This window comes from Myiozetetes cayanensis, unplaced genomic scaffold, assembly GCF_022539395.1.
Source record: "Myiozetetes cayanensis isolate MyiCay16 unplaced genomic scaffold, myiCay2020 scf9, whole genome shotgun sequence".
Taxonomy (NCBI): domain Eukaryota; kingdom Metazoa; phylum Chordata; class Aves; order Passeriformes; family Tyrannidae; genus Myiozetetes; species Myiozetetes cayanensis.
The window spans coordinates 38547371-38818163 of record NW_026088185.1 but is presented as its reverse complement, the minus strand read 5'-3'; the positions used below and the strand labels follow the sequence as shown (position 1 = coordinate 38818163).

General features: G+C 41.0%; 5 protein-coding genes across 39 annotated transcripts in view; 2 read left to right on the top strand and 3 right to left on the bottom strand.

Annotated features, from left to right (window-relative positions):
* Positions 1–27264: 27264 nt before the first annotated feature.
* BAZ2B (bromodomain adjacent to zinc finger domain 2B) lies at positions 27265–140950 on the top strand. 14 transcript variants are annotated; one of them, XM_050339325.1, is made up of 37 exons: positions 27265–27353; positions 58059–58101; positions 85809–85964; positions 91365–91526; positions 92613–92806; positions 94233–94439; positions 95124–95522; positions 97013–97193; positions 98805–99101; positions 101444–101504; positions 102020–102128; positions 102394–102495; positions 107268–107478; positions 108933–109025; positions 109146–109207; positions 111756–111821; positions 112558–112623; positions 113251–113295; positions 113547–113579; positions 114757–114822; positions 116993–117133; positions 117885–118139; positions 118907–119121; positions 120517–120591; positions 125612–125852; positions 127469–127531; positions 128713–128857; positions 130275–130936; positions 131444–131720; positions 131895–132050; positions 132515–132675; positions 133559–133869; positions 134246–134381; positions 136297–136443; positions 137155–137414; positions 138090–138233; positions 139488–140950. In XM_050339325.1, the coding sequence occupies exons 3-37, from the start codon at positions 85811–85813 to the stop codon at positions 139639–139641; spliced, it is 6051 nt and encodes a 2016-aa protein (XP_050195282.1). In that variant the 5' UTR covers positions 27265–27353; positions 58059–58101; positions 85809–85810; the 3' UTR covers positions 139642–140950. The 14 variants fall into 14 exon arrangements, with proteins under 14 accessions (XP_050195282.1, XP_050195274.1, XP_050195272.1 ...); XM_050339317.1 differs by having other exon boundaries at positions 97013–97622; positions 113547–113573; positions 131447–131720; XM_050339315.1 differs by having other exon boundaries at positions 97013–97622; positions 113547–113573.
* Positions 140951–142652: 1702 nt separating this feature from the next.
* WDSUB1 (WD repeat, sterile alpha motif and U-box domain containing 1) lies at positions 142653–156741 on the top strand. Of its 8 annotated transcripts, none has more exons than XM_050340381.1 (12): positions 142663–142729; positions 143121–143243; positions 144814–145226; positions 148462–148646; positions 149167–149268; positions 149962–150055; positions 151238–151271; positions 152946–152986; positions 153083–153189; positions 154095–154274; positions 155071–155205; positions 156352–156741. In XM_050340381.1, exons 3-12 carry the CDS (start codon positions 144829–144831, stop codon positions 156510–156512), a joined length of 1437 nt encoding a protein of 478 aa, XP_050196338.1. In that variant the 5' UTR covers positions 142663–142729; positions 143121–143243; positions 144814–144828; the 3' UTR covers positions 156513–156741. The 8 variants fall into 8 exon arrangements, with proteins under 8 accessions (XP_050196339.1, XP_050196338.1, XP_050196335.1 ...); XM_050340378.1 differs by lacking the exon at positions 142663–142729 and adding an exon at positions 142743–142829; XM_050340382.1 differs by lacking the exon at positions 143121–143243 and having other exon boundaries at positions 142653–142729.
* Positions 156742–156845: 104 nt separating this feature from the next.
* Positions 156846–223980, bottom strand: TANC1 (tetratricopeptide repeat, ankyrin repeat and coiled-coil containing 1). Of its 7 annotated transcripts, none has more exons than XM_050340361.1 (26): positions 223866–223963; positions 203984–204058; positions 191941–192144; positions 185912–186013; positions 184107–184228; positions 182990–183176; positions 178574–178831; positions 177847–177966; positions 176549–176830; positions 175613–175764; positions 174165–174396; positions 173545–173711; positions 171663–172270; positions 170219–170327; positions 169886–170008; positions 168817–169053; positions 168037–168222; positions 165995–166073; positions 164546–164679; positions 163721–163844; positions 163436–163611; positions 162263–162395; positions 161379–161470; positions 160796–160942; positions 160270–160370; positions 156846–159411 (listed from the first exon to the last, which is right to left on the bottom strand). In XM_050340361.1, exons 2-26 carry the CDS (start codon positions 204042–204044, stop codon positions 158058–158060), a joined length of 5490 nt encoding a protein of 1829 aa, XP_050196318.1. In that variant the 5' UTR covers positions 204045–204058; positions 223866–223963; the 3' UTR covers positions 156846–158057. The 7 variants fall into 7 exon arrangements, with proteins under 7 accessions (XP_050196318.1, XP_050196321.1, XP_050196319.1 ...); XM_050340364.1 differs by having other exon boundaries at positions 191941–192141; XM_050340362.1 differs by lacking the exon at positions 223866–223963 and adding an exon at positions 223602–223746.
* Positions 223981–232017: 8037 nt separating this feature from the next.
* On the bottom strand, positions 232018–238565 carry DAPL1 (death associated protein like 1). 2 transcript variants are annotated; one of them, XM_050340390.1, is made up of 5 exons: positions 238439–238565; positions 236248–236335; positions 234570–234633; positions 233479–233629; positions 232018–232145 (listed from the first exon to the last, which is right to left on the bottom strand). In XM_050340390.1, exons 1-4 carry the CDS (start codon positions 238482–238484, stop codon positions 233510–233512), a joined length of 318 nt encoding a protein of 105 aa, XP_050196347.1. In that variant the 5' UTR covers positions 238485–238565; the 3' UTR covers positions 232018–232145; positions 233479–233509. The 2 variants fall into 2 exon arrangements, with proteins under 2 accessions (XP_050196347.1, XP_050196346.1); XM_050340389.1 differs by lacking the exon at positions 232018–232145 and having other exon boundaries at positions 233386–233629.
* Positions 238566–244204: 5639 nt separating this feature from the next.
* PKP4 (plakophilin 4) overlaps positions 244205–270793 on the bottom strand; it is a 70469-nt gene continuing 43880 nt past the window's right edge. For 2 of the 8 annotated variants that reach the window (XM_050340374.1, XM_050340375.1), the window contains exons 5-22: positions 266542–266673; positions 266206–266396; positions 264851–265406; positions 262265–262456; positions 260611–260819; positions 258279–258407; positions 257030–257243; positions 254487–254670; positions 254066–254183; positions 253401–253592; positions 253098–253271; positions 252110–252260; positions 249984–250179; positions 248134–248218; positions 247908–248025; positions 246580–246711; positions 245815–245888; positions 244205–245198 (exon numbers count right to left, since the gene is read on the bottom strand). In XM_050340374.1, coding sequence (XP_050196331.1) covers positions 244947–245198; positions 245815–245888; positions 246580–246711; positions 247908–248025; positions 248134–248218; positions 249984–250179; positions 252110–252260; positions 253098–253271; positions 253401–253592; positions 254066–254183; positions 254487–254670; positions 257030–257243; positions 258279–258407; positions 260611–260819; positions 262265–262456; positions 264851–265406; positions 266206–266396; positions 266542–266673 — 3299 coding nt within the window. In that variant the 3' untranslated portion in view covers positions 244205–244946. The remainder of the gene's footprint in view (positions 245199–245814; positions 245889–246579; positions 246712–247907; positions 248026–248133; positions 248219–249983; positions 250180–252109; positions 252261–253097; positions 253272–253400; positions 253593–254065; positions 254184–254486; positions 254671–257029; positions 257244–258278; positions 258408–260610; positions 260820–262264; positions 262457–264850; positions 265407–266205; positions 266397–266541; positions 266674–270793) is intronic. The other 6 variants (XM_050340370.1, XM_050340376.1, XM_050340372.1 and 3 more) reach the window with 4 other exon arrangements.

Sequence of the window (270793 nt, the reverse complement as noted above, 5' to 3'; positions counted from 1 at the left end):
CAGAAATACAACGAAGACCTAGTTAGAGTTTACCAAGTGGTTTGCACTAAAAAAATCATATTCTCTATTGTGCCCATTCTACACCAGCTTAAGATAAAGAAATTGAAGAGGAAAATAAAAGGGTCTTGTTTTGACAAGGATAGGGAACCACCAGTCAGCAAAGATGGGAAGGGGGAAGAAAGGAGATGAGGTCACACTTCTGCTTTTGGCATAAGGTATCCTCGGAGGTTTTTAACAGGGAGGCTCACATAGGGCTTAGACAGCAGATCTTCACCTTTGCCTCACACAAAGAGAGCAGGAAATAACAAGAAGACAACATAGACAATGCTGGAAATAGATCAGGGAGTAAAAATGTTTCTTGACTCCATGGGATGTTGCAGAATTAGAGGCTCTCTGGGTTGAAACAAGAATAGATCAGTTGGTGGGAATCTGAAAAGTCCCAAGAATAGGTGTTTTGAGAACTAGACGAGTGTTTGGAGAACTAGACACTTGAGAAAAATAAGGGCCAAACAGCACCTGCTATGGGAGGCATGAGAATGGAAATATTGTTATGAGATTTAGAAGGAGTAGAATTTAGAAAATAAGATATGTTAACTAGCCAATAATAATCGTGTGAACAATGTGTGTTTTAAATGTGTAACCAATAACTATTAAAATAGTTAAATATGTTTTAAGTGTGTATCCAATGATGTGTGAAATAGTAAAATATATTATAATTATTAGACTGCATAAAAATCTGTGTGATGGCTAATAAAGTTTGAAGCTTCCGACATCATATTGGTGGGGACGAAGTTTCCTTTGGAGTTCTCGCACGTGTTACATCTGGTGCTCCGCGGGAGGAATTTCGTCTGGGAACGGAGTTCGGAATATACGGAGTCCAGTGATTGACAGCACATATCCGTATCGGAAGATTGTTGCTGTGGCGAAAAGGCGAGGTGTCTGCTGACTGGCTGTGGTACTGCGGGCCGCAGTTTCAGGAGCCCACAGAGGCGAAGCCCAAAGAGGCGGTGAGTTGAAGCAAGCGCTTGCAAAATATTCAGCAGACAACATGAGATATGCGGTATCCGCAGTTGAGCGAACAACGCTCAGATGTATGCTATATTTAGCAAAAAAGAAGGCGAAGATACCGGAGCTGAGGGCCCGGCAGTGCCTGGAGCTGCGGCGGCAGCTGGGGGCTAATAGCTCGGCCCTCACCCGGGCACTGCGGGAGGAAAACACAAAGGATAGAGAGGAACAGAACGAAGCGGCACCGCGAAATGGCAGAGCGAAGTATCGACGGTGCGTGACAAGCACTGGCGGGGCGGGACGGCTCGGCTCTGCGGGCCGGGGCCAGGACCGGGACCGGGGTGGGCTGAGATCGGTCAGCTGAGACCGGTCGGCTGAGATCGCGATTGAAAACCTTTTTACCCCCCCCCCCCGCACAAAGCGGGCTGGAGACAAGCCGAAGCAGGGAAGTGAAGCAATCAGTCGCTATGACGACCATTCACTCTAAAAATCCATAAAATCAGTGAACAACATTCTTTGAACTTTTAACAATGTTAATGAAATTAAACAAGAAGCAAAAATATGTTTGCTTTGCAAGTTATAATTTCAACCCAACAGTCACTCACAGATAGAAGACACGGAGTTAAACATTACTAACTCTAAGACTGAAAAACAAAAGCTTGTGTGAGAGTGGTATCTGAAACCTTTCAAACACATGAACTCCCTAAAACTTTTACTACTACTGTGAAAGTTGAAACAACATCTCACTCACGGTGCCTATCCAGGTTTACTTTCCGAGGACGACAAGGCCGGTTACAGTCGCCTTAAGCAGACGGAACCAGAAACCCGACTAACTCAGAGACTTTTAATCCTAAAGTGGTGGGTTCGAGCCCCACGTTAGACTCGCCAGAACAACAGGAGGACGAGATGGGATTCCCAGACTGAGTCTATCGTTTTTTCCCCCTCTGCAAAATTGCCTGACTTCTCTCATTTGTTTCTGCTACGATAGCCACTTAAAACTGACTGAACTATTAATAGGAACGATTTATAAGCCTTTTGATAACAGTAGAAACAACTGGAAGAGCCAGCACAAAACGAGACGGCTATGCAGAACCACACTGAGAGCAGAGCGAGGCCAGTGCAAAGTGAACAGAGCGAAGGCGGGGCCTGGCCGAGCGCTCGGAGCGGCAGTGCCGGGACGGGGATCGGGCTCTCCGGGAAACACGGGCCGTGCAGGGGGAGCAGCGGGAACGTCTGGAGCAGCTCCGGGAGCAGGAAGAGCGTTTGGAGCAGGCGCGGCTGAGCCTGGCCCAGCAGCGGCGGCAACTCCAGCGGCTCCGGCAGGAATTGTCACCTCCAGGGACCGGGACCGGGATCCTGCCGGGCACGGAGCGGCTGATCCCGGGGGATGCGGTCCCGGGGGAGCGACTCCACATCCCGCTGGCTCCCGGCGCTCCGGGATTGCTCCCGACATTCCTGCCTCCCGTGGAGATGATCCTGGGGGGCTCCAGGGACCCCCTGTGGGGCTCCAGGGACCCCCTGTGGGGCTCGGCCGCGCTCCACGGGCATCTCCTGCTACTGAAACACCAAGCACAGGCGGGGCCACTGTTACTGCAGCTCCGCGGCGAGTGCGGAGCCGAGGCTCTGCGGGCTCCGGGACAGAACGGGACACACTACTCCCTAACAGAATCGGGCCCCGCCACCCGCGGTGAAGAGTCCTAGAATTAACCCAAAACTACAAAGCTCGGCAATTGTAGTGTTGCCGGCACAACTTTCTCGACAGTGTAACAAAGTTGCCGAAACTGCAGCTGCTAAACTAAACTTAAAAAAAAAAAAAAAAAAAGGATTTCCATGTCTGTGACTAATAGTATTATTCATTTAGGTTAAACTTTATATTCCTTGTATTGATTCCTCTTCAAAATAAGTACAGTTATTACTAAACATGACTATAGAGATGGCAAACTGAGAAGCACACAGCCAGTAATACTTGGGATATGAGATGTGTGGTTGAAATGCAAAAATATAATAAAAATTCTAGCTATGTGTGAGTGAAGAGTGATTGAGGTGGCCACCTTTTTGAATGACTGGGAAAAAAGCTGTATGAGTGAGAAAAGCTGTGTAGATATCTATGTGTGTGAACTTAAAATACTTTAAGAGTATTAAGATTTTAAGAGGATGTGTTATATAAATTTAATTATGGTAAGTTGATGCATGCTAGCCTTCAACGATTGGAAGCAAGAATCAAAGAGTTGCAAATTGATGCTGGTCAAGACTAACTAACTAGTCTGTTTAGTAGCTGAGAACTATCAAAATGACTTTTGTCTATAATCAAAACAAGATTACTTGTATTGCTTAATGATTTAGTAAAAATGGCTGTTATGATAAGTATAGTTATACTACTTTTTATAATTTTTGTACCATATATTCTGCAATACTTAGAAAGAATGGTTACAAGAATGATAAAGAATGTATGGGTTGTAAATAAAGAAAAAGGGGGAGATGTTGCAGAATTAGAGGCTCTCTGGGTTGAAACAAGAATAGATCAGTTGGTGGGAATCTGAAAAGTCCCAAGAATAGGTGTTTTGAGAACTAGACGAGTGTTTGGAGAACTAGACACTTGAGAAAAATAAGGGCCAAACAGCACCTGCTATGGGAGGCATGAGAATGGAAATATTGTTATGAGATTTAGAAGGAGTAGAATTTAGAAAATAAGATATGTTAACTAGCCAATAATAATCGTGTGAACAATGTGTGTTTTAAATGTGTAACCAATAGCTATTAAAATAGTTAAATATGTTTTAAGTGTGTATCCAATGATGTGTGAAATAGTAAAATATATTATAATTATTAGACTGCATAAAAATCTGTGTGATGGCTAATAAAGTTTGAAGCTTCCGACATCATATTGGTGGGGACGAAGTTTCCTTTGGAGTTCTCGCACGTGTTACAATGGGATATTGCACAACTGAGGCCTTTTGTTGTTACTAATGTGATGAGAGGCACTGTCAGTGTTACACAGACTGGGACACTGGACACTCACAGCGTTTGGCAAGAAACACCAAATACTAGACTTGCATTCTGAGCTATGAATCAAAAACAGGTGGTGACGCACATCTCCTTTTTTATGATGACTGGTTATTTTATCCTCATGGACACATCCTGCAGTAGTAGTAATTCAAGAATTTAGCTTTGTGATGTGCAAAAAAAGCATCATCTTGTTGGTTGTTTAGAAATCATTATCTGATAATTTTTGATACTTCCCAATTCTTGTAATAAGAGAAAAAGCAAATAGTTGTTTCCTTTTCAAGTTCTGACTTTATAGATGCCTATCATATTGACTTTGAGTTTTGCCTCTTCTGAGTTAAAGATTCTTGTCCATTTTTCAATCTATAAGTTCTTCTGTAACTTTGAACATCCTTTATTTTAGATTTTTGGTCCTACTTTATCTTTTGCCAATGAGGAGTAGCTGTAACAGAACTGATTGTTCAGGGTGTAGGCATACCATGGATTAACAGTGGTTTAGTGGTGATTTCACTGTTGTGCTATGTTCCCTTTCTGAGCACTTGTAACACTGTACTTGGGGTTTCGATCACTACAGAGCATGAAGAAGTACAGGTACCTAAGTATTCAGTCTGGAATGGAAGTCATGCTGCTTCCCAGAAGGAGGGTTGAACTTCCTCTAAAGCAAGTCAGGGCACCTGCCTTCACTGTACCTTATGCTAGTCCCATACTCTCACTAGACATCTGCTATCAGCTTGTATTGGGTTTATGTGGCAAGGATTTGATAGAGGGGAGTCTGCAAGGGTGGTTTCTGTTGAGAAAGCATCAGGAGCTTCCCCCATGTCCGACAGAGTCAGTTCCAGCTGTCTCCAAGACAGACCCACTGCTGACCAAAGCTGAGCCCCTCAGCAATGTTGGTGGTGCCTCTGTGATAAATATGTAAGAAAGTGTATATATGTAAGAAATGTAAGAACATGTATGTAAGATATGTGTAAGGAAGTGTAAGAACCACGTGCAGCAGCTAAGTGAGAGTGGAGTGAGAAAAATGTGAAATAACCCTGCAGACAACCAAGGTCAGTGAAGGAGAAGGAGGTGCTGCAGGCACCAGAGCAGAGATTCCCCTGCAGCCCATGAGAAATAGGGGAAGACCCTGAAGGCCCATGGTGCTGCAGGTTGAGCCCCTGCAGCCCACAGAGGACCCCACACCAGAGCAGTCTGCTGGCAGAAACTGTGGTCCGGGGAGAGGAGTCCAACAGGAGCCAATTTTCTGCTGGGATCTGTGGCCCGTGGGGGACCCACACTGGAGCAGTCTGTTCCTGAAGGACTGGACCCCATGGAAAGGGCACATGACAGAGCAGTTCTTAAATAACCAAAGCCCAAGGGAAGGACCTATCTGGAGCAGTTCCTGAAGGATTGTATCCTGTGGGAGGGACCCCAGGCAGGAGAAGCGCAACAGCATAAAGAGGAAGGAGTGGTAGAGAAATATAGGTAATTTTCTTCATAGTAGCTTGTATGGTCCTATGTTTTGGATTTGTGATTAAAACAGTGTTGATAACAGGAATATTTTACTGCTGAATAGTGCAATCCCCATTCCCCGTCCCCGCTCTGCTGGTTTTGGGGGAAGAGGTAGAAGAGCCAAAACACAGCAGTAAAGTTGAGCCTGGGAAGAAGGGGAGGTTAAGGGAGGGTGATTTTCATTTTGGCTTTGTTTCTCACCATCCTGCTCAATTTTAAATTGGCAATAAATTAAATTAATCTTCCCCCTGTCAACCCGGTTTTGCCCCAATGGTAATTAATAAGTGACCTCTCAAGTCACAGGATTTTTCATCTTATTTTCTCCCCTTGAGTTCTTGAAGAGGTGAAGTGGGAGAGTGGCTTAGTGGGCATCTGGCAGCCAGCCAAAGTTAATCCACCTTGTAGACACTGTTGGAAACAAGATACTGGCTTGGATATGCTCAGTTTCTGACCTTGTACAGGCAGACTTGTTTGTTTATTCCCATTCTTTGAATGTTCCCTAAGTAGTAGAGATGTCAAAGTAAATCTCTTGTCAGTTACTGAGTTGTTCCTTGTGGGTCCCTTCTAACTCAGAATATTCTGTGATTCTCTGCTTCTTTTCCTTTCTTACAGTGTGAGTTTGATAGCTCCACTGGGAAGATGGCTCTACTTTATCACTGCTATGCATATACCCCTAAATAAATCTGAATCTTCCTGCCTGGAAGGACTGAATCTGAAATCAGAATCAATGGTTAGTTATATATGGCTTTTTCATTTAAGGTATGCCTGTGTGAAATTTGTCAAGTCTGAAAACATTAAATTATTTCTTTCCTAGCCCCTGGTGGTCTAGTGGTAAAGGCGCCGCGCTATCACCGCGGAGACCCGGGTTCGATTCCCGGTCAGGGCCACTCCCGGGCAGGTGGGGCTCGTTAGCCCTTAAAGGCAACCCACCTACGTCCTAAGGACCTCGCTGCCACCGTCCAAGCTCGCTTGGCCCCGGCAGATGAACCTTAGGATTAAAGGGTGGGCTCAGTTCCGCGCACACTGTGTCTCACCTAAAAAATCCAATGCGCAGGCTGGAAGGTGGAAAGACCTTCCCCGGATCTTCGCTCGCGAAGACTGGCCATTATTATTTATTATTTTATTTCTTTCCTAATATTGCATTGTATCTGAAACCATTGGGTGTCTCATATGCAGTACCTTACATAAAAAGGGATTAGTTTTTGGTCATACTAACTTGATCCAGAAAAGGGGGGGGTTACATGTCAATCTGTGTTCCTGTTACTGTAGTACATTTGGCCCTTCTTGAGATGCACAAAGGCAGTGACAGCTAATCAGGTTAATTAAATCAGGAAGGTTAATAACCTTCCTTCCTTTGTTTTCATGTGCAGTCTCAAAGATGCTTTTTTGTCCTCTCCTGCATGCCAGAAGGGGTGTGTGATCTGGAAAGGTACTAAAAGCTCTGACGCAGTGCCTGAGAAGTTGTGGGCAGGGCAGAAGGATAGGAAGGTTACCCAGGAGGGGCTGTCGTGAGGGAGGTAAGATGTTCTCACCCTGCAGGTACAATTTTCTTAGGTTTTTGGCCAGAGCCTGAGGAGAACAACACAGTCCTTGCTGAATACAGGGCCTATTGCTTTTGTTGTGTTCCTTTTAGAGGTCACATGCCAGTGACTCAGAGGCCCACCTTCTGCATCCTGGAAATCAGCACCTAAGATTCATGAATAATTAAAAACAGGCTTCTCCTGTTTTACATGCATCTTAACTTTATAGCTTGGTATGGAGTTTTTAGGGAAATCAAAATGTCTTTGTCTCCCATAGCTTGATGTAATTAAATTCTGGTTTGTTGGGGTTTTTTCTCCTCCTCATTTTAAATATCAAATAAAATATAAAAGGCTTTCATTTAGACATCTGTACATTTTTTTTATTTTTGTAAATAATAAATTGGTTTTCTCCAAATTTCTTTGCCTAGATAACAAATATATAACATTACATTCATAATATAAAATAAGAAAAATTAGATCTTACACTTAAAGTCAGATTCTTAATATAGATAATTAGCACTTCTTAACCTTTTCATTATTAGAGCTTGAGACCACTAAAAAATCTATTGCTTCCAGAAGCAGTAAAGTTGTCAAAATAAGAAATTATCCTAGCTAGAAGTATCTGCTTCCTTTATAAATGTTTGTTGACTAGATGGGAACTAAAATATTAGTGAAACAATCACATTTTTCAAATCCTTTTTCAAATTATTGTTAAAGTAAAAACCTTTAGTGTTTTGACTAATGATTTAGCTGTACTTGGCAGAAAGTCATAGAAAGGAAATGCATGGGAGACTATTAGTGTGTTCACTTCTCCTTAAAGATGTAAAGAATAAAGTATTTCTAAAAATACGACCAGTAACATTCCACTTCTAAAACAATGAAATGTGGCAGAAAATGGTCTTACAATAGAAGCAGCTCTGAATAGCAGTTAGTAGAGCCTATTTAGAAGACTTTTGTGTGAATGCTATGCTGAACAAAATGTGGAATTTAGGCAGTTGTTAAATGCAGATAAAGGTCAGAGATCACGATCTCCAGTAACAATTGCTTGCAATATTGCAAACTTCTTTTATGCACAGGAGGCATGTGCAATGCAAGAAACTAGACAAATCACTGCAAAATAAGGTTTTCTTGGCAACAGAGAGGAATTTACTGCTCCTAACAAAGACCAGCATACAAATGGGTTTGAAATTCAGACACAGGCTGCTGGAAAAGAACTGTAGATTAGTATTTGTCTTGCATCAGCTAGCTGGTAGGGAAAGGACAGAATGTCATTTTTTCTAGGAAGTTTCCCCTCCATCTCTGTATTTCTTTCTTATGAGTTTATACTTAGAATCTGTAAATTTGATTTTTAGTTATAACCATTTACAGAAGCTGTAGTTCATACACATTAACAGGTCCCATGATGCTCTGTCGTGGGGATATGGCTTTGGCCAGTTCAGGTGAGCTGTCCTGGACATGCTCTTCTCCAGCTTCTTGTGCACCTCCTCCCTGGCAGAGCACGGGAAACTGAAAAGTCCTTGACTAAGAGTGAGCACTGCTGAGCAAGAATCAAAGCATCAGTGTGTTATCATTATGCTCAGAGTGAACCAAAACACAGCACTGTATCAGCTACTGGGAAGAAAAGGAACTCTGTCCCAGCTGAAACCAGGACACCTGCACAGACACTGATATCTTACCATCCTCTCCAGATTCTAGGGACAACTAATACTGCATCTCGTATTTGCTAGTGATGTGGTTACTGATGTATTGGGAGTGGTTCTGCAGAGGTTCACTCAAATAAATAAGCTTTGTATATGCAACAATAATATTAAACTTATACTTACTGGATTAATGACATCCTCTATAAGACAGCCTGTGACATTCTTTCTTAGATCTCCAGCCTGATTACGAAGCAGCTGCTTGGTAATGGGGCTTATGGATCTTCTCACAAACCATAAAGGTCAGTGTACTCAAATCTTTGTAATGCTAGGAGTTAAGAGAAGCAAAAAATAAAATTGTATTGATACAGAGATACTGGCTGTAGCATCAGTGCATTCGTAAGTTTGCAATAGGAAAAATATATTTTATAATTTATTGAAAACACACTGGTTTTTTCTGGAAAAAAAAAATCGGGATATCTGCTTTGACTGATTTGGAAATGTAGCCTTGTTTTTACTTGCTGATTAACTTGAGATCTTGCCACTCTACTGGACTAACTACAGTAATTTTTTTATCTTGCGAAGACCAAGAAGTCTACAGTCAAGCTGCTTGTATAATGTATACTGCATTTCTCATTGCCAGTGAGAGCTGTGCAAAGCTAGAAAGCAATTTAATTTCCTTTATTCAAGTGTACATAGTGTTAATGCTTTTGTATAAATGCACCAAATCTTAGCTCTAATAAATAGCCATCTAATTTATTTACGATCAACAAAAAAAAATGGATGGATATTTTAAAATAAGGATATTTTACAACTAACTCAGCCAAAAGGTTTAGAATAGAATGGACTATTTCAGTTGGAAGGAACCTACAGTAATCATCTAGTCCAACTACCTGACCTCTTAAGGTCTGACCATAAGGTAAAGTTTGTTATTAAGGCCACTGTTCAAATGCCTCTTCAATGCTGAGAGGCCTGGGGCATTGGCTCCCTCTCTAGGAGGCTTGTTCCAGGGTTTGACCACCCTCTTGGCAAAGAAATGCTTCCTCGTGTCTAGTCTGAACCTCTCCTGGGGCAGCTTTCGGCCATTCCCAGGTATCCTGTCCCTGGATCCCAGGGAGAATAGCTCAGTACTTGCCTGTCCACATCCCCTCCTCAGAAATCAGTAGAGTCAAGAGGTCGGCCCTCAGCTGCCAGATGGGCCAAGAGCCTTCAGCTGCTCCTCCCAGGACGTGCCTTCCAGCCCCTCACCAGCTCAGCTGCCTTCCCTGGATGCTTTGGGACACAGTGTCGGGGTCAGCGCTGGAGCCCAGGACTGCGCACAGGGCTCCAGGTGAGGCCGCTGAGCGGAGCGGGACCTGCCCCTGCCACCATCCTGGCTCCCTGCTGCTCACCAGCACTCCCGGAGCGGTAAGTAAGGCCTTTGGGAACTGCTTAGGAAGTATGTAACGGTCATTAATGCCGGAATATAAAAGGTAAATGAAGAAAACAAATTCAAATACTCAGAGTTGGAAACTCGGGAAACTATCATTTAGGTTAAACACAGGATTGCCAGATCATTCTTAAATAATGTCAAGTCATCAAAAGTGCAAACTGTGACTTGAAGTTAGCTACGTAACACAAAAATTGCATCTCTTCGTGGTCAACTGCTCCTTGCCTGGGAGAAGCAAAAACCAAGTACAGTCCCCTTCTGGGGAAACTCTCATTACCTTGTATGGAATGTCTTTACATTCCACTATTGGCTAGGCTGTGTATATGAGAAAATAATGAGGGTGGGTCCTGCCATTGGAAGCCATTATACAGAAAAAGGTTAAAAATAATTGAATATCTATTAAACCAGGAAACAAGATTATCTCTTTTAAAACATTATTACCTTTACCACTAATAATCAGACATATTCATATATGCCTAATTGGCTTGTTTTTACAGAAATAAATGATTCTTTGGGATGAAAAGATAACTCTTACATATAGATTTTCACATCCAAGACATTATTTAAAAATTAAAGGTCTATTTGGAATGTTAATGAGGGTAAATGAAGGTCTCACCCAAATCCAGTTAGAAAGATGGTTGTTTAAAAAAAAAAATCACATTTTTCTTTTGCTAATCTATTATATTTTCTTCCCTAAGAATTACAGTTCTCTGTTGAATATATTTCTCATGCCTTTATTGACATTTCCTATGTGATCCACCAAGTTTTGGTCAAGGTCTTCGTGATACTTTCTTTTATTTTATCTGTAGCACGAAGCACACGTAAGCTGGGATGTTCCATTGGGTCTTCTTGAAACAGCTGTTAATGCAGAAAGAAAATCAAAGGTGGTCTTAACCCCAGTAGCAGGCAAAGTAGTGAGGAAAGAGGGCAGGAGGCAAGGAGAGCATATTCCTCACCAGATAGACAGTGGTCTGCAGAAAAGGTTATAATGTATTTAAAGGCTGAATTGTAACACTTATGTACAGGAGGTCAATGTAAAGATTGTTAAGATGCAAGTGCATAAAGACTCGATGATCCTTGTGGGTGCGGTCCAGCTCAGAATAGTCTGTGATTCAGTGATTCAGTGCCAGTTCCCTGGACCGGGTTACGCCTACAGGCGAATCGAGGCTCTGCCTCGGCGATCCACCAGGTGACGCTCAGTCCTGCAGGGGCTTCTTGAGCTCCGCTTATGAAATACTTGGACTCTTGAGGATGAAAAATGCTAAATATCTGCAAATAACTACTGCTGCAACAGGTGCTGCAAAGCCTGGGTACCTAAAATGCATTTAGTTTTTGCCTGAATTTTCAAGCACAAAAATAAGAAGAATTTAGGCAGAACCAAATACAGAGCAACCTCCAGAAGTAGGTGCAAATGTTGAGTTTCAGACCGGCAAGTGGGGCTGGAAACAATCCGGGGGTGAGGGGGGGGGGTGGCATTTATCACCTTTCAGATCTCACTGAAACTATACACTGCCAAAATGTCACGTCCAGGAAATAAAGAAAGCAATAGTACACTAACAAAACAGAAACAAGTCTTTCACAATATTTTATTTACTTTAAAATACCAAATCCCATATGTAGGTAGAAAACGGTTTCCAAAACATACTCCAAGCTCAATAGCTCTATTGTGTAATCACATAATAGCATGTGGGGGGTTTCCCTTTTTCTGTCTCAGTACACATTTTCCTCACCGATGCAGCACCGTTTCTCTTCCCGTTGTTGTAACTGTTTATTAGCACCAATTGGCACACTAACACTGACTGATTAAATCAGAATCAGAAAGCTTGGGCTGCAGTAAAAAACGATTTTGATGTATTCCAAGACATTATTTCTTTCCCTTCTGGGGAAAACTGTTCACGTGAGTAGATCTTGCTCTGGAAAGCTACACATTGAAGCAATTTTATAATTGAATTCTTATTGATTAACTATTTCCCAGAGACGTACAAAGAGAAACAAGATCACACTGCAATACAAACCGTATCACCCCAATCCCAATACTCCTAAACTGCTTTTGAATACACTTTGAAAAACTACTTTGTTGCAAGTAGTTTCTGCTACTTTTTAATTTTTTGCATGCCTTTTGAATGCAATGTGAGAAGGACAAGGTCACTTAGTACATCACTGAAAAGGCTAAGCGTGTATTCTAGGGATAAGTTAACCTGTTTAATTTTCAAAAATATCCCCTGCATCTGTATCTTCTAATAAATTTACTGCTTTTTGTAATAGAAGGGTTAACTTTGTTCATAAAATCTTAGGTGTATGAGAGAATAAGGAACTTTTGTTATAATTCAACAAGATAAGTTTCACAGACAACTTGCTAATCAAGCAAGTATCAGTAAAAATAATTGCAGACATCTTGCTAAACAAACAAGTATCAGTACTAGTAAAATTTACAGCTGATAAGAACTGCAGCTTTTATCTCTGACAAATCCCAGATGACCACTCAGCAACAAGCCACGAACTCAAGCCATAAAGCAATCGCATTCAAAACCCAGGACTTGGAAATGTATAAAAAGGAACATTTACCACATTTTGGTGTGTGCCTCGGCAGGGCATTTGCCCTCCAGGCCACCCAGCGCTGTTTTGCTTTATTATCGCTTGCTTAATAAATTTATCAATGTTTAATTGGAATTGAGTTGTCTAAATTCTTATACTAACTTATAACACTTTTTTTTGGTAACCCTTGCCAATAAGGCTTGCATCCATGTAAATGCACGCAAAAGTACCAGGCTTGCTTGTTCATATGTCATTATCAATGTTAAAGATTCTTTTTACAATATATTAGAGACTTTGTATTCAGTTACAGTTATAAAAGCCAATGTTACTTTATGCCTTCTGAGTCTCAATCAATTAAGCACTGGTCAGCTTTGAAATCAGTCATGGATTTTTTGACTGTCTCCTGCTTCATCTTCAAGATCATCTGTCTTCTTATCTCAGGCTATAACAAGACCTTAGCATATTGCCGAACAAGTAATATTGTCTGGAATTTAAATAATGTAGATCCAGTACAAAAAATATTCACATGAGAAGAAAAGTGGATTGAATTACGGAATATTGCTTATCCCTGAAGTTAAAACCCCTGGATTTGAATCTAGCTCCAGAGAGCAAAATAAAGATCTGACAAAAAGAAAGCTTATATCTTAATTTTTTTATAATGTATCTCAGTCTACTTCTATTTATTGTGCAGAATTAAAATATTCTTATGCTCATATGTTTAGATTCCTGTGATTACACTTGGCACAATTAAATTTACAATGTGTTTTGATTGGGAGGTGTCATTTAGCCTCTGCATTATTGTCACTCAATAAGATAAAGAACAAATATAGTAAGAAATACTCATAATTTCTCATAATTTGAGGCACATTCATGGAATTAGTTAAATCAATATATTTGATATCAAAACTATAGGTTCTTTTGTTTACCTTAATAAATAAGCTTGACTAGTAGTTTCATGTGAAGAGATAATGCAGAGAAAAGCAAACACATGCTTTTAGTTCCATCACGAAGCTCTATGAGCTGCTAATGAGAGGTGAAAATGAATACAGTGTGCTCCTTTAAAATCATCAATCTGCATTTCTCATTGTCAGTTCTAACATAACGTTAACTTTATGTTTAAGTTAAGGGTAACGTTTACTTTATGATAAACAGTCATCCAAGCAATTATCCAAAACAAATATATGCGATTGACATTGATTATGTTCCTGAATCCAAATCGTTACTGACAAGAAAGAGAGAGAGAGAAAGAAAGAAAAAAAGAAAGAAAGAAAGAAAGAAAGAAAGAAAGAAAGAAAGAAAGAAAGAAAGAAAGAAAGAAAGAAAGAAAGAAAGAAAGAAAAAGAAAGAAAGAAAGAAAGAAAGAAAGAAAGAAAGAAAGAAAGAAAGAAAGAGAAAAAAGAAAGAGAAAAAAGAAAGAGAAAAAAGAAAGAGAAAAAAGAAAGAGAAAAAAGAAAGAGAAAAAAGAAAGAAAGCAAAAGAGAAAGCAAGTAAGCAAGAAAGAAAGACAAATGTTTCTTTATACTGGACAAAGCGGTATCCTGTTAGAGCCAACAGCCCAAGACTCAGTAGAAACCATCAGTAATAGCAAAGTAAAAAGAAGAAACAGACATGAGAAACTTGTGTCTTTACCATGTGGAAACAAAGCCAATGGAAGAAAGCACAGGAAAAATGCAAAAAGTTAGAAAAAAGAGTCTAATTATTTTGAGGATATTTTCTCCATTTTGTACTAAAAATATTGTATTAAAAATATATTTATATCTATTGCAGCATCTTATCTAATGGTTTGCAATAAAAAAATACAGATAGCACATGTACAGATTCTTATATTCATACAGCTTATGGAAACCCAAATGTTTAATTTATGGAGACAAATATACTCCAGAAATTAGAGACAAAATAAAAGACCACCTTTTCAAAAAGTGAGGACTTGGAGAAAATATTTTTTATTTTATTTGCCATGCTTAGAGAGCAACAGCAACAAATATCACCTTCGGATTGAGATGCATAAGTAAAATCATTCTGTCAGAAATGCCAGCACTCTGAGAACAAGAATCTTTAATGAAACCACCTCTCCAGTCCTGGGTCTCAAGTTGCTGCTGTCTAATTTTAGCAATGGCAATATACATCAGATTACAAGGAGATATTTTAAATAAGTTTTTATGTGTTCGTGATTGCACTGACCGTAAATCAATTGCCGTGTTTGAAAGCAACTGAAGTCAAACTACAAAGCCAGATCTGTTGACAATTGCTTGTGTGTGCAAAATGAAAAAGGACATCAAGCTTCTACTTCTTGTATGGCAGCAACACACACATTAAAAAGGCATATGAGGAATTTGTCAATTCAGAGGCAAGAACTAGGCTATAAGTAATGATTTTATTTTACAGGTGAAAACTAATCTGGAACAAGAGCAGACATGAATTTAAAGCAGATTCTTTACAGTTCAGCCACTAGGTCATTGTTTATGTAATGGTTCTGGAATGGGTAGTCCATGCCAGGTTACATGTATTATGAATGATTTTATCAGTTTTCATATGTGGCATATTGGAATATGTATCTGCTAACTTTTAGTTTGGATACACAGATCAGGGACCTGTGTTTTGTGAAGATCTTTGCCAAACAGCAGGTCTAAATTTATGTCAGTTGCAGTTAGTGACTACCCTGTACTTTTAGAACACAGGTGGTCAAACTGATGATTTAGGTAATGAAGATTAATTAATGATCACTCAGATGAAGAAAAAAAATCTCATGTCAGAGGTTGAGATAGAAAATTCAGTTTAAGAAAAAGAAATTAATTTCAGAGATTGAGATAGAAAGCTTGCTCTCCTGTGTGGTGTTCATTTTCCTTACTTTAAAGACCAACAACTTAATATTTCATTCATTCTGTGAATGCAGGAATTGAAGAGACATCTATCTCCTTTGAGTATTGCTGTAGTACCCCACCAAACCACACTAGAATAATAAGCTCACAAGCACAAAGAGGCCAAACTGATGTCACACATGCAGCTTTAGTTCTGTTTGTGCTTAGCTCAGAGAGCTTGTCTGTGAAGTGTTGAAAATATTTTTTATTATATGGGAAACTATAAGGTAAATAAAATAATACAGGAATATTTCTATAATATATGTTAATTTTTGGTCCTTAGGCCTGCTCAGTTCCATGGACGACTGACATTTAATAACTGTCAACTTTGTAGTCTTTGTCAGAAAGCTGAATCTTAGATTTTTGTCTATTCAGTTTTCTAAAAAATTTAAACTAATAGAGTACCAATCAAAGTTGTCAGTTTTCACTGCTTCCCTCCAAAAGTCTGTTTTTCCTTTCGCCTTTTATAGCTGCCATCCAGAATTCAGGAATCCAGACACCTCTTATTTGGCCATCAAAGTCTCTATTGCACTGGAGTTATATTACAGATACATCAATACGTAGTTGCCTTTTGTGATTAAGCTCTTATACATATGAGCAACCCCAGTACTGCCCTCTGGTGCGGATTTTCAAGCATTCACGAAAGAGGGGTCTTTGGGATTTTGAGTGTCTGGACTTAATATTCTGCATACATCTTGATATTCATTGGAACAAAATGATCTTTAAGGTCCCTTCCACCCAAACCATTCTATGATTTCATATAAATGGGGCTACAGAAAGTGAAGGCAGCATAACTGCACCTTGAACACATCAGATGGAAGGAGATCTCATGAACACCATTTCTAGTCCACTCAAATTAACAACATATGGGCAGGTGTGGAAGATTTAATTTCCAGGAGTGACTGCATTGAGCCAGCCCTTCAAAACCTGAGTTGTGGTTAGTGTGCCAGTTGTGCTGGGCTTTCAGCTTAGTGCTTGGACTTGAGAGCAAAAAGCCTCACTTCTCGACTTCCTCAAATTGTGTATGAAGCTTAGGCTGGCTAGACCAAGAAACTTGCCCCCTGATGATAATTAACAATGAATACCTCTGGTGTGGTTATAGAACTCACACTTTTATGAAAGGACCTGCTATTAATTGCAGTGGGTTGACCCTGGTTGGATGCCAAGCACCCACTAAAGCCACTCTCTCCCTCTCCCTCTGCAACTGGACAGAGGAGAGAGGAAAAAAAACAACTAAGGATTCATGAGTAGAGATAAGAGCTGGGAGAGGTGAGTTACTGATTACCTGCAGGAGCAAAACAGAGTCAAACTGGGGATAATAATAATAATGGCCAGTCTTTGCGAGCGAAGATCCGGGGAAGGTCTTTACACCTTCCAGCCTGCGCATTGGATTTTTTAGGTGAGACACAGTGTGCGTGGAACTGAGCCCACCCTTTAATCCTAAGGTTCATCTGCCGGGGCCAAGCGAGCTTGGACGGTGGCAGCGAGGTCCTTAGGACGTAGGTGGGTTGCCTTTAAGGGCTAACGAGCTCCACCTGCCCGGGAGTGGCCCTGACCGGGAATCGAACCCGGGTCTCGGCGGTGACAGCGCCGCACCTTTACCACTAGACCACCAGGGGCTCCAAACTGGGGATAGTACTTAAATTTATTACCAACAGGATAAGAACCAAAGAGTGAGAAATAAAACAAGTCTTAAAAACAACTTTCCCCCCTCTCCATGGGCTGCAGGTCTCCTGCAGGACCCTGCTCCATCTTTGGCTTCCCACGGGGTCACAGCCTCCTTACTGCATCCACCTGCTCCAGCATGGGCTCCTCCAGGGGCTGCAGGGATGTCTCTGCACCCCGATGCTCCCCCAGGGGCTGCAGGGGCACAGTTGCCCCTCCCTGTTCTTCTCCAGGGGCTGCAGGGCCTCAGCTCCAACACCCGGAGCACCTCCTGCCCCTCCTTCTGCACTGCCCTTGGTGTCTACATTGTTATTCCCATGTTCTCACTCCACTCTTCCGTGGCTGGAATTCTTTATGTGCCACAACCTTCTGTTGCAAAATCTGTTATCCCAGAGGCATTACTATTACTCCTAACTGGCTCAGCCTTGGCCAGTGGCAGCAAGTCTGTCCTGGAGCAGCTGCCATTGGAGCTCTATGGGGCAGGGGAAGCTTCTGGCAGCTTCCAACAGAAGCCACCTCTGTAGCCCCCAGGTGACTAAAACCCACCCACAGAAACCCACTACATCAATTGATACGGTTAACACTATGCAGCAGAAGTAGGGCAAAGAAATCAAAACTCATATTACTTTTGTCAATTCATTTGACTTGGTGGAAGTTAGGATGGCTCAGAGAATGGAACTAATATATTTGACACTGGGGAAAATAAACCCCTCGATTTTTAACTGAACTCTTTAGAGTTCAGAGTGGAACTGTGGAAAATGTGGAAAAATATTAGTATTAGTAAAGATATTAAAATTAGTAAAAATCAATGCATAGCTAAAGATCTTAACAGCAGAAGCATACACTGTTGTACTTTCTGTGATAGAAAATTAATGCTTGGTAAGAATGGGTTCACAAGTTCAAAAGTTTCCTTTTCTTACTAAATGCCCCATGGACAAAAAGACCGACTGTTGAGGACTTGTTTAGTGATAGGTTTCAAATTATAGCACTATAATGATACTATTAAGTTACCTCTTAAGGTTGTCTGGGACTTACCTTGATCTTCTCTCTTGCAATCATCAGCCTAAGTAGATTTCCTGGCTGCCTTCTATGTGCAATGAAGTATACAAAATGAGATCATTTCAGGTTAGCCTGCAATAAAAACTGCCTATTGTTGGCAGTTTGTTCTTCCTCTTAAACAATGTTCAACAGTAGACAAACTTGCTGAACTGCCTCTACTACCAGCACTGATTTTTGACAGTAGAAAGTAAGTCTACTAGAGGTCAAGCCTTTTTTATAATTCTTTGCCATTAGAATTCTTCAATCAATTTCCATATTAGATCTCATTGGAAGAATTCTTCCTCTGTTTCTGTATGTAATGAGAGAAAAAGATCCAAATGTGGCTTCTTTTATTTTCCTGTAAAATTTAAGACTTGAACCCATGATAAGTCCAGAGATAGAACGTTATAAAATTCTTTCCTAGCCTCTTGTTCAGATAATGTTAATAGAAGATTAAGGACAGTTTCTGCCCTTACCTTCAGTACTTTTGCTGTAGATTTCCTTGCTAAAGCTATGCCCAGCAGTGAAAAAAGGTTAATATATAGATGCCGACTCTAGCTTTTCCACAGTGCTTAACAAAACACAGCCTTTTAAGAAGCAATACATTTACTCACCTGGATGTGTCACTGCTTCGAAAAAGAAGAATCCTTGCCAGTGAAGTAGGTGAAAACATTTAATTGTGCAATAAACCACTCCAGTTGAGCATGAGGTCATTTCCAGTTGAACTTGTACAAGCAAAACCCAACTTCAGGCAGAGATACGGCTTAATAACCAAAATGGGACTCGGACCAAAGTGCTCAGTCATCCTACAGCTGATCCAGCAGTGGGAACATAAACTCCAGAAGACAGTGTCTGCTCAGTATGGGGCCTCTTTCCTGTCCGCTCCGCCTTGTTGTGCAACCAGGTGGCAAGGCCACTGCTGTCCTCGTGGCTGGCCCCGGTGCAGGACATCGCTGCACGACCGTGAGCGCAGGGCAAGACTGCCCAGCTGCAGCCAGCCTTGGGTGCAGGGGGATGGAGCCACTGAGGTGCTCCTCGGCTCGCTGCTTCGCCTGGGTGGGTGGAGCACTGTGAACACCCAGGTCAGCTCCAATTTGGGCACTCTCTTCAACAGCTGGAAATCACAGCCACAGCTGAACGCGGATCAGGGGCCATTAATATGGTAGTCAGGCCGAAGCTGCAGGATCTCATCATTAACTGTAGAGGTATTCCACTATTTTCCCTAACTTTTTTTTTTTTTTTTTAATAGCTGTTTAAAGTTTTTCCTAAGCTGCTAAAGTACCACAGAAAAGGAGACTGAATTTAGTATACGTGGCCTGTTAAGATTACTGGGAAAAGCATCAAGGTTATTTTTAACTCGTGCATTGCATGACTGTGTGCAGTCTTTTCTATTATCTGTATTGCAGCTGTATTTATATTTGCTGAACATGAGTTAATGTTAGAATTCAAGACTAGACATTTGGAATGCTTGTTTTTGGTTTTTTTTTGGGTTTTTTTTTTGGGGGTTTTTTTTTAAATATTTTGCTGTTTATGTTAAAAGATAATGGCACAAGAGGCATCAAAAGAACCTTTACTGATTTCTGTGATCAAAACGTGACCAGAAAACTAATTTTTAGAAGCTAAAATTTTGAATTACATGCTTAATTTGAGAATACTACCTATTATAGTAATAAAAAATTCAAACATGATACAACTTTTGCACTTATGGTAATTCTTACAAGCTTTCACGGAACTACAAAAGCAAAAGCACAAAACCAAAAAAGCACATGCCAGCAAGTCCTTTAGGCAAAGCTTTGTCACAGAACTCTCTGTAGGGGATAGTAATGAGTTTATGCAGTTCTAAATTTCAACATAGGAAGTTAGTATAATCTGAGGGGAGAGAAGAAGGGAAAAGTTACCATGAAGGCCAAGACTGTGCAAGTTTTGAGTAATCAGCACACTTATGTCAACCTTCTGCTTTTCTAGTTACAGTAACTAGCTTTTCGTTGCCTTTTTTTTTTCCTTTGTCCAAGGTATCCTCAAATATATAACAATAACTGTAGGGTGTTTCACATTTGCACTAGAATGGAAAAGGTCCTTTTCATGCTTTCATGTCAAGAAATGTTAGTTATTTGATATACAAAACAGTGTAAATTTTTCATACTACACATTTCAGTCTTTTCAGAAATACTCTTCTGAAACACTTTTAGAAAATTCTGATAGTGGCAATAAAAATCTCTAGATCTGTAGTTCAGCACTCTGTAGTCCTGAGAGGAGTCTGATCTTTATTTGTGTTATGTTGTGCCATGCATGGTGATGATGTTCTGAGGGTTCTAAATGTGAAATCAAACTGATGATGCAGAAAATGTGCTCATATTAAGAAATAACAGATTAGCAAGAGTTTCTGAAGGCAGGGAGATAGGATAAACTTTTTTTTTTTTTTTTAAATGACAATAGTATTGCAGTCAGGAAGATTACTTATGAACTCTGACAAACTGAATTATTATAAACTCCTGGAAAACAACTAGTTTGTGGAATGTGTATTTCTTTACCAACATATGCAACTAATCTTGGTAGAAAACTCTTCCTACACTTTTTTCTAGTGTTTGGAAGGTAGAGCTTTGTAGGATTTAGAATCACAAGCTTATGATTTCAGCTCTTAGTTCTGTCTACCTCAGTCCTTATCTATAAAAAGGACACAATCACTAGCAGATTTTAAATTTAAGGGTTACTGTTAGTGAGGCAATGAAGAACAAGTGAATGGAACTTTTAAGGGCCTTTGTATAGTTTGCCTTTCAGTCTAGTTCTCATCTAGAACAGCATTTATGATATGAGGGAAAATTAAATATATTAATTGGTTGATTCTCTTATGCTAAGGACATTCTTAAACATTAGACCCATGTCCTCTAAATTTCACTTAAAGCTATTGTTGTAATTATCCCAATGGATGAAGAGGATTGTCAAAGCACTTCTCTTCCAGCTTAGTTTTTCTACAGTTATCCTTATTCTGTTTTACATATTTTCTGTTTTATGGATGCATCACCAAGTTCTTAAAATATGAAGTGTGTTTATAGTGTCTTTATCAGCATTATTTTCAAACACAATAAGGAGCAACAGAATAAAGAGTAGGAGAAGAGCTAGAAGCTGAAGAATCTGAACTATGTAACAAAGGACATTTTCCACCTCAAAACTATAGGTTTTGCAGGTACCTGAGATCTTAATCAAATAAAACTTGGACAGCATGTGTCCTTAAAAAAAAAAAAAGGGAAAAGCCAAAACCCAGCCACACACCCAAACACCCAAGCAAAAAATCTCTGTTGTGTCACAGTATTGGTGTTTTGCGTTATTCTGCTTTAATATATAAAAATCAGCTAGACAATATGCACAAATTTGCTGTAGTTTAAAGGCAGCCAACTGTATGGTATTTTATGGATAAAATTATTTAAAGTACACTAAATGTAACAACTCTAATAGCCTAAGTACAACTTGAAAATCTATATACTGCCAAAATAATTTGTCATAGCTTCTTTTGATGCATATTGCACCATATGTGCAGTACTAATATGCTGTGCTTTTAAATTAAGTTCATGGACAATTAACTAAGAGTGTGCTGAAATTTTTGCAAGAGTTCTTAATCCTTGTGACCTGGCCAGGTCCCAGGTTGGCTAATTACATAAGGTTATTTCCTGCTTAGCTATAGTTTAATAAGAAATGCCATCACTTCCTGTCCTAAACTATTGGGTAGTCTTGTCTGCTGTGTGACATTTGTTGTGCTCCACCTTGAAAGAGCTTCTTTTCACTTGTGTGTGTAATTGCTACAGATTCACACTAAATTTTGAGGTGGGCTTTTTTGAATCCTTGTTAAAGAAACAACAGGACCACCCCCCCCCCCCAACACACAGAGACACACACTATCCTTTCATTAGAGAAAACTAATTTTAATTTTGATCCAGAAAAAAAGAGAGCTTCATAAACACAAGAAAATTAACCTGGTTGTTATGTAAGGTATTTTGGAGACGTATATAGGGAAAGGGAAAGGCCAAATACACCTAAATAGCAAAAAACATCCATTTTTTGGAAGAAGATAAAAATTAACTGAATTTGCAAGTTAGTATTTCCCTGGCTTACTTCTTATGAGACACTTTGGGGAAAAATTATACAGACAGAAGTAACCCCTGATTCTTTTGTTTTTATGTATCTCTTTTGGTCACTTTGTTTTGCAAAGATTTTGATAGAACAATGTGAGCAGTTGTGGTGGTAATAAAAGATTTTCAGTACCTTATTTGCTAACATTTCTGTTGGTGAGGCTGGTGCTTTTCTAGTCAACTAGAAAAAAGTAACCTAAGTCATTTCTAATGTAGAAGTAACTTGCACTCGAAAGCACTCTAATACTTAAAATCAAACTTTAGTTCTGAGCACAGGACAGAGCCAACTGTAAAATGCAATGGGAATACCGGTAGAGAGGGGACCTAGTGAAGAACATTTTTTTCTCTCTCTACTTTCAAAGGGTTAATATTTTAATTGTTTAGTTTGAACTGACATTTCCCACTTTTGGAGATTAAATTGGTTAATAAAAAGACTATCTTTGTTAACAAACGTGAAAGAGATGCCGGAGGAGCTATAGAAGGCAAGGCTGGAGTATGAGACACTGCTAAAATGGGGTTGGCAGAACAAATCATAGATTCCTCTATCTTTTAAGATGAGCAAAAGTATCCTTTAACAATTGAGGAGTGATGGGAAATAACTTGTAGTTAATTTTGCCTCTTTCACAGTGAGATATGTGGTAAGAAGAGTGCACATTCCATCAAGTGTATTTCATAAATTGTCTGTAACATCAGCTGATGCAGAAGCTCCTTAGGGAAGATTTCTAAGCTTTCATAGTATCTGTGAAGTTGCAATCTAGACTCCTTCCCATCCTTCAGAAGTTCTTATCCTGGCCCTTCAAATCTGTATTTTTTGCAAACCAGTGACATGTGTTTTGGGGATTCATTCAGCTCAGCACCTTTGCAAAGCTTTAGAAGAAAGGTTACCAACATACTGATTTTCAACAACTACACAGTATTTCTTAATGAAAGCAACTTAGTGGTGAAGACATCGATCCAGTTGCAAAGCTATCACATTTGTTTTATACTTCATATAAACTCACTTGTGCTTTTAAAGATCCCTTGGCCTTTTGTACCTCCAGCCTTATTCATTAGAGTGAAGAGAAGCAGATCCTCATTTGATCACTCCAGGATGGTATAATAAAACCAGGAGTGTAGGAGCATAAAGCCAGGAGTACTCAGACATCTGAGATTGTATAAATAGCTGTCAGAGAGCGGTAGCATCACTTCTGCAAATGCCAACAAGTATCTATGATGACAATAAACCTCGTAATCGCAGAGTAAATGCAGCAAAAAGGCTGTGCAATATTTTTAAATGTAGTGTTTTAAAAAACAGACTGCATATCACAATTGTGCAATGATATATTGCACTTGAATTATATATTCAAGTTTTTATGAAGATCAACCTTTTAACTTTTCTTATTAATAACATGCATTAAATGGTAATTGTTTCTACCCTTCATCAGGGGAAGGACTAGTCCTACCAGCCTTGCAAACATTTTGTTATCTTTAAACGATAGTAACTTGCTGCTAGTCCTTACCATATGTCAAATCTGTTTTAATATGTTTCATAATAATAAAATGCATGCTTTGTAAACAGTACACCAGGACACCTGTTAACAAAAGCATATAGTATGGTTTCTAGTCTCTAGTGAATACTGCATAGACTTTTAAAATGCTTTCAAAGACTTTTTGTTTGTTTAGGTGGAAAAGAAGCTCTGTGTAGAACAGACCATGTTACAAGATCAGATCTTGGAAAGGTTTGTGTGAGTTTTACCTTTAGTGTAGCCCCATAAACAGCTGAACGAATGAAGGGCTATTAAATCTGTGCTGCAAACCTGTGAGTAGAGGTGGACATAAGAATTTCTTAAATTGACTGCCTCTGGGGAGATCATTACAGTCAACTCCACCTAAGTAGTCCCATAGGAATTTTGGGTTTGACCTTCCAGACATTTATGTATGGTACGTAAATGGCTGTAGTGACATCAGTGTAATTATTCCAATGTGAGGTCACATATCTGTAAATATGGTCCTTATTCTATTTCTGTTTTCTCCCAATTCAGCAGTTAAGATTATGCGTTCAAAAAAAAATTATTAATGATAGGGTCAATGAGCACAGTAAAAACCACTGAGGGAACTACAAAACTCTGGCGTGGTGGTTTTCTTTAATGGTATTTACAATGGAAGCCTGAAAAGAATGCAAAGGCTAACTGTACTTGTAATTAATTCATCATGAAAAGAAAGCAAAAGAAAAGAGAATCCTGTTTTTGTAGTATACGTGCTGCAGTTTGAATTTGCATTTTTTAAAATTGAGAATTACAGCTTTAATATTGCCTAGGGGAGAACAGCCAAATTTGAAAGCTAGGAACCCTTCTGAGGTAATAGTTAATCACTTTAAATGCATCAGTAGCATCCACTAAAAACAGCTTCTGTCGAATAAGCATATTAAAACAAAAGAATTGTTAATCCATTTTTAAAACCTTAGTGAGTTTTGCAGTAGTAGAACTGATTTGTTTGTGACTAGCGGAAAAACTGTAACTTTTTAAACATATTTTGGTGTAGACTATAAAATACAATGTAGTTAGCTAAAACTATATTAAATTGTTGACTGTTCACATTTTGATGTCAAATATATCCCTGTGGTGTAAATTTGGATAGTCGACTGAACTTTTTTGAAGAGGAGCATGTGTTGGGGCCTGTGGTTCTGTGTTCACTTTGATTAAATTCTGTCCTACTGAGCATTACAGAAAACTAAGATTACATAACATTGTCCAAACATATACACATTTTTATTTTTCACAACAAACTATAGTTTTTCTTATTAATAACAAAAAAATATACCTAGAATGGGTATTTAGAGAGGTTGTAATTATAAGAGATACTAAAATTGTTTTTAAATATTACATGCAGCAATATTAAATATTTACAAAATAGCCAGTACATTTGATAAGGAACTATCTAAATCCATATTTTTTTGGTTTCCTCTTATAAAATCCTGTTATCTCCTGATGCCAATACTGTTGTAGTTGAAAACGTGTGAGTTTCTGATGCGTAATATTCTGGCAAAGCAGCTATTTATTATACCTATACACATTCTTATCCACACTCTTTTTTTAAGACCATTATTAGTAAATTTTGAGGTTAGAGAGGTACTGACCCAATCAAACATGTACAGAGCTTGGCCTCTAAGTTAATTAAATGTGGGTTAATAACATATTATAAGGAAATCATTGTCCTTATTACAGTTATTAGGTAGTTAGTCAAATTATAGCTTCAAAGGAATGCAGAGCATGGAGAACTTGGGACTAAATTATGCATTTGAACCTTAGGCCAGCTTTTACTGTTGAGACAGTTTGCTGCTAAAAGAAATTGTGTGTCATTGAAATTAAATGCCTTTCTGGGGATGGAAGCTTCCATTTTTTAATGAAATTACTGAGTGTGGTGTAGTGAAACGATTAAAATCTGTATTCAGGGAATGTGGTGGACAAAAAAAAAATCAATAAGAGCTAGCAAACCTTTGCTGCTAGATGTGAATCCTGGGAATGAAATAACCTAGTACAAAAATAATAATTAAAAACATATCAGCACGTTAATGTATTTAGCATGAGTCTCACGAGACATCATCTCCACTAATTTTTAGCATACATTTTCCTGTGTAATGAGAAGCTTTCTTTTCTCATATCCGTATTAGGCAGCATTTTTGCCCTTCCCCCAATGCTCCTGCATTGCAATCATTGTGCTTGCACTTATTATGTTACAAATGACCGAGGTAAGGCTGACATTCTCATTGCATGCAAAAAGACCTAGTCTGCCAGGCCTTTTTTTTTTTTTTCTCCTAATGAAGCAGCTTTGTGAAATCTCCCCATGTGTTAATACTAATGAAGATCCTCCAGCACAATTAAAATCGCAGCCAGTGGCTGAAGAGGAAACAGAAAACAATGGCATCTTTCTGCATATGCGTATTTCTTTATGCAGGGATCAGCTTTATTTAGAAAAATTGTTGATTTTTAAAATGCTTAGATGCAGTATTTAACAAGGTTAACAAGCTGTACATATTCTTGAATTCTACAAGTATGTTTTTCTAGCTCATCCTGAAATCACTTGGATTTTAGTCATTGCACCGTAGGATAACTTTATAGTGTTATGGTTTGTAGGGAGCAGTCCTTTGGCTCTTGCCGTGTACTTTAACCCTGCCTGAGTTTGAGACTATGTCAAAGAAAGAAAAAAAAATTAAAAAAAGGAGGATACCATGAGTGTGGTGTGAAGGGTTGGTGTAAGGAAGCACAGCTTCTATTTTTCTACAAATAACCTGTATGGGTTGTTTCAGGCAAGGCAAGAACACCGGTATTAAAAGATGTGGTTTTTTACTTTAATTCTTGGGTCAATAGCTGGTGAATGTTAACACTTCCCCGTAAGTTTACCTGATTTCCGCCACCCTTGTTGCGTGTTTTACTTGAATTTATCCAGTACTTCAGGAGCATAAAAGTCGAACGTTGCTTTCACCGATTTGCTCGGCGTCTTTAAAATGTCTCCTCTTTTAGAAATGGGTACCTTTTTTTTTTTTTTTTTAGTAGATGTCAGTTTGGCAGTTGTTTGTACCACAGATTCTTTGTTGTCGTATTAATTTTTTTCTAACCTAAACTTAATTTGCAGTGTGAGAATTAATGTAGGTTCTTAAGGGGGGCAACTGTGTGTCTCCCCCGATCGATAAAGCCCTCATCACAAAACGACCCAGTGCGGGCCGACCCCTTCTGTGGCTATTCGGAGAAGGCGGACTGTTCACCCGCACTCCCGGCTCGGCGCGGGGCCCGTCCCGCACCCGGCCCTGTGGGGAGCGCCGCCGGTGACGTCACCGGGACCGCGGGGCCGCCGACCCCGGCCAGGGACCCGCGGGCTCGGGGCGGCCGCCGCGCGCGCCCCCGCCCGCGCGCGCCCCCGCCCCCTCCGCGCGCCGCGCGCGGCTCCGGGGAGCGCCGGGAAGGGCCGGCCCGGCGCGCGCCGCCCGCACCGCACGGCGGAGAGGAGAGGACGGGCAGGGAGAGCGGGAGAGGGAGCGGCAGACGCGCACGGAGCGGGGCAGCTTCACCCAGGTGAGAGCCTGCCGCGGAACACCGTCCTGCCGCGCCGCGCTGCCCGAGCCCGGGCAGCGCCAGCCTCTCCGGCCGCGTCCCCGCCGGTGCGTATCGCCCCTTTGTTGTGTGGGCCGGGCGCGGGTCCCGCCGCGGGGCCCTACCGGGGCAGGGCTGCGGGCGGCGGGCGGAGGCTAGTCCCGGGAAAGGGCCGGGGCCGGGGTGTCTGTAGACGGGCCGGCCGCGTTCCGAGCGATTTTAAACTTTACTCGCGGCCGCATGCCTGTGCCTTGGCCGGGCGGCGCCGGTCACGTCTCTGCCGACGGCCGCCCGCAGGCTGCGGGGCGGCGCGGCGGCTGCCGGCGGCCCCCGGGCGGCTCTTTTGTGTGGCGCGGTGCGGTGCGCTCCGCTCGGGCCGCCGGGCTCTGCCCCGCTCCCTTCGGCCGGCGCTGTCAGGGCGGCCCTGGCGCTGCGCGGGCGCGGAGCTGCGCCCGGCGGGGCCGCGCGGAGCGGCCGCTGGGCAGGGCCGCGGGCAGCGGCCGGAGCGCGCGCTGCCCCCGCGGGCGGCCCCGGCCCCGCGCAGCCCCCGCTCCCGCGCGGCCGCTCCGCGCTCCCTCCTTCCTTCCCCCTCTCCCTCCCTCTCTCCCGCGCCGTGCGGGGCGCGACGCGGGCCCCTCCGCCCGCGGCTTTGTGCGCGTCCCGTCCTTATGAAGAGAAACAAGCAGCTGCAGCGCTGGGCCGAGTTGTTGGAATTTATCCCTTTGTGTATATTACAATATCCTCCATTTTTCTGCCCTCTAAACAACGAGCCTTTCGCCATCTTGGGCAAATTTTTATTCCAAAGTCTGTCCGTCTCTTTTAGGAAGGAACGAGTAGAAATCTTGAAAGCCCTTTTGATAAGTCTCAAAGTTTAGGAAATGTTACAGGGACAGACAGTGACGTCATGTAAAGTTTAAGGGGATTTTTTTTCCAAGACGCTGTGCTTTCCCCCGGAATTCCTGATCTAACGCGTTGTAAACCGCACTTTAAAGAGAAAGGTTCCTAGTTGAGACTGCACGTACAGGGGACGTTGTGAATATGCGTCTTTATCTGGCGTCTGGTTTTGTAACAGGGAAATAATCGGGCTTTTGGGTTATTCTCCCCCCCTCTTCCCTATTTCTTTTCTTTTCCTGTCCCGGCCTCAGTGTTTAATGTGTAATGCTTAATTGTTCGGTTGTTTAAGCAAACGTTGTAAAGTTCTTAAGTAATGAAAAATCTGGAGATTTTAATTGCTTTTGTTTACGGAAAGTAGTAATCTCATGTGAAGCTTAAATGAAACACTTGGTGCAGGATCTTTCCTGAGAAATAAAGGGTCTCCTTGGCATGAGAAACATGGAAATACATAGGCCCATTTTTAAATGGCAGAATTGGAGGGCATGTGTGAAAGTAACAAACTTAATAACCTTTATTATTAAAAGGTGCCGTCTGGAAAGTACCTATAAATATTGCATGTAGTTTGGGTTATATTCCAGGTACTGTGTAACGTGGGTGGCTAAACGTAGTTACTGTGCTAAACTCATTAAAAAACCCAACTCTGCAACAACCCTGCACCCAAAAACCAACAAATAAATCGTATCCTCTATGAATTTTACATCAGCTGTTGTGACAAGGAAAACAATAAAAGGTACTGTGCTGTTAATTTACTTTTCAATTGCACTAATTTTTTTAATTGCATAAAAGTTTTTCTGGTCACATGATATGACTTAGTGAAACATGGGTTACTTGATAAGGAATAGCTGTTGTAGGTGAAGTCCTGTTTTCCTATTCTTTCTATGCTTATCTGACTTGTTGCATATTTAAAGTCTCACTATTGAGAACATGAAACTGTATTTAATTTGCATTTTCTTTGTCTTCAGGGTTGGGAAAAACGTTGGCAACAATTAACGTAGAAAGTAATATGAATAGCTGTTTGTACATCAAGACTTTTATATCCAAGTCAGTATTGAATGATGTACTCAAAGCATCCTTAAGGTTATGTTGGAACAAATGTCCAATATTACTTACTTTATTTTTCTTTCCTAAATGCATCAGAAGGCATGGCTGGATTCAATATTTACTAGCTACGTGAATACTGGGTAAATGAAAATGTTTAAATAGTTGAAAGCATGTACAACAGGTGATTCCAAATTACGAATGGAACAAAGGTCTAGAAGATTGGCCAGGTAATAAATGATGAACAACAAGAGTATAAGTAGTTTCAGAACACGATACTATAGTTTTGACGTCTCATAAACAACTACACACGTTTTTGTCAAAATGCTGCAAAATCAATAAACTACATAATATTAAGAAAATTGTAGCCAAGATAGTTTTTGTAAAGTGTATGTAGAGGAAGCATTAGGAATTGTTAAGGGATTTTCGGTGTTCAAGAAATTTTATGTTTACTTGAAGCAGGGGATATTTGTTTCATCATAGGTGATACCAATTCCTTGTAGGCAACGGAGTATTCATATCATATTGTGATGGAGTTTATCATAAACAGAACTCTCTGGAGAATTAAAAAATATTTCTTCAGAGGATCAGGTAATGTTTCCTTTTCATTCCTGGCCCCAGATCTGTTCTGGATGGCACAAAATAAGGTTTTGTGACTATCATATATTGAAAATAAACTGGTATTGTGGTACTGTGTCCTGGTTCTGGCCAGGACATGGTTAATTTTTGCAGTAGCCAGGAGTGGGCAGGGCCAGGCCCTGGAGGTTATTTTATACCACTTCATGTCATTGTTGGAGGGGGAAGAGTGGGAGGGGTGGAAGTCTTTTCCTGGGAGAAGGGGTTCCTTCTAGGTCAGAGTAGCTTGGTGGAGGGAATCAGGGAGTGATGGGGAATTGTTGTTTCCATGTGAATCACTCCTTTCTTGTACCCTCTGTCATTAGTATTGTTGCTGTTACTGTTCATTTTCTTATCTCATTGTTGTTTCCAGTAAATTACTCTTATTTGGACTTGGTCTTTACCAATTCTCTCTCCGTCTTGCAGGGGAGGGGAGGTGGGGAAGGAGCAAGTGAGTGAAGAAGTTTCAGTGGGAGCACTAAATGGAAAATGCCATTCCTAAACCACAACATACTGGTATTTCTCATCCAGATTATTTTTTTAAACTAAATTCCACTGTGCTGGATTCCTTACAGGTCGGTGTTCCCACAAAAAGTAGTTGTTTTTAGGATTTGTCCATGAAGATTATTGTGGGTTGTCAATACCATCGTAAAATGTTTTGAGTAGTGTTAGAGGAAAGGTAACTGAGTATGTGCTTTGTACCTTTTGATGAGAAATGCTTGGTTTTCTGGAACATGTAATACAATGCTTTGCATTTTCAAAAGATAAGTTAGCAATATTTTTATATAATAGAGGGAACAAGCATTGGTTGACAACAAGCATTAGAGGGAACAAGCATTGGCAGTATATTTGTTTAATCCTTATGCTACTAAGAAGAAAGTGGTACAAGACTGAATTTTTTTGTCATTATGAAGAACACTGAAATTGCCAATAAGAAAGTAGTTAAAATCTTTCTTTTTAGGTCCTGTTGACCTTTCTTGTGTTTTCTTTGTCTGCATGTTTATTATAGAACTGCAGTGTAAGGGAGCAGATGTTTTGCAAAACATCCTGATGTGTTGCTTTTTCTTATGGGAGTGCATAACTGTTCCTTCGGATGCATCGACTTGACAGCTGGTTGATTTCATGGAACTACTAAGAAGCCATTAGTGGTGTCATTGAATTGAAACAGAACAGTAGCTCCCAGCTTGAACTGCAATTGTTAATGTCTTTGTTGCTACTTTTCTGTTCCTATGCAAAATGTGGAATATCACAATTGCAGATAAAAAGAAGTTTGTACTTCCTGTCTCATATCTGCGAATGAGGAAAAGGAGGCGTTAGTACCTGACTTCTATGATGGAATATTTGGGAATAAGAGATCTTGACTGTTGGGAGGTACAATGAACAATGCAGTTTGCTACACAGCACACACCCCCCCCCACCCCCGACACATTAAGGGCTTCGCTGTGTGTTCAAATTGCTTCACTGTGATAGTCTTCCAGGCCCTAATATAGGTATCTTTAAATAAAACTAAATACTGATTGGGTGCTTTCTTGTTGTTGTTGTTGTGGGTTTTTTTTTTTTTTTTTTTGTTTTTTTTTAATCAGCAAACTATTCTAATAGATTACATAAGAGTGATACTGTTGTGGTTTCATCGCTTAGATAATTTGGCCCAATGCAGATTCCCAAAGTCTACCAGTCTTCTCCCAAGTGTGGTTCAGCAGCTTAGTTAATTTTGTTTTACTGCAGTATGTTCAGTAAACTGTGTCATGCCACATTATCAACTACTTTGTGATTGTATATTGCCACCAGAAGAAACACTGAAACACGTAGCAAGGACAGCAGTGATTTATGTGATTGATAGTTTACAATGTCCTGAACATGGACAAAATGTAGTATGTGTTGGTCAATGTATTTTAAAGAAACTGGAAGTTTATGTTGAGGAACATGACACAGTATTCACAATTTGGGTATGGATGATCTTCCCTGCTGCATCACAAAAGGAAATGAAACATCCTTTTTGTAACTAAAATCTGTGCTTTAAAATTTTTTTGTTACACAGCATTTTTACTTTAAACCTATTTTTGTTGTATTCTTTCTGTATAATGGTTGAAAGAAAGTGCATCTTTGTTTTAAGTGAGTGACAGGCGTTTGGAGTTCCTCTGGCTTAGTCTTTACAGATGAGAAGCAGAAGCAAGGATACTGTATTAGCTTATAGTAGATCCTCCCCCACCCTGCTCCCCCTTTTTTGCCTGCTTATTAAAAAAACCCCAAGATTAAAAACCGAACAAACAAATCAATATGGAGTCACCAGAAGATTAGTGTGAGGAAAATAGCAGGTTCACAATAATTTTTGAAATTTGTGTTTCTTAGTACTTTTGAAGTACTAACATGAAGGCAAGACTGTGTAAGGTTCACTGTCGTAGACATAAAGACTCTGATTCGTGGAAGGGTTTAGTCTTTTACTGACATCACAAGAAGATGATAGTAGAGGCAGAAAAAAGAGCTGCCTTCACTCAGTTTAATATGTAGTGTGCTGGGTAGTTGTTTCCTTGCAAACGGAAATGCGTGGTTTGTTATTCTGCAGAGTAATGCCAAGGGGGTGGGTAAGCTGAGTGCACATAGTCACTAGAAGAAATTGGGACCATGTGTTCATTAAGTTCACTCTGCAGAAGGGCCAGGCCACATGCAGTATTTTGCTATTATTTTGTTTCTTAATTGTACAGTTTTAAGTGAAAAAAGGTATGTAGAACATATAATCCAGTTAGCACGCAGTTTCACGTGTTAGCTGTGCTAAGTTGTTGTTTAGTGTTATAGCTCTTTACTGTCCTAAATTTACATTATATATATAATGTCATGATATTGAGCCATTTCTTAAAAAGAAAAAAATAACTATACTTTCTAAGTCTCATACTGCAGTTGCTTTAAGATTTAAGTGGAAATTAAAATCCCAGAAAACCATTGTAGTAATTTTATGATATCATTTAGATTTTTGTTTCTTTTTTGGGGGAGGGAGGAGAAATTGTGATTTATTTTATTGTGATATGAGCATTTCATGAAACCACCAGGTGAAAGAAACACTCCCAGAGTGTGAGGAAGTCTTATCCTTGTTTCAGTTTTTTAATGTAACAACTAGGAAAGGAGGATGCAGGGATTTTCCCTGCATAGTTTAACAGAATTAATTTATGCATTTGACAGAATTCCTAATACCAGTTTCTTCTATTTTTATGTGAATGTCTTTCAGTTTTTTTGATAAAAGACAAATATTAAAGAAAGTATACATTTTTTAACCTTACCTACTGACAGATGATCTTTCAAAGATAGTCTCTGAAAGTACGCACTTAGAAAAAGATGTGCTGGGCTTGTCCATGTCTAAAAGATGCCTGTTGCCTTCAGTGTGGATTTTCTCCCATTACATTGCTGCTCACACCCTTCAGGGCCTCCTGAATGTCTTGTTTTCTGTGTGTAAAGGACATAAGACCTCTTTTCACTTGATATAGGTCAGGCATTGTAAAGAGCTGAATGGGTTAAGCCTTGGTAGTTCGCAAAAAAGAGATTGCAGAGATTTTTCTAGCCCCTGAGGGAGGAATCCCCCAAAACCTTAAAATTCAAACTTCTAAAAAGACACCATCTGAAAAATTGGTTTACCTGATGAACTGTTTACATTAGTAATGGTTTCCCACCGAAATCAGTGTGACTGCTGAGTATAAAGACTTGTCTGGGTAATGTTTGCAGTGTAAAGCCTTGGGAAAGAAGATAGGTTTAGAAATAAAATAATGAAATAATGCTGTCATCTTTTTTGGAGCCTCACACAGAACTTAGTTCTGCTCTGGAATTTTTGGAAAGGATAGTGACGAATTTTCATTTTTGAATCATTTGAATCACAAATTACCAGTGTGTTCTAGTAAATTACAGTAAATGTAAGCTAGATTTTCTTTACGGCATTTAATAAAGTAATTTAAAGGCACAAAGTAATTTGCCTACCTGTTCTTGAGCTTGAATCTCCGTTGTGAGACTATTGAATAAGAAGCTAAAACCTTTAAATACTCTAGAGAGTATTTTTTTCTTCACTTTAAATGTTTTTGGATTGTGACCCTATTTATGAATCAATTGATATTAATGAATTAATGTTTTTATAACACTGAAAGATTCTTTAATAAACAATGCATTGCATTTTACCAGATACTTATTTTAGAAAAGTGGTGTGTAGTATCCAAGTATAATCATCAAAATAACCTCACAGCCCCCCTCTCAGCTCCCAATCTTTCTACAACAGAAAATTAGTTTGACAGAAATTATTGTGGTGGTCCATCAGATGCAGAGGGATGTAATTGTGTGGATTTTGCCCCATTTTCTGTTCTTGCACTTTTCCTCAAGCATGCACTCATTAATCAAAGACACTGTACTCCTGCTGAGGGCAGAGAGGTTCATCAACTTGGCAGCCAGTTTGGTGTAAAGAAGAGTGTACTGAAGCTCTTAACGTGCTGGGACATAAATAAATCGGAGGTCTTTGTATGCAAACCCTGGAGGTTAATACTGTATAATTCAGTGTCCTGTCTTTGTTTTTATGATTGATGTTTTTAAGTGTTTGAAGCAAGCCTTCAAGCAGGTCAGGGCACATTGGCTGATTGGCTGAAGCAAAAGCATGGCAGAGGGGCTTGGGTGTATGCTGCAGAGATCACGGTTGTGTTGCCTGAGCTGTTGTAGGAAAGTTCTGGAGACTGACAACCCTTGCTGTGCTAATGGACTTAGTGCATGGAACACCTGTAGTTTGGTCCTGTTTGTTCTGAAGTTACCGCTATTTGTATCCTTAACAGAACTAACGTGTGAAGCAAACAGGAGCAAACAAAAACTATTGGGCTTTCCCTGTAGAAATAGTGCTGGGATTTGACTTTAGCATGAATTGGTTGTGTCTTCATAATTCACGAACACCTGGTTACAGTGAGGGCATAGTCATTTGCAAGCTATTATAAACCATTCTGCTCACACATGGAGACTGTGCTTGAGCTTTTTTTTTTTTTATTGATCTACTTGCATTTGAAGTCTGGTGACTGCAGCCACAGAGGCCCTTCATTTTAGCTGTGTTTGCATCATAGAACAACCTCCATATTAAATATTTATTTTTAATGAAATGTTGAATAAAACCTTAAATGGTGAGCTTTGAAGAAACCAAGTGTAAGGGTGAGCAGTGACGTACGTCTTAAACACAAAATCTTATGTGAAGCAGCCTAAAAAGGTGACATCAGCCAAGCTTTGTAGTCCTTTGCTAACATTAGTTGTTCTGAATAAAAGTCCTTATTAGATTTACCCAGTGTTACCTTGCTTAACACTGTAGTCACTGAAATTTGTGGTTTTCATGCATTGTATGCCTAATGCTTTTGGAGAAAAACCCAGAAGAATAAAATGTGATTGTATTACACAAAATAAAGGTGTAGTAAAATTAGTTATAAACACTGCCTTGTTGAGTGCTACATGGAGAAAATAATGGATGTATTAGAAATTACTGTACTCTTATATATACATATAAACTGTAGGCTTATCTGTCATTATAATGTGAAAAGTACATATTTAGAAATACTGATTAGTAATGTAAGTGAGCTGTGATGTAAAATTGATTCTTCCCCTCCTCCCCATTCAGTTTTGCTTTTCCAAGTTAAAAATCAAGTGAGGTATTTCCACTAGTTTTTACATTTAGTTTGTTAACTTTGCTGTATTTTTGTTTACCTTAGTGATGGGAACTTCTGTAAGGAGAACTATACTTTTAACTATAAAAATCAGTTTTCTTAGCATCCTTGGTCCCTGTGGGAATAAAAGTGAGCCCAATATACCCACTCTCCACACATCTTTTGATGTTGTATGTTTTAAGTTACTAACTTATAAGCTGCCATGTAAATAGAAAGTATTGCTGAGGAAAGTTGTAAATAAAGTCTTACTTCGTATGTATGGATCCAGGAAAACAGGAAGCTGTTAGGGAAGGTTTCTTACTGTGTTTTTCAGTGAGATAAAAATATCAAACACACAAGCCTGAAAGAGTCTAGTTTTTACAGCTGTATTAGTTGATTCAATGAAAGATTATCACTCTCTACAACTGTGGTCTTTTCCAGGTAGTTACAGCTATTAAAAAGGGTAAACTGCAAGACATGCAAACCAGTATTTTTCCATTGCATCTCTGGTCATTTTTCATCCTTGAATTACCTTAAGCAACTCACTGCTTTGTATCAATGTTAATGCAAGAGCTAGATCAGAGGTAATAGGTGAGACTACAAGTGTGTGGTTTAGGAGAAAAGTGAGGCAGAAGATTGCTCAGTAGATCTTTTGGGGCTCCAACCTCTACTACAGTTGTAATGCCAGAAACAATTCCTTTATAGAATGGTTGTGGGACCCTTCGAAGAAGCAAAGAGAATCCCTAGCGTTTTTTACTTAACAAATCTAATATGAGAAACAGTAGAGAGTCCCATGTTGGCTCTTTCAGTGAAATTACCTTACTCAGGATTCTAAAGATGGTGAAGAGTCTGGATGGACCATGTGAGGAGTGGCTGAAGTCACTTGGTTTGTTCAGCTGGAGGAGACTGAAGGGAGACTCACTGGGGTTTGCAGCTTCCTCCCGAGGGGCAGCTCCAATCTCTGCGCTCTGTGACCAGTGACAGGACCTGAGGGAACGGTTGGAGCTGTGTCAGGGGAATTTAGGCTGGGTATTAGTAAGAAGTTCTTCCCCCAGAGGGTGTGGTTGGGCACTGAACAGGCTCCCCAGGACAGTGGTTACGACCTCAGGGCTGCCAGAGCTCAAGGAGTGTTTGGACAATGCTCTCAGAGACAGGGTGGGATTGTTGGGGTGTCTGTGCAGAGCCAGAGCTTGAACTGGATGATCCTTGTGGGTCCCTTGCAACTCAGGATATTCTGTGATTCTAAATGGATACACACTCACGCTCCTCTTAGTGAGCATTGGCACTCAGACAACAGCGGACAGTGATTGAATTTTTTTCACCATATTGTCAACATACATCAGGTTAAAAAGCTACTGTCCCAAAGGAAGTATAAGAAATGGGAAAAAAGACGAAAAACTGTGGATTATTGAAAGAAATCACAGCAGTACATTCCAATAATTAGTGTCTTTCTAGCTGCCTAGTAGAGAAAGCATTTGGATTTAGTCATACCTTAAATGTATTAGAGAATGATTTGGAGGACAGGGTTTAAGCATAGTGAGTGGAAATGTGAACTCAAAATAGGGAGGTCCCAATTTGATGGCATACTAGAGACCTTCTGTTTGGCATTTGTTTTTCAGGTCTTTTTTGTTTGTTTGTTTTAACTTGCCAGCAACTTGCCAAATGAAAGTTATATTAAAAGTTTTTCCCAAAATGACAACAAACTTAGTGAGAGTCCTTTATTGTTTGGCATTTAACTGTGATATTAGCACTATATTTTCCCATCAGGATCATCCAGTCCAACTCCTGGCCCTGCACAGACACCCCAACAATCCCACCCTGTCCCTCAGAGCATTGTCCAAACCCTCCTGGAGCTCTGGCAGCCTTGGGGCTGTGCCCACTGCCTTGGGGAGCCTGTTCAGTGCCAACCACCCTCTGGGGGAAGAATCTTTCCCTGAGATCCAACCTGAGCCTGCCCTGACACAGCTCCAGCCATCTCCATGAGTCCTGTCATTGGTCACAAGAGTGAATAGATCAGTTCCTGCCCTTCCGCTGCCCCTTGGGAGGATATTGAAGACCACAATGAGGTCTGACCTCAGTTTCCTCCTCTCCAGGCTGAGCAGACGAGGAGTTGCACCAGGGAATGTTCAGAAGAGATATTAGAAAAAAAAATTCCTGAAGGAGTTGTCACACATTGGAATGAGTTCCCTAGGGATGTGGTGGAGTCCCTGTCTCTGGAAGTGTTTAAGAGGGCAGCACTTAGGGCCATGGTTTGGGGGTGGTTATGGTGGTGCTGGGTAGATGGTTGGACTACATGATCTTGAAGGTCTCTTCCAGCCTGTGAAAGATTGTGTGAATTTGAACAATGCACGTGGAGCAGAGGGAAGCAGGGAGTATAATGTGAACTAAACAGTGATAGGTTCTAGATTAGTACCTGCTATCAGGCAGAGATATTGAAGTCATAATGCATAGTTCTGTCAAAAACATCAGTTTAACAGCCGTCACAATGCAAGTTTGACATGTTACTGGGAGGAGAAAAACAAGGACAAACCAGAAAACATCTGGAACATTGTGTTAATACAGGTCACCCTGTCAAGTAAAATAAAATGCAAATCAAAATGAAAGGAATCATCAGTTTTGGAACACTTTCCATATGGGATGAGATTATATAGAAGTCTTCAGCTTGGGCTAGAAAGCCACACGTGAAATATTAAAATAAATAAAAAGCTTTTTTTTGGCATTTCAGATATGAAAAATAACCTGGTAAAACAAAATCCAGTAATTTGTTAACAAAAATCAAATAGCACTTTTCACTTGATGCTGGATTAAGTTGAAGAATCCTCCTTAGATGCTGTGGAGAGCAAAATGCACTTAAAGTGATTAATGGAAGATGTGCTTATCAGTCACTGCTGAACACGGCGATTGAATTACAGTGTTAGGTTTGTTAAATCTTCATATTTCTGATTTTTGTGAGAAGGATATATACCTTTATTCTTGAAATGCTTATTACTCATGTAGATGGACCTTTAGTCTGAGTAAGTTCCTGTTAATTTTGATTTCGTTAATATTTGAGGTTTTGTTAATATTTGAGGTCTTGTGTAGATTAACAAAAAATGCCAGAATCCCCAAAGTTTTCTAAGATTTTAATGAATATAGTAGTTTCTTCATGTTTTTTATGTGGGATTTAAAAGTAATCATCCTTGTTTTGTGTTTGTTCAACCGCAGTTTTTTCAGTCATCACTGATTAGTCTGTCCTTCATTCTTGGTTCCTTACTGTGCTCTCTTTGCACTGAGTTTGTTAATGTGCATTATTCCATTAACATAATGCAATATAGAGTAGTTTTATGTACAGTAACTTCCACCTTACAGACTTTCCCCATATTCCTTTCTTTCCCTGTTCCTGTGTGTGAATTTTAGTCTTCAGATATGTAATGTCTTAAGGATATTCATAAATCCAGGTGTTTTGTAGGTGTTAGTGGCACTGTATTAAATGGTATCAAAAAACCCCCTATCTAAATACTGCACACAACATTGCAAGGAAGTTGCAGTTAAATTTGGGCTAATGTATTTGGTTGGAATAATAAATAAAAATGTTTAAAGTCTTGTGCTGTGGGACTTTCAGTCTTACTCTGAGGCACAGAGTTCACATTTGGTTTAGTTGTAACTTATATATAAAAAAAGGATAAAAAAGACAACCTGCTACATACAGTTTTTGGACTGTTTTCATCAGGATCACCTGTGAAAGGCAAGATTAGGACCACATCAGAAACAAGTGTAAATATGTTCCTCTTTTTGTTTGTTTTGTCTTTTTTTGAGTGCAGCAGGTAACCTATCAGTGCTGTCAGTGTGAACATCATAATGCTAATAAGCAGAACATCACCTCTCTGAAGTGCAACTTTTAAAATAAGAATATCTTGGAATTACGCTTGTTATGGTGTTGCTCCTAAGAGCAAAGACCAGAAGTCTGAGTGCAGTAATTGTCACAAACAGGTGTTGGCCATTCTGTACATGGATATATTGTGTTTAACTTTCAGTACAAGAATCAGAGAAATAGTAGTAATAAGAATTTGGAAGACCGTATGTGATAGATTGGGAGTTAATTTTAATGTACCAAAATACATTTCACTCTAATGCAAGAAAGCTTTTAATTAGGGTTTTTTTAAAATGCTTTTTTAAGACTGGTTTGGGGATTCAGTATCACAGTGATACCTTTAAAGGATTTTTTGGCCATATTAATTAGTTACAAAGTAAGTGTTTTATTTTTTTAGGCTAAATTAAAGAAGTCCAATCATGACCTTGAGTTTGTCGGTAATTCATATATACTGTGAAAATTAAGGCATTTGTGAGGTATGCTTATTTTCTGAAAGGAATGTCTACAATTGAAACAAAACTGATCTAATGCAGAAAACTGTTTAGTGAAAGTGGCCTGACCCAGTGTGGTTAATGTACGGGGTTCACATCAATTGTGAACCTTGATTGAAGATGAATGTATGCATTTATTTCCAAACTGTGTTTCAGTAACAGCGATAAACAAGGGAAAGTGCTGCACTGGGCCTGTTGTTGGTGAGCAGAGAAGGACTTGTAGGTGTTGTAATAGAGGCTGGCTTGGGCACAGCGATGGGGAAATGATGGAGGTTTTCATTCCTGGAGAAGTCTGCAGGGGGTCAGCAGAACAGCTGCCCTGGTGTGCCAAGGGCAGGCTTTGGCCTGTTCGGGGGCCTGGGAGACAGAGTCGTCTGTCAAGGTGCAGGAGCAGACTGTGCACGTGTGCTGAGGGAGGAGCTGGCCTGAACAGAGAGCTGGAACTTGGCAGGGGGAAAAGGGAGTTTGTGACCTTTTTGAAGAAGGGACTACAAAAGGAGGACTACAAGGATGTTGTGAGGTTGTGCAGGGAGAAAATTAGAAGGGCCAATACCCAGCCAGAACTTAATCTAGCTACTGCTGTAAAAGACAATACAAGTTGGTTTTATAAATACATTAGGAACAAAAGGAGGGCCAGGGAGAATCTTCATCTTTTACTGAATGTGGGGGAAACATAGTGACAAAGGATGAAGAAAAGGCTGAGTTACTTAATTCCTTCTTTGCCTAGGTCTTTATTAGTAAGACTAGTCGTTCTCAGGGTACCCAGCCTCCAGAGCTAGAAGACAGACAGGGAGGAGAATGATAGCCCCATACTCCAGGAGGAAATGGTTATCAACCTGCTATGCCACTTAAACATGCACAGTTCCAGGGGGCTGGATGGGATACAAGCAAGGGCATGAGGGAGCTGGCAGAAGTGCTCATTGAGCCACTTCCATTATTTACCAGCAGTCTGTCATGGTTTTGCCCACCAGCCCATCCCTGGGGCTGAGGATGGTTTTGTTCAGGTGATTTCCGGACAAAAAACCAATCAAAAAACTCAGTAACGCCTTTGCTAATTACATCTTTAAGAAAACGGAAGAGAAGACTTGTGTCACAGTTAAAATTAGGAGCAGCAGCCATGTAGAAGAGTAGCGGGCCCAAGGAGGGCCAAGGCCCCCTCCTCCCCTGGCTTGGGCCGGGGGGGGGACAGGTGTAGTACTGAAACCCTCCTTCTCTTCTGTAAGAGAGTGAAGAAAAAAAAAGTTTAAAAGACAAACTGCTTGGACAGAAACTGCTGCGGAGAAATTCCAGCGAAGAGATAAAGGACTTTCAAGGTCAAAGTTGGCAGTTGGAGGAGAGAGAAGAAAGTTCAAAGGGGGGAGAGCTACTTCTCCCTTTCGCTCTCCCTCCCTTCAGCAGGGTAAAGACTGAAAAATAAAATCCCTGCTACCTGTGAAAGTTTGTTCGGGTGAAGAGACCCCCCATGCGGCTCACAGAGGAGCTTGTGGATGCACCAGAGATTTGTGACTTTAACAGAGAGAAAGCCTTATGCTGGAGCAGAAGCGGCTCGGATGAGGTAGAGTCCTGTTGAAGACTTTGTGACCCTTGAAGAGGACGATTCTTATGCTGGAGCGAGACGGCTCGGATAAGCTTGGGATCTCAGTGAGAGATCCATGCTGCTGGTGCTGAAGATTTGTGACCCTGAGAGAACCTACGCTGGAGTAGAAAACGGCTCGGGTAGGGATGTTGGGATCCATGTGTGGGATCCATGCTAGACCATATTGGAGAAATCTATCAAAGACTGTTCTCCCATGGGGAGGAACCTCCATAGGGAAACAGGGGTGAACTCTTAAACCATTATCCCCTGTAACTCTGTGGAAGAAAATCCATAGTAAGCAAGTGTCCCCTTGCAGGCCTATGGAAGAAGACCCTTCAGGACCTGAGTAACCCCCAGTCTTCGGTTTTAGCCTAGGAGGGGGTAGGCCCAGCCCTGGAGGCCAACACAGAATGAGAGAGAGATAAAGAAGTTCCAGCTGCGACGAGAGTGCTGCAGAGTTACTAGAGAAAGAGCTGGAACTTCAAGAATGAAAACAGAAACTGCTTCTCCTCCTTGGACTGATATAAAAGGGGGGGGGAAGAAGTATTTTTCTGTAACTACATGGCATCTTTTACTTAAGTAGAATTGTTGTAGATATAATTCTTTAGTTTTAACTTGTTAATAATAAATGTTCATACTTTTTTTTTTCAATTCAGTCTCTTTTTGTCTGCATAAACCTTCTCTCAACTGATAATAATTGTATGAGGCAAATTGAACCAGGACAAAACCATGACACAGTCCTGGCTAACTGGGGAACTCCCAGTGGACTGAAATTTTGCATATGTGACACTACGTACAAGAACAACTGGAAGGAGAATCCGGGAAGTTGCAGGCCTCTTGATCTGACTTCAGTGCCAAGGAAGGTAACAGAGCAGATCATGCTGAGTGCCATCACGTGGCATGTACAGGACAAAGAGGGGATCAGGCCCAGGCAGAATAGGTTTATGAAAGGCAGGTCCTGCTTGACCAACCTGATCTCCCTCTATGGCAAGGTGAGGCACTCAGCAGATGAGGGAAAGGCTGTGGATGTGTCTGCCTAGACTTTAGTAAAGCCTTGGGTGCTTCTCTGACAACCTTCTGCTGGAGAAGCTGACTGCTGTGGCTTGGGCACTGTTCACTGGGTTAGAAACTGTCTGGACAGCTGGGCCCAGAGAGTTACATCCAGCTGGGGCCAGTCACCAGTGGTGTCCCCAGGGCTCAGGATCAGGGCCAGTCCTGTTCAGTATCTTTGTCAAAAACCTTGAGGAGGGGATCGAGTGCACCCTCAGTCAGTTTGCAGAGGACACCAGGCTGGGCAAGAGTGTTGATCTACCGGAGGGTGGGAAGGTTAGAAAGGCTCTGCAGAGGGATCTGGACAGGCTAGATTGATGGGCTGAGGACAACTGAATGAGTTTCAACAAGGTGAAGTGCTGGGTCCTCCAACAGCCCCCTACAGGCCCAGGCTGGGCAGAGGGACTGGAAAGCTTCCAGTGGGAAAGGCTCTGGGGATGCTGGTCGACGACAACTGAACATGAACCAGGCGTACCCGGGTGGGCAAGAGGCCAATGGCACCTGGTGTGTACTGGCCACAGGCCCAGGGCAGTGCCTGTCCCCTGTGCCGGGCACTGCTGAGCCCCTCACGGCAAGAAAGAGATGGAGGGGCTGGAGCAGCAGGAGCGGCGGAGGGAACTGGAGGGGCTCAGCCTGGAGAAAAGGAGGCTCAGGGGGGACCTTCTGGCTCTGCAGCTCCTTGACAGGAGGGGGACCGATGGGGAAGTTGGGCTCTGCTCCCAGGGAACAAGGGGCAGGATGAGGGGAAACGAACTCAAGTTGTGCCAAGGGAAGGCTCAGGTTGGGCATCAGGAGGAATTTCTTCCTGGAAGGGCTGGTCAGGCATTGGAAGGCGCTGCCCAGGGCAGTGATGGTGTCACAGTCCCTAGAGGGATTTAAAAACCATGTAGATGTGACATTTGGGGAGGAGGTTGGTGAATTTCGCAGCTGTAGGTTAATGGTTGAAGTCTATGATCTTAAAGGTATTTTCCAATCTAGATGATTCTATAAATGTGCTTGTTTGGTTTCATTTGTATTCCTTGAATTGGAGCCTGCATCTGCCAGAAGAAAACTGAAGCAATATGTAGATCTCAGATGACCCAGTGCAGAAGTTTGCCATTACATGTATGGCATGTATCATAATTGAGATGCAGTTAGATTAAATCAATACATCTTAATCTTGAATAGTTGTAAGTGTGTGTCTGCCTTCATAAAAAGGCATTGACCTACTGACACGTAGGGGAGCTGAGCATGTAAAATTGTTTTGCAGAATCTTGGCCTTAAGTTAGTCACTGACTGGTTTCTTTTCATTATTTCAGTAGTAACATTACTGATATTTTAATACCTTTTGTAATTTTTTTCTATAAAAATAATTTACACTCATTCTCATCAGTAATGCCTTAATCATATTTCAACAATCTTCTCATTTCATTAACTGATACGTTCTTTTCTATGAAAAATGTTTACCCTACTTACACTGAACCAGAAGAATGTAGACTATAAAAATTTAGGGTGTTTTTTTCAGGGCAGGTGCCAAGTTTAAGCATTTCTGGTTTTGTTTTTTAATACCTCTTCTAGACACAATTGTCAGAGAAAGAAGGGAACTATTACATGTGGCTGCTAATCCAGTGAATATAACAATGTTTTGCACTTGGAAGTTTGCCTTTGGCGCCTGTACACTATTCGCATTGTGGTTCTTCATGATGTGAGGTACCATCCCAAAGAAAAAGCTACCTCTGATGCATAAAGTAGCATTAGTTAAGAAAGAAAGCACACTTTCGAGTATTGATTCTATATAGCGTAGATTTTTGATAATCCTTAACTGGTTGTGTTCATGTATCCAGAGCTTGTTAGCCACGGAGCTGAAGATTGAACCTTCATTATGAGTAGATTGAATTCAAATGCTGTTTGTGGAATGGAAAAAGTAATTTCTGATGAAACTCAACTGCTACTATAATGCTTCTGGTTACTCCTAGTTAAGCAGGAGTTTCCTTTGTGGCTCTTTCCCTATTGTCAACACATGTAAAATTTTATGTACAGTGCTGTGTCTGCTCACCTGTCTGTCCATGTGCCTATCCATGTGCAGTCACTTTTGTTTGCCATTCTTTTCAACCTTAACTGAAAGTAGGCTAGACATTTAACAGCAAAGTTCTACAGTTTTATGAAAATTAATTCTTGTATTGAAGAAGATACACAAATTAGACCCACCAGCTGAGGAAGTGGTAGGCCAGTAGTAGTGTTATTTCAGCCTGCCCCAAGCAGTTCTCCAGTTCTTCAGTGTGTGTGCACTTTCCAACAAGTATATCCACTGTCAGCACCGTCCTTTCCAAGTGAGTTGTTGCAATGGGTTTGTATTTTGTGGAGAGGATCTGGTTTGTGGCATCAGGAGAATGCAGAGGACCATCATAGGAACACTGCTTGCAGGAGAGAGTTTCCAGTTACCTTAAAGGTAGCATGCACATAAGGAAACCTGTAGTAAAAAGCTTTCTTTTATGTGGTACCTTCTGCATGTGTTCTGTGTACAGCAGAATGTGGATACTGAAGTTTAGTTTTTTGGATGAAAATTTTGTTTTCAGAATAAATGCAGTGTGATTTCAATTAGAAAATGTTGACCACTTTTAAGTAACATGACTAGAGTTATGTTTACATGTGTAACTACAAGCAATAAGTAATCCAGTCATTTCTGTTGGTGAAAATACCTTAGAATCATTCCCATGTGCACATTTATTTCTTACTGAGGGTGCAGATAGACCAGCACAAGTCATGCTGATTTGTTATCTTTCCATTCCACTATTACATGAGAGAACAAACATTTGCATTGATGTGTGAAATGAAAATTTGCCTTTATGGAATCCATGCACATAATCATACAGTTTTCCAGAGCTTTCATTTTGGTTGATGGTTTTTCAGAGCCGGAGTCTGTGTGCTTAACAGCGCGCTGTGAAATGGATTGTGTGCATGTGTCACATGGATAGCTCACAGACGGCTGATTGCCCTTTCATCAATAAAAGCAGGACTTGCCATTTTATGTAGTGAAATGTAAGTGAAAACCGTAAGGTTTAAAAAAGTATAGTCATAACTATTTTTTAATGGAAGTGAAGTGTTGTCCCAACTCCCCCAGTATCTTAGACTGGATTTCAGTGATCAGATAGACCATATCTGGTTCACTTCCATCCTGTAAACTCTAAGCCAGACTAGCAAGAGTCAGACGTGTTTGTCAAATATTAAAAAGATTGCATAAATGGCTGCTTTTATGGTAATATAAATCACATTGGTTCATGTGTGTGGCAATAATTAACTTCTGTTGGTGTTAGAAAATAAGTCGTCATATCATTGCTGAAAAAGAGGCTTCAGTATGTTTTGACTCATCAAACAGAAGTCAGGTGCCATTAGACCAGTATAAATATATGTAATTTTGAACAGCAAAAGTGTAAGACTACAATTTCTTCAGAACTTGAAGAGAAGCTTGGTTTCTTAAAGATATTTAAGTTTCTTTTTTATTTTTTAATAGAATATTTTACATATGGCAACCAGTGAAATAATCATAAATCACGTCTTTTAAAGAATATGGGCTCAGGATGATTAATTTTCAACTTGCCAGTTGCTTGCTTTCCTGGCTATATTTTAATGGAACATAAAGAAACAGTCAGAGGTCAGAGGACCAGGGCTCTGTAGATGAGCAAGTGTTTAAGTTTTAGAACAAACTTTTATCTTGACCATCTTTCCTTCTAAATAAATGCAGTTGGCTAAAGAAAAAAACCAAACCTATTCCATAGTGTGTTATTACTAATTTACTTTAGTGGTTTTTTTGCTTGTGATACTCAGATACTGATTGATACTTCGGGCAATATTTAAAAAATGCTTAACATTTCTGTTGATGCTCTTGGCAGATGTGCTTTGAATTCCATTAGTAGCAGAGTTAAATTAGTTTCATTCTTTAGGTCAAGCTCCTGTCTTTAAGAAATGAAAAGGCAAGGATATTTTATTAAGAAACACTTGGTACTTCAGGTGGCTTCTGGCCTCTTGGCACTCGTGCCCTGCAGGGTCCCTTCCATTCAGGTTTTAGTGCTCTTTCTTTACGGTATTTTCTCTGTCAGTCACTGGACATTCAACTTCCATCTACCGATTCCTAAGTTATCTTGTCAAAACTGTGTTCTTATCCTGAACCTGAAAGCTCACAGAGCAGAATAAAGTACTTGCAAGCTTGTTTTTGCCCAGAAAGAGCAGGGAAGCAGAAGAAAAAGAATCTGAAACACAAATAATAGATTTTTAATAGGTACCCATTAATAAAGTCTTCAGGTTTGCTGTAATTCATGCTGCTGGTAGCTTACTATCATTATCAGAAACCTAGTCCAACGTCTAGTACACTGCTTTTGTACTAGAGTGATGCTGGGATAATGAATGTAATCTATATGAATGGTTTGAACTAAAAAATTTATGGCTACCACTAGCTCCTTATTTTAGATTCCTCTTTTTCTGTGTGAATAACTTACAGGTTTTATTTTCTTCCCCCCACCTCTCCCTTCTCATATGGGGGCAAGATTTACAGCATCGCTTCAGTAAGATAGAAGGAGTAGGGGGAGTATAGAAGAAACACTGGCACTCCTGGTGGCAGAGTCCCTTCCTCAAAGTAAAATTCTCAATTTTATTTTGAACTAGTAAGATTGATGGCTTGCTTTACCCTTTGAACTTCTGGGGATGTCTTGAAGTTTGTTGTTTTGGTGCCACAACACTCTGTCAAAGTTATTTGTTCATTAATACCACAGAATTGTTTTCCAGTAACAGAGAAACATCTATATGCAACTTCTGTTTCTTTGAACTAATTGTGATCATAATTCTTTATGCCAGAAGAATTATCATAATTCATAAGTTGTTGCCATAACTCTTTATGGCATTTCACTGTTCGAAATACATGCTGAAGGACAGAGGTGAGATTTGTAGAATTCTATGTGTGGTGCTGAGCTCCTCCGTATGGAAGAGATGGAGTCACTGAAGAGCGTCCAATAAATGGCTGTTAAGATGCTGAAGGGACTGCGGCATCTCTCCTGTGGGAAAAGGCTGAGAGAGCTCGAATTCCTCAGCGCAGAGAAGAGAAGGTTCAGGGGAGTCTCATCAGTGTTTGTAAATACCTGAACTAAAGGTGCAAAGAGGACAGAGCCGGGCTCCTTCCGGTGGTGCCCAGCGACAGGACAGAGGCCCATGGGCACAGTGGAACATGGGAGGTTTCGTGCCGTGTGCTCTGGGATTACTGTGCTTGAGCAGGTGGCTGGGACCTGTCCAGGCTCACCCATTCTGTAAGGTTCCCCCCAACATCAGGAAACTCTTTTTGACTGTGAGGTGACTTGAGTGCTGACATGGGTTGCCCTGAGAGGCTGCAAAGTCCTCACTCTTGGAGATACTTCAGAGTTGTCTGGACACAGTCCTGGGCAACGGATTTGACGGGACTGCTTGAGCAAAGGGTTGGATAAGATGACATCCCTTTCAATCTCAACCAGTCTGTGATTCTGTGTATCACTTGTTTTGCATTTTAGGATGTTTTGGTGAACTGTTTGAAGTTTGTTTGTGTTGAAATGAGAGCATGCAGAGTCATAAGTTTTGGCCAGAAAAATAGAATATTATTACAGTCCTGAATTAATAAACTCTAAAATTCTGAGGTCTTCAGGATTCGTTGCAATAAGATGCATGAGGATTAAAGAGATGACATCTACCTAATGTCATCTTTAAAAAGATGACTTTTTATTCTGTAATTTCTTCATTTTTAGTGTTCAGACATTTAATGCACAATGTCCTGACACTGGAGGACTTGATAAAAGTGTGCCTGAAGGAACTCAACAAATCTGGCAAGTACAAAATGGCTTTTTTTGTGGTGCTGTTATATCATGTTAGAAGAGAATGTTGACAATAGGTAATTTTAGTAACTTCATGATAAACTGTGTGAATACAGGGAATCTGGAGCATAACCGGTTAAACTTCTTTTTGTTACTTTTCCTCAGAATAATAACAATGGAGGTTTTATTAAAAGCTTAGTAGGAAGTTTTTCGATTCTGTCTTTGATGTATTACTGTGTAATTATTTACACTGCCAAGTTCTATCTTACCCAAAACCTGAGGGAGAGGGAAAGGAGTTGATTTTTCTTTTACTAAAATGTGCTCCTTTGTTTTTTCCATGCAAACCAACAATTATTTCCATTCAAATTTATCCATGCAAAACCAAAATAAACAACATTCATGTCTGTAGCTTCATTCTGTCAACTATATTTCACATGCTATCAAGGAGCAATATAACTTCTCTATTCCAGATTTTTGTGTGGTCGTCTCTGTTGCCTTTTAGCTTCAGGGAAGTGAACTTTCATTAGCAAGGGTCTGTATTTAGAAAAATCTGTGGAATAGACTTCACCCACTAGTGTGAGTTGTTCGTTTTTTTCAGGTAACGTGTTTGTACTTACCATGATATGATACATCAGCTATATATACCTGTTAGGTGGCTCATGTCATGTCGTGATGATTTAGGGATAAACAACTGAAGATGTCCATTACTACTGCTGTTTTTTTTTGTCATACTGCCTTTTTTATTGCCTTTGATATGATTATTTGCACATTGACCTATCTGAAGCCTTTTATCGTTCCCAGAGAGTAATATATTACTTTAATGTTTTAATTTGATAAAATCTGTTCACTAGTTTAATTTTTTTATGGTTGTAATTCCACCTTTTAATAACATTCCTGCAAATATGAAGACTTAAAGTTCTATTATAAGTGTTTGTTATTGGCATCTCCCAATACAAGGCTACGTGGGTGAGATCTGCCTCTTCCATAAGAGCGTAAAAGCAGCAGACTGTGTTTCTCAAGGGTGGAATGGAAGAGCATGCATTGGGAAGTACAGGAGGGAGAATGGGGTATTACTGTCTAAGGACTGATGCACTGTGTGAAATAAGTGCTACTCTGATCTGTTTTGTATGACAGATGCCAGTTCAGGAGCCTGGGATTGTTGTCTTGGAAAAACTGTAGGTGTTTGCCCTACTGAAGGGTGTGTGTTTTGTAATGTTGTGTTTTGTTGACTTGATTTGTGGATTAATGGAAACTGTTGGTCGCTGTGAGCAGAATATTCCAGTGCCTGAAAGTGTTACATATGTGTGCATAAAGAAAATACTGCTATGTTGGGCAAGAGTGAATTAGAATTACAGTAGATTATTGTTGTTCCTTAATATATATTTATAGGTAAAAGTTGTTTCCATTGCTAAAATCCTCTTATTGTTAAATCTGTTATTTTCTTTCCTGATGTGTCTATGAAATATATGTAATGATATGTGGAATCCCTGGTGGTCTAGTGGTAAAGGCGCGGCGCTGTCACCGCCGAGACCCGGGTTCGATTCCCGGTCAGGGCCACTCCCGGGCAGGTGGAGCTCGTTAGCCCTAAAGGCAACCCACCTACGTCCTAAGGACCTCGCTGCCACCGTCCAAGCTCGCTTGGCCCCGGCAGATGAACCTTAGGATTAAAGGGTGGGCTCAGTTCCGCGCACACTGTGTCTCACCTAAAAAATCCAATGCGCAGGCTGGAAGGTGTAAAGACCTTCCCCGGATCTTCACTCGTGAAGACTGGCCATTATTTTAATGATATGTAGTAAATGGTGTGATCTTAGCATTATCTAAGATTGTTTTTACCAGAAGTGGTTTTGTTCTTGCGTTCCAGTAGTCCTCTGCCAAAGAAGCTTTGCTAGGAAATATTTTCCACCCGATTTTAATTTGTGACATTTTATGAAAGTATCTTATGTCCTATCTGCTCTGGGTCATGTGGTTTCTTGTGTATTTATTCTGAAAAATTAATTTCTGTATATATTGCCCATCAGGAGAATAATTACAAGTAAGTGTAAAAAGTACCCATGTTTCTGCCTCAAAAATGCTACTTCTGCATAAGGTCTAAATTAACTCTTCAGTGTCACACAATATGGGTGGTCTTTTTCTCCGATGGTATCCTGGGCTGTAAATGCCAGGTGATTGGTAGGGGAGGTTTAAATGGGGTATTGGGAAGAAATCCTTGGCTGTGAGAGTGGGAGGCCCTGGCACAGGTTACGCAGAGAAGCTGTGGCTGCCCAATCCCTGGAAGTGTTGAAGGCTGGGGGCTTGGAGCAACCTGGTCTGGTGGAAGGTGTCCCTATATATACAGAAACATATATATATATATCCGTTTTTAGCATTTATTTTTACAAGTTGGATTAATTGGTTTTGTTAACGGGCTGGGCAGATGTGTCTGTCATTGATAGGGGAATACAAAGACAGAAGATCTGATGCAAAAATTGTTTAAATGTAGCTATGCTTGATAACAAATTAATTTCCAATCTCATTTGGTTGAAGTGCTTTAGCTTGGGGCTGGTAGTTGCTTTTATTAGAGAAGATACAAGGTGTTTTCTGTTTGTCACATCAGAGGGCCTCAAATTTCAAAGTTTTGGAGATCAAATTTTCTTTCTTAGTACCTGGGAATAAGATCTTTACGAGGAAAGAATTATCTTCTTACAGCTTTCAAAGTAGGATTCTTGATATTAGCTTGTGTACTTGATATAATCTAATTGTGGATCAAACCTGTATTTCACACCTCGTCTAACCACAGGTATTAGCAGATTTCAGTGCTAGGTGACTTACTGACATTTTAACATGTCTCTGTGTTGGCTGTGTGACTAAACATATGCCTAGTAAAGGTGCTCGTGTCTGAGAATTTGCAAAATATCAAAGAACTTCAAATTACTTGTATTCATCATCATCATAGTCACTTAATTTCTCTACCCTTTCCCCCATTTCAGTTACTTTGCATTTTTATTCTTAAGTATTGTATCTTAATCTATTAATTTGAAAAAAAAAAAAAAAAGGCCTTTTCAACTTTCTAATAGGTTAGTTTTTTTCTTATGTTCTTCCCTTGACTGATTTTTTTGTCCTTTTCTTTCTTTTCCCTAACCATGTTTGCGTCTGTGTGATTATTGTTTTTTTAATACTGTCCAGGGTTCTCTGAATCATGTAAAATTCAGTGAAGTTTTGTTTGTGGCTGGGATCGCTGGCTAATGGAGCACTACATAAAAACAATGACTGTGTTTTTGGCAGCCTGGAGCAGCTCCGTGGGTGCTGAAGTCATGTCCCGCTGCCCCCTCCTCCTTCAGGAGAGCTTGCAGCATTGCAGAGCAAATGTGCAGTCTCAGGGTAGTGGTGAGTCTTCAAACAGAGCATCAAGTCCCTCCAGTGCAGTAATTCTCACTTTCTTGTGTTGTGCTGCTCAAAATGGATGCTAAAGGATGAAATGGAACTTTGCTAGAAGAAAAAATTCTTTTCACATTTTTCTTTTCCACTGAGGGTAATGACAGGAAGAGGAGCGGTTTTGAATTTTTACTGGCAGTGTTCCTTTCTTCAGTTTATACTGGCATGATAGAGTTGTTACTCAACATGTCCCCGCTTGTTAGAGGATAGCCTTGACATGATGCTGGTGTCTCAAATGGACGGGAGTGACACACGGGCAGGTTATATGGAATGGCTGCACTTTTTAGTCATGAGTATGCTTACTGATCCCTCTAATGCTGAGGCAGAGAAAAATTCTGTCGTGTCTGTAGAATGTGGAAGTCAATGAAAACTAATTAAGCGATGCAAAAGCCTTTCAGCACTTTTGGGCAAGCTTTGCCAAAAGATCATTTTTTTCACAAGTCTTGAATCTTGATCAAAATATCCTAATCATGATGTAGACCTTGTCATAGCTGACGTCATTGCTTTCAACCATTACAACAGTGTGAAGTCCTGATGTGGAAAGGTTCCTGGCATAAGTGTGTCTGATGTGCTGACAGAGCTTTGACAGTCCAAGCAGCTTTTGTTTCTTCCAAAGGGATATTTTTTCTTAGTAGCTGAATGTAGGAATCTTACCTTGTCAAGCTGCACGAAACGGTCAACAATGTGAATAAAACCCTGTAGCTCAGCATTCTGAACTTTCTTACTTTTTGACTTAAATTCTATTTTAGGGAGAGGATAATGATGCTACAAAAGTGGTATGTTTCACAGACACGTTTTGCCTGAAGAATGCAAAAAGGACTTAGAAGTTTCGTTGTTTTTGTAATACTACTGAACTAAATAAACCCTCAGATCAGTTGCTATGCATTTGTGGGCTGTTGCACTGAAACAGAAATAAGCACAAAGGAAGGATCCTCTTTGTTCTTCATACAGTTTATATAGAGATTTTCAGCATTTGAAAGTCAAATAATGTGTAATTGTTTTAGTATGAGAATTAGTAATATTTTTATAATATTTGAAAATGGTCAAACAAATTTAAATTAATGGAGACTTAAAGAAAGATGACAGTTTGGAGGAGAATAAGGACTCTGTCTTGAAGGTATTTACTTGATATGATCATGACAGTTTTGTGCCAGGGTTGGTTTAAATTGCATGTTAGGAACAATTCCTTTCCTGAAAGGGTTGTCCAGCCCTGGAAGTGGTGTAGTCCCCAGCCCTGGAGAGATCTAAAAGCAGTGTGGATGTGGCACCTGGGGACATGGGTTAGGGGTAGCCTTGGCAGTGCTGGGGGAATGACTGGACTCGATGGTCTGAGGCCTTTTCTAACCTAAACAATTTTGTGTAGGTGGATCTCTGTGCACAGGAATTGAATATGAGAGAAGTCTCCAGTTGCACAGATAAATTACTTGGATAAAAGAATACAGTGGAACTGTGGGCTAGAGCCTCAGGCATTTTGGGGCCAATCCATAGTTTCTATATGCAGTGCTCTAGCAGCTGGCTAACTCCTGGTGTATGTCCTCTACAACAGAGAGGTACAGTGTGCATGCTGAAGGATCAGGTACTTACATAAGAGGTTTTTGTGACTCCTGCCTTCATAAAGCAGTGCCAGCATACCATAAAAATGTGGCCTTCCACGTTTAGGATGTTTGTCATAAAAATGGACAATCCCCATTTTCTGCTGCTCAGAAGATGATTTCTTAGTACAATGAAACTCAATTAGCATTTCTTACCTTCATTCTGTTTGTACAAAGTTAAAATGTAAAGGCCTTAGTTTCCTGCCACTTACAGAATTTTTTCTAATGAGGGTGAGGAGTGGTTAGTTTTTTGAGGACTGATAAAGTAATAACATGAGAAAACAGGGCATCTTGGGTGAATAGAAATTATGCTTTTGCTTCTCCTTTGGAATACTCAATGGCATTGACAAACGTACAATTGGAAATAAATGGAAGAAACAAGATCCTAAAGAAATGAGACTCAGTGGAACTGGATGATAAAATTGAAGAGGGTTCAGTATATGATTTTTTTTGGTGGATCCCCATTTCCCACTTCCCCAGATTCATTATTCCTGTTCAGAAGACACAGCAGAAGCTGTCAGGAGCCTCACCAGTGAAGGGTTCTTTCTGCAGGGCAGCAGGTGAGCATGTGAACAGTGTATCTTCATGGGCCAGTACTTGAGTGAGTCGTTGAGATGAATGTGGCATCTCTGCGTGGAAGGCTTTTTGTGCAGTGGCTTTAATGATTCTCTTGGACTGTTGTTGCACTGGGAATGTCCTGGCAAGGCCTCATCTGGAACAGGGTTTATTTCTGGTTCATGCCAGGAGGATTTTTCGTACTCATGAAACATGAAGTTAAAGTAGGTGAGAACATACACTAGGATTCTGGGGGTAATTTGTAGACTTACAGAAGGATTTGGAAGAACTTAGGCTGGTTTACTTTAGCAAAATTAAAACCTGAGAGCTTGCATACTCCTGCCCTGTGGGGCACAAACGCAAAGAAAACAGTGTAAGGAACGTAGAAATTGTTGGATTCAAACAAAGGGGGCTAAGCTGGTGAAAAACAAGTTTAGGCTGAAAACCTGAGGAATGTAAAGATTGGAGAAGGAAACCAAATTTGAAGATGGCATTTGATCCATTATGAGAAGGACTGTGGGATGTGGGATGGGAAGGAAGTAAATTTGATCCCGGAAGTAATTTTCAGTTGTGTGCTCTTTCTATGTTAGTGCTCTGGTCTGTAGAAGGAGGGAGGAGGAGAATTCCATACAGTCAAAACCCAACTATGTAAATCTTCTAAAAGAAATTAAACCCAGAACCCAAACTCCTAGGGAAAGCATTTGTTTTTTGTTACTTAAATATTCCTCATACTGATTTTTTTTTAAGTTTTAGGGAACAAGGGGGCCCCGCTTTTATCAGATGTTCTTTCTATAAGATTTTTGAGATCTACTGGTTGCAAATGTTAGTGGAAGTGTGAAGCAGTTTGATCAAGGTCCCTCATTTCACTTTTTCAGTCTTTTATGAATGCCTTAACGATGTTAGCTGCCCTGTCACAGTAATCTTTGGGAGCAGACAAGTCCTGAATTACTAATGAAAGCCAGGGAGAACGTAACCTGAAAAGCCATGTTCTTTCTGTCTTTGCAGTATAATTTAAAAGGGCACCAACTCAGTTCTTAAAAGACACGTATATTCTTTGTAGTGTGTTTGCACTGGGGAAAGAAGCAAATTGTAGTCCAAGAAAGGCAAGGTCTTTCCTCACAGCTTCATGTGAAAACAGTGCAGATTCTGCAGTGATTTCAGATACTAAATTGTGATTTAACTGGGAAGATGCCATTGCCAGAATGTAAACCAGTTATTCTAGTCTTGCCTAAAAACTCATCTTGCAAAGTGATAACAGTAACAACGGTGGGAATTCACCCCACCCTGTCTTCCCAATGAAGTCAAACCTCAAGCAACCTATTTATATGCTAATATTAAGCACAGAAAGCTTCCTTTTTCTTTACTTTGTACACAATAAGGAAATAATGCAGGAAAACCTGATTAGGTTACATTAATGTTGCACAGTTAGTAATGAAATTTGAAGATAAACAATAAAATAATTCTTGTCCACATTAACTGTCCCATTCTTCCATTGACCACCCTACGTTTTCTGTTCTTTCTGTTATTTTAAATATTCAACTTCTACATGTCTCCATTGGGTGTGGAATGTAGACTCTTCCTGGCATTTTGTTCTCAAAGCGAATTAGGATTTTGTTTGTGTTTGAGGATACTTTGCTTTATACTTTGTAGTAATTAGTTCTAAAAACAAATCTGAAAAATAAACCACAAAAGGCGCTTTTCTGTTGGCTTTAATGGAATAACTGTGAGTACTAAAAGAGAGAAGAAACAAGTTTCAAGGACTTTGTTATTGCACAAGTAAATGGGAAATCCTGAGCTTTCCATGTTTGTGTATGTGCAGTTATGTCAAGGAAGAGAATATTTAGTCTGAAATAATATTCTTTAGTCCTTTTAAGTATTTTTTTTTTGTCTAATGGACAGAGAAGTTGGTGTTGTGTAATTTTCTTAAGTTCATGCCAAATCAGGCTGTAGCTGTTGAGTGTTAGCTTAGTTTTCCACTTAGGGTACCTGTTTACTCTGTACTAGGGGCATTAGGGCCAAAACCAGTCTGTGTGCTTTTAATCAGGGAGCCATGGGAAAGCCTGCTTTTAAAACTGTTACCTGTTTTTACTTGCAGTCACGCAAGCTTTTGTATTCGGTTTCTTAAGTACCTCTTCCAGTTTCTTGTGGAAACTTTGTTTTAGAAGTTTTTGTGCTTCTAGTAAAGTTGTAGAGGATTTTCTGAGTAGTAACCCTTTTCATGTGCTAAGGATAGAAAAGAGATTTCTCTTTCCTCCCAGTCTTCTCTTGTTGAAGAGTTGTTACCTTTGGGAAATAAGTGGGCTGTGTTCTGCTTTGGCTGGTTTCTCTTAGAGGTCTGGGTAACTTTTCCTTCTCATCCTGATCCTTGTATCATTCTCAAGATACAAGGCTGAGGAGGCTGTGGCTGTGCAGTGTCCCTGCCTGCTGAGTGCCTCAGTGGCCGGTTATCATTCTGGGGGAGTGGCAAGCAGGAGCTTTAAGAGCTCTTTTCACTGTCCTCAGCTCTGCTGAACCTCTAACCTTTGTCCCAAGGGTCAGTTTTCGGGGGGCTATTCAGTGCCCTCAGGACTGATTCCAAAGCCCTGACTTAGCAGTGCCACAGGAATAGATTAGTCAGAAGTAGAACATATGTACAGAATTTTAACACAGATTGAGTACTCGAGCTTTGAGCTTCATCTAATGCAGCAAATGCAACTTAGAAGAAGAAATACAACTTTGTTTTCGTTCTTCTGTTTCTTCTGTCTTTCTTGTTTCGATTCTAGTAGGTTGTGTTTTTGTGGTGGTGTCAAAGTATGGCAGTAGGGTAGAGAAGGGGAATACTAATGTTTTGATTTCTCCTTGGGAGAAAGGTTGATGATGTTGCCACTGACTGTTATGAGGAATGATTTGTTCCTGTCTGTCCTTTGTCAAGGGAGAAAAATACCTACTGTTTTCCTGGCAGGGCTAGGAGTGTAGCTTGACATTGGTGGCCATGACAAAACAAAAAAGCAGTTGGTGTTAATGGCCACACATTTACAGGTTGTAATGTAAGATTAAATTAAAAACACTGACTGTTGTTGATGCAACTGCCTCCCTAGATTTAAATTATTACTTACCTTGCCTAACTCTGTAAGCGAAGTTCTTGCTCCTGCAGATAACTGAAGTTTTGTTTGTGTAAATTTATCAGTGTGCTTTTTTGACTGGACCACAGTGAGAACTTTGTGCTCCGATCAGTGTGACGCTGTAGAAAAAGGTTGAGTGAAAATACCTGTTTTTCTATGCATTTGTTTTCACTGTAGCATTTCTTGATATGTAGGCAGTTACACATATTTGCTTAGTTAAAATTGCCTGTCAGTGTAGCTCAAGAGAGCATTTCTGAGCTTTGTAAAGCAAGTCTATATTTAATGCTACAGAAGATATTTTTAAAATCTCAAACTGTAAAATTTCACTGAATTTTAATCATCTTCAGTGAAAACCCTAATGATATTGCATTTCTACTACTTTAGCAAGTAGCATTTTCCTGAAGTGAAAATGTTGTGTCTGTTAAGCTGTTTTCTGTGTCCTATACAGTGTGTGTGAACTATGTGTTTAGAAAAACTTCATCTACCCAGGGAAAAAAAGTCTGGGAAGTAAACAATCCAAACAAGTGTTCAAACTTATTTTAAGTTTTCAGTGAAATATATGTGGATTTTGTACTGACACAGAGACACTTCGAAGTTCTCATAGCATTTGAAATCCTCATGCTAGTGAGTGTCACCAATGGAATGAAACGCTGGTTCCATTATAACAAAATTGAGAATTTCCATTGATTTTTGGGAGACCAGAATATTGGTTGTTTTGGGTGGATTTTTTTGCATTTTAACAGAAAGATTTTTTTGGTTTACTGTTTGCATCAAAGGGGAACATGTTGCACCATCTCATTTAGAATTTAGTAAGGGGAAAAGGGGTATGTGTATTTAAACAGCTGGTTGCAAACAAAACTAGGGTGATTATATAACATTTGTCTTCAACTCTTCTTGTTGTAAGGGCTTTATATCTGGCAGTGGAAAACAAAGTGTTTTCACTGTACTGGAAATGCCTCACAGACTTTTTTTTGGAGAAATTTTACTGTTCTGTTTGATGTGTCTTTCTTCTTCCCTGTAAAAGGTACTTGATTACTCAGCTGATCATTAATTGTTTTCTGTTTTCAGGTTGCAAAACAGCCATGTCCCAGAACTGACCACGCTCCTCACAGTAAGTAAGCGGTGGCAATAAGCATTCTGATAGTTTTCTGAGAAGCATGACTCATACAAGGAAAAGGAAAATGTTATGTACTGAAGGGCTTAGTGCTAAAATCTGCATCTAGGTCCTTGTTTCAGCCAGACATTAAGCACAGCCTTGACTAAAACTTACAGATTTGTTGTCCTTGAGTGCAGTTACTTCTGTGACTTTGGGTTTAGCTATTGAGTAGGTCTTTAACAATTCACGTCCACAGTACTGTTATCATTCTCTGGATTACCTTGTGTATGTAGGCTTGAAATATAAATATGACAGAATGTAATTTTAGTGTATACCTTTAGTAGTTTCAAAGTCTGATGTTATACGATTTAGGGAATATTTAAAACTAATTGCACTGAGAGTTTTAATTCCAAAATTGGTTTCAGCAACTTTGAAAAACATTTTGCGTAGTCAGAGAATAAGTGATATTTTGCTAGATGATGAGCATGAGTTATGCTGTTTTACTAGACTACTAGGAAATGAAGAATTTTGCATTTGCATCAGTTTACTTGGGTTTTTTTTCAGGATAGCTAAAGAAACCAGTTTGTGTCTTACTCCAGTACTTTGCTTTAGACAAAGTTAATAGTGACAAACAAAATAGAGATTTTAACAGAAAGCCTGACTACCTGTTTAGCTCATAGATGCAACTTTCAGGAACACTTTTTAACTTCTATTGGACTTACTGCCTGTGAGGTACGTAAAACAAGGGAGGAAAATGTGAAATACATTTGAAATGATTTTTCAAGTTTATTGGTTTTGTGTTGCTCGTGTTAATCATCATTTCTTTGTGTACTTGTGATAAAATACCATGAAAATAGTGAATAACATACTTAAATTTGTGAAGATGTAAACTTACATGCAGTAATGAGATATGCTGGTTACCAAGAGCCTTGTTTAGATCCAGGCACAGGACTGTGTGATACAGTGGAGTCCTACATTTCCGTAGCAACTTTCTTGCCCTCATCGCCGACATAACTTTACAATCAGTAGAGATAAAGTTTACACTGACAGTAGGAAAAAAAAGTCTAAATCAATAATTTTTGCATGTTGGTTAAAATAATTTTTAAGATGAAATGTAAAAGGCTCGAGTTTCAGAAATGCTTTCTGTACAGTGCAGAAAGACAAGCTGTTACAACCACTACTAGTGACTTAATACAGTGTTTACAGGAATGGTAAGAGCACCAACAGCTGCTGAATTCAAAGAGTGAATAGGTTAATATGGAGAGGGCAAATCTATTAAATCATAGGGCTCAAGTGAATGAAAGTTGAACAGTTTTCTAGAGAACTTACTGCTTAGCAGGCAGCGATAGGAGAGCAGGTAAGAGTGGGAGGTAGGATAACCTGCTATTTCCAAGTCAGGAGCAACATTCTGAACCACTTAAAAAAATTAAAAAGCAAAACTAGGAAAGTCATTAATTTGCAATAATAGAAATATGAAGACTTTTATCTAGGGTTTAACATTTACTTCAGGCATCAGATATTGTGCAACTTCCTGTAATGCAGTACGATACTGTCAGTTGCTGTAAGGTGGGCCATTTTACTGGAAAAGCCTTCACTTCATAAAGGCTGAACCCTGTTGTTTTGTTAATGAGGCAACATTTTTTCTGGCATGTCCTGAGACTGCTTTGCTTCCCAGCCTCCAGTGTGTGAAGAAAGATGGTGAAACTTTATAGAAGAAGCTTGCAGTTTTGCAAGGGATAAAGGAATGTAGTTTGTAGTTGGTACTACACAGCACCTGTATGCTTGACTTCGAAAGGCTAAACCTGCTTAACTTTCCACTTGTGAAGTCTTGTTTAAAAAAAAAGTCCTTTACTTTGGGAAGGAGATACAATCCCATTAAGACTAACAAACATAACGGCCAGTCTTCGCGAGCGAAGATCCGGGGAAGGTCTTTACACCTTCCAGCCTGCGCATTGGATTTTTTAGGTGAGACACAGTGTGCCCGGAACTGAGCCCACCCTTTAATCCTAAGGTTCATCTGCCGGGGCCAAGCGAGCTTGGACGGTGGCAGCGAGGTCCTTAGGACGTAGGTGGGTTGCCTTTAAGGGCTAACGAGCCCCACCTGCCCGGGAGTGGCCCTGACCGGGAATCGAACCCGGGTCTCGGTGGTGACAGCGCCGCACCTTTACCACTAGACCACCAGGGGCTCCCCCATTAAGACTACAGATGTATTAGTTGGCTAAAAATGTGTCTCTGACTTCTCTGAACACCCTAGTGTTACAAGGGCTCCTTCCTCCTTAATGTTTTGGGAATTATTACCTACAAAGAAGTCTAGACCCTACTCTGTGAGGCGGTTTTTGCTAGATCTACAACCATGGCGTGAGAGCTGCCATCTGCCCTCTGTTCTGTTACTGTGTGGAATCATTAGGATGAATGCTGAACAGAAAGTGCCTTACTCAGGAAGTGAGAAGAGTGTGCCGTAAATGGCTAAGCTGACATGCATAACTTTTCTCCCTGTAAATATGCAATTGGAGAAAAACAGGAGGAAGTTGTGGAGAGATTTGTGCTTTTTGATGACTTTTCTTGTAGGCATTATAAAATGCAAGAGAAATAATAGTCAGGTGTAGGTCTCCTTCTTTCAACAAGCTTAATTTTAGGGCAGTCTGTTAGTACTAATTCAGTGTGCTAATTTATTTTGCCTGTGTGTTTATGTCCAACTATAACTATTGTGAGGGATGAAAAGTATCAAATCTCTGAATAAGCAGAAAAAAAATTCAGTTATTTAGCCTGTAGAACATACTTTCTTTACTGTGAAGCAAGAGCAGCCCTTCCATCCAGACAAGGAAATGGCACTTCCGTGTGCCTTCAGTTGTAACAAATACATTGCTCAAGGGAAAGCTTGAAAAGATTAGGAAAAATGGCAGTTAATTCCTTCTATGTTGTGAGTTGTGGTGTTGGTGGTTGGTTTATTTGTTTGGGGGTTTTTTTCATGTTAAAGTGATGACATTTTAAATAGGAAGTTCTTGAGGATACTAATTTCTGCTCCCAAAATACAAAATTCTTTAAATTCCTAATCGTGGCTCTTTTTATTTATTCCAAAAGGTGGCGGTGGTGAATTCTATCAGTCCCACTTTATTTGTGGAAACAGATAATTTAGAATGTTTACACAGTACTTTAAAGTTATGCAGATAATACTTTCTAAAAATTTTCTATATGGTTGTAACTAAGCAAGTTATTAATGGCTGTGATGAAACAAATGAGTTAAAAGTGAACAATCAGCTCAGCAGATGGCTGAAGAAAATTCTCTGGAGTAAAGTTAGGAAGTTAAGAAGTGAGGCCTCTTGGACCAAAACTGTGATGACAAGGCAGGTCTATGAGAGATGTTGCCATTACAGGAATACTGGAGTTGGTGAATACCATGGTTAGCAGAGGAGTCCTTGCAGGTGAGATCTACACTGAAGGGGATCTACACTTCCATTTTCTTGGAGGGGAGGGTGGAGGAAAAAAAGAGTGAAGAAGAGCGAGATGTTAAAAGATTCAGAAATCAAGCTTTCTAGAGAAATATAAGTCAGGATTAGACAGGTTCTGCAAGCCACCCAGTTTCTTTTCACAGTAACAAAGTATGCGTTAGCCTACTTGGAATTGGTGGCTGGGCATGTGAAGACAAACAGCAACAGAAAAAGTGTGAGAGTTTTTCTTGCTGTCACCAGATCCACCAGAAGTTCTGCATATTTCAGTTACTTGTTCTAAAATATAGAAGCCAATTGCCAAGAAAAGCCTTCTTCTTACATGAAATTTAAGTGTATGTAAATAATAGCCTGTTGTAAAACTAAGTAACAACACAGCAGACTTGTAGAAACGTGGAAGTTAGGCAGACTTTTTTTTTTTTAAATTTTTATAAAACCATATGCTTTATCACTTTTCAGCTTCTATGTCTCAGAACAAAAGAAATTGAACAAAAAATGTGATTGTTGAACTGTAAGTGAAATTTGATAAGTCTGGAAACTGGTAGCTACTGAGAAACTTGATAAAAACTTACAACACAACGGAGAAGTAAGGGGCAAAAAAGAAGAAAAATTTGGTGACCTTGGGTTAAACAAAAGTAGTTCTATGCTTTCAGGGCAGTTTGTTAGCTTCCTCTCCACAGCTGTTTCCATTCTTATCAAAAGTTAGCCAAAGCATCTAATACTTAGCTGTATTTGCCTTTTATTGTCATGTAACTACTCAAAAGGATGCAGGGAATTCATGGAGAGGTGCATTTGATTATGGAAATGGTATCTCTGTTTTTATTTTCTCCCCAAACAGTTCTGGGGCCTACAGTACAAGGAAGACATGGACCTGCTGGAGCAGGTCCAGAGGAGGCCACGGAGATGCTCCGAAGGCTGGAGTCCCTCTGCTCTGGAGCTAGGCTGGGAGAGCTGGGGGGGTTCACCTGGAGAAGGACTCAGGGTGTTCACCTGGGGAAACCTTAGAGTCCCTTCCAGGGCCTAAAGGGGCTCCAGGAGAGCTGGAGGGGGATTTGGGACAAGGGATGGAGGGACAGGACACAGGGAATGGCTTCCCACTGCCAGAGGGCAGGGTTAGATGGGATACTAGAAGAAATTCTCCCTGTGAGAGTGGGCAGGCCCTGGCCCAGGTTGCCCAGAGAAGCTGTGGCTGCCCCTCGATCCCTGGAAGTGTCCAAGGCCAGGTTGGACGGGGCTTGGAACCACCTGGGGATAGTGAAGGGTGTCCCTGCCCATGGCAGGGGGTGGCACTGGATGGGATTTAAGGTCCCTTCCAAACAGAACCGTCTGTGACTCTATGAAAAGAAGCTGTTCATGGTTTGTGGTAATAGTATTTGAAGAGTGGAGTTTGTTTTTTTGGAAGTGTGGGTGGATGTACACTGGACAAGCTCAGAAAAGTACGAAAGCTTCCAAAACCAAAGAACGTGAGAATTTACTTCCTTCATACATGTGTAAGACCTACAGATTTAATTATATCTTTGCTTCAGCTTAATAACAACAATTAACATTGACTAAGAAACTGCATGATAATACCACTGTAACAGTTTTATGTGCTTGCAGTAATTATACAGAGTGTAAATAAAATGCAGACGGTAATTGTGCTGTTTTTCTACTTATTTTACATAGTTATTTTTAGAAATTTTAGAAAATCATCTTATTAAAAAATTGAAAGTAGTTTATTGCTGTATGTTGTCTGCAAATAAGGTCATGGTGCGTGTGCTTGTGTATCCTTAGTTGTATGTATTTAGATTCATTTAACGAGGAAAACAAATTAACATGCTTCATCAAACAATTATGGAAGTGAAATTACAAAAGGACTTAAAGTTTCAAAGAAAGAATTAATGAACTGCATATTTCTCTGTGGAATACCTTGTTTTGTTACAGTTTTCTTTCAAACTAATAGTCTACATTTGATGTGTTATAAGTTATAATAGGAAGAAGTTAAAAAACCAAACCAAAACACAAAACCCTACTACTGACACAACTTCTGTAAGACTTGCTCCAAACTGTGTTAGTGCTTTTGCTGCAAACCAGATTTAATAACAGTAATTTGCTGAGAGGGTTAAAGGGTAGATTTTGATTATGTATTGTCAATTCATTGTTAGGTGGAATAAGAGGTTTATTAAGATTTACTGTACAGATGACAACTGGAGGAGCTCAGATGTAAATTGAATTTTCAGTTGTAGCACTGTGTTATTTAGACCAGCTGATTTTATATTTGCAGTAGCAGCAATCCATTTGCATGAAAAGGTGTTCTTGTTGTTTACAGTTACTTCAAAAGTTAAAAGTTCAGAAATCTTTCAAAGTATATGTGATTAGATTAGTGTTTTGACTTTGTTTGCTTTGGCTTTCTTACAGAAAGAAGTGTTCTTAGCATTTAAATACAAAGCTTTTTCCCGCTTATGGAAAATGAGAAATATTTTTTCTAATTAAATTTCAGAGTCTTAATACACAGTAGTTCTGTGTATTGAATGCCTCACCCCTGGGAAGTGGTCACAGTCTGGCTGGAGAGGGCTTTGAACAACCTGGCCTAGTAAAAGATGCCCCTGCCCATGACGGGGGGTTGGATTAGATGATCTTTGAAAGTCCCTTTCAACTCAAACCAGTCTGTGGTTCTGTGGAACACTGAAATGGGTGCTCAGAGAGCTTGCAATAGCTACATCTTGTTTACTGATAAGGCTCTGAACACCTTCATTTAACTTGGAAGTTAACTGGGGGCTTTGAGCAGGAGATGGGACCAGGTGACTCTTGTATGATCTTTCCAATCTACACAACTTTATGATTCTACCTTAACTACAGAATTCTTAACTATCTTCCTTTTCTCCCCCTTGTCTCTTTCCTCCTAGGATTTTAAAGGAGGAAGGTAGAATAAGAGAGGCAGTATATAAGGAATTGATGAGTGTGGTGCTTCACTGCATGGAATACGTGGTGGTAGAGAGCTGCTGTTGTGTGAGACTGAGAGGTATTTGATATCTAAGCGATCAGCTCTTGTTTTTACCACTGTCCTTCTGTGTCCTCAGTGAAAACTTTCTTAGCTGTGGTGCTGTCTCTCAAATCTGGCCATGCCTCTGAATACCGTACTGTGATCTCCTCCTTAGCTCTACTGCCTTCAGTGCAAAAAACAGTGAACAATGCAGTGCTGGTCTGTATTAATCTTGGAGTAAGTGTGGTTCACACAGGTGCTCCCTTGTGTTTTGTATTTTGCCAACACACTTTAACACCACTAAAAATACGAAGTAATTAGTGTCAGTGAGGAGACTGGTGTAGGGGTAGTTGAATTGCAGATGAGCTAAGTAGCAAAATGTATATTGATAGCAGGTGGAAAACTGAACAAGTTTGATGGAGTTTTTTTGTTTGGTTGGTTTTGGGGGTTTTTGGGTGAGAGATGTGATATGCGAGTGTCAGGTGAATACCCATGAGTCATAAAATAAACATGTTGGATATGTATCCGTGTATATCTGATCCTACCCTTTGTAAGGCAAGCACAAAGGTAACACCTGAACTAGTTCAGCCTCGTACTGCAGTCTACTTAAGCCCTAGTGTGATTTAGCCAGAGGAGTTCTAGGGTGTAAGGTATTTGAGGGGATGAAGAGACTTTTTTTTTCCATACAGATTTAAAAAAATATTCTGGGTTGAAATTGTGTTTATTTTTGGAATCTTAAAAGCAGCCTCAGCAAAGTGAAGTGGGCAGAGAACAGGTAGAAATAGAACAGGTTCAAATTATCAAGTTGTTGACGCTATAACTTCTGTAATAAGGAAGAAGGACTTAAACAACAAAAAGAAAGGATGAGACGTAAAGCTGAGATTGTAAAATATGTACCTACAGGTGTTATGAAGTAAATTTTCACAGAGGTGCTTGCAAGCTTCATCTAGTGTTCGAATATTTTGCTCCTGTATATTTAACATAGCGAGGGTTTATATGGCAATAGTTGAAGATCTGGCTGTGTGATCATATGCACTTACATACATATTTGTAACACAAAATGGTTTCTTCTGTGGCCCAGTTTCACTGTAAAAGCAGACTGGACATTTGCATGTTTTAAAATTAGTCTAGAGTGCTGACATCTACCTGCATTTCAAGACTGGAAGTTGCTATTTAGGAGTACATTCATTCAGGTTGTGTTGTGATGAGCCTGATGAGGGAGTGGGTTTTCATACTAGACAGAGAGTGTAGGTGTGCATATGTGTGTGTATATATATATGTATGATTGGTGTTATCAATCTGGCTGTAATCTGTTTTGTCTGAGGATCTAATTCTTTAGGAACTCATTCAATAAGGCAAGATTCCCTATCCTTCCTTGACTCAGCTCTAACCTGGAAATTTTTTTACATCAGTTTGTATATTCGTCAAGAGATGTTGGGCTGAGCTGAATGTAGTTTTGTTGGTTTCACTGAAACTGTGATAGTTTATTCTGCATGGAGGTCTGTAATAAAGATCTTACCAGGCATGTTCTATTTATTTGGAAAAGAAAAAAGTAGATTGTGATGCTGCGCACGTACATTATATAAGTACAAATTTTAAAACTGTCAGATGTTTTCTAACGGTTTTTGTATGTTTTGTGAAGTTTTCTTTTTAGGTTTTCCAGAGGTAATTTATTTCAGGCAAACACAGCAATGAACAGGATGGAGAATTTGGAGTTTTCGTATTCTTGCACAATTCAAAGGAAGTAAGGAAATGGTATGGTAGAGTACAGCTGAAATGCATATCAGTTGAATAAAGCGTGGGCTTAGAGCTTGTTGAGGGGTTGTATGTATCATCTGCTTAGATGTATTACAGAGGTGATGTCAAGGTGAAAGCACACTTGCAGAATGGTTGGAAATCATTGATATTCTGACTCCGAGGCTGTAAATGGCTCTGTGGCAGATGGAGGCTTTGTCAAGGAAGAAAAATGGCAGCTCTGCAACATCATAGATGTTTTTGCTTAGCAGCTCAGCACATAGGCTGTGACCTTCCAGTGTTCAGGCGTTCCTCCTGTACTTAAATAAATTGTCCTCCACTTTTACTCCCTAAAAGTAGATAAATAATAGTCATCATAACAGTACAATTTTAGGTGTTTCATTGTGAGAAAAACATAAATGTGTTTTATTGCTAGGTATTAAAAGTAAGCTTTGAAGGATGCTGGCGATTTCTGCATGAAGTGCCAGTAATAGCTTTTAACTAAGAGTTGTGTAATACTGAAAGTAAAGGTGTGTTTGTGTGAACTGTTAGTTCTCTGGAATATTTTAAACACTGTAAACTGGACAGCGTTAGTTTTCAGAATATGTTCATACTGTCGGCACCTAGGTTTGTGTGATTTATTCCAGCAAAATACAGAGTTTGAGGCTGTATATTGAAAAAGCTAGTTCAGAGAAGCCATCAGCGTGCTTGTAGCAAGCGTGGGTAGAGCCCTTCTCAAATCCTCGTTCGCGAAGCCCAGCCGGGAAAATGCATGAGTTCAGAGAGGATAAATATGGTTGATAAATTCTGTCTAATTTCTGAGTTCATGTTTTTTCTTATTGATAAAAATTCAAGTATGTTTTAGCACCTGGCAGCATCTAATTCTGTATGCTGCTGATATGGTTTCATCTATATTCTTGTATGATGTTGAGTCTATATTTTTAGCATGAGGGTTCACTTTTATTAGTAGAATAACTGGTTTCTGTGTTCTCGTACCTATTAATGAAATTCATGCCAAGTTGTATAAGTTGCGGCCTCTACTTGGAGTATATGTGTGTATGTGTGATTACGTAGTGCTAGCAGTTAAGTACCAGAGTCACATATTTCATATGTACAGCAAATTTGCGAATCTCAGTCTTTCTCCTTTAATCATTTGAATTAAGACTGAATTGTTTAACAGTTCTCTGTATTCTTAGGTTCCGTATACATTTGTTTGATACCTAATAAAACCAATGATGTCTGTTGTTGCAGTATGTGGCTTCAAGAGCCTGTAACGTCTTGTAGAAGATGCTCAGTTGGACAGTTGATCTATTTTACAGGCAATAAGTCATTGTTAAAAGTGCAAGCTTTCCACAGCTATCACCTACCAGCCATACTCTTTAGCCTACTTGACAATTGTTAGAGTTATAGAAAGCAATCACTGTTCATCACAGAAGAAAATGACCCAGCACTTTCAAGGGTCAAGGTTGTTGCATTAGGGCCTCTTTATTTCAAACCCTGGAGGTCATATAGTCTTTGTTCTTAAGGGTGAGCCCCTTATAATTAATCGTGCCTCCTCTATCTCTTGAGTTTCTGTCATTTTGGGATGTAATGTGGTGAGAGATGGCTCTGCTGCAGAAGGACAAATGCTTTGTAATTGAAGCATAAGCATTTTTGATAGTGTATGATTGAGGACAGTCTTCATACAACTTTTTATTAGGACATGGTAATGCACAAATGAGAGTAAGACCTCTTCATATGATATATGCTTGGATGCTTATATCCTGTAGCCACAGATCTTTAAAAGTGAGAGTAATGGAAGAAAAAAAATAAGGCCATGTGTTTTATGCTTTCAGCTTTCAAGGCTCTCTCAATGAAATGGGTGCTTGTTAACTTAGCAGTGGAGCACATATGAAGAGAGTTTATGGGAATTTTTATGCTTTCATTTGCTTACTTAGTTTATTATGTCCAGTATGTTGATGGTATTGTTCCTGGGTTGTACAGTGACAGTTTGATATGACTGGCGTCAGGGATGGTTAAGTCCATTTTCTAACATTTAGTTATTTTTTTCCTCTGTGTTTTCAGTAGTCTTTTTTGCCTTCTGTTTCTTGGGTGTTGTGATGGCCATCGTAACTACAGAATGACTGAATGGTTTCATTGCACCCCTCAAGATAAAATAAATTACAAATTCCTTTCATTTATTCTGTGAGAGTTCTGTGTGTAATTTTTGTATACTAGAGTAACTGTTTGTCCATTCTTTTTCATAGAATTAGGGTTTTGGACTGTTAGTTGAAAAAGAAGGGAGAAAAACAAGCAAACACCCACACCTACTTGTGTGTCTCCCCAACAAAAAAGCCAACCCTACCAAACAAGTCAGCAAACATTTATTCTCTACTGTTTTGTATTTCTTTTTGGTATGACTTCGGAGCTTTATCGACAGCAGTGCTAACTTGATAGTACCATTATAGTAACAACGTGTTATTTGGGTTAATTCAATTAAAAAAAAAAGATGTGTAAAATGGAAATGGTAGAAAAAATTAGTGGGCTGTATTTTAGTTTTAATAGTTTTGGTGTATCAAACATAGGTTCGATACTCTTGGAGCTAGGGGTACAAAGAGATTGCTTTTTATCTATGAAATATAAGACAAAATATATCCCACAAAACCAAAATATGATATTAGTCTAATGTGAACTCCATTCTGTATTCATTTCTTTTTCAGTGAAGTGGTGTGTGTAACTGCTATGTATACTGCAGTCTTAAACATACTAACGCTGAACTTGCTGGATCATTTTACTTGTTTTCATGATGATTTTGCATGTTCAGGCAAAGAAATTACACTTGTACTCATGTAATGATTCTAAATTTTGTCCTGTTTAATCATTAGATAAATAGAGAGGGGATTTTTTTTTTAAATGTGGTGTTCTGTTAAATTCTTGTATTAATGGGCATACAACTTGAGCTATGAAAGTATACTTTGTTTCGAGTGACACCCAGTTTTTATTAGATACTCCTGCTGTTTCACAGAGGAGATAATACTCCTTTGTCTCTATAGCACCCATTGATTTTTCTTTCAAGGCTACGTTAACAATGCTGATAGAACCCGTGCAATTAGAATCTACATTTAGCAGTAAGTAGAGAAAGAAATTTTATACAATAAAAAGTGTCCGGTATTAACAGAATATTTTGCAGTATTGCTGTACTTGAAGCAGTGAAACCAGGAGGACAGGATACTTGAAAGGTCGAGGGAAAATGAGAGAAAGAACAAACGATGCAAAAAGAAAATGACACTGAGGTCTTGGTTTAATACATATGTATTCCAGGTTGATGGCTGATTTCATTAGCAAATCTCATTGTTATGCAATGTCTGTTCTTCTGCAGCAAAATGAATATTGTATTCTCAGAGGGTCCATGTCTCTGTGTGTACATTATGATGACAAAGAATATATTTACAGTTGTTCCAAGCTTTAAAAACTTTTGAAAAATCTTTATAATTTCAAAATAATTTAATTTCAAATTTACAATTATTTGGTAAATTAATGGTTATTTTAATGGAAAACAACAGTTTAACCCTTGATCTCTGTGCATTTCTCTGCCATGTTTGCTACTTATGTGATCTTTTCTCCAAAATCTTGAGTTTGACTAAATAGCAGTTACTACTGAATTTATCACATATATATATAAACATACATACATATATACACATACATACATATGTATATAAAAAGAAAATTAAGAATTGATTTCTGTAATGCTTTTTAAAGTGGGTGATAGTAACGTATATAGAACATGGAAACAAACGTCTCAGTCTCAAATCTCATAAAACTCAAATAACTTTATATTTTAATAGATTATACTGAACAATAGTGGCAAAATTTTATTGTAAGATACATCAACTTTATTATGAAATGGCATGTTCTGGTACATAGGATAATGGGCTACTTGAGATACTGGTGTGCTTTGGTTTCTTTTGTTTCCAAGTTGCTAGTTAAAACCACTGTTTCAGTAATACTAAGACATTTTGATAATCCCAATACTAAAACTGAGAAGGAACATATAAGAATGCTTTCATACAGGAAAAGTAAAAGGTACTGAAATTATTTAAAGCTGTTATTTTTTTCAGTATTTATTCCATATATATACTTTGTGAGGTTGAAATCTAGTAGCAAATGTTTGAAATGCTAATAAATAAATGATAATTTGGGATTTTTGATCGATTTGTGATTAGTTCTAGGTATTGAGCGTGCATGAAGAATGCTTTTGGGCACTGAAGTAATGTAAAGAATAAGCTAGTTTTCTGGGGTTTTCTGTGAGTGACTTTTACATGCCTTGAAACAATTCTGTACTTACTAGGGTTTTGGTAGAGATGTATTTAATAATGTGGAATATGGCTCTTTCTGAGTGATAGTTCAGTGGTGGCTACCGTGTTTATTCCAATTCCAAGATACTATTTTAAGGATCAAATTGACAGATGAAGTGTCCATGTGTTTTGTAAACAATTCAGTGAGGAGCAAAGGGGCCTTAAAATGAAGCTAAATCACGAGCAATATCACCAATAAATGTGACCAGAATATGGAGGTGGTAGAACAAAGAGAAGATTGCTGCCTCTCTTGTCCCTGAGGAAGGAAGCCTCTTTCGCTTGGCTTTGGTAGGGCTGTAAACCAGGATAAGGATGCAGATTACTTAGTGTCAGTTGTAGGTTTTAAAGACTGGTTGATTTAGTTATTCTTGGTAGTGAGAAACTATTTGAAATGATATAGATAATCTGTCTCCTTGATGCATCTGTGTTTTCAGTTGTGGAGACCAATTTAGACCAATCCAGCGGTACTCAGTGTAATCATGGAACTCAAGAGTGGTCTCTGCATGGAAAAAAAGGGTATTGAGGCTTGTGAATGTTGATCACAATCTCAGTTTATGGGCACACGAGCAGGACTTGCTTTGGGGTGCCCTTGTGTGAAGGTCTCTGAAAAGGAAAAGTTGGTTGTGACTTTAGTCATGGGCTGAGTATGAGATGAAAAGTTGGTTGGTTGATCTATCCTTTGTAGAGGCCCCCCAGCTTTTGTAATTTAGTTGGAGGTCACTTATTAACTTGGTAATTTTTCGCAAGTAAAAAGATGATTTAGAACTTATGTTATCTCTAAGTAAGGAATGGTCCGTTTTGTCCCCTCCTTCCTGGTCCATGCCATTGGTGTCAGGATTCTAGCTAAAATTACCATTAGCAAAAGATAGATTAATACTGCATCTGAAACTTTTATAAATAAGTATATTGATTTAATGAACCACAGGAAGTTCATACCCTCCAACACCATTGCTGCAGGTTGTATTCACAGATGATGCTGGATTTAGGTATTGTTCTTGTTTTCATAAAGGTCTGCTATTTTAAGTGGGTGTTTCTGTGTGAAGTAATCTGTGTTTCTTGAGGCAGTTTTGGTGTTTGCATCAAGGCACCATCCAAAATGTAGATCTCTGCCTTTGTTAGCATTCACTGGAGGTTACACAGAGATAACATGTTATTTTCCAGGGTGTATAATCAAAATTCATTAACTCCTTTATATTTGGTTGTCACAGGGTAAACTAAGAAGTTTTAAATCAAAACTTGTTGACCTGAATGATATAGGTAGTTCTAGATAGGCTCAAATCTAGTAGGTAAAGTTTTCGGGATTTTGTAATTTCTTTATGACCATAGATTTAATTACAAGGGCAATGTTTGAAATCTCAGTACAAGGACACTTCAGTATTTTACTCACTGTTACCATATGTATTGTTTTTTAAAGATTTTAAATTTTTATTTAGCTTATCTTACAATATGCATAGCTAGAGTCGTATTCAATACCCATATTTATAGTCAGAATTTACTATATAGAAAGTAATACTCTTAAAAAAAAATCTTTCAGAAAGACAGTAACTTTCCAGTTGGGCTCCCCAGATTGATACTGTGCCATTTCACAAGGGTGGGTGCTGATGCATGTGTAAGACATTGCTGGAGTAGCTGATTTATTGTATCATGTTAGGTCTGTTTTATAAACAGAATTTTTCATGGAGCTGGGTGTTTGACCACCGTTGTTTTGGTAGCCTGTAGAATTTCTGTCAGTTGCTGAATCATTCTTACCCTCTTGCTGACTAACAGGGGTTGTAGTTCAGTATATTCAGCTTCTCTGATGGCTGCAGGGGTGTTACTGGGCTGGGATCTAATTGAGCCCAGGGTTCAGAAAGTAAGTATGAGCATTCTGTTTGGCTCTTTCCAGTGGCATATTTTTGTTTCCCTCTTCTTGACTGCACTGTCAATGCAAAACAACTGTTCCACAGTAAGTATTTTTCACATTATGAGCAACATGGATTGAAATAATTTTAGAAAAATCATAATTTATGGGCTGTTATTTTAACACGTAGAGCTATTGTGTGTGATTTTCCCAGTGTCACATAAGACTCAAGTTAATTGTGGCTGTATTTTAGCATGCAATTTTCTGATATTAATAATAATTAGCAGATTGAGACTTCAGGTCATGATCTCCTAAATCTTGCAGTGAGAGCTTGTTTGCAGTGATACTACTACCAAACTTAGCCTGATTAAATACAATATACATTGCTTTTTAAAACAATTTCAGGGCTACTGTGAAGAACGCTGCTGATACTCCTTGTCTTTGCAGAAGGCTTTTCTCATTTGATGGTTTGGATTTTTACTGTTTCCTTCAGAAATGCTCTACATGTTTTGACAAAACTGCTTTTTTGTAAAATGAGAAACAGTAGAAAACCAGATGAATGAAATGCTGAAGTTTTAGTTTGGTTTTACTTAAAGCAGTGGTATATCCAAGTGTTTGATGAGGAAATTGTGGCTGCACTAATTATATCTGTAACAAGCACAGCTTCCAAAATTCCTGCTTGGCGTATTGTTTTGGTTGCAGAGATCCCTCTTGTTTACTATATCTTACCTTGTTTGGGAGAGAGTGATGGCAGAATAACTCTTTAATTGGCAGAGGCTGCATCCTCACTGTCAGTGTTTGCTGATACAGATGCACCCCTTCATATTTCATGATGTTTCCTGTAATGCTTTCTCTATTTTTCTTCTCATAGCTTTCCTTTGTTCCTTTCCTGAGCTTAATGTGAAAAATGGCTGCAGTGTATTTCTAACAGTGTTATTAGAAACTCTTTAGTGTGTTATTCCTTGATTTGTTTCTTCAGACACGATACTTTGGTGTATTCCCTAGGTTTTCTTCTTCCATGCTGCAGAATTTCTGAGAGAGCAACAATTGATTGATACACTGCCCCAAAATTCTGTATTCTGTTTTTTGGCCAAATACTTTATTCTAGTTGCTTAGGAGTAGCGAGCTTTTTGTTCTTAGTCAATGTTTTTATTGTTGGGGGAGTGTTTGTTGTTTGTTTGTTGGGGGTTGCTTTTTCTTTTTTTTCCTTTTAGTTTTCATAGCAGCCTAGGGCCTTCTGTAGTTCCACTGTGAAAATACGATTTTTAAGCTGGAGCTTGTGAAAATTTTTGGAAGTATTATAGGTAGGAAACAACCTTATAATCTCTTCTCACTGAATCATTGCCATGTGTTTAGTCCATATTTGATTATTTCTTTTTGTGGAGGAAAAGTGTTAGTTTCAAAAAATCAAGTTTCTTTTAAAATTATGGGGTTTTTTAAGGTTGGTGTTTACATTCAAATGCAATGAATAGTATTTGTTTGTCTCAGCTTCAGATTTTTCTAGAGTTGATTCAGGTTATTGTTTCATAGCGCTTTCTCATACCAAAATAATTTTGCGTGTACTTTGTTCTGGAGAGTGTGTGTGTGTGTGTACACCAGTATCATTTAAAAGAAAATAAAAGTATTTTTCTTGGCCTTGGCATAAAATAGGATGATGACTGTGTAAAATTGTGGAAAAAAATTTCCTTTATAGTTCAGTTGGTTTTATGTTTTCCTGCTACCTTCTTGCCTTGTGTAAATGAACTACAGATAAAGCTGCATACTTTTCACCTGAGCTGGTTTGTTCCCGGGAGCATCCGTGTTACCGGTTATCCCAGGGCTCCACCTGCCTTTCGGTTTGTTTACCAGGAAATCAAGATGTGTAAACTGCAGGAAGCACTGTTTGACCCTCTCCGACGGTATCTCATTACAATAATTGCTAATCTCTGAATAAGACAGCCATGTTCTGTGTGTAACACACAGGGAGGTTGTGGTAGATTTTCGATGCTTCGTCAGACACCGCTTTTTCAACGCTTGCTTGGATTTTGTTTTCAGGATAGCTTTTGACAATAGGCATCTGGTGACCTTTGCGCTCTGCAAACTCGGACAGGATAGCATGTGTGCTTTCTTCCTTCTTGGCTGAAAAAACCCAAACAACAGAACCCCCCACCACCACCCCACGGCTTGTTTTGGAGTGCTGTCACTGCTCTGTAGAGACAGGATAATGGCTACTTCCTGATTAAACCACTCTCCACAGTAAGCTGTTCATGTTCTCTCTCTGTTCTCCTGTGCTTCTTCCCCCTGCCTTCCCTGGGTTAATAGTTTGAAATGTTTATAGATGGAAGAAGAATATAAAAAGAATTATATAGACTTGCAAATTTAATTTTTTTTAAATTCTAAGACAACTACTGCTTTTTGTAATGCTTATCTGATAGTAGTGATGAGCAAATATGTCTGATTTTCATTTAAAAAACCACGCATTAAGGTCTATGTAGGTTTCAGACAAATGGTATTAACTTTATGAAACATTCTGGTGAATACTCACTGGACAAATACAGTGACATAAAATGCGTGTTTCATGCACATTCTGAAGTGTAGGTATTTCATAATCTTTTTGTCACTTGCAGAACTGTTTTGTGTCTAACAAACTTAATCTTCAAATACAACAGAAAAGCCTTTTTGTCAGCTTTTTTTATATGACTGTGTAAGTGCTGTTTCTCTGGGTTTTTCAGTTGATGTGTTATTTTGCTTCAAATTAATTTCTCAGCTCTTGCTGCTGAGGACCAGGAGAGTGTGACAGCTGTCACTCAGTGCACAGGTCCAGTTTTATTTTGCCCAAGCTCATCAGTCTGGCAGATTTCATGTTGTAAAACAATAGTTACAGTGCTCTTACTTGTCTCTGTTAAACAGGTCTACAGGGATTTTTATTTTTATTTGGTTTGCTCTTATGTTACACTAATATAATTGGCATAGCATTTGCCCTAGTGCTGTACGTGCCATGGTAAACATTACTGGAGTTCTATAGCAAATAATATCAAGGCACGTTCTTGGGTGTTTTGTGAAAATTTAGAAAAGTGCTAAATCAAATTTTGCAGTTCCAAAATAAACTAATATTAAAATGATATTGTGTTCTTGGTACCAAAAACTTTTCTTTTTTTCCCCCTTTGTAAGCTAGAGTATGAAAAAACCTCAAGTGAGTTCCTAACCAAAATTATTGTTGCTCTTCAAAAGTCCACTTTTTGTATTGTCGAATCTTACTGTGGAAATAATTTTATGTAAAATTTCATTTAGTAACAGGAGGTATCCCTACATTAACAGAAACTGGAACTGAAAATGAAATATGGAGGAAAAGTATGATTCAGTTAAAAGAAATAGATGTTTTTATACTAGATGGTTACAAAAATAGGTATTTTGGAATTAAATAGTTGTTATTAAAAAATTGTGAACTAGACAGCATATATAAGAAATCTGTTTTGTTCAGACTGTGAGAAAAGTAAGTAGGTGAGGAACAGTGTCCCTCTAGCTTGGGGTAGAGAGAAGGTTTGGCGGTGCTTGACCTATTAGTTCGCTTGAGTTGTTAGCTATAGAGAGAAGGGTGTGGACAATGGAGTACTAGAGCATGTAGATACAGGTCTATTTTGAGGGGAACAAGGCAGGAAAAATGTCATGGGAAGAAAAGAGGAGGGATTCTACCTCAGTACTTTGCTAAAGAGCTCTCAGGTAGTGAAGACCTGGCATTGGGAAGCCATTGATTGGAACTGTTTTTCCCCCAAAATACTTATCCATGTATTCTGAGGATTACTGAGCAATGAGTACCAGTCACAATTCTTTATGAAACTATGACCTCTTCATCTTGAGAACATTAACATCAAGATAAAGGTTTCACAGGATAGCTTCAGGTTTCATACATGTGCTGCTTCCCTTACAAGCCCCTTAACACTGGTATTTAATTTGGAAGCCCAGTTACCTGGAGTACTATCCTATGCTGTTGTCTCTTACAAAATAAGATTCTATTAATGTTTTTAACAAAATACTGAATTGCTCCTGTTAATAGATAAACTTTATATAATTTGATGTTCCAAATAATTTACAGTAGTGCTTAATATTGACACTGTCTGTGAAATGTCCTAGCTTGGGTGCCAGCAAAAGAGGTATTGTCTTCCAGCAGACTCCCTTGCTGTCCAGCTGGCTTGTTGTACCCCTGCTCCATTTTCTCCAATGTCCTACAATCCCGGTGTTTCAAAAAAGTTTGATCTTTCTGCATAGTCCACCTCTGTAGAGGCTCTTAAACTCACAGCTCTTGTACCTCACAGCTGACCTTGTTGTCTCAAAGCTTCAGCCTAACTTACAGAACCAGATTCCTGCAGAACAGGTGGAACCCGATGGGAGCTGCTGAGCTGCAGCTCCTGGCCTGCCTCCCTACCTGGGGAGATGGAAGTGCGGGAAGCAGCTGTGGTCAAGGAATAAAGCTGCTCTTGCCACGGAGGGAAGGACAGATCCTAATCCTGGGTCCAGCCAAAGGGCCTTGTGGTGCACCTCTTGTATCATCCTCTTGAAGTGAGAAGGGTGGCAAGAGTTGGGGCTGCTCAGGCTTCCTGTTCCTCCACCCCACCAAAGAGCCACAGTTTTATCTCTTGCTGAGATATGACCATCATTGACTGGTTGTGTTTGCAGAACGCATTTGAGTTCAGAAAGAATGGTTTATGGGAGTACTGTGTATCACTGTTAATCTTTAAATGGTTTCCAGGCTTTGCCAAGAAAACAACACCTGTACACCTGAAATAGTCTCCTATGTTTTAACCAGTGTTCTTTAATCATGTAGGAAAATGTAATGTTTAGCATGTAGCTTTGTTAGAAGTCTGAAATCTAGATACAGTACTTTTGTTTTGTAGATGAAACTACAGATGGCTTATTATCTTCTTTCTTTCCAGTATGTGGAAATAAAAGTGTGATCTGTCAGGGTTTTTTTATGTCTAACCACTATCTTCAAGTGTGTAAATAACATCAAGTTGTTAGATTTGCATGTGCTTGGTTTGTAAAAATAATGTGGTGAATGGAGCCAGCAAGGGTAGTCTTCTGACATGATAATAGCTGCTGTGGCTTCCGTGGAATCTTGATTTTATTTCTTTGTATCTTAAGAACTCCGTTATTATTCCCTCTAGTTCCTTTGTTTAGGTAAACTTCATTAGACTCTGTTGTTTTATGGGGTTTTTGTTTGTTTGTGGTTTTTGTTTTGTTTATGCTTAAGTCCATCAATTTTATAAAAAATATTCTAATGCCTTTAAAACGGGAAGAAACAATGAACAAACAACCTAAGATATTTTGGGAAAGGAGGTGGATGCTGATGATGAAGCTGACTCAAAACAATGGCTGTTATGGCACGGAGCACTTCCTCCTAGAACTGGTTCTGGGTTTCCAAAGATCCACCCAAGTGCAACTGCATGAAAATGTGGAGACCATTTATCTGTGTCTCAGCTTATTAGTGGGAACCATTACATTCCTGCTAGATGACACCATAAGGTACTTTTAAGAGTTCAAAACTCAGGAAATAGCATTCCTCAGTGATGAGTTTTTTAGTCAAAGTGCCAAAACTCGCTCAATGACACGAGAGGCTGATAGACTTCTTTGCTGTCATGTGGGTTAAAACTAGTTTTTGCTGGCATTGGAGAACTGAATGTACAGTCCAGCTGTTTGGCTTTTTCTCCTTTTGTTTTAATGTAAAATGGTATTAATGTTAGAATAATGAGACTGAAGTTTGGTGCTATTTTAAAACAAAATCAGGACCCAGTGCAAAACTTGGGGCTGCTACAGGTATAGATTGAAAAGATTTGTTTCTCCTGAATGCTTTTCTGGAACTCTGACTTGGTACCCCAGAATTCATTTCTCATCAGAGTTTGCTGGTGGTTTTAGGTTTTAGCAATATTTAAAGGTGTGGAATAGTAACTTTAATTGTTAGGATGACAAATCTAAAAAAGAAACCCAACAGAAACAAAAAAAACCCTCTAGACCATTTGTTAGGAAGGACTGACTAATATCCTTGCCCTTTCTTGCTTGTTGGAGTATGATGAGGTATTATGGTAGTTTGTAAGTTTAGGACTGCAGGATAAAAGAATCCTTTTCTAAGCATTCTCTTTCTTATGGGGGAGTGCCTGTGAACTAGTTCTGAGCTCATTATTTTGACACGTGTGGAGTTCATACACTCAAACAGGTATTGGATTTGTAGTTATTTCTTCCCTAAATTACCCTTAGCTTATGCTTTTAAAGGTTATTTTTTTAGAGTTTTTTGTACCCAGTCATTTTTTTATGTGCCATTTTTCCAGCACAAAGTCAAATAATACCAGGTGGGCAAAATACATTGTTTGTAGCGAGTTTGAGTGGTCTTGTATATACATGTTAGAGCAGATACTTTAGGCTTCAGAAAGTTAGCCTTTGGTTTAATGCCTTCCATTGTTATTTGGCAAAGACTGGTAAAGAATGGCAAGGTTCAGTTATGGAAGTACTAAAGCATGTTTGGCACAAACAGTGGTAAATTTTAACAGTTCTCAGACAAACCTGTGGCAACATTTGCTTTCAGAGATTCAGAAGGGTACTTCCTCTCTAGGTGTTTTCTGATGCTCTGCTGGTCCCTGTAATTGGAGATAAGCCTATATTTTGAGTTTGAGATGAAATCTGGCTTTTGAAGCGTGGGAAGGGGTATATGATACAATGCCTAAACAGGAGCTAAGTTTCTAAGTGGCAAAATGTCAGCAGAAAAGCAGATAATTGGCCTCTGGCAGATTAAAATTTAGGTTTTGGAAAAGCAGAAAAAGCATTGATTTCTGCTGTTCCATTTTTTTTACTGATTTTGGAACTACTATTGCATAGGATTTCTGATGTGGGTTCCTGTTACCTATTTCAGAGCCACCCTAAGTAAGAATTTTTGCTATGTATTTAAAAATTGTTGTATTATTTATCAATTTGCAAAGATTGAGTAATACTTTATCGTGATGGTGGATTGGGAAAAGGGAGCTCCAGGACCTGGTTTTTTTAGCCCATTATCTGGAGGGGAAAATGCTCCTCCATTGCCCCCCACCACATGGTCCCCATGGAGCCCAACAAGACTCACAACAGAGACCAGCAGAGGAGCGAGCGAGAGAGTTTATTGTTCGTGGATCAGATATATATAGGGTTTGGGGGGATTACAAAATAACCAATTAGGAGTTCAGGGGGTCTTGCAGAACCACCAATAACAAGAAAGGGTTAACAACCAATAGAAAGGAGTAGATAAAGGCCAACAAGAAAACTTCCCGATATCTCACTAGGACATTCCTGAATAGAGATAACCCTGCGAGGGGGTACTTGGGAAGAAGAGAGTTAGCAAAAAACTACAAAAAACCATTTTGAAACAACATTAAAAACTTCTATTTTTCTTATATACTACAGATCCATTGCAACACTTTATTATTTTAAAAATTATAGAGATATAGATACAGTTTGCTCAATACCCTCACACATTGAATAATAGTATAAAATGCTAAGTCTTGCTTCTGTAGAACAAGATGTAGTAGTACTAGAATCTAGTGCAGATGAAGCAAGTATTGAAGTCTCATAACGAGGATATTAAAAAAAAAATAGGTATGTGGGGAATGAAAGATTGACCTTTTACATAGAAACTGGAAACATGTTAAGCTGAACTGTTATGCACAAAAATAAAAATTAATACTAATCCCAAGACAGTATAAAATACTGCAGTGATTCAGGCACATGGTGTGACTTTTGGGGACGGTCCTGTGGAGGGCTAAGGGTTGGACTCAATAGTACTTGTGGGTCCCTTCCAACCTGGCATATTCTGTGGTTCTGTGATTTGTTTGTTCATTGGTTTTTGTGGGTTGGTTGGCTTGTTTGTTTGAACAGAAAGGTTTGTAAAATGTCATTTCTGAAATGGCAAATCATTTGTTTCAGTTTGATAGCCAAATCTGTTGAAACTGTGTTGTGTATTTACCAAAGTGATGCCAGAGAATCTTTGCATTAGAATGTTCTTCAGAACTGCTGTTATTTCAGCCTCCAAAGTCATGACAAGTCCAGGCTCTGCATCGATTTTAGGAGATGTCAATACTTATTACAAGTGTTGGGATACAGACACATAGTGCTGTCATCTCCACTCCATGAGCGATGTCTCCATGAGCCTTACTGTCTGCACTGTACCACTGCCACCCTGCTGTTTAAATCGTGACTACTACTCTTAGATGGGTGGATTGCATAGCTTTTCCATTGGTGGAAGTATCTTACAGGGGGGGATGTCACCTGATTAAAATTTGCTGTGCGGCAAGAAGTGACTTGGGCAGCTGCTTTTGTAGGGTGACATTCGTGGCTGCGTTTACATCTGTGTCAGAAGCTCTCTCCGTCTATTTTTTGTGTTTTGAGGGTGGTGGTGTCAACTTTTCCTAACCCAGCATAGAAGTGAAAATAACAGAAAGTGAAGAGATGTTTATGTTTAATAAAAATGATGACTGCAAAATATGCATGTATAAAGTTGATAGGCTCATACAGAATAACAGATATTGCAGATAGATTTGACTTCAGGACAGTAGGTTTAAATTAGATATTAGGAAGAAATTCTTTACTCTAAGGGTGGTGAGGTCCTGGCACAGGTTGGCCAGAGAGGTTATGGGCTGCCCATCCCTGGCACTGTTGGAAACCAGGTTGGACGGGCTTGGAACAGCCTGGTCTAGTGAAAGCCTTCAAACCCAAACTGTTCTATGAAGATTCTATTTATATATTATTTAAACCAGACTCTTAGTGTTGTTATTTTGGGTTTGAAGTGTTTGTTTTAGGTAGACTTGTGTCATTTCAACATTAAGTGCCTCTCTGCAGTGCTGTGTTGCCTCATGGGTGCCTATTATGGCCATACACTTTTTGTGGTACAAACTGGGTGGATTAGATTTCTTGCCTACCATTATGCAGCTTTCAGGAATATATTCTGAGGTTTATCCATAAATGAGGCTTATGGAGGATTGTAACTTAACCTGACCTGTGTGCCCCTCCTCCCTCCATGGACTGTAAAGCAAGTAAAATATAATGTCCTATTTGTAAATAGACTTTCTTTACCATAATCATGAAGATTGTTGAAACGTGTGAATGCAGAAGTATTCAAAGTGACATTTATTTCTAACTAAAAGGAACACCATTACTTGTAAAATAAGAGAAAATAAATTTTTTGATTTGTATCTAAATTTGCATGTATTGTTTAATGAGGAATTTATCCTGTCGGATGGAGTCAAAAGAGATGCATTGTTTAAAATGTCATTTTATCCTGAATCTATTTAAAATGACCACTGTGTATTACCAAATAGTAGAATGGCAGCTGAATCCCTTCTCTGTTTTCATTTTTGTGGGCCAGTCCTGACTCAGTTATACCAAACTTAAGAGTCAGATCTGCTTTGAAGTGACTTTTAGCAAGTCACCTTCTCTGGGTAAAGACTGTTGAAAAAACATCTATGGAATTGTGTTTGTGATTTTATGAATCTTTTCACTGCTGTGGAATCTGATGTAATAAAACAGTGAGTTGTTATATCACTGAATCTGGTCTAGTATGAGGCAGGGGATGGCTATAAACCCCATTTAGAATGTAATGCTGGAACATACAGTCTGGTTCATGCAGTGTAACTGGAGTAATGCATTGAGGGTATTTGTGCGTAGAAGTCTTTGTAGTTTGTATGATACCTATGAACCACAAGCCAATCTTGCTGTTGATTTACTAAAAAAGGTTTTATTATGCTGGTTGATTTACTAAAAGAAATTTTGTTGTGGTGACTTTTTTCCCTGGAGAGCTTTATTTAAAGTGCTTAGAGTAAATTATTGAAAGTGACGTAATTGCAGTGATAATTCTGCAAAACTTTGAATATTTAGCAACTGACTTGGCCTTTCAGGTTTGTACAGTATTTGAGACATGTAAAGTGGATCTCAGTCATTATATTGACACTTCTATTTGAGTTTAAACATCTCAATGTGTAAAACATTGTAGCTGTAGTAGACTGTGTGGAAGGTGTGTGAGCAGACTCGGTCACCAGAGCAGGGAACCTCTGGTGTTCACAGGTGCTCTGTGGCAAGCTGCAGCCCTTCCTGTGGGGACCTCACTTCCTTTTCTGCCAGGTTTTGGTTGGGGTGCTTGCTTGTTTTGTGTATCTTTTGGCACACCACTGGTTTTATCTCCACTACTCCTTGGTTCTGTGGCCCTTGTGGGAGGTGAACCCACAGATGCTGCCTGGTCTGCTGAGTCACCTCCCAGCCAGCACCCAGCCTCTGCATTCAGCCCTGGAGCACTGACCTTCTGGGGCATTTCCCACCCGTGATGAACTCTGCTGTGCTGGATTGGCTGTTCTGAGAGACTCTGATGTGCTTCCCTTCAGCAGCTGCAAGACCTCTGGCATCAGAGCTCTCATTGGCACAAGAAGTAGCTGCGGACTGGTGGTATTATGACACGACACAATTAAATACCTTGTGTAAGACAAGAGAACACGAGATGTTGTGGAACTCTTCCGTAGTGGCTGTCAAATAGTTTTTTCAGATTTTCCTTGGTAGTTGAGGAAGACTGAAACATATTTTAACCCAACTTCTTTTTCCCTGTGTTAGAGGTAATAATTGAAATAATGAAGCAAATACATGGGAGTGTAGAGCTTAAACTGGAATTTGGAGGTGAATTAGTCTAGTGTTTAGATGTCTTCAAGACACAGTTAATAGTATTCACACATCCCAGCTAACATTGACAGAATGCCATTTTATCCATGATACTATCCTACGAAAGGAGTTACTTGTTAATACCTCTTTAAAACTAGGAAATGTTTGGGGTTTTTTCTGTGTTAGGGTACATTTCAGCAAAGGTTTTGAGCATAGAATAGCAAGTTGATTTACTTTAAACAAATTTCAACTTGTTACATTTGAAAATGATTTGATTGTTGTTTGCTTTAGTAAACATTTACTTGGTTTTGGTGTTTCTGTTTTTATTAAACATAAGTAATTTTTTTTAATTTATTTTTCCTCAGAAAAGACAACGTTTTGCTTGTGTAAAGCTTCATGTTCTCTTCTTCGTTCCCTTTTAATGAGAGGTTGCTTTCTGTTTTCTTTTCGTTGGGTTCGGTTGCATTAATGATTATTATTAGCTATGAAAAATTCTGTGAAAATAACTGGAGTTTCAGACAAAGCATTGAGAAGAACAAATCACTACACCTGGAAAATAAAAAAGTGTTTTTTTCCTAGCTTTATTTACTGATTTTCTTTTACAAATATGAGAGATTAAAAAACAAAACAATCATGAAAGTTCATCCTAAGTATTGACTGACAAAATACATTGCAATGGAACTAATGTCTAATTTATATTGAAGTCAAAAATAATATGGATCTTCTGTAACTGGTATGGACTTTTTTTAGTCACAGAATGCATTAGGTCTACAGTGTAATTATTGCTGATCCTGACTAATGACTGTTGCAGGGATTATCTCTTTTGGAGTCAGCCATCTGCTGTGGTTAGAGTAATTAACTACACATAATTAAGGGTTGACTTAGTTTGAAATCAAAAGTATGTATGTCTCTAGGAAAAGAATATAATTTCTTCAGTTCAGAATAATTCAGAAATACCAATATTCCACTTATCTATTAAAGACCTAAGCAGCTAAATTAGAGGGTGAAAAAGCGTCTTCTCAAAAATACCTCCCAGCCCCCTGCAAACTGTAATAAGGGGGGGGGGAGAGAGGAAGAAGGGGAGCCTTAAAAGGGCAGTTTATTACCGTTCTCCCTGTTCTTATGTGATGCTGTGTTACCAGTTCAAACAGATGCTTATGTTGGTTAAAGCTTGCAAGTAAAGCTAAATTTACATTTCTGTATTAAAAAAGTATTGATTTGCCAAGGATATCTTCGTTTTTATGACTCAAATATGGATTACTTGTAGGTGGTTCTTAACTATGCTTGTTTACAAAATACATTAGATGGTCACGTCTGAGGAACTACAGGCCTGTCAGCCTGACCTCGGTGCCTGGGAAGGTTATGGAGCAGATCATGCTGAGTGCCATCATGTGGCATATACAGGACAAAGAGGGGATCAGGCCCAGGCAGAAAGGCAGATCCTGCTTGACCAACCTGATCTCCCTCTATGGCAAGGTGAGCCACTCAGCAGATGAGGGAAAGGCTGTGGATGTGTCTGCCTAGACTTTAGTAAAGCCTTGGGTGCTTCTCTGACAGCCTTTCCAGTGGTAAATCTGACAGAAATCTCCCTCTGTTCCTGGGACACTCTGGGACAGGAACCGGTTTCTTGGGAGTTTCCCTGTTTGGAGTTCAATGTGCTTAGTCTTGGTGCTTTTTTAATAATACAGGGACTCTGAAAAGATTTCTTCCCCACCTTATTTATTCTCTAATCCTGACTCACCATCACCTGCAGCACTGGTAAATTGAGTCAGTCAGTCTGTTGATGCTTGCTACCACTGTGCTAAGACATCACTGGCTTGACTGCATTTTTTAAGTATTTTAGAAACCACTTCTCAACAACTAGTGGTTTTAAGAATAATTTTACTGTCTGTTTTCCTTAAAATACACATGCTCTTTCACTGAAATAAGTCTGGTAACTTTTGATTTGGACAATTCATGGCACAAATAAAAATGTCTTATTTTTTATGAGAAGCTTATGAGGAAACAACAACAAAAAAACCCCTACCAACTTACAGGAGTTCTTATGTTTATACTACCTTACCATAACTGCCGGGCCTTTCCTTAATTTAAGAGTCTAGGATATGGACTTTCTGGCACATACCACAGGTTCTTCAAAGCTGGTGTCTGTCAGAGAGCAGTAAGAGCAGGGCTGCTCTGCAAGGAGGGACAGGCTGGCAGTTGAGGATTATGCAGGCAGGGCTTTTGCTGGCTCTGGTGCAGTTCCACAGGATCTGGGCACTGCTGGTCGCAGAGTTAGACACAGTAACAGAACCTGTCAGGCCCAGGGCCCATTTCTGATGTAGTCGGATCAGGAGTGGCAGAAGATGGGAGGTGATGCTGTCCTAGGGGAAAGCTGGAATGTGAGATGTGGGATCTTGGCAGGAGGACTGAGCACGGACAGGCTGCAGTGTGGGCTGGCTCTGGCAGGGACTGAAGGGGCCAGGCTGGACTGAGCTGAGCTGGAGCTCCCTGGCACAGCGTGGGTAGTGGTGTCAGGTAAGCCCATAGGCCTTCAGGTAGAAATGTGATTCAACTCTGAAGAGCACTACCCCATTCCCTTAATGCTGTGCTGGGTTCCCTCATGGCTGGGGGCTGTTAGTGCGATGTACTTGTTGTGTGAAGCTCTTTTAGGAGCCTCTCAAGAATTTAGTGCAGATCCTGAGACATAGTTAGGACAAACAACCCTGTAGTCCCTTGTGATTTCCTTTCCTGCTATGGAGGAGAGACATTTCTCTTCTCTCTTACAGATATGGAGTCTGGAGAGCGGTTAACATCAGCATCAGTCTCCTCTGCTGCAGCTGCTTCCACTCCAGCATCGTCGACACCATCGGGAGCTTCAGAAGGATCGAAAGGTGGCCTTTCCACTGGAGCTGCGACACTGAGCTCCACAATTAGCACATGTGGTAAAAATTACTCAAGTCTATATTGCAATGTAATTTTAGTGTTTCTCAATGTTTGTAATTATTATTACAAGTCAGATAAAAGGGTTGCACAGATGCATCAGAGAAAAACGTTTGATTTTTTTTTGTTTTGCCAAGCAATATTCATTTCTTGTGAATACATTTTACATAGTACTCATTTATTGAAGTAATGAAATTAATTAAAAATCACCGCTTTAAAATGTGAAAAAATTTCAGTTCACAAGGCTGCCTTGAAAGCAAGGATCAAGTAAAGGGTTGATCTAGCAAACTCTATGCCACTTTCAGATTAAGATCTAATAATCAACTTTGTGAATACACGTCATGTTCTCAGCATTCAAGCCCAACCTGTACTGTATTTTTATATTTGGATGAATAGTTTCTTATCTTGGAACTTGAAATTGAAAAGGTCTTGGATAGTCTTGACTAGAATGAAACGTCTTGAATCAGAAACATATATATAAAAGATTTCTCTATGCAAGAATCTTGTTTTTTGTGAATGAAACTCATATTTCAACTGAATGATGCCTATGTCATCCACAGAACAAGAAATGGTAAATAACTCTTTCCTGCTGCTTCTGTCTTCACTTTTGAAGAGATGACTTTTTTTGGAGAACATTCTTTTTTTTAGCCTGGGTATTACTGATTCTTATGTCAATACTGTAAATAGAAGTTTTTTCATCTTAAATTCATGGTAATCCATTGCTTGCAGAACAAACTTGGTTCTTGCAGTAGAGTGAGCAAAAATATATTCTACAAATTGAAAAACTCTTCTGCCTGGATATTACAGAGTGAGTAGATTCCAAGTGCCCTCCTATACCCTGCATGTGTTCATTTGCAGCTGCCCCAGGAAGAAAAGTAGGAACCAGAATGTCTGCGTACCTAGAGTTACGTCTCACCTATTTATTTTAGTTTCTCTAAAATCAACCAGGAGAGTTCTTAACTAAAACTCATCATGAATAAATGACAACGTATCATATTTTTCAGTCCTCCCCTGCAAATGCGGCTCCAAAAGAATTTTTTGGCTGTGTTCATTAGCCCGTGCTATTTGAATTGGTTCTCGGTGGTGGTCCCCAGAATTTAGCAGGAGTTCATTAGCATGTGGCTGGCTATAAATGTACAGTTCCAACCTGAGGATTTCTGTGACTCCTTTACCTCTCCTTGCTGCTTTTGCTTTGTAGATATTACAGGATGTAATTTTGTATGTCCCGTAACACTGCGTGTATATATAAGACATATGTTTGGTCTGCCAGAATTCAGTAAGACTGAAGAGGTGAATCATGTAATAAAAATACTCAGCTATCGGTTTCCGTCTTCACTAGAAAACCCATGTAGTTTTTCAGTAAAGGACTTCAAAAAATTCTGTTCTCAATCTTTATTTTAAAAAAAGGTTTCACTTCTGTCTGGTAGCTAATAGTCATAAAGACTTATAGTAATTCTCAGGATTCGTGTTTTTGATGGTCAGATCCTTTGCCTAACAGCATCTGATGCTTAAGAACGTATATATTTTGTCAAAGACACTTTGTCTTCCTAAAACCAAGCCGGAATGTAGCTTATTCTGTGCTATCCCATCAGTTTTATCTCTGAGTATACCTGTTTCTGTGCTGACACAGTGCACTGTGGTTACTGTTGTATCTACTCAGAAAAGGTATAGACTGTCCTAGAGAAATCCCACAGAAGTCTTTATGCTGTCAACCAGCCAAAGACTTTTCCCATGAATGACCCATGGCTAGAATGGCAACTTCAGTGAGATTCCTGAATGCACAAGCTACTCTGTAGCCAAGGTAGACTAATATTTTAGCTTGTTCCTAAAGTGAGTTGTTCTTCACTTCTGTGATATTTAAAAAAACCCCAAGAATATCTGTCAATCTCAATCTGATAATTTAATTATCTTAAAATTTAAAAATGCATTTCACTAGTATCTAATAAAATAATTTTTTTAAGAATGAACAATTATTCTTACTAAGTGAAGGTAAAGGCATCTTCATCTATGCATTAGATTAGAGAGGTTCTTTTAATTCCAGTTTATCTCCTTATTTTCTTTGCGGCAATCAATAGTCTACTAAGTAGTTTCTGTGATAAATTTGATTGCATATTCTGTCAGGTCCCCCACAATACATGGTGAGTTAGGACTGGGAGTCTTTATGTTTTGCCAAGGAGATTAGACTACAAATAAATTATTTGGCATATTCTCAGGTCAAAAAGACAAAACACCTGTGTGAAAACATTATGGAATATATCACATACTGTTAGTTTAATTGGTTAATACAGCCTAGTTGCTGAATAATTAAAGCATTCTAATCAAGTAAACAGATACTTTACTTGCTTTCTTCTTGTTCACCCATTGCTGAAAATAAGAAGGCACATTGAAAAAGTAAATTGACTCAGGAAAGAGGTTTAAATTCACCCTCACAAGAATGTTAGTAACTTTGAAAGAATATGAATCAACAGCTTTTTCTCATATGAGAACCATAGTTCAGTGTTTTGTGTCTACAAGAGCTACCATGTTGTGGATACTTTTTAAAATACAGCTTAGGAGGTCTGTGCCCCCTGTATGTTCATTATATTCTTACCTCCTCAGAGTTAATCATCTGCAGTGTTTGGGCCTAAATTATGTATCAGCTTTCTCAGTAGTGTGCAGTTTTGTCAATCCCTTTCTAAATCTTTTTTTTTTTTTTAGAAAATTAGTCGAAGTCTAGCATCTTTTAACCTATGATTTATGAAGGAAAGTTGAAGAATGAGTCCTTGTGTGCTTGATTCTGTGAGCATATTTGGAGTTTATTAAAATGCCTTGTGTTTTTGAGGTGCTTTACTGAGATATGCAGTACTTTTCATTTAAATGAAGAGATTTTTGATGTTTCTCTATTTGTGTGAGGGCTTTTGTTTTTCAAGCCAGTGTTGGACTGGGTGATGCTACTTATGTATGTATAAACCATTTCCAGCCTTTTCCATGCTTTACAGCTTTTTACACTGAGAGACCAGTACTAGGAAATCACTCACATAAGTAGTTTGGAATTATGCACACAGAGAGTTAGGAAGATTTACTGGTGTTAGAAGGCATGTAGAATGCAAACTTTGCTACCACTGTAATGATTAAAAGACAGAGAGAGGAGGAAAATACGCAGTAATTTCTGTCACCCCAAGCAGTTCTCAGATTTGCTGTGTAAGGTGGAATTCCCTTAAATACCATGTTATTTTTGTATTTCTGCTGGTTGGCACATTATTTAAGTATTTATTCCTATTTAGCTCCTTTGAAAAACTTGTATTGTACCATGAAGTTCATTAATATTAACAAAGGCATTCACAGTTATCATTCCATGTTACTAAGAGACTGGCATTGTTGAAATGTATGTCGCCCTTTGGAGTAATGCTTTCAATCATTATCTGTGCAGTGGCTAGTAGAATTTCAAAAGCTGAGCTCAAAAATATTTAACCTATTTGAAGTAAGGCAAGAATGTTAAAGAGTGAGGTTTAATATGAGTTTTAGTTATGTGGAGCGTGTCAGAGGTAAGTTAGTAACGTGAAGAGCAAATTTAATAGGAAAAATTAAGGAAATAATAGAATTAATTGCTAAACACTAAATTGTTACTGTTTTCATCCAGTCAGAAAGCGGGAAAATGCCATTACAGTTCAGTTTATTATTACAAGACTTTGTTTCCATTTTTGCTTTGTTTTACTTCTTCCATGTTTTTAAACTTCCATGCATATTTAAAAATGGATGGCTTCTCTTTTCTGGACACATTAGATAATGGCTCAGGTAGCACACAATGCATCTTTTTATAAGGCCATCGTAAAGTGTAATATACTGTAAAGTTACCAACTCTTTTTTTGTGTGTGATGAAGAAAGATGGTGAACAATCTCAAAGGATGTTTTAAAATGAAAAGTCTTCAAAGTATTATGAAACCTTGCAATGCAGTGTTGCTTATCACCTCTGTGATCTGTGAGAGGGAAGCTTTGTGGAAGAAGATACAGAAATTAGTTTTGGGTTGGCTGTGGTGGTTTTGGGGGGTTTTTTGGTGATAATTTACAAACTGATGTTAAAGACATTTGAACTATGTTCAGCAAATGTAGAACTGAAATACAATGCATTCAAACTCGGGTCAAAAGTATACAGAAATACTGTACACATCACCTGCAATAGCATCAGTGCAGTTAAGGGCAAATGAATTCGTGCTTTGGAGGAAGGAAAAAAAAGCATGTGAACCAGAAATCTGAAATCAGTAAGAGGAATTTCCCTGCACTGTGTATGTAATATTCCCATTATGTTACTTTGTAGTTGCTAATAAATAAAAAGTCCTAGTGAGTGCCTTTGTGTTCTGAACACCAAGCATGATGAGGTACTGCAGTCAGGAAGCTGTTCCAGAATTATATACAGTAACGCAGTAATAACATTTCAAATGTCTAGAAGGAGAAGTAGGGTTAACAAGCAAGGTCAAGTAATGGTTTTTGTGTAAAAGTCCCCCAGAAGCGTGGTCAGTTTGCGGAGGCCTTTGTTGATAATGTGAGTCTCAGGTGAATCTCTTGGTAAACAAGGAGTGTTTGGTCTTATGCTGTCTTTTTTGATGCACTGCTGTTGGCATTAATGTGTGGCACAAATGAACTTACTGTTCTTTGATGTCAGTATTTTCCTACTTTTCCTTTGCATTAGCAGCTGTTCTGTTCTTTTGGATATGTATGCTTTTACAGTCTGGGAATTCCGTGCTTTGTCTTCCGTCCCTGTGTTCAGGCAATCTCAAAAGATAAAGTTTAACTCTGAAACTCCTATGAAGTTTCCTTTATCAGGATTACAGAATTTCTGGTCCTTTGTTTTTTGTCTCTCATCTGTGTTATTATAAATTCTTGCCTTGTCCTAACTTATGAACACATACTGACTTGCTGTACTGTGCTTGCCCTCCTCTGTGCTGCCCTTTCCCAACCTCCCAGGTGTGTAGCAGCTCAAATAAACTCTCTTTTTACTTCCTTCTGGTCACTTCTCTTTTCTTTTTCCTTTTCACTTCTTTTCCTTTCTGCATTAGATTCCCTCTCCTTACTGTTTAAGGTGGGCACAGCTCCATCTGTGCTTATGGTTTACCTGTGATTTTTACAATCCAGTTCATCTAGCTGTGTTGTTTTTTCCCTCTTGTATTTATTTTCAGAATGCATTTAAATAAAGCTGCTGGCTTTAATGACTTAAGACCAGAGTTGCTGCAGGACATGTGTGTCATTTGAGAAATTCCAAACTGCTTTGTTTTACCTCTAGATTTAATAAATCTGCTTGCTTGCTCTCCATCTCTCTTGATATCTGTATGAGTGCATATATATATATGTATGCAATATACTTACAGAAATATTGAAATACACTGTTTAAACAACTGAAGTTTATGTTTCTTTCCTTTGTGGTGCAGAGTGGTGGCGAACAGCAGACACGCACTCTCGTCCTGGGGCGGCTTTTTTCCCACCGCTCTTGGGAATTCCACCACTGTTTGCACCTGCTGCTCAGAATCACGATCCTGCTTCATTCCACTCGAGAACTACGGGAAAAAGTAGTCGGAACAGTACAGACAAAGGTAATGGCTGCAGTTGTAGAGGGGATAACCATGTTGAACTTCTGCACATGCAGAAAGATGTGGAATTTGAGCTTTACCTTTGATCATTCTTCCCATTTGTAAACAGTTGTATAAAAATTGATTCTGTTAGCTAAGCGTGAGACATACAAGTGTGGGCTTTCAATAACGAAATATTCTTTGCTAATATTTCCCTCCCTCTTCTTCCTTAGATAGTGTGTCTGGGACTGAGTAGTAGGGAAAGGTTTTCTTTTAAAGTTTACGGTTTCTTTAGGGGGCCTTGTGCTTGCACAGTGACTCCTGTTTCTGTACACATCCGAAGCAGACACCAGGCCTTGTTTGTGGGGAGCATGGAGGGAGGGATTGCTGCAGGGTATTGCTGAAAAGAGCTCCAGGACAGCCTGTTCTTGTTAATGTGGTATTGCATGCCTTTGGAAGATGTGAGATACGTTGGTTTGGTGTTTGATACTAGGTCTACTCAGCTTAGAGGAGAGGAGGCTGAGGATGACCTCGTTGCTGTCTGTGGCTTCCTCATGTTGGGGTAGAGAAGGAGGTGCTGGGTCTCAGCTCTAGGGTGTCTGGTGAGAGGGCACAAAATGGTGTAAAGCTGCAGTGGGGAGTTCACATGGGTGTTGGAAAATGGTCATAGAGAGGGTGAACAGGCTCATTTGGACAGTGCTTTTAGATCTGTGGTTTAACTTTTTAAGTTGTCCTCTGTGGAGTTGGGAGTTGGACTTGATGATCCTGACAGGTTCCTTCCAACCCAGCATATTCTATGATTCTATGAGTTGAAAATGGACAATTTCAGATTTTTTTCTCCCCCTCCCTCCTCACCCCTCATCCCTTACAGCATTAATTGTGTTTGTCCTTTAAATCATGGGTGTTCTGTATGTTTAAACTAAAGTAACTCCAAATTGAAGTGACACTTGGAGGGCAAATTTTTAGTATATGTGGGGAGTAAGCTGTAAGTAGTCTAGTATGTTGTTACGTGTTTATGAAAGCTAGGTTAGTGTGACTGGAGCATCTCAAAGAAAGTATGTGCTACTTCAGATTTATTTTAGCATCACTTTGTAAATCTGTCATCTTCAGGTGTAAATGGATCACTGAATGGGAGCAGTACCACTGCAGTGTCTGCTGTCAGCACGTCTGTGCTCTCCACGAGCATTGAAACGTTGGCAGGACAAGGGAAAGCTGTGACCTCAGGAGCAGGAGGGCGCAAATACAACCAGGAGCAGAGCAGAGTTCAGCTTCTGGACACCAGGGCTGACAAAATCAAAGATAAGGTAAATACACAGAAAAAACCTGAAGATTCAGACCAACATTGACATAAGTGCTCTGCACACAGCAGCATTTTGAGGCATTCTTTCTGAGTGCAAGATGTTTTGGGTTCTTCCTCTCTTTGCCTGGGTTTTTTTGGTTTGTTTTTTTTTTCTTTTCAAGTTTCAGTCAGGATGCTTGTCAGGATGCTTGTCAGCATTGCTGTCTTCTCCTTTGTGTAACCATTTGTCTTGAAGTGTAAATTCTGTATTATTGATAGACTTTCTTTTGATGTACAAGTACCTTTCTTAAGAGTGTTTTGTTCTGTATCTTAACATTTAAGTTCTCTGTCTGATGCAGATAAATTTCAGGTTCTCAATGGTTTTGTTTCCTCCAAAAAAAATATGTATTTTTATTTCAGTGTGTTAGCATGAAGCCACGGCAGGAATTGAAGTCAGAGGAATAAGTAAGGGGGCAGATGGGAGTATTTCGTGCTGGGCTTTGTACAAGTGATGTTACATTTCTAAATTTCAACTGTAACAGCTCTTGCCTCTGCTTCTAAAAAGTATGGTTTATTTTAAAACATTTTAACTATACTTCTCTAAATGTTTCTTTCTTCAGGATTTTGGTTTTTTTTTTAGTATTCATCTTCTGACTGCTTTGATCATCTCCTTAGTTGTAGTTTCCTTTTGAGGATACTATCTAAAAAAATTTAAAAATAAATTTTTAGTTTGTTTATTTTTAAAGAAGGCAAAGCTGATCCAAACTGCTTTTTACAGTTGATGATAATCTAAAGAGTTACTTTTTGTGCAATGTTGTCTTCCTGAATTGAATTCTAGTCCTGTTGTCCTACCATCTCGGGGAATTTTCAAGTGCAGCTGATAGTAACTTGTGTTCTGTGAATTTTTTTGCCTATAGTGTTTGAAAAACAAATTCTGGGTTGACAGAAGCATTGATCCTCAAAGCTGTAGTTATAAGTTCTCATCCAGTTTCTTTTGTCTTGTGTGTGTACATGATCATTCAAAGGGCTGTATGTAACAGTGATAAACCAAAATCTGTCCAAAAAGTGACTTTAACACTGTGTGGGATCCTCACTCATCACAGTACATTTGTGACGTATCATGGTGCGTCTTGTTGAGTGTAACAGTATCAGAGATGGATGTCATTGTGACGCTCTGATATACTGTCCATGACTACACCTTAATTTGATGTATTGCTTCGAAATGTAGTGATGCCATCTGTTCTCTCAGTGTGTGGTCAGAAGAATACTTCAGTGGAACTTTGTGACCAGTTTTTAACTTTCATCATCTTGTGAAACACTTTGTCTTTAAGGACAGCAGATCACTGTACTCCAAAGTCTCACTGTTCTTTGTTCCAAAGATTATGTGTAATAATAAGATTATATAACAGATTAAAGCTAAACCATTAACAGAGAATTCATCTTTCTGGTAGAAGCCCAGAAAAAAAGCAATGGAAAGCTCTAGTAACAGTGACAGTGATTCGGGCTCCTCTTCAGACACCTCAAGTGAAGGCATAAGTAGTAGTGACTCGGATGACCTAGAGGAGGATGAAGAGGAGGAGGAGGACCAGAGTGCCGAAGAGAGTGAAGATGATGAATCTGATTCTGAAAATGAAGCACATCACAAAAGCAAGAACAAGGTATGGATAACACCCCACCCTGCTGCTCACAGTCCTCAGTCACTGCAGGCTGTTTGTGACAAACTGACCTGTTCCTGCTTGTGAAAAGATAGCGAGCAATTATTTAACTGTATGTTAATAAATGCTAAGAGTACTCTATTTAGGTTTGCTTCAGAGTTTCTGTTTATGGTTTTTTTTGCTTCCTTTGTGTGAGCATGTCTATGTATTGCTGTTCTTTACAGGCTAGGAGTTTAAGAGTTGGTAGACCCTTATTTTTGTTGTAAAATAGGAAATACAAAGAAATTAAGTACTGTGTGTTAATAGTGCATTGGAAATATATCTCTATGGATATTGCTTCAGCAGTTGCTTTTTTCCTAGAAGAATGATTACTTTCACCGGTAGGCAGCAGAATGAGAAGACTGGAATTTTTGGTATCCCTTTGGGTTTACAGTCAAAAATACATTTAAGAACAACTATGGTTTAATACTTGTTCTCTAGTAAACATTGTCTTCACGTGCTGAAACTATCTGGGGACAAAAAACCCAACTGAACAATAAATATATTACAAGACTGATTTTAAAATTATTATTGTTCATTCTCTGCCTAGAATAGTATAATTGTTTCATGGAGACTGATCATATGCGTTGTTTTTATCAAAGAATTTTAAACTTATATAATGAACAGTCAAAAATACATATTTTGCAGGTGCTAATGCATAGTGGTGTAACAGATACAAAAACTGATGGACAAAAAACACATGAAAAGTCTCAAGAAAAAAGAACACACCAGCAGATACCTCTTGTGTCTGATTCCCAGACTCACTCATCATTCCAGTCCCAGCAGAAGCAGCCTCAGGTTTTGTCACAGCAGCTTCCATTTATTTTCCAAAGCTCTCAGGCAAAGGAGGAATCTGTGAACAAACACACAAGTGTAATACAGTCTACAGGATTGGTTCCTAATGTGAAACCTTTGTCTTTGGTACATCAAGCCAAAAAGGAAACCTATTTAAAACTCATAGTTCCTTCCCCTGATCTACTCAAAGCAGGGAATAAAAATACCTCTGAAGAATCTCTCTCTTTGACCAGTGATGTCAGATCAAAACGGGTGAGTGAATGTTATGATTATTTGTAATCGGTGTTACTTGCTTAACAAGATGGAACATTGTGCTGTCAAACTCTTTTAAATGCAGTGTATTAAAGTTATAAGTATATATTTTTTCATAATCATGAAATTTTTATGTGCTTTTAAAGTTAATCTGAATTTCTGAATGGTGTAAATTAATTAGATTGTGTGGATCATCTCTTAAGGACAATGTGCAGCTAAAATCAGTGTCAAAATAAGGAAAGTACTCATGGATAAATTGTGTGGCCTGGATATTTTTCCTGTGCTTCTAGTTTCAGTGGGAATGTTGATTTAATACTTCACATATCTAGTATTGTAAGGGCAGCTTCACTTCGTTTCAAATTGAATAGTTTTTAGTCAAAGTAATTAAAAAAAGAAGCTGAAAGCCTTTCTTAAAAAAGTGTTCCATGTAACCTTGATTTTTGTTTGCTCTTTTAAAGACAGATATTTATGCATTGGTAGCTATTAAAAATCAGTAGGGCTGTTTCCATAGTTTTCTTAGAATCCCAGCTTGGGATTGAAGATACCTAAAGACCATCCAGTCCTATCCCTTACCATGGGCAGGGACACTGTCCACTATCTCAGGTGCTTTTTAGCTGGGGATCCTCATTTGGTGGTTTGATTTCTCTAAAAGATGTACTGGAGGTATGCATTGTGTGAATATTTATTTTGGAGGTTTTTGTAATTTCAGATTCAGTTTTAAATGTTAGTAAGTTCAAGGGTGTATTAGGCTTGAATTTATTTTTAAAAATTATTGAAAATATACCATCTTTAACCATTTTACTATGTTTTCCATCTTTCTTTGTAAGAGTCTTTAGACTAAAAACAGTGTAAACTTTACATGCATTTCTGAGCCATTACTGATTAAGTTTTACCTGATGAACCTTGAAGAACTACTTTTTCAGTTAAAAAATTAGTATATCACAGCACTTACAACTAATGCCTCCCCCTCCCCCCCCCGGTTTTTTTTTTTAATAGAATTTTTCTATGCCAAGAGTCTTCTGTTAGCTTTCTGCTAGTGTTGTGGCCATTAGTGTTTAAAAACACATTGCCGTGCGCTTTTAAATGAAAAAATTATTAAAGGTAGTTTGGCAAAGAAATAAGTATTAAGTGGGGGTTTTCCTATGCTTGCACACAAGAGTAGTCTCTTCTAAAAATTACTATTTTCAAGAGTCTTAATATTTTTACAAAAGTCACCGTCTAGAGGAATATAGCATGTGAGAAATCTTCTCTACATAATTTGGATCAACCGAATCTTGATTTCAATTCATCTCTTCCTACTTGATTTGCAGTGAAAGTTATGCAAGACTTGTGTAACTTGTGGTTACTCATCTCTTCCGTGGTAGCCTGCTTTTGACATACTGAAAATTGCTTAGCAGATGTTTAAAATTTCCTAGTCTTCACCTGCCTGAATACTAAAGAAAACCAAACAAACACCTCCACATTTTATTCCTGTCTTCTTATTTCTTTAGGAACAATATAAACAGACATTCCCAGCAGCACAGCTAAAGAAACAGGAATCATCTAAGAACCTGAAGAAGGTTATCGCAGCTTTGTCAAGCCCCAAATCAACATCTAGTTCACCAGCTCATCAAAAACTGACATCCTTGGAAAACAACCATTCTAACCCCTTCCTGACAAATGCACTTTTAGGTAATCACCAACCCAATGGAGTTATTCAGAGCGTCATCCAGGAGGCTCCTCTTGCACTCACTACGAAACCGAAACCCCAGACCAAGAGCAATGAAAGTGTAGCCATTTCTAGTAGTGCCCCCTTTTCTTTGCCAGTAAACTTGAGTGCATGTGGGAAAAAAGCAGCTGGTAACCGGACACCTGTTATGCCCTCTACCTCTCCTGTGTTACCTGGCTCAGGAAAGGATAAACCAGTCAGCAATAATGCAGCTAATGCAGTAAAACCACAGCACCGCCTCCATTCTGCAAAACTGGTGGTGGAGCAGTTCAGAGGGGTAGACTCAGATGCCCCCAGCAGTAAAGACTCTGACGACTCAAATGATGATGACGACGATGATGAAGATGAAGATGAGGACGATGAAGATGATGATTCTGATGATAGCCAATCAGGTGGTTTAACCTTTTTAATAGGAAAAGCGGAAACTTTATTTTTTGAGTTTTGAAAACATGCATTTCCCACCATATTATAAATAGGGGCAGGAAGTATTGGGCCATCATGGCCTGCAGTGTCCTACACATATCCTTGAAATCAGCACATCTCCCCATCCCCATTATATCACACCCAAAATCATGTTTGGGGTGTTTTGATACTTGGTCAGCTGTCCTGGTATGGTGGCTCCACAGCCTTCTGGAAAGGCTGTCAGAGACCTGCCTTCCACATCAACCACCTGGCCTGCAGCTCATGTACTGCTGATCTGACAAGGTGCTCAGGATGGGATGGAGATTAGGTCTAGTTGGTGGTTAATGATTCTGGCAGGTGGAGCCTAGCTGCAAAACAGGCTTCCGTAACCAGAGAGGGACTAAAAAAGGCCTTCAAATTGTCAGGAGTGGCAAGAAAAGCATGTTTCTATGCCTCATTCAGGAGCACGGTAGTCCATGAGGAAGGACTTGGACAGTTCTAAGGGCTGCAGTCCAGACTGCTGTTTTAAAGGCTCTTAAATAAGAGCAAGGACTGTTTTAAAGAGTTGATTATATTCACAGTTACTCCTTTCTCCCCTGTGTGCTGATATCTCTTGGGTCCAGTCTCCACCTTCATTGTTCCCTCTCCCCTCTCATCCACATACACTATACAAATCTTTTTCTCTCACAGCCGTAGCCCATCTGTAGTTCCTTACCCCGCGTATCCTTGATTGTAACTCTTCCTTTGCCCAGGTCGCTGTACTTCCAATTCTAACACCTCTCAGCCTGTACCCCGTTCTGTTGTTTTCTTCCTTTTCACGATAGATTTCATACCCTGTGAATGCCCTTCTTGGGGTAGTGCCCAGCCATTGCCTGGCTAATAGGATGATTTTGCTGTAACTCATTCTAGGGTGAACAGTCTCTTAAAACACTGCAGCTTCTGTCACTCATCTCTTCCCATTCAAAACAACAGTGCATTATTACACTGAATTACTTTATGCTGTCATAGTTGTAGTAATTTTAAAGCTTAAGTAGTTAATTATTTATACTCAGGAGGTGTTATTAAAAACATACATAATAAGACAAATGACTTTTCCAGTCTTAGAACTTTAATGTACTTTCCAGTAGTTACCAAGTTATAATGTGCCTTTTGCCACATGTTTTTTTAAACAGAGTCTGACAGTAATTCTGAGTCAGATACAGAAGGGTCTGAGGAGGAAGATGATGAGGATGATAAAGATCAAGATGAATCGGATACAGACACCGAGGGAGAAAAAACTCCGCCGAAACTGAATAAAACGTCATCCTCTGTGAAGAGCTCTTCCATTGGTCTTGCAGCTCATTCCACCCCGCTCAATCTCCAAGTAGCAAAGTCCCCCAGCTCGGCTCCAGCTGCCTTATGTCCCGAGTCACAGCCCGCAGTGTTCCTCGGGACAGCGCCCGCCGCCCTCCCGCCAAGTGCCCACTGTGGTATCTCCATGTCTTCTCTTATAGTACCTGTATCGTCTAAGGTGCATGTGTTGTGAAAGGAGTTACAGTAGTAGTCCACATACTGGTATCAAATGGTACCTCAAGAAGGAAGTTTTTTACCATAAGAACAATGATTCAGTGAACAGCATCCCCAGGCATATGTCAGAGGCCCTATCACTGGATGTTTTCAGGTGCCAGGTGGTCAGGGGATGAGATAGTCTCAGCCAGGCTCCCTTTCCCATGAAAGGTTGGACCAGGTGTCTTTTGAGGTCCCTTCCAACCTCAGCTATTGGGTGACTCCGTGATCGTTTCATGGGTGTTTGTAGCAGACATTAAAGTGAGTCAGTAGAATTGCAGGTTCTCGGACTAGAACATTATACTTAGACCAGGACATTTTAGCTCATGTAATCATTTGACAGAAGGTAGGATGAAATAGCCAGAGTCATATTTATTACATTAAAACTCTTTGTTGTTTAGTCTTTGTCATTTACCATTTTATTCTAAACTAGTTATTTATTTCTAATTTCTGGGCATTATAGGTGGCATTCTGAATCTTCTGGTTTTGCCCCTTCCTCGACAAATTTTGTAACTGTATTTTGTTAGAATATAACTTTATTCATTATTATTTAAAAATTCCCCAAATTTATGGTTTTTGTGCAAGGATTTATTTTTGAAAGGTTCATGAAAAGTACCTTTAGCATTTCCCTGATGTTACGTAGTGTTTAAAATTCTTTATTTGGTGACTGATTTGTAAGATTTACTAATTACTATGACTACAGTAAAGAATGCATTTTTGAAAGTCACACTTGTTAATTTGCATGGTAACAATGAAATTGCATGAATTAGAGACTTAATGTTTAATCAACATGCACATAAGTAGATTTTTAAATGAGGACATGTGCTTATAAATAGGTTTTTATATTTGGATTTGGTGGAATAGGAATTTCATTCCATGTCATCAAGCGCATTAGATTTGAAGCAGTGTAATGTGATATACTTCATATTTTCCCCAGAAACAGGCCTGTTAATTGTACAGTCTGTAAAAGATTTCCCATGGATTAGGAGTAGTCCAGATTGTTAACTTACTAAGTTCAGGGATCTGTGTTAATTTATGATGCTTTGAAAAGATTGATAGTAGATTTTTGTCTGTTTACAGGAGTGGGAGGTAGAAAAAATTAGTTTTGTGTCCTTGTTTTAGATGTAATGGTACTACACCTAAAAATCACTTAATAAGAATCACCATAACACACCAAAAATATGTTTGTGTCCATTTTACTTGGAGTTGTTCAGTCACTGAAGAGGTCTCGCAGTCTCTTTGCTGTATCGTTGTATCGTTTTGCATTGGACAGCTCATTTTTCATGTCACTTGTATTCGCAGGAGAAACCTGCCTCCCTCCCTCCCCCCTCCTTCCCCTTCCCCATTTTCAGTAATGCCATATTCAGTTGTGGGAGGTTGAGCGCAGACCTGTGCCTAAAGTTTGGCACCCAAGTACAGGCAGCTCCTTGGTGCTTGTTTAGAGGACTGCACTACCTGAAAGCAGCTGCTGGTACCTCACCTGGGAGCTGTGCCCTGGCCTGGTGTGACACTCCTGGCTGTAGGAGCTTAGAACCAGGGGTTCAGTTTGATAATGGATAGATCCATTCCCAGGGAAGAGATGTGTGACATTTTTGACACAAGGTCCAAACTATCTTTTTGAGAAGTGCATCCTCCAGAAGTTGTTCTGTTTACATAGTTCATGTTCTACAGCTGTCTGAGAGGTCTGAGAAAAGGACCAGCCTTTGGCTCACATTAAAAACCCCATATTTGGTGATTGTCCCTGTGATATTATTGATTCAGTCTCTTCACTAGCACCAAACACAACATCTGTTCAAACTTGGAAAAGCTGAATAGTCCTGAAAGTTTTCTGCACTTGGCAGTTGACTGCAGTCTATACACAGTACTCTAAGAAGACTGCACCTATTAGCATATATGAATCTTTAGAGTGTTTGCGTTTGCATCTTCTGTACTGAAAAAAATCATGTGTAGTCTAGTCTTGAAAATAGGTGTGCAAGGAATTATTTAAGAAAACCTGAGAGCGCTAAGCAAAGCATATCATTAAGTATAGAATAGCTAGGTTTTTCTGTTTACAATTCCAGAGAAAGAGGTTACAGGAAACTTAGAGGAAAATGTATTTCAAAAGGAGAACAGCTGCAGTGATTTTCTTGGTAATTGAGGTACATAATGCCTAGAGTGAAAAAAATTATTTATCTTTTGTTTTAGGGATACAAACGTAAAAGGTACATTTTAGGAATGTTTTCATTTTGTAAGTTCTTTTAGGTGTTAATCAGGAATTCTGTTTCAGGTATTTCAAAAAGACGAAGAGTAGCAGATGAACGGGAGCTGCGTGTGCCTCTCGAATATGGGTAGGTTGTGTATGTACTTGCGTTCCTTTAAAGGGAGATAATACTTTCAAAAGTCAATTGATAAAGAAATGGCAGTTGAAAAAATTTTTGAGGCTGAATAATAAGGAAAAGACTTCAACAATTTAGATTCCGACTTCCAGTGACTGTGTCAGCATATTTTGTGTGTTAATTTTTGTGCATTAAATTCGCTATTTTGCAAACATGACCTATCTCTTAGCAGTTTTGCCACTGGAAATTAATCCTGATTGCTAGATCAGAGTCAATATAGACTCCAAATAACTCCCTGAAGTATAGTTCTAAGCCATTTAAAATCTGGCAATATGTAAGAGCTTGATATAAGTAAATCCATGTATATAGTCAGTTTGGAAAATCTACATAATAAAATTTTCTGATTTTGTCTTTGTGATATACTCTAGTCACATTTTTCTCTTTTCTTTTTTGTAAAATTCTTAAGTTGACATGAATTAGTTCTTAAAAAGTGTATTGTTGTATGCAACTATTTCATATTACTCTAGCTGGCAAAGAGAAACACGAATCAGAAACTTTGGTGGTCGTCTTCAAGGAGAAGTAGCATATTTTGCACCTTGTGGAAAGAAGCTGAGACAGTATCCTGAAGTAGTAAAGGTACATTCAGTTTTTAACTTCTCTGTTGTAATGCTACTAAGCATGCCTGCAATAAAAAAATGCAATTTTTTTCTCTCCAGTAACGATACTTATTTCCTGTGTTAAGAGGCGTAATGTATCTCTGTCTGTTACTGATTTGAACTCTTATAAATGCGTATCCCTTTGACAGAATGTGCAAAACATTACACTCACAAAGTTAGCTGTACATCAAAGCTGGGTTGTAATTATTTACAAGCTGAAGTGGAAAAATATGTGATTTTTTCAGTATCTCAGCAGAAATGGAATAATGGATATCTCAAGGGACAATTTCAGCTTCAGTGCAAAAATAGGAGTGGGTGACTTCTATGAAGCCAGAGATGGACCGCAGGTATCCACTTTTTAAAAAGTACAGTCTTTGATCCAAGGAGCATTAACTTAAGTGTAGGTGAAGTAATTTTTGCTACAGTCTGAAGCATTGCCTGTTTTTAGCTAATTATTTCTAAAACTGATGCGTGTTTCCTTAATAGTAGTGAGACTGAAATGCTGAGAGCTGGACCCAAGGCAGTGTTGAAAGCTGTTCCCTTCAGTGCTTTTGTTTGGAGGGAGCAGGAATTCACACTCTTTAATGATCAGCTCTGATCCTGGATTGGGCTGGTACAGAAACTCTGAGCTACCTATTTTATCTTAGTGTGCAGATATTCCTGACTTAAACCTTTATTTTTTCCTTTATTGTAGACAAGCTCTATCGATAGTAATTTATGTGTATGCGTTAAATCCCACTCTTCTCATGTGTTCATGTGCATAATATGTATATGTGTATGTGTGATGGTATATATGTGTAAAATGCATGTTTATATGCAAGTGTGGCCTGTATCAAGAATACTGGCTGAGCATCCTTAGACTTGTGGAAAGGAATGCAGAGCCATCCCAGCTACACTTTACAGTGGTAGAACTGTTGGACTGTGTAGATAAACCACACAAGGATAAGTAAAACTAGAATTTTTAGAGAAATTGTGTTACTGTGTTTGTGCCATGCTGTGTTACTGTATTTTGGCCATGTTGCCATTTCTTCAGGATGTGCACCAAGGTTTTTGGACTTCTGTCAGTGAATATATTTGCTTCTTTAAAAGATAAGTGTTCTGAACATGTTACTTGCTCTCAGCAAGTCTTGAATTCAGGCTCTAGTTAAACCTTATGTTCTTGTAATACCATGTAAAAATATGTAATGTTTGCATGGTATACTTTTGAAAGCATTAAAGACTGAGTTCACAGTAAGCAGTTCCTTCTAGGTGGTGCTACCTGATTCCTGGCTAAACTTGTTTCATGTTTGGCCTTCAGAAAACAGCAGTTACAAGTTCCTATAGTTGTGAACTTCATTACGTACCTAAATTGCTTGAGTGAAATAATTCCTTGTACTGGGAACTTAATGTAATGTCAGGGTATCTGCTCACTTTTTACCCTGTTATCTTTTTTGTGTCTCTTGCCCACATTACTTCATTAGTGTTGTCCCCTTCTCTAGTTACCTGTTTCTTGTCCCTTTAGTTCACGAGTTGAACTGTGATCTATAAAACTTGAGAGTGAAGGCAGTGAGAGGGGCAGATTTCTACTGGCAAGGCTGGCAATGTGAATGTTAAGTTGCTGCACATAAGCTGTAGTTTCTACTGATGGAGTTTGTGATAAGTTCTACTGAGACTTGAGTAGACAAAGGTTTTTTTAGAAAAAGAGACTGAGGGCAGCTGTGGCAGCTGTGCTAAAATGTGTTTACGTTTTATGTATGAATGAAACGTTTATAATGTAAACATTGGTGCTGCACTCAAGCTGATAATATGCACCCAGTAAAACAGTGTGTGATACTGATACTTCATGAAAAGAATTTGCACCCCTTTTACTGAAGTTTTTTTGAATTGTCCAGCTTCAAAATAATAATAGGACAGTCATATCTTCATGGATGTCTGGAGGTAATTCCAGAAATTTTGTATCTGCTTTTGTGATAGTTTTGATTATTCTGTACAGCCTTTTGTGGTTATTTTTACTTTTCTTTGTTTTGTATTTCTGTCACCTTTCGAGACATGCAGTATCCAGAGGGATGGGGTGAGTTTCAGAGAGCTCTAAGATGGAACAAGATGCGAAGAAAATTATCTTAAGGCAAAATCAGTTATACTGAGGAATTACCTACAGCAAGCCAAAAATATGTGGATTACCTGCTTCTGATGGTGCCTGTGTTTGTTACTTGTGGTACGCAAACAACCAGGTATTACAGGTTATTCAAAGCAGTGATTAAATGCTGTAACAGAGAAGCAGATCTGGCAGAAGTGGGCCATGAAAGAGTAGGGTTAGAAGAACATTTGAAGTTTGGCAAAGTGGTGGTGGCAAATGTGAAAATTCAGTGACAGGACCTGGGGAAGCTTCAAACTGCTGTGATTTAGAAAGGTTAGTGTGAATGTGATTCGGGGTGGTAAAGAAGACACGGGTCCTCATGAGTTTAAGTAATATGGATAGGAGTGTTTGTCCTATTCTGAGTTCTGCAATTCATTTTAGAAAGCTTTGTTATTAATTTTTCCTCACAAATCGAATCTGAAATTATTGTGGGTTTTTTCTTTATGTTAAGTGCATATGGTTTTGTTCATTAGTTTGGGTAGCAGGATTTGAGCTTGATTCTGCTTCCACATGTACTTGTCTGGTGCCATTTTGGCAAATGTCCTGATTGCAGCATGGTGTTGCAGTCCGTGGTAGATGCTCGAAGGTGAGAAATTGAACAAAGTTCTTATTTTGATTAGTTTCAGCCATAAAATACAACATTTAGCAGTGTTATTCCCATTGTTTCTCTAATGTTTGAGTGGCAAAGCTGAGATTTTATGGAAGCCTGTGATTCTCCTATGTTATGGCTCAACCCCCATATTTTTCTTTGGAATATGGAAAATCCACAGGGTATTGGATTGTACATTATTTTAATAGAAATGTATTTTGAGTTAGATTGTAAAAGATGTCTGAGCACAAAGTGTAGATGGTCAGTCACCTCCTGCTTAACCTTTAATGGCTTTGTTCTGGACTGTTTTTGTCGTGTCCTGTAAAGCTTGTGGAAAGTTGTGCGTGCACGATGTCCTTTGTCAGGACATGAAACAGTCTTCACCCCATTCCCTGAAACACATGCTCCTTTTGCCCATTGAACCTGCTGCTACCTTCATTTGACAGCCTCTGGTTTCTCTTTTAGGCGGCATTAGGAAAATATAATACATATAATACTTGGTCTCTGGCACTGATGGTCTTTTAGACCTCTTACCTTCCTTTTCTGTGCATTTATTATCATTAGTGTTAGTAACTACAGAAAATACAAATACAGAGCAAGAGCAATTTCCATTGCAGGTTCTGAAGTACTTCTTGAATTATGGCTACTTCTCCTTTCCTCTGATTTCTGTTTTGCCTCCCCTCTCCTGGCACCTGTGTTTTATGGGATAAGATTTTCTATGCTGGAAGCTGGTGTAGGTGAATAAGTACAGTACTGAATCTACCTCAATAAACTGAACCTGTGATAAATTGGAATTCAAGTACTAGACAGGGAAATAAAAGTTACACCTGAGTAATACTCTTAAAAGATAGTAAGAGAACTTCTGCTTAAGTGGTAGAGGTAAATATTTTGGCTTGAAAAGTCCTTAGGGGTGATGCATGATGATGTACACATTAGCGATACAGTCATGGTTCTGACCAGCACATTTTCAGAACATAGCTAATAACAAAGCCCTTTGGAATGTCTGCAAACCAAGTGTGACATGTACTCTTGGGATGGTCTTAACTGGGAGTACTGAGTCTTCAAAAAAGGTATCTTTGCAGATACTGGTAACTCCCTTAAAACCTGAATGTTTCATTAGCAAACTAATGCTTTTACTGAAGTTATGTTAAACCTTTGTAACTCTGAAGAATGAGCAGAACTAATTAAAGACAAATTGCCAGAATAAGCAAAAATCATTTATGTTATCGTATGGCAGTTGATGTTAATGTTTATGTACATATAAATGTGAAAACTTAAGCATTCCAAATGTATTTTTTCTGAACTGATATTTAATGAGTTTTATAAGTTACCAGCTTTAGCAGGCATGTTTGAAATCTTCTACAGATCTTTTTAAGGCAAGTTATGGAGAAGTCCCAAAGGATACTTAGCTTACATTTTTTTCCCTGCATTTCTCAAAAACTTGGGGAAATGGTAAAAGATGTTACAGTTTTGAAATATTGATGTTCAGTTGAACAGGATCAGCTAGACTGTGCTGTTTTGCTCAGTAGGGGCAATAAACTCTACTTTTCAGTAATCAATTAAAGTAAAGCTATTTCTACTTAAGGATTAACTTGGGTATTTTTATGAACAAAGTATTTCAGTACCTTTTGTGATTTCACAAAATACTCTGGTAGTAACAGTGAGAGCAAAGGTGGAATGTATTGCTGCATACTTGGTTTAGTTAGAGAATAAATATATCTGTATCTGAATTTTTAGTTCAGATACATGGATGCTTAAAAGTTACGAGCATTTGATTGCTTCAAGTTGGCACAGAAATAGTTTACAGTGGATGAGAGGAGAACTCAATTGTACTTAAACTTCAAGATTGAAATGCATCTGTTTTTTCAACTCAGTTTTTCAGATCTACACCACTTGAAAGCAGTATTTCATAATACATTACTGCGTTTGCTTGTTACGTGTCAGAATTTCTGTAAACACTCAGTTGAAAGACAGCAACTCAACACATTTTTTCATTCATGTTGAGCAGTAGATTATGTGAAAGCAGAATAGTTGTTTTTGAGTTCACAAAATAAGAATCCATTTTACCTTTTAAAAAGGGTTGAGCAACTTTGATTTGATCAGAAATAATTAAAAATAACACAGTAATGGCATACCTACTAGGTAATAACTTTGTATGTCATTGCATAGTCTTCAAAATCTTTCATAGTGGTACAATTTATAAAGTTCTGAGTGATAGCCTCGCAATATACAGCTTCTGTGCATCATCAAAGCGTTGTCCTACCCAAATAGTACATCAGAACTCTCGCATATTTTCTGCCTATAACTTATTTGAGGGAGGGAAAATCTCTTGCTGTTCATGTTTCAGGTGTCTTAGAATTATTTTTTGGAATCTCTGTTTATAATACCTCTCTGTGAAATGTGTTGATTAAAAGGGTGTGCAGTGGTGTCTTCTGAAAGAAGAGGAGGTCATTCCCCGGATCAGAGCGATGGAAGGGCGTAGGGGACGACCACCAAACCCAGACAGACAGCACTCCCGGGAGGAGTCACGGACAAGGCGCCGCAAGGGCCGACCGCCCAACGTTGGCAGCACGGAATTCCTGGACAACGCTGATGCAAAGCTTTTGAGGAAGCTCCAGGCTCAAGGTAAGAAATGTCTCACTGTTTTCACAAACAGAGGGTATCAGTATGTAGAGAGTTAATATTTTTCCTAAAGAAGAGTGATGTGTTTCACCAGGATATGAGTATACAGCATTTGATTTGGGAAACTCGGTACAAGCCTTTTATTGAAGGTTTTTTCGAGATCAGTAAATGTGTGTAGGTTTTAAGGGAAGAAGTGAGCTTTACGGTCCCTTCCAACCCAAACCATTCTATGATTATTATCCTTCTACTGTGGCATGAGAGTCTATTACCTTGGAGTTACCATTTGATACCAAGAATTCTAGTTTCTGGTATTTCTTTTTAGATTCTTGGCTTGTTTTAGAAGTCCTTAAATTTTGCTCAGTAAACTGCATACTATTTGAACGGAAGTACAGGTGGACTGTTTTGTCGTCCCTGCTTTTTGTAGTGTTTCCCATTGATCCTTTTCAGGTGCATGATGAACATTAACCACAACCTCCTCGTGGACTGTGCCAATTTAGACCAGGTGGCCTTCTGTATTTGTTGGCCTTTCCATAGCTCATAGTTTAAGTTCTTGTCTATGACATAAATTCTGATATCTAGCTACAGGTTCTGTTTCAGTTAAGGTGTCACTGCTTCTTCTGTGTGCTTTCCCTGTGGAAGCGTGAAGGTTTCCCTGTTGTCATTTACCTCTTTACGCTACTCTTGGTATCTACAGCATCATCTGACTTACACAAGGGTTTTCTGTATGTTTGCCTGGGTCTTAGTCATTGCACAAGAAGCTGACAGTATTTTGGGGAATGCTGTCAGAGGGGTTCTGGACCTCAGTCTTTTGAAAAGCAAGGTGAATTCAACTTCCAGAAAATCCTTTCTACAGCTGTCTTTTATCAGTGTGTCCGTAAGCAGTTAATTCAAATTTCAGCAACACTATCATGTAGAGTATCTTCAGGTGGTTACTAACTAGCGTAAGACTGGCTGGATTTAGGTAGCCACAGGAAAGAGAGGTGTGACCTAGATGAGTGTGCCCTCCCTGCATTGTTAAAAAAGAATTACGTATTACATGCAGAGACTTCTAAGGAAAACAGTAATTCCATGCTTTCTGAATGAAATGTTGATATAGTACTTTTGAAACAAATGTTTTTGCTTTAAAAAGAAAAAAGGAAATGGTTTTAAAATGGTGCAGCATTACTGGCCTGATTCTGTCACTTAATAGATAATTCTTCTCTTCCAAAAATAGTATTTTATTTTATGTAGAAAATGTCTATGTTTGCACTGTTTTTTTACACTGTTGATGTAGTTACTGATACATGAGATGCCACTAAAGTTAGTTGATAGTAAAATTTTGTAAAAATCAGCATGTGCAAAAGAAATCCACTGTTTGCTCTGTCTTTACAACATACAAATGTCTGGAACATGGACTGTATCTTTATTGTTGGACAGCACTGTTTTTATGAACTTAATATTTTTTTTTTTTGTAACAGAAATAGCCAGGCAAGCAGCACAAATAAAGCTACTTAGGAAACTTCAGAAGCAAGAACAAGCACGAGCTGCCAAGGAAGCAAAAAAACAGCAAGGTAAGTATTACTTGTGAAAGTTTGTGCATGTTAGCGGATTGTTTTGAAAAGCATTAATAAAAAGTTACCTGTCTCTTGTTATGTTCTGCTGATAATAATTCATTTGCTTTTGTTTGTTAGCTATTATGGCAGCTGAAGAAAAGCGAAAGCAAAAGGAGCAGATAAAGATAATGAAGCAGCAGGTAAGCTTTATGCAATTCCTAAATGAGCCCTTTAAGTTATATTTTGAATTACTGAATTAGATGATTCAAATATTTAGTAAATTACTAAGTATGCTGATTACAAGTGTATGTTTTAAATCTAGTGTTCAAGAGCACACAGTGTATGTTACTTAAAATTCTAAACTCCACTAAATCCACCACTAACCCATGTCCCCACATGGCTGTTAAATCCCTTCAGGGGTGGGACTCCACCACTGCCCTGGGCAGCCCGTGCCAAAGCTAGACAACCTTTTCCTTGAAGAAATTTCACCTAGTATCCAATTAAACCTCCTCTGGCACAGCTTGAGGCCGTTCCCTCTCCTCCTGTCCCTGTTCCCTGGGAGCAGAGCCCGACCCCCCCCGGCTCCCCCCTCCTGTCAGGGAGTTGCAGAGCCAGAAGGTCCCTCCTGAGCCTCCTTTTCTTCAGGCTGAGCCCCCCCCAGTCCCTCAGCCCCTCCTGGTCCTCCAGCCCCTTCCCAGCTCCATTGCCCTTTCTTCTCTGGACGTGCTCCAGCACTTCAGTATCTGTATATGGTCTCAACACCCCAAATTCAGAATTAAGTTCCAGTATTGGTTGCCTGTAAGTGACTGGGGAAGAACACAGAGATGCTCTTGCCACTGTAGGGAGAAAATTTGTGCAGCCAAAGCTCAGTTGGAGTTGAAGCTGACAGAACTGGAGGGGACAATAAAAAGGGATTTTTGAAATATATTAATGGCAGAAGGCAGTGTAGAAATAACATCGGCCCGTTACAGGATCAGGATGCTTGCCTCACAAACAGGGACAGAGACAAGGCAGAGGCGTTTAATGCTTTCTTTGCTGAAAAGTTTGTTCTGCATTAACTCTAACCTTTGTGGAATTTAGAGGGTGTAGTACATACTCTCAACTTTCATACTGTTTTTAAAGTATAATAGGGGATAACAGAGACTTAAGGTCCATGCTATGAGCTTCACGTGGTGAAAATAAAAGTTCAGCACTGTCTAAACAAGGCCTCTGAATTAATTTGCTGGATAATGTATGTAGTCTTATGCTGGACTTCTCAATAATTTAAGTTATTTACCTTTTTTACTCTCAGGTATTTACTCTAAGATAAGATTTACCTAAAGTTTGTAAGACCTTATATATTGGAGCTCTATTCATCAGGAAATTTTGTATGTCGCTCTTGTCTGTGATTGCTCCTTTACTGTTAAATACTTTAGATCATCTTTTCTTAGGGGCTTGGTTTTGGTTTGTTGGGGTTTTTTTTGATAAAGAATATATTTAACTATGTGTTCTACGTAAAGTAAGATTTTTGCTGGTAGTCCGTGTTCTAGTTTTAGACCAGCTCTCAGGTAAACAGTGTATTCTGTACAGATGGGCTTTGCCCTCACTGTTGGGAAAACATCTGCAGTTCCAAAGAAGAGCACTGAGCTTCATTTCAGGCTTATGATCTAGGCCTCCTAGCCTGCAGGACTTTTCCATGGTCTAGGTTTTCGTGTTAAAATTATACAGCAAGTTCAGCTGGATGTACTGCTTCTCTTCATAATGGTAGCTTCCCAGTCACTGTAGTTCAGGTAGTTCTTTCGAGATACTAAAATCTCAAATAATGGGCTAACGAATTTTTTATGTGAGCTAATTTAACAGACAAACCCATGCAGCATAGGAAATGTGAAATAATCCAGTGTTAGCAATGACTGCATTTGTCAGTCAGTGTAGTAAGACTTAGTTCAGATTTTAGGAACTAATTCTTGAAAAGAATAAATTAGAATGTGGTTGCACAGCATCCATCTGTGGAGTGCATACACAGCCTGATCGTATTCTTCTCTCCGCAAGAAACACGCTGAAATGTGTTGTACTGCCCACAATTGCTATTCCTGTTACTTCTTTTGTTACAACATGTTTACAACTCCATCCAAACTACAAAGCAAGGCATCCAAACTTGTCCTCAGTTACTTGAATGCTTTAAAAATCTGGAGAAACTGGAGTGTACTTGACTGAGCATGTTACCCAGGTTCATGAGGGGGAGTGTCACTGGCAGAGCACGTGCCTTGGGTTTCTCAGAACTCAGGTTCCCTGTGGTGCCCGTGGGACTGAAAGGCTGCTGGACCTGAGGCAGGAAACAGTGGTTTGACAGAACCCCCTATTTCTTGGTCAGGAAGATCACTTCAAAACATCACCTGTTTCATGGCATAGGTCACACCTCATTCATTCCTAAATAGCTCCCCCACTGTCAGCTAGAATTTGAATGCTGTTGGCTTGTTTACATTGCCATTAATCTGGTCCTCTGAAAAAATAAAATGAAAGACTACGACAACTGAAACGTGAGCATCTGTGTATAACTAAGGGTAGGTTCCTTCAGGGTTATACCAGACATCTTCTAATGGTAGTAAAAATTCTGTGGAAACAATTAACTACAGTGGGTATAAGATTTCGTAACAAAAAGTATGTCTGTGTAAACTTGGTCATTTTTTAAATGTAAAAATAAATTGCTTTCTCAGTATTTTTATCTTTTTTTTTTTTTTTTTTAAAGAAATAACTTTCTTACCCTTGTAGGAAAAAATCAAGCGAATCCAGCAAATCAGAATGGAGAAAGAACTTCGAGCTCAGCAAATTTTAGAGGTAGAAATAATGGCTCAAATATAGTTTTTGTGTTGTCGTTTTAAAGAATGTTGTATTTTAACTATCACATGTGTAGTTAGGCATGCAACTAAATATAACAGCTCTAGCAACCTGGATTTGCAAAGGCCGGTTCAAACGTGTCTTAAAATATTTTTCTTTAAAAATCTACATTAACTGTGACCCAAATCTTGGAAATGATCGCTTAGGCTCACGACTTTCTTCATGAAGTCTTGTATGTGCTAAAATTAACAGCAGAGCTGCTCCATTATTAGAGAACAAGTTTGCAGTAGCAGGATGTTCCAACAGTGTAATGCTCTGCTCTGGATGTAAGTGCAGTGGATTTAAAATACTGTGTCTGTATGTATTTAGATATCCTGATACACTGAACGGGTTTGCTAGTGTACTAGCAAAGATGGATTGCTAGTTTTTAAGTCTTCATTGATGGAAAAATTAGTAGTAACTCTTTGCCATTTATATTGTTTCCATGTGTACTTGCTTTCTTATAATAGCCAGGTGAAGCAATTTTGAGTGGGACTTGAAATTCTGGCTTAATTTTTAAGAAGTAAGTGAATTGTGAGTTGGTTCATCATGAAAGCTGCATTGGGGAAGAGATCAGTTGTAATGTACACAATAAGTGATGATGTTTTTAAGCTTTTAAAGGCACATAACTTTATTTCTAGTCAGATTGTTCTCAACTTGTGATGGTGCTGTTGTGTGACCTGTTTTACATGCACAGGCAAAAAAGAAAAAGAAGGAAGAAGCAGCAAATGCCAAATTATTGGAGGCCGAAAAACGAATAAAGGTTAGTTTGGAGGAGGTCCAGAAACAAGAACTGTGTTATTGTGCATAATGTGCATTGATGTATAAAAAGCAGTAAATTTGGAAGAATATCGATGGCTAAGGAAACTGTACATAGAGACAGCATACAATAACATGTACATGTGTTATATAACTGCATGAAGCATGTGCAGAGGAGTTTGTGTGACATACACACATGTAAATAGATGGAGACAGTACTTTTTTGTGTGCCATTACCTTGAGTTTTGCTTACATGATGCCTGGTTTGCACAACAGAATGCTCATTCAGTAACATTATTCACACAGTATTCTTTTAAGCACACTGTATCAAAAAACTTTATTGTTTCTCAGCAAGCCTAGTCTCTTCTAGGCTGTATGCATACACGACTGCAGAACTCTTAGAAATACTGGAAAATATGGCTGCTTGCATGGCTGCTTTGGCATTCCTGGTGTGTTCCCACATGGACTTCCCAGCTCACCAGACTTCTTGTTGCGTACACTGTGCTGGGCTCACGGGGGCAGGGAAGTTACAATTTAACTTAGATGTGCTGTTTTCGTGTGGCAAAACTGTGCAATTTGGTAAGGAAATTTTAATAGATATTTTCAATATGTTTTTTTTCTTTTGTTTAAGGAGAAGGAGATGCGAAGGCAGCAGGCTGTTCTTCTGAAGCACCAGGTTGGTATATGTTCAGTTGACCAGACAGACAGAATGCCAATTGTGAGCTACTACTTTAAGCTATATGGGGGTGGGGTGCAATCTTCAAAATACGTCCTTTTTAAACTTCTGGGTTTGATTCCTGCACAGATTTTCTTTCGCCTTATGATTTGTTGCTTTGCTTTGGTATTGGGGTCTTTTGGGGGATTATAAAGTGGTTTTATGACTTTGTGATTTCTGTTTCATAATGTTGTGCCAACTCTTTCTACCAGGAGTTGGAGAGGCATAGACTAGATATGGTATGGGTATGTTTATTTTTGTACATCTAACACCGCATTGTGATTTGGTTGTGATATGGTTGTCATAGCAATGCATAAAATGTAGCACTGGCTGCTGTCATATTACATACTGCTGCATGGCTTTACAGCACAGTGCATTGCATACATCTGCTTGTCTTGTCTGTTCAGGAAAAAAAGGACATGTGTTGAACATGTGTATAAATTGAATGTGGCAATAACTAAGTGAGGTTTTTAACCAAAGATCTGTGTTACTGATGTCCTAGTAGAAATTTGACTACTATATAAAATCAGGGATTAATGCAAAATCAATAGGCAGTCACTTGTATAATTTTTGCAAGCCTTGTCCCATTCCCTGGGAATGAATCCAGATATTTTAAATACAATTGGAATTAACCTGTTTTAGAAACCAGGATGATGTCTTCCCTAAGTTTGTAAGATACTGAGGAAGTTAACTTTTAGCCGGTGGTAAATTCATACTGTTACAAGTATACAGTGAAACATTAGAATGTAAGCCTGGCCTCACCTAATTAGATAGTAAAATTCCCATAACCTTTACTGGGGCCAGGATTTACTCTACAGCTTTTAAGGCAAAACTCCTTTACTTAATGCCCTAGAACGGTGCTCCTTACTGCATTTGAAGTTACTGCCATAATTTATTGAGGGACAAGCATCAGTAAACCAAGTGTTGTTGTGTACGTATGTGCACCACCACTGGCTTGATTAAAATTGATCTAGAGCTGAGAATATTAATTTGTTGCTTGGTTACAAAAATGTTAGTATTTGCAGTGTTTGAGAAAGACCAGTATAAAATTTCTGCTGAATTGGCTATTGAAGAAGTAAATTGCAAGTTCCGTCATAGCAGATGTAAGGTAACTGACCTGTTCCAGCCAACCATTATGCTTTTTGTTCTGCCAGCTTATGAAGGAGCATCACAACTGACCATAAGTAAATCTGTATGCTTCTTTTTTACACTGTCTCCATGTTCATTGCTTTACCTTTTTGCTTTTGATTGTTCTTGTATTTGCTTTCTAAACCTGAACTAAAACATGCACAGACTTGGCCATTCTTGTCCTATATTTAGTATTTACTGTGACTTGTCTATTAATGCTAAATTTGTTATTCAGCTTTTTTACTGATTTGAAAATGTGGATTAGTTTTGTTCTAATATTACCTGCTTCAATAGGAACGAGAACGGAGAAGACAACATATGATGCTTATGAAAGCCATGGAAGCACGTAAAAAAGCAGAAGTGAGTATTAATCTTGAAAGTTTGAGGTTTTCATGGTTTCATTCTCTAGTTATCTGTAGAAGAGCAGTGTCTTTGACTTACATGTCAGTAGTTTCATTTGTATACATGGCAGCAGTAGGACAAGAGGTAATAGGCACAAATTGAAATACAGGAAATTCTGTTCAAACTTAAGAAAAACTCAGGTTCTTAGAGGGTGATGTTTGAACACTGGCACAGATTGCCCAGTTATGAAAGTTCTGGGTGTTTTTGAGAGGAAACATTAAGTAAAATACAAAAACCCATAATTTCTAACTTAGGTTTTTGTTTTATATATTTTTCTATATCCTGAGACTTTTTTTAATCCCTTTATCCTAAGACTTTATTTATAAAAGTACAGATAACTAAGATAGTGAAGTAAAATAACTCATTATAGAAACTAGTTGTCAAAGAAGTTTTAAAACTTTTCTCTTGAATGTATTCACAAATTTAAATAAAAGTGACTGACCAAAACCAAGAAAATTTGACTAGTACTTCAGTGCAAGGAAATAGAGGAAAATGTTACCCTAAGCATGATGGAAAATGCATAAGGAAAATGTTACCCTGCTGTTGGAAATCAGGATGCCAGGCTACATGGTTGTTTAGTCTGATCCAGTGCTGTAACTGTATTCTTACTCTAATAGAAACAGAATAATGGTTAAAGTTTGCATTTTTAATCATAACTGCAAATTACTGTGTTGCTACATAAATATCCATGTGTACACCTCTTGTTTTCTTCAGACTTGGAGCGTTTCTAATTGGCAAAAACAAGTTGTAGGAAATGCCAGTTGGCTTTGAGACCTTGACATAGGTTAAGATAAAAGGCAATAAACAATTTTAAAAAACAACTCAGGGAGTATTTTTCATTTTAAAATAACATTTTGGATTTTGTGTGCTGCTTTAGTGTACTGTGAATTTCTACACAAGATGTCCCTTATGAACTCACCACAGGTATGAGGCCTGTGTTGGCAGTACAGAGGGTGCTTGCACAGCTGCAGAGCAGGAAACAGTTGGGCAGATGGGGAGTTGTGTATGTCACTGCTTTTCTGTCAGTGTTAATTTACTGGTCCAGATATGTTCTTTGTATCCAATGCAAAACTCGGTCTTGCATCAAAGCCACCAAAGATTGTAGTAGTAGAGGTCCTGATCTCTGTGCAATCACAGTGGTTGTCCACAGGAGTCACCAGTGGTCTGGTAATACTCAGTATAGATTCGACAGAACGGATAAGAAGTCATGGGGCCTGCCAGAACTTCCCAGCGGAGTCAGGGGTTAATAACGACCTGCAAGTGCAGCCAAGCCCTGACTGAGTATAGCCCACACTCTGATCTCTGCAAAACGTGGTGGTGGTGGTAAATGGAAGAGACCAGTGACCTCCTAAACTGACAGAATAGTGGGGACTGGTTCTGAGTAATGGGAAGCAACTTGGCTTGGTTCTTTAGCCCTTCTGTGCCCCCAGGTGGAAAGCACATGCAGTGTCTTCATCACTGTATCAGATTCTTAAGTCATGAGTCCCACGCACACACACGTGTTTGTGGATACGTGCCCGGTTCTGTGCTCCAAAGAGTAGCATCAACAGATGCAGATTCCAGACATTCTGTATTTGATATTGGTTGCACAGAGGTGTGTAGGGAATTGCGTTGTCAGGACAGTGGATTGGTGCTGGGCATGGGGCTGCAAGAACCCCTGGAGCCAGGGATAGGAAAGGCCATTGGAGCTCCAAATTCAGTCTTGTCAGGTTAGAGCGACAGAGGGAGCGCAGTAGCGTGTGGGACATCACTGGAGAGGGTGTTGGGAGAGACAAGTCATAAAAGCTTGACTTCTCACTTGATGATCCCCATGTTCTTGTTGTGTAGATGAGACATGAAGGGCTGTTCAGTTTTCAGATTACATGTGAAGTACATGGTAATTCAAGCCCAGAATCTACCTGTGTTTGAAAAGATCTTTTGTGTTTTATAAGCTATTCATATCCGGTTTGTATATTATGGGAATTTTTAAACCATGTCTTTTTCACTTGTCCCTTTGCTTTAATGCAGGTTCCTTAATTGCTGTGGTAATTACTAAGGTTACATAAGTAGGACTTTTAAAATTAGTAGATTCTTCCTTTTTAAGTTTAGGATGTAGGGTTTATTTTCTGCCCTTTTAATTCTGCTTAAGGAAAAAGAGCGGTTGAAGCAAGAGAAACGTGATGAAAAAAGATTAAATAAAGAACGTAAGCTGGAACAGCGAAGATTGGAATTAGAAATGGCAAAGGAGCTAAAGAAGCCTAATGAAGATATGTGCTTAGCAGACCAGAAGGTAACCACAGCAACATAAACTTATTTTCTTGCCTCTTGTTTGTGTATTTTATCATTGTGACAATAACTTTTTTCTTGCAGCCACACCCAAAGCATTCAAGTTTTGATCCAGATAATTAAAATATATACAAATACAAGATATTAGAACACTTCAGTGGCACATGTTTAATTAATTTAATTAATTAAAAAATTTTTGTTTAAAAGCAGCCTGCTTCCCAAAAAGCGCTTGCTTGATTGCTTAAAAAAAATTCTTTACTCCAAATTATTTTTACATCAGGAATATATATCATGTCTCAGTACACAGGCTCTAGATACTCATCTAGACAACTCTTAGAAGCTGTTGCTCAAAAAAAACTACTCTCCCAGTCTTCTGTGTTTTTAGTCCTTGTCTTTAAAGACAAGAACTTTAAAGCTCAGGTTTCAACCCTCTCTGTGTCAGAGAAATCCCTTCTCTTTGCCCCCTAAATATTTTTACACCACCTTTTACAGTAATTTGGCTCAGCATAGATCCTGATAGAATCTCCTGACCAAAAAGGAAGTATATCTTACTCTCTCACCTCCTGTACCATGAAAAGGTAAATGTGTTTCAGCACTGAATAGATGGGGAGTGCAGGTTCCTAGAGCCTTTATCTTCCAGCATTGTCATGCTGGAGGTCATAAGGAAGTATCAGCTGATTTCCTTAGCTGCTATCAAAAAAGGGTTCTTTTGAAATACATTACTGAACCTTGCACTGGTTTTTGTTGCTTTGCAGCCTTTCCCAGAGCTGCCTCGCATCCCCGGCCTCGTCCTCGATGGAAGCACGTTCTCGGATTGTCTCATGGTGGTGCAGTTCCTGCGAAACTTTGGGAAAGTTCTTGGCTTTGATGTGAGTGTGGATGTCCCCTCCCTGAGTGTCCTTCAGGAGGGTTTGCTGAACAGAGGGGACAGCATGGGAGAAGTACAGGACCTGGTTGTGAAGCTTGTCTCTGCAGCTGTGTGTGACCCAGGACTTGGTACAGGATACAAGGTAAAAAAAAAAAAAGAATGTATTCTTCCTTGTGCCCCTGTGACACCTCTCTGATTTGGATTTCTATTCACTTTCCTATTTCTTTTCTTTGGTGTCACTGTTCTAATGTTACTCCAAGACTTTCTGTGCCCTGCCAGCCTTCCCGTTTTCCAGAACTCATCTATTTTCTGGGCATTTTCTCTTCACACACATGCACATCCCGTTTTCATTTGGACCTTTTGTAGGGCTATGTGTATTAACTCCTTTCACTCACCCCTTTTCATGCTTACCCTCATGTTCTATTCTCAGTGAACCTTGCCATTTCTTTCTCTAAAGTCTGCTGTGTAGGTGACTTCATCAAAACTCCAATCATTCATGATTTTCTTTCTTACTGGCCTTCTTTTTCAAGCCAGCACAGCTCTCTTCCACTCCAGAAGTCTACAGAGCATCATTGCACAAAACAGTATTCATCAGTTTCTAGGTGGACCTTGTGTTTTTTAATTTCATCCATTTAATTATTATTAATATTATCTCTGTTCTTAAAGACTTAGAAGTGAAGATTATTAATTTTTGTACTCCATTAAAGGATTTACATTTGAATAGTTTTAAAGAATAATAATGTAAAAATTAAGTAAAATCGTGTAAAAAATTCAATAAAATCATGTAAAAATAAAGTTATATAAAAATGCAAATGAACCCACTCCTCTCTTCTATAAACAATAATACAGCCTGCAAAGGAAAATAAGATTTTAAAACGTAATTGTTTGAAATGTCTTTATCCTTTTTAGGCCAAAACTATTCTTGGGGAACACTTACTGAGTGTTGGTATCAATCGAGACAATGTCTCTGAGATTCTGCAGATATTCATGGAGGCTCATTGTGGGCAAACGGAGCTGACAGAGAGCTTGAAGACAAAAGCTTTCCAGGCACACACACCAGCTCAGAAAGCATCAGTACTCGCTTTTCTGGTCAATGAGTTAGCGTGCAGCAAAAGTGTAGTAAGGTAAGATTTTTCCTAAATAGGTATGTAAAAATAAAATTATAAAAATGACGTAGTTCAGAAATACTGTGAATACACTGTGTTCTGTTACAGGAGGGCTATTGACATTCTTATAATGAAAGTTGAAATTGGTTGAGTTACTGCTACTTAGTTTTATGTACTTCCGATATGACAGAAGAATAAAACTTTTTTTTCCATGTTTCGTCCGTAATTTTGTTTTCAAAGCTTGCACCAAAAGATTTCGTTGATTACAAAAATTTTGGGGGTAAAAGATTTGGTTGATTACAAAGCAGTGTACTAGGTAGTCTAGTGAATAATTTAGAAGAGTTGTTAAATCTTCTGCAGTTTTCGTTTCTTCCTTTTGTTTTTCAAGGCATGTCTTCTTGTCTAAATGCTTTAACTGGGGTCATAAGGTGAGATGGCAAACTTGATGTAGTATTCCAAGTGTGCACTGCATTTCATAATTTTAACATGTTCAACATGTTAAAATGTTCAACAACTTGTCAAAACTCAACGTGCAATAAAAAGTTAGGAAATGCCAGTTTAGGATGTCTATTCTCCCACAGACTGACTTGCAGAGGTAAAGTCTTTTATCACCTCATTGAGTGCTGCTTTGTTTCCTGCTGAATTCTGTGGGTTTGGTACATGGTGCTGCCAAAGCAGGTCAGGGCTGTGGATGGCAAGAATGGAAGAGATACTTTAGGTTTTCCAAAGTTGAAAGGTAGCAGGAGTGGACAGTGCAAGTGCTGTGCATGAGCTGTGCCAGAGAGTTCATGTGTATCAATCAAATTCATCGTAGTAAGAAATTTCCTCTTGCTGCAGATGACTTTTAAGTCCTATTTGTAGAAATGATCACTCAGAACTTGAGTTTCTATATTTTGATTATAGAAATAACTATAATCTGCTGCATTGTTGAGGCTGGGATGTGTTGGGAGCAGGCTTGAAGACGGTGGCTGGACTGAAACCCGTGTTTTGCTTCCCCAGTTTTTGCAGTGAAAAGTGAATGTTGGTTTGTAGATCCCAGGGATCCTGGGCAGGATACCTTGGATATACCAATGGTAACTGTTTTTTCAGCACAGGAATAGATGCTTTGTGGCAAAGACATCTTGATGCTTGGCACTGAATTAGAGCTATGGAAAGAAATGTCAACTGTTATGAATTACATGCTTCTTATGGAAAGGAAACTGAGGTGATGCTGTACCTAAAGACTGACATGGGTACAGCTGCATCAGTGTTCGGGTATTGAAATTTCCTAGCTTTAGAATGGTTTCTTTCGAATTTTAACCAAGACAATTTTTTCTCCAAAACAGTTCTTCGAGGCAAAGTATCTATACATAAATGTCTGTCAGAAAAAAAATGTGTATGTTAGCAGTTAATGGATTATTTTGTCTTTGACAGTGAAATTGATAAAAACATTGATTATATGTCAAACTTAAGGAGAGATAAATGGATGGTTGAAGGCAAACTTCGGAAGTAAGTTTTGTTTCCTTAAATATTACAATATATTGCTTTTTTACCTTTGTTCAGATATGCTGCTATATAGGGAATTGCTTCTGAGAACATAATTAGCTGATGCAGTTACAGGTTTACCAAGAAATTAGTAACCAAACTACTTAATTAAGATGGATGTGGATTTAGAATGGTACAGCACCAGTCTTTTACAGTCTGTTAAAGATACATAAGATTCACAGTGTTAATGTCCCTGAGAACTGGAGCAAAGTCAAGTCCATTTTGAATTTTTTGGAGGAAAGTAAAAAGTTTTTAATTGGAATATTAAAGGAACTATAAAATTGCTATTGACATTTTCAAAGTTTATTTGGACCTGACATAATACCCACTGTTCATTCTGAAAAGCGTTTTAAGATGACATGATTTTCCTACAACAATTGCCAATGAAGTTTTGCTAATTTATGTTTTCTTAGTGTTTCCCATCTGTCATTGTTACGTTACTCCCTATAGCTAGGGATCAGGTGTAGAATGCAAACTTTGAGATATTTTATATATTTTTATTTAAGGTAAAATTGGAACTTTTGAAGGGTTGTCAGTTTCATATTCACTGTTCTCCCATCCTACAAGACAAAATTCCATACAGCAAGCACACGGCTCCAACTCCCAGGAAGCTGGATGGCATAAAGTTAACGAATCACAGGGGGTAAAAATGCATAGCCAGACTCTACTTTTTTTTTTTTTTTTCTTTACCATCTTTACCTCTTGCTAGGAACAGTAAATCCTTTCTTAGTCCCTGCTTTAGGTACTTTTGTTTCTAATCTTATGTCTCCCTTTTTTCCCTTTAATGTATCTCAGAAGGAAGAAGGAAAGAAGTAAAGAAGAAGGACAAGAGGGAGGTAGAGGAAAAAATTAGACCAATAAAAAGAAGTTCTCTACTAATAGTGCAGATGCCAGTCTGCACAGGGTTAATGTATTTTATCTTTTAGGATAATCCAAATCCCTTTTTCCTTTCTTCATCTGTGTCCCCTCTATGGGATATAGTTTAAAAAGTGTTTTGAAGTTCTGAGTAGTCAACTTACTATTAGTGGAATGGGACCCTTCCCTGTCCTTGTCTTCTTACGGCCTGCTTAGCCTTTCTCTCCCTCCATCAAACTGTAAGTACTTGTAGATGTAGGATTTTCCCTTTTCCTTACAATCTCTCATTTTTTCCCTTTCAAATAGTGGGCATAATACCCTGAAGTCCCAAGCCCCTCTTCCTTGCTACAATCATTTCTCCATTTCTTGTGTTCTCCCCTCCTGTGTGGATTTCAGGTTCCAGTAGTGCTGACCCTATTTTTGAGCGTAAGTATCGCAGGAGAGCTCAGAAATGTTGCTCTTCTGCTTTGAATTCACTGGGCTTGATTCATCTCTCTCATCTTTGGTTCAAAATTTTTGGATTTTCCACTGTTTTTCTGATGAACTCTAAGAAGGTTTTTAGAAGAGCTGCCTTTGATGTTCTCTTCTTTATTATGTCAATTGGTGTTTTTCGTAAAATCTTACAGCTGTTCTGGGGCTTCTCTGAAAAGAAATTTGTACATTTCAGTCTTCTTTTTGGTCTTTTTTTCTGCTTCCGGACTTCATTCTTACACGCTACCTTCCCCATCCATTCACATCTCAGTCTAATTTTTAAGCATCCCAGTCCCAAACAGTTTTGTATGGGAATACCTGGTTTCTTGACCACTCGCGGTGTGATCAGCAAATGTGGCCTCTTTTCACCTGCCCACAGACCTTTAGGAGCCCCTAAGTACATCCCATCGTGTGGGAAGTGTGGCGTGGATGGATAGTGGATGCTGAGGAATGGGTTTATTTGAGCTCAGCCTGGCTTGCCAGTGTTTGCTGTGGTGGATCTTCATAGCACTGTGTCCAGGCTGGCTGGAGGTGTATCCAAGTGGGATGAGAAAAGATTCTGCCTGGATCATATTTTCACTGAGTGATGTTTTTGTGTCTGTGTTCTCACTTGCAGTCAGATAAGCTTCTCAACTGGGAAGGGGGGCAAAAATACAACACAGAAGCCTGTGCCTTGTGAGGTACAAAAAAGGAACATTAAAATCCCAAGTTGGAAAAAGGAATTGTATTTTATTTTAAGGGATGCTCCTTTTGTCCCCCTTGCTGCCGTCCCTCCTCTTCTCCTTCCCTCTAGGATCTTGATAAGTATGGCTGGAAATTGAATTCTGAGCTGCCTGGACAGTTTCTGCTTAGCTGATGGTCAATGACAGATTGCATCTAATTCCTTCTCTACTACATTTAGATGTGAATCTTGATACTAATCACCATTTTTGTAAAGGCACCTGTCTCATACAATCAGTTCATCTTTCTCTGTGCTTTCTGTATGACAGCTGTGATCAGAAGGCTGCCTCACCTGAGATGATTTGGTGATTTTTTTAACTAGATAATCAATCTCAGTATATCCTTTCCACTACATGTCTTCTCTTTGGCATCTCTTTTGTAGCTTGATCAGTATAAAATGGAAAAAAATTGAAATATAGCCACTTGAAGTGGTATCTGGTTGTTTTTTACAGGACTTGGAGTACTGCAGAACAAATTTTTCACTGCAATAGTGTTCTTTTTAACACACCAGTATTATGGCATGCTCTGTGTAAGTTAAGTTCTGTTGAATGAAGCCATCTCAACTGTAAATAATGATGGTATACAAAAAGCAGTCACAAAGGGGAAAAATAACACCCTGAGTTTGGGTAGGAGGTGCTGATGCTGATTTGTGAAACTTCCATTTTTTGAGACTCAAGGTGAAGCATGTTGTAAGTATGAAGTTGATGTGCAAAAATTATGAGGAAGGCATGAAAATTAAGTCAGAAGATGAATTTTCCTTATATGATCTAGTAAACATTATAGGTGAGATTAGAGCAGGCTTCAGTCATACATCTGGTTCTTTGATGGGCCATCCACTCTTTTTATAGTTCAGTAGACTTTATGATTCTCTCAGCAGCTGCAGGTGTGGTTTTGGTCCATACCTGAAAATGGGAAAGATGAGACAGTTTTGTGAGTGAAGGTTTTCTTCTCTTAGTGAGCCATATGTGTAGGTAGCAGCAGGAAAATTATGTTGCTTCTTGAAATACCTGAACATTTTTAAAGTCATGCTGTCATTGGTTTCTGACTCTATGCTACTGTGGATACAGACTGCTGCCTTCTTACACCTGTGGTGCTGTCAGAAGGGAGCATCTTTGGTTCATTTCCATCTTGATAATTTGCAGTGTTGTGCAAAGCTTCCTTTAGTGCTTGACAGCCTTACATCTCCATTTTTGCTGTCAGCAAAAGTAACCTTTTTTGCTTCTTCTCATTTCTTTTAGATATATGAAAGAGGTGTTTGCTGGTCATTGAACTTCCACTTGCCAGTTTTATTACTGAATTGTCTTCAGGATTATCTTAGTCTAAATTGTCTGTGAAATCATCCAGTCACACAGCAGTCAATCCACTCATTGACTAGTGACTGTGATAGTGAATTCCTGTGTGTAGGCAGGAATTTCTAGTCCACGTGAAGAGGATTCAGTGGCTTGAAGTTATCCTTATAAAAGGGAAATTTTTTTCTAAAAAATGTAATTCACAGCATGGGTAGTATCGATACTCAGTGACACTAAGGCTTTTTACACGAAACCTGAAAATGTAGCTTGCTTCCAAGTTCACTGAGAGGCTTGAGAATTTTTTTTATTAAAAAGTATTTTGAATTGCTGAAATAGAAAACATCCATTTGTTTTTGAAAAATAAAAGTATAAAACTTTCTGAATTCTCCAGTGGATTAACCACTGCCAAACCCCAAACCACCATCAAAACCACACCAAAAGAAAGAGCCCAGCAGTTTTCACTTCCCCTTGATGATTTCTTGCCTAACAGTCTTTTTTCCTAAAAAGCGTCGCTCCCAGTCGAACCTCGGCACCTTCGTCCCAGGCTGTGCTGTTGGGTCCTGGCTCTGTCCAGCAGCATTTTCCAGGGCTGATCCCTTTGTCAGAGTGTCCTGGAGCCAGTGCTTGGACTGCACTCATCGGGCCTGTAGCCACTTGCTGTATGGAATATTGTTCTGTAGGATGGGAAGAGAGAGGAGTACGACAAGGAAAAATTACGGCCTGGTAATTGTGTTTGTCGTTACCGTCCTACTTTTCCCATCCTACCTTCTTCCAGTCATCTCTTACAAAATCTTTGTCTTTTCTACATGTTTATGAATCTCTTCTTAGTCAGTTACATTTTTGGTCTGCGTTATAAGTGACTGGTTTGGCCTGGCTATTTATACCTCCTGTGGTTCAGCATGTTTGCCTGATAGCTCCCTGAGAGGTGGAACTGTAATTTTTGCTGTGTGGAATCTTGTCTTATAGGGGTTTTGTAGAAGAAGAAGGTCTACTACAACCATAATTACTGGTATGTAAGTTTCCCTTTTCTTTCATAAAAGGAAAAATGACAGTTTGAGTAATCTGCTAATTAGTTGAGAAAGCTAAGATTTCCAAGGGAAAAAAAACCATATCCTAGAATAAAAACATCAGCCAAAGGACTAAAGTAATAATAGAAATTTATAAAAATTGGGGGAGGGTAAAATAAAAAAAAAAAAAAATTAAACTAACCTTGCTGTTTCCATGCAAATGTAAATAATGTCACACTTCCAACTGAGGATTTTTGCCTTTCCCTCCTTCCTCAGAACAGGTATTTTATCATCGTATCCTTAGATGCATTAAATAAAAGATAAGTTGAAATTGTTCTTTCTTCTAATCATCTTTTTTGACTTCTCAAAATCCCTCCTGTGTTTCATTTTCTCTGAAGAGTTACACAGTAAAATTCACCTGGGAGAAACAAAGTCCTTTCAGAATTAAGAGTCTTAAGGGGTTTTATAACCTCAGTTTTTCTTGTTGACTAATGACAATAAATATTGAGAAAATATAATCTCATATTGGAACAGGAGCTCTAATTGTAAGTCTGGAATGTATGACTTTCTCTCAGCCGCATAGGGACAGGTATGTTTATGCTCTGGACACAGCCCATAGTGCTCCCCTTGCTGTGTTCCCAGGCTCAGGATCATCCATGCCAAGAAGACGGGCAAGCGCGAGGCCGCGGGGGGTGGTGAGGGGGGCGAGGAACCGCATTCCCTGGAGACCCCCCAGCCCGGCCGCAAGCGCCGCCGGAAGGGCGACAGCGATGATGATGACGATGACGAGGAGGACAGCGAGGACCAGGCAGATGAGGAGGATGAGGATGATGAGGACAAAGATGAGAAAAAAGGAAAGAAGGCGGATGTTTGTGAGGATGAGGTGGGGGATTTTAAGTGAAATCAAATTTACTGATAAGTTCAAACTCGTTTTCCTTTTGTTTCTCTGTAATATGACACTGCTTCCCCAAAATGTTGCAGTAAAAAGGAGGGAAGAATAACTTGCCTCCAATGCTTTTAAATTTTTATTAGTTTAAATTATTTTGTTAACTAATAAATAGAAGTGTAAAGTTGCATTTAACATTCTCTATTATAAAGCCTGACTGTGACCTTGGTGTGTATTTTTTTCACAAATCCAGGGTAGTCACTGCTTGGCTGTATTTGATCACAGGATGATAAATTTTGCTGGTCGGTATCAGATGCAATACAGGAAGGATCACTGAAACGTTTTTAGCTTGTTGAGCTGATTTTTAATAGAAAGGCACAGGCTTCCCCTGGATGGAACCTGATATGAGACACAGGCAATACCAATTACTACATTTTAGTGCTCAGGGTGTTGCACTGTTTGCCTGAAAACAATTCATTTGTGCAAGGTTCAAAGTAAATTTTTAAGACTGCTTGAACAATGCATGTATCCGACATATTGAACTCATGTCTTTGCAAATGCCCCTTATTAGAAACCCAACTAATTTCTAGGGTAGGAACAGCCCTTTGTGCTGTTATTCTGGATTTATTTCAAGTACTAGAATGTGTGTGAATTTAAGAGAGTACTTTAGAGGAATAGCACAAAGTTCTTACAAGTAATTCAGAATTAAAAGTAAGTCATATTTAGATTTCTGGTCTCAAATCCTTCCCTTAAATCTTTTCCCCTCCTGTTTTGGTGCACTGGGCATTTCATAGGCAAAATTCGTGTAACTCTGTAGAGAAATTATTTTCTGATCTAGCAGAAGTTTCATTGCATTTGTGTGCTGTGTGGTATTTCAAGAGGCTTCATTCTGGTACACTTTTACAGAACCAAGAAATACAAGGCCTGTATCTTAGGGTGTGGATGATTTTAATTGTATTCTTTTGGAAACTTACTATTATCAAGACAGACTTTCTTGAACTGAATTAAAACTCTCTTTATGGAAAAGACTCCCATTTTTAAACTGTCAAGAAGGCAACCATAGACTAAATCATGGGTGCATTCCTCTTCAAAAATCAGCAGGGTTGGTTCTGTAACTTTCATAGCAGTTGTAATCTGAAGTGACTCTACAGCTTCATGTAGACATTGAAATAAAATGCAAATGTGGACTTACCAAAACCTTCTAAATAAGACTTTAAGAGATCCATTACTTTATGCATGAAACCCCCTTTAAATTAATTTGAATATCAAAAAAGCTTCATAGAAACTAAGATTAAATTCTGTAGTGTTAAGTGTTCATGTACAAACTGAATTATTTCTTCCAGTAAAAGAATGTTTTCAGCAAACATTTGGCCACAAGCCTTCTCCTTCCTATGCATCTGGGATGTTTTGAAAAGATTAAAGGTGTATCCTTTTTTCAGTTATGTTGTTCCTAGTCAAATACATTAAACAAACACACAATTTGAACTTTATTTTTTCCTTAGTATTTGCCTCTCATTTTCTGTTACATCTTTTTACTGTAATAATGGTAAGACATGGTAGTATGATTGTATTATGAAATAAATTTGGTGTGACAGTATATTTGGTGATTATAGGATGATGGGGACCAGACAGCAAGTGTTGAAGAACTAGAGAAGCAGATTGAAAAACTGACAAAGGTGAGAGATCATTTGTCTTTGTTATACTACAAATTTGATCACTGGATGCCATAAGTTAAAATGTTTACCATAATTTTCAATGCTCCAAATTAATATAAATTGAAATAAGGATCAGCTTTTGTTTTGTGAAAATAAGAATGATACTGTTCAGACACCAGAATTGCAAATTTAGTCTGGTGGCAGTAAGTGGATGTCACTCAAAAGACAGTTAATAATAATAGTTGTTGATATATTTGCATTTCTGAGAATAAAAAGTAATGTTATTTTTATCCAGACCTAATTGATTCACTTCTGTCTATTGATCCTTGCAATGACAAATTTTGTGTACGAGAAGCAGTGCTTCTATTACACAATGGAGTGTGGTTCTCATGCCTTCCTTTCCCTGGCTGATTTCTGCAGCTCCAAGCCCGACACAGCTGCCTGGGCTTGACATTTTGAAAGAAGCAGCAATGGAATAGGAAGAGAAGTGTAAATGAGAACAATGCAATGCTTTAGATAGGGGTACTCATGGCACCTGTTTTTATTTTTTGTATTAGAAAATTTGTCATTTAAGACTTTGTGCTTTGGTTTGTCTCATGCTTCAAATCGCAGTGAATTAGTTGTCCAGAATTCCACCTGACTTCCAGCAGTGCCAATTTAGTAGAGCAAGAATTGAATAAACAAACTGCAGTTCTTGTTGGCCCCCCTCAGAGAACTGTGTTGTTTGAAGAATCTATTTCTGTGCCTTGTTGTTCTCATTCTTTCATGAACAGTTAAAATATCTCATTAGTTTCCCATCAGGAGCTGCACTATCAGGTATCTTCAGGGCTCTGTTCGCCGTTTGCTGATGCTGTATATTTGATAGGATCTCAGCTGTTCTTGTGCAGTGAAATCTTTGATCCATTGCTTTTTAAGAGTCAGGGATAAAAAGACAGGATCTACCATCACACTGTGTTTTTAGGCTGAACACGGAGGTGATTTAATTGATTTTTTAAAGGGAGCTCTGTAATAAAGTCATAAAGGCAGCAGTTGTGAGTGGAGTATCAGGTAACACACAGACACCCCTCTACTCCGAATCTCTGAGAGAGCCTCTTTGTGTGTGACCCTTGGACTTCTGTCCAGTCTGGTAGCCAGGAGATGTTTTCTGTTACAATGAGGTTCCCCCCTCCATTGAATTATTACACTTTCTTTTTTTAAAACAGCAACAAAGCCAGTACAGAAAGAAGTTATTTGAAGCTTCGCACTGTTTGCGTTCGATGATGTTTGGTCAGGACCGTTACAGGCGCCGGTACTGGATTCTACCCCAGTGTGGGGGAATTTTTGTGGAAGGCATGGAAAGTGGTGAAGGTAAGAGCCATAAAGGAGTGATGGCACACAAAGGTACACCAGCCCAAGATATGCTGCCCATCTCAGAGGCGCCGGTTTTGTCCAGCAAGGTCTTCACCCTCAACCAGTTGCTCAACAGGCTGTTGTCAGTAGACCTCTCCACTCATGTGGTTGTCTCTGATGTCTCTTGCTGGTGATTTCAAAATGAGGATTGTTATTTTGGAAGTTTTCAGTTTTTATGCATCTACATATTTTGCTTTTTCATATTTACCTGCTTGTGGTGTTTTTTGACTCTTTCTGAACTATTTCATGTTCCCCTATGGCAGTGAACTCTACGTGTGAAAAGTAGGATGACCATAGAATGCAGAAAATTGTTTCTATCTTTAGTTGTTAGATTTTCTGCGAATACACAGATGCTTGTGTGATTGAAGATATAAAAGGTGTCTGCAAAAATGGGAAAATCATTTTCTCGCAGTGGAATGTGGATGTGCTGGTCACAAACCATAAACAGGACATTTGTTTATTTGCAGCTGCAGTATCTGATGAACATAAATTATTAAGTTGGAATGCTGGATTTTTGCTGACAGTTTTCCATCACATTTTGGACTTCTAAAGACTTGTATAAGTTGGCAGTCAGTATAAGGGTAGAAGAGAAATGTTCAAGAAAGACTGGGAGTGCAAAGAAAAATGTTTTTCTTTCCATAAAAGATAGATCTTCAGATCTTTTGTTCCTCCTATGTTTGAAGAAACTTGGTTTTGTGATCAGCTTCTACTTGTTGTACTTTAAATTGCTTAGATGTTACACTATCTGCTTAGCTGTATGGAGAGTTCCAGTTGTCATGTTGGGTGGCTCTTGAAAGAGTATTAAACTTTCCAGAATGCTGACATTATTTCAGAGTCAAAATTGTTAATGATTTTTATTGAAAGAGGTAAAATATTTATTACTGTGTTTTAGTATTTGGGGAATATTTGATTTCCCAACAAGAATTTTGGTTCTCCGCTTCATAGTTGGCTGTGAGTTTAATGAATTATCTTTATTGCAAAAATAAGCTTAAGGCTGCAGACACTGTACCTCTTGATAATAGAGGAGCTTTTTGATAAAGCACACAGAGTCTTGCAGAAAGAAAGCTGGCAAAAAAATGTCCCTTTCAAAGACTTGGCCCTGGCAAACTGCTTCAGATGGGTGAATCCTGTAGTATGTTAGCTACACTGGGGTTATTTTTCCTCCAGGTGTTTAGCAGGGTTTAAATCTGTATGCCTGGAAACTTGTTTCCTTCTGCAAAGGGAGAAGTGATTTCATTAACAACAGCAACAACAACAAAGACATTGGGATCTAGCATGTGTTGAGCCAAAAGTGAAATAATTTATTTAACTGTGATGATTGAAATTATTTAATTAGTTATCTATTATATTTAATCTGTTTCTTGTACAATTTTAGGTCTAGAAGAAGTTGCTAAAGAAAAAGAGAAGTTAAAAAAGGAAGAAAGTATGCATATCAAAGAAGAATTTGAAACAGAAGAAAAATTACATTGTTTAGCTGCAACTCACTGTGAGCAAAAGGAAGATCTGAAAGAAAAGGACAGCACTAATTTGTTTTTACAAAAACCTGGGTCATTTTCAAAATTAAGCAAACTGTTAGAAGTAGCAAAAATGCCACCTGAATCTGACATTATGTCCCCAAAACCTAATGGCAGTGCAGCAAATGGCTGCACATTGTCTTACCCAAGCAACTCCAAACCCACTCTGTGCAGTCCGCAGCCGAGTGTGTCACAGAGCTCCATGGAGAAGTCTGACTCCGCTAATCTTTTCAGTTCTAATGCAAGTGGGACAGGGAAGTTTTACAGTTCTGCACTGATTCCAAATGATCAGTTGCTGAAGACTCTGACTGAGAAGAGCAGGCAGTGGTTCAGCCTCTTACCACGGGTGCCCTGCGACGACACCTCGGTGACCCACGTGGACACGGCAGCCACTGCAGCCCCATTGACCCCTCAGTCACAGCCACCATCCAAGTCCCCATCACCTGTGCCATCGCCTCTCCTGGGTTCCACCTCTGCACAGAGTCCCATGGGATTAAGTCCTTTTGCACTGTCACCACTGCAGGTAAACAAACTCACTTTGGAATAGTTTGAATTTGCAGTGCTTATTTGGGCAGGATTTCTGTTTAGACAAATAATTTCACAGTAATGCAATCATTATATCTTCATTTCTTTATTTTTTCTTCTGTTTCTAAATGTTAATAGCTAACTACAGAAGTTGTATAATATTAGATTAAGATGTGTACAGTTAGGTTAGTCAATGTAGGACATTTTGTACATGTATTTCGGTGATCTGATTTGTCTCTTAGGTTGTTGGCCACTGGTATTAAATGAAAAGCAAGTAAATAAAAATAAGTTTTCAGAAGTGTGACACACCACACCCTACCTTTAAAAGCTGTTATTTTGTTAGCATTAACAGGGCCCTAATAAAAAGCATTTACATGCCAGTGTTATGTTAGTTTTTCTGAAACTAATTGAAGTACTGAGTAAGTACCTCCTTTATGTTTTGATTATTGTTTGACAAGTAGCATCCTAATCATAATTCAGTAATAATGGTATTTGTGCTCTGTAGCAGATGAAGACTGGACTGCCTATAATGGGACTTCAGTTTTGTGGATGGCCTACAGGTGTTCTTACTTCAAATGTCCCATTTCCATCTCCTTTACCTGCTCTTGGATCAGGGTTGGGATTGTCAGAAGTGAATGGTAACTCGTTCTTGGCATCTAGTGTTCCTGCAAGTAAAAGTGAATCACCAGCAGTACAAACTGAAAAAATAGCTTCTGCCCCTCCTACAGCAGCTGAAGTAGCCAAGCCAGTAGATTATCCTAACCCAAAGCCTATACCAGAAGGTAAGTGTAATACAAAATTAAGATGGAACTACGTGAAGGATAATTTCTACATTGCCACTATGATGTTAAAATTTATTTTCTTTTTAATAATTTTCCTATTGATTTTCTAATCTGATTGTGTGTGATCACATAAAAAAATGCCTGTAAAGTGTTTATATGCTTGTCTTGATTTAGAAATGCAGTATGGGTGGTGGAGGATTACTGATCCAGAGGACCTAAAATCTTTGCTTAAAGTGCTGCATCTCAGGGGAATAAGAGAAAAGGCCTTACAAAAGCAAATTCAGAAACACATGGATTATATCACTCTGGCCTGCATCAAAAACAAGGATGGTATGTAGCTGATATTTATATTACACATGGTGTTGGGGCATCAGACAACTGCTTAGAGCTCTTTGTTTTTAGAACAGAGTTTTAAAAAAACTCTGTTTTTAGAACAGAGTGTAATGGCTAGAGAAAAAAGGTAAAAGTCTCCTTTTGTGTAGCTGAATTTTCACCAGCCTTGGACTGGAGAAATGCCATTGCATATAAATTGCTCCAGTGGCATAAATGCTGGCTCTAAAGCTCTTTCCATCTCTGTAACACTCCAGCTCAGCCTTGCCTTTCCTTCCCTCTGGCCTTTAAATTGCAAGTTTGAAAGTGTACAGAATTTGTTGTCCATACTAGGTATTTTAAGAATAGTACACTTTTACAACAGTTCTTCAGCATTTTACTTGAGTGACGGGTAAATCAGCTTGGATTTACCAGAGAAGTTATAATGCTAATTAAAATAATAAAAATGTGATTCTCAAATACAGTTGCAATTATTGATACCAATGAAAATGAAGATAACCAGGTAACTCGGGATGTTGTGGAAAACTGGTCAGTAGAAGAACAAGCAATGGAGATGGATCTTGCTATTCTTCAGCAGGTGGAAGATCTAGAGAGGAGAGTTGCATCAGCTAGTTTACAAGTTAAGGTAAAACCAACTTTTAGTAAAATGTCTCTTTAAAATAAGCGGTAAGAATTTAAAGCAGGTAACAGTCCTTTTGCTGGTGGTAAGTGCCTTCTCTCTCCATCCTAATTGTCTGCAAATAACACTGCAGCAGTATCATGGAAATTGGTGTTTGAAACATTTTATTGCCGTTCAGTTTTCAACTGAAGATGATGAGAATGGCATTTCCTGGAGAGTGTTGTCCTGCAGTGCAGTTCCCTGCACGTTTTGTTAACCTCCTGCGAATGCACAGCTTGTATTGCACATGGACTGCTTAACTCTCGAGGGTTTGTCATAGTTTTGCCTGGTTTGCGTGGCTGTTGCTGTTAATGCTTGCAGAGAAGCCTACAAGCACATCATAATACTCTGCTTGAGTATTGCAGCGTCATGGAGAACGTGTGAGTGTGATAGAGTTAAGAATTCTTTGGAATTCGGAATTTTCCCAAGGTGGGTGTAAGGTTATCAAGTTGCGGATGTTTGGTTACGGTACAGATACAGTGTTCAGAATCTGCTTTGGGCTGAGGTGGATGTTATTTCTGTGTGACCAGTTGATACACTGTTTCACGAGCCTGCTGGACAGGTAGACCTGATCTGGTGTTTTCCACGGATAGAACAGGATACTTCACAAGGGGGTAAGAATGTTGTGTAAAGGTCCCTTCAGAAAGTCTGGTAATGCTTGTATTTTTTTGATTAATTATTTTAGTTCTCTGGATATTTTGGAAACTGTCTCTACAGATGGATTACAAGTAACCAAGATCTACTGGAAACAACGCTTCAGTTACTTAGTTTGATTCCATAGAACAGTTCCTCTGTTTACACACTGAGTTAACGGCATCCAGTAAATGCACAAACCTTTCTATTGACATAGGGTTGGCTGTGTCCTGAACCTGCATCAGAGAGAGACGACTTGGTATATCGTGACCATAAGTCAATTACTAGATTGCACAAGAAGCACGATGGGGATTGTGCTGGAGGCGGAGAAGGCAGTGCCAGCTCTGTAGAGCGGAGGAGTGACAACCCTCTAGATATAGCTGTAACCAGGCTGGCTGACTTGGAGCGGAACATAGAGAGAAGGTATCTGAAGAGCCCCTTAAGTACCACCATTCAGATCAAACTGGATAATGTGGGCACAGTTACTGTCCCTGCTCCTGCACCATCCATTAGTGGTGATGGTGACGGGTAGGTTATTGAGATTAACTTGAAAAATTATTGTGCTTCTTTGCTAATTGGAGCCTATTTTCTTATTGCCTGTTATCTATGTACTTTCTTGTATGTCTGTGATCCGTATGGATCATGTTATTCTGCATGGTGCTTTGTAAAGATTTTTTTTTGTTACGTTTGTTGATAATCTTGCGAAGTTATCTTATATTTAACTGGTTGTGACTAAGCTTTGAGGCACGTAGCCACAGTCTGTGCACTACATGAAATTTAGTTGCTTAAACCTTATACTTATTGGCTGTGTACGTTTTGTCATTGCTTGGCTTTCAGTGTGATAATGATTGTTCCACATTTCAAATAAGCAAACACACACGTGACCCTCTGTATCTCAATGCAGAACTGAAGAGGATATTGCTCCAGGGCTGAGGGTGTGGAGGAGGGCCTTGTCAGAAGCACGCAGTGCTGCACAGGTAGCTCTGTGCATTCAGCAGTTACAGAAATCAATAGCATGGGAAAAATCTATCATGAAAGTTGTAAGTATCTAAACTGCTTTTCACTTTTCACAATCTAAACTTTATCATTTTAAGTTGCCATGAGGAATAACACATTTGTTATTACTTCATGTGAAACCTCACACAGTTTAACTGCACATTGTGCATAGATGACTAAGCCAAAAGGAAAAGATTGTCCCTTGCTTGCCAAATTCAGCATCCTGAACTTGCTAAGATAAAAAGCCCCTGTAACTGGTTACTTTAAGGTGGTAATTATTCTCTGATGATGACATCGGGGTAAAAGAGAGTCATTTCTGGCTCCATCTGATGGAAGGTACTCTGTCTGATGCAGTGTTTCTGATCTCATCCATGACACAAGCTTTATGGAGGTTCAACATCACATACCCCAGTTGAGGACTTCCCTTTTCAGAAAGTTGAGGTGCTCCCAGTGTGTGGCTCCTTTGCACGCCCAGGTCTCACACTGGAACGTACAAACTGGGCAAGTGTGTGAGCAAACAGGCTGAAATACCTGTTTCCTGGTACACTTAGCATGTCAGTCTGTGATAACTACATACACAGGAAAAGCATGCAGAGAGAGGGCACAAAATTTGCATGGTCCACTGAACCTCAGAGTTCTGAAAACAAAACTATTACTACAGTAATAGTGATTATGATGTGGTCAAGTGTGGCCAGTGCTGTACAGTGAGTGCCAGAAGTGATTCTTCTATTTGTGGTCTTTTTCCTCAGTCCTATACAGATCCTAATTACACCTGGACAATTAAAGGATGATTTAAACAAAAACTGTAATGTAAGGCTGTATCCTTTAGTTTATATAAGTTTAGAGTCGTATCTTTTTTGCAAAAAGCATATGAATTTGGTAGGAGCACCTGAAAAGGCATTTGAATGTTTCAAGGTGTAGTAATTTATTATCCAGAAAGAAACCTATCATTCTCAATTTGATTGAAATGTTCTCTGCATTTAATTAATAATAATAATGGCCAGTCTTCGCGAGCGAAGATCCGGGGAAGGTCTTTCCACCTTCCAGCCTGCGCATTGGATTTTTTAGGTGAGACACAGTGTGCGCGGAACTGAGGCCACCCTTTAATCCTAAGGTTCATCTGCCGGGGCCAAGCGAGCTTGGACAGTGGCAGTGAGGTCCTTAGGACGTAGGTGGGTTGCCTTTAAGGGCTGACGAGCCCCACCTGCCCGGGAGTGGCCCTGACCGGGAATCGAACCCGGGTCTCCACGGTGATAGCGCGGCGCCTTTACCACTAGACCACCAGGGGCTCCGCATTTAATTACACAGTCAGCATAAGTATTTGGTGAAAACATTTGGAGTTCTTACAAGTTCCTGAAACAAATGTCTAGATATAAGGGACTATCAAAATCACACTGAGTATGTAAAAAAATGGACAGTCCTATAGATATTCTTAAATTAGGGTGAATTTTACGAAGTGCTGGGATCATTTGTTTTGCCTTACTGAATTTGTTCACGGCAGCCTTTGGATGAGATCCTTACTAATAATTATTTGGAAATACTCTTGTAAAATATAAATCTTCTATATTAAGTAGTAACTTACATATGCAGTGTGGGCATAAATGAAGAGTTCTGAGATCATATGTGTGGGCCAGGGGGTTTTGATAGGTATAAGATACCTTTACTTCTCACAGAACATTAATTAATTACAAAAAGTGGTCATAAGTCTGTGTGCTGAAGGACACCTGTCTTGTAATGAATTGCTTTTCCAACATGTTCCCAAATGTAGCCTTTAGATTAGTTCTTCACGTACTGCATATATTCTTTTTCAGATGTGATCATTAGTAGATTCCAGTTGGGGTAAAATAAAAGGAATTTTGAGAGTGAATTTTTGTGTTTGGAGGAGAAGGGTAATTTTGGTACCATTCCTGTGTTTCAAAGTTTAAGAATGGAATTAAAACCATTTTTCATGAATTACAGTACTGCCAAATTTGTCGAAAGGGAGATAATGAGGAACTGCTGCTCCTGTGTGATGGCTGTGATAAAGGCTGTCACACCTACTGCCATAGACCCAAGATCAGCACCATCCCGGATGGGGACTGGTTCTGCCCTGCCTGCATAGCGAAGGTAACACTCGCTGGCAGGGGGAAGGGACCTGGGCTGAGTGACCTGTTTATACATGGGACAGTTACAGGTGCTTTTATCAATAGGAATAATGGTCTGTGTGTTTTATGTGGGGCTGCCATTAAATTATGAGACTAACAGTTTTATAGAACTTGGATTTCAGTGGCAGTAAAGGACACAGTTTTATTTGTTCTAAACTGGGGGGGGGGGGTTTAATGTAAATGAGTACAGAATTTTCATGCTGATTCAATAGCATAGTTTTTAATTTGACTTTTAAAACTTACTCAGTATTTATCTTGCAAATTTCATCATTGTTGACAGACCAATGTCATAGATTCTGTGTTAAAGGGAAAATCAGAGAAAAACCCTTGGTAAATATATGTTTTTAATTTTTGTGTGTTTAGGTCAGTCTTTTAGGAATAGACATGTGTTCGTCCAAAGTGCTGCCAGCGTGTTTGTTAGGAGGTACTGTTTTACTAAGCTGAACGTCAGGGGCTTTTGTATCGTCGCAAGTTGAGAACCTAAATCACTAGTAACAGGAATTTCTCAGCCTTATTTGCCTTCAGAGACGAGAAAAAAGTGAATAATCTCTAATATTAAGTATTTCATTTGTTTTGATGCTTTTGCTTCTGATCGTCACTGCTGTCTGTGAAATGATAACAGAAGTTTCTGTAATTTCTTGGTTATTACTTATTTTGCTTCTCTCTATTGTAGGCAAGTGGTCAAACTCTAAAGATAAAAAAACTTCAAATCAAAGGGAAGAAAAGTAATGAACAAAAGAGAAGCAGGAAATTAGCAGGAGAAACAGAGGATGAAGACTCTGCAACTACAAGCGCCTCCTTAAAAAAAGGAAAAACAGACCCTAAAAAAAGAAAAATGGATGAAAATGTTTCTGTAAGCCAGTTAAAGCAAGAAAATTGCACTGCTGTTAAGAAACCTAAGAGAGATGACTCCAAGGACCTGGCTGTATGTAGGTAAAGTGTCAAATTCTAAACTTAGGGGTAAGTCTTGTTGAAAGAAGTAATGCCTGATTCTTTTTATCCCTGTTCTGGGGAACAAGAACACTGTTCTTTGTCATATTTATATAGACATAAATACACATAATGCCATCATGCTTCTTCCGAGAATGGGACGTGTGAACCCCAGTAGCAGTGGTACTGACACCTTTCTCAAGTGTAGCCAAGACAGTTATGCACTATGATTATCCACTATGTCCAAAGGGCTTTGCTTTATGGAGGAGGACACAAGAATCATCTTCTGTGATACCGTTGCTGGTCAGTGAAAAGCAGTGTTAGTTTAGCCTTGTCACAGTTTTGGACAGACAGTATTAGCACCTGTTTTAGTGGTTTGTGAATGGTTTACACTGAGGATCAGACTTGCAGAGCCATGTTTTTCTTTTGGAATGTTGCCCATTAGAATTTCATCTTACGTAGGTTGGCTGGAGAGAACTTAATGTTATTTTAATGACTCAGTTAAGATGTCTGTCTTTATATACATTGTTCTCAGCCTTGCACAGGACAGAGAATAAAGTGCTTTCCTTTTATAAAGTGAATAGTTTGGCAGTGCATGGTGAATTTATAGAACAGTGGAAAACCTCTGTAAATGTATGAACAGCTTAAAAATACTGGTTTTAACCTTATTTTATTCAGCATGATTCTCTCAGAATTGGAAACCCATGAAGATGCCTGGCCTTTCTTACTTCCTGTAAACTTGAAACTTGTTCCTGGTTATAAGAAAGTTATTAAAAAACCTATGGACTTTTCCACCATTAGAGACAAGCTAAGTAGTGGACAGTAAGTAAACCTACTGTAAATTTTACTATACATTTAAAAAATAATATTAAAATACAGTACATTTTTTTAAATTAGCTAAACTGTATTGATCTGCCTGCTCTGACACATCTGTGATTACTTCTACAGTTACAATAAAATTCTTAATTATATGCTTTTACCTTTGCCATAACCAAGTGAAATACCATGTTAGGTAGGAGAATCTGTCAAACTGGCTGAAAAACAGTAAAACTGCTGGGTCAAATGCACCAAAACAATCAACAGGAAAAACTTTTCTTCCTCATCTTTTTTCATGGAGACATCTTAGTGTTATTACCTGTCAGAGAGAACCATCTGTGTGGGCTTTAAGAGTAGAGTCCCTGTAAGTGTTGTGGGTGTGGAGTGACTTGGCAGCTCTGTTGTGGCAACACTCCAGTAATGGTGGTTAATCATTTTATAGTCCTAGAATTAGACAGCACAACTTCTAAAAAAGATCAAGACAGTATATTGCTCTGTCCCCCTTCCCTCCTTGTCATAACCCTGTGCTCTAGGACTGCCCAGCACCAAGGCACGTTTTGTCATCTGTGAAGACTGAGCCTCTTGGGTGTCTGTCAGCTCCACGTGGAGCGAGTTTCCTGGGATAGCACAAGGGCTTTCTAACCTCTTCAGGCCTTTTCTCCCATGAAGATGAGATTTAAATGCTCTATATGTGGTCATTGGTGTCGATAGACTTGTAACTTTTATTCTTTTATTCTTTATTCCTGTGAATATTGGAGCACTCTTTGGGCTGTGTATGTTTAGGGTAATAAAAAGAAGAGCAAAGACAATGTTCATGATTATCTGGGCAGTCTTCTTTTGTGCCCATTTGTTCCTCTTTTAGGTAAATGCAGCTCTACTCAACACTTCCTTTGAAAGGACCCTGAGCCCAAGAATAGATACATAAATGGAAACAGCCATAGCATTTTAACTAGAAAGCTATTGAAGGGAAGGGGGAATTAGTTTTTAAACAAGTTTGTTTTCCAGTACAGGCATGAAATTCTACCTTACAAAGCTTTTGAGGACAATAACAAATACAGTGATGAGAGAGTATTTCCTTGCACTGATGTTCATTTTCCTGTAAATATTTAAATCAGAATTTAAAAACTAAATGTATAATTAACTTGTCAAACATTCATTGAATATTCACTGATGTTAAGAAAGTTCTTTTTCATGTAGTTGAAGTGTTTTTCCCCTCTGATTCTCCATGTTCCAGAAATCATTCACCTTTTTTTCTTCCAGGTACCCGAATCTTGAAGCATTTTCTCTTGATGTCAGGCTTGTTTTTGACAACTGTGAAACTTTCAACGAAGACGATTCTGACATAGGCAGGGCTGGCCACAACATGAGGAAATATTTTGAAAAAAAATGGACAGAGATTTTCAAAGTGAGCTGAAGCTACCAGAACTCTTTTCTTTTCTTTTTTTTTCCTTTTTTTTTTTTTCCATCAAATGAGGACTGATGAGACCAGCAATGTGAACTGTATTTACATGAAAGTGCAAGGCACATGTGTAACTAATGACTGGGTTTTCTCCTTTAAAATATCACAGAATTGTGATAGTAGTTTTAAAGGCTTCACTCCTACAGCAACCATGGCCCCTTGGTTATTGGTTTGTGTGTTTTAACAAAACTAATTTAGGTAGAACAGGGAAGCACACCCAAAGAATTTCAAAGGAAGGGGTGTTATAGTGCAATAGCAATTTATCAAAACGCACTGAATATTCAACCACCAGAGCTCTACTTGGGGAAATGGTTCTCTTTTCCCTTTCAATAAATATCTATTTTTCATTTTTTTACTTTGTAGTTTATTTTTTAGTGAATGTATTTAATTTTATGAATTATTTATGATTATACAGCATTCAGAATCTTCGTTTTCTGTGAAAAGGAAGAATTAGAAAATTGCTTTAAATGTTGAAAATACAACAAGGAATGTTTTAAAATATAAAACAAAGCCAAGTAAAACTGTTTACACTGATGTGCTGTGAAAGCACTAAAAATTAAACTTTACTGTAGAGTTACAAGTACATTTATATATATGTTGCTGCATCACTTGAGTAGTTAAATTGTATTTCAAGACAGTGAAGAAAAATTGAGACATGTATATACTGTTCATTATTGTTTATATTAAGTCTTGTTTTAAATATGTATTATGTGTACATATTGTTTGCAGACATTATTGTTTATGCCTTAGGAGGATGGTAGCATTTTATTTTAGTCTTAAGGTAATTATAGCTCTATGGCTTGTACAGTAATTATCCTCTACCAACACTGTGGAGTCTCCTTAATCTTGGTAGTGCCTGCCTTTAAAACAGGGTGTAGGGGATATTAGTTTTCCATTTTTCTATTTTGTTATATAATTTCAAGCCACCACGGCCTCAAATTCAAGTATAATCATTTGTATCCATGTGGAAGAAAATTGTGACAATTTCCTACGCACACAGTATTTTTTCATAGAAACATTTCCCTCCATTTGCCTTGCCACAGAATAAGACATTTGTAACCACTGTGTTTTATCTACTGTGTGTTGTGGTGGCCTGTTGGGGCAGATAGATCAGAATTTTTTTTTGTACTAATGTAAGAGTACTTGAAGTTTTATTTAAAAGAAATGTGGAAAGGTAGCATTCTTTTTCTTTTCCTTTTTTAGGAGTGTTATTTTTCACTAGTATGTGTGGCACGGATACAATAAAAGACTGTTTTGCAAACCAGATTTTCTTGGCAATTTTAATACTTGAGCTCCTGTGTATACAGGTGTTTTATTTTTTAGTATCTTGGGAGTCTTGCATTTAGCACTCTGTTCTTATGGTGCATCTCATTCTCCTGGCCTTTTGATGGTGTTTCCAAAGGAAGCAATTGCCTTTGCCAGCAGTCAGAGAGCAGGTCCCACTTGCAAGAATCCTGTCAATAACTGAGGGAGGCCTCAGGGTGTCCCCAGGGCTGGGGTGGCACTGCCCTTATGGTGGGAGTCATGCCATGGAAACACACACTATGGATAATGTGTCTGAAAACCACTGTAGATTTAAAGTTTTGTCCCTTTTTTGGCCTGTAGAAGGTCATTAGTCATAATCCTTGCTCTGACTGAAGAAAACAGAGGAATTGCAAAGGGATATTGTGGAACACCAGTACTTACAGCTCTGTCATAAAGCAGTGTTGGGAGGGGTGTTTTTTGCTTTTAAACTAGGCCTGCCACGTTTGAGCCTTGGAGCCTTGGTTTATATCAGCCTTGCTGTCTTGTCTCTTCTATCAAAGAACAGTCAGTGCCTATTTTTTTAATGAAATGTTTTTTTCTGTTGCCCTCCCCAGAATATCTTGTTCAATGATATTTTTCTTTTCTGAAGTCTTGTTAGAATAATCTGTTATTACCTAGAATAAAAAAATTACATCTGGGTGTCAGGCAGTTTTGCATTCTAACATGAACTCCCCCAGACTGCTCCACAACTTTTCTTTTCACGACCTTTGTGAAGATTTCACTAAAAAGGTTTGCTGACATGTACCAGAGATGTGAAGATTAATCAGTGTTGTGCATGTGTGATGCTAAGCTTGCTTAGATAAATGCGAAAACTAATTCTTCCATGAAAAACAATCTCAAATTCTGTACTGGACAATGCTTTGTCTGCCCTACTAGATCTGTCAGTTTTTTGAAATGTCAGAGCCAGTTACCAGCAACACTACACACATAGTTGGATTTTTTCAGCTTGTATCCTAATTCAGCTCAACGGCTGGGAAGCTGAAAGCAGGAACAGCTGCTACGGTGATGCCGGTGAGACAGGTTTCCGGCAGTGGATCTCACGGTGTGCAAATAACGTGCTGTAAAACAGAACGCAAGATGGTACAGACTGAACACGGAACGGAGATTATTGCATAGCAGGGAATGCGTCCTAGGCATTCCCTAGTGACTGAGGAAGTGTCTGTGTCTTCCTCAGAAAAAAGTAGGTGCGGTGATAAACCGTTTATTTTGCATGAGTTGCTGAGCGTGTAAGTGGATGTGTCGCGGCGATGGTGTGAATTTCTGACGTGCTGGGAGAGCTGTTTGTTCAGCTCCCTTCGCGCCGCTCCCCAGCCGCGCCAGGGCGGGCTCGGGCTCGGGTTCGGTGTCAGAGCGGAGCCGGCGGGGCCCGGTTCTGAGGGTGCGGCAGCGGCCGGAGGTCGGGTTCGCCGCCATCTCCTCACAGGTGGCGGCAGGGCCCGCCTCACGCAGCCACAGCGCTGGCAGGGGTGTGCGGCCCCGGGGAGCCGCGGGAAGGGCCGAGAGCTCCACGACCCGCTCCCGCGCCGCCTGAGGGCCGGGGCTGCCGGCGGCCGGGGCTGCTGGCGGCGGGCAGAGCGACTGACGCAGCGCCGGCCCCCCCCGTGGCCGGCTCGCCGTGGGGCGGCCCCGAGCGGGGCGAGGCGGCCCGGGCTGCGCCACGCCGAGAGGGCGGGGGGGAGCGCGCGTGCGCAGCGCCCCGGGCCGTGCGGGGCGGCCGAGGCCGGAGGCTCCGCCGGAGGTGCGGGGGCGCCGGGGGCGGGGGGCCCAGCCCGGCAGGGAACCGCCGGGGCTCCTCAGCGCCGGCCGGGAGCCCCTGGAGTTCCTCAGCGCCGGGCAAGGTGGTGTTGACGCGCCACTGGAGCTCGGGGTGACCCCGCCGCCCTGCCGAGAGCGGTGGGCTGTGTGGGATGGGCTGTGGGCCATAGTGACAGGGAAGGGGCTGTCAGCCGTATCGAGAATTGCTGTAGCTTCTCGTGTGGGCAGCTGCTGGGGGCTTACGGATTTTGAAAAAAATACGTAATTGCCAGAGGAGGTGACGCCGTGGTGCTGAACATCTCTCTGGTGACGAACGCTCTGGTGCTCCTCGCTCCTTCGGCCAGTTTATTGATACTGAAATATCTCGTTCCTAGGTTTGCTTTCCTGCCGTGAGCTCCTGAAAGTCTCCTAACAGTGAGATTAAGGTCGCTTTTTTAGCCTCACCTTTCCAGATGTCAAGCTTTGTCTGACTCTTCAGTTTCTCATAATTGAAGAAAGTATGTTTATTTTCTTTCTGCAGATCAAACATGTTATTGACACTGCTTCATCTCTTTGATTCTTTTAAAGAGAATAGTAGTAAAACTGAGAATCCTGAAGCTACAACAGGGAGTATTCAGTGATTTGGTCTGTAACTAAACTGGCCTGCCATACACTGCCTGAGGAGAACAGGGGTTTTGCCTTTATATGTACCTTTGTGTCTGTATGTGTACATACATACCTCTGCATGTATGCATGCATATATACAGATTTGTATGTCCACATACATACAAATACGTGCACATAAATTTATATGTTTTTCTAAAATGTATGAATATGTATGGTTTTATTTTGCAGATGCCTCAGCATTGAAATGATTCAGAATCAAATACTTATCTAAACCAGCAGACTCTTATTTAACTCAGTGTAAATAGTATTACTGCTTTTGTTCATTATAAACATCTTTTTAGACTTGTGTAAACACTTTTTGCTTTGGCTCAATGCTTCCTTTTTCTCGGGAAGCTTGACTCTGATCTGCAGCATGGGAGTAACTGGTTGGGATGTGCCTTTCTGGGGATTTCCCAGACTTCAGCAGTGTAAATTGCTTGTCTGACACTGCAATTTTAACTACTGGGAAAATGTGTGTGATGTACATATTTTCTTCTGCTGTTCTGCATAGGAGCAAATGCAATTTCCTGAGAGGTTCAGCTTCTGATTACCCAATTAATGTTCACATTTTGACTTAAATGTTTTAGTCAACTCTTGTCAAACCTCAGACTGCCAACAAAAGCCGTGATGTTTTGCCATCACTACTGTTGCTGTCTGTGAAAGGAAGCAGAAGGAAGCTCCTGGACAAATTCAAACACAAAAGAAAGGATGGAAGCAAGGACAGGTAGCCTGGGAGGATACAGAGAGGTTGTTCGAGCAGTCAGGAATCAGGTTGGGAAAGCTAAAGTCCTGACTGATTTAAATCCAGCCAGGAATGTCAAGGGCAACAAGAAAAACTTCTATAGGAATATTGGTGATAAAAGGAAAGCTAGACAAAATGTGAGCCTTCTCTGAAAAGAGACCTGGTTACTTGGGACATGGAGAAAGTGGAGGGACTCAATGGCTTCTTTGTCTCTGTCTTCACTGTGAGTTCCAGCCACACACTAGAAGAAGGCTGGAGGGGGACTTTTTACGAGGGCATATAATGATAGAAGAGGGAATGGATTTAAACTGTGAGTAGGGTTAGATTAGAGATTAGGAAGAAATTGTTCCATGGGAGGGTGGGGAGGCCCTGGCACAGGTTGCTCAGAGAAGCTGCAGCTGCTCCATCCCTGGAAGTGTCCAAGACCAGGTTGGACAGGGCTTGGAGCAACCTGGGATACTGGAAGGTGTCCCGGCGCATGACAGGGGGTGGAACAGGATGAGCTTTAAGGTCTCTTCCAACCCAAACTGTTCTACGATTCTATGCTTAAATGATGCTTAGATGAAAAAATTGCCTTTGCAAATGAATTTTTTTTTTTTCCCTGGAGAATGTCTTATTAAGGGAGTGTGTTTCATTTCTGAAACAGGGAAGTTAAGTCTGACTGTTGAACTCTTTTTCAGATTCTTTTTTTGAAAATGGCAACATTAATTCACAGTTTATCAGATCACAGCGATGATGTCAACTACTGCGCCTTCTCGTCGTCGTGCTTGGCTACCTGTTCCTTGGACAAAACGGTTCGTGTTTATTCCCTGAGCGACTTCGCCGAGCTGCCGTACTCGCCGCTGCGCGGCCACGCGTACGCCGTGCACTGCTGCTGCTTCTCGCCGTCGGGCCGCGTGCTGGCCTCGTGCTCCACGGACGGCACCACGGCGCTGTGGGACACGCGCGACGGCCGCCGGCTGGCAGTGCTGGGGCAGCCGCGCGCCAGCCCCGTCAGGGTGTGCCGCTTCTCCCCGCGTGGAACCTGCCTGCTGGCGGGGGCCGCCGACGGCAGCCTCGTGCTCTGGAACGTCCAGTCGCTGCAGCTCTACAGGTCAGTGCCAGTGCTTTCCCCCGGGTACGCTGGTCTGCAGACTGTAATTTGAGTAGCGTGCTGTGCTGTGGACAGGACTTGCAGACTTACGCTGCCAGTGGGTATCATGAAGAAATGGGGAAATTATTTAGAAGACCCTAAGACTGGGAGAAATGCTGAGTCTTTTTGGGTATTTTTGGTGGATTTTTTTGTTGTTATTGGGTTTTGGTTTTGGTTGGTTGGTTGGTTGGCTTGGTTTTGTTGCTTTGGGTTCTTTTGGGGTTTTTTTATGTTAATGCAAACTCAAGAGGCTTTGATTTTTACTCATTTATCTTGCATCTGAATCCCAGTCTTTTTAAAAGTTCATTTCATTCATTTAACATGAAATCATGATGCCTTGTGTACTGCATTGCATCTGATTTCTAAACAGCGAGTCAGCAAACTGTGATACATAATATACAGTTAGTTAATGGAACCTGACTGTACTGTGTGCTCTATATTGCATTATACGTAGTGGTGTAAATTAAATATTTAATTACTAGGAGTTTGGAGTCCAGGAGGGTCTTAGAAGCTTGATAGTAATCCACAATCAGAGTTTGGAAACTATGGACGTGTCCTGAAACCATACAATTTGAGACATAACAGTGGCAGAAAGGATTATTGGAGCTAAATGAGTTAAGTATGACATGGGTTTCCAAGAAGCATTTGAAACAAAGCAGATGAGCATATTTATTGATGTTGCACAGTTAAATGCATGAACCTTAGAGTGATCTTCTAAGTCCTCCTCTACATCTCTGTCTTTCAGGAAAGTCTTCAGGCCAGTTGTTGTAATCTGTACTTGGACAAGACATTATTTAGGTTTTAGAGCTGCAATTCCGCAACGACTCCCCAAAGTTCGGAAAGTAGTAAAGGATTGAGCGAATTGAAGTTTCACTTAGGATTGGAGGAGCAGCCATTTGAGAAAGCCAAGGTTGTTTGATGTTGGTAATCCCTCGTCAAGCATATTACTGCTTTTGTGGCCTTCTGCCTTTGCCTTCCACAGCAGTGATTTAGATGGGAACTGTAAAATTTTTCAAAATTAATTATTATAGTTACTTGAAATAGTGTAAATCTGAAAATTTGTCCATAAACAGAATTCTTATAGATTTTTGCCCCTGTGGTTTTTCTAATGCATAAAGACACGCTGAAATGGTTATTTTGTTTTCAGACAATAGAGAGGTAGTAATTACATATTTTTTCTCATTTTTATCTTTTAGAAAAATTTGGAATTTCAGTCATTATTGTTCTGAACTGTAAGGGTTTATCTGTTTTGAGATATTACTAGTGAATAGTTTTTTTTTTTATTCAGAATGCTTGTTGCTGAAGGGAAAACCACAGAAATTTTAAAAAGTAATTTCTTACAAGTGTGTGCTATTAATATATGCAGTGATGCACGTTTTAGACCTACGTCCTTGATTTCCTTCTAATTGAATGGTGAATATATAGTATTCAGTATAGTGGCTATGTAGAAACTATGCTGTTGTTATAAACAAATTATTTTTGTTAGCGTTGTAGAGAAATAAGAAAGAACTTGGACATCGCAATCCTGTCCCCTTCAACTATTAAAAGTTCATTTCAGAGTATTAACAGGCCAGCAGTAGTCAGCTTAACTTTAATTATATGTATTTTGGGATGTGTATGTGTGTATCTATTTTCAGCTGATGAATATTTTTTATTTTCATTTGTAACTGCAGATAGAAAAATGCACATGCCCTGTTTTTAAAAGCTGAGATCGGTATCACATAGAAATTATCAAGGTACTTAAAAATTATGCCAGAGGATGTTAGTTAACCATTTAATGTCAGTCTGTGGTCCTCTGGTTCTTTTGCAACAGTTGTTGTGTTGATGTTGAAGAAGAGAACACCTTTTACTACACTGTTATGTCACTTGACCGAATATGTGGATGGTAATTAGAACAAGGGTAGCCAGTTATTCCTTATCTGCTCTGCTGTTGTAATTGACTGTTCAAGTTGTGAAGTAAGATGGCTATTTAAATAATCTCTGTGATGGATGTGAACAGCATGAAAGCAAGTTAATTTATGTGTGTTTCTTAGTGGTCCCTATTTTCTGTTCAGTAGTTCTCATGCTAATATCTGGCAGACAAGTCTTAAATGCATACTCTGAACAGGTGCAGCACTGTTTATGTTACTGTTATGTTTTCAGAGCAAAATCTGCAGCTTTTTGTGTGAAAGAAGGAAAGTTTTAAAAGCTCCACTAAGGAAAAAGGATTCTACATATGAAAATGGGAAGCATTGTAGTGGATTTGACAGTATTCTTAATGATGGAATTAAGGGAGTCAGTGCTTTTAGAAGCACTTGATTAGCAAGACTCTCAGGGAAAGTTATTGACTTCTGTGACATTAAGTTTGATACCTCTCACAGTAAATAAAATTTCTATGAGCAAAAGAGAATGAGCAGCTTCTACAAGATACAATGACAGAGTAAATAAGACAGACATTTCTTGCTGTCTTCCTGCACTTATGGGATGCTGGGCTGGATCTGCTGTCCATTAAAAGGAGTGAGACACTTTGAGTTGATTTTACGTTATTATCAGATAGGGTAAAGGATGTCAGGTTGACCCCACTTCCTTCCTGAGGATTGACCACACTTCTGTATCTGCTAGAAATTTTCTTTAAAGATCAGTTTTACAAAGTGCTTTGGCTTAGTTAAAATAGAGACTTTTTTCCACATTACTTTCTCTTGTATACATGTTGTTCAAAATTAACCCTACATCATAAATCACAAAGTATTCTTCTCAACTACAGCTTATGATATGGGTTAGTAGGTGTTCTGTTTTGTCTTTAAAAACAGAACAGAGGAATTATGGGAATCTTTTTGCCTTGTTTGTGTACATGTAAATCTGTGTTATATAGTGTGCATTTATTTTTGACTTTTAAAATGTACCCTACTGTAGAATGTTACTTTTAAATGTAAAGTCCATGCAAGTAGTTTGAAAATTCTCTCAGTTAAAATTATTGCCTTGGGGTGCCATCTGACATTTTTTCTCCTGCAGTCAAAGAGCAGGTGTGTTCCCTGCTGCAGTGCTTATTTGGCATTTCTTTCCATAGTTGGGTTGAGTTTCTCTTCCCTCTATTACCAAGACCCAATGTGCAAAACTGAGAACAGTTTGGCTTAATGTGTCAGATGGTGTTTGATAGATCACTTATTCAGAATTGTACTTATTCTAAATTCAAATCCTGTGTACTCTTGCTTTTTAGGTCTGGAAATGTTAAAGATGGTTCTTTGGTGGCTTGTGCATTTTCTCCCAGTGGGAATTTCTTTGTCACTGGATCATCAAGTGGTGATTTAACCATTTGGGATGATAAAATGAGATGCCTGTATAATGAAAAAGCACATGATCTTGGCGTTACCTGCTGTGATATTTCTTCAGATCCAGTATCTGGTTAGTTACTTAATTCATCAGGGGAGAAAAACTTAAAAAAAAAACCCAAAAAACAAAAAGCCAAAAAAAAGTTTTAGTTCTTTCTAGCTCTTCTTTTCATATTATTTTTGTTATCGATGCTCAAAATACAAATGACCTTGGGAAAAGTTGATGTTTTAGAGTATTGTGAGTACTTTTAAGTAAAAGTTGAGGTCAGGCAGGTGGCAAAGAATGTACTAGGTCAATAAACAAGGTGATAACTTTGAGAACTACTGAACTGTAGAGAAAATTAGTATAACCACAGAATTAAAGTTAAATGAATATGTTGGTGCACACAGGAGAATCAGACATTTACCATCAAGAAAACTTAAAATATGAGCACAGCACTGGTCTTTATCTACTTGTTCAGAAAACAATATAACAGTGATACTGATTTCTTTCTTCTTAGCAATTTTAGAACTTCTACAATGATTTTTTGCTGATGTAGTTTACTGGTATGCTGTTATTTTCAATGTTTCTGACTCCCATTAATATATTTTAGTTTTATCAGATAATGAAAATGGATTCAAATACTTCCAGATGGTTTCTTGCGGACAAGATAACCAGATCAAACTCTGGCTTATTTTGTTTGCAGATTTCTTAGGTAGGTACGGCAATGTTTTTTTCATATACCAATGTCTTAAGTCTCTTGTGACAGTTTGAAAATCAAAGATGAAAATTATACTGCTGGACTCACAGCCCAACCAAGCACAAGTTGAAAGTTTTCTGAACTATTAGCTGGAGAGCAGCTGAGACATTCACCACTTGATGATGCTGCACCGTGTAGATTTTATTTAGCCATCTATTTATCAATAACAGTATAAGTAAAGATTTTAAAAAAATTCTATTGTGGCCTTTGAACAGGTCAGTAGGTTGAAACCTCTTAATCTGCCAGGCCACGGAGAGGTTTGCTTTCATGTTTCAGTATGTCCTGGGCCTTGAGCAATTGCTGGAGAAATGAAGAGTGTTGGTTCCTGCTAAAACTGCAATGTAGCGACAGGGTAAACAGCCAAAAACATCTACAATGGGTACTTTTTTGTAATCTCTTTTATAGAAACGTCTGCAAGGATGAATAGTGTGTGTACAGATACACATTTAGTATCTAAAACACTGTGAGATATGCTAAGACTACAAAGTGAGGGAGTTGGAGATGTTCAAATGAAGTTGTCTCTGCGATCTTTGTAGGTAGTATGTCAGAGAGTCACATCTTTGGTGGAGCTTTATGCTTCTAAAAGCAGCTTGTGTTGTACATTGTCAGATTTGCCCGTATGTAATAATTTCCTTTTTGTACTTTTAGGTGTTGAATTAAAACATAAATGCACATTGAATGGACATTCTGCCCCAGTTCTGGCTTGTGCATTTTCATACGATGGGCAGATGTTGGTCTCAGGGTAAGCAGCACCTTGTGCTTGAGGACAGCAGGAGGAAGTGAGGGCAGGCTGAGCCGGGGCTGAGGGGAGGGCTGGCTGAGGGAACAGCGAGAGCCGCTGGCTTGGGGGGCTCCCAGGGCTCCAGCCCAGCTGGAAGGGGAGGGGAGCTCACAGCAGGGGACTCTGCATGGTCACACTCAAAGGGCTGGTTGTTGCTCAGCAGCAGCTCGTTGCTAGTGGCTTTCCTCAAGGGATGAAGCTGTTGAGAGAGGAAGTTATAATTAAGGTAGGTATAATCACTTATGTTTTTGTGGATATTAGTGACTGTATGCCTTTACTCTGCTCTTCTCATGAAAGGTATTTATTCACTTCTAAACTAAGTGGTAGCTTGAAGTAGCAAATACAATGGTTCCACTCTAAATTTTAACTGTCTTATTTACAAAGACTTTCTAAACTAAAAGGCTGATGCCTTGCAAAGGACAAAGACTACAATTGCCAGCAAATAAAATTAAAACTAAACAAACCCCAGGAGACATTTTGCTTTATATTCTTTCTAAGGGAGTCTTTTTCAGTATTTGAAGATCATTATTAATGTTTGTGATGTAGTGTTATTTTATTTTCCGTTAGATGTACAGATTGTTTTCACTTACATTGTCATAAGTAAAATGTCTATCCCATAAAATCTTTCAAGAAATACTGCTGCCATGGTAAATAATTGTGCAATTTGTATTTCATGAAATATGTATGTACTGGTTGCATTGCACAGCTATATTTTCTGTATTGCATGACACTACTTCCACTGGCTTGCTTTGCAAATGGAAAGGTCTCAAAAAGAAAAAGAAGGACTGAGAGTAGGTCTTGGACAGCCAGACTGTGCATTTGTTTTACAGACGCTGCTTGCAAAGACATAAAGTAGACACATGGTAGAGACAGTGAGGGCCAATTTGCAAAAGCACTGTGCAAATCCTTTGCCTCGGGAATTCTCTTGCAAGAGCAGAGTTTTCGTATTGGCTGGTTTTTACATCACACTGGTCAGTCTTATTTAAGGTGGGCACTGGTGGAGGGGAGACAGATATCTAAACTTTGCATCAAGTGTTGTTAAGAAATCTGATCTTGTTTGCAGAAAAGGTTTTTCCTCCTTTCTTCATGAAAAAGTTTCTTTTCTCTCTCTGCTTCATTTTAATGTCTGTATTTTTTTTAAAGGTCTGTGGACAAGTGTGTCATAATCTATGAAACTGTAAGTATAGCATAGTGCAAACCATTCATTGGGTCGTTGTCTTTTAATGTCAGCACTGCTTCTGCAATGTCTTATCTCCGTAAAGGAATATTGAAGATAGAAACAGTATAATCTCAAAGTATTTACTGTGTGTCTGGGGGGAGGAGTTATCTAAGGAAAAGTCTCTTGAGAATTGATCAGTCTTTCTCACTTTTTATCTACATTTTGAGGATTTGTTGATTTCTCTACAGTAGGATATTATTCAATTAATTTCATACTTACAAGTTATGTTCATATTGAAGCAGAAGGACTTTTTGGATATCCCAACATACTTAGCTTCCAAAGCAAGGAGGACTGTAGCTTTTGACATAAAATCGGGAATGGTGATCATAGAAATTCTTTAGTTAATTATATATAAAGTGCAGATAAAAGAGAAGCATAATAATTCAAGAAAATTATGTTAAATACAGTATCTTCTCTTTAAAACATACTGTTGAAACATTTTCTATAATAATGTTATTACATCCTTTGTGGTTCACCTTTAAGTGCTATTTACCACTAGTACTTTCTAGTATTAAAAAAAATAATAACTTTGCTGAAAATGATGAATGAATTTTAAGCTTCTTCAGCTTACTCTGCACATAGCTATTGTATTGATACAGTTTTTAAATTACTGTTAAAGTTTTTCACCCAAATCACTAATATGATACCCGCACAGCTTTTAGTCCAGTTATTTTAGTAGTCTGAAGTTTAGACAGGTATGTAAGAAGTCCTCTAGAGTTTTGGAACTTCAGAAAAATAAAATATGCAGCAAACCACAGCATAAGTATTTCTTAATGCTGTTTGTCAGCTTTTGTGGCCTTTTAGGTTTTTATCAGATAGGACAATAACTTTTCTAGTTGTGGATTCTCCTCTGGAGATACTCAAACCCTGCCTGGACACCTGCTCTAGGTGACCTGCTAAAGGTACTAGGTGATCTCCAGAGGTCCCCTGTGATTTTGTGGGGAAAAGTGGGGACTTTTAAAAAGCCTTCATGGGACAGAGAGAGATTTCAGCCTAAAATAGGGCACTTTGATCACGCTGGGCAGCTCAAACTACTGGAGTGATGGCTAATCAATTAGTGATTCAGAGTAACTTTGCTCATCATCTTCCCAATTTGTCTGTACCTGTCAAAAAAAGGTATCTTTTATAAGAGGGGAAATCTTTCAATCATAAATCAAAACTGTGGAAATTCAGGATTTTGGTTTTTTAGTGATATTTAGTGGCCAAATAGGAGAACCACTGCTGTGGTTAATTATTGGTCCAGTTGAAGGATTGAGGTCTGAATCTCTTCCCTTTTGGTCATTTCTAATACCAGATTTGTAACAGAAATGTTTTTATCCACACGAACGGTCAGCCAGTATGGATGTAATTCATTCAGCTGTGTTTCTGGCACGGCCCTCCTGCATGTTCCATGCTGGCTGATTGGGAAGGGTAGCAGTGCCCCAAGGAATCCAGGGGGGGCTTCAAGCAGGAAATTCAAGTTGCATTTCTGCCTCTACTGCTGATCAGCTTTGTCAGGGCTGTGTAACTTCTCTGAAGGTAACTTGTGTCACCTTTCAAGCAACAATATTCCTTACTTTGAGAGGAAGCATACAAAGGAAGAAATGTTCTTTTTAATCTTGAAGATTTAAACTTACAAAAACTCTTTTACAGAGTACTGGCAATACCCTTCATAGTTTGTGTCAGCACACCAGGTAAGAATTCAATATGATTATTCTGTTTCACTGTTAATAAAAGAAATGAAATCTTTTTCTTGTGAATTTTCAGTGGTTTTTTGATTTTATTTGCAGATATGTTACAACTTGTGCTTTTGCACCACACAGTCACTTACTTGCCACAGGCTCAATGGATAAAACTGTGCACATATGGCAGTTGGACCTTAAGCAACCCTCTGCAGGTCAGTGTGTGAAGTATTTGTAATCTGTTTGTTAATTCAGAGCACCTTCTGAAGATGCAACCCCCCCACGTTCTTACCTGCAGTTAATAAGTTAAATAAGCTCAGGACTTTGTGCCCATTACTGGTCTTTGAACTGACCTGATTGAGGTCCTACAGAGGTATTTATTTTTTAAAGGAAAATATACTAGATGTATCCTAATTTGATACATTGCTCTCTGGACAGCATTTAAGAGATGAATATTATTGCCAGAGTGCTGAAAGACTTTTGGACAGACATCATTTGTGATGAGTTAACCAAAAAACATGCTAATTGCAAGGATAATTGTCAACAAGAAAAAGAGTTTACCAGTTGTTAAAGGTGAGAAAAACCAGGATAACTACTGTTACAAAATACATCAGCACCCAAAATTTGTGGAACACTGGTACATATGACCTTGTTCAAAGCACAAGAGTAAGTTTGGGCGTTAGTTTGCTTTCTGAGGAGGTCTGAGATTATTCCAATGTCTGCTGACACTTTTCTGGGTTTTAGTTATTCAGTTCAGATTTTACAGACATGTGGGCATCTGAGAGATTAAATTCCTCTAAACTTTGAAAATTGATAGGTAAAAGACAAAAATTATTGTGTTTCTACCCCAAAGTAATGTCGAATAAGCATTTCTTTTATTAGATGGGGAACGTATAGTACTGAGAACACTTAAAACCATTAATGACATTGTTTCTTAGAACTGGGGGGTTTCATTGTTGTGTTTGGTTTTTTTGTTTGTTTGTTTGTTTTTTTTTTTTTTTTTTTTTTTTTTTTTTTTTTTTTGTGTGTGTGGTTTTTTTGTTTTGTTTTGTTTCATTTTGATTGGGGATTTTTTGGTTTTTGTTTGCTTGTTTTGTAACTGTCTTTTTCATTTCCAAAGGAAATACTGTAGAAACTGAATCAAAGGTGGCTGTTGAGGACTGGTCAGAGGATGATGTTTCAGCCTGGCTCTGTGCACAAGATTTAGCAGACTTTGTTGGGCTTTTCAAAATGAATAACATTGATGGCAAGGAGCTACTGAATCTTACTAAGGAAGGTCTTGCTAATGAATTGAAAATTGGTAAGAGTATGGAAATCCAAATAGTTTTTAATCTTTAAAGTACTTTGAAATGTTGTAATAAAAGAAAGTTAGGAGTTCCATACATGGATTTCCCCCCACCCCAGAAATGCCTTTTTATTTCATTACCATGGGTTTGTGTGTGTGTTGACCTGGTCTGTATGAGATCACAGTATCCCTGTGTATCATCAGGCAGCTTTGCTGAATTCTAGAAATAACAGGTGCTGGGAATCTGACAGATCTGTCACCCATGAAAGACCCCTGCTTTCCTCAGTTTCTGCACCTTGTCCTTAGCATTGAAGTAGCCTAAAAGTCTGTTGCAGCATCACCAGCTGAGGCCAATCAATTAACACTGACTAGGAAGTCCTGTGAGAACTGAATGTATCAATGACCTGCTGAAAACAGAGGTCTCTGTGGGGAAAGGAACCAACTAAGGTATAAAAATTATGGCCTGACAAAACTGACTTGAAGAATTGCTCTCTACCTGCCATGGCTCAAGCACTTACAAAATATGAAAATACTATCTGCCCAAGATGAATAAGATTTTCAGTGCTACTCAAATCACAGTTTAACTGAATTTTAGGAGTTTATCATCACACAGCCACTGCTGCACCTATGTTGGTTTTACTGGTTGTTTTCCTCAGGTTCCTGTTGGGCAGTGGGAGAGACATCCTGGGCTGGGCTGGCTGCAGGTTTTTGGTTTGGGGGCAGTGAGATGGAGCTGTGTCTCCTGTAGTAGCTGCTGACTCTTTGCCCTACCTGTCTATGCTGTCCACTTCACGTATAAATAATTTTTCAGAGTCTCTAGGCCTGCGCAGTAAAATTCTCCAGAAGATTGAAGAACTGAGGATGACAACGATCTCAGTTTCTGTTCCTGATGAGTTCCTGTGTCCCATAACAAGGGAGCTTATGAAGGATCCTGTCATTGCAGCAGGTATGTCTTTGCATGACATTGATTAAAATTACTTGAGGATAAAGACAGGTGTGGGAACACAAGAATGGGCCTGTCTTATCAGAAAGATAAATTATTCTAAATAGATGTTGCAACAAAACAGAATTGTGATGTTTAATTTGCCAAATGACATCTCTGATAGGGAGAAAAACACTGTATCAAGCAATTTTTCTTTTTTTTTAATGTGCCTTAGCAAATACAATTACAAGCCTAATTACATCTTTGGCTTGATAAGTGCAAAGTAAGTGCACACAGGGGGGCAAAAAGCCAAGGAAACCCTGGCTCACTACTACTTGGCACACCATCTCTAGGGCACTTAGAAATTTGTACTGAAGGAGACTCCTTTAAATTCAGCAAGATCTTTGAACTGTGATAGGCAAGGAGCTTAAGATGTTCTACAGGTAAAAAATTGTATGAACTAGTGCTTAATAGTTCTAATCTTGGGGGTGGGGAGGGGGCACACAGTCATGGGAAGATCAGTGTAAGTTCTTTTGATGCAGTGATTGATTAACTTCATCCCAGTTGTGAGGTATCAGGCCAGACTTCTGAGAATTAAAATGCTCAAATATGAAGACATTTGCTTACTGCTGGAGTGGCTTTATTGAATACAGGATAAGGAGGGTAGGCAGGCCTGTGTTAGAGGAGGCATGTGGGACACAGGTTTACATTCCATCAGAGAGATTCCTGGGTGATTGGGCTAAATAATACTGAGCTGGGGCCACATTTCTGTTCTTGAAGTAACACCTTGTTTAGGTACCAACTGAAGAGCTGAAGCCCTGAAACTGGACAGGTGGTGAGGGTTCAGCAGGCTTTAGCTGTGTTAGCTGTTTTGTATTAAAGAGCTTTTACTTCACATGATGGATCAGTCAAATTGAAAAGAAAGTCGTATTTAACATGTGTATAATATACTTTGGTGCTTTGCAGACAAAGATAAGATAGAAACATGAAACTAGCCTGAACTGTAAAACGGTAAAGCTTTCACAGACCACGGACTTATTCTAAATCTCAATTTTTCCTGTTTGGATGTATTTCCTTACCTTCCTTTTACATTTAAATAACTAAAATTTGTAGAGTGCCACAGTGCCCAAGGTTCTGTAACAGGAGCTTCTGTTGATGGTTTTGTTGTAGATGGCTATTCCTATGAAAGGGAAGCAGTGGAACACTGGATCAGCAATAAAAGACGATCTAGTCCCATGACCAATCTTCCCCTCCACTCCCTTATGCTCACACCAAACAGGACACTAAAAATGGCCATCACTCGCTGGCTGGAGACTCAGCAGAAATGTTAAACCACTTCATTTGGAATTCTGTGTAGCTAAAGGAACTAACTGTATCAGAAACAATTGGGAAAAAAAGTTCTGTTCTAATCTGTGTCTCTTTCAAAGAAAACCTTCACTGGTGGAAGCTCCCAGAAGAAATTTTTAAAGTTATTGGTTCTTTTTCCTTTGTGGTAGATTTCTCTTCAAGAAATTAAGTAATAACAGTTTTTCAAATAAAGTTTTCTTAAAATTTTCACTACATTTATGACTTCTGAGTCTACAGTCTTTCAGAAGGTAAGAAATAGCAAAGTATAGGATCTAATATCATTCTATCCCATCAGGGACTGCATCTCATCCCGCAGGTATATTAATCATCTTTATTTTGTATGGAAAAAAATACAGTAGCTGTGCAAAAATAGAACTACAGGACAGGACTAATATACGAATTGTACAAAATATCAAAGAACGGGTAAACAATAAATAAGCTAAAGCATAATGATGCAAACTCCAAGAGGACTTGTAGAGCTGGGTACAGCTGTTGACATGGACACAGAGCACTGTAACCAAGCACGATGGGCAGAGCGTAAAGCTGAGCTCTCCAACTGACTTGCACTTGTCGCGACGTTCGCTGCAGACGTTCCTTTTCAGAACGTTCTTGCCAATATAAAACTTGATTTCCTCCAAACAAACTTCACAGCTTCATCCTGTCATGCAACTGCACATACACTTTTCCTCAAACTTTCATCTTCACTCCATCCATTTCTTGGGTTTCCCGTAAAAGCACTCACTAAGCATTTAACTGCTGTACCTTTTCACAAATAAACAATAAATCATTTTGCTTTAAGATAGCACCCAAAGGTGATTAGATAACCTATATAAAGTGCGATTATTGTTAATAGGCCATAATATTGTGTTCTTCAGTGCAATAACCAATATGGTCAAAGCTTCTTAATACACATGCAGATGTCACTCTTTATTTTATTTGATTTCTCCTAGTTACCAAAAATAGTTATATTTACATGTCAAAACATGGCTGCTTATAGTTTACTCATACACAAATTATTTATGCTTCCTAAATGTACATCATGCAACAAATTAGATCCCGCTAGAAAAGTGATAAAATACTATCTTTGATTTAAAAAGATGCATGCATGTACAGATCTGAGTATTCTGCAGCAGATTATCTTCCTTAACACTACTGTGAGAAGTAAGCACTTAAGCACTGGAGAGGCACAAGTATTATGTGTGAGATGTAGCAGAACCAAAAGCCAAGACTGAAGCCCTACGTGAGAGGAAACTCTTATTTAATGGTAAAATGTAATGGAAAGGATTTCTCTGCTCAAGGTCGTACTCTGTTGGTTGGATAACCCTAATTGACTCTAGAGAAGTCTGCTGTTCCAGTTACTGTCACTGTCCTGTGCTGGTAGGAGCAGTTTGAAGTGGTTGTATCCCAGTATGGACTGGCCGGCATGGGCTGTTCCCTGGGAGCCAGCTGTGCCAGCCAGTGAGCGTTGTCAGAGCAGTCACCTGTGCTGTGCTGAGCCAGGTTTACCCTGTAAACACCCAAAGTAGGATTTATACATTTGATTCAATGAAGGATCGCTTTGGTTTCGCCGTGTGGCTGAGGTGCCCGTCCTGGCTGTTGTGGGACAGGGGTTTGGCTGCAGCATCAGGGTACAAATGAGAACCTTGGCTGGGAGATTTGTCTGGAGAGCGGGGAGGGACTGGGCAGGGGAGCTCCTCGCTGTCTCTCGCTTGCACACTGCTCTGGTTGCCATCTCCCGGGGCAGCAGCCACAGAAGGGATTTTAGTTTGGTAGTGTTTCACTGAGAACTGCTCCAAGTTTGAGGGCTGGAGGCCCCCAGGAACAATGTTTGTGGATAATCCATCTGATGCCTGAGCGTGCCAAGTGCGACTGGATTGCATATTTTGCTGCTGGAACCTTGCAGTCTTGTCCGTGATTCCCATAAATGGAGTATTGCGAGGTCGGTGCTCAGTACCCTGAACCTGACTCATGTTACTCTCCTTGAGTCGAACATCAGGGCCCAGCCCCTTGACGCTGCCTGAAAAGCTGCCGGCTGAGCTGAAGCTGCTGGCTGAGCTGGCCAGAATCACACTGCTGGATGGAGAGCTCGAAGAGGCAGCACTGGGTCCAGGGCTTTGCTGCCTCGTGTTACTGAAGTTCATCTGAGCAGGGGCTGTTGACCTGTCTGCATGTTTAGACTTGCTGGCAAAAGAATGAGAAGAGAAAGTCTTGTGATGCTGTGGATGGGAACGCTGGCTGGACATGAACTTCTCACTGCACAGTTCAGCACTGGGATCTGTGGAAATGCTTCCAGATGACAATGTGCTTGTCCCATCCAAATGCTGACTTCTAGAGTGTGGGACAGGCAAGGGACTTAGAGGAAGATGCTGCAAAGATGGTTGTGCCTTTGTATTACCTTGACTGCTTCCTGGTTTAGATCCAGGCTGGATAGAGCTCAGGTGCTGATTTGTTTTTACAATCTGTGCCTGCTTTGTTGGCTGCATGATCAAGCCTGGCTCTCTCAGGTACTTACTGTTTGTTGTGCTCTGAGGGGACACAGACCGAGCTTTCTGCTGAACACCTTCCTGAAGGGTCCTGCTGAACGATGAAGCAGCTGAGGAACATTGCAGCCTTTGTGGCAGGGAAACAGATTCACTGGGGTGTGACAGTTCATCCTCCCTGTCTCGAGGACTGAAATTCTCCTTCACACCTGATACAACCCCCTCCTCATTGTCGGAGTTGTTGGTTTGCTCCAGTAGCTGTGCAGACTGATGTTTCTGTTGCTGTGTTCTCTGCAACTGTTTGCATTCTTCTTCCACCCGAGTCAGGAGACGTTTTATCTCCTGATTGCTGGGACACAGCTGAGTGGCTTCATGTAGGTCAGCAAGAGCAGCAAGTAACTTTCTGTTTAGGAAAAAAAGAGTAAACAATGAAGATCCAGGGCAAATCTGAGCCCCAGCATTGCCTATTACTAATCCACCTCTGTCACTTGCAGAGAAATATTCTGATGTGTTGTTTCCTGCTGCAGATGGTGACAGTGTAAGAACTGGATGTTCTCCACCTCAGGAAATTCTTCCCTCTGGTGGAACCACAGACCCAGCCCTAAGGCCTTCCCCGAGTGTCATGACAGCCTGTGCAGGGGGGCAGCAGAAATCTCTGCTGGGAACAGTAGGAACTGACATTTATCTCACAAGCCCTTCACAATTACCTCCAGAGTAGGGAACCTGCTGAACTTCATGACTACTGAGCTGTTTAGACGAGACACTGTGAACGAAAGGCACCTTTCCTTGTACTATAGCTACCTCTATAGTTTGGCATTTTTCCAGACTCCTCCTCTCTCCCCTTGTTTTTTATCTTCAACTGCTAATGATTCAACATACCCTGTCCTATAAAAGCAGCCATTAATAAATGATAAATAAACTTGGTAATAAATAATGCAGTGATAGGATTGGGTGGCACATTGTTGGTCACATTCTGCTCAGTCATGTCAGTAGCAGACCCACTAACTCTTACACTTAAAATAATCCCTCTTCATATCAGTTTGTTACTTTGTGGACTGCCCAGTGATTACCTAAACAAGTACTCAGTATTGCTCTTTAGGTGTGGTTGGCTTTAAGTGATAACAGCAACCTAATACAGATGGAAAGCGCACAAAATAAAACTTTTTCTTTGCAAATTCCACACAGAACTAGCGGCAGAGAACAAGTTATTAAAAATGTTAGGTTAAAAAAGAATCTGTGCAGAGAGACACATAAACAGTACCTGCTGTTCCTCTTGGCTCTTGCTCTGGCGTAATAAGCTTCGTAACACCTGGGCTTCAGATCCAAGGCTTTGGTAGCAAACTCTTCAGCCATACCAAAATCCTGGCAAAGAGCAGACACGCTGGTTACCCACCAGCAGGCAGAGGGAGCTGCAGGCTCTGGGGTCCGGTGCCCCCGGCACAGGCTCCGCCTCCCCTGGAAGCACCCATGGCACCAGGCTGGGCTGTGTCCTAACAAAGGGAGCATTGCCCATCCAGTCTACGAAAAGTACCACAGCTATCCAGCAGTTCATCATTCCAAAATAACGAGATGATTTCAGAGCAGCTGTAACAGATCCCCCACTGCAACACACACTCATCTTATGACCTGCCCATTTGCCAACACAACAAAGCCCAAAATCAGGGTACAGTGAAAAGGATTCTAAAATAGCACAAATATATGTCCACGTACAACCCCAGCAATGCAGTAGGGAAGAACTCTCAGATTCCCAAAGCCAGAGAGGCAGCAGAGGAACAGTAAGATCTTACATTTGTTTTTCGGCGACATCGTGACAGGTTCAGGTACAATGAAACTCTCAGCTCAGTGAAGGCTTTCATTTCCTCTCCAAATCCTTCCCTTGGGAACTTCCTCAAAGCGTACTGATAGCGCTGTGCTGCTTCCTTCATCTTGCCTTTCTGCAGATTTTAGGGAACAAGAAGCTTTTCACAAACTTTACATATTGCAGTACTGTTGCAAAAAAGCGTTTTATATTTGACATTTACCAAGAGGTACCCTTCAAGTAGAAAACAGACGGATTTTTTTTAAAAAATAAATATACACAGTATGGGCTATACTGCCAGACAAACACAGTGAGAGAACTTGCACACTGAGTACAGTTTGTGTTTGTTTCTGAGCTCAAAACATTTAATGGTATTTGACCAGGATAATACTTGCATTAATACTACTAGTACCAGAAAAAATCATCTATGATACATGCTTTTTTTTTTTTTTTTTAAACAAACCAGTAAAATATTAGATGAAGTAGTTGAAAAGGAGGTATAAAGAAATTTAATCTACTTTCAGGTAGAAGTCCAAGATTTTGTTATCATAAAAAAATACAGATCTACCTACTTTGTACAGTGTATTTCCTTCTTCCATCAGTTTCTGCAGCAGAATCAGGAGGATATCGGGTTTTGAGGTGGCCATAGCCCAGGCTGCATTTCCTGCAAGTTAAATTTTAGGAGTCTCTGACAAAGGGCAAGAAAATGTTTCTGCTTTCAGAGTGGAAAGTGAATCAGACTAGGGATCCTAATCCACTTCAGGAGATATCCCAGCTGCATGGAACTCGTCTTACTGTTCTCATCATCATCAGGATGTGCACTACATCTATTCCCTACCTGCCTTCTGCCCCACCACTGTAAAGCTCAGGCCTAAGTACAGACCTGTATTTAGTCATACTTACTACCCAAATAATACAAAATAATGATTCAAAAGTACTAAGGATTCAGTAATTATCACATACACAACTGCACCATGGACTTGCCTACTGATAATACATGACTTGAACATACATTTTTTTGCCTACCCGTTGCAAAAATATATGATTGCAAAATGTATGATTCTATAATTTATTAAAAGAATGTCACTTAAATGTAAAACTTGTTAATCTAATTCAATAACAGTGTCAGACTTATGTATCACTAATAGTGAATCATCATTTTCTTGTTTAAGTATATCATGGCAGAGTAACCATGTACAGAGTGACTTCTCCAGACCTTGTCCTCAGCACACATCACAGAAAGGAGCAGAATAAAAGTCCTTTATTTCCTCACTTCTAAAGTGAGCTGTGTGTGTCTGCCTTTCAAGAAGACTGTTTCTCTTGAGTGAGCCGTCTGCAAACCAGACAACCTGCAAAAATCTGGTGTTTCTAGTTATTTAATCTGCTTTACAGAAATAAGTGCTTCTGGCAGAGCAGAAGGCAGCTGTTTCTCCTGGTACAGGGCAGTTCCACTAACCCAGCTTAGCTCCTTTCCTCAGCAGTGTGACCACGACCGAGGTATTGCGGCAGCCGATCGCTCTGTCCAGCGGCCGCATCCCACTGTGATCCACGTGCTCTATCATTGCTCCTTTCTCCACCAGATACTGCACCTGGGAAAGAAATGAGACAAGCCTTGTAACATGGCTTGTGGCAGGAAAGGCAGACCAGTGAAATATTTAAGCTATCACATATCCTCTTAGAAATACACTGAGAATATGCTCGAGGCCAGTACAGCCTTGTGAAATCCTCTGAAGGCAACACAACGTGGGGATACCTGGCAGCAGTGGCAGGTTGGATGGAAGCAATGGTCATTTTCCAAGGCCATTATGTGCCCAAGTGTGACCAGCAGTGATCTCTGAAGGGAAGAGGCACCAAGTCCTGCCCAGATGGGCCCCACGACCCACAGCCATGGGCCTGCTCAGGGACCTCTTCATTGGCATCATCCCTTCCCGGCCAGGGGCTGAGCACAGACCCTGACAGGACCAGTGTGTGAGGGGACGTGGCAGCCGGCACTGCTCCAGCACAGCCACCTACAGCAAACACAGGGACAGGAAGGAGCCTGGACACCCCTCACTTCCCAGCAGAGTCTATCCAGTGTCACCTACAAACACTCACAGTGTCAGGAACTGCCAAAGCCAGTGCAGAACCTGAGGGCTTATTTATAATTTCAAGTTTATTTTGACAAAGGCTGGATGGGACCAAGAGCTACAATGAGTTACCTGCATAGCAGCACCTGAAGTGCTGTTCTGAAACAGGACATTTTCTGTGCAGACTCAGAAATACAAATGTGAGTGTGAGAGCCTGCTTGTGCTGTTTCTTCTAGTTCCCTGCTGACCTTTTGGATCTGTCCATAGTGCCCTTCCTCTTCCCACCCCTCTCCCTGGGGTCTCTGCTCCACGAAGTTACGACCTGACCAGGACCCTGTCAGGGGATCTCCATGGGTTTGCAGCGTAATTCTGGGCTTCTACCTCATCTAGAAAATGCTTTTCTGAGCAAATACTTGCACTGCAGTTGGGATGTGAGCAGTGTAAGCATTCTTGGCTACTTCCCCAAATTTTCTTTCAATTTTGGTTGGCAATATTTTTTCTAAGCTCTGCTTTGTATTATGAAAATTTAGTACATGCTTAATTTTTTCTACTGTTATACTTACAATATCAGCATCTCCATAAAAAGCTGCCAAGTCTAGGGGTGTTCGTCCATTTTTGTCTGTCTGATCAGTTGTTGCACCTTTCTCTACTAAATACTGAACCACTTCCCTGTGGCCTTTCAGACATGCCCAGCTCAGAGCTGTCAGTCCTTCCTTGTCCAGAGATGAAATAGCTGCACCTGTAAGATGAAAATTAACTTTCTTAGGAAGATGTTCTGTTGCATAGGAGAAATTCAACACTGGTCTCTGGTGCATCTGTGCAGCCTTGATCCACTATTTATTTTCTACCTTCAGAAAGCAGAAATTCCACAGTGCTCAGATGTCCTTCACAAGAAGCCACCATCAGTGGTGTTCGGCCCTGCTTGTCACTTAAATTCACATCTGCCCCATGCTCCACTAGAAGTTTAGCAATCTGAAATAGAAAATAGCAATTTAAAAATACACTGCTTGTACCAGGGGTGGTTTAGGCTGGATATTGAGAAAATTTCTTCCCTGAAAGGGCTGTCCAGCCCTGGCACAGCTGCCCAGGGCAGTGCTGGAGTCCCTGTCCCTGGAGGGATTTAACAGCCATGTTGGTGCGGCACTTGGGGATGTGGGTTAGAGGTGGCCTTGGCAGTGCTGGGGGATGGTTGGACTCAATGGGCTCAAGGGTTTTCCAACCTCACTGACACTATGATTTTATGAAATTGGCAGATTTAGATTTCAGTCACAATATCATGAACAGAGGACAGGTGTTATTTAGAGCAATTCCCGGGAAATCCCATGCAGCTCAAGCCCTGACTACAGCCCAGGGCCTTGTCCCAGCAGGAATGGCCAGAACAAGGAAGTCTCCTGACTCCAGGTTTCTCTCCCTGCCCAGCAGCAGCTCAGAGGATCTGCAGTGGCCTCTGATCTTGGTCTAGGAAATGAAATCTTTTAACTCATGTGTTATTTTTCAGGTGTGCTCAGCTGTCGTGCAGCCGATGCACTTTCGTAAGTTCTGTCCAGTGATACAAAGGGTTTGGAAGGGAAGTCGATGCAAACGCCCATTAGAAACTGTACACTCTTTATTTCAGAACTGGAGGGGGGAGGAATTGGGGCCCAGCTCCCAAGGGTCCCCCAGGCTGTGCAGACCTGCCAGTGGCCCTGCCGGACAGCGCAGAGCAGGGGGGGCACCCCCCTCCTGTTGGCTCTTGTCACGGCCGCCCCGCGCCCCAGGAGGAACTCGCACACGTCCAGCTTCCCTCGTCCTGCAGCAGCTGTGAGGGCTGGAGAAAGCATGGCATCAGAGGGGGGAAGGCATGGCATCAGGGGGGGAAGGCATGGCATCAGAGGGGATAAGGCATGGCATCAGAGGGTATAAAACATGGCATCAGAGGGTATAAAACATGGCATCAGAGGGGGATAAAACATGGCATCAGAGGGGATAAAACATGGCATCAGAGGGGGATAAAACATGGCATCAGAGGGTATAAAACATGGCATCAGAGGGGGGAAAGCATGGCACCAGCACCAGCTCTGGGCTGGCTAACCCCTTACACCCTCCCATGCAGCTGTTACTGAATCCCCCTTGTTTCAGCTTTTCACTGTGACCCTCACTGAAAGCTGAAAAGAACAAAAAAAAAAGAAAATACTTTCTCCCTCATTATTTTTCCCCTCTTCCATTATGCTCAAAATAGACTTTGAAAATAAAATTTTGTTGTTGTTTATGTTGAAGCCTCATCAGTCATGCCAACACTGTTTAGAAAACAGGTTTGTGTGTGACTTCTGCAAGATCAGCAAGGACTTGCCCCTCCAGTTTCTAAAGCCCATATGAGCAACTTTAATTAGGAGAAATATGACAAAGGGAATACCCTGTATTTTCTAATAAGAAGTGTGTCAAATTATGAATTTCCTGTTACTCATTTTTTAGCATTTTCAAACATAATAAAGTAGATTTTTTTTAAAAATTCCAGTGAATGCTGAAAGTAAATCAAATTACAAACACTGCAGGTAAATTTTTCCTTTTTAACAACAGTATCTAATCTTCACTGTATTATAGTTACACCAACTGTTTAGAGCTGAACAACTGGAAAATAACTGTTCTAGATATCAGTATTAATGGCAAAACTGGTGAGTAAAGATTCCCAATGCATGATGCAAGAATTTAAAAAAAAACCACCGACAAAATAATAAAGAACAAAATGAATTTAGAAACAGATGTCCAAAGACAGGTCTTTTCCTCCACTGCCTAATTAGAGCAAATGAGGCAACAGCCCAGCATTTCCTCAAAACTTATGAGATTTAAACAGAAGTTCTCAAACAGAGAATCCCATAAAGTCCCATAACGAAACACTGTATTTCCACCATTTTCAATTTAATTAGAAAGTCAGTAATTTACAGTAATTTTAATATAAAATAATTCTTCAATAAGTGAGATGAACAGATTTAGTAAGTTAAAACTCTATCCTTATAAACTGCATTGTATTATTAAAACTGGTACGTCCCATTATTTTTATTACAGAAGATTAAATTAAAAAAATTAAAGACTTTTTCTTCTTAAATGAGCAACTTTAATTAGGAAAAATATGACAAAGGAAATACCTGTTTCTCCCCACAAGGCATCAGTGTCATTGATATCCATGTCATGGTCCTTTTCAACTGTCAGGATGTAGTGAACCACCTACAAAACCAGAGAGAAAAGATGTGTGAGCCACAAAAGCATCAGTTGTCACTTGCAAGATACAGCAAAGGATAAAAGACGTAAAACAAATGAAAGCCCTTCTCTCCCTCTAATCAAGAAAACCAGTACTGTTCAGAGTTCAGTAGGACTTTAGTGTGACTCAAAGGTGAGTGAATGTTATTGAGAACAGTTCAAAAAAAGACCAGTGCCCTTCTATGAAATGGTGGTTTTGCATGATTATGATTTAATGAGCTCTTGTGTGACCTACATATACCAAAATAATCAAAACAATGCCAAAAATAAGGCATCCCCGTTCAGTGAGGAAATAAGACAAAGAATGAAAAAGACAATATTTGCATACATCCTGCAAAATGGTGATTCCTTGGTTTTTCCTTTCCCACTGTTTGTATCTTACCTGTTTCTATACATTTCTTCCCAGAATGGTTTAAACATACGTTGATAAATGGTAATTGTTGAAGCTAAAATGAGTTATAAATTAAGTTCTGCTGTGTTACTATTTTATTAAGGAAATCTATGTTTTGAAACCACCTGCTAAAAGATTATTAAATTAAAACCTCATCTAACAGTTGTTTTAAACAGGCATTAGATTTTCTAATAGGGCACATGGTCACTGAGGTTGCAGGTGAGGGAGGAGAATCACACTAAGAGAAGTTTGGGATGCTACAGGTAAAGAAAAGGATCTGGGGATTTTCAGGTTGTCTGAAAACTGTAGTATACAATGCATGGAAAATCCTAGAATTTTAAATGCTAGAACATAATTCATTTAAAATTCATGAAACACACGGGTCGTTTTTTCTAGCTAAGAAGCTGAGCTTCTTAATGTGTTAAGAATAAAGAACCATGGACATTTTCACAGAAGTGTGATTAATGTCATCTGTTTTGCTAATACTGAGGAGCTGACTGTTTTCTTTTAATCACTGGATAACAAGCAGAGCTTTTACAGAGTGAAGAAATTATCCATTAATCCCAGCTAACCATAGTTCAGAATTGTCAAGTTTATATTTTAAGACAGCAATGGCTTATATAGCATATCATAAAATGACTTCATGTAGGCATTTCTATATGTGAATCATCTTAACAACTCTAAAGATCAGATTCTTGATCTATAGCAATTAAAAAATAGATTTGAAAGAAGTAAATATTGAAATGGCTTTATTGAACAGATTTTGTTTCCACTTTTGGCATATCACTTAATATGTGACAGGAGATCCCCTCAGCCTAGTGTGATCTTGATATTCAAGTACCTTTACTTACCCATTACTTTTATATCAAGGTTACATTTTATTTTCCCAATGAACAGACAACATACTTCTATTACCTAAATATCTAGTGTTTTGAGTATTTGTTATGTGTTTACTTCTAGTGTTCCTTCCCAAATTTCTATCTAAAGTGACATTAAGGTCAAGTCTGTAACTTGACATGTAGATCAGGTAAAAAGTTAAGCATGTGCAACTATATGCAATGTAAAATTTGTTATACTATGAAAAAAATTCACCTTGAAGTAGATCCACTCAGGTGGATCATTGATACAGAAAATCATCCTCACCACTAGGGGTTTAGGACAACTTCCAAGAACAGGGAGGAAAAAAGTAGACAGAAAACACATAAAAACTAATCCTGAAGCCACATCATTGGCTAGTCAGTGACAGTATTTGCACCAGCTACTAATACAAACTGTGATAAATACCAGGAGTTTCAATAATTCTTTCCAAACCTCTTTCAAAAAAGCTGCAAGCACTGTTGCCCCATCCTGCTGAATTCAGGGGGTCGTGGCAGTGCCGAGCTCCACCCACCTGGCAGCGCACCCTGTGTGATCCTCAGCCCGTGTGTGACCCTGCCCCACCTGGCAGTGCCTGTATGTGACCCTCACCCATCTGGTAGTGTCCCCCCCATGTGTGACCCTGCCCCACCTGGCAGTGCCCCGTGTGTGACCCTCACCCACCTGGCAGTGCCCCATGCTGGCAGCAGCCGTCAGTGCCTGGTGCAGTGCCTGGCGCTTCCGCAGCGCGTCCTGCTCCCGGCACGGAGCCACCCACACCAGCCCCAGCAGGTACTCCAAGATGCCACGGTGCCCTCTCAGGGCACTATGGACCAAGGCACACTGGCCCTTCTTGTCTGCACAGTCGGCCTGCATGTGGAAAAAGGAACACTGGGGGTTAAAAAGAGCAGTGAAAAGCCTGGAGAGGAGACCCCCAGCACTGGGAGAGAGCACCTGCCACTCCTGCTGTCCAGGACAGGCAGGGACATCTGGGGAATTACAGACCAGGCAGCCTCACCTCAGTGGCTGGGAAAGTGATGGAAAACAAAATCCTGGAAACCACTGCCAAACACATGAAGGACAAGAAGGTGACCAGGAGCTCTCAGCATGGGTTCACCAAGGGGAGACCAGGCGTGGCCAGCTGGACAGCCTGGGGCTCCAAGGGGATGGGGGTGAGGAGAGCTGGGGATGCTCTCAACCTCAACTTTACTGACAATCCCTCAGTAAGACAAGTAAGCTGATGAGAAGATCCTGTAAATGCACAGTGAGGTGCACCCCAAACTGGCTGAACAGATCTGGCAGAGGGTTGTGATTAATGGCACAAGGAAAACGCTTCATGGAAGTCTGGACTGCCCCCCGGGCCTATGTCTGCTAATTATATATTTCTGTAATCAACAACAGTTTTCTTAGGCCTCTGCCTGACCCTCTTGGTTGCACACTCTGCAGTTTTATGCACCAGCTCACCTTTGCACCTCTTTTACACAGCAGTGACACGATGTTCATGTGACCGGCAGCAGCTGCGTAACTCAGGGCTGTCATCCCATTTTCTGAAGTGCCATCAATAGCAGCTCCAAATTCTAGTAGAAGAGTGACTACTTCTTCATGCCCAAGGTGTGACTGAACACACAGCACTGGAGCATTATTCAGTACTTCAGTCCTGTAATTCACATTTGCTCCTGCCAAAATCAGCAGCCGACTCACCTAAAATTTAATTTAAACATGACAATATTTTCCTCAGATCTGCCTGAATTTGATACCTTGATCAGGTACCCATAAGTTACTCCCTAATTTTGATGCAGATTTTACTGGCAGACATCAACTTTATCACATATATAGCAATATATGAGTGTAGAATCTTCTCTTAGTAAGTAATTATTGTATCACTGACCAATGCACTCCTGATAGAAGACTCGTCTCTCCCCTGAAAACTCACTACTCTCAACCACAAGTACATGTGTGACTGCAGATTTAAGTAACTGTCTCCAATATGAGAGAACCAGATTGCATAAAAAGCAGTCTCAAAAAAAATCAGCAGAGCCTGCATGTGTGTGTGTTCATGGACATGCACTTCCCAACCAAAAGGAGTGCTAGCTCAAATTCCAGCTCACCCCCTTGGATTTCCCTATCTATAATCTGGGGATTCAAATCATAGTGCAAAGTTATGGCATTTTACACCCTTTCTTCTCACAGCATTTCCCCCTGTTACAACTGGCAATGGTCCCAGGGCAGCAAACAGGGCTGAGTTCTACCCAGCAAGGCCACGTGGGATGTCTGAGCCCCAGAAATGCACCCACGTCCCCTGCGCTGCCGAGCATGGCTGCAGCAGAACCAGGGCTAACCCCTCTTTCCATCAAAGCCAGCCAGGAAAACTGATCTGGACTTCAACCACAGCTTACAAAAGCACATGAAGGTTTGCTACAAAGGAGTTCAGGTCCAGGTGTGAGCAGTTTTTCTGCTAAAACTTCAACGCCAACCAATGGCAGCAGCAGCACCAGACGAAGCGCTGCCTGTACAAGGAGGCTGATTTTCTTACCTTCACATTGGGTGTGTAGATGTTTCTTAGAGAAGCCAGTGCTGTGGACAGTCCATCAGTACTATAACCAATCCACAAGGCTTGGAGATGACTGGAAGAAATTCCGGTCCTTTTACTCAAACCCTAACAGGAATGATATAACAGGAGATCTCTCTATAGGATTAGAAATACTATTTTGATCTACAACTCGTTATAAAGAGAAGTAACAATTTGGATCATTAGCACTACCCAGTGTTTTGCACAAGCTCCTAACAAATTATTCAAGCAAGTCAGAGGAGAATCTCTGTGACCCATTCACATGAGGACGTAATAAAACTAAGTTGCAAGCTTTACCTTAAAAATGTGAGCTTTAAGGATGTGATGACCAAGTTCCATAGTTTGTTGGCGATTTAACTTTCCCTCTTGTCGAGAAAACATGAAAGCCAGTAGAGCATGTCCATTCCTAGTAAAAAGGATTGAGAACCGCTTTTGTAACTGTCTCTCAGTAAATATCCTAACATGTCTACGTGCCTGTTACAACAGCTCAACTTTGTCAGACAGCTGAAACACACCATTACAACAGAACAAAATTCCTTCCATAAGGAAATAACACAAAAAGAAAAAAGGCAAATTTTGAAGTTGAAACACAGTCCTGGTATTTCTCTGCTGTCCCTCGCAGGGGGCCCATGTCAGCTTTGACTCTGGTTTACTGCTCCCTTTTGTGTTCTCAGAGCCAGGAACTGCAGGCACCTGAGAGAGAAGCCAATTCTTTTAGAAGCACAAGATCTGGATCCTTTTGAAATTTGAGATAAAATGCGAATTTAGTAATTCTGCACCTACATTAGTGGTGGTCAGTGTTCCAGCAGTGCCACAAACCTGAGGAAACAGGGTTATCATACACTATTCATTAATGAGATATACACTAGAACTGGGCAATTAACCATATGCTAACTGGACTCTTCAACTGGGGGGGGGAAGTTGCAGAGAGCTTCTCACTCTGCCTTCAGAAATTTCTGGACAGCAGAAAAGCCAGCAGCTTTCCAAAGCCAGTAGCTTTCCAAAGCCAGCAGCTTTCCAAAGCCAGGCAGCCCCCACTGCTGCTGGGGCAGGTGCTGGGAGTGTCCAATGCGGTAGAACTGGGGGGGCCATTAGGCTGCAAACCCCCAGTCCCACCTACAGAATGGGCTCTGTTACAGCCACATGAAAGCACAGACAAGTCTTGGGCCGGTCATAATTTCACATGTCAGCATTATTTATTCTTTTGTAAAATCCAAAAACTGTAAACCCTGAAGAATATGAAAAAAATGGAAGGAGCCAACTGTGAGAATGTGATGAACAGTAACAGTCATTGTCTCCAACTCAACCAACTCCTGCTCCCCAAGTCACAGAAAGGGAGCTGTAACAAACTGAAACAATGCCAGGAGGATGTAATTACAGAACAAAATGTTTTAATATTTTTATGTTTAAAAGAGCCCAAATGATCTGCCCCTTCTATTCCTGCACTCTACATAGGCAAGGTGCCACTGCACTTGATTCTTAACCATTTTGCTGCACTCATAACAGCACAGTACTCTCATTTCTCCATGAAGCTAGCACCAAAGGCAAATGCAAACTTGTGACTTCTACAGAGTCAATTATGCATCGTAACCTTTGACTTCAAGTCAAGTCTACTTCTAAACATATAAAAGTTTTAATTTTGGAAAAAATTAGGTGTACTTGTGCTTTAACATCCCTCTTTCCTCTCAGCAGCAATATAATTGCAGTTCTTTGAAACCAAATTACTGCATGTTTTGTTTACCTTGGTTCACACAAGAAGTCAGTGTTTTCACCATCTGCTCTCCAGACAAGCCATTCCCTGAAGGAAGGGTGGCAGAACATGCGTGTTTTGTCACGTCTTTTGATCAGAAAACACGAAAGGGCTTCCATCCTCTGGCTGAAGTCTTCCCACTGGTGTTCCCCATTTATTTGTCCCGCATTAATAGCTTGGAAAATCTGGTCATCCGTCAGGGGATGCAGGGATGCCAGGGCCACATTGAGTATGGGCTGGGCTCGCTCAAAAGCAGAATTTGTCATGAACTTCATATTGCACTGCAGTAAGTACAGCTCTGACAGAGACACAGGAACAACCTTGTAGCTTGCACTTTTGATTACTAAGTGACCTTTTTGGAAAAGATCCAGAGTGAGTTTCAAATAGAGATAAGATCCCAGGCTTCTCATGATCAGGTGGTTACTCACTTTCCCAATAGTAGCTGCATCAGCTTTTCCATTTAAAGATATGTTGTTTATGATTTCCTGGCTGTTATTAATTCTGTACTGAATGTAAGCATTCAAATCATCGTGAATTTCTTTGTTGTCTGGAAAATTGTCCAGGGATATTGCAATAAATGGTAGTGAACTTACTACTTCCTGTGAGGAGGAGGGGAGGGGGAGAGAAAAAACAAAGCCAGAGGCATTAAGGTATTCCAGCACTGAGAACTCCATGACACATCTCTGCTGTGTTTCTCTTCTGTAGCGAGTATCAGAAAAAGCAATTCAGTATCCCTGAGATGGCTCTGCAAATACCAACCCCTGATAACAGGTAGAACAGTACTTCTACATTTTATCAATTTTCATAGGAAAGTATCAAATATACAGTGACCAAGCTCAGCAGCTGAAGGGGATGAGATATAGAAGTTAGCTCAGAATTAGACCCTAAGATGGGTCAGGGGAAGGGGCAGGTAAGAGGAATGATATATTGAGTAGGAAAGATTTATTAAGAAGTATTATACATTGCAAGAGAGAAAAGAATCTCCTTTTCATTTTATCTTCCAGTAACTATGTACCAGAAGGGCACCGTCCACGCATCCCCAGCCCAATGTGGTTGAAGGCAAGTGCCAAGTGTGGCACAGTCCAACACTTCAGCAGCTTCACCTGACCACATTTTTATGTTTATGTAAATAAAGATCCAAAAGATCTTTATTTTAAAGAAAAGCTTCTACAGTTTTTAACTTAAACTTCTTACCTAAGTAAAACTTCTAAAGTTCTAAAGTTTTACTTCTAAAGTTTTACTTTAAAATTCCTAAAATTAAAGTTTTGGAACTAAAAACTTCTTGCATAGAGGTATCACAAGGGTTTAAAACAAATGTCTCCACACTTCCACAACACAAAAAGGAATCTCTATTCCACTTTATGCAGTTATATGGATTTCTAAAAGCTGCACTGTCAGGCTAGTGAGATGTCCTAATCACAGACACACGTCTCGAGAGAGGGAATAGTCCCTGCCGCAGAAAATAAAATAAAAAAAAAATTAGTTGAGAAATCAATCAATTCTTCAGCCAGTTAGACACTCCTAGTGCTCCTGGCAGGCAGGCAGAGATGGAATGAACCCCAGTAGCCACACTGAAGCACATCTGCACCTTGCCATGGCAGTCCTGAGGGCCAAGGAACAGACGCCAGTTTCACCAGTTCTAATCGATTATACTGGCAGACCCAAGAAAGTGATTCACAACTAAAAACGCCTCCAATATCATATCTGTGCACTGCAAATAAACATGTGCCAACAAAGGAAAGGAAAAAACCCAAGAGACTTTACTCTGAATTCCTGTAAACCCAGTATTTTTCATAATAATGCAGTTACATCAATATAAATGATCATTTAGTCTTTAAGTTACGGTAAGAAAAGTGCTAAAAGGTATTTTTACCTGGAAATTAGTTCTTACAGTCACAATGAGCTTCAGCCAGGGAGGAAACTTACAGATTATACTTGTGATAAATGAAGAAATTGTGTCACCATAATCAGGTTTATGAAATTCAGCATCATTTAAACCATCTACCAAAATTATGTAGTCTTCCTCAGGAATCTTCTGCTCTGAAATTTGAAAATAAAAAAGGAAAGGATGAAAACAAATTCTCCCATTAAATGACACATTTTTGTCCTCAAATTTTTATCCTCATCCATTTGCAAATGCTTAGGCACAGACAATTACAACAGAAAACGTGACAAAACTCAAAAGCATCTGAAAACAAAATCCTTTAATATGAATGTGCAACCTTAATTTCAAGCTACAGCTATCCTTCAGTTTTCTGGCAAAAGAAAAAAAAAACAACGTAAAGTTTCCATGACCTTTAGTAAATGTCAAAGAATTTTAATTTAAAACACAAAGCAACCATTGAAAACCCACCTATTATTGCTACAAACAACTACCACAATTAAGGAATAATCCCTTTCTCCAGGAACATTCTACTTCCTTTACTTTTGATTTCTTTCCCCCTTTTTATGCAGTTCAGATTCCATTTCCCAGTCCCTCCCTGCTCAAGGTACCTCTCCTGAGGTGTGAGAGCGGCTCCAGCACTCCCCTCCGGAAGGCGGCCGCGGGGTCCTGCACGCAGGAGCGGAGGCTCAGCAGGCTCTGCAGCTGGGGCTCTCTGCACAGCAGCTCTCGGAAGGCTGGCAGCTGCTGGCAGCGGCACAGCAGGGCGGCCACGCTGTGCACGAACTCGGGTACCAGGCACGTGTAGGTGTTGTCAGCCTGGCAGTAGTGATAAGCCACCACCTGGAGAGGGAGAAAACCGGAAAGCGTGACCTCCTCAGCGTGTCAGCTGGTTGGTAGTTAGTGTAGTTATGGGAAAGTGTTATTAAACTTCTCTCTCAACTACTAAATAGTCTGCAGTGTCAGATCCAACCTCGCAGGCCTGGGTCAAACACAGGGAGGGAGGCAACGGAGTAGATTTTTGACCTTGCAGGGCATGCAGAGAGGAAAAGAAACCAAAGTGTCACATTCTGACAGGAAAACAGCAATTTGAGTCTGTGGCATTTGGATACAGTGGAGAAGGAGCTAAATAACTAAGCAGTACAAGGAAGTAACTTGAGGCTCTGACCTATTAGCTGGGATTTAACAACACTGTGTCTCACACTGTAACAACCGACTAATTTGATCATCATCAGGCAGAAGGAAATGACAGACAGTTATTAAAGACATGCTCACATAAGCCAATGGAGAAATGGGACAACTAGCTTTATTCTGAGTATTGCAAAGGTGTGTATTACTTAAAAATAAACCAGGACGTAAGCCGTACTTCTTTGGAAAAAAAAAAAAAAAAAAAGGAAAACGTGTCACAGCAAACAAAAAGCCTGCACTTCAGTGGCTTTCATAGCACTGCTTCTAACTAACATATATCACTTTAAAGATTGCATGTGTTACGAGGTTTTCATTATAACTACTCATATAAAGTATGCAATTCAGACATTCATTATTTTTACTACTTAGGCAAAAAATAAAACCCTTAACAAAGCAATCTAATGCAAAAATGACTTCAGGCTCTCGGAGTATGGAAAACAGAAAACAGAACTACATTCAGACTCAACCTGTATCATAGCAGCAGAGAGATGGATTATATGCAGACCAAAGATTTCATCCACCCCCTCTGCCCCCAATTTTGCTTTTGGAAGGTACATTGGGCAGCTCCCTGTAAAGAAGAGCAGCCCCCTTGGCAAACAAAGGATCCCAACTTCCCACACCCGCATAAATCTGAGGAGAAATTGTTAACCTGACTCCTTTAAAGACCAAGAAGGATCCAAGTGATCCCCTGAAAGGCAGCAGGGGCAGGTAGCTGGTTTCACCAGCCACAAAACAGAGCCATCCCACAGAGGCGCCCAGGTGACTGCCCCTCTCCCAGCACTGCCTGTGCCTCCCAGGGGGCTCTGCACAGCAGTGACCCCACGTTAGAGCTCCCCAGCACACTGAGCCCCTGTGAGGAGTGAGAGTTCACCTTTGAAGCGAGGCGCCTCACAGCGTCTCCTGTTTGAGTTTTGTATTCAGGAGTGGCAGGACAAGTCAGAGTCTTCGCTGCACTGCTGTCACCTGCTGGAGGGGCACACGGGGGTAACTGGCTTAAGGGAATCTCCTGGCAGGAGTCACCACCTGATTTTAAAAGGCAACAAATACAAAAGAGACCAAATTTGCTGGTAGCAGACTGCTTTTTAGGAAAACATCATGGAGTATTTGTACTGCTAGAGTACAAGTTAACACTGAGAAATAGCACCACAAGAAACTTGCAATTAGTCTGACAAATACAGGCCCACATTTGCAACTTCACAATCTTAAAACAATTCAACAGATTTTTAGGTCAAAACTACAGAACTACTGAAAGCCAAACCATGCTGACGTGAAGAGTTTCCCTCAGAACACTACACATACGATGCTTCATTTAAACTAACAGTTATTATATGACAACTCTTGGGAAACAAAAACAATTTATCATTGTTATTATTAATAATAGTAATATTTCAAGTGTCAGGATGCTATGGATCCCAGTAGAAGACAGAAGGGGCTTCTCCATAGCTTTATTCTCACCTCTACAGCAATTCTATGGAAAGCATGTGGCACACAGAGGTAAAGAAAAGCTCACTGCTCCCCTTCCAAATTCATGGGAGACAAAACTACTACAGTCACATCTCAGAGCCTGGGGTACACACTGCCTGGCAGAGGGAAGGCTCATGTTGTCACCTCTCTGATGGACTGAGCCCACCCTATGTCATGTAGAAGGTATTGGTCAGAACATACAATTTTAACTTTAGTTTCCTTTGCTCATTGAAGAAATATGTGTTTGCTAAGGAGTTGATGAGGCCCAATGACCTCAAGCCAAAGAACAAACATGTGACTCCTTCTGTCAGCACACAAACCCAGACAAGGAAAGGGAACTTACTTTTGGGGGATGAATTAGGGCTGTTTGAAGCAATTTGCCTCATGCGACTTCCATGGCAGCTGAGTGCCACCAGCCGTGAGATGACGGCAGTCTTCCCAAATCCCACATTTCCAGTGATGACCACTCCTCTGTTCCCTGCTGGGTCGGGACTCTGCAGTTTTTCTTCAATGGCCTGGAAGAGCCACTCTCTACCAACAAACACCGAGTCTGTGGTTATGCTCGGCACCTCGAACAGCAGCGGCTTCAGCAAAATGTCCTGGGGCTTGTAGGGGATGAAACGAGCTGGGAAGAGGTGGCAGGGAGGAAGGTTCATTAGAAGAAACTTGACATGCAATCAGACAGCACAGTTTCAGAAGGGAACAGCATTTAGTGGTCACAATCTGACTTTTTAAAGCCTTCATCATGAAAACAATAAAGACTGATCTGCTCAGTTTGGGTCATGTCCATAATTCCTGCAAAATTCCTGAATTAAACTGTAAAGGGAAGAAGCTACAAGTATAATGTGGTGATTTTTTTACAAAATGAATTAATTAAGTTGCAGAATCAAAAAAATTTTCTTAAAAATGCATTAATAATTCTATAAATGGGGAAGTGCCAAGTATTTTTCATTTCAGAGTGAACACACTGCTGAGCATTTCAGTGTTAGGTCTTCAGATCTGTAGAGACACTTACAGAGAACCAGAGAAAGGTACAGAGAACAAATAATTTTTTCTGCTTTAAAAACCCCCTTCTTTTTAAAGTAATATAAAAAAATTACTACCTTGTTTTTTGTACTTTTGAAATCACAAGATCAGAAGTTACATGCTTGATTACTTGATCTATATATGTGGCAAACACCTGACAACTTAGAGAAGAATTTGGTTTGATTGCATAAAATACATTAAAATTTACGGGAATAATAGTGTTCACTAATAAAATGCTCTAAAGATTCATTACCCAAATCTAATGTTACACAAATGCTGTTTCAGCAGCCAACTACAACTATGAAAAGCCACCAGTGAAAGAGCACAGTATAGTGTCTATATACGATCTCAAGATCAGTTTTACCAGGAGTTTACTTAGATTTTTCTGCTTTTAATTGCCATTGGTTGTGACAGATGCACAGGCATTCAGTTCAATCTCTGAACCACAGCATCGTGCAGGAAAGATCATAAGCAAGCCTCTTATCTGCACACATGTGGAGTGATGTGTCCAGGAGCACTCTGAAGGGCTGTTCTCGAAGATCACAGCCCATGCCCATGCCAGAACCCCTGTGTGAGTGTGCCAGGACAGAGGCAGCTGGGAGCGGGCACCTTTACCTTCCTGCTGGGCTCTCCCGCCGGCCGTGCTGTGCCAAGGCAAGCGCATTGAAGTGCGTAAAGGAGCGTTCCTCTGTCCATCCAAGTAACTCAGATCCTCCAGTTTGGTTGAGCTTGTTGCTAGATATTAAAGGACTGAAGATTATTCTTCTCTCCACGTAAGTTACCAAGAGTGTTATTATTTATTACAGTTCTTCCTCCACATGGTATTTACAGAGAAATTTTTCTAGACAATGGCAGCAAAGCCATTCATGTCATAACATTTACAAAACACTTTTCAATCAAGTTCACTGAAGATTTGGTTGAGTTTTTCCCCATTTAGATGGCCCTCACATCTGCCTTAACTTCCACACGTTGCAAACAGTTCTCACATTAAGCAAGTTTTCTTTTTCACTGTGAGAACAACCACCTCAGCAAGGTCAGAAGTGTTAGGAACAGGTTCAGGTACTACCTGCTAATACACTACCTGACTCCACATAGAATCCTTGAATAACTGATGAACTTACCAAGTCCTGACCTAACCAGTACCTACTAGAAAGCACAGTAACAGCCCCCTGGATAACAATTTTTAATCTACGTAGGTAATGTTCATCTATTCAGTTCAGAACAGAGGCTTTTTCTTTTTGTCCTATAGAGACACTTCTGTACTAACAATGTAACTACAGAAAGATTCAACAGAAATGTCCTACCATTAAGAACATCCTTGTTTTCTACCTCAGGACTTTACCTGCAACGGAGTTTGGACGAGGCATTATCAAAGAGCCAGAACTCTGAGTGTAAGGAAGGGGACCCTCTCCTGTTGGTACTTCTTTTGGCAAATTCTCAGCAGATCCAATGGCCTCCTCTTCTGCAACTGGTGAACAATTATCTGTCCTTCGATCACGACTGATACCATGATGTTTTCCAGCCCTGAGACTCCCATCCTTACTCCATTCCAAACTGGATCCACTGCGATCATCATTTTCTGATGAACTGGTTATAGTGGCTGAAAAAAGTGGAAAAACCCAACTAAAGTACATACCAGAGGAACAAGGTACACATGTTAAAACAGTCATTCTCAAACAGCATTGTGAAGCATAAATGATTAAAATTCAATGTTGTTCAGGTCTGTCTCACCTAAAATACATAATTACATTAGGATGGCAAACAGCCTGCACTCACATATCTGGCAAACTAATCTCGACAGAAACCTTCCAGCAACTGAGCTATTCACTGCTCCTTTCTTAGCTACCTGTTACATTTTATTGTCAAGAAGAGCAAACAAGGCCAGATGCACAATGTAAAAGAACCAGCTGAGTATATTAACAAAATTTCAAATTATATTAAACATACTGATTTAGGTTTTAAAGTATTTCAGTGAGCTGCAGTACAAAGTAAATCAGAGGGTCAAAGAAAGGTTTTTTTGGGGAGGTTGTTTTTGATGCCACCTGAAAACATTTACACATAATTTCTAAATACTAGGAGAAACTTTCAGGTAGTAAGATGTGCTTATACTGCTATGAAAATTTCCGATGCTGCACAATAAGCAACACAGATCTAGAGGGATACTCAGTTAAAGGCAGCTGAGAGCGCACAGGTGCCTTTGCATGCTGTTACAGAGCAGTGCCTTCCACTGCTGCACAGACTCACTCCACTGAGACACCACCAACTGCATTATCCAGGGGATCCAAATGTCCCACCTTGGTGGTTGGGGGTTATCAGTGTGTCTTTAGCTGCCTGAGACTGCATTTAATCAAGGCCTCCTGTGATAACTGAAGGTGTGAAGAATTTGTACTCCTGAAGGCCTACTCAGGTACTGTTTCATAAAATTATGCTATCTTGTTGCCTAAGAACAGATATAGACTTCTTTGGTATATTTAATATTGAAACTACTCACTTCCATTTAAAACTTTTTTAATTACACAAGGACACGAAGCAGCTGTTCAGACTCATACAACTCATAAAATAACTGATCAACAAATATTTATTAAAGGTTAAGCCAACAATCAGTGCATTTTGAACACTTAAATCAACAGAGGAAAATACAATAGAGGATGAAAGAACATCAGGATCAAAAAACCACAAAATTAAAAAATAAAAAAATCAGTACCAGTACAGATAATAGTATCTATATGAACTCTGGGTCCTCTCTAGGCTAGTAATTTAAAAGTTAAAGCTACATTATGGCAGTTCTGGCATATATTGAAGCTGCAATGAAACCCAACCATGTGAGCAGTCCCTGGAACTGAGCCTCATCCAGGCAGGGGAACGACCAACTGTTCTCCTTCCACACCACCTGCACTGCAGCTTCATCCTTTAAGGATGGTGAGCTACTTGTACAACTCTGCATTACTCCAGCTCAGGCTCACATTTGTAAGGAATGTAAGATCTAATGCCTTAATTCAAGAGCTTGTATTCTAAGAAGGACCAATAATATGATACACAATTTAGAGGCAGTAGAAGAAAAAAACTTTTCAGGTACTCCATTAATCCTCTCACACACTTTAAATTGTACTTCTGTATGACAAATTATTTAATTTTGATGGTCGTGTCAAAAAAATCTGGCTCTTCCTGGAAACTTTAAAGCTCTGATTCCTCCTGGAGTGAGATGCAGCATCAGGAAACCTGGCTGCTCGAGATTTTGTACTGAAACAGGGGCAAGGATCCAGCAAAGCTTACATTTTGGCCAGCAGCTCAATCTTTTCTCCTACTCAGCTCATTGCTAAAGATTAAAACCTGCCTCCACTACTATTATGTCAAACTCAATAGAAGCAAAGAAGGATTCAGCTACAGCAGTGGAACACTGGAAAACTAAAGGAAACCTGAACTGTATCCGAAAAAGAGGGAAAGGGAGAAAAGACAGATTTCCCATCAGTCTGCTGGCCCAGAAAACATAGTGGGAGTAGAAATACAAAGGAAGCCCATGTAAGAAGCATGAAAGAGCAAGATATTTTCATGGCTAGATGAACACCGCCAAAGACGTCAGAAAGCATACCTGCTAAGCATAAGTTAAAATGCACATTTGCTACTAACACCAAATTTGGGTGCTCAGACACATTTATATATAAAAAAGAAATGCCCAGGTCACTTATCAGAGAGATGCCTCTTCTTTCCTTTCTTGGTTTTATGCCTTTACAGATGCAAGGGGTGCTGCCATGGGTGGCCAGGGCATGTTCAGGTTCTCCCTGAATCTGAGACACGAACAACAGATCCACAGAGCAGCAGCAGATGATTTTCATGTGGTCCCAAAACCATGAACCACATATTGCCTGAAGGAGCTACACGGAAGTTCCCCTCCTGCTCTAGGAGTTTTCTCCTCTCTGCTCTCACACTCACATACTTCTCAACTCCACCATCCTCTCTTCTCCCTGTATAATAAAGGACTTTTTTTCCCATTTCTTTTATTTTTTAAACTCCTTCATTTTCAGTAGTTTAATAAGCAATTTTTACCACTGTGTTCTAAAATATTTTTTTAAAATATTAGTACATAGAAGGTTATAAAATGATGATGTAGTTGTCATGCCAATACACTATTTTAAGCAAACACAAGGCTATTTCTGACCTTATTTAGAACATGCATATACTCCTGGACTATTTAAAGCTTGCAAAGCCTGGGTAGTAGGTTCATACAGTATCTACATTTGTGCTCTTTTCCCAAGAGCAACAATTCTGATATACCCTTTCCTTTACATCAAGATGTTCACGCTGCCTCAAAAGTAGATCTTACACCAAGCTGACCAGATAACAATCTGCTATGGAATGAGTTCACAAAATCATTTTCTTAAACTGAAGCACTGAAGTTTCACACAAAAGAGTCTTTTGTTGAATGACAAACATGTCTTTTAGGGTAATGGATCAGTAACAATAGTTTATGTCAAAACTTATGACCTCACTTTATAATAAAATGCAAGAGCATCTATAAAATCAGAGTGAAGTGTTACCAGAGTGATCACCGTGGTAGAATTCACAAGCAGGGAAACATCACTTGCACTTGGAATTCCTTCTCCAAACAGAAGTTGTAAATAGAAAAGCACTAAGTTCACAGTCAGACACAATGACATGTCTTAAGGTTACTTCGTCAAATTCAAGCATTTCAGATCTAGAACTGCTTCCATTCTTCAGCCTCCCTAAATTCACTCAATCAGCTGGACTTGAATAAAACCAAAAGTTCACTTTTGTGTATTGAGAAAGCATTGTGTTAGGGGGCATTTTGAGCTTTGGTTTTGTTGGCAATCTTAACAGCTTAAAACCAGTTTTAAAAGGAATTACTTGGTTAAAGAATCAGCATTAAAAAAAGACTAAAACAATAAAGAAGAATAAACCTTACTATAGCAGTTCATAACATGAAAAATATGCTTTTAACATCTCAGCCTGACCTTCCAGAAAATAACATTAAAGCTTGTCACGTGAGTGTCCGAAGGTGCAGGGAGGTAGTGGTACAGACAGAGACCCACTGGGGCAGGGAGCACAAACAGGGCAGATGGCACAAATGAGGCAGAAAGGGAATTTAATATTTTCTTTAGTGCTGATCAGACTGGCTGAAACACTCAGCTAGGTGGTAAAAGGAGCTGTGTGACAGCTGGGCTGTGAGGGTGGCTGCCTCTCACAATCACTGACTCCCCACAGGAGAGGCACCTGCACCCTCAGCTCAGTCACCTTTCACACAATTGCACCTCTTCCACGATGCCCCATTTTAGTTTCATTTTCACGCTAATTAATCAAAAGTCTGCATTGTTTTTAACCAGTCTGATTTGATTCTCATAAGAAGTCACACCAGTTATTGTTTTCTCAGCTGGAAATTAAACCAGCTTCAAACTCTGCTGTGCTTCACCCTTATGAGAAGCATCGACCTATATAATGGAAAAGGAAAAAGGCAGAGAAAAATAAGAAATGGAGAAAACCAGAGGAAATTAATTCTTTTAAAGGAAAACAAGGAGAAATTAGAACTGCAACAGGAAAATAAAAGAAGAGAAATGCACACCTTACAACAGCAACTGAGCAACTGTTATAGCCAAGAACAAGATTTCAATCTTCCGAGCACAGAGGATTTGAAACAGGATCCATGGACAGCGCAGGACCAAACACAAGGACATGAAGCAGCTGTTCAGACTTGCACAACCAAGAGGAAACTGCTTTCTGTTACCTGGCACCTCCGGATGCTCACCTATAATGCCACTGTCCTTGCTCTCCAGGGTGGAGCTGGGGGTGCTGATGGTGCCGCAGGGGCTGCCCTTGGCCGCCGCTTTGCCGGCGCAGCTGTTGAGGGTGGAGCAGGGGCTGTCGGTGCTGGGTGAGGTCGTGCTGCTGGTCAGGGTGGAACAGGGACTCACTCCTCGGCTGGGGACTGCACACTGCCGTGGGAAGAGCAGGAACACTCACTCACAGCAGGACACTGCCCGGTAGAGGACTACACACCTCGAGGGGAAGCACAGTAAGAACAAAGCAAAGAGCCCATTTTTCAAGGAAAATCTCCAAGAAGTGGAAGCTTTGTTTAGATTGGGAATCTTAATCTTTAATATTACTCTTAAAAAGTGACCTCTGAACTAAAAAAGGGAATTTCACAGTTTCTTCAGTGGAAGAACTGCAGTGAAGCAAATTTCTTCTCTGGATATCCTTCCCCTCCACCTCCTCTAGTTATTCTTTGGACAGAAACACTAGAACTGCAGTCTTACCCACATTTCACTATCAGTGAAACCCAAACTGATGCACTAAGATTTATGAGGACTGGGAATAAAAGTGGATAGAGTAAGGGGCAGGAGCAGTTACTGTGAAGTTCTGGTTAGCAGATGACTTTCATATGGACAATAGCTGCTTGTTTCTCTCCAATCCCTCTACCCCAAATGACAGAGAAAGACTGCCAAACTGACATGAACTTCTCAGGAAAAAACAAACACAACCCTATCCCCCAGCATGCTCCCATTTTAACACAACACTGATATTTTGCATTCTCAGCAATCACTGAAAACAAAAGCAAAAAGGTTCCGAGAAAGGAAGAAAGGCCGAGAGAACTCCAAAAGCTATTCACATTCACAGAAGATTAGATTTAACCTCTAGAAATGATGAGGAGCTAATTCAGTTTGTTTGGTTTGAAATTGTGAGTTGACCTTCCATGCCTAATAAACCCACCTGTTAATATTAAAGTATGATTCTATTATTATATGTCTATTAAAACAGATTGTATTTTGGTAAATATCAAGAAGTAACTGCAACTAGGAAATAGAAGAAATAACATCAGTCCTCTCTGAAACAGGATGAACATTAAATATATATAATTTTCCTACCATAACTTCATTTTTCTCTTCCATGTGAGCAGAAGTTGGAATCCCTTCCCCCAGTAAAAAACCCAATCTTGTCATCAATTCTTGTGCTGCAGGAGAACAGCTTGAGTCTTTGTCAGGCTTTGCTTTGGAGTGGAGAGAAAAAAAGTTGGTGAAGGTTAGAGTCTTGTATTTGGAAACTGTTAAAAGAGCTAAAAAGAGTACAACCAAACTATCCATCAAACTTTTAATTGCTGGTGAGTCTTGGATCCTCTGCATATCTGCACAAATCTAGGCGAGTTAAAACCCACCCTGCCAGTCAAAACAGAAATGTTTTAAGTGCAACCAGTTCATCCCTGGACTGATGAGCAATGTTACATGACCATTTTCCCACCTGCAGCACTAAGCTGAATGCTATCAAAGCTTAGTTGCAGGTTGAGATTCTATTTCTGAAATGTCAAAAAAAGTAGAGGTTAATGACACAGATGACACAGTTCCCAGCTCTTCTGGCTGCAAAGATATTTAATTCTGTCGGTACAGTGCTTTGAAATGTCTTCTGCCATCCAACTGATGCAACAAGACAAAGTTCAAGATGAGGCAACCTCCACCAAAAGCAGCCAAGCACAGCTGCACCCATGGCAAACACCTCTTGCTAATGGAATCTCACAAACAAGCCATTTTCCTTGACTGCAGCAGTGTGGCATCACCCACCAACCTGGGACCATCTGCTCTAGCAAGAACATTTATAGAGTATTAATTTCTTTTGTCCATTAAAAAAAATACATATGTAGGCCTGTCCCATCCTCAGGTATAAACAGCTAATTGAGTAAGGAGCATCATCCTACCACTCTGAGAACCATCTCCTGCAGGAACACTTAACTCTGGAACTGCCAAGGGGGAAACCCAGGAGCACCTGCACAGCCACTTTCCAAACAGCACAGGTTTTACTCTGAAAGACTGAATTATCTGATTCTCAATCCCAAAAGCAAAAAGTCTACAAAAGTAAACAGCAGAAGATTTTTTTTATCTCAGAATTTTCACAAATTGACAGGCCTTCAAATATTTGACTGGAGAATACATTTTCTCTAAAAAATTGCCATTTTAAAGTTTACAGTTAACCTCTAAGTCACAATCCTGAAGTTACAGAGTTTGTGAAATCACCATCTATTATTATTATATTTAAATTATAACATTGACAAATCTGAGTAAATGTTAGGCATAGTACCAAATTCAGTCAGTGACAGAGACCAAAGCCCAAGGTGTTTAATCCAACAAGCACTGTCCAGTCCTCACACAGCAGAGGTTAATGCTGATCCCCAGTAGTCTGCCTGGGAGTGCAGCTCTATGAGAGGAGGAGTATCACAGCATGGTCACCTTCAGATTAGGGGGATGAGAACTACATGCTCTCACAGCTGCACCTAAAACTTTAATGCCAGCACTAAAAGGTTGTGAAGATGAAGGCACAAGAGGGACCAGGGTAACTACACCGTATCAAATAGACGGTGAAAACAATTACAATTAGATCTATATTTATTACTAAGTATCAAAAATAAAGGCCTTTTTCTGAAAGAAAACATTGGCTTTTTAAACTGTCGTTTCCTTTAAATGACCAGCCCCAAGAACTGAGACAAAGATAACAAGGGTATGACAGCAAACACCTCCTCCTTGCCACAGGCACGGGCAGTGTGCACTCCAGAAGGCACTGTGTGCTTCACACAGCTCCTGCAGCTCCCTGCACACACACTCACTGCTGGGGCAGGGCTCTCCTGGGCACTGTGCACTCCAGAAGGCACTCTGTGCTTCACACAGCTCTCTGCACACACACTCACCGCTGGGGCAGGGCTCTCCTGGCTCCGGGCCCTTCCGCAGGGGCACAGCCGCCTCACCGGGCACGCGGGGACTTTCCACATACTTGGGCTTCCTGACCGGACCTGCAACGGGAAGGAGTTGAGTGGATCCAACTTTTCCCAGATGGATCACAAGTTTCCTGTGTCCTGTATTCTCCATGATGCTAAAAAAGCAGAGGAATTACTTCTTACACACAGCTGCTGCTGTAAGGAGCAGCAAGCTGCTGCACTGACACTCTGGAGAGAAACACACACTCTGGGCTTTTCGGAACACGAGGTCTGCTGGAAAACAAACTCACTGTACGTGGTGTGTAAGCTGCAAGCAACTCAAGCAGGTTGCATTCCCTCCTTTCCTCCTTCCTGCTGGTGTGTAACTCAGGACTGCAGCTCAGGCTCTCACTGTTCCTCCTCCTGGTCTGCACTTCCTGCCCAAACAGAGTGAAGTCCCTTCAGGGAGCTCTGGGGAGAGACTGTAGGGCTGATGCCAACTGCACACATGGCCCCAGTAAAGGGGTTTTCCTATCTGCAGTTTGGGTCTTCAAACAACATCCTTCTCCTTGGTTCAGAATTCAAGGCCACTCTAAAGCTCTCTCAGACATCCCACACTTCGTTTATTAAAACTCCACAATATATTTAGCATATGGCATTTCAGCCACAAAAAGCATCCCATCTTTCCTTCTGGCAGCAGCCTCAGATGCTACATTAAGTCTCTAAAAAGTACATTGATTTCCTGCTCATTTTCCCGAGCACTGTAAGGCTGATGACTGCTTTGAAAGAGAAGTTCCATCTCTCTCCTCCTTGGCCTCAGGCTCCCAGGGTCACACTGTCAGAGAGCCGGGAAGCTTGGCCGCCCCATCTCAGGGTGTCACTCCCCAAGAACGATCTGGGTGGACCCACCATCTCTTTCAGACTTCCATCTAAAAGTGCAACATGGGAACACGGTGACAACCCCATTTCTTAGCTAAGAAATGCTGGTCAGTCATATTTGAACATATGTTTGTATCCCTAGTAGAGAGTCTTGAGTCGATTCCACTTTTTGCCCCGAAGGCCAAGAACCACCTGTCGGCAGAGGGGGCTCTTCCAACGCTACTGCCTAACGAAAATAAGGGGCACTGGCCCTGCTGGAAACAGCAAAAAGTACACATTCCTTTGTAATAAATTCTCATTCTTTAAGGAGACAACAGTCCACACCTGTCATTTGTAAGCAGAAGTATACTCAAATGTATCAAGGCTGAACAACAAAAAAACCAATCGTTCTAAAAGAACCAGAACAATATGTAGCAGTCATGTAAAACTAGATCAAAATGGAAATATCTTCAGGATGTATTTTTAATACTCATGTTTTAAGCTCTGAAGTAGACCCTTTACTGAATTTTCTTCCTCACTTCCTTACTGTGAAAGTGACTTACAGTACCTGCAAATCTGACATACAACATTGCAGTAAGTATGAGAATTCATAAGTTTATTTTCATGCACTATCTAGAACAGGCCACACGAATTAATCCATGGATGAAAAAGGATCCATTTAAATATGAACTGTATCTGCACAATAGAAGTATTTTTCCAGAAGTGTAAAGTGGCTGAATTAGGTCTGATGGAAGTTCATCTGGGAAGGGTTTTATCAGCAGCACATGGTAGAGAGGAATCCAAGTAGGGGAAACCCAGTCCCTGGCGGGCTCCTGGGACTGCTGTTCAGGGCCTTACCGGGAGGCAGAAGTGGTCACCAGATATTTAGGAGTACTAGATGGATCTTCCCTCCGACAACTCACCCTGGCCCTTCTTTCCCAGCCTGCACCCTCTGCAGGTTAACCCAACACTACCTCACACTGTACCTCACTGTCTCCTCTTCCCTGCAACTCTCCTTCTTCCAGGCAGACAAATACCAGGGCAGTCTATTTAAATGATTCCCCTTCAGCACCCTCCCACACCACCAGTCGTTCCAGTCGAGCTCTTTCCTCCCTCAACTGCGGATGTTTAAAGTTGGTATCACCAGTTACACTGCTCTCCTCCCGAGGAGGACAAACTACAGATTTATCCAATTCCATAAAACACTTTTTTAAAATGATCTATTGCTTTCCTAGTAATTCTTAATGCTTTTTTGACTGCAGAAAAGCTGATTTTTCAAAAGATGATTGTAATCTGTGCATTGCCTTCCTTTCCCTCCCATCAGCACCAAGTGGAACTGTACTGATCCTGGGGATTGCCCCACGCAGGTGCTGGACCTTGAACAGGTTACTGCATGCAGGAGGAACAGCTCCCAGAGCTCTCAAGGGCAGGGCACAGAACTGCAGCCGAGATGAAACTGGTTCTCTGACCTAGTCTAGTCTCAAATATCAGGTATGCTGATACTTTGTTTATTAATTAGAAGCTTTAATTGAAGTTTAATTTCAAAACTAATTAAAGATCTATTGCACATTTATGGTAGACTCTCCTAGCAGCCATCTCTTGACATTCACTGGTGGCAATTCCCTGATTTCAAAGGAAAGCTGTTCCCTTTCTCTGTTCAAGCATTATTGTATCACTAATTTAAGCCAACAAACATTTACTTCAAGGGCAGCAGCAGTATCTTTCACTTACACCTTAAACTCCAAACCCACATTTTTTTGGAACATCCTTTATAAATCAGTATTTTCATTCTTTTACTTGATCCTCCTAAATCAGAGTACAATCAACTACTACCCCTTTAAGAACATGAATACTGATTTACCTGTAAGATTACCAATTCAAGCAATGTTCATCGTAGCTTTACTGTAGGAGAAATTCAACTTACTGTGACAGTTTTTCATGTACTGCTCCCCATCATTGTCCTGCTGACAACTTTTTCCTTGTGCTGTTTGTTTCCGCTCTTTTATCCACCTTCTCCTCAATGAACTGTCATTAAGGAAGTTTCTGACTCCAAATGATCCAGTAGCTCTAGTTTGCCATTAATTTCAGGCACCTTAGTGATTTAAGATATAATTTCTTTCTTCCCTCGTTTTACAGCCAGAGTTAAATCACAGAATTAGCTGGGTTGGAAAAGACCTCTGAGATCATGAAGTCCAAGCCTTGATCCAACCCTGCCTTGGTTCCCAACCATGGCACTGATGCCACATCCAGTCTCATTTAAACACCCCCAGGGAATGGAGGGTGGTGACTCCACTCCCTCCCTGGGTAGCCCATTCCAATGCCTGATTACCCTCTCTGTAAATAATTTCTTCCTAATATCCAACCTAAACCTCCCCTGGCACAGGTTAAGACCGTGCCCTCTTGTCTTACTGAGAGCTGCCTGGGAGAAGAGACCGACCACCACCTTGATACAACCTCCTCTCAGGGAGTTGTAGAGAGGGATGAGGTCTCCCCTGAGCCTCCTCTTCAGGCTCAACAACCCCAGCTCCCTCAGCCTCTCCTCACAGGCCCTGTGTTCGAGTCCCTTCCTCAGCCTGGTTGTTCTTCCCTGCACCTGCTCCAGCCCCTCCATGTCCTTCTGACATGAGGGGCCCAGAGCTGGACACAGCACTCCAGGGGTGGCCTCCCCAGGGCTGAGTGCAGGGCAAGAATCCCTGCCCTACTCCTGCTGCCACTGATCCTGAGCCAGGCCAGGAGCCCTTGGCCCTCTTGGCCCCCTGACTGAACTGGGGCCAGAAACACTGGTACTCTCCAAGCTCTCCCAGCAGAGAGAAAGCTCCCACCTCCTACACAAATAACTAAAGCACAGTGTCACCCACCCTGGCTGTGCAGCTCTCCACGGCCCATGAGCTGTGCACACCTGTCCTACAGAGCAGCTCTATCCCCATGAGCTGGCACACCTTCATCATTTAACAAATTACCTAACCAGGAAAAACTATTTTTATCCACTGATCATACAAACATATTATCAGCAAACAGAGATGCAGGAGCAGACAAACATCAACAAGAGTAGACAAATTTCCTAGAAAAGTATATATGATGACCTCAAATAAAGATGTTTTCATGAACATTAGTGCAAGTAAGTATTGGTTAACTACAACTTTAATTTTTAAATTTATAACTGTGAAACACACTCAGAAAACTATTTTTAATTTACTAAGCATAATTTTTAACTAGAACTATTCAGACTCAATTAAACATTATGAAGAACTCTTCTCTAAAATCTGGGCAGCAGACAGTGAGTATACTCTTTAATCAGCAGTGAGAATAGTCAGTGTATTGCTTCAGTCTAGTAGATACTAAATAGAGTTTTATTTCAGGGAAATAAGTTATGCAAGAGTATCACCCAATTTATACTTGACCATCAACCTGTGCAGCTGTAGGAACAGAATTAAATGCAGAACCAATGACCACATGTCAAGGGACACTCTTTTTTCTGCTCTATTACACAGTTTCAAAGACTTAAAAAAAAAATTAATGATATTATTTACACTGAAAAACATGCCCCTAAGCAGCTGAAATCAGAATTTTGTTCTACCACTGGTTAGTTAACTTCATCACTACAGCCCAATCCTTTCCTCTTTCACTCACCATATCCTGAAAGATCTGTAACTTGCTATCATGCTACTAAAACATGGAGCTTTGAAATCAGAACATTAGTATCATCTTTGTACTATTCTTGCCCCAGATGTGAGGCAGTTAATTTATATTAAATCATCTTCCACTAGCTATAGTTTGTTCAGAGACTAAGGAACAGCACAGAATGTTTCTGTCAGCATCCTATTGCCTAGTTAGGTCTTTGTGCAAAATAATGACACATAAATGCCAATGCATTCCCAGTACTTTATAATCTTAAGAACTCTCCTCCTTTGGCTGTGAATCACAGTGGAATGACTTTGCAGTCACAGTGAATGTGGTTTTTCAGTCACCAGTTATCAACTGCTCATCATTTTCTGCAAGAGAACCAGTTAGCAGCTACTCCCCTATAAAAATGTGACTACCCTAAATCACAGAGTGAGGGGTTTGGTAAAATATTATCTCAAAGGCACCCAGAGTGCAGTAAGGTTTTCTCAACAGTAACAAAACTAAGAGTTATATCCTGACCTTCACTTAAGTCTTGGCCAAAAATCCCATTTCCTTCCCCTTTTCAAGGACTTCACCCATCATTTAAAGTTGTTTAGCACACAAACCACTTGTAGTAAGGGACAAAACATCAAAATACCATTCTGTGGCTCAAAACCTTTATGAGAACTGTCAAAACCAACCCAAAATTATGTAAGTATAAAGCAAGATTATTGCTTTTAAATTTTGAAAGGAGAAAAACCCACTATTGATAGGCAAGTTAACCCAAGAATACTTTTTACAAACTGTATTACCTATCCTACAGCAATTCTTTGAACAATGGTTTTTCTTTAATTTTATGTAAAATGGGTTGTTAACCAAGACATTTCTCAGTGCTGACAAAACCCACCTTTCAACACTCTCTGCTCCCAGACCTTATAACTCAAACCTGTTGAGTGTCTCCACAGGCAGCAGGAATATGGACAGTGTCACTTGGCTCCCCAGCTCTGCCCCCAGTGAACCCTGGTGATGCTGGTGTGCTGGAATGATCTCGATGCACAGAATGCTGATAAAAGGAGCCCATGGAGCCCCATATTTAGCCTGGCTCACGCACCACTGTGTTGGCACCACTGAGGACACAACCCCTTAAAATTAACAACTTCCTTGTCACTTCCACAGCAATTTGTCTATTAATACATTTATGTTCGGAGATAGGAGTGAAATAAATGAACTGCAAAAACACCCACTCTTACACAGTCATTAACATATGCATAAACAAAGGGTTTTGCAGCAGTCCTCTACCTGATACACTAATCATAAATAACTGGACTTAAGCATATTCAGATATTTCAGTACAAGTATTCGCAACATCAGTTAATCTTCTGCCATATGAAATAATATATTCTATTTAGTAACCAATTACCTTTTTTTCCCTGGGAACATGCACTGCTCTCGTTTTTGTTGCAAAAGTTCAATGTGATTTTCCTGTGTTGGTTTATGTAACATCTGTCAGTAACTGAGCTAACATGCTGTGCAGATTTGAGCGGCTCATTGTTTCATTTTACCTGGAGACTTCTTGTTTGCCCTGGCCTGCATGAGGTAGGCCTGGCGTGGCAGCAGGGGCGAGGACGGCAGGGACATCGAGACTCCCTTGGCCACGTTCATTCTGTAGGTGTCCTCGGGGCCTGGCTGGTCCCCCGGGGGCAAATCTGCATTGTGGCCAGATGTGGTTACAGCCTGCGAGGCATTCTCTGGGCAGCAATCACCTGCTGAAAATAGAATTTTGTCATCTGTTAGCTGATGTGCCAAAACAAACACCACAGAGTTGCACTGAAATACAAGCATTTAACACATGGGAGCGTTTGCCAGCGACAGCTGAGCATGACTGGTCTTACTGTGCCCCCTGCACTGCAGAATCCAGATAACCACCAGAAAAATGTAAATACAAGTAAGCAACATTTCCATTTAATGTACTACAGACCGAAAGGGGGGAGAAAAATCTCACTTTCAACAGTCAGTACTTTCCAGGTTTCTTTCTTAGAGGTAAGTTTCCAATGAAGATAAAAGTATTTTTATAGCTAAGAGGGTGTTTTAGGATCACTGTGATAGCCTGAAAGTCACGACCACCTGAAGGGTTGTTTACTGAACTAGTTAAGGGAAGAATTTAGTTGGGTTACCTGTCACAAAGAATGGAAAGGTAGATCATTAAAAGGTACACTCAGAGATGACCAGTCTAAGATGTTTTTTCACTTTGAGTAGAAATAAAGAGGCTAAGGATTTTTTTCTGGTTTTTTTTTTTTTTAATTTTGAAATTAAACTTTCACAACAGTTGATTCAAGATTTAACATTAGGTTTATTATTCTTTATTATTCAACACAGTAATGTAAGTTTGCTTCACAAGTTGTTGAAGAATGCACAGACAAATTTGTGACATTCCATTTTTCCTTTGAACATAAGCAAAAAGCAAGGAAATAGAACGGTAATGCTGCTAAATTTAATTAGAGAATACTGGAATTCTTGCTAACAGCTTTTTACTAGATACATTGCCAGGTTTTAAGTTGGAATTTGTATAAGTATTCCAAGTGGAATGCTGAGGGGTAGAGAGGTTCAAGGAGGTTAACAAGCTCACCTACAATTCCCTCACTTCTATTTTCCCTTTTATGATGACACAAACAATCTGTTTAATTCACTGTCTTCTTAGTTGACTTTTGAATTAATTTATCCTTCTCTACTGTATATGAAATGTTACAACATGGAAGAGAGTTGGACGGGGCTAAATAGCTCTAATCAGTACATTCAGATTATTTGATCATGACAGTAACTGGAAAGATATTTTACAGTCAATACATACGGACACCATTGCATCTTAGCAATTTTTGTGCCAGCAGTACTCCAGTCTTCCTTTTCCCTGACAGCCCTGCAGATACTGTGGGGAGCAGTCTTCCATGGCTCAGATTCTGAGACCAGTATGACTTAAAAACCGAAAATCTAAAATGTGTAGCACATAAATTCTCCTTTTCAATCACTTAATTTCCTAATTTCACAACAAACCTTTGCTCATTGCCACTCACATACCCATGGTGTTCAGACAGAACAGCTCTTCAGAGCAAAGAACACACCCTCAGAAAAGCCAACCCTACTGGCTCCAACCTACGGATGCCATATCCTCAGTGATGTGAACATGTTTAACAGGACTGTGCTCTGCTGAAGCAGAAACTCTCCTGTTATAAATGGGAATGGTGAGGATACTGCGGAATAGCAAACAGCTGTTAGACAAATGTCATTCCAAGAAAGCAGAAAGTCCTGCTGCTCTTCCAGGCCCTTTCTAAAGAGCTGTTAACCCACAACTCAGAGACCAGCTGGGAGCCCTTGGGAGCTCAGAACCCAGGGACACCAGGAACGGCAGGGAACCACCCCCAGCCCCTGGGACACTGCCCAGCCCCTGGCATGGGCCAGCCCTTCCTCCCCTCGAGATCCAGGAGCAGCTTTAATGGAGGGGCCTTGGAACAGCCCCCGTCCCTCACAGCTGCTGGATGAGGATCCCCTTCCCTCACACACCATGGGGGCACAGCAGGAAGAACCGCTCCATGAGAGGGCAGGGGCTCCCAGAGACAGTCCAGAGTCCCTGCCCAGGCACTGCCGGCATCTGGAGAGGGTTTGTGGCTCTGGAGCCCAGCCCCGGCCACAGGACAGGGCCCACAGATCTCTGAGGGACCCACACACACAGGGCAGCTCCACAGCCACATGAGGAACCTCACCTGTGGCTGGCTCCAGCTTGAGGGGTGGCAAGCTTCCTTTTACAGGCTTAGGACATCCTTTCCCAAGTCTCTAAATCGATCCTGTAGGTTTTATTTATCCTAATCCTACATTTTCTATTATGTGTAAATTGGGCTGATGACCAAATTTATATATTTCATCCACCTTACAGGAAAATTCCCATAAGATACCTGGATCTACATATATGACAAGACAGACCCAAAATTACCAAGCTTGTGGAATCCACCAGGTAATACATTTTGTTTCTAACATAGCAATTTGACATGATACCAGAAAAATGCATGAGAAACAGCTGTCCAAATACAATTTGTTACAATGCCTGAATATCGGCAGAGGCCACATGCTGATAAACACAGAAACCCCAAATTATTTGTTACTAACCTAAAGGTTAGTAACTTAAAATATTTTAGCTACCAGAACAATACTTTAAAATTACATGACATTCTTGGTGCCTACCCCAGTGCAAAACTGAAGATGCCAATTCTGGAATAGGAGAATGACCTCTCACAAGTTTGTTAACAATGTCAAACAAACACATAAGGGAAGGTCCTGTGAAACCCCACTTTCTCTTTTTTTTAAACCTCTGAGTTGTACATTTTCCACTGCCAAGTAGCCTCTGGACAAAAAGCTTTCATAAGCATCAATCAACACTGGAGTTCTTACTCAGTGGTCAAAGTAACCACAGAAACAACTTAATAGTTTTTAAAACCACACACAAAAAGCCTAAAGAATGGAAATCAAATCCCAGTTTAGTAGCACCTAGGGATGCAATTCAAAGGCATAATCTGATTAACAAACTACTTTTTTTCTTTAGATACAAAAAGATACAAGGATGGCTGACTAAAGTAATGATTTTGTAGAGTTTAACATCTTAAAAGAGAACCTGAACTTTAAACTAATTCTATTGAATAATGAAAAACTTTACAGGGTATATGTCAGTATTAAACATAATGAAATGCATCTAATTCTTCATTCAATGTAAGTTGCTTAGAAACCAGAAGAATGCCAACTACTTTATCAAAATATGTGTAAAAAGAATTTGGTGCAGATGTGGGAATTCAGATTATTTCAACACGAGGGAATAGGACCACAACCTTTACAACTGAGAGTTAAAACAACTCTGCAGTTGTCCCTGAGTCCCTGAGTCTGGATACTGAGAGTGACTGCAGAGCAGACAATGTTCCATGGATTCCCTTGGCAGGCCCTGCTGGGTTGGCCCATTTTGTCTTTCTCTCCCTTAACCTGTCTACTTAAGTGAAACGGAAGACTCTCAACCCACTTAAAAAAAATTGATCCAGAATTGTGCTACAGCAGAAGAAATCCTAAATTCTGCAGTTCTGTTCAAGATGTTTTGAAAAGAAAAAAAAGCACTAACACTGCAGGATGCTGCTGACCAAGAACCCGCCACATCGCCCCAAAGACATGAGAATGCAGCTCTGACCAGATTCCTGTGGTATGAACTAGAAACCAAGGAAGGAGCAAAAATTCTGCCATGTAACAGCTGCAAACTTTGCACTTTGTAACACGTTTGGGGTAGGAGACTGGAATGTGGCAAACCCTGGGTAAATTGCTAAGGACCCTTGGGCAGGGGGAACGTTCATGGGGCTGGTCTGGGGCTGTGTCCGAGGCCACTGGTAGCTCATGCTGGCAGACCTTGGAGCCCAGCACACTGTCCAGTGAGGGCAGGAGAGGGATTGGAGCCCTCTACACGGTAAAGACAACCAGAGCAGACCCCCCATCCAGCTCAGTCCCAAAGGCACGCGGGTGTTCTGCCCGTGAACAGCCCCGGCAATCCTGCTGGAACAGGGCGATGGTGCCTCTGTCAGCCACCACAGTCCTGCTGCTGCCACACAGAGCAGTGCAGGCTGCCCAGGGCACTGCCCAGGCCCCACCCCTGGGCTCTCCAAAGCCGAGGGACCCAGCGCTGGGATCCTGCGGTGCTGCACTGTGACAGCTCCCGCAGGCACAGCCGCCACTGGCACTGCACAAATCCTGGGGAATCTTCACCTGGATGACCCCAGAGGGTGAGCAGGAGCTGTAATTCCCTGCTACTCCAGAGCGAGCACAATGGTCCGAGGTGAGATGGAATTAACCCCCTGGCACAGGAGGGTGGCAGCCGGGTTGTTCCCTGAGCTGCTTCACATGAGGCCTCCAGTCCCTGCCCAGCACGTGTGCCATGATCCCTCTGTGGGAACTGCTGGAGAACAGCACAGACAGCAACTGTACCACCCACACTATGGAGAGACTGCAACAGGAACAGCCAGCATTCACATGTGCTCACATGTCACTGCTGTCTTACCCAACTCTGCTGCAGAATGTGTTACACCCTAACCATGTCAGTAAGAGACGAGACTTACAGGTATGTTTGGAAGGAAATTACAAGTGGGAAAAAGAAAACAGTATGAGTAAAGCCATCCATCTGGAAAGCCCCTTCTAGAATGAGGCATCACTATGTCCAAGTAGCAAGAAACTCGAACCAAGAAACCAGTGGGTTTGGTATTTTAAAAACACAGTTTTTCATGTTTTTGCCATCAGCGTGCTTGCAGAAACCGTGGGTAGAGTCCTTCTCAAATCTTTGTTCGTGAAGCCCAGCCATGATGATGATGATTTTGATGTTCCATTTGAGTCCAATCTTTCAATAGAACTGACAGGCAAGTGTACCCAGAACTCTCCAATGGCTCAGAGACTGTGTGTAAGGTGCTTAATTTTAACTGCCAAACACTGATCATTGCCCTTTAAAGGTTCTGCGTCTTTGGAAACCGAAAAGCTTCCCTGGGTGCTTGTACATACCCTGCAGGAGAGGGCACTCCAGGAGGGCATGGGGCCAGTGTCCCAGTCTGCCCAGTTAGGGCAGGGCAACCAGTCACACCACTACCCACACTGACCATCCCTGCTCAGCAGGGCAGTCCACAGTCAGCCTTCTGGGGCAGGAAACATGGAAATGGCATGGAAAATACATGCATGAGGGAAGAGCAACAATTTATTTGCTCTTGAGACTCTGGAGAGACCAGAAAACGAGAGAAACTAGCATGGAATGGGGAGAAAACTCATTACAGCCTGAGTAAAGGAAGCAGTGAAGTGCACTGAGTGAGAAACAACCCAGGCACCATCAGAATAAAAGGTTTAAATGGACAACCTTTGCCAACTCTGCTTGTACTTGACATTATTTGCCCACTTTCTGGCACTTATTTCTGAACTCTGGATTACTTTTTCAGTACACAAAATACTAATGTTCTCTTGCAGTTCTTATTTTAAAAACCAATCAATTTTTAGAGAAGAGGTTATTCGGACCACTGAAGTGATTTCTATGTGTTTCAAGGGCAGAATCTCTTTCTTTGGGGGCTGGGGAGGGGAAGGTTTGTTTATGGGTACATGGGATACACCACTGGAATTAGCTTCTGGGAAAAGACATTCACCACATTAAATACTCAGCGCTCAGCAGAAAAGTTTAAACTCTTAAACTGACAAGAGCAGCAGAAAGTGGGCAAAGCAACACAGAATAATCAAAACCATATTTTAAGCATGAAACAATGCTTCTTCTGTTGTAAGATATTTTTAGAGTAACAACAAAAAGTCAAACTGAAACTTGAAAGTATTCCAGTCCAAGTTCAATGTTCCAGACAGTGGATGTGTACTCCATGCACCACAAAGTCCCTTTGCACTTAAAATTCAAAGCCTAATATCACAGAGGGTTTGGACAGAAAAAGCCAATTAGATTTGCACATTTAGTTTTAAAATGCACACTTGTTTTATTTAATCGCCTTTCCATTTGCCAGAATGGTACTGAAGGTTTGATGCTCTCAGCTGGGTTCTGAGCGTGTCAGCCAGAAAGCTGAGTGAGACGCAGTGCAAGACAGGTGGGTGCAACCATGCCTTTAGCCAGCCACGGTCAGCTGAGAGTCAGACCTTCACTGCTGAGGGCAAGTAAAAACACTCACTTCTAAAATAAAGATTAAGGAGTGGGTCTCAGGAAAAGATCAGGCCTTTTTGCACAGTAACTTCCCTTTTTTTGAGAGTAGCAATTTAGTTGCCATTAGCAATAAAAATAAAAAACCCCAAACTCAACGTCAGTGAATTTCTGCACATTTCTGTTTATCGCTCCAAGTGCTGCACGTCAGACTCCTAACGAGGGCCTTGGCTGAAAGGAGATGGAAAAACGGGAATGGCAGAACATCGCACAAGCAATCACAGCTTACGCTTTTGAAACACATTTTATTTTCAAAAAGAACACTAAGTAGAATCTCAATTTCTTCACTGTATCTGATGACATGACAAAAAAAGGGAAGAAATTTCAGATTTCATCCTACTTTTTTTCGGTATAAAATGTTCCTAAAGAGCAAGGTAGACAAACAAAATAACTAACAATACTCCCACCTACAACAGAACATAATGCAGAAATAAAGCATCCAGTCTATACCAACATTCAAAAGTCTGTACACTCAAATGTTTAAGTCAAAGATACTTATACAAAGATACTTGAACACAAGAAGAAGGAAACCCAAAACAAACTAAGTCTCAAAGCATATTGTAAAAATTTAAGTCTGATCTACCAAAACTGGATCAAAGCAGATCCAAGAAAGATTTATTAATATGGACCCTTCCAGTCGACCAAATTCAAAAGCTCTGATTCTGCAGGAATCACTGAAAGCCCGACACATAAATACATAGGCACTTCAATACCTTTTATTTCAGAAATTAAATCCACCCATCTTGTTTCTCCAGATTCTCTACCTTTAAAGCATTATGTGCTACATTCTAATCACTATCTTTTTGTTGACATAATAATCTGTCCCTTGTTATCTGAGCACTACATTAACATCTAACAAGCCTTTAAGCTGGAAAACCTAAAAGTCCCAATTACTTACCACATTAAATTTCTACCGACATCAACGAAGTTTTCATGCATACCATGTACTACATTTGATGTTCAACTTCTGATGGGATTTAGTGCAGGAAGAGCACTGCAAACTAAGCACAATACTGCCATTATTCGTGTTCCTTCAGGCCTGATATTGGGTCAACAGAACGACAATGCTCATGCTACTAAAAAGCCATCTGAAATAACCGAGCATGTTCTGTAGAAACTTAATATACAGGATTTTCCTTTCTTTTTAAATTGAAATACTTTACACGTATTTTATATTGAATGAGCTTTTGCTTAGTAAGTAAAAAAAAAAAAAAAGGCAGAATCTTGAATGCAGACAAGTTGCTGACTTTAGGACAGTTAAATAAAACAAACCTAATTATATAATGGAAAGCCGTTGGTAGTACAGAAATCCAACAGGAAATACTAATACAAACCTACCTCTGAAGCATTTTTAAGCATTTAAGAATGAGTAGAACTTCTAAAACAATGACAACTAAGAAGTACTTTTTGTTTATATTCTGAAGCTTATTGTGTATAATCTTTATATCATCACCTCATCACAGACACAGACAAGCTCTGCAGGCAACCCTGTTGAACTTGAGTCTGGACAACAGTCTTTAGCTTCGGTTTCTTGAACTGTGACACTAATACACGAAGTTTCTGTGCTATATTAAAATAAGAAAGGCTCCTTCCAAGAGAGACCAGGGGCAGAAAATCTCCCAGTGGTTACAGAGGTCAGTTTAAAAACCTCGAGGAAAGAAACCGGACAACAAGCAAACCTCAATCAACTATGAAAACACAGGAGAGAGAGTAGGGAGACACAATTCCATGGTAGGCAGGAAGAGATGCAGGGCAGAAATAAGGCACAGTTGAGATTATCTTAAATCTAGAAAATAAAGGCCAAGAGCAAGGAAGGAGAATGTGTGCCCTCAGCAGAGGTCACAGGGCCCAGCGAGTTACACCAGAGACACCTCTCAGAGAATCCCTACAGCACTTGGAAACTCCGCAAAGAGCTAATATTTACTTGATAATAATAACGTGACAAAGAGGAGAAAATACCACATTTTTACTTTGTTTCTGAGACTGAATGAAAACCTCGAGAAACAAGGGGAAACCATGGGAGTAATTGCTGAACATTTTCAGCTCAGTGTACATGAGACACCATAAATGCACCGACTACCTTCTGGCACACAAGAATTAATCTTCCTGTTTACTCTCTTCCTGCTTGGTTTCAAACATTCTCAAAATAGTTTTCTGTTCCTTTAATATGACAGGTGCAGACTGTGGGTTTTTCCCCCTCAGGTTCTGTCCTTTACCAAGTATGTACATCCATAATAGAAGGAAGGACAAGACAAAAGAAAAATCAATTTACGGATATTTCTGTTGCATGGAAGTAACTATGTCTGAAGCAGCGTAAAGACAGGTTGCCTCAAGCAGCAGAAAACCAGAAAAAAATCTGGATGCAGAAAAAAGTTTGGTCAAAAAATTGTTTTATTTGGAATTCTTTTCCTTTGGCACATCCATTTGTCTAAGTGGGATACCAACCAACAACCTTGTCCTCAAATCCACCTTTAGAAATACATTCCGTTAGTTCTGTTTGTAAAAGCTGCTCTACCCATGAACAACTTGCTGCCAATACAACTCTTTTCACCTGTGTCCACATGTTTGCACATATTGATAAGTATGTGCATGTTTGAACATGTTAAATTTGCATCATTTCCATTTTGCCTAATCCTACAACAGCCACCTACCTACCTACTTAGCAATGCCTCCCAGCCACACCTAAATGAGCTATTTTAACAGAACAATTTCAGAATTCTCACTGAAGCAATGGTAGGTTTTGAGCCCAATTACAGATCTCCAGCTACTGCTTTTGGTGCAGCCCAAGGCATCGTTTGGCAGGCGCCATTCCCAGGGGAGAAGTTGTTTTGACAAAGACACTCTACCAGTCTTCAGCACAGCACTTCGGTCTCTCTCCCAAAGCATCAACACCATGTCTTGCAACCCTCTTTTTCAAGATGACCCTGAATTAAAAAAGTTATTAAAAACTGCAATCCCCATCCTGAGCAGGTAGATTTCATAAATGTTATGCGCAGCATCAGGTCTTCAGCCCTTATGTCAGAGCAAATGAGAAATTCTAATGTTAACATACACACAAGCTATTAAAAAAAATCCCAGTCCTAATTTCTTTTTGTTCTTTAACCCTTTTACAGACTTTTCAATACAACAGCTGTGCCTTCAATTCAGGAAAAACCCCACCTCTCCTATTTGCACTGATTCCACAAGGCTACCAGCTGTAAAACCAATAAACAGAGTTAACACACAAACAGGAAGTTCTATTCAGTCAAACAGGAATCATCCCACTCGGATCTGAATTACAGACTTCCAGGCATTCCTTTCATGCAACCCATGGGACGACTAGGGTTACCTCAGTTTAAGAAAAAGCTATTGCAGTTTAGCCTAAGCCTCTTCCAATCTAACCCACTGAAACGTGGTCAAGTTGCTGCTCATGGCCCCACTGTCCCTCCTGCCCTGGCTGGGATGCCCAGTACAACCCGTGCAGATTTTACTGCCTTATACCTACTCAGCATCACTCCTAAACCAGGGATACATTATAAAAAGACCCCAGTAAGTCTTCCCAGTTGGGTTTGGGGCGGCCCTACAGGAGCTGCGCTCTCTGCCTCCTTCCTCCCACATTCCCAAGCTCTGAAAAAAACTGAAAACTTTTCCAAAGCTTCATCAACAAAAGAATCAAGTTCACATGCCCACTAAGCTGACACAAACACCTAAATTTACTACTGCATTACTTTCTCCAGGAGTGGCTCAAAGGATGGCCATTTCCACATCAACTCTGCTGTCTCTGGAGTCAGCTCTCATTGCTGGTGAGCATTTCCACCCTCTCCAGGGAGCAGGACATTTTAAGAGCTTTTCCTGCTATTACAGACTCAAAGGGCCATGAAGTGGGACAACTCCACAGTCAAAAAACTCCTGCCATTTCCCATGTTTTGAGTTTAAGCACCAGAGAGAGGAGTGAGCAAAAAAAAAAAGCTCTACAAAGATCAATGTGCTTTGCCTTGCTTCACATCTTTTCTAAAATGGAGAAATGTCTTACAGCCAAAGAGCTGGAAAGTCATTTGGAACAAAAGAGAAAACTATTAAACTGGACGTAGCTTTACAGGAAGTCCTGCAGGTAATACAAAATGGAATACATGGATTTCTTTTAAACTTTCCACACCATCTTCAAATCTAAAATAAGTAAAAATCTCTGGAATCCACTGTATAAATTACTTCCTTCCTTTTAAAAAGCAGTCCCTGCACTCCTTCTTACTCTAGCTCTCTCCAGCCAGGCATTACTCATCAGTTTTTCCCACTACTTTGGTTTCCATAACATCCAATTTATACATGAACTCTGTTGGTAAAAGAGAAACAGAACAAAACAAACAAAAAGCCCAACAAAAAAGAAACCAAAAATCCAACAAAACAAAAAAACCAAACAAAACTGAAACCAAAACACTTCCCAGCCTCTAACTCCTTCCTTGGTGTTCAGAAATACAGCAGCATTGTATTTGTAAAAATAAATGGACAAAATCCTTTCTTTTGCACACGTTAATCCAGACGCATGTCATGAGATCCTAAAACAAAAAATGTGTTTTCTGACCTACGGGAAAAAGACTTCTCAAGCTTCAGATTTTAATCAAAGCCTGGTCAGAGGAGCTCTGTTCCAAACAGCCTAATTTTCCTTTTGAGCTTAAACCAATTTCCATCTAGTATTTTAAGGAAAAATGTACCAGTGAAAGCCTCACCACAGGAATCTTTAGCCCACTCTGTTTAAACAACTCCAGCTGGTAAGTCCAAGTCAGCAGCACACACAAAAGTACCAGGATGCCTTTCGTCTTGCTCTGTGATCACTCCTGTGCATCTCGGATCTACTGTCAATGTTTTTTCTGGTCAGCACAGCAAACATCACCCAGTCACTTACAAAGGAACTCTGGCAGAGTGCAAACTTCACAAGACCACAAAAATTTCCTGAAGAACACATCAGCTGCCAGATGAACACACAACAGCATTTTGCAAAAGAACACTGCAAATACCCTCCACTTGCAGGACTCAGGGTAACTGCAGAGGTTCAAAAGCTGCAGTCCAAGACATGCACATAACTTGCTTGTCCAAGAAAGTAGGACTGCACTGCTTACAAGTTCCAGCAAACAAAGATGTGGCAGCTGTATTACACTCTGGGTTTTATACATTAAAGAAGCATTTGGGTTTGCTTTTATTTATTCTGGGAGTAGGAAATCCATTTTGCAAGGAGTGTAAATGCACTCTTATGGGTAATTTAGGATCTAACTCAACAGAAAATCGGATGGATTAGTCTACATGAATAGTCTGAAGTTAAAAGCGTATCTGTATCTGTGAAGAACAGGTAATTTTCCCTCAGGTCCAGGAGTTTTCAACCACTGCAGCAAAAACTAAATTCAGCACACCAGACACAGAACAGGTAGGGCTCATGCCAGCCCCAACACCTGCACATCCACAGCATCTGCTCCTCCTCAAAGGGAACTGCTGGGCCTTCACTGCCCTTGGGAACTGCAATGACAGCTCTTGGTACCTATCTTCCTGGAAGGCGACGCAGGTAAGTAGTGGCCTAGTAAATTCACAGTAAGCTTTATTTTAAGTAAGATTTGTTGATGATTAATTTTATCTTCAAAAATACCTGTAGTTAAAGCAAAAACTAAAACATAATAGAATCTTGGTAACCAGTTTAATAACTTTTCATCGAAATTTTTTTCAATTAATTTTTTTCCCAATACATGCATAATAAAAATTCTATCACCCACACTACGTAATCAGAGGGTTTTAATGCATAAGTAGTTTCAAATGCATTTCTGTAGCTGAGGGCTCTGCAGCCCTGGCCCTGGGCTGTGTTGAAGTTGGCAGCACAGTACACATCACATTAATATTCATACCTGGATCTTTCTTGGTCCCTTTTCCACCCTCTCGGCTCTTTTTTAAAACTGCCTTTAACATTTTAAATGTCGCTCCTGGAGGATAATGGAGAGAAACAAAAATAAATGCAAAGTCAGTAACATCCACTCACAGAAATCCAAACAAAATACAGACAGGATCAATACAAACAGAACAGTGAGGTCATCAGGAGAAACTTTCTGGTAGTGACATTTATTTCTTACAACTTCACTAGGTTAAGAAAAGTCCTGATGCATGAGGAATGTTTTAATACTTCAGTAAGCAACTAAGAGTTCACTGTCTTCTGGTACAGAAAAATAATGCAGCATTCTCCACATTCCACATCTCCATTACATACAAGGCTGAGCCTGCGTCAGCTGCTGTAAGACACTCCAGCACAAATAAACCAGAATTAAGGGCTAACTCCTGCCTGGCATTCAGAGCTGACTGGGAGTGGCAGGAGCAGCCTGATGTCAGCTGGGAGTGCCAAGTACAGGAGTGGAGAACAGGGGGACAACAGGCGCCACCCCTGCCCTGTCCCTCACACATGGAGTGGCACAGAGACAGTGGAACAAGAACAAACTGCTCTGTCCCTGCAGTGCCCCCCTGCCCTGCGAGTACACACTTTGCCTTCCTCACCTCACACCTAACAGTCAGCTGAACTGAGCACCACTGCAGACTGCACAGGAATACAGAGTGTAAGAAAAATACATTTGGGCTGTTAAACCTGGAAGACAATTGAGTTGTTTCAGATAACTATCTTCAGTTACAAACCAAGGAAAACAGAATTAAAGGAATTATGAAGAGTTCTTCTTTCTCAAAAAGCTTTCTAAGAGCATCTGTGACTTGTGATTTCATTTGTTTTCTCTACTGAAAAATTGCAAAGATATCTCATTTTAGAATATACGCAGTACAAATATGCAACAAAGAGGGGAAAAAAAAGTAATCTGCCAGACTGCCATAAACACCACGTGAAGGCAACAGGAAAACAAAAAGCCTTCCATCCAAAAAATAGGGATGCTTCAGAAAGTTCACTTCATTTCATGAAATAAAGTAGAAAAAAAATCAGTACAACAGAATTTCTTCTGCTCCTATGAATAGCCTGAAGCACACACACTAACACTAGCAAGAAGACTGGAACGTTTCCAGAGCCTGGATCATATTCCACATGTGGCTTCCTGACAGCTCCACACACACCACAGGTTGGTTCCCACTCATCCAGGGAACATCCCCAGCAGGTTGTGCTGACAGCAGCAGTGCCTGGTCCCACACACCCCAGGCCACAGGGCAGCAAATGCTCCAGCTCCTGAGCTCTGCACCACTGCCACACACACCAGAGAGACACTGCTACTGCCCTCCCTCCTATCCCTGCTATCCCTGCCCACCGCCATCCCTGCTGATCCCTGCCCACCACCATCCCTGCTGATCCCTGCCCACCACCATCCCTGCCATCCCTGCCCACCACCATCCCTGCCATCCCTGCCCACCACCATCCCTGCCATCCCTGCCCACCACCATCCCTGCTATCCCTGCCCACCACCATCCCTGCTGATCCCTGTTATCCCTGCCCACCACCATCCCTGCTATCCCCGCCCACTGCCAGAGCAAACAGGTTTAGCAGCACTTACAGGTGTTTTCCAAAGAATGTAAATTCATCAACCCTCCCCAGTTTCAGCATCAAAAAAGCCCATGAACCCCCCCTCAAAACAGGATCATCTAACTGAAAAATGGAATAAACTAATAGGAAACGAATTATGATTATTTCTTGAATAAAAACCATCAATAAATTTATCCAAATTAACATCACTATACTACACTAGAATGCTGAATGCCAACTGGGAAGGGTGAAGCCTCTTTTTTTTTTAAACACATTCCCTCCATGTGCTTACACTGCCAGTGATGGGCACCAGTCATGTTCTACAGCCAAAGGCTACATGTCCATTCTCAGCACACCATGTCCAAGAGGCTGGACTGAAAGAACATGGTCAATGACACTCCCCTTATCACTGCTCAATATTTTTTACAATAAGGAAATACCTCCTAGATTTGCACCACAAGATCATGAGAAAGAACAACTAAATGTGGGCATTCCTCGCTTGTCTGCATGGGCTGGATACAGAGACAATCCACAACACTAAAGAACTTTCTGAGAGTAAGAAACAGCCCTGACAACTAGAAACATTCAGTGAAGAAAACTGTTCAATCATACAATCGAGGCTGAAACATTATGCATAAGAATGGGAAGTCCAATTCCAGCTGCAGAGACATTCTTAATTTGGTATTCCATAACTTTTCCCCAGCTTTGAAACATTAGTGTTTCCCCTAAAATCACTCAGTATTTCTATTGCTGGTATGCTGTACAACACATTTTACTGACAGGCATTTTAAACTCTTAAGTCATGCAGAATGACAGTGACTTTACTAAAACTCAGTGGACACCACCACACGAACAAGGAAGAAATAACCTACCTAAAGTCCTGCTGAAGTTCACAGAGCAGGTCTCATCTAACTCTGCCTTATAGAGACCACTGGATGCACTTTTTGTTGGTTTTTTTTCCAAAAGTGGTGGAGCTTAGTGGTATGTGATCAGAACAATAAATACAAGAGGGTAATTATGAAAGAACTTGGTTTCACATGGTTGAATCCTCGCAGGGAGCCTGCTGCAAGTGGAGACAATGACATGGTTGCAAGAAAACTGGATCTTTCTTTAATAAAATACGGTAACAATAAAGTACAACATTTACAGGCCTTGAAGAAAACCTGCACAGCAGCTCAAAGAGAGAAGAAATGTGAGTTTAAATAAAGTCAGTGGAAAAAATAAGGGGGGCAGATCGGAACCCAATGGACAAAGAGGCAACAGGTACCGAGGGAAAGCCGGGAGGCTCCCTCTGAAGGCCAGGAACATCTCCTCCTGGGAGGGGACCAGCTCTCAGGAGACAGGCAGGACATCTCCTGCTCCAAAGGGAACATCCCAGCAAGTGGCAGAATAAAACCATTCCAGAAGCCAGAAGTACTTCAGGAGAAAGTGCATTCCTAATCACTCCATCTTACTCTCAATGGCAAATGCTTCCCACTACTACAAGATCTAAAAATTCTAATTATCAGATTCCAAAAGGAAAGAAAACCAACTCTGAGCCCTTCTTCTAAATGCACAAGCACCCTCTCCCAGACAACCTCCTAAGCTACAACATAAACACAATAAAAGTTTCAATGTATTTGTTACACACTGCTTTTTAAATAAGTAGATTTTTTTCTTTTCCATACAAAAAACATTTGCCATGTTAGAAAGCCTGCATTATGCAAGGGTTAAGATCTGGAGCCGTTAACAAACTTCAAAATCTGAGAAAGGTATTTTACATGCATAGCTAGAACAGACGGGCAATAAAAAAACAAAAACAAAAGACATGAAAACCCATGTATTATATTTAACTTATTTTGCAAACATGACAAGTATATATTTTCTATTAACTGAACAGAGAGGCTTGATATAGAACTGAAACTTCACAGTATATGTCATTCCTATTCTTAGGATATAGACAAGTGGTAATGAGAGATCAAATAAAAGGAATCAAGGACAATTCCATCCTAGATTTTCTCTTCTTGGAACTGAGGTCAACTTCCCTACTGTGCAAACAGTTCTTCCTGGATCTATTCCAACACAGAACAGAACTGGCATGCAAGATGGTTGCTTACTCACACCACATTCCACGGAGATAAAAAAGATGGCTTTTACCTGGAAGCAAAGGCCATTTCCTTCCTTCTCTATAAAATGATATGCGAAATGAAAGGTGAGCGCTTCCAAGGCAACTCAGCTTTTGCTTTGTGAGTACACACATGGGCAGGGCTGGAGCAGCAAAACCAGAGCAGTGAAATGTGCTGTTACTTTGCAAGCTGAAAGGTCTGAAAATCAGCGGCTTCTGAAGTACTGCTACAGCCTGGGATCCAGGGTGACATCCCTCCCATTCCAGACTGCATGGGAGAACACTGAGGGAATGAACTGAATACTCCACCTTAAACATACTGATTACATACAGTGTTTTAAAAATTAAAAAAAAAGCAAAACCAAACCCAAAAGATGCACCAAACTCATTTGTACCTACTGTGACACCTACTGACATACATCCCAAAGCATTTCAGCTTCACAAAAAGCATTTCTTCATACCCATCTTTCACACTTCAGGAAGACTGATCAAATTGAACAGCAAGAGTGTGCATTTATACTGCATTTATATCATTTCTTGAACCAGGCATGGGACCTGGACCTGATTTTGCTTTAAAGACACCTGTATTAATAGGATATTTTCCAGTAATGCTGGAACCTAGTCTTTCTAAGCACACTGTATGGCCTCTCTCCCCACAACTAAGCTGAAGTAAAATATTTCCCTGTCAGATTTCAGGAACCCTTTCAGCTATGGCAATTTTTTCACCTCAGTAAACAATTCCAGTTCAGATTTTCTTGGTTTCAATTTTTAAATTCTGCCATGAAACAACCTGCTGTTGTTTGATTGGGGGTTGTTTGTTTGGTTTTATTTGCATTTCTCTAAAGAGTTGAAAATCTTTTAAAAACAATCATTTCCATTTTAAACTGGATACCAGATGTGGATTTGTGATCCCAGGGTGACACTGTCCCAACAGAACCCTTTTGCCTGTGGAACTGTCAGCTGCAGACAGCGCTGGATTCCCCAGCTCACACGGGTGCTGCCCTCCCACCAGCTCAACTGTCTGTCTTCAGATCCACAAGACATTCCATACAACTGCTTCCTGCTCAGAGCAGGAAGGGCAGGGGCAGAAAGTCCCCTGACTCCGCAGCTTGTATGGTCAGCTTTTTCTGAGGGACTCCAGAGCACAGTCAGCTGTATAAAACACAAGTGCTGGCTCGTGGTGAGGGTCAGCAGCACAGGCACGTGCAACAGGTCACTTCACTGTTGACCTTCACAAATGAAGTACTCTGCTACCTGGGGAATCCCCTCTGAAAAGCTGAGACTGGAAAAAATCTCTCCACATTTTCACTCAGCCTTTGAGTCTCTCCTTAAAACTCAACAGTTGTCTTGCATGAGAATATTTTCCGTACAAAGCACTGAAGACACCAACACTAGGAAGCAGATGACTCACAGCTCCCGTTTGCATTCACAACTTTTATTCCACCTGCCTTTCCTCTGCAGTGGGTTATTTTCAAAGATCTACCCACGGGAGTTCAGCACTTCTGCAGAGGTCAAATAAACTAATCCTACCCAGTTGGTAACCACCTGAGTCAATGCCCATGAACTCCACACGCTCCACCTGCTTCTCTCCCAGTTGTGATGTTCAGGCTCTCTTATTTAAATCCTGAAAACCAGTTAACATTTCTTTACAAAGAAATAAAGGGTACAACATCTTAGTCTACTCTTTGCACAGAAGTGCTTATGGATTAACCACATTTCATTGTGGGATTTATCAAATATATATTTCAAATAATCTGTATTTTTAAAAGTGTATTTTTTATTTTTGAATGCAGAGATTCAAACATTTGAATCCCAAAATCCCAACTTTTACAGAAAACTGCTTTCACTGCCTTCAAACACATTCAGATTGTCATTGTTTACACACAGAAAAGTCTCAACATTTCCCTTTTCCGGAAAATTCAAATTCCTTTAGCTCAACTGTAGATTTGAAACAAGAGCAAAACACGGCAAAACACAATACCTAAAGTAGCAAGGTGTTACTGATATAACAGAAATCAAGACAGTAAGGAAAAATCCTTTCAAAAGACTACATTTTGAATCATCAGTATCTGGCATTTTACAATAAACAGAGGGCATATCCCCAGATCTAAGAGGCTCCTGATTCAAGAATGAACACACATTTGAAGAGCACTGTGGTTTTACTTTTGTTTTTTAAGGTACAACTTCTGATGAGATACATTTGTTTTATTATGATTCAAATGCATGAATGAAAATGATACAACATACAGAAGAGGTCTGCCTCTGACTTCATGCCACAAAGTAGAAAGTGGCAGATATGATGTTTCCAGTGAGCTTTATGTAGTCAAGACCCACTGAAGTTAAATAGCTATTACTGAAATGTTTTATACAACCCCCTAAACAATTACTGTCTTTACACTATGTAGCTGTTTCTCATGCAGGAAAATCAATACAGGTACCAAACTAACAAGCTATACTGCATTTGTGTCATTTGCTCTTCACTCAGCAACCTAATTATTATTAAACTCACCTATGAGATACTCTACATTTTCCCCTCTCACCTGACCCCCAGGAAAGCCATGCTGCAGTTTAACAGCATCGTTTGCTGTTCACTGCTAAAGTGGAATTGTGCCTTGAAGCACTATTAAAATACAATGAGAGAGGTGAAAGATGAGGAAGTGTGAGAAAAACCTCATTATCATGTTAGCTATTAGAATGTGCTTTTGCAGTAGCTTTTTTCCCACCAGTCTGGATCTAGATCTGATTCCCCAGGTGCTGGAGATGTACATGTTCTGCCCTGCAATCACCCAGTTTTCTGCTGTGCTACTCTTTTACCTGATTACTGATTATTTTGGCCAGTGTCCCTGAAGACTGCCAACACAGGAGAAAAGATGGTCACCTCAATTCACTGCTGTCCAAAAACCCTGGCAAGTGCCAGCCGCTGCAGAAATGGCTCTTTGTCACTATTTCAGACATTACTGTTCCCCAGCTACTTCTTACACTCACCAGTCAGAAATACTCACTTCAAAGGTCGTAAGAACCTGTTTGAACCAACCCAAGGATTCGGCTATCATGCAGATGGAGGGTCACAGGGGGAATCACCTGCTTGTCTACACTGGGGAAGAAGAGCAGCAGCTCCCAACAGAGCCTGAAAATCTGAACTACTCACAGCTTTTTGTATGGCAAATATCTGACCACAGTTGAGGTGTTCTTCCCTTTTTGTTCCCATTCTGCTGAGACCCTCCAGAGAAAATACCAAGACCATAGTCTTCTACCACTTTCTACAGAAATTCCCCTTTCTTCAGTATGACTTACAAAACAAAATAAAACCAAGGCAATCCCAAGAAAAATTAAAACCACACCTCGTACCAAACCATTCTTGTTCCTATTGTATTTATCCTTGGTGCTGAGGCTTCCTTCTGAACCTCACCCCTCCAGCTCATCACTGACAGGACACCACCAGGTTCCTCCAAGGGTGAACTGTGCTCTCCTGGTCTCACCTCATTTAGCCTAATTCCGCTCTCACCAGGGCAGTTTGCTCCCCTCAATTTTCTCTGTAGGTATCACAGAAGTAAATTACCCTCACTCATTCCACTGCCTTTTATTTCTAAATGCAATGCATTACCTTTCCTGTCCTCCAGCTCTGCCAGACACGGATCAGTGTACAGAGATTATGCCGCAACACAAGTTTTTGCTCCAGGGGCACGAGGGTGGAGGGTGGGATAAACAAGGGTGGGGAAGGCTGCTCACTACCTGTCTCCACAGACAACCCTCACTCCAATAAAAAGGCTCAAAAAAAACCAAAAACTTGGCCCTCCCTTAAGTGGAAGGTCAGTATTTAGAGAGGCATTGTAGAATGAATTCAGGTCACGAGGTTTATAAAGAAGTCCTGAGGAAACACTCTGTGCAGCATCCCAGTCAGCAATCCCCAGGAACCAGGACCATCACAGACCTCGTTTCCTCTGAGGCAGAGGGGAGCAAAGGAAAAGGAAATATCACCATAGATGTATTTTTTCTTGCCTTTGTTGTAATGGTCACTTTCCATCTCTCTCCATCCTCCCCTCCCATGGTAAACACAGAAAACGTGACAAACCCCTACTTAAATTATGAAAAGGTCAAAACACCAGGCAAGAAAATTCATCACATTCCAGTTAGCAGAAGTGATACCCTGCACACAACAAGTCAGCAGAATATCAAGAGCCTAAAACTAGATGAAAACTAGGTCAGAAACTGGCATTTCAGCTCTACTGACAACCAGAAAATTAAATGGAAGAACAAGATCATATTAACCAAAATTTTGACCCAACTCATAGTAATTAAGTCTTATTTTACCAAACAGTTATATGCTTAGGCTATCACGGCCCTGTCCTCTCCAGAGAGCACAAAAGATGAGGGATAGAGAAATAAAATGTGTCTCTGGTTTCTCAGCTGTCCTAGATACAGTCCTAATTTCAGAAGAAAATCCACAAGCTGCTTGTAAAACACCACCACTGATTCCAACCACCCACAAATAAAGGTGAGGCAGAATGAGCCATTTTCCTTCCACAGGCTGCACTTAAACAGCTCCCTGGGCAAACCCTGGTCCTTCAGCTCCACATCAGTTTAACCTGCTCCCTCCACACCAGGCAAATCCACACTGTGCTCCCCACCTGCTGCAGACAGGACTGATGGAACCAAGTAAAACTGGGGACAGCCAGCACCTGGGCACCCAGTGAATGAGCCCGCCGATCCAGCCCTGGACTCTCTGGGCCTCCTGCAGATTCCAGTACAGCCACTACAAGAGCTGGGGGGTCCTGTGTTTCTGAGCCAAGGCTCACAGGCAGCCTGGATGGGACAGTCTTTGCCATTTGGATTTAAACCAGTTTTTTCTGCTCCTGTCAAACTACAGTTACTATTAAGGAACCACCATAGTCTAGAAAACCAAAGGGGGAAGAAGCAGAAGAAATCCATCTAGATGGAACACATACCTCTGGTGTTAAAGACAAGCAACAAACAGAAATAACACCTACTTTGTAAGAAATCTGTAACTGGAGGATAGGCTACAAACTCCAAATAATAGCATCAAACTGACTGGCCACACATCAAATCTGTAATAATTTTTGGCAGGATTTTCAAAGGGCTGCATCACCTACTTGTGATTAGGGATCCTCTCTGTGCTGAGAAAACAGCGTGTCCTACAGCACCAGGAGCTGTGGGATTACTGTGCTGTGCAGATGTCAACTGTCCCTGCCCACAGGAACGCTGAGCCCAGGGACAGTTCACATCTGCACAGCACAGTAATCCCACCAATGGCATGTTGGATCCACCACACCTCATCTCACAGCCAGGAGAGAATTCTCCAGGCTCACAACGGGTGAGCAGCCAAAGGCTACACTTCCCTCCTATGTCACTACTGAGAAGATTATAAGGTCCACCCAGTGAGGCTGAACAGTAATGACTTAAACCCTCCTAGACTAAAATATCACTAAAATCCATAAGCTTAGCAAGTGAACTACTACAGCTGGGACAGGGGAACCACCATCTACTTGTTTACTGGGGCTTTCAGGCTGCAGGTCACATAGAGAAACAAATAAATTACTGTTTATTTCAACCACCTTAAAACTTCAAGGGGAGGAAGTTACCTCATATAAAGGGATTTAATATCATGAAATACTTTATCAGAAGGAAACCAACAGCAAGAGGGACAAAGATATTAAATTTCACTTTCAACTCACTAAAAATACAGCAGTCAACAAACCTTACATATAAAAAATCCTACATAAACCTATCTAGTTATCTGCCTGCATGGAGTCTTGTTTTTAGATGTGTGTTTGTAATTCAGATCTTGCAAAGCAGACACTTTTCTTCCTTTTCAGTCCAAAGAACACCAATGAAGCTCTTATCAGCCTTCATACATTAAAAAAACCCACAACAAACTAAAAACCAAAAAAAACACAACCACACTAAAAAAACCCAAAACTATCTTTTTCAAAATCAGAGCTGACCAAAATGAGTAACATCTCAAGCATTTCAGTGGAGTACACAGGTAAGCCAAGGCAGCTCTAAAACAGTACTCTGGGCAATATCCAAAACAATGTGACTTCCAGCACCACAGGCCTCTTCTGGACACAGTGAGGTAGCATGTGGCCCAGTGAACACCTTAACTTCCACACCTGTTTATTCTGTCTACGAAGTTACACACAGCTAACCAGCAAACCAAACAGGAACAAAGGGGGAAAAACCTGTAAGGCAGCTCCAGATTTGAAGAAACTTTGCTATACCTCAAAATCAGATTTTACCACGACTACACATAAAATGGCAGAATGAGTGCCTTCAGTCACACTGCCAGTCAAAGGGGAGGGGTCTTGTACACTGAAAATGACACCTGCTGCATCTGCTGTATCTAATCTGACAGTGGTACCCCATAGTACAGGGACAAAACCACTGAATTCCAAAGACCAGACTAACTGACAACCCTTTCACAAAAGGAAAACAAATTCCCTCCAAATACCAATTAAATCACTTAATACTAAGCCAAGGCACTAGTGAAACCTGGTAGTATTTGATTAGTAGGTGCACGGAACTCAAGGAAAACACTGCAGGACATAATATGAAAATATATGCCTGATGTCTAGAAGGGAAGGCTGCTACCATCATTTCTTTCATTCACAGAAAAAAACATTCACGGATGATTTCCTTACAGAATTCCTCTGTGCAACAACAGGAAAGGGTATCAGGCAAAATCCTGTCAGTGTTTTGTCCAGAACACAGAAGAGGTGACTTTTTCATTACCACAGCTACTTTCCAGGTTTCCAGTGAACCTAATATGCCTGAGACTTCCTTTTTATAAGAAATATCACACTAATACACACAATACCCTCGAATGATAGTAACATAGTGCTGATAAAACTCAAAGCTTTTTTTCTGTTTTAGTTCCTTGTCACATCTAGTTCTAGATCTCCTGTGTTCTTCATCCTTCTTATAAAATATTCTCAGGACTTTATTCTCTGTTTTTACATGGAATTTTCCTCCCTTTCAAAAAAGCAAAAATGATCCCTCTCCTCTCTTTAGGAGTTTCCTCCCAACAGGAGGAGAGTTTTCTCCTACCACCACAGGTCTCTATTTTAGGCATTGATGCCAAATACAGGTGTGTGTTCTGGTCTATTTTTTCCCTGCACGGCAGCAATCCTTGGAAATTCTGGGACTGTATATTTTCTATAATCCCTCATCATGAAATACCTGATTTGAAATGGCTGGGAATCACAGCCAGTCACTTTTGCCAGGAATAAAATGCAGAGCTCCATCCAAAATCTGTACACAAAGGACATGTTACCTACTTCCTGCTTCAAAGGCCTAAAAATAGAGATGCACACATCTGTTACTAAGTGAGCACTTCTGCATGTTTTAATGCGACTTTTAAAACATACCACTCTGGTGTCCAACTGATGCTGATGTTTTCCTCATTAGGATTACTATCTTTAGCCTTAGTCACTAGAGGTGGAGGGGTCTTTGTGCAACAGCAGCTTGAGGTGCCCACAGTGACAGAGAGGAAACACTCATTAGGACTTCTTCAATTAGGGCAGAGTCACAGAATGGCTGAGGTTGGAAAGGACTCCTGGAGGTCATCTGGTCCAGCTCCCTGCTCGAGCAGGGCAAGTCACACAAGAAAATGTGGGAAACCTCTATCAAAGTTACAATACAGAGTTATTTCCTTCAGAGAATGCAGCTGTCTAAATGCAGCTACCTAAAATGTGGGAATGAGCAGGAACACAAGGAACACAAGGCTCAAACGTACCAGACTGTCCGGGACACATTAGCACAGCTACACACACACAGAAAGAAGGGTATAAAGCAATGTCATCTTTGTGGATAAAATAAATGAGCAAACTTTGGAATTAAACATTAACATTTTTTAGGATGCCTAGACAGACACTTGAGTTACATAATCCAGGAGGTATGCTGGGTATTTACTGCTCCTCAACCTCAGAGCATCTCACAACATATGCCAGCTCCCCGCAGCCTGCAGGGCGGGCAACAACCTTTTTTCCATTTCACTCAGGAGGAGCAAAGCCCAGTTTGCTCAAGGTAGGACTGGTGCAGCCTTTACACGACAGCAGCGGGGTCAGCCTGCTCCTGCAGCTCCTGCTGCCTTGTGCCAGCCACGATCCATCCTCTCTGTGCTCACTGACCTGCACTGCAGAGCCAGAGGACCAGAGGTGACCCAGGAAAAGAGCAGGGTCTCACAGCAGGTACAGAGCGAAGGAAAACCGCTCCTCTGCATCACAACAAACTGTTACACTGGCTCAGCCATTTCCTGAAATTTCACCCACTGGAATGTGGCAAAACAGAAATCATACCCTCCCTGGTTCCCACTTCAAATCCTGGGATTCTGCCTTTTTCTGTCTCTTGTGAAATGTAAACCTTCTGTTTTTAATTACCTGATCGTGTTGTTTTATAGACAAGACTCAGGCATTCTTCTGCAGTGTAAACTGCAAGGAAATGCTAACATCCATGTTTTTCCAACTCCTTTCCCCTTGAAGCACTTCTCATTTTAAGGTACACTGCAGTGGCATCGAGAGGCCTTGTTACAGCACCAAAATGAGCTGTCTGCACACTGCTGGCAGGCAGCCCCTGTCCCAGTGGGCTCACATACAAGGCCTCCCTCCCAGCCTGGCACACGTGGTCTCTTTACACACAGACCCCCAAACCAGTGACATTGTTTGCACAAACCAGACACGTGCTTTGGGTGTAACTCCTTGTCAGTGACAAGTCCACGGCAGAGCTCAAATCAGGGACTGAACGTGGAATACATGGAACATCCCAGAGTTTGGTCTTGAAGAAAAAGACTTGTCTATGCAAGGGGGAAAGTGCTTCTTCACATTCACACCCTGCCCCATCCTGCAATTACTCCCTGGTGTAGACAAGATCCTACATGCTTTTACCAAAAATATGAAATACCTGGCATGCCCATATTTATTAAAATTTTACAGTTGTCCCGTTGTTTTCGGTAATTAAACAGCCAAGCACCAGTAAAGCCTCTAACTCAGATGCCAGAAAGCATTCCTGCCACAGGCAAGAGTCCAAAAAAAAAAATTAAATTTAAATCCTCACAACCAGAATTTAACTGGTAGTGGAATACAAACCTGTATCCTTCCAAAAAAAAGCAATTATTCATTAAAATCTTAGGTCTGTGCAAATCTTTATGAGTTTGCCAAGACAGTATATTCTGCCTCCCCTTAACCTGTCCCTGGGCTGCTCTGCAAGCCCACTGTACATCAAATGAGTCGAGTTCACTCACTTGGGAAGGGCTGCAACACCAGCAAGAACTCACTCAGCTCAAAATCCTGTGAACAGAAGAAAAACTGTAAAGAAACAAAATGAAATTTTTCACCTGGGGAAGGCTGAGAACTGAAGAAAGGAGGTTCAAGCAAGGTTCACTAAGGAGGAAAGCATCTGTTTTTCCTATTAGCAGACATGATGAAAATAGGAAGAAAATAATCTTGTTTCTCCCAGATTGAGGGTCAGTGTGAGATTCCTCAGGTGCCAGGGAGGCAGATGCATGGAACACTGCTAACAAAAGGCGCTTTCCCTGGAAGCCCTGGTCCCCAGCGAGCCCCAAGGCAGTTCTGGTGGTACACACACTGCACGGGGGGTGCCAGAGCCTTGGGGGAACCCCCTGTGCACAGGCATGGGGGAGCAAAAAGAGAGGAGAGGAACAGGTCTTTTCTAACAAACCATTCTGCATATTCCTCTGGTGCAGACTTTTACACAGCTTTGAATTCCAACACAACAAAATCACTCAGTGTCCTCCTTTCCCTATTGTCTTTTAAGTACAAAGTGTAGCATTTTTAGTCAGGAAAAAAAACCCATTAATTTGTTCTTTTTTCCTCAAACTTTCAAAGCATGCCTGGTTCCTCCAAATGAGTGTAAAACATTTATAAAGTGCTCTGTCGATCACTGGTGACTTACCGCAAACTCACATTAAACATCTGGTGAGGTGCCACAGTGGCACAAGGAACGGCTTAGACAGAGAATCAGCAAAAACATACACACCAGCTCTGTATTCCCAGAGTTTGGAATGTACCAATGAATTCTGAAACTGCACAGTAGGCTGGTACATGATGTTGGAGGCACAATATTCCTGTACTCAACCCTACCTTTGCCAAGCATAATTTATCCAAGGGTAAAGCAAAATTTACCCCTGATGTGTTGTCACATTGTTTCCTGAACTTTTCAAAGTAATTCTTCCATGAACACAAAGATTCTCTGTCCGTAGTTGGGAAGTGCTGATAATTTTACTTTTCCAGGTCTACACTTTGTGGTAGTAGCATTTCTCTTTTCTTCAAACTTTCAATTGCTGGCAAATTTTGTATAAAAATCCAGGAGCTTGGTCCTTACTAACATGCAAAAATCCCTTTGTGATCTCAATGGGAATTTAGGCCAGTGTAAAACAGATTTTGAAGCATATCAACTAAATAATCAACTCAACTCAAATGCATTTCTTGTGTAAAACACAAAAACAATCTCCCTCCAAAACTCACATTAAGAATATTTTATGTTTTGTCCTTCTTGTTCAAAAACAACAACAAAAAACAAGCAACAAAAACCCCCACACAACACAGAAGAAACTAAAAAAACAAGCCTGAATCAAACACAACCCACACATTAAACTCTCTATCAACTTCCATCTCATTTAAGTTTCAAAAAGCAAAGGCTGTATTTTGCTATTTACTCTTAGTTGATATTGTTCAAATACTTACTTGTTAAAGTATGGTCAGAAATATAGAAAGGACACCTGCTAAGGAAGAAATGGGTAAGTTTCACTATAAATGACTGAGAGGAGATATGCACAATCTGTATTCTACTCAGATTTTGTGACCAACCCAGAGCTCCCCAGGCCTGACTCCAGTGTGGATCTGCAGAGTTCACATTCACACACACACATCAAAAACCTCCTGTCAGGGCGTTTCCTGTGTGCTAACAAGTTCCAGCTTCTCTTGCTGGAGCTAAATTTAACTAAGACTAAGATCCAGTCTTAAAAAAAAAAAAAAAGCTGAAACAAAAAAAACACGAAACCAAAAAACCCCACTAACAAACAGAAACAACAGAAAAAACCAACCCACACCACATGCACAACTTCAGTGCAATGCAGCAAACATTTTATGGGCACTTTGGTTTGAAAGCTGTTAATTATCAAATATATCAAATATGCAGCAAACAAGCAGCCACCCCTCACCCTTTCTCCCTACACATTTCTGAACCTGCACTTGATGTGCTCCGAGGCACAGGGGACACCAGGTCCCACTGATTCCACGGGTGATTCCCGGGACAGCGGAGGTTCCAGCACAGCCACAGTGCCTGGCGTGGGAAGGAGCCCTCCCCACAGCAGCAGGCTGCACTCAGCCAAAGGGGCTCGGTACAAAACCTGCAGGCTTTGCTGCAAACGCGCTCGTTCCTGAAGGTTCATTACAGATTTGTCTGAGCTACACAGCAGCATACACAGGGAGAAGGGTGAGAAACAGGAGGTGCAGCATTCAGCCTTCTGCCCACAGTGCTGAGCTGCCATCCACACCCCACTGCTGCCCCAGGACTGTCCAGAGCTGCCCTCGGGGTGTTCCTGGGCCCCCCACACAGCCCCAACACCTTCATGCCAGGTGGCATACGCGCCACCACCACCCTGCATTGCCATCCTGTCACCCTGCACCACCATCCTGCACTGCCACCCTGCACCTCCACCCTGTCACCCTGCACTGCCACCCTGCACTGCCACCCTGTCAGCCTGCACCACCATCCTGCACTGTCACCCTGCCACCCTGCACCTCCACCCTGCCACCCTGCACTGCCACCCTGCACCACCATCCTGCACTGCCACCCTGCCACCCTGCACCTCCACCCTGTCACCCTGCACTGCCACCCTGCACTGCCACCCTGCACCACCATCCTGCACTGCCACCCTGCCACCCTGCACTGCCACCCTGCACTGCCACCCTGCACCACCATCCTGCACTGCCACCCTGCCACCCTGCACTGCCACCCTGCACCATCATCCTGCACTGCCACCCTGCCACCCTGCACGGCCACCCTGTCACCCTGCACTGCCACCCTGCACGGCCACCCTGTCACCCTGCACTGCCACCCTGTCATGTTTCACTGCCACCCTGTACATCCTCTACCACACGTAATTCTTACAGGAGTGGGACACGATGCATCTTTTCTTAAAAATATAAAGGTGTTAAATTTGAGTAACACTTGGATCACTAATCGGGGGAAATGCTGCTGCAGAGTGAAATGAGACTATGAACAATTCTAACGTAGGCTGTGGGGTTTTGTTCTCTTTTAACACCACCCCTTATTATAGAAATCTAAAACATGGAGGAAATCTGCATTTATTGATAATTCACAAGTTTTAACTTCAAAGCATCACCATGAATTAAAGCCAGATGATAAAAAACACCCAGAGAGATTCAAAATACAGATCTGTAGCTTTGTATATAGTTACAATATTGAAGATCACTAGAACTCTAAGTTGCACGCAGCTTTCCAATTTCATACATATCTAGATACAGCTGAATTCCCCAAGGCTCATGAAGAACTGGACTTTGAGATCAGCCCTATTCCGAAAATTATTTTGGCCATTTGGACTGCAGAAGTGCATGAGAAGTGCTTCACAACAAGTGCCTCACCAAGTCAGTCACCTCACAGACACCGCAAAACCCTAACCTCTGCACCAGCTGACACAGAGCACTTACAGAAAAAGGTCAAATGGGAAATAATTCATTGAGCATTGCCACCAACTTCAACAGCATCAGGATCCTAAGAACAGCTCTGAATTTGAGCGCAGACATTTGGCTGTGCAAAGCCACTGCCAGTGCAGAACCCAGCCCTGCGTGCGGCCCAGCGAGACTGCAGGGCTGAGGCATCACCCAGCCGGGAGGCAGAGGGCAAACTGCTCCCTGCCAGCACACCGAGGCACACGTGAGGGGCCAAGCCAGCTGACCCACACAGCCTCCCTGCCTTCACACTGGCACCCGCGGCAGAAATCAGTACTGCAGAGGAGAAAATACATGAAATACCAGACTGGTGATGGCACTACCTCAGGAAACCAACCCCATTTCCCAGCAACTGCTCCCTGTCACACAGTGGAGGAATAACTCTCCCAGGCACCTCTGCTTCCAGACTCTCATGAACATCCCTCAGGCACAAGAGCATCTCTGAACACTACACAAGGAGGCCGAGCACTGAAGCAAAGACAGTGCAGAGCTGAGTATTTTAGTGCCAAATTACCTTTACAGATTAAGCCGATATCTTAGCAAGCCTCCTCTGGGGGAAGAGGGAGACAAAGCCAGAATTCCTGAGAATTCCGGCAAGAGAAACAGGTCTTTTAAAAGTTAGTCCTTCCATGAACGTGAACTAGAAACAAGTACTTCAGGAAGCAGGACCAACGACGATGGATGAAAAAGAAGTCTATACAGTGACGTATCACCCACACAACCGGAAATCTGAAATGCTACACTGGACAACCCTCTGAAGGTTCATGGAGCTGAAAGACAGGGAGGGGTAGCAAGAGAACATTTCAGCTATGAAAAGACCAAAAGCACTCTGCTTGACTGTGGCACAGAACCAAGCGGCAGAAAACCTGTGCTCCAGTTCAGACTCTCCCTCATCCCAGCGAGCAGGAAGGGGGCACTGCACGAGAATGACAGGTATGTGGAGAACTCAAATGCGGCATAGAGAGCATCTTGGGTGCTCTGCGAGTTTATACTTGGATAAATAATCTAGTCAGGTAAGCCTGCTGAAATAGCCTTACAGAACTTCCTCAGTACAAGGAATACTGAAGGATTAAATCAGCCATGCTAAAAGCAATGGATTTTAAAAGAAGGTAGTAAGAGACAGTAGAGGAAGCAGACACATTAATATTAGGCCGCACAATAGATATTCTGCCTTAATGAACAGTTGATCCCTTTATTTTTTTCCCTGCAGGACATATCCGAGAGTTTAAGGCTCCATCAAAACAAACTTTTTTTTTTTTTAAACAAGGTACTTTTCAAACGAAAGGTAAACACAAAACCAAATGCAGTGAGGATCATGGGCTGTTCCAGCAACTGCTTCTGGTGTTACACTATGTCTTCAATGCTCAGAGGTCAGATTTCTAACACTGGTGCTTCCTATACACAAATATATTATAAAAAAATAAGACCTTACACATTTGTTAGGCCATATGCTATTTTGGTTTTTTTCATTGTCACAGCTTTGTGAAAAATAAACTCTCCAACTTTGACGTCAAGGCTTGGGAGCTGAAAGCGAACCAAAAGACATGAACTAACCCAGTTTTCTCCAACCTTACCCACACACAAACCCCAAAACTGACCTTTCTCTGCTTTTTCTGGAAAACATAAAGATCTAGCTTATGATAAAGCATGAAATACCACTTTTTAGTCAAAACAGCATCTCTACAGATAAAACCTAATTTTAAAAACGTAAATATAAATTTCAATTTATAGACGTTTATGGATGTCATTACAAACAACCAACAGATCAGGCTGATGTTCTTACACACAAAAGGGTTTTAACAATTTGCTGAATAATCTTTCATCTTCAAAGAAAGGTTTAATCTTGACGAGAGTAACAAGTTCAGCTAAAGAAAAACAGAACACCTCTGCTAAGACTCCTTAGCTAACTGCAGACGTATACACCAAGATCACAAAGTTGCCATGGAATCAACTTCAGGACTGTGGTTAGACACACAAAATGTCTTTTTCCTACAGACTCTTATGGGAAGCTGAGCGACTCTGGCCATGAACCAAATATGTTTTGGCTCTAAAGTCGACATAATTCATCCCCATTTGGGCATTCCAATGGTTAGCTCCACTGAGAAAGCAAAGCAACCAGCACTTTAGAGCATCCATGGAAATAAAGCTCTAAAACACACTGCTCTGATAATGGCAAAGAGAAACGCAATTTGTGCTTACCTTGCTCACTATCATTACATAATAACGTAATACTATTTTCTCCAGCACTTAACCAGCAGATCAGAACAAATGGGAAAAGTTCCGTTTTGGCTACTATGTATCAAACTAGAGCGTGAGGAAATTTTCTAGGATCCCAGGTATCACATTTATTTCTCTCATTCCCTGATATTTCCAACTGTATAAGCATAAGGCTATTTTTAAGTAAGCCATCAAAAACACGAGACTTTTGCAGGTACTCAAAAATTCTGAAGTAGCCTAAGTAAAACACCCAATATAGTCTAAACCAGTGAACCTCATGCAAACTGTTTTTCCACGTAGCAGTCACAGAGGCCCAAAGTAAACCTCCCACATCCCCAGCTCTTGGCTTCCTCAGAAAGCACCATGTGAGGCAGAGCAGGGAGTGCTGCTGCCACTCTGCCCAGGCAGGGGCACGGACAGAGAGCTGGGGCAGGGGACCCGTCCTGTCACAGAGAGCTGGGGCAAGGGACCCGTCCTGTCACAGAGAGCTGGGGCAGGGGACCTGTCCTGTCACAGAGAGCTGGGGCAGGGGACCCTTCGCTGTCACCAAGGCACAGCTAAACCCCTTCTTCCCCCGAGGCTCATCCTCGCAGAAAAACGTCTCCAGTCACATTCTAATTCTGAAAACGGTAATTTACGACGCATTTCACTATCCAACAAACACACACCATGAGGCGATGCCAAACAAGTACTTGAGAAATCAGAAAGCTTTAGAAAGTATGTTAAAAAATACCTCATTACTATATATTACCAGTAACTCACATATTAAAAACAAATCAAGTTATCATTTTATTCTTGAGATCACAGCAGGAACACTGACGACCTCGAGGGCAGCACCTTGTGTTTCAGCCGCCGAAACCGGCCCGTCCCCCACAGCCCCGCACCCGTCCCGCACCCCCAGGCCCTGCCCGCGGCGTGTGCCCTGCTCTCAGCGGGTTCTTCCTCACCTTCTACCACCAAAAACCACTGCTCACCAAGGAACCAAGTTTTCCCCAAAGCAGCATTCTTCTTCTTTTCCCCCGACTCTCTACTGCCGAAGGCATGGAAATCGCCCCGGTCGCGGACCGCGCCAGTGCGGGCCGGGGCGGCGGAAATCGAGCCGTGCCGACCGCCGGGCCCCGCCCCGGCCCCCGCCCGCACACGCTCCCCCGGCACCAAGTTTCACCGCCCGCCCCGCGCCCGCCGGCCAGGCCGAAAGCAGGGAGAGGGCAGGGAGGGAGAGGGCAGGGAGGTCTCACCAGCGGCGGGCCCGGCCCCTTGCCCCGGGCTCCGCGGCGCGGCCCAGCCCGGGCTGCTCGGGCTCCTCCGGGCTGGGCAGGCGCGGCGGCGGCGGCGGCGGCGGCGGCGGCGGGATGAGCTGACGGGAGGGGCGGCGGCAGCGCCCGCCCCCGGCGGGACGGGCCGGGGCGGAGCGGGAGCGCTGAGGGACGGCAGGGCAGAGCGGAGCACGGCAGGGCAGTGCCCGCCCGGCCTCAGAGCCCCTCACGGGGGCCGCTCCGCAAACACCAGCGCTAGAGCCCCGCAGAGCCGGCCGGGCCCGCGTGTGCTCCGACACCCCGCACCGTGAGCTCTGCCCGGCTGTGCGACCCCGACACCCCGCACCGTGAGCTCTGCCCGGCTGTGCGACCCCGACACCCCGCACCGTGAGCTCTGCCCGGCTGTGCGACCCGGACACCCCGCACATGTGCTGAGGTGCCATCACCTCTGAATACGGCAGTGAACGCGGTACCCAGCCTATCCACCCATATTTTCCAATACTGAAAAATGAGAGGGTGCAGAAGAGAACCACAAAACTGATCTGAAGGCTGAATGTGATCCCAGGCAGAAAGAGTGTTAAAATATTTAGTTCCTCAAATAGACAGCTCAGAAGGCAGCTTATGAGAAAGAAAACAAGGTACTGGTATTTTACTGTGGGGCACCCGCGGTAATCACAAAGAGTAACCACAGAAGTATCCATCAAAGAGCATTACCTGTGACTGGGGATGTCACATGCAGGTAACCATCTCACATCAGTGGGGCTGGCATTAAAGAGCCAGGTGTTTTTAAGTATTAACACATAGGTTTAGCAGTGGTGGTTTGCATAGCATCGTTATAAGCTCAACAGTCAATAATATCAGCACACTCACGTGATGTGTTTCTCTCTCCCACCTCAAGTGTCAGATACTCCAGCTCTTCCCTGCACAGAGCCAAAGCCCTCAGCTTCACTACATGCAAACTCTACAATATATAATTTCACATGATTAAATACAAAAATTAAGCCTCCTTACACCCAAAAACGAAAATGTAGAGACAATCCAAAATACATTTATAAGTAATAGTAAGGGTTTGCCATGCAAACTATGATTTTCATATGTAATTCATGATGAAAAACTAAATCTGAATTTAACTGCAAAATAATTATTACAGTGCCAGAGTATTCTAGAACATTTTCTACCCTATGGGAGCATTTTACAGAGTGTCTTCCAATGTGTCTGTAAGCGGCACAAAAGAGAAACCATGTGTACGTTCAGAAAAAAGCGGCAGGCTGACACAAGCAGCACAGTCTCTGGAGAACACTGGCCATGACTGACTTTTTTGGTGTCAGAGCAGAGGAACTGGAGACAAAGCTCTCAGGGTGACAACAGCCAGCCCATTAGTGATCTTCTATCACTGCCCCTTTCAGCAGCTCTGCTGCTGAAGGCTGGTCCCAAAACAAGAGGAGGTTGTTGTGTGTGCCTCAGCCAGCACCACACAGTGTCTTTCCTCCGATGGAAAATCCTCTTAATCACATTCCCTTCCCTCCATTTTGCCAGTGTGATGAGGCCTGTGTCTGGAAAGAAAGGAATTTTCTCTCTCCCAGAGGAAATGTCTTAGTTCTGGCAGCCTTTTATGATTTTGTCTGTCTCTGAAATCCGAGACGAGAAACTGAGCTATGATTCCTGTTGTGGGACCTATTCCTCAGGTTCAGTGCTGGCTCTCTCTTCCCCTAGATATGAACCCAGAAGTTTTGAAATAGTATTTACAATCAATTGGATTTAGGCCCTGCTGTTTCACACGAAACCTGAGAATCAAAGTATTTTTAACTAGGGCTTGATGTTAGTGCTTCCCAGTTCCTCTGAGTAGAGCAATGCTTTTGATACTAGCAAATAAAGGTTTTTGCTCTCATCAGTAGCTTCATTTTGGGAATAATGTAAGGCCACAGCTGTTGTTCTACTTTTTCTGCCCTCTGCTCCTTCCACTCATTTGTTCACATGATTTCTCCATTCCTAGCCACTGAAATTCTTCAGCTCTTCTTTCTTCTCGCAAAGGTTATGGCTGTGCTCAGCTGCACACTTATCATGCAAGCTTCTAGTAGCCTTTTTTTGTTTTTTAAACAAGAATCAGACCACACAAATATAATGGCAGCAGTATTCACTGGAATGCTGGGCAATAGAGAAATCAGACTGCTCCCTTTTTCAGCTCAGCTTCAGTGTTGTTTATGTTAGTTCAGGTTTCTCATCATAACCTACTATTCCAATTCTTAGGTTTAGAGGGCTCCTTCAAATCAGGTAACTTTGTAAATTTTAGAGGCTTCATTTCAATGCAGCTGCTTTTATCCTATCAGATTAATTCTCATGCAACAGAATTTTCCAGCAAATTATTAATTTACTGATTTTTAAGGTAGTAGAATCAACACCACCTTATATTCAAGAGCTTTGTGACCATCAGATTTGCAGTGCGTAAGGAGGTCTAAGTTCTCATACAGGTTTTTGGTCTGTTAAAGTACATTCATCATGTCTCTCCAGGCTGCAGTTGCCTGATGCCTCAGCCTGTGACACCCCCCAGCAGGTGTGCACACCGGGATTCAGCTCAGCCTGTTTGCTCTGTGGAGCTGGTCACAGCTCTACAGGGCAAAACAACAGTGAAGCTAAGGAGTTTCAATCAACACCTACCTCCCAGTACTTTAGGATCAACCCATGCACCAGCTGAGGTCTGGCACAGCTGACTGTGTGCAGAGCCTCAGTCATTGCACTGATGCCACTTAAGAACTCAGTGTGCTTGCAGCGCTGAGTCTCTTACCATACTTGTTTGCAAACAGCTCCCACAGGTGTAAGATGCTATTTTGTAGAAGTGTTAATAGGATAAATAGTAAAAAATAATAATCAGTGACATCAACTAGAATATTCCAAATGCTACTGCATTACAGTTGCTTCCATTAATTTATGCTTCCCCATGCTCTTTTCTGTCTACTGTTTTCCTGCTCAATTTCAGTTGTTCTTCCTGATACTTTGCTTCCATGCCGTCCATCTACTCTCAACTCCTTCCATTATGTACTTTTTAAAAAAATGGCCTGAAAGAGTCCTGGATGTCAGGTCTGTCTTGCACTGGCAGCTCAGAGACCCTGGCATTAGCAGAGGTTGCTTCCCTGTGTGCTGCCAGGGGCGCACTCCTGGGAGGCACAGGGAGGTAGAACGGCAAATGAGCCCAATCACTGACCATAAGAACTGCTGTTATAAAGTGATGGGGGAGGGACTCATTCTGCAAATATATACTTACACCTGAATGATTTTCTGTTCAAGTATTACTTTTTAGCCAGAATCCACACAGTTTCATTACACAAAATCAGATGCTGCTTACAAAACAAAGGAAAAGGGAAGCAGTACATCCTATCTCATGAGAGAGCCTGGACTGACAATGAACACAGAAGGCTAAAGCAATTTTAAGTCAGAGGTAAAGTATTGCAAGAGTAGATCTAAGTTGCCCAGCAAGTTTTCTATTTCATCAGCACATAAGCATTACTTCCTTGTTTGACTTTTGCATTATTTTTTGGAGGTCGTGTGGGGAATTGTGTCTTTTCTGTTGCTCCGGTGAATCACAGAAACAACAAGAGATGGGGAATAAACTCTCTGGGATAGACAAGAAATGTTATTCAATCTGTGCAGGTGTAATCATCCATGACAAGAGGTACAGGCACTGCTCAAGAGACAGCCAGCTGCATCCTCCAGCAGGAGGAACAAACCTGGGACACATCCCTTCGAACATGGAGTTACGCCAGTAGTCTGCAGTCACAGGAATGGAGCGAGAGGAAGCTGCAGGAGAAGCTGAATAGTGTATTGCACTTCCCAATAATGCTGGTAGGTAATTAAGATTCTACATGACACCAAAAGCAGCTCTTGTACTTTCAGAACAAGCAGAATTTGGATTCCAGCCTTGCTTCTACAGGTAATCTGCAGTATGGGCACATCTCTGAACTCCTAAGGAGTCAGTGACATTTGAAATACTGATAAGAACTACTGATCAGAAAATTCCTTCAGCCACAGAGAATCTTTGAAGGAACATAACAGACAGTACATAAAAAGTTACTCTTGGTACAGGACACAACAAGTAATACAATTTAGTAAAAAATGTAGGGGGGAAATTTTCATGCACTTCATGTAGCTCCTGCTTGAAATCCAAGAAACCAGGACAAATCCAGCAGATCAAAATACACCTCCTTGGCAGAAAACAGCTGTTATTTCTGAAGGCAGCTCAGCTGGCGGGGCTGGAAAGAGCTGTAGGCATACAGCAACCTCTTGTGGCAAATCCAGCCCACACAGAATAATGAACAACCTTTGAAACTGCTTAAGCTACTCTTGATATAAGTCAAACCTCTGTAAAATTGCCTTAGCAAATGACTGGAGAGTTGGAGAGACTCTGTTAGCTGGAGACTCAGCAATACTCAGACTTCACAGCTGTAATAGTCCTTCTGTTTGATTCAGAATGAATTAAACATTGGTAGCCTGTTATAAATGAAGTGCCAGACTGAAATTTCTGTTCATAAAATTCTCAAGAAGATTTTCATTAAAGTAGAGCAAGAGTGGCATAATGGCCAGAAGTAGAATCCATAGCCAGGTATGACAAGAACAAGAAACATGCTATTATGTTGAATCATTGTTCTCTGCAAGGTTTTGCTGAATAAAACTATGACTGGTTTCACCAGGGACATCAAAGTGCCTTTAATGTTTCCAGGAGCTGAGCAAGACTGAGAACAGGTAAGAGTACATGCCTGGCTCAATAGCGTGTTCTGCAGAGTGCTGGCAGCCAGTAGCCCTTCAGCTGACAGTTGGGAGGACAAGAAAGTGTCAGACAGTGCTATAGGGCTGAAGGGGAAAAAAAAAGGAATCCCAGGATCTGCACAGAGTCTCAGGACACCTAACCTCTTGTTGTCCAAAAGCATGAAGTGTACATTCCTCCAACCACCTGACCAGCTGCAAATGCCTGTCCTGCACAGGCTGAGGGGAGAGCCGTGAGAAGGGGCTGGAAGGGAACAGGAGGAATGGTAGAATGTGGGGACAGGGTCATCAACAACAGCGAGGCTTTCCAAACAAAGAGGTGCTTTCCTGGGAACCTGGTGTGGGAGTTGTGCACCACAGGAACAATTACAATATGAGTATTGTAGATGACACTTATTAGACCAATGAGCTATTTTGGTTTTTTACATTGTGGAAATATACTCCTCTACTGCTGGACCTAAGGGTGAGCTTAGGAAATGACTGAGCTTATGTATGCACCACTCACCAGAACTTTGGGGGCTTGTATGCCAGGCAGGAGTTACTGTGCTTGAAATGATTTGCAAATCTGCGCATACCACTTAGAGAGGAACAAGCTGAACAAGTATGTCCTGAAAAGGATAGAGGCTTTAAACAGCAGCTAATATTTTTTTTTATTAAAATTAAGTCTCGTGCTATAGTTCTCTTTTATATTGCAACTACCCAGACCTGCCATGTATAATTTCTTTGCCATTTCATCTGCTGTAGTTTCACACAAGAGTCAGAAATCACATCCTCTCAGTTCTGGCCTCAGTCTGTGTACTGAGCAGCTCCTGCCAGACCAGTGACAAGGTGCACACTCCCAAATTCCCAAGCAGCTCTGTCAAGCACCACCCAACCTGGGACTGGCAAGTGCTTAAGGGCAGGGACTCTTCCCTGCCCTGGAAGAAACTCCTCCCTGCAGAGAAGTCCAACAAAACATGTGTATCTCAAGTCATCAAACAGCACATGTGACGTTACCAACCTGAGCAAGACACTGAACCAACCAGCATGCACTGAAACATGTTTCCACTGCTTTCCTTGTCACTTGACTTCAGTCATTCCCATCTCTGTAAGGTGTTTGGAGGGCTACGAATAAAAACAACTGCATATTAACCAACACTGTGCCCTCCAACACGGTGACATGAAAATCAGCAGCAGAAATACTTCCCTGAAAGCATGTCCTGCTCATGTAATGCCTCCAGCGTTGGGAACAGTCCTTAAGAAGCCTGAAAACAGGCTTCCTGCAGGGACTTGATTCTTCTAGCAAACCTCCTGGTTTTGTTCCTTATGTTCTGAACTTAGTGGCAATTCAGATTTACATAGTTCAAGCTTAATACTTTGCTTTCATTAACTTAAACAAATTCCTTACAATAGAAAGCCCAACAGATTCTTCACAGCATCATCAATGATGGGGCAAACACAACCTGAAATGACACAGAATGGAAGGCACAAAGAGGATGAAAAAGTAAGTTGTCTACTATTTAGAAGTTCAAAACAGTTTTTGTTTCCTGCTTAGCTCTTGTTATTAAGAATACAACTATAAGCAGGATACCTTAATAAAGAGGTAAATAAATCAGAGAAGTTAACGCACCTACCTGACAGTGCACCTGTCAAAATACAACAGGTGAAGAAAAGAGTGCCTTTCTTTGAAAAGGAAGTGCTCTTAATTATATAAACTGCTTAAATATATTTTATAATTAAGAAAAACAGTCAAGTTTGTTCTCTATACAGATCTTTCAGAATCCCTCCAAAGACCAGTAAGTGCTACTGACACAAAAAGTAAATACAAAACACTTCCTGTAATGCCCCCACAGGGGACACCACCTGACAGAGCAGGACATGGAACAGATCACTTGCCAGGATTTCCTGCTCCACAAGATCCATCCTACAGCAGAAGAGGAGCTTGCACCTGCTTCACATTTAGTAAACCCATGGTATTGAGTTTATCAAAACTAGACCTCCCAAATTCTTGTTAGGGCCTCTTTTTACCCCAGAAAGTTTTCCCCAGGCAGTACCTGGAAGTTCCTTTCCACCAAAGCCTGCCTTGTGCCAGACCATTGGGCATTCCCACACCTCCCTGCAGCAGCAGTGCCAGGACCCTTTAGCAGAGCTGTCCCATCCACAGTAATGACTGTACAGCTGCCTGATTTATGCCACAAAGGGGATCTCCTATAGCTCCCTTCTGCACCGAGCACATCATCTCTCCCGAATGTACTTCTCTGAACACTTAAATAACGTTCAACTTCATGGAAAGTAATGGTCATAGAGGCCCTGAGAATCAGATCCCACAACTTTGCACTGGCTATTGGTTTTCTTCAGAAACAAAAGGCCAAAGAATAGAATTCTGAAGGTTTTACTAATATTCTTTCTGTAGGAAGCATGTATCAGCCATTGGTATGTTAGATGCACTGTGCTATTTTTGGCCTTAAAAGTAAGAATAATTATTTGGCACATGGACAGCTTTAACTCAAGCCCCGTTTGATCACTGACATTCCTATTGATATTCCCTGCTACCAGCCTGGGGAGTGGAAGTGTGCTGCACAGGATACAAAAGCACAACTAGCTGTTTGCCAAACCCCATACCTAACTTCAGTATCCAATATGTTGCTGCTGTTGTCCAGGATAACACTGACAGCCATGTGGAAAGGACACTATGAAAAGATGACCCATTGACAATATAAACATTCTCTGAGTATCACTTTTCACACGAAGTGTGAATTTTAGCGTACAATTTAGCTACTATGGTCATGCATGGAGCTCAAGTGTACTCAGAACATGAGGAGGGGGGGGAACAGAAATAGCTAGGTTTTTTTCCTGAGGGGAATGACTCAAGAAAAAATTCAGACAGGCTCCAGAATGATCAGTGGATCTACAAATGGGAAAGCCACACAGACTACTCTGTCTAACTGAACAACAGAACTAAGAGCAAAAGATTGCAAATTTTCTGCTGCCAAAAGATGGGACTGTTGGTACAATTTTACCCTGGTTGAACCTGTTTTTATGGTATGTCTTTAGGACCACCATAATGTGGGACTAACATTTAAATTCAAAATAGATATTACTGAAACCTGCCCCAATCAAAAAGGATGAGAAAATTTTGCCTCCTCAAATTTTTGAAATTGGACCATATGCAATCAAAAATGCAGATTGGCAACAAGTGTTATTTAATCCATTTTGGTTTCTTAGGTGGAATTAGTAATGCAGATTAGTACTTCTGCACTTAAGCCAATGTGCTCACCATTCCCAAGTGCTCCCTGTGCAGGATGGTTAACTTGGCTACATGGGCAGACCCTCACTTCTCCAAGAGGAACAAGAGACACAACTTGTTTTCCTAATACTGGTAAGTTTTGTCTTAACTGTAGCACTGTATATTCACACTTGGGAAATCATGAAGCAGTTGACTTACCTTATCATCCCTGTGATTCATTTCAGGAAACACGAGATGGCTGCAAAGCGAGACTTACAATATGTATAAGAAGAATCATAAGTCTGAAAGTAGAGAATTGATGAATAGCAGGAGCAAAGTTCCAAATAACAAGATAAAGAACAAAGCAGTTAAGCAATGGAAGCAACAGCCACAGGAATGCAGAAAACAGAAAACTGACAGCCTAGGTCCTTGAAAGGGGGAAAACAAGATAACACTCTTCTTATCCAGGATATTATATATCCAGGTTTGACTGTTTCTGTGGTGAGAACTCGCCCCAGCCATTGACTTTGTCTGTTAAGTCATCACTGTAATAGTAAAAGCCACACCCCTAGCTCAGCCCCCCTGCCCACCAAGAGCCCACTGCCCACCGAGCATGTGCCACAACGTCTTGGGACACTACACCTTGAAACTGAAATGAAGAAAGGGGAAGCCAACAGCAACTTAAACCATGCAGTGAAGATCTGCTGTTGGCCTGAGCTTGTAACCATAGGTGTGCCTGGCTTTGTGTGCCTCTGTGCCAGCAATGAGGACTCACCACACAGCAGGACAGTATCACCCTGTGGCCAGAGCAGGACTTTCTCTATCATCGCTGCTGTGAGTGTGAGCAGGACATGGCTCGGGGGAACTGCCTGGACTGGGATTTACACTTGCTCCTCCCCGTTATTAAGCTTGAGCCCCCAGGACCCCACTGCTACCAGTCCATGCTCAGACTCATACCCCATCCTACCAATGCTATCTCCACACTCAAATCATGGCCTTCTGTGCACCTTGGCTCCTCCCTGGTACCTGCCCTCCTATCCAAAGGGTTCAGCTCTGAGTCAGGTACTTCCTTCCCTCATCTGCCCCAGCCCCAAAGAGGTTCAAACAGACTGTGCCCACTCAGTTCTTCCTGCTTGCTGGATCCCTGAAGAGAAGTTGAATTTCCTTACAGAAAGGAATGCAAGCAAGAAATATCTCTTTCCACTGCATGGAAATATTTCCCAGGACTTTCTGAATGACTTATCATGCAGTAAAAGCCTAAGGCATGCATTCAGCACACCCTGCACCTTTCAGTCAGGACCTGCTTTCTTAGTATCATGTTCACTTCAGCTTTGCTATCATTAAATTTAAAAAAAACCAACCCAAACAAAAAACTGCAGGGCTGACAGTTTCCATTCCTTCAGTCAAAACTCACACAGTAAGCGAAGCTGTTAAGACTTTTTGGCATTGAGCAATTACTACACACTAGAAACACCAGGTTAGACAGAAGCCATGATACTGTAATAAATCCTGAGTACATTTAGTAATTCTTCTAGTGTTTTATTGTAAGTAACAGAAACATAGCAAGATACAAGGCACACAACTTTTGAGCATTTCAGCACAGTGTGCTAAGTGCTATATAAAATAGGAACTCACTTTTCAGTAAATGAATATTTTAACGAGTATCTTAACATTTCCGTGGCTGTTGAATAATGTAAATTCTTTTAGGCAGTATGAACTTCTCCAAGGTAGGCTGTGGCTTTTGGTGAGCCACTTGTAATGCTGCTGCATGAATTTTGTGGCTCATCTGTAACATTAAACAAGGGAGAAAAAGGTTGTGATAGAATAGTTTTTCAGTTATTCTCTTCCTAAACTTCATCATATAGTTCAAAAACAGCAGTAAAACTTAAATCCACAAAAACTTCAAGTGATCAATACATAAAACTCACGGTGACTCAGTACACTTAGTTATATTTCTGTTTTCAAAGTGATATTAGTCTGCCTATCTTCAGTGAACTTTTTTTTCCCCCTTTCTTAGAAGTTCATAAAATGAGCTGCCGAGATAAGGAAAGCACAGCAAATAATCAATATGCCAAAGTTAACAGTGAGTTGATTCAAGTTCGCATTTTCCCAGCTTCAAAATCATCATCATTACAGTGTCTAATTATAACTTTCTAAACTACTGAGGAAGCTTCACGTATGAGATTCTGGAAACCAGCAGGAGAAGGAAATGGAAGGCCAGAACAGAGGGGATGGGGACAAGGGGAAAAGAAACAGATCAGTTGAATCTGTTCTTTTTAAATAATTCTAAGCCAAACATTCAGATTTACAGACTAAAGCTATAAACACATCTGTTGATGAAAGGCTTGTGTTGAAACAATGCAACTGATGTTTTACGGAGCTCAAGGGATGAGGAACTCTTGGATACTTCAGAATCTGAAGATTCTAAGTGTATAACAAGGAGATGGTAACTGTCAGATCTTCAGATCCCATGCAAATCAGAGAGCTGCTTGTGAAATGGGCTCTGGCAAAGCACAGGTGTAAGTCTGCACCACCAGCAGAACGAGAGCAGGTCCTTTTTAGACACCGAGCACCCCAGCCACACAACCACTACATAAACAGATTATTTCATCAACATTTAGTGGCAGATGACAAACCTACAACTGCCAAATGACAGCAGCTTAAGAATAATTCACTTTTTTTAGCTTTATGGAGAACCCCTGACTTGTTCTTCCAGACTTACTTACTTTGCTCAGTGCTTCTGCTACCAAGACACCCATGTTCTGAGGTTTTGAAAGACTGACAATAGCACTGTAAAGCAGAAAAAAAAAAGTATTTAGCATTTCCATCTCACAGAAACACTTGTCACTTCGATTTTCAGACTCAATACAAAATATTTTGCAATAGAAATTTAGGTCTTGGACTAAATCCTTTAATCACATTAAAGACCATATAATATCCAAAAAGGGCATGCTTTTCAGAATTGAACACCACAAAATCTGTGTTGCAGGCTGTTTTATTTGAAAATCTGTACATGAAATATCATCAAATACCTCAAAAAGGATTTTTTTTTTGTACACTGTGGAGTAGCTTCACAGAAGGTGAGCACTAATATCCTGAACTACAAAAGCCAACTTTGTAATTTTCTTGATTCCAATCGAGACCCATGAAAAAAATTCACCCCTCTGCTTTTAGGCAGTATTTACTTTCACAGCAGTTATCTGTCAAGCAAGAACTTTTTTCACAAGATTCTCCCATTAAGTTCTCCATATTCTAATGAAGACCACCATGTTACCAATATTTCACAAATAAACAACCTGTGGATATGAAATAATCTAGCTGAACAACAGAAAGCACTTTGGATTGCACATTCTTCTGATGAAACCATTATATCCACTGACACCTCTGTAGCTTAAAATGGAGCAGAGAAAAATCATTATGAAAACCAGATACTACAGTGTGACTCTTGAAAAAGCAGAGACTGCTTTAGTTAAGTTAATGATTCTGTGGATCAGGCAGGACATTTCCTACCGACATTGCAATTCAGCAATCAACAGTTTACTACACTGACAGATACAAGTTATTCAAGATCTGTTTATGCCATCAGGTAACTACAACTATGAAAGACAGTAGCAAAATTACACTCAGACAACTGGTAATAAGTAAAAAGTTGCTAATTCCAGAAAAAAAAACAACAATTAGTCAAAACTTCATGAACACCAAAAGTCATTCAAATTATACCCTCATATTCCTACATTGGTCAACTTAACCTTTTGTTAAGTGACATTTAAGAAAAGTGCATATATTTTAGAAAAATGTTCAGTCTGTGTTTGAAAAAGCTGTAAGAAAATACTTGGTTTAATGATGGCATCAACCCATCACGGCTACTTTATTGAAAAGTAGAAGCATGCCTTCATTTTTGGGGCAAAACAGCTCGATTACCCTTATGAAGTAGGAAACAGAGAAAGCCAAATTACATTTCAGACTGAAATATGGGCTACAGCCAATACAGGACATAACAGACTCTTTGTTAGGGGTGGGCAATGTAGGTTTAATTTCCTTCAGAATGTGGACAGCCTAAAATTCATTCTGATTTCACTGGAAACTATTTGACCACTTCTTTATTAGGCATAGGCAGGCAATACTTTGTTTTAATTTCTGATCCATAACACATGACAATAAAAATGACACGCAGTCTTTGCCTTTCATTGCAAGGCACTGTCCTTGGGTTTTGAACTTGGGTTTTGTTGTTTGTTTGGGTTTTTTTTAAGTTGATACTTATTTCAAAAGTTGCCTTTTATCTATATTTTGCACAAGTTAATTTAAGAATTAAACTCCCAGAGTCAAGGAGTTTTCTTTGTGTTCAAAGGCCATTACCTACAAACTTGAACTATGGGGCAGAGGGGAGCAGGCCCTGCAGAGTACCTTGACTTTTCTTTTCCTGGAGGTTTAGCAGTTTTTTCAACACGTCCATATTCTTGCTTTTTAGACACTCTCATACCTCCAGCTTTAACTGCAAGAAGAAAGTACAATTTAAGTAAAAAATCTACAAAATTACATACACTTGGAGAACAAAAGAATACTTATACCCCAGATAACTGTTAACCAGAAATCACCTGACAGTATTTATTTCCACGCTTCATTTGTACACATGCACGCACAGGAGTAGCCAAAGAGATCCAGTAAAGGCTTCAGAGTTTTGTGTCGTGGCAGACTTGAATCAACTGCCAGATACCATAATCAAGAAATCAGAGAGGTTTCAGTCACTGCTAACTATACTAAATCACTGTGTTATATGCATTCTTCCCCAGACACTATTACAATCTGAGATTTGTATTTTAAATATAAAAAAGAAAACCAAACCAACATCTGAACACTTTCAGGTTTTGGAACAGTATCACTAACAGCAATAAAGATTTCATGATTAGTTCAAGGTATCCTAGAATAAGTAATGCAAATAAGAACCAGCTGCATACTGCTTGTGTTCCAACATGTTTAATTATATTTTATTAAGATATCTGCCAATCACAAAACCAATTAGCACTAATTGAGCTACAGGCAACCTAACAATAACAATTTAAGTTCTGAGGCATACGTGAAAGTTCAATTCTGAACAAAGTTATCTAAAATATTCTCTTGAAAGAAACACTTTCTCCCTCTTCAGGAGGATATTTTAAATTCTGGGATACACTATATAGCTGTTTTGTAATTTGTTCTTCAAAGCATTGGAAAGCTATGTCAGAGTTTTAATACAGAGTTCAGTTTTGGGGTATTTATAAGTGCCCTGTTAGCCATGTAATCTAACAGTTAAAGGCCTAAATCTTTACTATTTTCCATATTTAGAACAACATGTATTTTTAAAGTAAAAAAAGAAAGGAGGAACATCCCCCCTTATGCCCTCCTACCAAATAAAAAAAAACAAACCCCAAACCAAAAAACAAACCCCCACAACACAAAACCAAACTCAACACATCCAGATTAAATAAAGCCAACTTTATTTAAACTTAAGCCCTGAGCTCAGCTGAATCCATGTCAGAATAAAGGTGTCCACTGGAACCACCTTGTTCACTTCATGCATGTTTCAAATCACTCCTGCCACCCCACCGCTCTGCCAGAGCTGCCCCACTGCAGTCACAGACACGCCTCACCACAACTTACTTGCACACTTGCAAGACTGCAAGCTGCAGTTCCCTGTCAGGGAGATTCAGGACGGCCAGAACCCGCCCCAGGTCACTGACTGCAGGGCTGCAAAGGCCCTTTCAGGTACGGCCCAGCCGTCCCTGCCACACGCACAGGCATCCAGCAAAGGGCTAGACACCAGCGAGGCTGAAAAACTACTTATATCATAAATTCACGTGAAAGTATGCTTAAAACCCCCAAAATGAACAAAAAATACTTTCAAGAAAGCAAAACACATCTTAGAGATACAGAGAGACACACAAGCCAGGCCTGTGCTCTTCGGACAGTAAGTGCTCCTCTTACAGCGGGGCGAACTCTAGTTCCTGTGTCTGTGGTGAGTGTTCCTCAGCTCTAAGGGCTGTCCCTCAGCTCTGCAGGTGAGCCTGCAGCAGCTCCGCTGTGCCCCAGGACAGGCGGGACACAGCGCACGCACTCGTGTGCTCCGCACAGCTCTCGGGCTGGCCCAGCAGCTGCTCACACTCTGTACGCATCTACAGGCTCCTCAAAAAAAACCCGGCGTGAGCTAAAACACTTGCTACAACTCCCTCACAACCCGCTACTAGCCCCACACAAGCCTCGCACGGGCAGCGCGGCGGCGGGAGCAGGCGGCTGTGCTCGAAGGCTCCCTCAGAGTGCCATCAGAGGGGGGAAAGGAAGTTTCTCACGTTACGACAGGAGGCGAGGAATAGGGCTGGCACCCTAAAAAGGTATTTCACTACAGGAGGACACCCGTTTCTGTCCCCGTCCCTCCCGATCCCCGAGGGGCGCAGCCCTGCTCCCGCACACCGAGCGCGCCAGAGACGGGCCGGGTGCGGGACCCGCCTCAGCCAGCCCCGCTCCCGCACGGCCGCTCCTCCCAGTGGAGGAGTGCCGTCTGTCCGGGACGGAGCGCCGGGAGAGCCCCTCACACCGCTCCCGGAGCCATCCCGGCCCCTACCTGCGGGACGGCACCGGCCCGGCGGGACGCGCCTCCTCCGTGCCATGGCGGAACCGGGAACGGCGCACCGGGGTCCGGGAGCGCCGAGAACCACGCACCGTTCCCGGCGGCAGCGCCTTGCACGGTTCGGGATGGGCGGGGCGGGGAGCAGCGCCGAGGGCGGTGAAGGGCGGGAAGGGCGATGAGGGGCGTTGACTGAGGGGCAGTGAGCGGCTGTGAGGGACGATGAGTGAGGGGCGCTGAAGGGAGTGAGGGGCGCTGAAGGGAGTGAGGGGCGGTGAGGGGAGGTGAGGAAGGGCGGGAAGGGCGATGAGGAGCGTTGACTGAGGGGCAGTGAGCGGCTGTGAGGGACGATGAGTGAGGGGCGGTGAGGGGAGCGAGGGGCGGTGAGGGGAGCGAGGGGCGGTGAGGGAAGGGCGATGAGGGGCGTTGACTGAGGGGCAGAGCGGCCGTGAGGGACGATGAGTGAGGGGCGGTGAGGGGGGCTGAGCGAGGGCGCTGAGGGCGGTGAAGGTTGAGGGCAGGGAGGGGCGGTGAGGGGAGTGAGGAAAATTATTGCTGTAGATTCAAAGGTCTTGATTCAATGAGGTAAATCTTCCTCTCTTCAGTCATTAGTATCTGCTTGAGACAGCAAAACATGGCATTGACATGCCCTCGTTAAAAAAAACCCAGTGACTTTAACAAAGATTGACGTTTTACACAACAAAGGCAGTTAAAATTATTTTTTCTATCCATTTTAAGGCCCTAACATACCATCAGAGGCAGTTTGACTCTTCTGGTCATTACATACTAACAAAGACGTGTTTTTTTCTACATCGGTTATCAAAATGATTCTCTTTCCCTTTTTTCTTAAGAATCTTCTCAAAACTCATAAACATTAAAAATACCTCACAATACTTCCTATTTCTACATTAGTTTTTGATTTCACCATTCTATTTCTACATTATTTTGTGATTTTACCATCTTTTATTATTAATGTATTACTCATATAATCCACATTCAAAGATCTTTATCTTGATGATCCTGCTGCCTATACCTTACTGAAACTGTATTTTTGGCTAAGATACAATAACTTGCATATCGATCACCTATCATGTCATAAATACAGGAGAGAAATAGCATGAGCAGGAAGGATATAAGTGCCAAGAAAGGACAGCAACAAAGCTGCTGGGTAAAGCCACATTAACGTTATAAAGAGTGGTCTGTCATTGTCAGTAGGTTTTCCAAATCCTGTGAAGTACAAAGGCTGAACTTCATCAGATTGAACAAGACATATGAAAGATCCAATTAATTTATTATAAAATTATTTATTAATTTAAGCTAGTCTCCTTGCATTTCAGGGTACAAAACTGACTCAAGTATTGATTATTGCCCTGGATGCTTAAAGAAGAAGCTTAATCTGTAGGCAATAACACAAAACTATACAGTGATACTCACAAGCTCTTGTAGTTAACATAGGAGAAAGAACCCCTTAGAATCAGAGACAGTTCCAAAACACTCGCAGTGCTGCAAAAAACACATGCAGCCTACCAGTGAGAGGCTTTACTCTGAAATCCAGCCCAGGTCACTGTTAGAGATTTCTCTCTGCTGTGAGGAGTTACATAGCCAAAAAAAAAGTTTCAAATCCCACTTTCTTTCCAGGCCTGTAAAAACTTACTGTCACACTCCAAAACCACAACAACGTAGCCTTTTAGAAACCCATCAAACTTAGGAGTTATACTACTTATCCTGTATAAATGTTTCACAGAATTTATTTTAAAAAAAAGCCACCTTTCATAATGTTTTAATTATCATGTATTTAATCACTTCAGCCAAAAGATCCAATTTTGTCATTCAGAAAACATAGCCTGAATTTCATTTGTTCTTTGAAAAGCTGTGATATGAAATTAACTCTTTGGCCACAGTGAAGTCTCGCTGTCTTCAGCAGCACCATAATTTCACCTTAGTTAATACAGAACATCCATAAAATGACATTTGTATTAAACATATTTTCAAAGGGATACCACCAGTGATAAAATTTGATACCAATGAGAATAGCATCCAAAACTGCAGTGAACTGAGAAACTTCCATTACTTTTATTTGTTGCTTAATATAGAAAATAGTTATCATTTGTTGTAGTAGATTTCAGGGGAAAATTTCCCAGCATTGGTGGCTCAAGCAGACTATTTATGTGTGATTTTACAACATTTCCCTAGTATGAAGTAAAAAACATGAAAGAGAAGAGGGAGTAAGAAACTGGTAGAGATTTACAGCATGACAACCATTTATGGGTAACTTCTATTGGCTTGGATTTTTAGAGCAGGAAAAGTGAAAGGACATCCAGTCTAAAACAGATCTGAGATTTAATTCTGTGTGTATAAGGCAGGAAATAGCTTTGCAATGCAGCAATTTCCTCCCTAGAAAAGCAACTTACTTTGCAAATATTAAAGTCAATAGTGCTGCATGTCTCTGCCCGTAAGCATTTAGCCTGAAGTGCAAGATGGCAATTTTGATTGGGGAAATAAATTCTTTCAGATAAAATGATCTGCTGGAGAGATAACAAAAGAAGCCTATTCTGAAGTACTTGGTCAGTAGTGAGGGATTTTCATATTCATGTCACTTTGCATCAGCAGAAAAACACTGATTTCCCAGTTTATTTACCTGAGGTGTTTGTATCAGATAGGTGAAGTTTCATTACTTACCACACAAGGCAGTCATGTAACACAGCTCTGGTGTACTGCCTAAAGCATTAGTAATGACAAGGTTTAGTGCCATTGTACATCTGTTCCAGGAATTCCTGGGAAAAGCATGGGAACTTGGTTTAAATGAGAAATCATAAGTTCATGTTGTGGATTTCTTACAATATGAAATACAGTTTACCATTTCTTTTTTATTTTTCTTCCACCCTTTCGATTTCAGTACCTCTGTTGCTGGTTACTATTTTTAAACCAGAAGCTGCTGTGGTATCTACATAGTACTTGCTGGAGCACCTCGTTCTTGACAGAGGGGGGCAGACACAGGATTTTAACTGTGATAAAGAGACAAAAGTCAAAGGAAATTTTCCTGAGTGGTGCTCTCAGTGCTCTGGGACTCTTCATCTTTCCTGACAATTCCTCCTTTAGAATCTACATTCTACAGGCAGGTTATTACCTGACTGCAAAGTCTGAGAAGTCACTTGGCAGGATCAAGAATCAACATGTTCCCAAGTAGACTGTGTGATCTAATCTGGCTAACAGCTATTAGCATAATTATACACCAGGCATAGTCCACATCTAAACCAAGCACTCAGCACAAAGACGTATGGAATACCTTCCTCATGTGTCAGGTTTGAATTCGGCTCCCTCTGTTGTTAAAATCTATTGCTCATGACTCTGCAGTATTTTCCCTTATCCATCCTATCTCCAGTATTGCTTGTTTTCAAATGTCAGAGTTACTAGATTGTGGCTACTGATATAAACTGATAGTAATTTTACATCTGGTAATTGAATGGTGAAATACTACTGCTGTTTTCTTAAGTTCAGTGACAGGTGGGCAATACCTTTTTCAGTTGAGTCAACAGAGCCAGACTTAGAGGCTGCAGGAGCCTGATGGAGACAATAAAAATTCTGGTGCAAGTACATGGATTATTTTTATATTCTGGTGCAAGCATATGGCTTGTTTTTTATTAACACATGCTTTAATTCCCTCTCCCTGGGTTTTATTTTCTGCTTATAGTAGTTCAGCACAAAATGAACAGTTAGGGAGAACATTACTGTTAAGTGTCTAAAGCATGGACAAGACCCATCAGTGAAAGCAGCCATATTTTCAGTGGGTTTGCATTGATATAATTGCTCACTAGTGCTTGTATTATGCATCTGACAAAATCTGTAGGATTTACATCTGTAAAACTTACCAGTTTCTTGTAGGAGACCTGACAAGTTCGAGAACCTGTGTCTGATCTGGATGCCAGTGGTTTCCCAGACTACAAGAGAAAAAGAATCGTCCAGGCACTGTATGATGATCCTGAAAGGTAAAGGGTAATATCATTAAGGAGAAGAACCATACTGGATCATTTTAGTTATAGAATCAATTTTTTTTTCACAGAAGGACTGAAAAGATATCTTTGTTATCATGTGTTTTATCCACCCAAGTGCCCTTTTTCAAAAAAGTATCGCTGGGTAATGGAATAAGTGAATCAATTCTAAAGAATTAAATTGCAGCACCCTGAGCTGCAAGGGAACATTGCACAGATGTCACGATTTCTGTTGTATCATAACTTTGTTTCCTCAAAGTAGAACACGAGAATCCCCTGCATTTTTTTCCTGTTTAGCATGGGTTTAAACTTTCACCTTCAGAAGAGTCAAATGGTGGGAAGCAAAGGAAAGAAAAATATCGTTTAGTATCTTGCAATTTGTATGTATCATGTGCTGTTAAACTCCTTGGAGCTGGCCAGCTCCAATCACTTCTCATCTGTCGTTCTTTCTACACAAGCACAGAAAAGCAACTTTTTATGTCAGTGATGAGCCATTAGAGGCACATGACAGTCAGAACTTCATAGTGGACCTGTTTGTGAATAAGAAATGTACCTTTTTCTTGGGGGGGGGTGTTATAAATTGGCACTTAATGGAGTAAGTGCCATTGGAATAGCAACTTCCTGAAACAGCCGTGATGGTGGGATACTCCTTGGAGGGATGTCAGTGAGCTGGAAAATGTGTTTGGAAGGAAACTATGTTTGTGTGAGCAGCACCTCACATTTCAGCTGACAAGTTAACTTGCACACCCTCATCCTGTGGGAGCAGTCCCCGTATCTTTAGGCATTGTATAGGAGTTGAATCAACTCTTCATGGGGTTTGAGCAGAAAGAAATGCTTAGAATGGAGAAAGAGAACCAAATATTCCTGTTCCTCACATTCCCCTGTAGAGCTGAGATGTGATTAATTCCTCAATTTTCTTTTTCAATTTCAATCTCTGCATTTTTTTTTCCCAAACAGACAAGAGAAACTATTGTCTTAATTGCTTGCATGAGCCATGTCACTGAAGATTTAGTGTGCAGAGTCAGAGCATGCTCATTGGCAAGGTATTTTAGCACCCATCATCATCAATCTTTGAATTATTACATCCTTTTGCTATGGGGAAAGAGTCTATTTTGAAATATTTGCAGTGTCAGAGTTCACAGTGGAAGAGCAAATGCTTAGTCCTTAGCAGGACCTGTTTCAACAGAAATAGTGAACCTGCCATGTCACCCAATCCCGCAGCCATTCTGCTTACCTGCTCTCATGTCACTGGTGCCATAAGGATACTGGAAACACTGGGAACCCAAGGGAAGTGCAGTGATGAGGAGCAGTAATAGTGGTTACAGACAGTATAGAGGTAACAGACTGTTCAGCACCAGGACAGTGCATGATTTAGGTACTTAAATAATCAAACATTTGTATTGGAAAGAAACCCAAGCAGAAGGTAGTCAAAATGGAGGCTGTAATTTCTATGATAGCAAGGTGACCTTCATTTCCTTGGGAAGAGGAAAGGGAGGAGTTGAGGAGCGATGGAAAGAAAACAGGCTTCAGTTCTAAAGTACCTTGGATTGCCCATATCAAAAATAAAAGCACAAATCCCGGTAGGAAGGTGCAGGATTTAGCACTTCGGGCTGCCAGCCTGACACGTTTCCACTGGAGAGAGCTGGGAAAAGGGCCCAAATGCTTTGATATATTTAACCTGCTTAAAAACATACAATTAGAATTCATGATCATGGTATTTGTTTATGAATATCACACACAGAAAATAATAAGAAAAAAATGAACAGGGAACAGCTTTCCATGGATGAGACTTCCATATTTATTGTTATTCCATGTGCATAGAAAATGGCAGTGAAGTTCCTTATGAAATAGGCTGGGAATGGGAGACGTGTGGATATACTGGACCGGACTTTGTGCTTCAAAATTACACGATTCATTTTTTAAAGTTTGGGCTTTTTTTCCTCTTAAAATTCATAACATTTTCTTGGATTTCTTCTTGTGCACTATATTTCAGATTCCTTTTCCAATGACACACTGCATTACAAATGGATGGCACTTGAGACCGAGGTGGCGTTTCCATATTTACACGCACGCAGAAATGTACATGACGCAGTAGCATACAATCCTGACATTTAGTAATAGCAAGGAAACAGGGGCAGCCAGTGGATTTTTTCTGTACAAACTATCGGACCAAGACTTTTATTCACATAAAAAAAAATCAGCTTTGATTTGTTCTGACCTACACACTTTCCAAATTCATTATACTCAATTCTCAAACCTTTCATCACATCGCCCACACCCTCACCAGACTACAGGAGCTACAAGTAATGATACCTAACACCTAAACAGAGCAAAACCATCCCTGCCAGTTTTTCCTCCTGACAATTCCTCACTCAAAAAAAAAAAAAAAAAAAAAAAAAAAATCCTCCTTGTTCCTTCTTGTCTTTCACTTTCACATTTCATAACCAAAGCAACTTGGGGCCGTTCCAGTCCTTCTCGAGCCAGACGAGAACCACGCTGGGTTGTTCTCTCTGGTGCTACACCCAGGAGTCAGGGGAGCCCGGGTACTGTTCTGCTCGGTAAGAAGATCGTCTGGTGGAATAAAAGTCTACATAATTGGTGGTTGATTTCAGTCCGTACTGTGTTGTGTAATCTGAAGCAGCAGGAAAGTGAACTCTGTCATCGAAGTAGGGGTCCTCGTAGCTGTGTGGAGACTGCAGGTACAACCGGTAGGCATCGTAGTTTTTCCTGGTGGTATCTTCTTGGCTGTAGTATAATTGCTGATGCTGCTGGTAAAATGATAGAAAAATAAGCTTTCAAGGTATAATTAACAGAGAAAATACTTCTTTCTCAAACTCACACACATTGTAAAGAGCCTTTCCAAAGTGCAGCTCTACCAGCGACCGTAACACAGGTTACTCTGTCACCTTCATGAAATGGACCCAAGAAAATGGTCCATTTCCCTGAGCCTGCTGCACGTGTCCTCTCACATCACTGGGAAGGGAGGACAATCTGAGCACAGGTGTAGAAGGTACAGAACCTGACCATACCTACCAACCCCCCCAGGCCCAAATTAAACCAGAACAGAGGTCTCAGCCCGCCGTGAGAACTCATAAGGCAGCAGGCAGGCCCAGCAGCCCTAAGGCAGGCACGGCAGCCCCGAGGTGGGCACGGCAGCCCCGAGGAGGGCACGGCAGCCCCGAGGAGGGCACGGCAGCCCCGAGGAGGGCACGGCAGCCCCGAGGAGGGCACGGCAGCCCCGAGGTGGGCACGGCAGCCCCGAGGTGGGCACGGCAGCCCCGAGGAGGGCACGGCAGCCCCGAGGTGGGCCCAGCGCCGTGAGCTGGGACAGGGCGATGCCCAGAGACACAGCCTCCCGCTGAGCCAGGGCAGCTCTGGCCTCACCTGTAGTCGTCGGTTCTGTTCTCTCGCTGGAGAGGAGTAGGAACTGATGTAAATTGGGGAAGCTTTGCTGGAACCTGGCAGAAAACAGTTTAAGGCATAAACTTTAGTCTTTGTTCTTGCACCTCTTAAGTCTATTGGCTTCTATTTTGCCTATAATGTAGCACCTAAACAATTAACTGCAGATTTTAGCAACTACTAAAGATATAATGTAATAACAGAATAAAGGCAAATGTTGTCCCTCAGCACAGTTACAATCAAGCCAAGAGGCTTTTTTATGTTGCTCTTTTTTGTTTTACAGATTCATAATGTTTAAAACAAGGCATTTCCTTCTCCTTAGTGACAATCATATACTGGTGTGTGACTTGTATCACATAGTGAGAAGGAAAACGGAGATCAGAGAAAAGATTCTGATCTTTTGGTATAATTTGGTAATATAATGTTACAATATACAACTGCACGTTATAATTTATGACATCATCATATAAGGTGAATAATAACAACACAATTTTCTGTAATAGTATTTTAAATAAAAATAAGAATTCCAACCACCTCTCACCTCCCAGTATACAAAGGGATCTACTCTGGTCCTCAGGCAGTTTTACAGAGATCAGCAGAGCCCTGATCTGTGCCACAGCAGCAAATACAACCAGTGGAAATGGGAAGCAACAGTTGCTACAACCAGCCCGCCACTGGAAGTGCCTGTATGTGACTGAACTCCTCCCCCCAGGAGCCTTTCCCTGGTGCAGTTCCCAGCTGGTCCCTTACCAGTGTAGATGTCCTTGTGTGCCATGACATCGCCCTGGCTGCTGTAATACTGCAGAGAGGGGTGTGTCCTGTCGTACTCGGGCCGGGGCTCCCTGATCCCCAGCAGAGCTGGGGACGAGGATGTGCTGCCAACTGGTGGGAAAAGAGAGGTTCTCAGAAGAAACAGATGCCTTTCACACACCCAACTTTCCTCACCCCTTCCTGCCCTGAGGATTCACAACCAGGAGGTGGGAAAGGACAGAACAGTCACAGCTGTTCCTGGGTGAACCACCCCAGTGACAATTTCCACTGCCTCCCCTTGGCCTTGTCACGCTCTGGAGCAGGAAAGCAACACTTCCTATGAGGAGTTTTTACCAAGTAGTCTTTGAAGTACAACAGCCTCTCAATATTATGTTAGAGCTGCTCATCTACTTCCTACTTGCCATTAAAAGAACTGGAGTAACACAGTTGTTCTGCTGGTGTATCCGGGAGAGAAAGTGCCCAGATAGGACTGTGAGAGTCGGTATCGGAATCTCCTTTTACACTTGGGTAGAATCCAGTCAGTTCCCTGAGCCTACGCCGTACTTGCTTCCTTGGTGGTTGAGAAGAACTCTGGCATGAAAGACACTATAGTTTACTTCTTGGAGGAAAATAAATCCCTTGTGGAGCCCTTGTTTTTCAAGTCAACCATGTCATGAAGGAACGTGTGAGGGCTGTTACTTTTATGTAAAGAAGTAATTAAACAAGAGTATTGTAGGAACTGGCCACTGATTTTAGCAGCCATGGTAGGTGGGTATTTCTCTGTATTAACACAGATCTGCTCTAGAGAGTCTTGAGAAGAGTAAATTGGATAAAATAAAATGCGAAAGGAAGACAAAGTAGAAGGCTTCATGTAGGTTTTGTATCAGCCCTCAGGAAGATCTAAATCCTAGCACTTAAGGCACTAAGGGAACAAAGGCGAGAAATAAACGAGGAGGAGTCAGAAAAGTAACATTTTTGTATTTGGTTGCTCATCCTAACAGGACATGACACACTTGGGAATGACAACGGGCTCCTCGCTGCGGGTCTGTTGCTGTTTCTGCTGTCAGGTACCCACGTCCACAGTGCCCACACAGCGCAGGGGGAGCAGCTCTGGAGAGGGCAGTGGTTGGCACAAACATCCAGCTGAGCACACTGAGGATCTCACTGTGCAGGAACAGCCCAGGGAACACCCAGAGCACCGAAGTACTTGACTCAAGAACCAAGGGGAGACAGCCTGACCTCCATGTTTTAGATGGAATTAGTAGCAACCAGAGGCTCTTTGAGTTAAAAACATGGAAAGCAGGTCCCCTTCGCCCTCCCTGACTGACCTGACTGCATGACAGGTGACATCTGCTGATTGCCTGTGGATAGAGAAGGGTGGGACTTGAATCTCTCTCTCTCCAGTGTTGATACTGGTGTAATAAAGTGACTTTGATTCCATCCATCCTGTGGAGTGGCAAAAAGAAAAAAAACCATCAGAATAAATGGCGAGTTATAAATAAAGGAGGAGTGTCTGTGGCACCATTTTCCCTGTAGGCTGATTCTGTACTTCACCTTTTTGTAAATGCTCCGGAGGTCTCGGTACTGCCACAGTGTGTTCAGGACCTGGGCCGCCGCCTTGACAACCTTCAGTGAGGACCTGGGCAGGGGAAGAGTGTTGCAGTGCGAGAAAGCCACTGAATTCCACTGCAGAAGAACAGTGTTCTCAGCTCCATAACAGCCCCACCCTGCTGCCATGGGCCAGGCCAGCCCTGCACCACCAGTGTGAGCACAGCCCAGCCTGGAGATCAACTCCACAGCCACTGCCCTCTCCAGCCTGGAATGTTCCCTTCAGGTCACCCATGTGAGGAACACAGAGAGAACACAGTTGAAATTACTGCTGTCAGTGTCTACAAGAATTAAAAATCATTAAAGAAACATTCTGTGTAGTGCATTCCATAAAAATGGAGACTTTAGCGTTTAAATCACTACAAAACTCCTAAAAGCAGAAAAAGAATAAAAAATAAAAGAGAGCTGCTATTAAAAATCTCCAGGCATCCTCACAGTGAGTCTGTGTTCTCAGTTCTCTGCTGCACTGCTGGAAGCTTTGGTTGGGAAAACACTTTTTCACTATCAAGAGCAAGACAAGGAAAGTTGCTGCATCTATTATTAGAAACAAAAGCAGGGTATCTTTTCATAGAGAAATGGAGTAAGCTGGGAATGGTACTGCAGTAGTGACCAGACATTAAATGCCACAGCATGGACATCTGTGGTAAACATAGGCCTCTGTCTGTCACTGTGGATTCATCCAAATACAGCGTTTGGAAGAAAACACTGAAAAAATGCAGTTGAGAGTTAATCAATGAGTAGATATCGACTGTTCACAAGATCTTAAATTTGCTTAGTTTACTTCATTGCTTCATAAATGTAAGTGCAGATGCAACTTCACATGTTGTCTCCACAGAGCAGCATGGTCATAGAATGGATCACTGCACCCACACCTGCAGCTGGAATGAGCCTGTGTCCCTTGGACATGGAAAGTGATATAAACTGTGAATCCTCAAAACAGCCCAGCTCCTGGTGAGACAGACCGTGCTAAAAACTTGGTGTGGTTAATTCACACTGACCCACGTGTCTGAGAAGAGATCCCTTCCTCTCCTTTACCATCTGATCCAATCTAGGAACAGCATGCAGGGCTGACTGTACCACCAGTGCCCCACTGTCCATGGGAGGACAGGTGACAACCTGGTCTGTGCAGGAGCCCTGCTGAGATGGAGCACAGTGACCCTGAGCACATCCCACAGCTCTGGGGTCCCTGGGGCCTCCTGCTGCCCCACCACAGGCTCCTGTTCCTTGGCTGCCCCATTCTCACAGGCTTCATTCCCTGTACACAGCCACGATGCCAGCACAGAAGTTGGCTCACGGCGCCCTGGAGCCCAGGGCTGGCACAGTGGGCAGAGCCAGCCCCCCTCAGCCAGCTCTGGCCTGCCAATGCTGTCCCAGGGGATCCCCCAGGCCACGTTCTCTTTCCACTGACCAAAGGACTGCACCAGATACAATGAACAGCTGCTGGAAACATCCTGACAAAGGTGCCCACATGGTCTGACTTGAAAAAGCTCCAAGTATTTGATTATTCTTGTAGGTGTTTAAGAGGGGGCAGTTTAACTCATTCCCCCTGAAGAGGCCCCACGACCATGGTTACTGTGGGCAGCTGGAGAAGCCTCCAGAAGCTTTGGATGGAGAACACCCTGCAGAGCACAGCGGCACCAGCTGCCCCCTCCCTCCCAGCGTCCTTCCAACTGTCAGCTCCTCAGATCCAGACTGCAAAAGCAGGTCTTTTTTTCACTCAAAAAAACCATCATGCAATCTTGAGCATTTTAAATGGAACCAGAGCCAGTTCAGGGATGAGCGTTGCAGCCACTCACCTGTCCCCTCTCCCCTTCGTGATGTTGACCAGCTTCTCGATGCCGCCGGTGTCGGCGAGGGCCTTGGCGTTCTCCATGTTCTTGCTGGTGACCTCGTGCAGGGCGCAGCAGATGGCGGCCACCGTCTCGTCCGACAGCACGCTCGGCCCGTTCCCGCCCGGCAGCCGGTTCACCAGGTCCCGCATCGCGTATTTACCTGCAAACCCCCAGAGAACCGGGTCAAGCCCACAGGCTGGGACTGCAGACCAGAAATGGCAACAAACGGCAGCTGAGGGCAGTGAGAACAGCACAGGATCAAACCCTGCCAAGAGTTCACATTTTACACTGAGTCAAGAGAGATCAAAGATCCATTTTTGAATTTTTTTTTCCTTTTAGCTTAAAAGTGTGAGAAGCTGAATTAAAATAGGAGTATTTGTAAATAAGGATTATTTGGAGAAAGCAGAACTGTTCAAGGAAAAACATTAGGCTACTTGACAGAGCGGTGCACATTCCTGAGCTTCATCTGTGGGAAGGTTAACGGAATCTTTACGTTAACTGGGAATTCTTTCTTTTGGATGCTCTTTTCACCTTATTTGTTACCTGTCAGAGCTCAGCTCTGTCAGACTCCAGCTGCTGACTGATGCCAGGGATAAGCTGCAGACAAGGGACAGAACTAAAGGTAAGGCTTGGTTTTTTCCTGTTTAGCTGTTAACTGAATGATTGATTTATTTTACTGAAGATGTATATTTGTACATAACAGTGAATGATGAAGAGGCTTTGCACAAAGCCATTCACTATCTATTTGTGTAATGTGCACAAAGGGGAAAAAATACCCAAAAAGGAAACCTGCAAGCAAAAGGAAACCCCCTGGAAAACCATCCCCCCAATGCTGTCTGCAGCAGCACCCTAGCAGTGCCATTCCTTTAGCAAGCTCACCCACACGCTGCATGTTCCAACTTATATTGCTACTTGCTGGAGTCCTCATCTCTCACTTCCTTCAGTGTGACCAGGGGAGCCCATTGCTCCTGCCCCACACAGGCAGAGAAGCTCCTAAAGAGGATTTCTTGCACAGGTGATGTGTTTTATACAGAGATCAGATTCAGAGTGTATCTGGAAGCCAGAAATTCTTTCAGTTACAGCTTTGACTGGGAGAGGGAATAGGTGGAGGAACATTCCTGAACTGAAAATTCCGCCAGGAATGCAAGAAATGCCCTGACAAGAGAGCGTCACCCGAGTTTGACCCGCACAGGGCTGGTGCTACAGAACAGGAGTCTCTCTTTACTAATTCCTCATGCACTGCAGGAAAACATTCTCTAAATGTCCCAGATGGAGAAGCTTCAGAAACAGATAAAGTTCTGTCCACCTGCATTTCTGTTTTTGAGAATAACGATCCTCCTATCTGTATAAACAGTTGTTATATCCCTGTCCCAAAAGTCTACACACAGAAAATGCTTCTGAAACAAAAAGGAGACTTTTTTAGACCATGCCATGTGTTAGCAGGGTCCACTGAAGCCACAGCAGCCTGAGGCTGAGGCACGTTCAACACTAACAGACTGAGGTTCCTCATCAAGGCAGGAAAGATTGTTTGAGGTGTTTTCAATGCTAGATGAGAAAGGCACAGATGAATGCTTAAAGTGTTAAATATTAGAATTGACAAGTGAGAAACAGAAAGTTCTTCTAGCAAGCAGCCCTTAGTTCAGCAAAGGCATACATACTGCTCTATATCTGGGTATTCCTGGACAAACTTTACCAGAAGAGGATTTCTTCCCTCTCTCCCTATCCAGTACTGTTAAGCAAAGCACTGCTGTCCTGGCACCAGAGCTGTCCCACCCCTGAGAGCATGGCAGGGACCCGGACCCCCCGAAAACGTGGGCGCTGAGCTCCAAGGAAGTTGAGCTGCGTTTCCATCCCATTTGGCACTGAGGCTTTCCTGTCCAGTTTGGCTGAGCTGAGGGGACTCCTGTCCATCAAAAGTGGCCAGTGGCCAGCAGCAACACTGCTCTGAAAAGCTGCTACTGTCACAAGGATTCATCTCTGTGACACAGTAACATCCGGTGTGCTGTTCCCATCAGTGCAGTCTCACCCTGGGCTTTCCCCCAAAGGACATCGCGGTGCCGGTGCTCTCCCCCAGGGCGGTCTGTACGTACCGATGAGCTCCTTGTTCCGGACATCCAACGCCATGTTCCTTAGGGCAGTTGCCACAGAGGACACCACTCTGTCATTGTCCATCCTCAGCAGCTCCACGAGGATGGGCAGCCCCTTCTCCTTCCTGACGGCGGCGCGGATGTAGGCTGCGAACTGACACAGAGCCCCGTCACCCCAGAGCCCCACAGCGCCACCGAAACAACCTCGGCTGCACCGCACTTCTCAGGCGTGTTAGGGGACACTGCCAGTAAAGATGACATGTTCAGTGTGTGCCTTTTCTGTGATTATAAAGAGCTGTCTCTCTGCCATTTTTCACTCATTCCTTTTACAAAGCACTGCTTAAAAAGGGAGAAAATACCTGAATGGATGACAATCATTGAAAAGAGAGCAGGGCAGTCTGGGTTTTGTTTGTTAGATTTGGGGTTTTTTTAAGACCAGTTTTATATTGGCCAAACTTAAAAAGCTTAGTTGGCTTGCTGCAAGCAAAAGAAGCAGTTTATGTTTGCTGGGTTTTGTCCTCTCTCCATGACAAATACATAACATCAATAAAGTGTTCTCATGTGCTGCTTTTGTAGCATATTCTATGTAATGACCAGAATGTATGGAAAGAAATAATGGAATAGGGAAAAAAGAAAATTTATTTGTGCTGGTTTTATTTCAACAGCACCTTCCCACCAGAACTCAGAGCTAGAAGATGTCAGAAGATTATTTTGACCCACTATATGCTGGAAGGAAGTCTTTTCTGTTTATTTGAAACAAATGGTACCAATTTCAAGGCCACTTTCCATATGGCTCTTCCTGCCCCCTCCCCTTTCCCAGCTTTTCACTGTGGAAACATGACTGCAGCACATGAGCACTAATGCACAGACAGGAGGGCAATGCTCAGGTGCACGTGAGAAAACTGCTTATTTCCCCCAAACACACTCCAAGATCTTATTAGAAAAAGCAACCAGAGTACAAGGAGAGGAAGAGGAGGAGGAATTCCCATACCTTCCAGTTGCCTGCAGAGAGGTTCTGGAGAGATCCTGCAGAGCCCTCCAGAGTGGCTGGGTTGGAACTCTCTGCCAGGAGCGTCAGGTATGGCTTCACCACCGATGGGTGCCAGAGCATCTCCACCCCTTTAGGAGACTTGGAAAATCCTGGGATAGGGCCAACTCCGTCCCACTGAGAAAGGAAAACAGATTTGTAACGACACAAAACACAAAACCTCCATTTTTATTCAGCATAGGATCATTTTCATCAAGATACGTCCTCCCCCACCTGAGGCATTTGCAGTACAAGGGAAACGCAAACCTGATCCTCCTGGGAAGTTTTTTTTTTCTTCTTTTTTTTTTTCCCCCAGCAGCTTGGCTCCGAGTCTTTGCTTGGTGACTCCTTTCCCAGCAAGTCATCCAGTTCATTGATTCCCAGCAGCCGCGCCTGGGGCACCTCCAGCTCCAGGCGGTAGGAAAGGTTCCTCAGGGTGCACACACAATTCTCCACTGTCTGAACCAAACCAGAGAGATGCCTTGTCACCAGTTCTTTCTCACACAGAGATAAACTAAACCAAAGCCATCCAGTAGAGGTGAAAAGGCGCTGGGAGCACAAGCTCTAAATTCTAATGCTGGGCTCTGGCCAGTGCTTGGGCTGTTTCTCTGGGAAAGCTGCAACATCTCTTAAATCTGACAATATTTATAACAGTGGTCTCTGCTATAGTGGCTTATTCTTTAGTATTCTGAAAATAAAAAGCACAAAAGCTTATTATTATTTTCTTGAGGCATGACTTCTGCAGCACGGCTGCAGACGAGAAGCGGCGCTGTGCTCTGCAACTGAGTTTGGCTGTGCCTCCAACACCAGGGCTTGGGAACGATGCCACTTGAGCTACGGACACCACCCTGCTCAGCTGAGCCACACAAAGCCCCAGACATCCCACCAGGCAGTTCAGCACCACAATATCTGCAGGTGAGACACGCACACACCTTGCTGTCGTAGTCTGAGGTGTTCACACAGGTGTGGATCACATAGAGCAGAGAATCGACAAGCCCCTCACAAGACCTCATCTGCTTCCGCGCCTCCTCCCCAGCAGAGCTCAGGTTCCTGAAGGTGGGAATAACCAAGGAACATGGTATATGCAAGGACAGACAACCATTTATTAGACAGTTTGCAGAAAGTTTTGATGTAGTTGATTGGTAATTAATCAGTCAGTAACTGTTAGTGACTAACTTGGTTATTTTCATATTTTTTAACAGAAAAAAAAGAACAATTGGAAAAGCAGCCTAAATGATGGAATTCTGTAATTTATAGAATAGAACAACTCGTCTGTTTTTAAAATTACAGTATGAAAAGGACCTGGACAACATGACTAGTCCTTAAAAGGGAGTCTTCTAGAAGAGTAGATACCTCAGGCATCCCGTTGTATTGCGTAGAACAAGAGAAGTCTGGAATTTAATTTTATGATCATCATCAAAGGAGGAGCTGTTCCATCCCGAGTGGGGCACTATCACAGTGTTTGTCAGCGTAGACAGAGCGTCTCTAATGATTGTCATCTTCACAGCATCACAGGAAGACAAGTTCCAGAGAACCCCTTAGAAGAGATTTCCATTGCAGTAAAGTCAGCAGACACTTGGCAAACAAACATGAAGCAACATTCAAACTTAAAAGACATCACTTTAAATATGTGATGTGATTCTAGAGCAGGCAGAACTTGGAGAGCCAGCACCCAAAAAGGACGAAAGCAAGGTGGAGCAGTGGAGGAGGGTATTGGGTCTTTTCCGATGGTAAGAATGGCCTGCCCTGACACTCCTGCTCCCTCGCACCGTACGCCAGGACATCAGGTACTGAACAGCAGAGTGGACGTAAGAAATTTTCTTCCTGGAAACAACAGCAACAAGTCCAGAGTGTGTTCCATTGACCTATCAGCCAAAAGGAACTGCCATCCATCTTTTATCCTTGGGCAGCAATCCCTACTTTCCCTGCACTGCAGTCTCTGTACTCGACATTCAGATAGGGAGGTATGAGGCCTGACATAAATCACCAGTGGAACTGTATATACAAACAACACGCTAAACACAGCACTGAATCCTCTTTTTCATCATAAAACACAGCATAAAAGTCACCCCAAGTCTCACCAGGTACTGATCTTACTCAAATATTCCCCTCACACACACATTGTTTTCCTGACTGTACGGTTGCACGGCCATGCACACTCAGCAAATCCAGCCAGCAGCAGCTCCTCAACAGCCCCTCAACAGCTGCCAAACCAAAGGTTCCCCTTTGACTGGATTTTGAACACCCATTTCTTCAGAAATAAATTATGAGGGGACCAGACAGCAAATGCTACAGGAGTTCACAAAAACAAAAGTTTATAAGACAGCCTAAGTTTTTAATACAGTCACACTAAAATGAGCAAGACAGATCTTTGCATGAGACACCTTGTTGTCTTCTCCTCAGGGGGGCTAAGAGAAGCCCCTCTAATTAAGGGGCTACATGGGAGAACACAGACATGAGGAGATTTACTGATTGATTTTGTCTTGCTTTCTGGTTACAGGCAGATAATGTTCTTCCTGTGTCCCACAGGGGTTCCTAGAGCTCATGCTCTCGGGGTTCAGCTCACACACAAGGATAGTGCAGCCCTGTTACAGAGTGGGCTAAAGAGTGGATGTAAAAGGCACTTCCAAAGAAATGGTACCTGCAAAATTAGTCCTGTAAGACAATTTTCTGGATATGATTAAACTACATACAAAACTACTCCCTAAAGAAAAAAGACCTATCAACAATGAATGCTGCATATTTTTAAGCGCTCAGGGATTTTTGATACTTTCCATACCACCACAGACCCATTTTAAAGCCATGTTAAAAGTATTATTTATGATTCTTAACTGCAGCTCCTGTACAACAAGATTTGCTGTCTCAAATCTTCAAAGAAAATTGATTACCAACTGGGAAATTAAAATATAATTTAAGGAAAAGTACCCTCTGGAGTTGTTGTACTGGGTTTTATCACAAAAGTTCCTCCAAGAAGCCCATTACACTTGTGCAAATATTATCTTCTCCATGGGGATGAGCCTAGGAGCAAATCATGGGAGTCTCACTGAATACCCATGGCCAAACGTGCCCAGAGGCTGGACTCACACAGAGGCAGATCAGTTGAGTGATTAATGATTTATTTACTGTGTTCAGTATGTGAAGGCAAAGGCTCCCCTAGGACCCTCCGTCTCTTAATCTGGGAGAAGCCTTGAGCTGTTCATGTCCCAAAGCAGAGATGTGTGGGTTACACAGCCCTTCAGTCCTCACCTTAAAATGAGGACACAACCTCATTATTTGCAGGGTGCTTATTTTAAGATAATTGGGACCAAATTTAGTGCTTGTTAGAAATACACCCAGAAGGTAAAGGCAGTTATAATCTGGGAGGTTTCCAGTCAAAGACAAGGAAAGTGGTATTAGGAGCTGGTGCAATGCTGTATTAAGGTTAGGGATTAAAGGGTAATTTTGGATGCCCTTTTGTTCCTCATGGTTGTGGAGGTACACTTAAAAACAAGTACGTAGCTGTTATGGAATCATCTGCCAAAGTCCAAAGAGACAGCCTGAGACTGTAGGTAGAGGGGGAATTTCTAAGAAGCTCCTTTTTAACAGCCATGAACTGTGGAAGAGTGAACATCCCACACACAAACAGCTCTGGACCAAGGAGTGCTGAGGCCATTGACCCACCCCAGCAGATCCCTGCTGGTCCCAGCACCTCTGCATGTGGAACGAGAAGGAATTTCTGCTCCCTGCTTTTGTGATACTCGAGTGTGTGTCAATCCAAGTGCCGGCTCCAGCTGCCCCGGGTCTGCCTGACACCCACATCAGGAAAATCACACAGACTGTGAGTACTTGGCACTGCCTGGGGGAGGAAAGAGCCTCAGAGGGTAAGAACACAGTCCAGGAGGGGTCAAGCAGCTCACCTGTTACCAGCTCCTTGACCTCGGCATCGACCGACTTCCTCAGCAGCCGCAGGAGGGCCGGGATCCCTCCCACATTCTTCATGGCTATTTTGTTCTCGTCAGTAGACTTCCCATAAACCAGGTTCCTCAGCGCACCACAGGCATTCTTCTGAACTTCCAGGACTCTGTGATCCAGGAGATCTACCAGGTGCTTGATTCCTCCCAGCCTACAGACCTGGAAAGTAGAACGTCAGGCCCATCAGCACCCACTGATCTCACCCATCTCACTCCACAGACGTAAAAGGCTTTTGTTTTTATGGGAACCATACATTCCATTCTACTTCCAGAAGAAACAGCTGCTGAACCTTCCTGACTTGATTGTTATATGGCCCTCCAACACTGAAAAGACTGAGGGGCATTTTCAGTCACTTGCTGTATTCAGAGGAGAATTGTTACTGCTTTAATTGTTTCCCAGCAATGTAGTTTTTAAAGTAATTTCCTATACCTCATAATTTTTTTTAAGGAATATTAGAAATAAGTGCTGATTATTACTGTGATAGTCACCAGAACATCAAAACCACCATTACCTTTTCATCTGCCTCCCAGCAATAGTGAATTATGTTGGGCTATCTTCTTATAAAAGTTGCACCAGCATTTTATTAACACAAACAAAATTTATACTGAAAAGAACAGATTGACACATATATAGGATGTGAATTAAAAAGCAAGTTCTTTCAGACTAACTGCTCACAGCTGCTCTGCAAAAAGAGCAGTTCTTCAAGTGCAAAGTTTTTAGAAATTTCAACAATGCTCTTAATATTCACCCAGATGTATCCCTCCCCCACACCACAGTGACATAAACACTGACCTCTACGTATTTCTAGGAATGGGCTCCTTTCCTTTGCCTAACAGATCACTCATTCCCTGTGATGCCTTAAACACTGATCAAAAACAGCGAAAGCCTTCTAAAGCTCCTGGTTGTTCCAGTCTCCTGGTTACACAAAGCCAGGCTCTGGCAAACAAACTTTACAGTTCTGCTGGATTACAGATCTTGGAGGTAGAAGATTTCCATAGAATTCCCATGCAGCTCTTAGGACAGGAAAACTTTGTGTTTGTGTGTAACGACACATCCCCAGATACTGCCATATCCACGTGGCACGCTGGAAACACGAGGTCACAAACGCTGTGTTGTGCTGAAACCCACGAGCAGAGGCCAGGCCTGGCGTCCTTGCCCCGTGCCAGGGGCACAGGCAGCACAGGCAGCACGTACCTCTGTCTTGACCCTGTTGTCCCCGAAGCACAGGTGCTGCAGGTAGGCGGCGGCGTTGGCCTGCACCGACGGGAACTGGTGCTGCAGCATGTGGATCACCTCGGGCAGCTCCGGATCCCGCCACGCAAACTCCCTGCGTGGGGACAGCACAGACAGGGCATTACTCCCAAACACAGGGTGATCACTGAGTGCAAGAACATCCTGTCAACAATTCCAGTTTTGTCCTGGAGTAACAGGGCAAGGAGGAAAACCAGGCACGTCACATCATCTTTTAGTCTCCAACTGGACAAGGACACTATATCCATGGAGCTTCACTTGGCTTGTGGACCACACAAATACAAACATACACTAAAGTTACACCAACTCAAATGCTTCAACCTACATAAATATCCCAAACATTAATTATATATTGCAACTGATACCCCCTCAACAGTGCTGCTCAGAGCCATCTCTTCCACAACATTTTTCTCTTGGTGCTCAGTGTTCTTCCCAAGCTGAAGCCAATTAAACATCAACAGAACCTGCACACCCTGAAGTGTCATTGGCAGGATCAGGTGCAAGAAGTTTGGTTTTTTTGAGTTATTCAGAGACTGTAAATTTAAAATTATTGAAAAAAACCCTCTTTATTAAACAACCATGATTTTGTGCAGATCAATCCTAGAAAAGTCATGAAACACACCCATGTCCAATTCAAAGATACAGAAATACAGTTATTAATAGTTGCTGGGCAATGTGTCTCCGGTAAAGAAGGACTAGGGGGGGATGAAGTAGTATCTCAAGTTTTCCCATGCTCAAAAATCCAAGTAAATAAAAAAAAAAGAGCCAAATATGTTCCAAGAACAATACCTGGGGAGTTGTTCCAAGGCTAATGTTGGCCTGGCTGGTCAAGTCTTCCAAGGACTCACCCAAAGAGGAAACTCAGTTCTGTGCCCACTTTGAACTGCTTAACAACTCTGAGGTTTATTTCTCCATACTAATGATAAGAAAACCTTAGGGCAAACTGCCTTCCTAGTAAAACTAGTAGCTTTCCCTCTCATTCCAGAGTGGTGCTTCCCAACAGCCCACTCTGGGGCTGTGTAACCTGCTCCTCCAGCCCCTGCCACAGCATGATATGCACATACAAAACTGGAACAGATTAAATGGAAGCTATTCCACTGGGAGATTACAAGGTGAGAAGGTGCATCAGCAGTGACAACTGAGTCAGAATTTCTTTAAAGTTCCTTGCTATGAACGTGAAGCACCTGTGTTATAAGTAACTCTTCTTGCCACATGCCAGAGCAGTCAGCCAGCAAGTTTTTACATACAGCTAAGATTATCCTATTAACATCATTTGGATGAATGGAGCACTCAGTTGAATGAAATTAATCCAGTTTCTCAGTATGTATTAAAATAATTAAATATATGAATTTCCACCAATAAACAGAATAACAAAATCCATTAAAGCAGTTATTCTATTGTCGAGATGGCAGGACCAGGGATTCAGTGTGAGGCTCCCTCTCAGGCTTCCCTGGTGCCCAGCGTGGCCCTAGGACAGCCCCCAAGGCATAGCCGAGCCCAGCTCCTGCAGGAGCAGCTGCCCCAATTCCCGCTCTCTCTGATCCAGCAGGATGTGCAATGTGCTTCCACTGCCAAGGATTGCCTGGAAGCTGCCTCAGTGACCAGCAATCTGAGGAGGGACCAGAGTTCCTACCAATTCCAAACCCCGACTGAACATACACAGTGCCATAAATCCCTCCAGGCTGTGCATGGCCTGGGCTTTGATACCCCCAGGTTCAAATACAAGGTTTCAGTGCACAGTGTCTGTAGTAAATGGCAATGACAATATTATCCTTGTCAGTGGCCCACACTGTGCACAGACATTTCCAACAACAAAGCAGTAATTATTTAAAAAATACATGTGTTCACTTTCAAAATGCCACATTTATAAATGATTTGTAAAGTTACTTTGTTTTGAAATTTAAGCAGGCTGCTCATGTAAAATTCATTCAAATAAATTAGGTTTGTACTTTTGAATTTTCAAGCCCTAATTTTCATTCATATAATGAGAAAACTCTCACTACAGTACTCTGTAGACTTACTAAAAAATATTTGGAATAATCCAGTCAAATATCCTCAAATTTGTTAGTATTTCCTGTAATAACTTCTCCATGAAAATAAGCACGGAAGAAAAATGTAACAACAGAATGCGTAACAGCTGCTCTTTCGTACTGGAACGGGCAGCCTGTGTTTGTTATTTCGGCTATAAAGGCGCAGATCTGCGTCGCTAAATGAGTCGTGACTGACTAAGCCATGGCAAACCGCACCAAGGGGTGCCCCAGGTGTGCAGTGAGACTTGCCTGGGGTCCTTGTGGATGCTGTCGATGGAGGGGGAGCGCGTGGTGCCGCCGTCGGGCGCGGGCAGCGCGCGGCCGTAGCCGGGCTCGGGCAGCCGGAACGGCACCGCCCGCAGCGGCTCCGCGAACGCCGCGGGCAGCCCGTAGTTGCTTCTTTGGTATGTGAGGGTGCTGCGCTGGCTGGAGGAGCGCTGCAGGTTGCCCACGCCTAGGACAGAACAGTGTCAAAACCAACCAGGTAACAAGGTCTGCTGAACAGAAGGGGCCATACCCAGTTAGCAGTGCAAGCAATGAAATATCAGCCTTGAACACGCGCACAGTTCCACGTGGGAAGCTGTCATCAGATTTCAGGGAGCAATTCCTCAGTGTCCCAGGGAAGGTGCAGAGGTTAGTTACAGAATGAAAGGTTTGGTGGGATCAGGTTTGTGCCTCAGCTTGTCTCAACAAGTATTTAAAGTGCCAACAAGTAGAAATCTGGGTCAAAAGTGATTTCAAAGTTTATAACATCAATTCACCAACTACACCAAAAAGGAAAAGTAAGTAAACAAAAATTTACATTGTTTATTGTTTATATGATACTTTGCTTTTCCCAACTACATGTACGTTTTCCCTAGCAAAAGGCAACAAGAGGATCACTCCGAAGACAAAGCTGGGCAGTTCAGGAACAGGAACATGCATCTCCCTGACTGAACAAAGCTGTTGTGGTGGCTTTTGTTCTTCCAAGTGGTATTAAGTAGACAAGTAAACAAAGAATTCCAATTTCTAGTGCTATTTCCTCATTGGCACATTCTGACAACCTCCATTTACTATAGGTTGTAGGAAGTAGGAGAGCTGCAAAAACTGGCACCTCATTCAGCACTTCATTCTCTTGGTATTAGAAAACACTAAAAAAGCCATTTTCAGGTGTGCAAAAACATGACATGAATTGGCCAGTTCTCTACAATTTTTTCTGGAGTTATTTAAGTAACTCAGTCTAATATTTTGAGAGTTTTTTGAAATCACTATACAAACTATTAATCAACCTTAAAGAACAAACTGCACTGCAACATACATTACATTTCTCCCTGCAGAAAATAAATCCTAGTACTAATCTAATGCCTGTGCTCTTCATAATACAGAGTAGCAATTCTGTGAGGTACTAGAGGAATATGTCAGTTCCCACAGACAATCCTCAGCTGTAGCATTTACCATTATCCTTCGCTGAGAAGTTGGGTAAAATGCTATTTTTACTGTGAAAGATGCAGTAGGTAATTCTAGTGGCAAGCTCTCGTTTTACTGTATTGATGAATAAAAACCCGATGAACCAACTCAGTTCATAAGAGAGTGATGCAGAGAGAATGCAAGAGGAAGCAATAAATCCCGTGTGTCATGAAATATGCTTATCTCAGATGTACCTGAGCGTGCAATATCAAACAGAACACACTCTGACCCCAAGCTGACACTGATATATCGCCCCAGGCATTCCCTGCAAACACCCCGAAAGCCTTCTAATTCCCGCTGGTTATTTTAAGTCCTTCAAACCTGGCTTTATCTCCACTAATTGATCCCCTCTAGTTATTCCTTTGCACTGGCATTACCTATCTGAGCCCTGCTCTCCTCTATCCCCGTGTGCTGGGACGCGGGGCTCGGGCAGAGCCCGTGGCCGTCACCCACCGGAGCCGGTGCGGAACAGGGCGGCCTGGGAGCCGTGGTGCAGCTCGACGGTGCCGTGGTTGGGGCTGCGGAACACGGGGCTGTAGAACGTCCTGCCCTCGTAGATGGGGGTGATGTGCATGTCCGGGGACACGGCCGGGCGCAGCTCCTGCCCCAGCTGGCTGTGCTGGCTCGCGTACGAGCTCCTCAGGCCTGCAACCAAGCACAGGGAAACAGCGGCATGGGCCCTCTCCGATGCAAAAGAATCCAGCTGGCAGGACTGGATCTTTCTTCCTTCACCAAGAAAAGGTGTTGGTTACATCTACAGCCACAAAGATTTATTTATTGCTTTTTTTGCCATTATTAAATGACCCATACTGAAAGACTCACTGACAAAGCAGCATTTCTTTGATGAAAAGACACTGACGATATGACGTTTTCCAACTCAATATTTTTGCTAGCATTTACAGTTGAAAGTCTAATCCATTTCATGCTTCAGAATAAAAGCTGAGTCAACACATGCAGTGCACAGGTTCAGCAATGACAGGGTAAGTGTGGACCTGACAGAAATCCCACTGTGACAGAGGGCACAGCCTAGAGGGGGTTGTAATCCTGAAATGAAACAGTCCATAGCAGTAAGAGCAAACATCTGCTCAGTAGTGGCAGCAGAGATGTAAGCACACAGAGAAAAGTGTTTATAAAGGTTTAAATAGCCTGTGATGTGAATAGATACACATAGCTATGCTGCAGCTGGGTTAGATTTTTGTCTTCACCTTGCTATATATTAGTATTTCATGCAATGTGTACATATAAATGTGTACAGCTTTGTCCATGTTGGCATTACCACTGAAGGCACTAAAGCTCTGGCAGCTATCAAAGTAACAGAACATGCAAAATGAACTTTGCAAGGGTGACAAAATGACAGAGATTACAGAACAACTTCAAAAGTACAATGGAGCAGTGATGTGTAACCAAATGTATCCTGCATTTGAGTATTTCCCCCCAGAATCACACACCTGCTCTGCCACAGTGTCTGCAAGGGAACCTTTGGGCCATCACTAAGAAAACACATCTACAGGTGATGAGAACAGAGGGACTTCACCAGGCAGAGGGGACAGCTGGACCCACCCCTCCAGGTGACAGTGCCATCTCCTGGGAAGACACTCACCCCTAACCGTTCTCCCAGAACATACACCCCACGGAAATGGAGACTGCGAGCACAGGAGGAAGAGAGGAGCTGATCCCATATCCATCCTCTCCTCATGCTTACACAGCAGGGAAGAGCTCTGGGTTATACTGAAGGCTGCCACAGCACTAACCTTTCCCACTTCCAAAATTCCTCTCAGAACACAAACTCATCTACAAATTTGAGTTTCAGATTTCAGGTGCTATATTAAACTGCTCCCTCTAAAGGAACATGAAAACTAATTTATACTAGAAAATGCAGGAGTTTCTTAACAAACTAAGGGATTCTTAGTTTGTAACACAAAGCACAGGGAAGTTAGGGTATTTCAAGTTTCCTGGAAAGATTACAGTTCAGATGGCTATAAAATAAGATGCTCTCTCAGCTTGACTACCATGTTGGTAATTACTTCCTTCATTCTGAAAACATCCCATTTAAAGTGTCTGTTTCTGAATTCACTATCCCCATAACTATTTTTCTAAAGATCTGTCAGTTCACCTGTTTAGACAAGGTGATATTCCCAAGCAGTGGTATTTGTAAAGTACCTTGTTAATATTTTAAAAGTGCAAGATTGCTGTTACACCAGAAATGATGCGGTCCTAGCCTGTTACAACACTGCACAGCCTTTCCCATCAAACTCATTCCTACACTCTTATCAAACTGGCAGATTATTATGCCTTGCAAACAGAGGTGAGGGACAAGATACACCTTTTGCTGAGGAATGAGAGTATTTTGGAGTTTCCTGCAGTGTGACAGTTTAAAAGAAAAAACAGACATTGCTGTCTATTCAAAAGTGCACATGATTGGAAAATCACCTTGTCTGTGCCCATTCAGATGATGGTCAGAACAAAACCAGTCACACACACAACTTAAAATGTAGAGTAAATGCATCTTTATAAGAATTGCCTCTCAGATTAATAGATTCTACCTTTTAGGGCTTTATTTTAAGCTAGTATTAAAATGGTTACCCTATATTTAACTTGAAGTGTGAGATAGACATGAAACATTAGTGGAAAATAAGATTAATATTCAGCGGTGTTAAGTTACATATTTTAAGAAAGAACTAGACATAACAGTAATTCCAGGCTAGTATCTCTTACTTTATGTACAGCCTGCACACACATTTAAATGTCCTTTATCTTTGAAAATGCTGACATGCCTCTGGAAAACTGAAAATTTCACTTAGCGACTTAAATAATCGGATTTAATTCAATGCCTAGGCAGCAGTTAGTAACCACAGAGAAAGGAGAAAGCCAGTATTCACCAGGAACTTGTGATTGATACAGTGTTTGCCATCAGTATTTACAATTGCTTTGACATCCTCCTCAGTTATGTCCCAGCGCTACAACGTTTCCCCCCCAACACCCAGGTTTTGTACAGCTGCGATCTGTGGAGTTCTCCCCGTGTCTGTCCCTGTCACTCACCTGTGAGGCTGTCGGGCCGGGGGGGGACCATCCTCTCATAGATTTCGTACTGCTGTCCGTACTGCTCAACGTCGTGAATCGTCCTCTGCAGCGTCGTTCCCAAGTGCTGCGGAACCGCCGTCATGCCGGAACGCTTCGGGGAGGAGGATCCCAGCTGAGGCTGGGACGGAGAACCCACTCTGGTTTGCACGTCGGCGAGGGCCAGAGGAGAGCCCACTCTGCCCACGGTCTGGTACTGGGAGGAGCCGCCGTTGGGGTTCGCCTGGCGGGACGTGAGCGAGCCGACGCGCCGCACGGCCGAGGGGGACGCGGGCCTGTGCGCCGCGAACGGGGACGCCGCCCGCTGCACGGGCAGCGTGGTGGAGGAGTACCCGTGGGAAGCCAGGGATCTCTGCTCAGCCACGCTGGGAGAACCGTACCCGCTCCCCAGGGACGTCCGCAGAGACCCCCGCGACGGGGACACGCCGGTGCTGACCACGTAGGAGGGAGACTGTGCCCTGGATGGGACCGAACTGACCCGCCTCATCACTCGGTTGGTAGCACTGTTTACTGACGGCTGTTTAAAAACAAAAACATTTATGAGTTTCATAAAATCCCATTGTGTTCTCCTGTGAAAGAGACAAGTCAGCAAGAAAGGCACACGATTTAGTGGTATATACAGGCAGTGGAAGAGTAGCTTCAACACTAAGCAGCATCCCTTCAAGGTTTCCTGTAACTTTTTCTAACCAGTGTTCCACAGTATATAAAATGGAAATTTAACATTAAAAACCTATCTGTTCTTCATTCTCATTTGGTTTCTTATGTTAATCTGCACCCAGGTTTTCCTTCCTCACAACTCAACCACTTTGGAAACCCTTGAGCAGTAATGCAGAGTTCTGATATAAGCTCATAAAATTCTGACAACTACTGTCTCACTATCGTTTCATTTACTGAAAAAGGAGGGGAAAAGCCAGAAACATTAGAAGGAACACAAACAGTACCTTCCTTTAAGCACTAAGTTTACATACAGGCTAAATTCTAGGAGGTGTTCCACACTATCACAATGAATTCTGGGTGAGTGGTACCTTCTTGATACCCTGCCAGCAGTGTACTCTGCAGTCAGGAGTCCTCACAAGTGCTACCTCATTTCAGCTCCCGTGAATGACCCAAATCACATGTGTGTTGATCCCCGCAAACAAGCCTGTCTGCCACAAGCCACTTTGGCTTTTTAACCCGTGAAAGTGTTAAACAAAAGTGCCATCATTAAGTCATCATTAACTCCCGCCCACACAAAGGCAGGCCCAGCTGGGAGCTGCTGTCTCTAAATCCCACTGGAGCCCAGGCACAGCCAGAGGAGCAGTGACTGGTCAGGGTACCTGGACTGACGTCTGCCCTTCAGCGCGGGAGCTCCTCCCCACATGGTTGTTGGTTGGTCCAACGAGGGAATGCTGCTGTCTGAGCTCTGACTTGCTCAAGTTTTGGCTGTTATGGAAACTGCTTATTTCCTGGTAACCACTGTCAGAATAAGAATTCATTTGTGTTGAACTCCTTGAGTTACCTACAGACCCTGTAGATATGAAGCCAGCATAAGAATAAAAGCATCAATAACTTCACAAAGTCTTATATAAATTTGTTATTTGTTGCATTCATAACTATTACATTTTTATACCATCACTACAGAAATTCTAATATTTAAAATGCACACAACAGACCCTCACTTTCATGGAGAGATGTCTGCTCTGGCGAGTAGAGGGTCCCTTGCTCTGCTTCTGTTCTAATGTCATAAGCATTGGTGTGAACACCCTCTGACACCTGGGGTTTGCTTACACCGGTGGGTGGAGGATCTGAAAGAATAAATTAATTAGATAAATCCAGTGTTTCCTATGTAAGTTTCCTGCAAACTCAATCACCATCATTTTCTCACACATACTAAAAAAGGACTTAGTCCCAACAGAAACAGTTTACTGGCAGACAGGAGTCATCCCCCAGACTCAGTAAAAAGGATGTTAACATGAATATCTGAGAATTTGGTTTCCTTAAAGTTTTGATGCAGTTTTACAATTCTAATTTTTCAAATATATGTTCCAACCTATTTTAATGAAAAATTAATTGATTACCTAGTATATCTACTCTGTAGAGCAGAAACACTGTGCAACTGTGCTGCTGTGCCCAGAGGACAGCTACCTTTGTCTTAAGGGCCTATAATCAACACCTCCAGATGCAAAAGGCTGAGTTCAGTTTCATCCCTGTTTGTGTACTATCAACAGCATTGCTGCTAATTTTATATAATTTGTTCTTCATATACCACTATCTAAATATTTGCTTCTCAGCAACTCGAGCTAACTTCAGCTCTAAGAATGTCAGCTGAACTGTACAATGGACAGTGCCATAGGGAAAGACAAAGGAGACACGGCAACCCTCTTATGAAGAAAGGAAAAAATTAAACAGAGTGTAGGGGAAAAAATGGACAAAGATGATGACACTGAATCAACATGATTTGGACAGAAATATTAAACATTCAATTGCCATCATGTTACACAGGCAGCAGAATCACAGAATCACTGGAGCTGGAAAAGCCCTCTGAGCCCATCGAGCCCAAGCACTCCCCAGCACTGCCAAGGCCACCCCTCACCCCTGTCCCCAGGGGCTCCATCACACAGCTGGTAAATCCCTCCAGGGATGGGGACTCCAGCACTGCCCTGGGCAGCTGTGCCTGGGCTGGACAGCCCTTTCCATGAGGGAATTTTCCCAATATCCAACCTGAACCTCCCTGAGGAAAGGGAATAGGTAATGGAGGTTATGTTTAAAGGTAACACCAGAAATGTAAAGTCTTGCTGCAGAAATTCCTGAGTGAGCCCAGAGTGACCCAAAGGGAACATGAGGAGCAGCACCAGCCCAGTCCCGAGGGCTGCTCGCTGCCAGGAGCTGCGGGCTCTGGGCAGCAGTTCCTGCTGCACAGAAATCCTCTGGGTTTTACCAGTAGCTGGACACAAAGTGCTGGTGTCTCCCTGTCTGCACAACAAGTCATAATGTACCATTCATCCTAAAATGTTATTCAATAATTGCTAGAACCAGGAATGTTTGAACACTATTTGGATTAAAAAAATATATTTTAAAAAAATCAATCAGTCTTCAAAATTCTAGACAGCACAGTTATTTATCAGTAGTATCATTCTTAGGTCAAAACCAGCTTATAAAATTTGATCCTAATTAATTTACTACAATAAGAGTACTATGACCAAATTTAATTAGGATTTAATAAGATGTGTTACTACACTTCCCTTAGTTCAATCATCAGTATGCCTAGAAACAATCCAGAGGACCAACCCTAAAGAACTCTCTTCACAGCCTGTTACACCAGCTCAACACCAGAGGGTAACAGCCACCAGTGGGTATTTCATGTTCTTCAGAATAAAACACTTGGGGAACTCAGACATTTACATTAGAATTACATCCAACTTCAGTACTTTAATCTTCAATCTTTTTTGTTTCACTAATACAAGGCCCTGTTATTTCAGTTCCTGGATATTACACGATACTAAATCAATGTCAGACTGACAAATAATCAGTTTGGGGAGAGACACCCAGGAAGAATAAGGTCCAATTGTGCCGTGCAGTGCAGATGTTCCTCAGACTGAGCTCTGAGCCCAACCCTGCTTCCATCACACATTGGCCACCAGGCAAATGCTTTCACAGGGCTAAAAAATAAAGATTGTTTAGACTGTCTAACAAAGCCAGAATGCACAATAAAATAAATTGTTGTCTTTCTATTTCTCTCCACTACCAGAAATCATGAGGAGTGCCCTGAATAAAATAATAGCCTTTTTATAAATGGCTGCTGATCTATTCTATTTATAAGCATCTGCAAAACAACATCATTTTATATTTCTGTGAAAATTCTGTACAATTTTACTGATGCAGAAAGCAAACACAGCTATGGTCACATCTTATCCTCTGCTGACGCTTTTGACATAAACCACTACCTACAGTCAGAACAAAGGTGACTTAGGGCAGTGTTTTCATCCATCTTTAACTCCAGTATTTTCAGATTGCAGTTGGTAAAGTAGAATCTAACATTTCTACAAAACACAGCCCCACAGTGAATTGGGCAATAAAATCTACAATTATGCCAGAATCACAACATAAATGTAAACAGGAAGTGAAATGTGGAGCAAGAAATTCTAAGCAAGAAATAGTTTTTTTCCAACATGCAATTACTGCAGAGAAGGCTGCTTAGGTTACAGAGATGTGAGAAATACACATCTAGGTTTGCATTAACACATACAGCATTGAAATAGAAATAGGATGTTTTGCCATATGTCGAGTGACTGCTTAGAAGGGATATGCACAGGATATTTCTAAAGAAAAGACACACACAAATGTGAGGGGAGAACTAAAGGAATAAAATAAAACCACGAGCAGAAAGAAAGAAAGAAACTAATAGAAAGTCAAGGAGAAAAACAACAGACAAAGAGTGAGTTACAGAAAAATCAGAGGAGGAAACAAAGCAATGGAATGCAATTGGTTGAGATGAATCAGTAGAATGACGCCAGAGAGCTGTCAGAAGGAATCTGTACCAGTTGTGAACTGTCATTGGGACACTGCAGAACCAGGGAAAAGAATGTGATTAAAAAAAAACCCAAAAACAGAATCCACAAAACCATTGTTCACACTGAAAGAATAAGTAAAACCAATTTCTCAATTACTAGACAAAACAAATTTGACTTCTGTTTAAAGCCACTGCTGAAAGAATACCTGAAAATCACCACCATGGTTAGCAAAAGTTAAATTCCAGGACAAGTTAGCAAAAGTTAAATTCCAAGACAAGTAGCTGTTGAAAACATTAGCTTTAAAGGAAAGGAAAAAAACTAATGTGTGCCTCACCTCAGCTGGGGAAACAGAAACCATGGAAATACAACTATGCAAAAGTTTAAGAGCTTAGTCTCTAAATAAAACCAAACCCAGGAAGGGGATATTTACCTAAGTTACCCCAGTGATGGTGATTATGGACGTGCCAGGCTGAACAAGCCCTGGCAGGCAGTGGCCTGTGCAGCGGCTCCCAGGATGGACAGCACCTCGTGCAGAGGGCCAAACGCTCTGCAGAGCTCTCACCAGGCTCCCTGCAGTGCCAGCTGCAGATGGATTGCATGGGGCCACTTTGGGGGAATATGGCAAGAGGATGGTCCAGTTGGAAAGACACCACCTGCACCAAGGGACTGGCAGGAGCTGCAGTCCGAGCGGGGCTTCTGCAGGGCCCCCGGCACTCCAGAGCCCGCTGGGGTCACACAGGGACTCTGCAAGGTCAGATGTCACAACTGCTGCACACAACCTGACCAGCACGATGCTCTGATTGCCAGGAGCAGGAGGGATTACTCCAACAGACATGAGAATGGCCTCTTGAAGATATAGGCCTACCCATTCCTCCAGTATACTCAGGAGCAGATGTATCAGTACCACAAAAAAAGTGCTTCTTTTGGAAAGAAAGTTCATGCTATCCTGAGATACAAAACCAGAAAAAGCACTCTCAGAAAAACCTTCACTTATTAGAGACTTTTTCAGTTGAGTAAAAACATCTGTAAAAAGAAAAATAATCAGTTTTCAAGCTTAAAACATGCAGTATTTTTTTATGATCCTTACCTGCCAGGGGGAAGACTCACAAGTAATTTTAAGTTCATTACAAAGGAGACCCAGTACATGACAAACCTCATGTTATAGGCACAGCTCAGACAGAAACACAAGGGCACAAAAAGCTGCAAGAAAAGTACCTCCAACTATCCCTAAGCTCAAGCAGCTTTTACGGTAACAGAGGAACACACAGGTGTCTTGTGTGACAAAGAACATGTCACACTTTAGAAAAGATACTTGGAAAAGACACCTAGCATTGTTGCTAAACATTCCATTCATGTCAAAACAAGCAATGAATGCCAAGAAAATAAAGCTTTTTGGGTTTAAAGCAAATTGTAC

Bases quoted from the DNA above. Each gene is read 5' to 3' on its own strand.
- BAZ2B (XM_050339311.1), top strand. From the start codon at position 85,811: ATGGAGTCTGGAGAGCGGTTAACATCAGCATCAGTCTCCTCTGCTGCA. The intron at 118,140-118,906 runs GTAAAAAAAAAA...TATCCTTTTTAG, and splicing joins GACTTGGTACAGGATACAAG to GCCAAAACTATTCTTGGGGA. The intron at 136,444-137,154 runs GTAACACTCGCT...TCTCTATTGTAG, and splicing joins GCCCTGCCTGCATAGCGAAG to GCAAGTGGTCAAACTCTAAA.
- WDSUB1 (XM_050340382.1), top strand. From the start codon at position 144,829: ATGGCAACATTAATTCACAGTTTATCAGATCACAGCGATGATGTCAAC. The intron at 150,056-151,237 runs GTAAGCAGCACC...TTTTTTTTAAAG, and splicing joins GGGCAGATGTTGGTCTCAGG to GTCTGTGGACAAGTGTGTCA. The intron at 152,987-153,082 runs GTAAGAATTCAA...TTTTATTTGCAG, and splicing joins AGTTTGTGTCAGCACACCAG to ATATGTTACAACTTGTGCTT.
- TANC1 (XM_050340361.1), bottom strand. From the start codon at position 204,044: ATGTTAAAGGCAGTTTTAAAAAAGAGCCGAGAGGGTGGAAAAGGGACC. The intron at 164,680-165,994 runs GTATTTCCTTTG...TGCTTTCTCCAG, and splicing joins TGCCTTGTGGGGAGAAACAG to CCCTCACAGCTGCTGCAGGA. The intron at 160,371-160,795 runs GTAAGATCTTAC...GCTCTTTGCCAG, and splicing joins GATGTCGCCGAAAAACAAAT to GATTTTGGTATGGCTGAAGA.
- DAPL1 (XM_050340390.1), bottom strand. From the start codon at position 238,484: ATGGCACGGAGGAGGCGCGTCCCGCCGGGCCGGTGCCGTCCCGCAG. The intron at 236,336-238,438 runs GTAGGGGCCGGG...TTCTTCTTGCAG, and splicing joins GGGCCGGTGCCGTCCCGCAG to TTAAAGCTGGAGGTATGAGA. The intron at 234,634-236,247 runs GTACTCTGCAGG...TCTGCTTTACAG, and splicing joins CCAGGAAAAGAAAAGTCAAG to TGCTATTGTCAGTCTTTCAA.